At 47.6% G+C, this 237,733-nt stretch overlaps 1 protein-coding gene across 5 annotated transcripts; it reads right to left on the reverse strand.

Moving 5' to 3' along the window:
- Positions 1-101,860: 101,860 nt before the first annotated feature.
- Positions 101,861-217,651, reverse strand: LPIN1 (lipin 1; the record flags this gene model as incomplete). Of its 5 annotated transcripts, none has more annotated exons than XM_079721365.1 (22): positions 101,861-102,020; positions 105,135-105,238; positions 106,693-106,807; positions 112,179-112,331; positions 119,573-119,659; positions 120,022-120,170; positions 121,657-121,783; positions 127,577-127,656; positions 130,715-130,807; positions 134,107-134,176; positions 134,934-135,027; positions 136,085-136,275; positions 136,935-137,028; positions 138,130-138,445; positions 139,792-139,921; positions 143,346-143,450; positions 145,620-145,745; positions 148,344-148,651; positions 151,997-152,092; positions 152,846-153,046; positions 186,188-186,244; positions 217,571-217,651. In XM_079721365.1, the coding sequence occupies 22 exons, from the start codon at positions 217,649-217,651 to the stop codon at positions 101,861-101,863; spliced, it is 2,937 nt and encodes a 978-aa protein (XP_079577491.1). The 5 variants fall into 5 exon arrangements, with proteins under 5 accessions (XP_079577491.1, XP_079577490.1, XP_079577492.1 ...); XM_079721364.1 differs by having other exon boundaries at positions 143,346-143,453; XM_079721366.1 differs by lacking the exon at positions 186,188-186,244 and having other exon boundaries at positions 143,346-143,453.
- Positions 217,652-237,733: the final 20,082 nt, after the last annotated feature.

Raw genomic sequence — 237,733 nt, forward strand, 5'->3', positions numbered from 1 at the left:
GAGAAACAATCTCTTCATCTTTAGCACTTCAAAGTGACCCAGCCACCAGTTCAAAAGGAGAGAAAGCCTGAAAGCCTTCCATCAAAGGCTCCCACCATCCCACGGACTGGCAGCCTCTCGGCAACACCGTGCTTTCAATTTGTTGCCACCATTGCTATCTACCACGTGTGAGCTCCCATCACTCAACCTTCAGATGGAGATACTTGGAAGTCTGGTCTGAAATCTTTCTTACTCGTAACCTTTGATTTATGTTGTTTCTGTCAAAATTACAAGAATTATGGTGGAGCCATTTATAAGATTAGTCACTGAAGCTTAGGAAAAGGGACCTGAACGCTGAGAAACCAACCCAGGACCAGAAGCTACACAACCTTGGGGGAAGCCTCCCTCTATGGAAACCACAGCACATGCCCACCCAGCAACAGCCCTGGGAACTGCTGGATAAGACCAGAAGCTCTCGAATACACAGAGAGGCAGACGTACTGTGTCTATCTCATTATGAATCTTTCTTGAAATCAATCACCAGATATTAAATTTGATTTTTAATAAGTAATACACATTTTTGTAAACCCTGTGGAAAAGTCAGAACATATACATGGTAAAAAATAACCCATAACCTCGCCACTACAAATAACCTCAGTAAACATTTTCTAGGTATAAGAGGACATTCATAATGATAGTACTTATAATATGAAAAAGTGGATTGATTTTTTTTGTTTTGTTTTTGCGGTATGTAGGCCTCTCACTGTTGTGGCCTCTCCCATCACGGAGCACAGGCTCCGGACGCGCAGCTCAGCGACCATGGCTCACGGGCCCAGCCGCTCCGCGGCATGTGGGATCTTCCCAGACCAGGGCACGAACCCATGTCCCCTGCATCGGCAGGCGGACTCTCAACCACTGCGCCACCAGGGAAGCCCCCCAAAAAGTGGATTGATATTTAAATATTAAGGAACATATTTATATATATTTTAGTATAATAGTTACATATTTATATAATTTTACTGTATTAATTTACATTGTATAAGCGTATATTTATATTTGTATATTGTGTATTTTGTGTTTATATATTACATACATAATAATGTTTATACAATGTACAATATATATGATATATATGACATATCATACAGATATATATATCTCATGTAAGTATATTACATATACTTAGATTTATAGATTTAGATGTAAATATATCTTTTTTTTTTTTTTTTTTTTTTTGCGGTATGCAGGTCTCTCACTGTCATGGCCTCTCCCGTTGTGGAGCACAGGCTCCGGACGCGCAGGTTCAGCGGCCATGGCTCACGGGCCCAGCCGCTCCGCGGCATGTGGGATCTTCCTGGACCGGGGCACGAACCCGTGTCCCCAGCATCGGCAGGTGGACTCAACCACTGCGCCACCAGGGAAGCCGTAAATATATCTTTTGACATTATACATAATACTGCCATGGATGTCCTGTTACAAAATCATTGTATTGCTGAGGGTTCACTTCTCTGGTATTGGGTAGGGATTAATAATCCATTACTCTCAAGGTGCAAGTTTCCGCAAGCCCCTCATCTGCCAAGGCTGGCCAGAAAGCCATCTGCGGCCACTTTATGTGGTCCCTCTCCCTGCCATGGGTTGTGCCAGAACCAGGAAAAGAAAGGCAAGCTCTGGGCTTGGTTTGGATTGCTCACCAGTATGGTTGCTCTGTGTTAAGGCCAGGTGGACCCTCCCAGGCCCCTAAACTCCCCTGGCAGAGCCTGGCCCTGTGCTGGTCTCACCAGGGGGCTTGAGCTATGGCTGCTCCAGCCAGCACTCACTGCCCCAACTCTGCAGGCAGCTGCCTGGCATCGCAGGTCCCGTAAATGAAGGGCTCCCGCCTGTGATTGAAGGTTCCACCTTGTTCCAACACAGGCTCATTCTTAATTTAGCTTGTGATGTGTTTGCACTGTACACATAGGATGCTAGGTCAAGTGCTCTCTCTATATATTTTAAAACTTTTTTTTATTGGGTTATAGTTATTTTACAATATTGTGTCAGTTTCTACTGTACACTGGAGTTCCCTGTGCTATACAGCAGGTTCTCATTAGTTATCTATTTTATACATATCAGTGTATATATGTCAATCCCAATCTCCCACTTCATCCCACCACCCCGCTTCTCCCCTTGGTGTCCATACATTTGTTCTCTACATCTGTGTTTCTATTTCTGCCTTGTAAACCAGTTCATCTATACCATTTTTCTAGACTCCACAAATATGCCTTAATAGATGATATTTGTTTTTCTCTTTCTGACTTACTTCACTCTGTATGACAGTCTCTAGGTCCATCCACATCTCTACAAATGACTCAATTTCATTCCTTTTTATAGCTGAGTAATATTCCATTGTATATATGTACCACATCTTAAGACTTTTTAAAAAATCCTTTTCAATGACTTCTCATGAAAATATCATATATACAAAAGCACAGGAAATGCATAGATAAAGTATGCAGAATTATAAAATAAATATCATTATACCCAGGACCTAAGTGAAGAAATAGATTCTTACAATTCCTTTCAATTTCCCCTCCCCCTTCCCCTCAGCCCAAAGGGAAATATAATATTGAATTTCGAGTTTATTGGTATTGTTACCTTGCTTTCACGTAAAGTATAACTAAATAATAACTATCTCTAAACTTTGTAAGGTTTTGTATTCTCGAGGACTCTGTACAAACAGTATCACACTCTTTATGTTCCTTAGAAACTTGCTTTTATCATTCAGCTTCAAGTTCTGTTAAGATTCACTGTGGTTGATGCATGAAGCTATGGTTAATTCATTTTGCCAAAGTATAGTGTTCCAACAGGGGAACAACCACAATTTATTCATGCATTCTCCCCTTGATGAATATCTGGGATGTTTCCAGCTTTTTGCTATTACAAACAGTGCCACTCAGAACATATTTCTGCAGCTCTCCTGGTGCACACAAACAGGAATGCATGTGGTCTGTATACCTGAGAGGAACTGCTGTGTCAGATGCATTACACAGCTTCACCTGAAAACATAATATCCATTTCTCCAGCCCCATACACTTTTCACACTTCCCCCAGCATTCTGTCAAGTTCTGTTTTCTCTACTCTTCTTCAGTACATAAGCTTTGCCAATCTGGTAGGGATGAAATGGTATCTACTTATTTTAATCTGCATTTCTCTGATTTCTAATGAAAAAGAACATCTTTGCATGTATTTATGGGCCATTTCCTATTTCCTTTTCTCTGAAATGCTTCTTCTATCTCTTGCCCAACTTTTTTCTGTTTGGTTTGTCTTTCTCTTTTTGATCTGCTGCAGGTCTTTCGATATTAAACCATTATTGGTTATGTTGAAAATATAGATTTATAGTTTGTCTTTACACTCGCTTTATGGTGTTCCTTGATAAATTGTTTCCATTTTTAATCTTCTTATTAAAGTATAATTTACATACAATAAATTCCACAAATTTACATGCATAGTTTGAAGAGTTTTGACAAATATTTCACAGTAAGCAATCACCCAAAGTACATGGTTTACATTAGGGTTCACTCTTGGTGTTGTACATTCTACGTGTTTGAACAAGTGTATAATGACATGTATCCACCATTACAGTATCATACCAAGTATTTCCACTGCCCTAAAAATCCTCTGTGTGACAACTATTCATGCTTCCCTGCCCCAGCCCTTATTAACCACAGATCTTCTTACTGTCTCCATGGTTTTGCCTTTTCTAGAATGTCATACAGTTAATCATGTAAACTTTTCAGATTGGCTTCTTTCACTTAGTAATATGCATTTAAGATTCCTTCATGTCTTTTCATAGCTTGATAGCTCATTTCTTTTTAGCTCTGAATATTATTCCACTATCTGGGTGTACCGTCGTTTGTCCATTCAGCAAAGAAGGACATCTTGGTTGCTTCCAAGTTTGGGCAATTATGAATAACACTTCTACAAACATCCATGTGCTAGATTTTTGTTGACCTAAGTTTTCAACTCCTTTTGGTACATACCAAGGAGCACAGTTGATGGATTGTATGGTGAGAGTATGTTTGGTTTTGTAAGAAACTGCCAACCTGTCTTCCAAAGTGACTGTACCATTTTGCATCCCCACCAGCAACAAATGAAAATTCCTGTTGCTCCACATCCTCACCAGCTTCTGGTGTTGTCGTGGTTCTGGATTTTGGTCACCCTTATAGGTGTGCAGTGGTAGTTTATGGCTGTTTTATTTTGCACTTCTCTAATGATATACAAAGTGAAACATGTTTTCATAGGCTTATTTGCCACTTGTATATCATCTTTGGTGAGGTGTCTGTCAAGGTCTTTGGCCCATTTTTAAATCAGGTTATTTGTTCTCTTATTGTTGAATTTTAAGAGTTCTTTGAGTGTTTTGGGCAATAGTCTTTTTCATCGGATACGTCTTTCACAAATATTTTCTCTCAGTCTATGGTTTGTGTTTTTACTCTGTTGACAGTATTTTTCACAGAGAAGAAACTTTTCATTTTAATGAAGAGCAGCTTATCAATTCTTTCTTTCATGGATCATGCATTTGTGTTATATATAAAAAGTTACCACCAGGTCATATAAAACTTCTATGTTGTCTTCTAGGAGTTTTATCATTTTGCATTTTACATTTAAGTCTGTGATCCATTTTGAGATAATTTTTGTGTAAGGTGTAAAGTCTGTGTCTAGATTCATTTTTTTTTTTTTTTGCATGTGGATGTCCAGTTGTTCCAGCACCATTCATTGAAAAGACTATCTTGGCTCCATTGTATTGCCTTTGCTCCTTTGTCAAAGATCAGTTGACTATATTTATGTGGGACTTGGTATTGGTGTATAATTCTTTTAATACATTGATGGTTTCAATTTGCTGATATCTTGTTGAAGATTTTTGCATCTATATTGATGAGAGATCTTGGTGTATAGTTTTCTTTTCTTGAAATGTTTTTGGTTTTGGTATTTGTGGGAAGATTTTTAACTATGAGATAGAGAGAGAGAGATAGGGAGGTAGATATGGCTAGTTCTTCTTCAATTCACTTGGTAAGCTGTATTTTCCAAAGAACCTGCACATTTTGTCTAAGTTATTAAATTTATTGGCATACAATTCTTTTTAATATTCCTTAAAATCTGCAGTGATTTCTTCTCTTTCATTCCTGATATTTATAGCGCATTTTCTCTTTTATTTTTCTCTTTGACTAGTCTTACTAAGGGTTCATCAATTTTGTTCATCTTTTCAAATAACCAAATTTTGGCTTAGTTAGTTTTCTCTAGGTTTTCTTGATATCTATTTCATTTATTTCTTCTCTAATCTTTACTATTTCTTTCTTCCAACTCACTTTTGTTTTAATTTGTCCCTTTAACTAGTTTAATATGCAAATTTACATCATTAATTTTAAACTTTTCTAATATAGGCATAGTGGGAAATGGGAACTCTCATTCACCACTGATAGAAGCAGAAATTGGTGCTACCACTTCAGAAAAGTGTTTGGTATAAACTCAACCAGTTTAACATGGATGTAAACTACAACTCAGAAATCCATCCCTAGTTATATACTCCAGAAAACCTTTTGCCCATTTGTTTCTGTAAGTATATTTACAGAAGCATTATTCATTATGTCAGGAAACAGGAAATAACTCAAATACTATACTAGAATAGTATCAATCAGTACTAGAACGTTAGCATGGATAAATAAACAATGCAATGGGACTTTACAGAGGAGGGAAAATGAATGAACCACAGCTACATTCACCAACATGAATTAATCTATATTCATGTTATAAATCTAAATAATAATATTTCATGAAAGAAATGGGCCACAGACTAAGGCAAAGAAAATTATTCAAACCATTTAAAGTTCAAAAACAGACAAAGCAGAACAACTGTTTCTTATCTAGGGTTATTTACAAAGGTGAACTACTATGAAGAAAAATAAGAGAATGATTAACACAGGATTCAGGATTGTGATTTCCTTTCGAGGTGGCAGAGCTGAAAGTGAACAGAAGAAACAGCAGAGCTGGTAAGGGCGGACAGAGGATTTCTAAGGTACTGGTCATGTCTTGTCTCTTAATCTAGGTAGTTGGTACATGGTTTCCAATTTATTATCATTAACTAATCTTCACATACACTTTTTATACTCTGTAGTATATTTTATATATATCACCAAAAAATAAAATATTCCTCAAAAGAATGAAAAATGATTTTAAACTCTATGAAAATTCTGAGGCATAGGCAGGGCAAGGTTAGGTCTACTGGTGATCCATGTAACAAGTATTTTCTGAGCACCAGCTCTGTTCCAGGTATTGTGTTGTGCGCTAGAGACACAGAGATGAACAGGATGGAGTGCGTGTCCTCAGAGTTCCCAGAAGAGGCTGATATCTACATGAGTGTAACCTCAGAGGCAGAATAAGCTAGAGGGTTTGTGAAGCCATGGAAAATGGTTTACAGAAAGAGCTTAGCATCACTGCCATATCCTTTGACCAATAAGTAAAGAGGAGACTGAGAGTTTTGCAAAAGGAGTGCCAGGATCAGAGCCTTTTCTCAGGATGTCTACTGGGGCCAGGTGTGCTGAATGGCTTGCAGCAGGCAGAGAGCAGGGACAGAAAGCACTAGTCCGTAGACACTAGCGTAAGAGCTCACAAGAGAATTATCAACAGCCTGAACCAGGAAAGTGAAATCAGGATGGAGAAACAAAGGATGTTGACGTGCACATGGCAGTGGGGGTGGGAGGAGTGTGTGGAGAGATGGGGATGGTTGTCTGTCAAACAGTTGGAGATGTCAAAGATGACCCAAAGAGCGGTTCAGCCTGGATGATGGGAAGATGGATGGAGAATGGAGGTGGAGAAACATAAGCCAAGGAGAGGTGGCAGGGTGCGGGGAAGGAAGGGAAGAGAGCCTAGAGAGTTCTCTGTCAGGGACACACAGGGGCTAAGGTCAGGGTGGGCATCCCAGGAAAGACGTCTTGGAGGAAGTAGGGAAAGGAGCATGACTCCCCCGACTCCCTTCACTCCTGATGATTTTTCCTCCTTTGGGTCAGATGATCCTCTGCAGCTGCATGATCCTCTATTTGCTGACCAGTCTTACAGATTTTGAGAAAGAAATTCCAACCAATATCAGACCAATTCACATTTGCTTCTCTCTCACAGTTTAGGGTCTGCAGTGAAACGTACACTTTAAATCAAGGCTCACCTATGGACCACAGGCTGTATCCACATGGTAGAAAAAGCCGTTATTCAAAACTTGCAACCTGACAGACTTAGGTTTGAACTTCCATTTCTTTCTAGCTCTGTGACACTGGGCAGTCCACTCAACCTCTCTGAGCCTCAAATTCTCTCATCTATGTAACGTCGACAATAATACCCACTCCAGATGTCTCACAAAGTCACTGAGTAGATATCATACAGATGTGAGCTTTACCACGATGGTCATAATGAGAACATTTGGTAAGGGTGGGAAATGCAAGGGATCAGAGCACCAATTGCAGCAATGAGGAAATAAAAAGAGAAAACCAACTGCATGAACTCTTCCCTATTTCATCTGCTGTTCTGGCCTTTTCAGTAATTCCATTGAATGAGCTTCTAAAACCCATCTCAGGTTCTGGATGGAAGTGATATGGCAAGAGATCCAGAGAACGCTCTCAGGTTAAATTACTACCAACTAAAGGGGAAATACCAACCAGACCACACACCCTTCTTCAAAAGCAACTCCAGAAACACAGCATTTCCTCAACGCAAAAAGGAAGATACGGGAGGGAAGGCCGGAAGGAGAGGGGGAAGGGGAGGATGCTACTTGTAATAAGATCTTCTCTGTGCCTGGAGCTGTGCTAAAGATTTACAGACACATTTCCCCACTTAGTGCTCACCACTGCCCTGCAGTGTACGTATAATTTCCTAATTTAATAGATGAAAAACATTGAGGCTCTTCAGATGCTAAGAAAGCTGCCTAAGCCCGTGGTTGGGCAGTGTCAAGGGTGAGATTCAAACCCTGGTGTGAGTCAAAGCCATTGTGCTGTTACTCCACGCCGTCTCCCAAGCTGAACTGGAACACATCGTCACTGAAGGATTCCACACCCTGCACTAATCATTTACAATTTCATCCTCAATTTTTCCAGTTGGAGGAGGAAAGCCTTGCATGTAATTAACTTAAGGATGAGTCCTCCATAAATTATACTTCAATCTGGTTCTATATTTGAATAATTAAGTTTAAAACAGAAAGGCTAATGAAACTAATGGTTACCAAATTACTAGATTTTGAAAATCATTGATTTTCTCATTTGCCTGCTAAAATTAATTGATCTCATTTACATATACAGACTGCATTTGCCTTAGCTTTGAGAATATTTATCTTCCAAGTTTTTCCACCAAAGTTTCAAAATCCATTTGCAAAAATGCAATTCTATTTCAATTATGCTCATTTGCATGGAAACCAAAGCCTTATTGCTTTTCTAATTAATACTATTATGATTGTTCCTTTTATTTGAATACAGTGCCCTTGCAACTTAAAGAATAAATCTTTAACCCAGTCAAGCAACTTTAAAACTACATATGGAAATGATCAGTGTAATACAATTTCTTCTGGTAAATAAGAGAAATAAAAGCATATTCTCCTGTTACAAAACACAAAAAACACTTTACAAAATACATTTTTAACAATATCTAAAACACAAAACCCTAAGATATTATGACCATGTAATGCTAAATGTTTGTATCTCACATGATAGAAGGTATCTCTTGGAATGATTAATAAACAGGATAAACCCAACAAAATTTCTAAGAAATAGAGAAACAAAAGGATCCAATGACTTGAAAAGGAGCTAAAAATCTTATAATTCACTGGTTTTTCATAGAGAAGGTCACCTCCTACAAAATTGGTAGGTTACAAATTAGCATTTTTTGTATTTTTATATTAGCATATATGTTTTACAATAAAATATAAGTTGAATAAAAACATATAGAAAGAGCAATTATTGTTTTGAGAAACTTGTTTCAGTTTCATATTTTTATATGGGGGTATAGAAATATGTGTGTGAGCATATCTGTGTGTGTATGTGTGTGTGTGTGTACATGTGTGTAAATCTGTGTGGGGAGGGTGTATATTGCCTGGGTCATTGCCATGACATAAAATGTATTTCTTACTGCAGATCAAGGTCAAGAAGTTTGAAAAACACTCATCTAATTGATCCCCTTTGTGCAGAAGAGTTTTGAAGGACTGATATTTCAAAGATAATAAATAATTGACTTCAGCATCAGGTACCATGGGTTCAAATCTTGGCAAGTAACTTCATCTTCCTACATCTCAGTCTCTTCCTGAGGAAAATGGAGATAATAATAGTAATATCTCTCAGGTTTGTTTTGAAGATTAAGAGCGGTAATATATTTAAAGTGTTTAGCATAGTGCCTGGCATAAAATAAATAGTAACTGTTGGCTATCATTATTTTGCAAGAACTGCTGAAGAGCCTCTTTGTCTCTGATTAAATTTATCTGCTTCTAGTTGTGTCCATTTCCCATCAGGCCACACCCATATTGAGCTCTTCCTCACCTCCAGGCCCTCTGCTAGGGGGAGAGATGAAGGAATGAAAAAACAGGGCACGCATCCATGGACCCCAATCTTATGCTACTTTCAAATAAAAGTGCTAGCACAGCCGAGAAGATTCTTAGTCACCTTAGAATTCCTCGTGACACCTGGATCCTTCTTCTCTCACACTTGCCTCTTTCAATACAGTTTACTGCTGGGGCATAAAGTGGGAAAAAAGAACATTCTTTGGGCTTCCCTGGTGGCGCAGTGGTTGAGAGTCCGCCTGCCGATGCGGGGGACACGGGTTTGTGCCCCGGTCCGGGAGGATTCCACATGCCACGGAGCGGCTGGGCCCATGAGCCAAGGCCGCTGAGCCTGCACATCCAGAGCCTGTGCTCCGCAACGGGAGAGGCCACAACAGTGAGAGGCCCGCGTACCACAAAAAAAAAAAAAAAAAAAAAAAAGAACATTCTTTAAAACAAAATTGTAATAACCTATAAGAGAAAAGAATCTGGAATATATATATAATATATATTATATATACAATATATATTATACATATAACTGAACCACTGTGCTGTATACGTGAAACTAACACAATATTGTAAATCAACTAAACTTCAATTAAAAATACATATACATTAAAAAAAAAAAAAAAGCAGACAGTCCAAATACTGATGATCCTGGAATAAGGAGATTTAGAGTTGCTAAAGCAAGGAAAATGTATAGGGTATGTGCAAGATACTAGATTGAAAATTTCACCTATTTAAAGGAGTTTATAATGCACGTTAAGGGCTTTGCCCTTTACAGGGTAATAATAAAAGTAGGCAACAACTGCTGAGCTCTCACCCTGCCTGATGCCGAGTGCCTTAACACAGATTATCTGAACTCACGACACACACGATGCAGGTTTTCTGGTTATCCTCAATCTTCACATGGGAAAGTTGAAGGGTCAAGAGGCCGACAAATGTATTACATGGTGAAGCAAATATAACACCCCAGACAGCTAACCCTGGGGCCAACATTCTTCAGGTTCTCGTGCTTTCCGAGGGCCAGAGGAGGCCATCAGAGGCTGGACATGAAGAGACCAGTATTTTCTCTGTTTTTTCTGTAAACTGAGAACAAGCCAAAGCTGGGAGAGCTGGAATCAGGAAGCCCCCTGGGAGGCTGCCAGCTAATCCAACAGCCCCGGCAGAGGGTGAAAAAGAAAGGAAAGGCGTTGTTCTCAGGGTGGAGGGACAAGGGACCAACGTGAGAGGTCAGATTGATACAGATTGGTGACTGTTTAAATATGAGACCTAGGGTGACCAGCAGGGACCAAGGACAGCTCTGGGGCTTCCACCCCTGGTGGATGGATGCAACAGAGTCCCAAACCCTAAGTGCCGCAGGTGCACATTCACTGAAGTTCAAGTGGAACAAGCCGGGGAAGACAAAGCAAATCTGCACACAGAGAGGCAACTGAGCACAGGTGGAGCCTGGAGCCAGCCTGCCTGGCGATGAATCTTAATTCTGACACTTAAAAGCTTTGTGACTAAGGGCAAGTCAGCTAATTTATGTAAAACACTGCCTGACACACAGAAAGAACGCGGGAAGTGTTAGCTCTTGGTATGATTATATAACCAAATGAAATAAAAATAGGGTGAGGCAGAAAGTTCCTCTGGAATCACTGCTTCCTCCTCCCCCATCCCTGTACCACGTCTTAGACGCCGCGTTAAGATGCTTAGGGGCAGCCGCGGTGCCAGAAGGAGTTTGAGAAGAACCCACCTGAAAGGGGTCCCGTCCTGTTTGCTCCTAAGGTCGGCCCTGTTCCCAGTCAGGCCGCAGGACAGAGCAGTGTCTATGTGCGCCCTTCGTTCTCCGCTTACTCTGCTAGGTCGGGTGAGAGAGCGCCACCTGAATCTGGGACTGACTCCTTTCAGTGACTTTTTAGATATGACTGAGTCAGTCCTGCCTTCATCAGTGGGAAAACAGCGCCCTCCTGAACTCCAACCAGGTTTTGCTGATGTATGTTCTCCAAGGGAAAGGGGCACATGTGCAGAATTAACGTTTATTCAGAGTTTTCACAGTGAAGAGCGCTTTATACACATCGGCTCACCTAGTCCTCACAGTGGACCTGTAAGGTGGGCAGTAAGGTAAGGAAACGGAGGCACGGAGAGATTAAATCACCCTTCCAAGTCTCACGGCTGGCTAGTGGCCAAGCGGGGCTCTAACCCAGGTCCCCTGACTCCAGCACTCCTTACAGTTTGTCATCAGGGGCAAGGCCCCACCCAGGGGCCTTGATTAACCGACCCTAAAATGCTATGTCACATTTCCAGTACCTTCCATTAAGACATGATGCTCCCTAAAGGGTGAAAGACTCAATGGATTACAGTTTTCTCGTGCTTAAAGTACGGAATTGCAGAGATAGCTCACCACCACCAGTTATGCTCACTGGGTCCCTTCTATGAGCACCCCTTGAGGTTTTCTATGTGTCAGGCCCTGTAATAAAATAACTAAAAATTACGACAAACTTAAAATATAATATAGAACAGTATGCAGAGATACCACCACCTAGATACAAGTAGCCATCCCGTTAAAAAAAAATTTTATTAAATATTGACTAAATCTAATCAGGTTTCCCTTAGCAGGGATTCTCTCACATTTGTCCTAGTGTCAGAGGGTTTCTGGCTCTTGTGCATCCCATAAGTTTTTCCAGGCCTTGACACAGCGGTGGCAAGACAATTAGCCTGGTGCCCTTCCCACGAAATAAGACCCGTTGCCCCGTCCTCGCTTCATTTCAATCAAGACGATGCACAGTATTGGCCACCCCATGAATTTAACTTTCATCCTTTATCAGCTCTTAATAGCCATGACATCTCTTCATTTCCTGAGCTTTGTGCTCCTAGGTTGGACTTTAAGAGCTATATGTGTATGATGTATGTTTCTTTCTTGCGCTGTCGTGTTTGGGCTGGATGCTTAAGTCTACCAGTTTCTTAAAGAGACTGATTCTTTTTTCCTACTTGAATATTTCCAGATTTCCACTTCCAGCCGTAGATTAACTTGTTTCAAAACAATCCTCTTTCCAAGATGACTAGAAAAGCTAGACAAAAAAACTTTTTATATATATTTGAAGGTATTAGAAGGTGACTAAAGGAGCAAGAATTTCAGGGGCTAAAAGCCTGAAAAGAAGGGAAACCAAAAGAGGTGATTCCAACTTCTGGCACGTTTTTGTTCTTGATCAGAAAGCTAGGGATGAGAAAAGCTACAGAGATTTCGACAGTCCCGAGGGGAAAAGGCCTGGTAACACCCGGGCTTCCTGAAGAAGTAGAAAGCAAGACCTTCACTACTTTGATCCTTATCATATACCCGGGACTGCAAGCCCCACATATAAAATCTCTGATTCCCCGTGTGTGAGGGGCACAGTTCTTGAGGTGCTAGCCTGCTGTGTCTTCCCTTCCACCTGGCAGAGGTATAAGGCCATCTCTCTTATCCTCCAAAATCTCTGTCTCTGTATTTCTGTTTGGCATCAGTGCACAGAGAAGCCGAGATTTTGACAACAACCCCCCAGAAAGGCAACATCCCAGGGACAAGAATGAACAAAACCCAACTGTCTGCTACACACCTTAAAAACAAGGGTACAGGGGCTTCCCTGGTGGCGCAGTGGTTGAGAGTCTGCCTGCCGATGCAGGGGACATGGGGTCGTGCCCCGGTCCGGGAAGATCCCACATGCCGCAGAGCGGCTGGGCCCGTGAGCCATGGCCTCTGAGCCTGTGCGTCCGGAGCCTGTGCTCCGCAACGGGAGAGGCCACAACAGTGAGAGGCCCGCGTACCGCCAAAAAAAATAAATAAATAAAAACAAGGGTACAAAGAGGTTGAGAGTAAAAAGAAAGAAAAAAATATTTCATGCTAACACTAACCAAAAGAAAGATGATTCAGTAACAAGTGTAAAACAAAGTATCTTTGGCTATAAAGCAAAAAAAAAAAAAATCTTCAGAAATAAGGATGGAAAGAGTATATAAAATATAAAAATTCCAAGTCTGCAATGCCCTGTATCAGTCGGTGTTCATAGAGAAGTGAGAGGCCACGCTAGAAAATGGAGCAGGGAAAATTCCAGACACAGAGTCGTCAATTAAGTGAAAAGTGGTAAACTGCTAACAGGGGGAGCAAGTGGACCTGCAGAGCTGAGAGATGAGCTTGGAAGAGTCTAGAACTCAGGGGACGGCCCACAGGCTGAGGAGGAGCCCCTGGAGCCGCCACAGTAACGCCTGGACCCGCTCTCAACTCTGAGATTTACCGAGATGCAGGGTCTCCATAATGGGCCCTGCAAAAATATATAGGTAATCAGTGATGAGAATGATATTTTCCGGAATTTAGTCAAGAATTCATCATAGAAGATACACCACTTTCCTCTTTTAATTTTGTCGCGTTTCTTTTCTGAGAAGATCCTGACAAAACAGCGATACTTTGAGAACCGTTCCTCCACAAATTTGCTTCCTTTTCCTTTTTCTTACTCTCGGCCACCAAGACTTTCCTGGGCCACTATCATCTCACACAGGACCACGGGGATTGCCCCCACGATCCTCACAAAGCTGGTCCGAATAAGAGCAGCATGCAAGGCGCTGGGGACCAAAGGAGATGTGTGCAGAACTCAGGACAAGAGAAGGTCCAGATCACAGCCACTCCGGCCCCACTGGCAGCTGGGAAACAGCCAGAGAGGAAGCAGCCTGGGTAAGGGGAACCCCAGCCTCACACACGTGCGCTCCTCTGATGTCAGTCGAAGCTCCAGATGCAGACGAGCAGGCTGAATTGGGCTCCAGGCCTTAATCACAATGTTACTTTTCTCGAGGGTTCCATTCTGTGCTTGGCATCTTTTGTGCAATCCTTCTCAGCTTCCATGCAACCTTCGGAAATCTCCCCCCATGGCTTGGATCACTCAGGGTTATATGAACAGCTTAAAAGATGGACAAGGCCTAGAAAACTCTCAGAGGGCTTCTGCCACCCACAAAGCCAGGGTCTTGGGCTCCTGGTCGGGGGATGACACCTTCAACACCCACTCACCCAGCTACTCCGAAAGGAGGAACAGACAAAAGGGGTAAATGGACCCTTTTTTTCTCCTCTCTACCATGGCCTCTTTCCCACCCCGGCTGACAAAAGAAACAGAAAAGTAGGTTCTCAGATCTGTTCTGCCCAGTAGGTGGCTGCCAAAGCATCTGCTCTGAACGCTTTCCTGTCTCAAATACCACTGTTACCATCCCGAGCGGATGCCAGGACTCCCACCTTTAGAAATCCTTCATTCTGGCCTTGGAAACTGTTGGTTTCCAGATTCTCTGTTCAAACCCAAATAGCCTAACACTTTGAGACAGCATTTCCCAAAGCGTTTTCCTAAGAATGTTCCTCAAAATTTCTTAGAAAAATAGTGCTATGGTCTAAAAAGGAAAAAAGAGAGAGAGAGAGAGAGAGAGAGAGAGAGAGAGAGAGAGAGAGAGAGAGACAGGGGGAAGTGGCATATCATGTGTCTTTCCTGAGGGTCATTCCTGAGGCCCATGATGCAAATTAACATGTTAAAGGCTCTAAAGATCCCACAGTAAATAAAATCATTTCATTATGTTTAACAGTGTTTCCCAAAAAGATCTGCTCATGAAACCCTGTGTTGTTTTTTCCATTTGTAAACATCCCCCAAAACAGACAGAGTTTTCTTTGGAAAACCTGACTTAAGCCATCAATTTACAATAACAGTGAAGTGTGTCCAGATCACTGGGCTCAAAGTCAGGAAAATGTGAGCTTCCTTCACCAGCATATACCCCACCAAACCCCTAGTTCATTCCTTTGTTGGTTGTTACAAACCTTCTCTGTCCTCTTCCAGCTCTTTCCACTATCCCTGCTACCCTAGCACAGCAGATACCCTTTCCCTGCTACCCTAGCACAGCAGATACCCTTTCCCTGCTACCCTAGCACAGCAGATACCCTTTCCCTGCTACCCTAGCACAGCAGATACCCTTTCCCTGCTACCCTAGCACAGCAGATACCCTTTCCCTGCTACCCTAGCACAGCAGATACCCTTTCCCTGCTACCCTAGCACAGCAGATACCCTTTTCAAATATTTCATTGAAAACACTGAGACCACTGGAAATGAACTCCCTCAAATCCCCACCCTGTCTTTGAAACTGTATCTATGTGTTTCCTTCCATCCCTCTGCCTTTTCTCCTGATTCAGAGGAAGGAGTGTCACCCCTCTACTTGTGTCTACTTGCAGATACGCCCTTGATCTGCATCATGATATTGTCACTCCTCTCTTCTGAATATTTATCCTCTTCTCTGCTGATCTTTTAAAGCCCATGTCTGTTCCAAGTTGGATTTTAAAAAACTCATTCAACAACTATTCAGTACTTATTGAAAGGCACTGTATTAGCAACCTAACACTCATATCTCACCCTTAGATTTCTTACCAAAAGTAAACAGAGACAGACAAGAAAACAAATATCACCCTCTGGTTGGGCCAGGGCCCCGAGGGGAGTGAGTGCAGGGGACCACAGGCACAGGAAGTCTGGGTGATTTCCCAGTGGGTATGAGACAGCAAAGCTCTCAGAAGAGGTGAAGCTAGAACCACGCCTCACCCCACATTCTGGGGTAGCAATCACCTGCTCCTTCATCACTTGCACAGCCATGGTCCAAAAAATATAGTCCACTCTGGATATTTCCTCTTCTCCAACCACCCCTCCTCCATTCACTTCCGATTAATCTGGCTTCTGAGCCAACTTTTCCAATGCAGCTGCTTCCTTGGAGGTCACTAGTCACATGGACCTTTCTACACCAATGGACATCTTCATCACCTGTGTCTTGCTTGATCTCCCTGAAGCATTTAACACTGCACTCTTCTCCTTTGGCTTCTCCCCTGAGTCTCTTCCTGTCTCTTTTATCCATCTGTCCTTCTTTGTCTCCATCATGGACCCCTCTTTTAATACCAAGTTTAACTCTTGACATTCCCCAAGGTCTTTTCTTGGCCCTCTTTCCTTTTCCCTGTACTATTCCTGGGTATTCGTTGTATCTATTTGATTCCCACATTCTCTCAGCTCACGGCTCACTCACCACTTTCTCTCTGACCAAATAAAATCTCCCTGCCACACCCTCTGATGACACCATGTACCACTCCTGCATAGCACTCACCTCTGATGTAATTTTGCATTTATTTATGTGGTTGTTTGCTTAAGATATCACCTTCAAATAGACTGAAATTCCATCTAGGCACTCTGTCCAATAATAACATGCTGTTTAAACAATTTATGGTATGAACACTTGATGAAATACTATACAACTAGTGAAAAAGCATCCCCCCAAAATGTAATGATTTGGAAAACTATTACCTTGTACATTAAATATTATAAAAGCATACTGCAAAGCAATACCTATAGTATGATCCCACTTTGCAAATAAATATGTACATATGTACAAAAACTCCTGGAAGAATAATCTGCTAAAGTATACATACTGGCATGGTGTAATTAAAAGAGACTTTTATTTTCTAAGCAACAGTAATAAGACTTACAAATGGGGGTTAACTTACAGGAAGATCTGTATGCTTAATGTTTCCCTGGGCCCATTATTTTTTTTTATTTTTATTTTTTGTTAGCTGAGCACCTAACTGCCAAACTGACTAGCTGTGTTCAAATTTGTTACTATATTAGTACAAACATATCCACACAGGTGTTAGAGATAAGCAGATTTTCTTTGCTTACCAAAAGAGAGAGAAGCATCAGTGAGTCATAAAGGTCCAGAGCTGTAGGCAAGGGCTTCCTAGTCAACTCCTGGTTCCTTTGAAGTAAGTTCTGCATCTATTCCACAAACATTTATTGCACAGCCCCAGCTGGGCACTGAAGGAAGAGGATCAAACTGGATGCATTCTCTTAGCATAAGGAAGGTACAGTCTAGTGAGGGAGTGAGACAGGTAAACAAAAGGCCAATAAGAGTTACAGATGCTATAACAGGAGTTAGTGGGGGCACAAGGCAGTGATGGTCATTTCCCTGGAGGAGCAGATGATGAGTGAAGGGCCACTAGGAAGGTTCAGGGGGTGACATAACAAGACTCACGTGTGTGTGGTCCTCGACAGGTTTCAAAGGTGTCTTCACACTCTATTCTATCTGCTTATATCCATCCACGTGACCAAGGATGGTAGTATTATTCCCATTTTATTTGGCAGATGAGTAAGTAACAGCTAAACCTTAAAAAGCACTCACTAAGCATTTGACAAGGGTTAATCTCTCCTAATCCCCATCGCAATCCAAGGAGGCAGGAACCACTATTATCCTCCTTTTACAGATAAGGATTGAGACAGAGAGAGGTTAAGCAATTTGCCTGGCTCATCCGTGGAGAGACAGATTGAAAATACAGGCAATGTGATGCCAGGGCTAAGCCCTGGATGAGAACTCAGTGCCGCCTCTCAGGGGTGCTTCTCTCAAGGCCAGGAGGAGGCTGGGAAGAGGCAAATCCTGCACAAAAATCCAGATACTCTGTCTCAAAGCCCAGTGCTGTGGTGACACCTCCCCAGTACAAAAATTCTCAGAGGGGCTTCCCTGGTGGCGCAGTGGCTGAGAGTCCACCTGCCAATGCAGGGGACACGGGTTCGTGCCCCGGTCCGGGAGGATCCCACATGCCGCGGAGCGGCTGGGCCCGTGAGCCATGGCTGCTGAGCCTGCGCGTCCGGAGCCTGTGCTCCGCAACGGGAGAGGCCACAAGAGTGAGAGGCCCGCGTACCGCAAAAAAAAAAAAAAAAAAAAAAAAAAAAAATTCTCAGAGACTTTGAAAAATCTAGAAACGTTAGAAGGGAGAGGGAGGGAAGACGCACACTAGCTTTGACTGAAAGCCTATTTCTGTGCCAGGTGCCGTACAGGGCACCTCACAAAGGTTATCTCCTTTAGTCTTTCTTACAACCCTGAAAGTCTGTACACGTGATTCTTCCCATCTGCACCAAGGAGATCTGGTTTAAGATGAGGAGTGATTGGCAGCCCAGGCCCCACCCCTACAGGCAGTGCCCACTAGGTCAGGCCCTGCCGGTTGACCCGGAGAGCAGGTTCTTGTTCCTTCTCCACTCAGTACCCAGGAGGAAGCACTGCCACGGCCCACGTGGGCAGACATCCCCCCCACCCCACAAAGGGCCTGTCACGTGCCCTGCGCTGGGAAATAGAGATGAAGCCTGGTGTCCGCCCTGGAGGAGGTCACAGCATGGAAGAGTCTCCCCACCACCTGCCAGCCTCCGGGGAAGGGCACAGAGGTGGGAAGGGATCCTGACTGTCTCTTCAGCATCCGGTGGTCCCCCACCCCCTCCCACCTCAGAGCAGGAAACAAGAGAGGAAACATCACCGCACAACTCTGCTCACATTGCAGCAAGGCCACCGCCAGATGCCTGGGGCGCACTTTTGTTCACGGTCACGGTGAGTCTGGGGAGAGGCCATCTGGGCTACACCCGTGCCCAGCAAGGGGCACAGGCCACCCGGGGGATTCCTGCGCGCCAGGCCTGACTTCAGACACTCTCCTTTACTGGGCGCCTCCCAGCTGGGCACAGGGGCCTCGCACGTACCCTCTCCTGCTTTGCAAGCGGCCCCAGGAACTGCTGCGGGTACTTCACACACTGAGAGGGAAAGCACCGGGTCCTCCCCCAGTGACTTACGCCCTCCTGTGCAAATCCTGTTGTGCACGTGATGAGAATATGCTTAACCAGACGTGGAGATAAATTGTGCAGCCTAGCATCGCAGGGGGAGGGGCTCAGTTATGTTATGGGTGATTTCGGCAGGAATTCCACCGAGGATGAGGATGCTACTGTCCCTGACCGAAGGAGCACGTCCCCCCAGCCAGCGACACAGGGCCACCCTCGCCCCCGCATGGGAGACCCGAATGTTTTATTTTATTTTTTTTAACATCTTTATTGGAGTATAATTGCTTTACAGTGGTGTGTTAGTTTCTGCTATATAACAAAGTGAAGCAGCTGTACATATACATACATCCCCATATCTCCTCCCTCTTGCGTCTCCCTCCCACCCTCCCTATCCCACCCCTCTAGCTGGTCACAAAGCACCGAGCTGATCTCCCTGTGCTATGTGGCCGCTTCCCACTAGCTATCTATTTTACATTTGATAGTGTATATATGTCCATGCCACTCTTTCACTTCATCCCAGCTTACTCTTCCCCCTCCCTGTGTCCTCAAGTCCATTCTGTACGTCTGCGTCTTTATTCCTGTCCTGCCCCTAGGTTCTTCAGAATCTTTTTTTTTTTAGATTCCATAAAAGACCTAAACGTAAGGTCAGACACTATAAAACTCTTAGAGGAAAACATAAGCAGAACACTCTGTGACATAAAGCACAGGAAAATCCTTTTGGACCCACCTCCTAGAGAAATGGAAATAAAAACAAAAATAAATGGGACCTAATGAAACTTCAAAGCTTTTGCACAGCAAAGGAAACCATAAAAAAGACGAAAAGACAACCCTCAGAATGGGAGAAAGTATTTGCAAACGAAGCAACTGACAAAGGATTAATCTCCAAAATATACAAGCAGCTCATGCAGCTCAATATCAAAAAAAACAAACAGCACAAATCCAAAAATGGGCTGAAGACCTAAATAGACATTTCTCCAAAGAAGATATACAGATTGCCAACCAACACGTGAAAGGATGCTCAACATCGTTAATCATTAGAGAAATGCAAATCAAAACTACAAGAGGTATCACCTCACACCAGTCAGAATGGCCATCATCAAAGAATCTACAAACAATAAATGCTGGAGAGGGTGTGGTGAAAAGGAACCCTCTTGCACTGTTGGTGGGACCGGAACGTTTTAACACGAACGTTTCAACACAGCGGTGGCTTGGGCTGCAAATGTTTCTCTCCTTTTCAAAAGCAGGCGTCGGCCAGACCGTAAAGAGATTTAGAAGAGAAGCCCGAAGGCGAACAGATTTTACTCTTGGGACGCACAGTGCTCAGACTTGGCAATTCATTAGTTTAACTGGAAGTGAGGACTTCGGAAATTTCGAGGAACTCCAGCCGGTGGGGTGTTGCCACTTTCGGAGTGTTTCTCTGGCAGCACCCCAGCCTCGCCTGTGCCCCCCAGTAAAAATAAGCGTGGTTCAAGCTCCATTCTGAAAAGAGTGCTGCTAGACCGCTCCAGACACTTCAGCATCGCAACAAGGTATTCGTCTCCATTCAAATGGCTCCTGATCTGCTCCTTTAACAAGCTCTGGTATGTTCTATTATTGACTTGAGATGTTAATGCATTAAGAATCTCCATTAAGCACTGCTCTGGAAATGTTACTCTAAGTCATGCATGGTGCTGGATGCTTCACAGTTATTATTTGATTTCGTCATCATAAGAAGCTCCTTTTTCAGCCCTAGAAACAGGTTTAAAACCTTGCTCCAAGTTAACGCAGCCAGTAATTCTCTTGGTTAAATTTACTGAACAGTTAATTTTAGCGTAACTACAGACAATGCACGTATCATTCAATACACGGAAGGTTTCTTTCATTACCCCCAGCTACGCCCCAGTAGAGAACAGGGGCTCTCAGACTGTGACCCATCTTCTACTGACTCTCCTCACTTACTTTTTTATCATCCCTAGCTCTAGTGGGGTCACCTCCCACCTGGTCTCCACCCTGGTGGCGCCACCTTCAAATACTGATCACTCCAGATGCACATAGGAAGGACTGAGTCGCAAACAGCAACACGTCTGTGTTCCGGCCACTTCTTAGCCCCAACTTCTCTGACCCAACTTTGTCCAGTACTAGAGTCAAGGGCACGTGTCTTCACCACACATAGACTGCCTCTTGCTAGGTCTGCACAACTGTCTTCTGTGATAAGTAGAGTATTTTATTCTCATTTTATAAATAATGAAATCGGGATTCAGGGAAGACCCGTGATAGAGTACAAGCTGTGGAACCACAAAGACAGGGCTTTTTTTTTTTTTTTTTTTGCGGTACGCGGGCCTCTCACTGTTGTGGCCTCTCCTGTTGTGGAGCACAGGCTCCGGACGCGCAGGCTCAGCGGCCATGGCTCACGGGCCCAGCTGCTCCGCGGCATGTGGGATCTTCCCAGACCGGGGCACGAACCCGTGTCCCTTGCATCAGCAGGCGGACTCTCAACCACTGCGCCACCAGGGAAGCCAAGGGCTTTTAATTCCCACCCCCTTCCCTCCTGAGCAAGCTTGTACAAGTATTTAGATGTCTCCAGTCTCAGGTTCTTCCTCTGTAAAATGGGACTAATCTTCCAGGTCACTGAGAAAACTGAGTTAAACAGCATGAAAAATACAAATCCCTGCCAAGAAATAGGAGACAGAAGCAGTGCTAATAAGCAGGGCAGCCATGCAGCATCGGTGAAGGTAAAATGAGTTCCAGGCTGACTGAGCTTAATGACTGCAGGAAGCCTTGGGTCCAGAACCTCATTCTGAGTTCAAAGGGATCAGGAAACTGAAATCAGATTGTTAATACGAAATGAGTTTAAGAGGAGAGAGTTCCCCACTCCTTTTAAAAAAGAAGACCACTCAACCCAGTCAATCAGTGAGGACATCCTGCATTCTCAGGCACCCCAGGAGTAGAAGGAACACCCAGCTCCTGGTCTCAGATGTGTCAGGCTTTACTGGGAGGCTAAACTCACATGGGAGTAACAACTGGAAAGGAAAGCTGAAATCTGCATGCTACAAAGGCAGGCTGGATGGGGAGTCAGATGGGAGGAAGGTGAGGTTTGGACGTGGAGGTGAAGCTAGGGAGGGGGACCAGTTTGGAAGTTTCTACTCAAGGTTGCCAAGACTGAAAAGTATCAGAAGGTGAGTATGACCCCCAATTCCTTAGACAAAAATAACAGTGAAAACTTTCATTGACTGCCTTGTCCATGCAGAGAGTTCACTGGACTTCCTCATAATCCTGAAACTATTTTTACAGATCATAAAACTGAGACCCAAAGAGTGAAATCCCTTGACAGAGGGCAAACCACTAGTAAACAGCAAAGCTGGGAGTCAAACTCTGATCTGTTGGGTTCTCTCTGTGGCGACAGACAGCAAGGAGGCTTTCACTGAGAAAATCTCAAAGATTAGTGGAGGAGACCTTGTCAAGTTGGAGAGGGAGTCTAACGGACTGCGAACACGGGTAGATGAGAGCTGAGAGGGTGCTGCTAAGCTATGGCCCTGAAGTGTCTGAGATGTGTCTCCCCTGGCCATTGGGCCCATGTAACTTGGGTGGGGAAGACAGCTTTAGAGACACAGTAGCTAGTCAGGAAGGATGCTTTTCAAAATCAGAGGAACAGGGATCCACAAATCCTGAAATGTTCAAGAAAAACATCCCGAAGAAGCTGGGGTGGGTCCCAGTTCACATCCTTCAGTGTTCCAAGACCTCCAGCCTCCTCCAAGCATCCGAGAGGGCACGTGGGGCTGTTTTATCTTCTTTTACTTCCAGCACTTCTATTTTACAAACTAGCACAATATGTAGATAACATTTTTCACCCCTCACATAAGCTGCCTTTTTTGTCGACTTTACTGATCGTCTCAGTGCCCTCCAGGGTTTGGGGGAAATTGCAGGCACTATTGAAAATTAGTACACCTCTTTTAGGCATAAATGAGGCATTATTTTGGTTGATAACTATTTATTGAGCATTTTCCATAAGCCCTGCACTGGGTACTAAGGATACAAAGTAAAATGCAAGTCACGGATTTTAGGGAACTCAGGAGCTAATGGCGAAGAGAGGACAAGAGAGAAAACTGAAACTCAGACTGCTAAGCTATTTGCACGAGGCACCTCTCACCAGGAGCCAAGGAATTTGATGTCAGTTTACCCAGTAAGTCTATTTCTGGCACCTGATATGTAATACATAAACATGCTCACTAAAGCACAACTTTTAATCATTGAAAGCAATATATCTGCCCAAGAATTTGAACCATTAAATAATTTATAGTACATCTATTCAGTAAAGAATTTTGCTTCTATTTTTTAAAATGATGCTTATAAGGTTTTTTTAAATACCAGGAGGAAATGCTTGTGTTATGTTAAATGAAAAAATAATGATAAATGACACTATGTTTAAAATATATATATTTTTAAAAAATGACTGGAAGATAATAGCCAGGTGAGTACTGACAAATGTTTAACAAGCAAAAAATAAAAAAGCCTTGGTTTGTAGTACGTGCCAATTACTGTCATGTAAATATTCCCACCATGACCTAGTTCAAGCTGCCAATGTGATGTCACTATGTCTTTGAACATGAAATGGGGAATAAAAGCACCCAGTTGGTTTTCCCAAGCTGGGCCAGTTACAGCACTACTGGCCATAACCTTAAGATGTTGACAATAGTCTGCATGATGCAATTATGGGCAATGTTATTTTTTATTTATACTTTCCAGATTTTTAGTAATGCACATCATGTTGGTAAAGCTCATTTCTGCAGGGGAATGGCCTCTGAGGGAGTGCGGCCATTAGCTGAAGATCCGATTTGAGCAACACTGTTAGGCTTTTTCCTTGCACACCAAACTAAATAAATTCTTGTGATCTGGTTTCACATTTCATTCAGTGAATAATGTCAGGAGCTCGAGTGAGCCAGAGAAGACAGACCGTTCTTCGTCCTAATACCACCCACCCAGCAACCATGGAATGATGCAAGCAAGGAGGACCCCAATACCTGAGCAGGAAGACAGGGGTCATCACAAAATTAGGCTATAGCTAACTGAGACCCTTACCAATGGTCCAGCGAGGTCAACCAAGACAAAACCTTTTTCTTGGGTTGTGCGATTTTTTTCTTAATGAAACTCAAACGCAGAATTAGCCCTGAGACATATAAGGTCATATAAGTGACTCCTTAGGCAAGTTATTTATCTTCCCCAATCCTCAGTTTTCTCATCTGTAAAATGGGGACATTAGTACACACCAGCCACCATGTCACAGTTGTGAGGATCGAAGAAGATAGTAATCATGAAATGCTTGATAGCACTTAATAGGAAACATGAATTCTTATTTGCCTTCTTTTGCTCACTCTACTACCTTAGGGAGGAAAAGAAAGGTCCAAAGAAATGTCCACCAACAGAAAAGGGATTAATGATAAATGAGAAGCTCATGGTCTCGCAAATAGCCCCAGAGGCTTCAGAGCAGCAGTAGCACACATGTTTCCTATCTGCAATGGCATGAAACCACACATTTGTGTTTTTGTAAAAGCCTCCAACAGCTTTGCCCTAAATACACAGCTATCATATAGCAAGAAAAAAAAAAGGCTTTTTAGAAAGTCAGATTTCTTTTGCATCTAAACCTGCAGCTCAGACAATAAGACATGATTTCAGAGTAGAAAAAACACAGGGTTCTTGCCTGCAATCATAAGACCTGCTTCCAGCCCTCACCTTCCTGCCAAGAGATAAGAATTTAATCAGAAAAGGTGGCAAATTGCTAAGCGCAATTCTGTGCAGCACACACACACGAAAGTATATACCTTGATTGAATTCACAGAACTACACTCCACTTTCGGAACAGAAGCGCTAATCTCTCACAACACTAAGTGCAAACAGATATCAGGGCGAAGAGTTTCAGATCCTCCAAACGGCCAGCCGAACTGGCTTGTGCTTTCTCACCTGGGAGGGCTGTACTCATCAGTGTCGCTGCCACTAAAGGAGAGAAAACTGTGGCCTGCTCTAGAGCCGAAAGGGCGCGGTGCTCCCCGGCTTTCTGCAGATGCCACGTTCCAACCGACAGGCCCCAGTGGAGACACGACAACCAGCCTGCACTGGTTCTTCTGTCCTACTCTGACCACAGTGTGGGCAGCAGATTGATTTCATGCTTAGATTTCATTTTTAACCCTTTTCTACATATTTAGCCATTTTTGTTCTATCCTGGGATTGGAAGGCACTGGGGATTAAAAAAAAAAATGAAATGATTAAAAGCAAGCCAGTTGTGAAGGTTAATTTTATGTGTCAGCTTGGCTAGATTACGGTGCCCAGTTTGGTCAAACCCCAGTCTAGATGTTGCAGTGGACGTATGTTTAGATGCGATTAACCTTTAAATCAGTGAACTTTGAGTAAGGCAGCTCACCGTTCATCATGTGGATGGCCTCATCTTATCAGTGAAAGACCTTGAAAGGCAAAGACTGAGGTTTCTCAAAGAAGAAGGAATTCCACCTCCAGACTACAACGTAAAAATTCTGCCTGGTTTCCAGCCTTCAAACTCAAGACTTGTACCTGAATCTCCAACCTGCTGTGTGCCCTACACATCTGAGACTTGACAGCCCTCACAACTGCATGAACCAATTCTTTAAAGTCTCAATAGATACATACATACATACACAGTGCATACATGGCATAAATAGGTGCATAGGTAGATAAAGATAGATGATAGATACACACATAGATACATAAATAGATAGATGTATCTATATATCTATAGCACTATCTGTAGATAATAATCCTATGGGTTCTGTTTTTCTGCAGGAGCCTAACTAATACACCAGCAAGCACCTCTCTGTCCTCAAAGGGCAGCCAGTCCAGTGGGGGCAGAGGACTTGCAGGCAGATGTAGGGAGGCCCTCGGCATGTAAGTCTGAGCTGCAGAGGAACACAGATACAGCCCCTGCAGACTGGCCTGCTCACACTTCTCCCAGGAGCTCCATTTCCACGATTACCTCATGTCAAGGCCCTAGGTAGGTCTGAGGTCCTGTTCATGGGGTGACCGTGTCCCCAGACTCCTACCCCACCTCCCCCAAGCAATCAGGAAGTGCTGGTCACTTTATTCTCCAAGCAAGGATGGGAATGAGAAGCTGGGCCTCCACAGCGGTAGAAGAGAGAGTGGGGAGGCCAGACCATCCAGGGCAAGGAGCTGACTCTGTGAGCCCTGCCCTGTGGTGTTGCAAAGCTGCTCACTGAATCCGGGCCGGATCCGAGAGGAGAAGGAAACAACCGAGAGAGAAAATCCAGTGAGAAGGTACGCCCCGGAGCAGTGGTTTTCAAACTTGAAGTTTGCAAAAGCATTGCTTCCAAGCTTGCTAGAAAATACAGATTCCAAAGCTCTAACGGGAAGATTTGGTGCAGAAGGTGTAGGATGGGGCTTAGAAAAGAGCTTTCAAGAACACACCCCAGGTGATTCTAGTACAGACGTCTCGGGGCCCACACATGGAGCCTATTTCCTTGACAAGCTAGACAATATGCTGCTGAGAAGAGAGCGAATTCCCCCTTCACCCTGCTCCACGCTTCAGTCCGGTCAGCTCCAGAGAAGCTGGACGCCGAGGACGGTCATGGGCAGCCAGGGGCAAAGTCATCCCAGCCTCCCATCTCTTTCTGACTCGGCCAGCTAGGAGGAGAAGTCGGCAGGAACAGGGACAGAAGACAGGGTCCTTGTTGCTCCTCAAGGGAGTGTTGGCTTAGCTTGAAACTCTGGGGAAGAAAAAACTACTTCTCACCGGTTCCATGAGTCAAAGGCTAATTTGAGATAGAATCAGCATTGAACTGACATTCATTGTCCCTCCTCCATCAGCAGAATTGTGATAAAGAAAATGTCATTAGTAGGGGCTTCCCTGGTGGCGCAGTGGTTGAGAGTCCGCCTGCCGATGCAGGGGATGCGGGTTCGTGCCCCGGTCCGGGAGGATCCCATATGCCGCAGAGCGGCTGGGCCCGTGAGCCATGGAGCCTGCGCGTCCGGAGCCTGTGCTCCGCAACGGGAGAGGCCACAACAGTGAGAGGCCCGCGTACCGCAAAAAAAAAAGGAAAAAGAAAAAGAAAATGCCATTAGTCAACAGGAGAGGCTGGAGGAAAGGACTTACCTCCTCCTTCTTCCTCGATATCGGAGCAAAGGACTCTCTCGTTGCTGCCACCTTCTCCCCGGCAGCACCTGACCAGCTGCCTCCTCCTGTTCCTGTTCAGGGTCCCACCCCTTCCTCATTTCCATGGTAATGAGCTATCTCCAAATCACCTGTTCCCTCTGCTGACCCCTATCCCTGCTGACTCGCTTACAGCCTGCAGAGCCTTCCTCTCTGCCAGAGAAGCATTACCCAACCATCTTAATTACTCCTTCCTTTCTCCTCGGCCGCCTGACCGGAGGCTGAAACACCACCTCTATGTCTCCATCAGTCATTTTAACTACTCCGCGGTGGCTCGTAAGTGTCCTCCGCTCTGTTCATCACTGAAGTATCCGGGGCTCCCGGAAGAGCACATAAACCCAACCACACTTGGGGATGAAGGATATTGTAGCATTCCACTTTATACCCTTTATCTATCATACGAACGCTCAAAATTACCAAGGGCGAAGCTGGAGGGTAGGGAGAGAGCCGGGCAGAGTTGGTTGATCACAGGATGGTTTTAGGCAGTGTAGCTTCGGGAAAGATGATGGGAGTGCGTGTCCGTCTGTTTGGAGGAGGCGAGATGGGAGCTGCATGAGGGGATAGGGGACCAGGCGAGGGTGCACCAAAGCTTGGTAGCAAGGAGTCTGCACAGGCAGTGCTAAAGCCCGGTGCGTCGTGTTTGGAAGACGGGATTGGGGCTGCTCGGGAGAAGATTCCTGTCGCAGGGTTTCCTGCCATAGCTAACAACCCAAACCCAGTGAGTCAGTAAGGTGGACGACAGTCTTCTGCTTTAGGAGCCAGGTCACTCTATGTGTCCGTAGTCACGAGGCATCTGAGAGGCAGTCGTGACAGAGCTTACCGGCCAACGTGCGCGATGAAGCAGCTGTTGGACGCAAATAGGTGGAGACATAAAAGTCTTCATAACCTGACAGACTTTCTGGCAAACCCTCACAGCAAAGGTAAATATAACAGGGAAGTACCCGAGGCATTGCTACCACAGGAGCACTGCCTGCCATCGCTGCCTCCTCCCACAGTGTGTTAGAGGTCCTAGATAATCCAACAGGCAAAACTAAGAAAAGAAAAACAACAAAGGTATAAGAATTGAAAATAAGGAGAGAACAAAAAACCTATACTGGGACCCCCCTGGCGGTCCAGTGGTTAAGACTCTGCGCTTCCACTGCCAGGGCGCGCTCAGTCTCTGGTTGGGGAATTAAAATCCCACATGCTGCCTGGCGAGGCAGAAAGAAAAAAAAAAAAAAACAACTATACCTATTTACAAACAAAGCCATTGTCTGGGGAAGTAGGCTGAAAAACACCGCCCCCCCGAGATGCCCACTTCCTATTCCCTAGAACCTCTGAATGTTACCTTTTATGGCAAAAGGGACTTTGTCAATGTGACTCATTAAAAATGTTTGAGATGGGGACGTTATCCCCATCTGAAATGGGGATAAGAGGGAGGCATGAACAAGTGTAACAAATCCGTAAAAGAGCTCGGAAAAATCCAGCAAAAGATGTACAGGATTTTTATTAAGAAAAATTGTAAAAATATGTGCAAGGACATAAAAGAAGACCTTTATAAATGGATATCTCTACCATGCTTATTATAAAGATCACCATCATAAAGAAGGCATTTTCCTCAAATTAATCTGTACGTTTAACATATGAATTTCAACAAGGTTTTGGGGTGGGTTTGGGGGGCTGGGGGTTGTTTTATTTTGTTTTGTTTGTGTAGAACTTGATAAGCTAACCCTAAAATCCAAAAGGAAGAGTGGGCAGGAAAGGGTTAACACAGCAGCCCTAGGTTGCTCAGATCCGGCACATTCCAAAGAAAGGCTTCTCTTCTGCACTGGTTAGTCAGCTCCTGGGAAATACCCCTGAGTCCTTGGAATATTCTGCCTGATTAGGGTGCTTTTGTGTGCTTGAGGCCATGGGCCATGCTGTACTACTCTGGCCTGATAAAATCATCCTGAGAATGTGATTTATGGTGATGACTTTTTCCCTCAGAGCTAGAGGGGGGTACTCAGAAGCATCTGAAATCTGAGGAGCTGAGGTCAGTCATGCAGGTTGCTGCGTGTCTACCTGACAGACCCCCAATAAAAGCCCTGCACTAGATTCAGGTGTGCTCCCCAGGTGGTGACACATACATGCGATGTCACACATTGTTGCTGGGAGGACTATGTGTCCCCATGTGACTCCGCTGGAAGCTTGCACCTCATTTCTCCTACACTTTGCCCCATGTCCCTTTTCTGTCTGATGATTTTGACCTGCAGCCTTTTGCTGCAATAAACTGTAGCTTTGAGTACAACATTCTGAGTCCTGTGAGTCCTCCTAGCAAATCATCAAGCCTGAGGGTGGTCCTGGAAACTCCTGTCACAAAGAGCAAAGCACTGGGAATAGCTGAACCCATTGTGAAGAAAATCGATAAGTTTGGGAGTAGTGGGTTACTACACTTACCAGATTGAGGCTCTTTATAAAACTACACCAATTAAATTAGGAGGTGCTGGAACAGATGGACAAGTGGAATGTCATGGAGACCATAGACACAGGCCTGTATCTGGAAGCTTGAAAGATGAACGCAAATGGGGAGGGGGTGTTATTAACTACTCAATAAATGGTGATTTTAAAAAGGAGGTCCTGGGGCTTCCCTGGTGGCGCAGTGGTTGAGAGTCCGCCTGCCGATGCAGGGGACACGGGTTCGTGCCCCGGTCCGGGAAGATCCCACATGCCGTGGAGTGGCTGGGCCCGTGAGCCGTGGCCGCTGAGCCTGCGCGTCCGGAGCCTGTGCTCCGCAACGGGAGAGGCCACGACAGTGAGAGGCCCGCACACTGCAAAAAAAAAAAAAAAAAAAAAAAAAAAAGGAGGTCCCTAGCTGTCACCATATTTGGAAAATATGGAGCCTACATTCTAACTGGGTTGGGGAAGATGATAAACCATCGACATGATAAATAAGCAAATGTGTAGTACATTAAAAGGTAATCGAGTGCTCTGAGGAATAAGGAAAAAAGGCAGAGGAGGATTAGAGAGGTCAAAAGTGATGGATACGGGCAGGCTGCATTTCTAAACAGGGAGTGAGGGGAGCCCTCACTGAGAATGGTCTTAGTCTGTTCTGGCTGCTATGACAAAATACCACAGACTCAGTGGCTTATGCAACAGAAATTTGTTCCTCACAGCTCTGGAGGCTAGAACTCCAAGATCAAGGCACCAGTGTGGTCACATTCTCGTGAGGGTCTCTTCCTGGTTCCGTCCTCACATGGCAGAAGGGGCTAGGGATCTCTCTGGAGCTTCTTTTATAAAGATACTAATCCTATACACGAGGGTAGAAAGTCCCAAAAGCCTTACCTCCTAATACTACCATCTTTGGGGGTTAGGGTTTCAATGTATGAGTTTTGGAGAGACACAAACATTCAGACCATAGAAGGAATATTTAAGGAGGTGAAGGCATTAGTCATGCAGCAATGTAGAGAAAGAGCATTCCAGATAGAGGAGACAGTCAACAGTTCACATGTGAGAAAACTGCGGCTGGGAGAGGTTAAGAAACTAGCATAATTTTACATAATTAAACAGCTGAGTATGGATTCAGCCCTACGTCTCGCCAACACTAAAGTCTATGGTCCTTCAGTTACACTGTTTAAAATTATTTTTAAATGTTCTTAAAATTCATAGCAAGGATTTCTTACCCAAAAGTCAAAATATTTTCAAAACATATCTAATAGTCATCCTCAGATTTGACTCTCTGTAACTTTCCACTCTTCTTTTCCACCAACCCATTCCCAACGCTCCAGCACCCACGTCTCAGCCTCACCAAATCCTCACTCTTCTCCCATACACCACACATTTTCAGGCCTCAATTTCTTTCCTGTTGGCCCTTCATTTTACAGTGTACTACCCCTGCTGGTGAACGAATGCCCCACGGTCTTTTCAAGTGATATTTTCTTCATGAAAATTTCCCCAGCTTCCAAAGAAAAGACATGGCTCCCTCCTCAACACTCCCATACAAATTCAGTCACAGAGAAGCCACATTGTGTGGCCTGTGTTTGTCTGTCTGTTTCTCCCTCCAGCCTGTGGACCCTAGACGACCCAGTCAGTATCTGCTTCATCTTTCTCGCCAGCACACACCACAAGATAGAAGGCCTCAGTAGGTGTTAAATAAATGTATGTCAAGTGGAAAATGAGAGAAATATTAATGATGATGAAAACCAAAACATCATGAAGTAAGTAAATTGTAATGTTCAACAGGAACTATGGTAAATGGTAATAAAACCTAACATTTACATTTGATATAAAACAATGTGCCATCCAATGAGTATGTTCCGGATTTATTACATATTACATAAATAAAGGAAGACGTCAAAAAGGCGAATAATTACAGCCAAGCTACGTGCAGAGCCTGTTAATTTGTTATATTTGTTGGAAGAGTGTCTCCATGTAAACACATTTTTTCAGAAACATGCTTCACGGAACTGGTGAGCTATAAACATGCCTTGAAAGTTAAACTCTGAAAATTGGGTGATCTCACTGAGTACAGATTTATATAAGACTTCCATTCATGATGGAACTCATCCTTCTTCCTCTAGGAATATTTACTTAATAATTTTAAAGACTCCTGCTTCAAATCTAAGCACTCTTAAACCACATTAATCCATGCATACTAATTACATATTTCTTTACAAAAAAAGAGATAGGAATTAAAGTTTCCCTTTTGCAGTATTCACAGATAAAATATTTGTTAATCAAATGAGTAGGGGTAATACTATCACAGGAAGAATTTGAAACCTTTAAGTAATCTCCCACTTTCTTGCTTGAGTGCACTTGCTCTATGCAATATGGTAGCTACTAGTGACAGGTGGTTAATCGTCGCCTGAAATGTGGCTAGTACAACTAAGGAATTGAATTGTCAATTTGATTGGGTTTCAATTAATTACAAATTAAATTTAAATAGCCACATTTAAGTGTAGCCAGTCACTACCATGTTGGACAGAGCAAATACAGAATATATCCATCCCCTCAGAAAGTTCTACTGGAAAGCATTGCTTGTACTGTGCTGTAGATGGCCAAAATACAATAAATACAAATGATATTAACAAACAATGACCAGTTCATCAAAATACAAACTTTGACATTATGGCATATAAAGGGGAAGAGTGTTCCCTGCCTTCAAAGAGACAAATGTGTAAACAGTAAAATAGAGGGTCATCCCCAGTGCAGGTATGCACAAAAATTACATGAAAGAAAGGTTGACTCTATCTACTAGATCAAGGAAAGCTTCAACAGAAGACGTGCTATTAGAACCAATTCATATGGGAGAGAAAAATCTGAACAAGAGACAGGGTGGGAGTTGAGAACCATCAAGCCGAGAAAACAACCATGGGGGAAGCCACAGAAAAGCATCCTGAAAGATCACGATGTCGGGTGGCCAGCTCACTGCTTGGTGAGGCTAGAACGTACAAAGTGAGTGGAGAAGGGGCAAGTGACAGCTGAGTGAGGAAGCATGAAAGCCTGGGAAACCATGTGAGGGATTTCAGAACTGTCCCTGGGGACACAGGGGATTGGATTCCGTTTCAAGTAGAAAGGTGACATAGACGGATCTGTGTTCTGGAAAGGTCATTCTGGCTGTGGAGAGGAAAATGGACAGGATGGAGAGAGATGAGAGATGAGGAGACCCAGGAGGAGGCTCTGGACATAAAGCAGAAGAGAGGCGACCAAGCTGTGCGAGGGCAGAGCAGGTGAGGCTGGAAAGGAAGCAAGAGAGGCGGGCGTTCTCTATTCACAATGGATGAATATTTATTTTTTTAAGTTTTTTTAAAAAAAAAATACAGCAAGTGTGAGACGTGTGATCATTCTGACATCCCAATAACATATGTTACAAGAAAAGGTGTTGCAGCAATTTCTATGATGGGCTCTGATGAAAGCTCACAAAAACCACTTCAAAATGCTGAGCACGCAGCCAACCTGAGAAAGCCCACTGCTGGTGCTGAGATCAGGCAGCCAGTGTGGCAATGGAGTTATGGATTCCTCAAGATGAAAGGAGATACCAGCCATGACCGGGGAACAAGACATGGGGCAAAGGCAGCTGGCAGCATTTTGTTTTGGCTGCCCTAGCAAACTAATACTTAGATATACTACAAAAATCACAATTTTCAGATGATTTCATACCACTAATACTTGAATTTGAACATGGACTTGCTGTGGAAACTCAGGCTTTAACATTACCCTACCTGGTTTCCCCTTTTGCAAAGCAGGTTAGGTTTTAGGCGTATGTTGTGAAACTATTATTTTTTGAAGTAAGGTTGCATGAAGATATTATCCTTGGAGTGAGTTCCAGTTTCATCTTCCATCTCCAAGTGATTCCCTAATCCCCAGTCAAAATCAGGACTTTTTTCCAAACACAATAAGCACCAGCTATGCCATGAAGTTAACTGCAGCTCTAGCTATGGTTTATTAAATTTGCTTTCCTATAACCAAAATAAAGAATTATAGAAAGGAAAGAAGACTTAGAGCCCTCATATACACCATTCTCCCTCTACTACATTAGTAATTATAACTTTTTCCAGTGTATCCAGACAGAATTTGGGGGTTGGTGTGGGAACAAATATGAAGAAAGTGGGATAATGGGGGAAAGAACATAAAGTTGGATCAGGCTGAATTGTGGATAGGGAACCACTATCCACAGAGATTCCAGGTTTAATGTTGTACTGGGAAGGCTAGAAAGGACTTTGTTCCATTCACTGGTTGGCTGAAACATGGACTAAAGGTGGCCTATACTAAATGAAGTTGAAATGCCAGAACTACCTTGGTTGCCACACAAATACTACACAAATTTTGTTTATTAACATAAGGTCATCTGAATCAATATTTTTGTCCTTCCTTTTTTAAATTACAGTAAGTCCCCTACATACGAATGAGTTCCGTTCCAAGAGCACGTTCTGAAGTCCAATTTGTTCATAAGTCCAACAAAGTTCACCTAGGTACCCGAATGGCTTTATAGTACTGTACCGTAATAGGTGTATAATACTTTTCACACAACTAATACATAAAAAACAAGCACAAAAAATAAAGAAAACATTTTTAATCTTACAGAACAGTACCTTGAAAAGTACAGTAATACAGTACAACAGCTGGCATACAGGGGCTGGAATCAAGTGAACAGGCAAGAAGAGTCACTGACTGGAGGAGGGAGAGGAGGTGGGAGATGGTAGAGCTGAGGATCGTCAGCAACAGGAGACGGAGGACAAGCTGCAATTTCACTCACACCTGACGTTGATGGAACGCACATTCGCATCTTTGAAAGCTCGCAACTTGAAGGTTCGCATGTAGGGGACTTACTGTACAGAGAATCTGTGATTTCAAAAAGTTCTAAAACCCTAGGCTAGATAAAACCAGGTTATGCAGAGTAGTTTTACAGTGGTCATGAAAGCAAAGACTTATTGGTGCAATTTTCTAAACTCTTTAAAGAAAGTCCCTGCTCCAAACCAACATTAATAGAGGGAAGCCCGTCATCCTCCAGGTCTAAGAGGTAACGCTCATTCATCAGACAATTATGGCTCTTCTAGGCACTCCCAGGGGCATTTAGAGTCAGCCAAGTATCCGACAGAAATTATCTTCTATATCCTCCCATGGCAGAGGGCTGCCAGGTCCCTCCTCTTCTCTGAACTCCACCTCAACTGAGAAGAGCAGGATCGTCCACCTGTGTCTCTATCTTCTGTGCTCAAGTCCATCTGGGCTGCCCCAGGGACCACCACCATCCAGGGTCAACCACATATCAGAGTGGTAATACTGTTGCTGTGGATAGTGGCCCAACCTCCAACATCTCCTGTGAGTTTAAGCCTCCCCCGAGAACATTCTGTACAACATCAGGAGTCCATTCTCTCTTCTCCGTGCCTTCGTTGCCCATGGCTCTGCAGTGATTATGGCCTGCTTGGAAACAAAGACCTAAACCCCACTGTATGGGTCCCCGCACATATCATTACTCACAGCCCAGACCAAGCCCACAGATGGATGGATGAGGGAACAAAAGTTCCCAGAGGCTGGAGAGCTGCCAGGGGCCACTACCGCAGCACGACAGTCATCTTCCTGAGGAAAACCTTGGAGAGAAGGGAGCAGCTCATGTGTGGGAGGATGCAATCTAGGCCGTGCCTCTGGATTTCTTTCTAGAGACAAGGGTAAGGACGGGAGGGTGAGGAGAGTACATTCTGATTCCAGGAAGTGTGGTTGAGACGGCTCCCTCCCTGCCCAGCCCCAGGGTCCTCTCTCCGGGCCTAAGCTGGTTCTCACACCCTTGGTTTCTTCTCAGCCCCAGGCCCCGGGAGGCCTCAATCTGTTTCGCCACCCACAGTGTGCCCTGAGGGATGTCTCCTTCCAGGCCTGCTCTGCTGTCAGGTGTCAGGTTGGTCCCAGTTACTCTGCTCTCTGCTGCCTCTGAAGATGCACCTACAGGCCTTCGCATTGGAAGGTCCTAGAGCTGCAGCCAGCAAGGGACAGGATGGGAGAGTCACAGACGTAGGACTCTGAGAACTCATGGCTTTCATGGTTGCAGGCCAGGTGTCATGGAAGGCCATGGGGCATACCCTAAAACTCTTCTGCTTTGTTCTTCTTCCTAGAAGGGGTGTACCAGCCCTCCTTGTGCCCTGCCAGGGAGGACCAGACCGGTACCACATGGTACCACATGCTACCACATGGTTGGACTTACGTACCACATGGCCAAGGGATGGGGGTCCAGGAGCACACAGAGCAGGATGTGTAGCAGAACCGGGAATTCTGGTGGCGGAAAGTCAAATCCAGGGTGAGATGTTGCCAGACAACTTACCTCGGCAGAGACTCAAGCTCATGGGGAAAATTCAGAGACTTGTTCACTGGAGAAGAAGTACCAGGAGGGTCTTGGTCACAAAGAATAAAGGAAAAGCTCTGTTAGCAGACATTCTCTCATTCACGCATTCATTCGGCAAACATTTCTGGGCGCTCCCCTGTGTGAGGGTGGGTCTGAGGACCCAGAGAGCAATTGGATTTAGTCCTTGTCTTCCAGGGGTCTCATTCCCATAAGGAAGAAAACTGATTGGAAAACAAAGGTGTAAAGTCAAAAGCCCCCATACTTATCCCATCCCTCAATGTAAAAATGTTGGCACACATTTATTCAGAAATTGTGCTGGGATTATACAAAAGAAAACAGAACAGAAAACACTAGAAGCACACTTGGCAGGCTGCACAGCCCCATGTCTGGAGGAATGTGCACAGCGGCATTTCCAGGTGACCAGTGCTGGGTCGGGGAGAGCTGGTGACCCCTGAGGATGCAGCGGAAGCATGGGGAGACACTGCAGGGAGACACATGCTCCGAGCAGGTGGCGGGATGCTGCTGCAGGGCTGGGTCGCCGAGCCCACCCGTCAGGTTCCCTCTGGGCCCCCCAGGTCTGGACAGTGCCCTGCACCAGCGAGGCTCGGTCTGCAGAGGATGGGACGGCACACTGGAGCCCCGAGGGACATCACTCACACACTGTTCTGAGTCCCAGGGCTGCCTCGGGGGAAGGCAGTGACGGAAGTGATTCTCATTGCAGAGCTCTGGGAAACGGACACAGACCAGGAGCAGAGGGTCCAGGTCTCGTGACGAGTCGGGCGGAGGCGGACAGGAGCGCCGTGCAAGGGTCTCTCCTCCAGGCAAGGACAGAGGTTTACACTGCATCCCACACCTCCCATATGCTTCGCTGGGGCCTCCTGTAGAGGGAGACGGGAGAAAGCAGCCCCCGCAGAGCCTCACGGAGCCCATGTCAGCCTGCGACAGCTCCTGGGACAGCTTGGCCGTCCTTCCCAAGCACAGGGAATAGAAACCAGCTGGGACCAATGAGGGGCAGCGGCCTGGGGAACCAGCTTGGCCTTTGGATTTGGTCCCGTTTTACTCAGCACCTCTCAGCTGGATGGTCTGAGTCCTAACCCCTCTACCTGCAGCTTCCTCTTCAATAAGATGGAGATCATAAGACCTTTCTCCTGGGTTTTTGTGAGAATAAAGTGAGGGCATGTATATAAAATGCTTAGCCCAGGGCTGTCATCTAATAAAAATGATGACAGGGACGTTCATGATCATGGTGCACTGGGCATTGCTTTAAGCACTCTGTGTGTCACCTTATTCATTCCTCCTAACAGTTCTAGGAGATAGATATTATTAAGATCCCCGTATTTGGAAACGAAAGTACAGAGAGGATAAGTATAACCTCTTTGTTGCCCAAAGTCACAAAACGAGAAGGGAGGTGAAGCTGGAATTTGAACCCAGGCCATCTGAGCCCACTCCCTATGGCCTCAATCACTGGTGTGCACAGCTCAGTAAGTAGCAGAAGTGGTGATGGTCTTATCGTTTTGCCAACCTTGTAAGTTTATTGTGAGAATTAGAAATAAAACATAGAACTTTCCTAGAAAAGTCTGTAGGTATCCAAAACCTAGTAATGAATAATTAGCACTACTATCACAAGTATTACCATTCTAACTAAGGCCAGTGGAAAGTGTGCATATTGACCACCTTATAAAGTTCCTGTATGTTATCTGTTGCTGCAATAATGCTATATAGCAAGTCCAGTAAGCCCCCTATATATGAACCTTCAAGTTTCAAACTTTCAAAGATGCGAACATGCATTCGCATATCCAATCATGTAAGTTAGTTCACGTATCTGGCGTACGTTGTCACATGTGTGCATCCTCTACACACCGTTGTGCTTTTGTGTAGTTTACTGTACAGTACTATATAGGGTACAGTAGTACATTATCTTTATTTCAAGCCCAGGATGTCCAGAAGTAAGTGTAAAAGCAGTGGTGATGCAGCTGGTACTGTACTGTACTTTTCAAGGTACTGTACTGTAAGATTAAAAATGTATTCTTGGGCTTCCCTGGTGGCGCAGTGGTTGAGAATCTGCCTGCTAATGCAAGGGACATGGGTTCGAGCCCTGGTCTGGGAGGATCCCATATGCCGCGGAGCAACTAAGCCCGTGAGCCACAACTACTGAGCCTGCGCGTCTGGAGCCTGTGCTCCACAACAGGAGAGGCCACAATAGTCAGAGGCCCGTGCACCGTGATGAAGAGTGGCCCCCGCTTGCCACAACTAGAGAAAGCCCTCGCACAGAAACGAAGACGCAACACAGCAAAAATTAATTAATTAATAAACTCCTACCCCAACATCTTCTAAAAAAAAATGTATTCTTTATTTTTTCTGTTTGTTTTTTATGTATTATTTGTGTGAAAAGCGTTATAAACCTGTACAGTAGCCAATTGTGTTAGTTGGGTACCTAGGCTAACTTTGTTGGACTTATGAACGCACTCTGGGAACAGAACTCATTCATATGTAGGGGACTTACTGTACCCAAAAAACTGCAGTGGCATGCAGCAACAAATTCAGTGAACAGTCTGTGGGGTTCGGGAGCATGAGCTATGCTCAGTTATGTTACCTGGCTTCACTCACATGGCCTGGGTTGGCCAGATGTCAGCTGGTCCTGGGAGGCCTTGGTTAGAATCTCCAAGGAAACTGTGTTCTGCTCTGCTTATCTTTCAGCCCAAAGCAGACTAGCCCAGGCATGCTCTTGTGGTGATGACAGGAGGGCAAGACCAGTAAACCCACCTGAGTGAGGGCTTTTGAAGCTTCAGTCTGCATCTCATTTGCTAAACCCCAGGGGTCAAAGCAAATCACATGGCCAAACCAAAAGCCAGGTGGGAGGGCCCTCCACAGTTACAGGGAAAAGTTTGTGGATGAGAAAGGGTAAAAAAAATCCATTACAGTGCTCACTTCGGCAGCACATATACTAAAATTGGAATGATACAGAGAAGATTCGCATGGCCCCTATGCAAGGATGACACGCAAATTTGTGAAGTGTTCTATATTTTTGTTAATATACAGAAATCTGTTGCATTTCTATTCACTAACAGTGAACTCTCAGAAAGAAAAATTAAGAAAACAATCCCGCTTAAAATTGCATCAAAAAGAATAAAATACCTAGGAATAAAGCTAACCAAGACAATAAGAGACCTGTACTCTGAAAACTATCAGACACTGATGAAAGAAATTGAAAATGACACAGACAGATAGAAAGATACAGCATGCTCATGAATTGGGAAAATTAATATTGTTAAAATGACCGTACTACCCAAGGCAATCTACAGATTCAGTGCAATCCCTATCAAAATACCAATGGAGTTTTTCACAGAGCTAGAACAAATAATTCTAAAATTTGTAAGAAAACACAGAAGACCCCAAATAGCAAAAACAATCTTGAGAAAGAACAAAGATGGAAGAATCATACTCCTTGATTTCAAACTATACTACAAAGCTATAGTCAACAAAACAGTATAGTACTGGAACAAAAAGACATATAGATTGATGGAAAAGAATAGAGAGCCCAGAAATGAATCCACACTTAATGTGGTCAGTTAGTCTATGACAAAGAAGGCAAGAATATACCATGGGGAAAAGACAGCCTCTTCAATAAATGGGCAGCAACATGCAAAAGAATCAAACTGGACTACTTTCTCACATCATATATAAAAATAAATTCAAATGGATTAAAGACTCAGTTGTAAGAACTGAAACCATAAAACTCCTAGAAGAAAACATAGGCAGTATACTCTTTGGCACTGGTCTTAGCAATTTTTTTTTTTTTTTTTGGATCTGTCTGCTCAGGAAAGGGAAACAAAAGCAAAAGTAAACAAATGGGACTACATTAAACTAAAAAGGAAATGATCAACAAAATGAAAAGGCAGTCTACTGAATGGGAGAAGATATTTGCAAACAATATATCTGATAAGGGATTAATATCCAAAATATACAAAGAACCCATACAACTCAACCTTGACAAAGCAAACAACCCAATTTAAAAATGGACCGAGAACCTGAATAGACATTGTTACAAAGAAGACACATAGATGACCAATAATCATCAGGGAAATGCAAATGAAAAACCAAATGAGATATCACCTCACACATGTCAGAATGGCTATTATCAGAAAGACAACAAATAACAAGCGTTGGTGAGGATATGGAGAAAAGGGAACCCTCATTCATTGTTGGTGGGAATGTAAATTGGTGCAGTCATTATGGAAAACAGTATGGAGGGTCCTCAAAAAATTAAAAACAGAACTATCATATGATCCAGGAATTCCACTTTGGAGTATTTTTCTGAAGAAAATGAAAACACTAATTTGAAAAGATTCATGTACCCCTATGTTCATTGCAGCATTATTTACAATAGCCAAGATATGGAAGCAACCTAAGTGTCCATTGATTGATGAATGGACAAAGATGTGATATATATATTCCATATACACAATGGAAAATTACTCAGCCATACAAAGGAATTAAATCTTGCCATGTGTAGCAATATGGATGGGCCCAGAGGGTATTATGCTAAGTGAAATAAATCCCACAGAGAAGAACAAATACCATATGATTTCACTTACATGTGGAATCTAAAAAAAAAAAAAAAGAGAACAAATAACAAAACAGAAACAGAGTCATAGATACAAAGAACAAATCAGAGGTTGCCAAAGGGGAGACAAGTGGGGGGATGAGTGAAATAGGTGAGGGAGATTAAGAGGTGCAAACTTCAAGTTGCAAAACAAATGAGTCACGGGTATGAAATGTGCAGCATGGGAAATATAGCGAATAATATTGTAATAACTTTGTATGGGTATGTATGGTAACTAGACTTATCATGGTGATCATTTTGTAATGTATAGAAACATCACATCACTACGCTGTGCATCAGGAACTAACGTAGTGTTGTTGGTCAATTGTACTTTGCTTAAAAAAAAAATCCATCACAGTTACAAAACAAGTAGCTTCCGTCTGAGTTGCCACCAGTGTAATTACCTCCTCCCCAGGGTGAACCTACCATTTTTTTGTTGTGGTTCCTGAACTCCCTGTGTTCGGTCAGCACCATTAATACCTCTGAAGTCAGCTTGATTAATCATTATTTGCCAGACACCATGGGAGGCACTGAGAACATACCTGTCAACAAGACAAACAAGGTTCCTGCTCTAATGGAGCTAATGGTCCAGCAGAGGAGACATGCAAAAAAATACCTAACATAATTTCAGATAATGAAAAATTCTATGAAAAAGTTAACCAGAATTACTCGATAGAGAGAGGCTGAGAGTGGTCTTAGAGGACAGTGACCTTGGAGGTTTACATCTGTATCCTGAGCCCTAAGCCCAACTGGCTAATATGGAATTAGGTTTCAATATATGTGGAAAGGAGCATGAATGGATGGATGAACAGATGGATGGATGGATGGATGGACGGACAGACATACGGACGGACGGGTGGGTGGGTGGATGGATGGATGGATGGGTGGGTGGGTGGGTGGTGGATGGATGGATGGATAAATGGATGGATGGACGGACAGACAGGTGGATGGATGGATGGGTGGATGGACCAACAGACACTAGTACCTACCTGGCGCTTCCTGACATTGCCTCTACTCTCTCTGGCCCACTGGGGCCAAGAAAGATCACAGAGAGAAGACCCAGTTCCCTCTCCATGTCTGGACAGCCAGCCCTGAGACCTCAATTAAGTGTCTTCTCCACAAACGCAGTGGCTGGGGCATCTCAGCTCTCCGTGGTTAGCAAAGAGATTGCCTTCCTTCTGAACTCCCTGCTCAGTGTTGGACAAACGTCCTCAGAGCTGATGCTACCCACTGTCCTTCTGGAGAAATTCAGACCCACTCCTTTTGAGTATGTTTAGGTTGCAGGGGGCGGGAGTGAAAAGGATGTGAAGACACATGGGAGTTGCCAGCTCTGATCCCACCCCTCCCAGATTTCCCTGAGCAAGATCAGCAGGTTCACCATCCCAATATCTTGGGTTCTCACCAAAATGTACCGAATAACTAGGCGCTTCATGTGTATTTACGCTTCACAATAACTCAACTGGTTATATTGCCTCACTCTACTGAAAAGATGGTGATTTTCTTAAGGTCACCAGTATAGATTGGCAGGGTTACCATGCAGAGCCAGTTTTTCTGAAGCAACATGGTGGAACGGAAATCAAACAGTCCTTCCTAGTCCAATAGACATGGATTTAAATCCATATTCAACCACTTCTTAGCCCTGTAACTGGGGCACACTGAGGTAGAGTTGAGTGTAACAGTGACAATCCAAATCCTAGAAACTCGCAGATTCAATAAAGTCAAAAGTGTTTTACAAACATGCTCTAGCAGAGGGCATCTGCTGGAAGCTCATGTTGGGGGCTTACATTTTTCTTTTTTCAAATACTTACTGAAGTGACTGACAAAGTATATTTAACATCTGAACAAAGTAATAAAAATCAGCAGTCTTCCCAATTGTGTATGCCTATAAACAAAAAATCATCTTAAATGACACCTCTCCTTCACAGGACCTGGTGGCCCATCGAACAAAGTCTCTGGATATGCATTCTGCTCGGGACGAGGGGCCTGGTGCTCCCCGGGGATCCTCTTCACCCCAGTCTCTCTCAGATTGTAGGTGCTGAAATTCGAGGCGGACAAAAAGCTGGAGGAAGCAGGCGGAAGGAAGAGTCTTTGAGCCGTTCTCTGGGGCAATCTGTACCATGGAAAGTTATTTTTAATTTGTTCCATATGAATCGTGAAAAACATGAAACATTCAGGGGGTTTATCATAATTCTCTATGAGATAAATACTGTGCTCTGCAATAAAAAAATGGAAAATATGTATTTAGTCCAAAAACTCCATTTTAAAAAAAAGTTAACATAAGGAAATGATTTCCTAAAGAGCCTTTCAGTCTGAGACCAAAGACGGACTCAACCATCTTAAGGATACAGATCAGATTTATCACTCCAGTTATGTCCCTCGACTAGGACAAACTTAAGCCGTGAGTTTTCCAAGCAGCAAGATTAAATTCTGAAGAACCCAAGCACGTGCTCCACTGTGCTGTGCATCTAAAGCCTTGCTCAATCCACGTCCTGCATTCCCACATACCCTGCTTCAAAATTACTAGCTGTGGTACCCTAGGCAAGTCACGGAGTACCTCTGAACTTCAGTTTTCCTATTACCACAATAACTACCTTCCATGGTAGGTAAGAAGATAAAACGATATAATAGAGCTTTGTTTGGTGAACCATCTAACTTACTTATAGATGTTAGCTACTATTGCTTTTGTGGACTGAAAAGCAGACACAAAATATTTCCAGGACCTATTGGGAGCTCAGCAATATGCTAGACACTAAGAAAAGAAACACAAGAAAAGCAGAAGATGTGGTCCCTGAGTCCAAGGAGCTTGTAAGCAAGTTTTCAGACATAAAGAGGAAACAAAGAGAGACTCATGTAAGATAACAAATAAGCAAGTTAGTATTTTTATGAAACAAAAATTAGTATCTTAAGATACAAATGACTAGAAGATTCTGGTGAGAGTTAGGCACATGTGTGTGGCTACAGGAAAACACAGCAGGAGGGAAGGCAGATGCCCCATGAGAGGTGAGCAAGATAGAGAAGACATATCTTAGACGTCAATTTGGCCAAGACAATGAGATCTAATTTTCCCTCTGGTCCTGGTCATCCTCCAGTCAATGCACACCTCCCAGATGTGGCTGTGGCCCAGCCAGGCTAAGTCAGAGGAAGACTTGGAGAAAGCCTGGTCTCCAGGCTGGCCATGGTAGAGTCACCCCTCTGGACACAGGCTCCCCATCTGCAAAACAGGACATCAGTGGCCCCACCCCTCCAAAGGGAGGGGCTTTGAGAGAGGTCATGCAGACTGTGGAAACGGGACTAAGGACCACCTGTCCCGACAGGGGAGAAACAGACCAACTGGGAGGAAAAGGAGATTAGGAGGAAAATGTACAGAGTTCCTGTTCGGTGCCGGGTACCCTGTTAACGTGCCTTGTTGCACATTTTCCCACTTAATTCTCTCAAGTGGAGTTGAAATTAATATTCCCATTTTACAAAGAAGGACATGGAACCTCACAGTTGACAGACTAGCCCAAGATCCCGTACAAAGGAGAGGTTTGAACCCGAGTCCTTCAGACACCGAAGCCCACACTCTTTATGGCTCCCAGAGGAGGTGGAAAGCCCTGAGCTGGGCAGACGTGGCAGGGAGGCCTCCACTCTGCCTTTTCCTCTTGGTTTGAGAGAAGAGAGGCACTCCTTTGGGGGCGCGGAAGGAGGAACCAGAGGACTGCAGCTTAAGGGTGGCTCACGGCTCCCCCATGACAGGGGGGAGCATCCCAGGGGCCCAACCTGGGTGGCCCCAGCTGGGGATACACTCAGTCCAAGGATGAAGATGGGGCATCTGACGGGGTGCTCCCTGGAGGGCATGTGTGGCCCTGCCCTGGGGTCCAAGGACCAGTGTAACTGAGGGGCTGGTTTCAGGGACCACCAAGGGGAAGCAGCACCGGGAGTATGGGCCCAAAATTTGGAGAGGACTTTACTTATGAGGGTGCTCAGCCAGATCAGAAGTGGGAAGAAAACTGAAGTTACAGGCAACAAATGCAGGACCCAGCATGCACAGGCAACCTGCATGTAACAGGGGGGCAAGGGTACCACAAGCCACAGGAGAAGCAAGGCCCGCCTCTTTGCAAGAGCGAAGCTCAGTGGTTTCAAACAATATTTTCACATTGGCACAAATTTGGAAAAATGGATTCGAATTCAATAATCTACATGAATTTTTAAAATAAAACATGATTTCAAAGAAATTTCACACATGAGGCAACCACTGGAGTGGCCCCCGAAAAATCTCCCAGCCATTAGGCTGTGCGATGGGAATTTTCTGAAATAAAATCAGAGAGACAAAGAGGAGGCAACACAAAGGGAAGGCAGCCAGGCCAGTCCTCAGGGGAGGCTGGGCTGGAAGCTGGAGTTACATACCCAGTGGATGAGGAAGGGGGCCAGGAAAACAAACAGATGAACAAAGGACTGGCCTCTCAGGGCCCATTTACACAAATTTAGAAGAGTATCAGCCAGGCAAGAGACATCTCCCACGCATCCAGGGATTTAATGTGAAAGGACTTGTCACACTGCAGGTGTGTGTAAACTGCAAAGGGCTCCAGGACAGCAGGAATTAGCATCTTTATGATGCAGCACCAATCTGGGTGACCTTGCCTGTGTCTTGACTGGTCCTCTCTTCCCTGACCACACCTCCCTCCTCTGTAGCTCCTCCCACCTTCCAAGCTGATGCCCCGCCCACAAAGATCTGCCCCTCTTCTCTCGTGGTCCGCCAGTTGCAGATGTGAGCTTTGCAATAGTTGCTCCCTTTGGCCACTGTTTCCTAGACCCACAGTCCAGACGCATGGTTCTGGCTGAATCACGTCTGCTGCTCTGGCCACTCTGGGAGAGACAGGTCCACAGCCTAATGGGGCTGGGAGAGAAGGGAGTCCAGAAACATGCACAAGGGTACCTGTTGTGGGTTGAATTGTATCCCCCCCAAATTCATATGTTGAAGGCCTAATCCTCAGATCCTCCAAATGTGACCTTATTTGAAAATAGAGTGGTAGTTGTTAAGGTGAGGTCACATTGGAATAGGGTGGGTCCCACATCCAATGTGACTTGTGTCCTTATAAAAAGGGAAAATGTGGCGACAGACACACCCACAGAGAGGACACCAGGTGAAGATGAAAACAGATTGGAATGATGCTTCTACAAGCCAAGGATGCCAAAGATTGCCAGCCAATCAGCAGAAACTAGGAGCGAGCATGGAACAGATTCTCCATCACAGAGGGAACCAAGCCTGCCAACGCTTTAATCTTGCAGTCTGGGCCTCCAGAACTGTGAGGCAATAAATTTCTGTTGTTTAAGCCACTTCGTTTGTGGTATAGTCGGCCCTCCAGATCCGTAGGTTCTGAATCCTTGGATTCAACCACCCCCGTATCAAAAATACTTGGGAAAAAAAAAATCTAGAAAGTTCCAGAGGGCAAAACTTGAATTTGCCAGGCACTGGCAACCATTTACATAGCATTTATGTTATATTAGGTATCATAAGTAATCTAGAGATGATTTAATGTATACGGGAAGATGTGCATAGGTTATATGCAAATACCACACCATTTTATATAAGGACCTGAGCATCCGTGGATATTGGTATCAGGGGGATCCTGGAACCAATGCCCCACAGATACCGAGGGACCACTGTTCTTTGTAACAGCATCCCTAGCAAACTACTAAATGCCCAACCTCTCACACCAGGGTCAAAAAGGGCTTAAGAAAGTAGTATGGCCTGAGCCAGGTCTTAAAGAATGAAAAAGAGGCTTCTAGGTAGAGCAGGGGCATGAAGGCTGCTCTGGGCAGGGGAAAGAAGACAAGCTACAGCATGAAGATGCTCCCAGTGAGCCACTGCTTGCTTCCCTGAGTGTCTAACTCCTGGAGAAAGAGGGGGCTGACAGTCTCAGTGGCACACAGCAGGACCCAGAGTTGGGAAGGGCCTGGGAGATGTAGAACAAATCTCTGGTTTTACCAACAGGGAACTTGAGGGTAAGGGAGGGGAAAGAAGCCACCCAGAGTCACATGGGGACAGAGCCCAGCCAGAACTAGAACCTGAGACTCCAGACCCCACTTGGTACCTTCTGCTTACAATGTAATTGATGCGAAAGGGCTATGATTAAGCACAGACTTCTCTTTAAATCAAGGCTCATTAAAAGAAAAAAAATTATCCATGGTTTTTTCTGCAGCAACATGGATGAATCTAGAGATTGTCATACTGAGTGAAGTCAGACAGAGAAAGACAAATAGCATGATATCGCTTATATGTAGAATGTAAAAAAAAAAGGGTACAAATGAACTTATTTACAAAACAAAAGTAGAGTCACAGTTGTAGAAAACAAAACTTATCGTTACCAGGGAGTAAGGGAGGGGAGAGGTAAATTGGGAGATCGGGAGTGACATATACCAGTACTATATATAAAATAAATAACTAATAAGGACCTACTGTATACCAAAGGGAACTCTACTCAATACTCTGTAATGACCTATATGGGAATGACCACTCTTTAAAAAGAGTGGCTATATGTATGTGTCTAACTGATTCACTTTGCCGTACAGCAGAAACGAATACAACATTGTAAATCAACTATACTCCAATAAATTTTTTTAAAGTATGCATGGCTTTTGTTGGTATCACACAAAATATTTTGTTTTCCAGTGTAATCAGTATAACATAAACTTGCCTCATAGCGAGATTCACACAGGAGAAGCTGCAGGCCTGACACAACCTGGGATGCTGTCACCTGAGAAAAGGGAGCTGTTCCTATCAGGGGTTCTCACCAGAAAAGTGGGTCTCGCCTTCCTAAGGGCGTCCTGCCCTGGACTGGAGAGGGAAACGGCGTCCAGTACTTCCCAACCACAGCCCTAGTCACTTTAACACATTTATTTTTCTGCTCAGATTAAGACCGCCGGGGACTCACTCCTTCTAGCCAGATTTAGGGAGAAATTTTGCTGTAAAAGTCATGGGGTGGTTGCACGGGGAAGGTTCCAAATCCTGTGTGGATTCGCTGGACTCCTCCACCCAGAGGCCATGAGTCCCGGGCCAGGCGGATGGGGTCCAGCCAGAGGCTCCCCTCTTCCATACACCAATAGGAAGAACTCAGAATTCGCGGTGGCAGCCTCAGCCCGTCTTCTCCTCTCCCAGGCTGTGTGACACGGGACAAGCCCAACCTCCTGAAATGCAGCTTAGCGACCTCACTTGGATGAAGGCAGAGTGCTGGCCAGGTGACCTTGACGTTCCTCCGCTCTCCATTTGTAAAAGTGCTGTGCTCATTTTCAAATAAAAATAGTAGGATTAAAGATCAAAACGGGCTTGCGTTTAGGAGCCACTGACGTGAGCTGTCTTGACCTTCCCCCTTCCTCTCTTCCTTTGCTGCAAAGTTAATCCCTCCTCCAGGAGAGGGGAGAGGACCGAACCAGTGTGCATGTCCATCCTGTTCTGTCCCGGGCCCCGGGCTCTGGACTAAGCCTTTATGCAGTATCATCACTTCATTTCATTCTCAGAACTCTAGGAAGGGGCTACGTTTGTGCCCATTTTACATATTGGAAAGCTGAGGCTCATGGAGGTAAAGCAGCTTTGAGGTCTGGGTCTTGATCCCTAAACTTGCTCATCCTCTCTTCTAATTTGACCCTGCATCATAGTACCAAGTTGTACCTGGGATTCCTAAATGTATCCCCTTCTACCTCCCCAGGGTCAGGTTCAGGCCCCCATTCCCCCTCTTCTTCACTGTTTCAGTCTTACCCGTCTCCCTAACACTTGCCATCCAGCTTCTCCCATCTCTGCAAGTTCCCTTGTCCTCCTGAAGGTCCGACTCAATGGCCCTTCCTCCAGCCAATGCGTTCATACCATCAACAGATTCCCCAGTCTCAGGACACCCGAGGCATTGTTTACCGGTGACTTTCTTCCCTGTGCTTCTGATTACATCTCCTCTGCCTCTTTCACTCTGGAGTATAATCGAGGAAAATCATGCACTTAGAGGATGAGCACTTAGAGGCTCATCCTCAATCAGCTACTTCTAAGTCTCACTGATATTTTTCTCCCTAAAGCTTTCTCTGATTCCATCTATTCCCTGCCCGAACCTTCCATGCTTCCCCGTAAACTACCACCCTGCTGGAAATAACACCATCATGCAAGCTATCCACCAGACACAGGGGACGGGCGCAAGTATTTTGTGGATTCATCACAACGTGCTTACAAGGGAAAATAAAAATCAGGTCATCTTGCTTCCTTAAGAATGCTGATCTGAATGCAAAATTCAGATGCCACAGAACCACGCTGTTTATTCAGACAGATGCCAAGAAAAAAAGCTTAACCCTTCCTAACTCAGAATAAATTTCCCTCGGCTAGAAAAGCGATCTCTTCTCAGGGGTCTGGAATATTTACAATGTTTTACAAAGGATAAATTAACATCTTTGAATAGGAGATGTGTGAAAGGGGCACTAAAGCTCTAGATTTTGAATGCGGTATTACACAATAGAGTAACATCTAGAATGGAGAAGATTCTCTATTCCAAAGTGTTAAGGATATTATGAGATTCAGCTTCCAGTTCTGGCCACTCCACACTTAAAAAATATCCCCTCTTTCTTCTCAAATCCTCTTAAATAAAGTAAAAGCTTTTTAAAAAAAATACCTTAGCCAAGAATACTTAGAATTGGTCATAGCCAGAGTATAAACAGTTAACAAGAAAGATGAGAGAGAAAGAGGCAGCACGGTGGTGCTAATCTTATATTGACAATTAAAGGACGAACCAAAGCATCATACACAGAAAAATCAAGTCCAAATAACAAAGGGAGAGTTAAGTCCTAATGAAAACCCACTGACTGTTGCCTCTAATAACACAGTTTCCATGCACTAAGAGGGATGAGAATGTTGTCCAAAACTTGAGCTCAAACCATTGCCTTGTTTTCTGTTTCATCATTATTGAAAGAATGAGGTGATGTCATGTATACACAGGGTCTGCCTTAGTCCTTGGCACCTGGTAAGCATTTCATCATTTTTAATGCTTTTCAAAGTCAAGTTCAGTAGGTCCTTTAGAACTCTCATTCTTATTGGCCACTTGATTGGAGGAACAGACCTATTTATTGAGGGTCCATTGTACATTCATCACTCTACAAGGACTTGTAAACTGGAGTGTGTGGGTGCAACCCATGTGGTATTTGGCATGAAATGATTAAAGAGCACCGCCCCCCAGCCTCCAACCATGGCAGGATTTATTTCTAACAGTGTGATGCACGGTGTCTACATGTCTACCTGACGGCAGACCCTGTTTTCAGCTCAGACTCCAATAAGGAAGTGAGTCTTGCTACCAAAAGACATTCACAACACCCCTCCTTTCTCCACAGAGCGGTGGAATTCAACACTGAAAGAGAAGAGGTGGGAAACTAAGAACAGAAGGGAAGCCATGCCTGCGTTCACAAGAAGCAGGCAGCCAACAGTTCCGGCAGAGTGTCGAAGGAAGCTACCTTCCTCAGAGCTACAGGGAAAGTGACTGCACAAACGAATATGGAGCAAGTGCACACAGAGACAGGACAGATACGGGCTCCTATACAGGAAGACGCCGTGGAAGCAGGTGGGCGTCACACATGGTGGGCAGAGGAGTCAGCCCTCTCAGACCACGTCACACTGGTTACCAGCAACTCCTGATAAGGAGCTTCTCAACCCTGGCTGCTCTGCACGTCCATCTGTGAAACCTGCTTGGTTGCACCCTAGCCCGACCTAATTAGACTCTCTGGAGGTGGGGCCCCAGCATCCCACAAATATTAAACGTCATTATCCTGCCTTCTGACCACCACCTCCAATTCTTCCGTATCTTTCTTGCCTTCATTCTCTTTATGCTCCTGTCTTGGACCTTGAAGAGACCTCCAGGTCCTGGATCCTTCCATTTTCCCACACCCTCCTGGTCTCTCCTCCTTTCTCTCCCAATCTGAAGTCTGGATTAGTCTGTGGTCTTCAGAGAAACAGAGCCAATAGGATATAGAGATAGAGACAGACATGATAGAGACAGAGACAGAGATAGAGAGATGATATAGAGACAGAGAGAGAGATTGATTATCAGAGATTAGCTCATGTGATTAAGGAGGCCAAGTCCCAAGGTCTGCAGGGCAAGCTGGAGCCCCAGGAGAACCAGTGGCACAGTTCTAGTCTGAGGCAGGAGAAGACTCATGTCTCAGCTCCAGCAGTCGGGCAGGCGAAGTTCCCTCTTACTCAGTCTTTTAGTTCTAGAATGGTCCTCAACTGATTGGATGAGTCCCAGTGACATCGGGGAGGACAATGTGCTTTACTCAGCCTACCTATTCAAATGTCAACCTCATCCAGAAACATCCTCACAGACACCCCCGGAATAACGCTTGACCGAACGTCGAGGAATCACGAGGCCCAGCCAAGCTGACGCAAAGCAGACCATCCCAGTGATAGCTTCTGCCATCTCTGCCAGGTGAGCTCCAGCCTTTATGAATTTCTACACCCAAGTGGCTCGGTTCTCTTGGGGGACAGTGCATACCCTGGAGTGGGAACAACTACAAGATCATCTCTCCAACGCCAGCTGGATCCTCAGCCCCTCCCTTACACCTCTTTGCTTATCCCGACTCACCTCCAACCCAAGTTCCTTCAATAATTATTCCACTCACTTACCACTCCCTTCAAGTTCCCTGTAAACCCCTCTCATGGCCCTACTACCTCACGCCTCCCGAATTGTAAACCCAAACGTACCCACTCCCGTAACTACTTTATTTTTCCCAATTTTCCAAACTTTTCTCCACCTGCACTGATGTCCACTGCTATCATTTCCTCTCCTCTATCTGCAATATCTATCTATCTATCGCCCCTCTCCCCCATTCTCTCTCTTTCCTGCCTCCTTTCCCTCAGACTTCAAACATGCTCACTTCTCTCCCATCCTGTGATTGACAGAACAATGCCCCCACCCAGAATCTGTGAAGACATCACTTTATACAGCAAAAGGGACTTTGCAGACTGATGAAAGTAAGGACCTTGTGATGGAGAGATTTTCCTGGATAGTCCAGGTGGACCGAAATGTCATCACAAGGGTCCTAATAAGCTGGAGGCAGGAGGGTCAGAGTCAGAAGATGTGATGATAGCTGCAGAGGTCAGAGTGATGCAAAGAGGGGACCACGAGCTAAGAAGTGCCGACAACCTCTAGAAGCTGCAAAAGGCAAGGAACCAGATCCTTCCCTGATGAGGAATGCAACCCTGCAGATGTCTTGATTTTAGGACTTGTCATCTCCAAAACTGTAAGAGAATAAATCTGTGTTGTTTTAAGCCACTAAGCCGGTGCTGATTTGTTACAGCAGCCATAGGAAACTAATACACATCTTAAAGATAACCTCCCTTGATTCAAATCCCTCTTTAGCCCACCATCCAAACTCGCCTTTCCTTCTTATACAAGCTTCTAAAATTAATTGTCAGGGCTTCCCTGGTGGCGCAGTGGTTGAGAGTCCACCTGCCGATGCAGGGGACACAGGTTCGTGCCCCAGTCCAGGAGGATCCCACATGCCGCGGAGCGGCTGGGCCCGTGAGCCATGGCCACTGAGCCTGTGCGTCCGGAGCCTGTGCTCCGCAACGGGAGAGGCCACAGCAGTGAGAGGCCCGTGTACCGCAAAAATAAATAAATAAAATAAAATAAAATAAAATAAAATAAAATAAAATAAAATTGTCTGACCTCCTCTCTCATGCTTCCTCACCTTCCATTTACTCTTCAACCTACTGCTTCCTGTCCCATCCCTACTGATGTGGATTTTATAATTTATTAGTTATAATAACTCATTGTCAAGTGCAGTGGAGACCATCCAGTCATATCTTATTATGGATACTCGATGAGTTTACTGAGTGGGGCAGGGGAGGGGTTTGACTGCCACCCATATACTCACGCCCTGAAACCTACAGCTCCAGCCAGACCTCTCCCCATGTGCACGTCCACTGCCGGCTGCACATTTCCATACAGGCTCCCACTGGAGCTTCAAATTCAAGTTGTTCAAAACAAAACTCATTTCCATTGCCATGCCCTTTCCCCCCGCACCCCGCAAACAAAAAAAAACCTTTTATTAATTTACCTCAGTTTGAATTACAACCAGAAAACAAGTCACCTAACCCAGGGTTCATCTGCAATTTCTTGCCTCTCCTTCCGTCACCCACATCCCATCAAGCTCACCAGTCTTACACCCTATCTCCTGAATCCATACATTTCTCTTCATTCCCCATGGTTGCTATTTCGTTCAAGGTCACCATTAGTTCTTGCCTGGAATTATCTCAATTTATCTACCTACTTCCATGCGGATTGACCTGCTATCCCCACTGCAACCAGAGTCATTCATCCAAAGTGCAAATCTGACTACTTACTCCTTGCTGACAACTCTCTGTGGCTTCCTGGATGAGACAGAGCCAGCTGTGTGCTTACAGGGCCCTTGATAAACTCAGGCCAACCTACCTCTCCAGCCCCATTTAACTTCAGCCCCGTCTCAAGCATCATGCACCAGCAGCAACGCATCGACCCAGGTATTCCCTGCTCCCGTGTCTTATTCATATCCTTCCAATTCCCTTCTTACAGTTACTTATCCTTCAAGACTCAATTGAAGCATCCTCTCCAAAATAAAACTTCTCTAGACTCTCCCAGGCTGAGTTAGGTTCCCCTCCTCCACGCTCCCGGAATGGGCTTGCCAGCGCTCGGCACGGTGCCCTGTGCATAGCAGGCAGTGCTGTCGATGTTTGTTGAGTGAATAAGTGAATACATAAACAGTCCATGCTGGTTAAAGGGTGCACTGATCCAGGTGAGAAGAAGAGGCTCTAGGAGCACAGTGGAGGGTGCCTCGCCCTCCTGGAGAGTCAAGGAAAGCTCTAAGAAGGAAACAGCAGATCTGAGCTTGGGAGGTGACTTAGGGGAAGGAGAGGAATTGTGTGCTGGGCAGATAAGCAGAGGCAGCTTCCCAGGCACGTCACCTGCATCGTCGCCCAGGGACCCTACTTGTTCTAATCCTCTGCAGCCACCATCTTGAAATTCTTCACTTTTCAACACGGAGACCTGCGTTTTCATTTTCACTGGACCTACAATGTAGACACCTGATCGTGCCAATAAGACAAGCTTGTCCAAATGCAGAGGGCCAGGAGAGCCTTTGAAAGGGCTCATCGGGACCCCTGAAGGCAGCTCCAGTCTGGTTGGGCTCCTCTAAGCCAGACACTCAGCCACAGTAAGAATGAATGTGTTCTCCCCACCCCGTGCATCTTGATCTATTTATAAATGTTTAGAGTTTAGGAGGGAAACACCAAATCCACATTTCCAGGCCTTTTTCTGTGCAAGACTTAAACGTGCATATCGTGGGGCAAATCAAATCCATATGTTTCAGATTCGTTTATGCTTTGTTCATCAGAAGTCCCTCCTACCCCCTCCCCAGGAGGAAGATCTCACGTCCAGGAAGGCATCGAAGCTCTCCTGGAGCTTTTGAGTTTAAACAAAAAGAAAGGGGATTTGAAAAATCTGAATCTGACTAAAGAAAACTGGATTTAAACCTCAAAAGTTTCAATTACACTTTGCAACTCTACATCCTCAAGTTAACACAGCTCAACTCTGTCCCTTGAGTCACCCCAATATCCCTGTGGCAGGCATGGCCCCCAACGAGGGATGTTTCCTCCCAGGGAGGAGATGGGGCCTTGATTATGCATTAGGAACTGGCAACTCGGAGGAAATCATATTGACAGTTGCTTGAGAAAAAATAAGCCTCTTGCTCAGGCCACTGCGTTTAGAATCACAAACCTTTAGGACTGAAAGGGATCATTGAGATCATCTACAGTAATAACTACCATGTGCGAAGTACTTTACACTTGATAAATCACTTTCACACTCATTTTCTTATCTAATCCCTGCGGCTATTTTGTAAGGGAGGGAGATGCTTATCATCACTTTCAATTCAATAGCTAGGAAAATAAGGCTCAGAAAGGTTAGGTGGATTTTCCAAGCTCACACAGCAAACAGCAGCAATGCCAGACCCAGAGTCATGCTCTTGACATTCCCCCCCCACCCCAACCCTGGGGCTTGTCCTCAACCCCACTCAACCATTTCTCAGGATGAAAGAAGGCCAGCCACGTCCAAGCCCTCCCTTGTCTTGCCAGCGTCCGCCCAGTTCAGGGAACGGGTGACCCAGCCAGAATGTCCACCTCCCTGCGTGGCGTCCTTTCTGCCTCTCTCAGCCCCCCTTTCTCTCTTTATTGGAGGAAGTCAGGGAGGAATTCTCCTTTCAGAGAAATGGCTTTATTGTTTCTGACATTGCAACACCCGCCCATTGGAAATAGCCGTAAACAGAGCAACTCAGTTTAACCTATATATCTTTCCAATTCTTACACAACCTGGTAAAGTAGATATTCTGTAATCTATCTCCCTCAAAGAGGAAACTGAGTGTCAGAGACGATAAATAACAGCCTCTGTGACATAAATGGTAAATAGCTAACAGTGCCAAGACTTAAACCAAGTTTTCTGACACCAAACCTAAAGATCTTTCCACTAAGACACAATGATGGCATTTGGCTCCCATCCCATGAGGACAGCCAGTGGCAGAAAATGGAGCCGATGGAAGGAAAAAGGGAGAGAGGAAAGATATCTCTATAGGCCTGCAAATGGGACAGATTACTATATGGTTTGCCTGTTTGGCCAGGATTATTAAAAACTGCAGGAAAAACTTATGCACAAGGAGCAAGACAGACTGAGAGGAGGGACTGGGCTGGCTTAGAGCACAATCTGAGGAGCGCGTATGTATGTGCATACAAAAGGCACGTGGTTGTACCTCTTTCAAGTATATGCAACTAAGCTATAAATTAGTACTAATCAGTACCCCTGAGGTGAATTAATTAAAAAGTTATAATTCACAAGAGGCCTATATTACTTGATAATGTATCACCAAAGCTTATGAATATGAGAAGTAATTACTTGGCCCAGATATTGAAGGAATGTTTAATTTCTTCATCTCTTGGTTTCAAGTATCCACTGATTTTATCCAGCATTGAAATGAAGTTAACAATTATTATGTTTACTAGATTATTATTTTAACAAACAGTCATCATTTATTAATGAGTTAATATTCAGTGTCTTGCTGTGCTGATTATACATTTCATTTAACCCTCACAACAACTACGTAAGATGGACATAATTATCATCATTTTATATGTGCTGAAAATAATATATATATATATATATATATATATATATATATATATAGGCTCTGTGATCTAAGAAGCCAAAGTTACACAAGTTAAATAAAGTACTGCATACACAAACTTGTGTCTGCCCAATTCCGCCCATGGAAATGACCTTTGCTCCAAATGAACCCCTTGACAATTCTGGATTATGAAGCTTCAAATGACTGAGAATTTATTCCGATGGCTTTGCCTGGTTTTCATTCAAACTTAGGAGTATTTTTAAATCTCAAATCTACAGGCACTTAAGTCCATTCATTTCCATGCTATGTGTTCATTCCTAACTTGTTTCTAAATTCTGCTTTAACCAAAATCAAAATCAAATGTTTCTGCCTGGTAGGTAGTACAAATATGGAGCCAAATTCCAGTCATCATTGTGAGGACTGGGGAAGCAGAATGAATGTAAACAGGTTATATCCACAAAGTCCCTAAGCCCCACTGCACGCAGCTGCAGGAAAAAGGAAGCAGTGGAGAAACTAGAATTTTTTTAAAATATGGATTCCATGTGGTTCTAAGTTTTTAAGATGTTTTAAATTTTAATAGTAAGTTTTTATTTTCTATCATGAACATATTTTTCTTCTATAATAGGAAACTGCACGTTAATTGTTGAAATTACAGAGGACAATTTGGCTGGGTATAGATTTTTGAGTCATAATCCTCCCAAACTTTATAGATGCTATTCCACTGACTGCCTTTATCCAATGTTGTAGACAGAAGTCTGAGGGCTCCTTGACTTTTTCCCACTGTACTTTTTTTTTTTTTTCTGTCAATTTTTTTTAGGATTCTTTGGTTGTCCATGGAATTCAATATTTTCACCAGGATATGTAAAAATGTTTGTCAGATTTAATTAAATCTTCTGGATAAAGTTCACCTGACAGGTTCACAACTTACTTGGTTTTAGAAACATTTTATTCTGTATTACTTTGAATATATTTTCTGATTTGTTCTTTAGGCCTAGCAGTTATTCTTTTTTCTAGTCCATGTTTATTTACATCACCTTTTTTCTGATTTTTTACATCTGTCATTTTTCTCTCCATCCAAATTGCACTTTGATTTGGTGCTCTATTATTAATTTTGTACAACACTGAATTTCTACTCTGCTATTATTTGTTTTACTTTATTTTCTGGAGTCTGTTTTATCCAATTGTGGTAATGCAATTTCAATCAAAATACAGTGGAATATCTTGGGAGACTTGACATCCTAAAGATTATCTATAAAACTAAATGGGACATTATGAGGGAGGGAATGGGGAAGAGTAGAAATAAAAGGAGGGGATCCATGCAATAAAAGATATTAAGATGAACTTTAAAACTAAAATAACAAAAACAGAAAGAATCATAGCCTCTTGCCAATATAGGCAGGCAAATAAATGGAACGGTATAATTTTGTTTCAGCTGGGAAGAAAAAGGATTCTACTTGGCAAAGGCAATGAAACTCCTAGCTAACCACTTAGGGAAAAAATACCATACTAGAACCCTGACTTATATTTTATAATCTAAGTTCTAAATGAATTAAAGATTTCATTTTTTAATACATAAGAATACTTAGGTAAAATTGATCAATATTTACATAATCTTCATATATAAGAAGACGTTTGAAGTATATCAACAAAGATAAAAACCATAAAGCAAAATCTAACAAATTTAGAAAAATAAACATTGAAGGTAATGGGAAAAGATACAAATGCGAATTTTTTTTAAAAGGAAAGAAAAGAAGAGAGAGAGATAGAGAGAGGGCGGAAGGAGGGAAGTGTAACCGAGCAGGAGACTGTGGGGTCTTCCCAGAACAGGGCTTCCCCCATGCCCTCTGCCTGACTTTTGTCTGTACAAAAACTTTAGTCAAAGAATAAATTTAATCAGAGTAGTGAGAAAATGCAGAAGAAAGGAAAACAGTCAAGCTAGACAAACTAATATTAGTTTGGCCATTAAGCAAAGTCAAGGACATTTAGTTCCTCCTCAAGGGCTGTAGATAATATTTGGAGCCATGTCCTTTGAGCTGTTTTGCAGATACTGAAACTCCCACCAGGTGGAAGAAGTGAACTGTATGCTGCCCACAATGACATAGACTGCAGATCGGTTGGAACCAGAAGGTTAATGATGTTGACTCCTGATGACCTCACCAGCAACCAGTCAGAAGAATGTCCACGAGCTGATCACACACCCCACAATGCCCCTCCCTCACCCTGTCTTTTTTTTTCTTTCTTTCTTTTTTATAAATTTATTTATTTAGAGTAGTGGCACATGGGTTTAGTTGCTCCACAGCATGTGGGATCTTCCTGGACCAGGGATCGAACCCATGTCCCCTGCATTGGCAGGCAGACTCCCAACCACTGCGCCACCAGGGGAGTACCCCTCACCCTGTCTTTATAAACCTTTCCCTGAAAGCCTTTGGGGAGTTCTGATCTTTTAAGCACTAGCTATCTGGATTCCTTGCTTGTTGCCCCGCAATAAACACTTCATTTTCCTTCACCAAAGCCTGGTGTCAGTAGATTGGCTTTACTGTGCACGGGCAAGCGGACCCAAGTTTAGTCCAGTAACAGAAGGAAGGAAGGAAGGGAGGGAGGGAGGGAGGGAGGAAGGAAGGAAGAAAAAAGAAATATGTATGGCCCAAAACTTAAGAGAAACAGTTAACCTCACTATAATCAAATCATTGATTAAAATCAAATCATTATAAATGGAAGGTAACTCTTAACATGTTCTCAACTTTTATCTCTTGCTTCAGAAGCTCTATTTTTATGCATTTGTGAGATGTAAAGGGATTTAATTGGACAGTCTTATAAGGCCTGAAGTTGGCAGAACTTGCTGGAAACTGGCTAAAGGGGAGACAAACACGAAGTAGAATAATATAACTGTGCCCAAAATAAAAAACACAACAGGTAGGACTAGGCTCAGATGACAGAAAACTCACCATGGCTGAGGTCGTCCAAGAAGACATTCAGGAAAACTGGAGTCTTGAACTTGAGCTTGAGAAAAGAAAAATCCAGAACAGTGAACTTGAGTGTACTCCATAGTTGGCAACCTGCCTCAGGTGACCAAGATGGCTGTGAATTCACAGAAGATAACTGGGCAGTAGAAAATTTACTCAGCCTAGATTGCAAGAAAATGTGCTTATGCATCAAGCTTTATAGTTCTAAAAAATCATTTGATACATTATTTTCACATAATCTTCCCACAACCCTTAGTGTTAGGCAATGAACAGGTCATAACCCTCCTTTTAAGAAGAAGAAACTGAGGTCTAGAGAGATAGGATGATGCACCTGCACTTGAACTACTAGATGTAACTGGAGGAAGTACTTCACCCCCATCTCACAGGGGAAGCATGCCTTCTTCTTCACCACCCTGTTGCCATGTGGAATAAAAATAACCAGCTCCACGCCTCTGCCGTACAGCTGCACCAGCTTCAAAGAGTGGATGCTCATCCAAATTTCAAGTTGTTGTGCTAAGGAACACCAATTGCTGTTGCATGTAAAATGTTCTTTAAAAATTCAGGGCTTCCCTGGGGGCGCAGTAGTTAAGAATACACCTGCCAGTGCAGGGGACATGGGCTCGAGCCCTGATCCGGGAAGATCCCACATGCTGCGGAGCAACTAAGCCCATGCGCCACAACTACTGAGCCTGCGCTCCAGAGCCCGCAAGCCACAACTACTGAGCCCGTGTGCCACAAGTACTGAAGCCCACGCGCCTAGAGCCCCTGCTCCGCAACAAGAGAAGCCACCGCAATGAGAAGCCCACGCACCGCAATGAAGAGTAGCCCCCGCTCACCGCAACTAGAGAAAGCCCGCGTGCAGCAATGAAGACCCACCGCAGCCAAAAATAAATGAATAAATAAATAAATTTATTTTTTAAAAAAAGAACCCAGATACTCTTACCACCAAGAGAACCCTTTTGCTGTATCTGGAGCCCATTCACGAAAGAGTAAAGAAACACTGCAATGAAAGTATAAAAGTTGCTGCCACAATGGCATCACAGCTGTAAACAGATAAATCAGAAAACACCTATTAGGATATGCCGCAAACCACGACAGAACTTGCTGTGCTAATATTCCTCATGTTGGGTGTCTGTTTCCCCAGATACAAAACTACAAGTGAGATGCTCTCTAAATACCCTCTCTCCCTTGACTCTGAGAGGTATCATGGTTTGAGTAGGAAGTAGGCACACACTCTGAGAAGATTAAATAAGGCAAGAGGCCTGGAAACCATGTGATGACAAGGAGTGACCAAAGGAACCAGGGACCAGAGGTGAGACACTGAGGGACAAGAGTGATGTCTGCAGGGCTGGCTTAGGGAAGACTGACTCAGTTCATCCGGGGTGGCCACAAAGAGGGAAATTGAGACTGATGAGCGAAACCCCGGGGAGTCAGAAATTGATTAAAAAAAAAAAAAGAGCCATCCAAAGATGAAACAAGCAGCTTCCAGGGAAGGGAAAGAGAAGGGAGAGAGGAAAACAGTTATTGCACTCCTGTCTTGACCTTTGACATGCATGACCTCTGACCCCTGTAACAATCTTGATACCTGGGCATTATCAACCCTATTTTCCAGGTTAGGAAACTACTGCTCAGAAAGAAACCATTTGATCAACATCAGGGTAGTGAGTTACTGAATGCCCCATCAGGAGGATATTGAAACAGAGGATGAAATACTAATTTAAATGTATTTAGGCATCACACGTAGAAGGTTAGAGGAAAAGGTCTTTATGATCCCTTCCAGCCAGGGAATCCCATTATTCTATTGTATTTGGGTGCTACTTCCTAATCACAAAGAAGAATCATGTGCTTCAAAATACTGAATGGGGGGCTTCCCTGGTGGTGCAGTGGTTGAGAGTCCGCCTGCTGATGCAGGGGACGTGGGTTCGTGCCCCGGTCCGGGAGGATCCCACGTGCTGCACAGCGGCTGGGCCCGTGAGCCATGGCCGCTGAGCCTGCGCGCCCAGAGCCTGTGCTCCGCAGCGGGAGAGGCCACAACAGTGAGAGGCCCGCGTACTGCCAAAAAAAAAAAAAAAAATACTGAATGGGAAGAAAAAGCCCCATTGCTACTAAGCCGCCAGCACCATGATGACCAACACCACCACTGTCAGCAGCACCATTATCAGTAGCAACATCTACTATGTGCTGGGTACTAGTATAAGCTATAATTGGAGATACTGATTGCCATTCAATACAATAGCTGTCAAGGTAAGTTTCTCTGTCATCATTTCACAAGTGAGAAAACTGAGCCTCAAAGAGGTAAATTAGGGCTTCCCTGGTGGCGCAGTGGTTGAGAGTCCGCCTGCCGATGCAGGGGACACGGGTTCGTGCCCCAGTCCGAGAAGATCCCACATGCTGCACAGCGGCTAGGCCCGTGAGCCATGGCCGCTAAGCCTGCGCGTCCGGAGCCTGTGCTCCGCAACGGGAGAGGCCACAACAGTGAGAGGCCCACGTACCACAAAAAGAAAAAAAACAAAAAGAGGTAAATCATTATCATCTAGCAAGTGAAATGGCAGAACACAGCCTCAAGCCCCGTTCTGTTTTATTCCAAAGCTGGTGCTATCTTCAGAATGCCCCACTCTCTCTCTAATACTTCCTGCATGCCGCCATACCAATCTTGCACCTGAGCGCAGGATATACCACATCTGGAAGCAGAGGAACAGGTGTTAGAGCCACCCCTGCTCGCATGATTTAAAAAAAAAAATGCTCTCCTGCATGTAGCTATCACAACAAGTCTCGCTTCGATGTGCTACCACACTCCCTGAGAAACATGAACTTGATGGCATGCTAAGAATCAGCCTGGCTTCTCAGCTCTCTGTGGCTCTCGAAGGGAAGCTCCAGGACACTGGCCACTCCATTGGAAAGCTCTACCCGCAGAACCTCAAGGAGGCAAGACGCTACCTTGCAGAGTGTACCTCACTGGAAAGGTTCGGCCCCCAGGGCCATCCTCCCCGCTCTCGGATGCTGACTTGGCTTGCCTTCCTCACAAGGTACCAAGGCTGTCAGTAACTTTCCCCACACACGCACTTTTTCTGACTCTCTGGCTCTTTCAGCTGAGGCTGCAATGTTAAACACATAGTTTTGTAAATTAATTCTTCGAAGATTCACGCTTGTCAGCTAACTTTTCTCACTGCAATAAGCCAAGGAAGTCACTTCCTCACAACTGAATTTTCCATTTTCATTACTCCTGAGCCTTTTTAATTTGACCATGTTCCAAAACCTCTGTTCAGCAGAGCTCACCAGTTAGATCCAGGAATCTCAAAAATGTTCGCTTAAAATTAATGGGGAAAGTGATAATCCCATCTTGGCCTTGGATTTTAAAAAGTGGGTCTATCATCTGGGGTGAGAAAGGAGGCAGAAGATGAAGACGCTTTCAGTCAGCATTTGACTTAAGGCAATCCCAGTTTTTCAGTCTTGCTCTCCATTCCAGCTCAGTACAGCAGTCATCTGTGCCTTGAATAGACTGGCCAGGCTACAGGTAAACGTCACTACAGGTGAGAACTCAGAAGAATGAGTCACAGCCTCTGACCTCCAAGAGTTCACAGCTGAATAGGAAAAGGACACACCATCCACCATGGGGCAGGGCAGACAGTCCTCAAGGTGCAGGGGTGTCCTGGGAGCAGCTCTGGGCCGAGAGGCTTGAGTCCTGGCTTTGGGTTCTGACTGCATCCTTCATTTACTCCATAAATTTGGACAAGTTGTTCCCCTTCCTAAATTTCAACTTCCTCATTTTTCTAAAACAAAAAGGCAGCACCAGAGGATAACGAAGATTCCTTCTGTCTCTAGCTTGCTAAGAGTTAGGAATAGCAAAATGTTCCAGGAGAAATACAAAGGTTCTAGCAGAAAATGAGGAAAGTGGCTATCATCGAGGGGCTTCCCTGGTGGCGCAGTGGTTGAGAATCCGCCTGCCGATGCAGGGGACACGGGTTCGTGCCCCGGTCTGGGAAGATCCCACATGCCGCAGAGCGGCTGGGCCCGTGAGCCATGGCCGCTGAGCCTGCGCGTCCGGAGCCTGTGCTCCGCAACGGGAGAGGCCACAGCAGTGAGAGGCCCGCGTACCACCAAAAAAAAAAAAAAAAAAAAAAAAAAAAAAGGTGGCTGTCATTGGGTTGATCGGGGAGAGTGCTGGGAAGGCGGCCGTAGTGAGCTGGCCTTTGAGAAACACCTAGAACATTGATGGATCTGGAGATGAAGTGTTGAGAGACATTTCTGTCAAAGGTGACACCCCTGCAGCTGCTGAAGAGGAGAGGGAGGGAGATGGAGAGGGAGGGGAAGGGAGAGACAGAAGGGAGAAGAGCAGACGTAACACCACCTGATGAACAGCAGTCATAGCTGCACCACCCTTTACCGTCCACAGAGCAGTTCCCCATACACTGGCTCATTTCAGGACACAGCTGGGAGGCAGCGAGCGGCCCTTTAGCCCACCTTATGGACTCAGAGTCGCTTGCACGTCTGGTAAGTGGTGGAGCCGGGACTCACCCTGAGGCCTGACTGACAGCAAGCCTCACATCACACAGCACAACTACAAGCTCGGCATGCTGCCACCACACGATGTGGTGTCCAAAGGCGGTCTGCACGTGTGCCCTCAGCTGTGTCAGTGGCTAACGTGGTCTCCAGAGGCAATGAAAGGGAACCCCGCTGTGTTCTTTTTTTTTTTTTTTTTTTTTTGGCTGCTTTGGGTCTTCGTTGCTGTGCGCGGTCTTTCTCTAGTTGTGGCAAGCGGGGGCTACTCTTCGTGGCGGTGCGCGGGCTTATTGCGGTGGCTTCTCTTGTTGCGGAGCACGGGCTCTAAGCATGCGGGCTTCAGTAGTTGCAGCACATGGGCTTGGTAGTTGTGGCTCGCAGGTTCTAGAGCACAGGCTCAGTAGTTGTGGCACACGGTCTCAGTTGCTCCGCGGCATGTGGGATCTTCCCAGACCAGGGCTCGAACCCATGTCCCCTGCATTGGCAGGCGGATTCTTAACCACTGCACTACCAGGGAAGCCCCCCTGCCGTGTTCTGATCAGCCCGGGACCACTGCTTTCAGCTCTAGGTCCCACACTTCCTCAGGGAAATTGCCCCATTGGAACATTGCAGAGAATGGGTAGAATTCCTAAAGCCATGCAATGTTAGTCACAGTTGAGGAATCTTGGGGCATTCGAGTGGAGAAGACATAGTGGATATGCAGTGTATTAGAATTATCTGAAGGGCTATTGTATCAGCCGGAGTCCCAACTGGAAACAGATGGCTTTATCCAATTGGGTTAATTCGAGGAAGATTTGTTTACGAAGGGACTATTTACAATGGAATAGGTGTAAAAGGAACAAAAGAAGAAGGCTAGAAGCAGAGCAGCTGTCCCCCCAAGACACAGAGTATGTAGGGAGGAAGTAGTTCCTGAAACCTGAACAAAGTCATGTAGAGAGAAGGTCTCCTTGAAAAGAAATCAGTGACAATCAGTAAGAACAAACCCAACCAGAGAGAACCCCACAGGTAGGCTCCTAGGTAGCACAGACATCCGAACTCACTCTCCTCTCTCCTTTCAGTCTCCTATGGCCAAAGCCAACCACAAGTCAGAGCAGACAGGACCCCACGGATGAAGCCCCTTGAATTCCATATAGGTCAGCGTCCCAGGGCAGAGAGCAGAGGGACGAGGTGAAGAGAGGGTCTGGAGGGCCAGAGGGATGTTATCGGACACAGCTGGTCTTGTAGAAGAATTAGACGTGGGTGTGAGACCATAAGGGGAAAGCGGGGGTGGAGGCAGGTGGAGAAGGAATTAGGACCAAGGAGACTTTATGAGGAAATGAATCTTAGCTAAATTTTAAATAAGTAAGGAAGAAATTAATCGTCAAAAAGAGGGAGGTATAAATTAGGAGGTTGGGATTAACAGATACACACCACCATATATAAAAGAGATAACCAACAAGGACTTGCTGTATAGCACAGGGAAATCTACTCAATATTTTGTAATAACCTATAAGGGAAAAGAATCTGTAAAAGAATAGCCATATCTATCTATCTATATCTATATCTATATCTATATATATGTATGTATATATCTCTGAATCACTGTTCTGTACACCTGAAAGTAACATGACATTGTAAATCAACTATACTTCAATTTTTTACAAAATTTAGTGAAAGCGAGCCGAACTAGGAAGACTGCTAGTTCATGCTGAGCTTCCCACCACCCAACTTCAAGTCAAAGTTAGAAGACCAGTGACACAAATTCTCTAGAGGAAATTCAGTGGTCAACTGGATTAAATAACTTGTAAAGTTTCCTCTAACCCTGATATTTCAACATTTTGTACATAAAAAAGGATAAAAAGTAAAATAATAGAAGGGTGTTTGTTTTTTTTAAATCAATCTAGAAGTTCTCCCAAGCTTCCTCCTCAATCTTCTTCCCAATTAAGTACTTGCCTTCACTGTGCCTGGAAGATAATAAAAGATGCTTATTGACTAAGGATGGCCCCAGAGTTAAAGTTCTGATTAGGTAGAATTTTGAAGTCCTTTGAGTTTTTTAAACAAACCTCTTGCTTGCGTATTGTGAAAATAGGATGACCTTGACAAGGAAAGGGAATGTTTCTTTTTAGACTGAACAGCTTCAGAAGACCACTTTCTTCATCATCTCAAGTGTCACATTTCCTCACAAAATTTTCAGCCATAATTTCCCCAGAATCTGTCTAAAATGGAGTCGAAAATTACAAATGAGGTAGTAGCTGAGAAGTGATTTGCAAACTTTATTAACCTCTAGATTTGTTTTCCCTCTTGTTTAGCAAATAACAATAACAATATGTTTCCCAGCCTTATTTACCAAAAGAGTTACACTGTGATCACTGTCAAGGTTAATTAACATCTGGATATGCTGATGTTTCCATTTCCTGAATTTTCAAACAAATGCTTTAGAAGACTTTAGCGACTGCATAATTACCCATAATGTATTTCATACACTAGAGGCATCTCACGTGGGCTTTGTATTAAATGAATAATAGCAATGTTGTTTTGAGTGAATAGTAGTTTCGTTAACTCCATTGTTACTAAGTAATTTACACTTAGTTAGAAAACCAAGAAGGTCATTTGGAATTGTGTGCACTGAAATCTGCCATACAGATTATGTGTACCTCCGTTACACAATGTGCTTCCCATTATTTCACAATGTCTTGAAGAATGGAACTAATAAAGCTGATATTCCATAGTGTAGAGTGCAGACTAGAGGTCTGATGTAATGTTTCAGCTCATGATTCCTTTTATACAAGGAACAGATTAATCTATTCAACTGGAGAAAAAGACCACCCAATGTTTAACTGTGCAGGTGAGGTGCAAAGAAAAACTGGCTGACAACTGTTTTCTCCCAGAATTAATGGAACCAATTGGCATATCTCCCAAACAAGCATGACAGAGCCATAGGTCGATGGATTCCATTACTAGTCTACAATAACCATGAATTAATTCAGTTATGCTCAGGAAGCCAAAATATTGCAGCCATTAGGGAATCTTTTAGGAACCATGGTTTTGATTTCTTTGTTCCCACATAGTCAGTAGTAAGTGGAAGGTGTGATCATGAGCTCAGGCTGTGTCACGACAGATTAGTAGAGAGCCATTCCCACACAGGCCGCCCCATGAGGAGGGCAAGAGAAACGTTGTGCCTGGCAAAATCTTCAAAATGCGATTCTCCATGCCAGAATTTCACCTAATCCCCGAGAAATTCTTGTTGCCTACATAATCTCTTCTACCCACACAGTACAAGATTTTTAAGTCCTAAACCAAAAAAGCAATGCCGTCTCTTCTCTGCATTCATTCAGCAAAATCCACCTTCATCCATACATTTGTTCACATTTGTTACAGACACTCACAGGCTCTTCGCCTACACTGAGCAGGAGGTCTTCACAGACCAAGTTTCATCTTATCCACATACTAAGTCTGCCATGCATATATGTCATTGCCTTTTTTTGTTTTTGTTTTTGTTTTTTTGCGGTACATGGGCCTCTCACTGTTGTGGCCTCTCCCGTGGCGGAGCACAGGCTCCGGACGCGCAGGCTCAGCGGCCATGGCTCACGGGCCCAGCCGCTCCGCGGCATGTGGGATCTCCCCGGAACGGGGCACGAACCCGCGTCCCCTGCATCGGCAGGCGGACTCTCAACCACTGCGCCACCACGGAAGCCCGTCATTGCTGTTTTCATCATTATTTTGTGTATCACTCCCTCCCAGCAATGTCGGTCTATGTGCTTGCTAACACAGCACAACTCACAGATGGGGAAACAAATTTGCATGGGCAATGGGCTTGCCCAAATCACCTGGTGCCTTAGTCCACTCAGGCTACTGTAACAAAACCACCAGAGACTGGGTGGCTTATAAACAGTAGATATTTGTTTCTCACAGTTCTGGAGGCTGGAGGTCCAAGATGAAGATGATGGCAGATCCGATGTCAGGTGAGGGCCTGCTTCCTGGTATATAGTCTTTTTGCTGTGTCCTCATGTGGAAGGGAGGAGGGAGTTCTCTGGGGTCTCTTTGATAAGGGCACTAATTCCATCAATAGGGCTCCACCCTCATGACTGGATCACCTCCCAAAGTCCCCACCTCCTCATACCATCACATTGGGGGTTAAGTTTCATCACATGAATGTTGGGGGGACACAAACATTCAGTTTATCATACCTGGTTAATGGTCACAGAACTTAGGTATTGATAGCATTCCAGGTCAGTCTGACTGCAAGTTCCATGATCCTTCTACCGTAGCAAATGATTTCAAGCACTGCAGCATCAAGCATCTTCTCATGGGCTCTACCAGCGATAGTATGAGAAACATATTCTGGACACTGTCCAGTGGACTCACACATACAAATGCCTGGTACTCACTGAGCACTTCCTGTGTACCAGGCACTGTTCTAAATGCTTTACAAATTGTTTTACACACCTTTCAATCCTTACAACTATCATGAGGAAAGTTCTTAGTATTATCCTCATTCAACAGATGAGAAACATGAGGCACAGAGGGGTTAAGTAACTTTCCCAAGGTCACACAGCCAGGAATTAGCAAAGCTGAGATTCAAAACCAGGTAGTGTGGCTCCAGAGTCTGTGCTTTTAACCTCTACATTACCCTCCATCAACGTATGGGATCTTCATTTATTGAATAAAGCAACCATTTACTAAAGGCCTCCTGTGTGCTATTAGTGATCAGGTCCTGGGCACCCAAGGGGTAGTGAGAGGATGTGATCCTTTCTGTTGCTAGCATTTATAGCATGATGGGAGAGGCAGATAGTAAACGATTAAGAGCTATGGAGGAAAACACACAGTAAGAAAAAACGATGATGCAGAGGTAGGGGACAAGATCCTTTTTAGACTGAGTGGTCAGAAAACACTTCCTGGCTCTAATTTGATGAGAATCAGCACTTCAGAGAAATATAAATAATGGATGAGAAGGACACAGATTCTCCCTTCATAGTTCATTTCCTCAGCCTGAGTTTGCATCTCAGCCTGGACCATTACCAGCTTTGGGGCTTTGAATAAGTTACTTCCTTGAGATACCACATTCCCATCTATAAAAGGGAAGTAATAATAATAACTCCCTAGGCTGCTATGATCTGTAGAACGTAGAGAAAGCACCTGGTTCAGGCCTTGATACCCAGTAGATGCTGAACAAAGGACTGTCCTTGCCCTTATTTCTCCTCATGAGCCTCATCAGCCAAACCAGTGCTGGGGCCCTGATACCAACGGGGGCAGGTGTCAATGGAATGTTCCAGCTCAGTCACCCTCACACCCAAATCTTCTCGGCGAGGCCCAGACCTGCTCCATTAGTGTCTGAAATAAAACACATCTGAGTGTCAGCTGTGAATGCAGCACTGTGAAGGCCATATGGGCAAAGTCAAGCCATCTGCATTTCCACATCTGCCCTCAAGTAGTGTATCAGTCAGAATAAGCTTGGTTCTGCTGCAATTACAGAAAGAAATAATCCCAAATGCCCAGAGACTGAAAACAACAGAGGCTGATTTCTCGCTTGTGTTATTGGGTTGGCCAAAAAGTGCCTTTGGTCTTTTAAGTAAAAATAAAAGACACATTTTTCATTTACACCAAGAACTTTATTGAACAACGTATCACCCTTTTGTTCCACTACCTCCTGCCATTTTTCTGGCAATTTCATAATTCCATCCTCCCAAAACTTTTTATCTTTTTGAGCAAAGAACTGTTCCAGGTGCCTTTTACAGTCTTCCAGGGTATTGAAATTTTTTCCATTAAGAGAATTTTGTAAAGACGGAAATAAATGGAAATCCAAGGGTGCAACATCTGGTGAATATGGTGGATGAATCAGAATTTCCCAGACAAGCTGTAACAGTTTCTGCCTGGTCATCAAAGAAACATGTGGTCTCACGTTATCCTCATGGAAGATTATGTGTTTTCTGTTGACTAATTTTGGATGCTTTTCATCGAGTGCCATTTTCAGTTGGTCTAATTGGGAGCAGTACTTGTTGGAATTAATCGTTTGGTTCTCTGGAAGGAGCTCATAATAGAGGACTTCCTTCCAATCCCACCATATACACAACATCACCTTCTCTGGATGAAGACCGGCTTTTGGCGTGGTTGGTGGTGGTTCATTTCACTTGCCCCATGATCTCTTCCATTCCACATTATTGTACAGTATCCACTTTTCATCGCCCGTCACAATTTGTTTTAAAAACAGAACTTTTTCATTACATTTAAGTAGAAAATGGCATGAGGAAATATGGTCAAGAAGGTTTTTCTCACTTAACTTATGTGGAATCCAAACATCAAAGGGAATCACATAACCAAGCTGGTGCAAATGACTAACACTTGATTTGGATATTTTGAGTATGTCAGCTATCTCCTGCGTGGTGTAACGTTGATTGTTCTCAATTAACGTCTCTATTTGATCACTATCAACTTCAACTGGTCTACCGGATCGTGGAGCATCGTCCAGCGAGAAATCTCTAGCACGAAACTTCGCAAACCGCTGTTGACACGTTTGATCAGTCACAACACCTTCCCCATACATTGCACAAATCTTTTTTTGCGTTTCAGTTGCGTTTTTACCTTTCTTGAAACAATAAAGCATAATATGCTGAAAATGTTGCTTTTTTTCTTCCATCTTCAATATTAAAATGGCTACACAAAAATTCACCGATTTTGATAAGTCGTTTTTTAAATGCACGCTGATATGACAGCTGTCACATACAATCTAACAAAATTGTTTCTAATGAAGTTAAAGGCAACTAAGTGCTATGAGAGCCATCTTACGGCAAAAACCAAACGAACCTTTTGGCCCACCCAATACATGTCACTGTGACCTACTGGGAGACCCTGCCAGAGACCCAGGCTGAGTGAAGCTCGTCCCATTTCCACGATGGCTGAGACTGGACAGAGCAAAAGGGCGAACCAGATGCTGGCTCATGAGCTTCTGCTCCCATGACAAATATCACTTCTGCCCACGTTTCGTTGTCTATGACAAGTCCCACAGTTACACCAAATGTCAAGGGGCCAGCGGAGTGCCTGAAGAACAAGATATAGTCTCTCCACAGCTCCAATGTCCCCACAAGGAGTGTATAAAGATACTGCACGTGCCCAAGAGGAGGGAACCTTCCTGGGAGGTTCCCTTCCAGGAGGCTGGGAGGAAACTTCTCCCTCAAATTGCCCCGGTGAGCAATTTCCTTGAAGCCTTATGTTTTTTCCTAGAAGTTCATGTGAATTTTGCATCCAACTCCATTACATATCACTGTGTGTTTTAATATCAAAATCAATGCTTACAGAAGGTGTGCAGTGCTGTGTTTTTGCATTACACCTAACCCATCACACCTCATGTTTCTGGGAAAGCATAGTGACAGATCCCTGACATTCCAAAAAATGATTCTTGAAATTTTCACAAACTGCCAACATCTCTAAACCATCATTTAATTTTAGATTGCTTTTTTTTTCTGGGTAAAAATACTATTGACTGGGACTTCCCTGGCAGTCCAGTGGTTAGGACTCCACACTTCCACTGCACGGGGCACGGGTTCGATCCCTGGTCAGGGAACTAAGATCCTGCATGACGTAAGGTATTGCCAAAAAAGAAAAAAAAAATACTATTGACCGTTTACTGAGACCCTATTATGTGCCAACCATGATCTCATTATCTCATTCCATACATGATCTACATCACCTCATTCCATACTCGTAACAGTTCTCTGAGAAAGGCAGTTTCTACTAATGATCAGAGGTAGAGGCTCAGGAAGGTCAGTGACTGGTCAGAGCGACATAATAAGAGGCTGAAAGGAATGGGAACCCCATTCTGAATGGCTCTGTATCCCTCACTTTTTTCCACTACGACCATGTTCCCTCCCAGTTACCACTAGGAAATCAACCTCAGATCCCCATCAGTACAAATGAGAATCTGCAACACCAATGTTATTTCCTTGCATCTTTAGCGCACATGAAGAGAGAACCACTCGATTACTCCACGGGTGGCACTAAAAAGCTACTTTGAAATACAGGAGCTGGACAGGGATGGCTCTGCTCATCAATCTGCTAAGCAACACCATCACGCATCAGCCTCACAGCCACTGGGATTCAAGTTCACACCATGGGGAAGACGACAGACTACTACCATGCAGCGTGGACCTCAGAGTATCTGGTGATGAGTCCAACCAGGATTATAAAAAACACAAAGAAGAGTGTGGCCCCCGCTTCCCGGGTAGGATGATGGGAGGCTGGGGCCAGCGGTAAGAGGAAAAGCAGCGGGTGTGAGTGAGGCACAGGCTTCCTGATGGGCTCACAGCATCACCACGAGGTCCCAAAGGCCTTTGCCAAGCATCCTTGTGTCAGTTAACCATGGACCCTGGAGGCAGTCGACACAAGCTCAGCTGGAGGGGAAATGTCACACAGCACATCAGCTCTACCTGTCAATTCTGGTTCCAGAGACAGACAGCCTTTCTGAACATTGTTCTGCTAAGTGGCAAAGCCACTACATCTTACATTTTTTAAGAGATAGGTCAAAAAAGACGTTCTAAACATGAAAGCAATGGCTGTTATCAAAAAAGAAAGAAAAATAGATTCAACAACAAAGCACGTTAAACCCCACATGTCAAAAAAAAATTCCCCAAACAAAATTAAAAGGCAAATGACAACCTAAGTAGGAAAATATTTGTAATTTAGCAAACATGAATACAGGGCAATTCATACAAATTGATGTAAAATGGACAACTTTTTTTAAAGAAAAAGACATTCACAGAAGAACTATAAATGGTCAATAAGCATGTCTAAAATGTTTATCCTTACTGGTTACCAGGAATGCAAATTAAAATAAGGTACCTTTTTTTGCCTAATTGGCAAAAATGATCATTTTTTTCTCTTTTCAGGATAATACTTAGCACTCTTGAGAGAGCCACAGTGCAGGCTGTGCCAGAGTAAATTCCAGGAAAGCAGTTTAGCAAAATGTATCAAAAGCCTTAGCAATGTTACCTTCTTTGATCTAGTAATTCACCTCTGGGGATCTGTCCTAGGAAAATCACCAGAAATGTGGATAAAGATTTATATTCCAGAGTCTTCAATATACTGTCATTTATAATACCTAAGAACAAACAAACAAAAGGAAATGCAAGCAACCTAAATAGCAGAAAAAAACATTAATAAATTAAAGACAGGGTAAGGATAAATATGGTGGAGAGATATGATAGAATATTGAAAAGTATCATATTTTCAAGAATTATTTGGTGACTGGGGAAATGTTCATAATATAATGTCAATTTAAAAGGCAGGCTCTGATATTCTTTTAGAAGAAAATATTACACAAACATATATACACACACAGTCATAAATTCATTCACATGCTCATAAGACAGGAGGAAACACTAAAATACTGACAATTATCATCTCTGAGTGGCACATTCTAGATGATTTTTGTCCTTCTTTAGATTTTTCTGTATCTCCCCAATTTTCCAAATGAACACAATATACATATAATACATGTATAATATATAAATATATCATACATACATTCATTTTTATAATCTAAAAAAAGTGTTTTCAAAACAGAATGTGATAGATGGACAACAGTGCCACAAATTATTCCCTCCCTGCAGCCATGCCCTTGGGCAGCAACCACCACACAGATTCTGAGCCAGGTAACTTGGTCAGCGGGATGTTAACCGTTGTGACACAAACAGAGGCTAAAAGGCGCTCACACGCCGGAGCCTGTCTAACCTGGCTGCTCTTGGATCCTAAGACAACTACCATGCGACAGAGCCTGGGCTTGTCTGTGGCGTGATGAGAGACAAACTGCCCCAGGGCCCCAGCCGTAAGCCAGCTAACCTCGAGAAACAGAGGTGCCTAGCCAGCAGCAGCTCACCACTGAGGCAGAAAAGCCACCCAGCTGATCCCAGTCCAAATCGCCAACGCAGGGAGTCATCAAATAAATAAGTTGTTGTTGTTTTAATCCACTAAGATTTGGGGTGGTTTGTTATGCAACAAAAAATAAATGACATAGATAAAAACATATTCTAGTAGTAAAGTGGGGAAATCTTGGGTTTCTCCATTGGATACTTTATTTGACCTCTCAGTGACTCTATTTTTTAATCTCTAACATGAGAATAACACTACGTGCTTCACTGGGTAGTTGTGAGAATCAAATGAGTTAATGTACATGAAAGCATCTGACATAGAGTGAGGCTAATGAATCTGAACTACTATTAATTGTTAGGAATTGTTAAGAAAAAAGAAACAGTTAAGAATGTTAGGAAGAGATGAATCAGGATATGTCTATCTCCACAGTGCAGCGGTGGGCTAAAAATATTATTTTAGGAGTCAAAGGATTTCAGTATTATGAGCAAAGGATAAAGCCTTGGGCTGGAAAGTGGGAGCATGAGTCTTACACCCTAACTCTCCCACTGACTTGGAATGTGACATAGGAGGCTTTTTTTATATAGCCATTAACTCCTAAGTGGTGGTCCCTCCGGTCCGAGCCAATTGCAACGGAGCAAGGGAAGAGCTCTAGCCAGGGTTATTTCGGATGTAAAGCTTGAAGTCCATCTTCTTACCTGGACTTTTACAAATTAGTTTCAAACTACTTCTGCCATTCACAGCCCATCCTATCCCATAAGCTTAGCACTTCAGCCAAATAAAACATCCCGATATTCTCGAGACAGAGCACATGACTATTGTACCTTTCTTACGCTGTTCCTCTGCTTGGAATGTCTTTTCCTATAATCAAACTCCTATGCATCCTTCAAGACCTACCCGAAGGAAGACTCCTCTGAGCTCCCAGACAAAAGTATCTCCTTCTCTTCTGTTCCAACAGCTATTGATTTTCAGTCAGGTTCTCTAGAAGCAGGGACTAAGTGAGGGATCCCTGTGCAAGTGATCCATTAAGGGAGGGCTCTCAGTAAGATCCTTACAGAGGAGAGGGAAGCCCATGGGGCAGTGGAGAGAGCTAAGCAAAAATGTGGGCTCAGCTGAAGCCTATGTGGACTATAAAAGAAACCCTAGAGTTGTCCTACCTTGAGGCAAGGGGTCAGTCTAGTCTTCTGTATCCCGAGTTAACCTTTGGCTGGAACCCATCCTCTGGGGGAGAGCATAACCTCGTAAGCATTTCCAGGGTTGCACCCACTATCCAAGGCAATTCTCAAGAGAAGGAACTATCGGGTAAAAGGGGTCTACATGGGCATCAACAATGCATCCAACCCTTCACCACTCACATCCCTTGCCTCTCATATTAAGTTCACTCTATTAAGGCACAGCTTCTTCAGGATTCTGACTGGGCATACTTCCTGGGGAAACTTACAAGAGAGGGGCTGTTGCGTTGTTCCCAAGGTCGTATCTGAAGTTCATCATCTCCTTCCTCCACCACCCACACTGTTTCCCACCATGTTAGCTAGCACTGCTGACCTATGTGGATTTTCCTGAGGCAGAGGGAGACCGGACCATCCCCTAAGGGGGCCTGAGCCCCTATTAAGCCATAGCTGTGGAACTTGCCCATTTACTGTCAAAATCGAGTGTGGGAGTGCCAAGAGATGCCCAGGGGACAAACTCAATGCCAAACGCATTTCCCCTGCCCTCGTTATAAAGCAGCAGCCCCACTTGAGCACAGCCGATTGATTACCTCTACCAGTAGAGGAACTCCTTTCTTTGCCTGATGATTCTTGGCCCAAACAGCCCAAAATGGCCAGCAGATGCTGTAGCTTTAAGTCTATGGGTTCTTGTTGTATTCCTTGGTGAGGACATTGCCACTCTGGGACCCAAGACCTCTAGACCCTCAGAGCCCAAAGTTGCAGAAGTGACAGGAAACATAAATTCCCCAAGTGGGTCATTAGGGGGCGATGGTGAGCAGAGCCACTCCTGTTCCCATCTCTTAGCTCCTGGACCCGTGTGATCTACCTACTCCACAGCGCGTCTCACTCCAGGGACTATATTTGTGTCTGTCTTCTAATGCCTCCTTGCCCAAGGGCTCCTTGGGGGCCAGGTCTATTTTCATTGCTCGCTGCACATATCATAACTCACAGTGCCCAGCGTACAGTGAGGATGATGAGTAAAGAAGAAAAGCACTTTCTTACACCGTATACAGCATGCCTCTGGATGGCCAGTCTCACCTTCCTCCAACAAAATATCAATTCTCTGGTCCTAAAACCTGACACAGGGACAATGGGTCAGAAGGGTAAATTAGGACCATCCCAGGATACCTGCAAAACAAATGGCTACCCAATTTGGGATAGTTCCTTGAAGACCTAGCAAAATTAAAAATACCAGCAGCAGCACATGTGTGGTTGGGGAGCGGGAGAGGGAGGGAAAAGGCCAGGGTTTCCAAGGTAAAGAATCAGACTTTGAAGATGAAACCCATTTCCCTGCCAGGCAAGACTCCCCTATGTGGGACTTGGGGCTGAGAGACAGTCACCTGGGATCACAGCAATGTCAGGTCTCTGTCCCCAGGACCACATCTGTTTGGGCTCTGGGAGTGGGAGATACGATGGGTGGGCAGAAGGAGTGACCACAGAAAACGCTGGACAAGGACCAGCTCCCTGGCCACAGCCAACACTGAATATCCTGCCTTGGCCAGAAGGGGCCTGGAAAGGAAGCAGACACAGAACAATTGGGAAAGGTCTAAAAACCACAGGAGTCTGATGAATAAAGCCAAGAGGCTGCCCAGTGATGCAACTCATGGGAGACAAAAAAAAAAAAAAAAAAAAAAAAAAAGAGAGAGAAAAGAAAAAAATAAATAAGAAAATAAGAAAAAAGAACCTTCCAGTCCTACCCGGGAGCATTCATCCTTCAGCTTGACCTTCCAGGAATCTGCTGACAAACACAAAGTGTTTTGTGTGATTTTCTGCCTGGGTCCTGGAATGACTGAGAAGGGGAGGAAGGCAGGGAAGGGTCTGGAGTGGGTGGGGGAGACAGGGGGAAGGGGAGGGCTGGGGACCGGGGGAAGCCTCGTTCCCAGCAGGGTGCGTTGTTGGGCGCCATCTGCTGGTGGCCTGGAGAACCACACCCATCTCCCTGCCCAAACAAAGTAAAAGCAATGTTTCAGAGAGAAGGTACGCGTCCGAGGAGAGCAACAAAAACCTGCCTCTGATGAGCCAGATGCTTCCATGTACCTTGAATGTTACGTCCCTGTTAGGTGAGAATTGCTCTGCTAGTTTTACAGATGGGAAACTGAGGTCCAGGGAGATAATTAATCTCACAGAGGGCAAGACGATGAATTTGCTGTCATTGAAAAATCCCTCCTCTTTCTGAACTCATGCAGCCTGGAATAGTTCCTGAAGCATAAACGTTCTCTGAGTGAATGACTGGACCAGGCTTCAGTAACTGGGTCTTTTTGTAAAATGAATCCAACAGAACAGGAAAAACTAAATGCAAAAATAAGAACAGCAGCTGTGTTTGTCAGTGGCTCTCAGGAAATGCCCGGGGCTTTATCATCCTCCCAAGATTACAAACTACTTCAAAGCCTGGGAGGGGTTTGATTCCTTTTGGACCTCTTCCTAGCCCTGAGCTGTTCTGGAGGGGCCACATTAGGAAGGAGATCAAGCTGCACAGGCAGGCGCCGAATTAAAGAAACTCGAACCAGTCCTAGGTGGCCGGTGGCAGCCACCACTGAGGGTTCTGAAAAACCATTCACTATTGTGACAGCTTTACCCGCTTTGTTTCCTGTCCCAGACTAGGACCCTTCTTCCTCTCCAAGGTCTGGTGATATTCAGGCTCATCAAGTCTCTTCATGCTGGGCCCTACCAACCGTTCCATTCATTCCCCCCCAATCACCCCCCAACACACACACACACCCGACCTTCCTATAAACACAGAAGCATATCTACTATCCATACTCCTATACACAGGCAAAAATTGCACCAGTCATGGACTCCGGCACAGAAACCTCAACATCCCCAAACACACTGGGATCTGTCACATCTTTGAATCTTGTAGTACTTCTCTTCCTCTTGTTCTCTCTGGCTGGGATGACTCTCCTTCTCAGGCAAACTCCTATTCAACCTTCAAGACCCATCTCCAATATCACCCCTTTGTGAAACCTCCTCCCCCTGACCCCATTCACTGCTTAGTTGTTCCTTTATCTGAATACCCAGAGATTTTGTTCATATTTTACTACCATACATAAAGCACTATCTTCATCTGTGCATGCCCTAGATAGAAGTAGATACTTGGTAAGTGTTCACTGAATGAGTACAGGAAAGAATGAGCACAAGCTTCTTATAAACCCTCTGAGAAAAAGAAAAAGAGTCAAGGCGGAAGGGAACCTGCACACCATCAGCCACTAGATCCTGGCTTCAGGACCAGGCAGCTCTCAACCCTTGGTCTGGAGCCTCTCGGCAAGGGGAGCTGACTTTCTGGAGGGGGGGAGGGGGAGTGGGAGGTTCCTAACTTGTGGAGGAACAATGCACAGCCAGTCGGAGAGAAAAAGGACCCTCATGTCAGCAGCATGTCAGAAGTACTGAGATCTAGAAGCTTCCGCATCCAGCTCGGCTCCTGTACACAGGTGGTCCAGCACTGGGCACTCATTTATTGTGCTCAGGCTCCGATCTCTCTTTATATTTACCTAGAAAATGGGATTTCCCGAGTGCCTAAGCTAGGAAGCAGCAGCGTTTCCTCATTTCTAAATGAACGGTTTAAAAATAAGAGGACAAAAATGACCAAAACCAGTGGTAAATCTGCTCATCTGAGATCGTCATCCCTGCCTCAAGGCCCTGAGTGCTAGACTACGATGATCTCGCCCAGGAAGGGAGAGGAGCATCCACAGTTAGTGACCGTCCCCTGTGCACCAGCTGCTTGACCTGCACAAACGGCTTCAGGTAGATGTCCTCACGCTCTTCTGCCAGCTGAGGACAGAGGCTCAGAGAAGAGAGGAACTCGCCCAGGGCACCCAGCGTGTCAGGCGGGGCAGCCGGCCTCCCTCGAGGGGTTGGTCCCAGCGCCTCGCCCACTGCACTGCAAAGACAGCCTCCCACGCACGCTGGGGGCTGGGGGGCAGGTAGCAGAGCCAGCTGGCTTCCTTTGCTGCTTATCCTCTAAATGACCCCTCTTCAACTCTTTATCCCACGTGGGAAGGACATGGACTCTACCAAGGGTTTGAGGGAAAACTCCATCTACTCAAGGAAAACTGCAGAGAGGAAGGCAGAAGCTGAAGCCTTTGTTCTCCTTTGGATGAGCAAGCACACCCACTGCGGACCAGGTGTGCCTGGCCCTCCCCATCACGACACCACGGGAGAACCCGCACCGCCCACACCTTGACTGTGGGGCAGTTCCTCAGGCCTTGGGACTATAACCCTGGCTTAGGGTTGCAAATAGGTGCACTACCACTTTTTTACCAAAGCTTGGCAAAGGCAGAGAAGTGAGAAGATCATATATGACAGGATGTGAAACTAAGTTTCAGGCTAGCAAACCCTTGATGAGCCTTCCTCAACAGTATCGTTATGGTGCATGTCAGAAACACTCACTGTATAAGCCAAACACTGCCTCATTTTTTTGGAACACAAAGGCAAAGAAAAACACCGAGTTATGATTCTTATGGCGAAAACAAATGGCACATCAAAACGGCAGGACCTTCCCTCTGGGAGAGCAAGATGCCTAGCAGTGGCAGAGAGATTTGCACCATTATTTCTTACTTATTTATTCATTAACAAAAGTGCATTGGGTGATTACCAGGTCCCAGGCACTGTCCCAGGCCCTGGAGATGCAGCAGGGACAAGATGGACAAAATTGCCCGTCTGAATGCAGCTTACATACCAGTGGAGGAAGACAGAGAGACAAGGCAAGCTCGCAGAGCACAGGCAACGTAAGAAGGTGATGCACACTACAGAAAAGATACAGTGAAGCAGGCAAGGGAATGAGAAGTGCAGGCCGCACTGTGCAGAGCAGCAGCCCCCACAGTGCCACTCCCCTAAGGAGCTTCTGGAAAAGGATGGATAAAGGAAGGCTTCCCAGAGGGGGTGACCTTTGTGCGATATTGGCCAGCAGGCCGGGGGCAGGGAGGGTGGTCATTTCAGCCAACAGTCAAAAGCCCAAGTTCACACACAGACAAATGTCCTTAGGGGTGTTGACTAGCTGAACGTATTAGCTCAGGCTGCTGTAGCAAAACACCACAGACTGGGGGCTCAAACAACAGAAATTCATTTTCTCCCAGTTCTGGAGGCTGGAAGTTCAACATCAAGGTGTCAGCAGGTTGGGTTTTTTGAGGCTTCTCTTCTTGCTTTGTAGATGGCCACCATCTCACTGTGTCCTCACGTGGTCTTTCCTCTGTGCCCACACATCCCTGGTGCCTCTACATGTTCATATTTCCTCTTCTTATAAGAACGTCAGTCATACTGCATTAGGGATCACTCTAAAGACTTCATTTTAACTTAATCACCTCTTTAAATACCCCATCTCCAAATGCAGTCATATTCTGAAGCACTGGGGTTGGGACTTCAGCATATGAACTTGAGGGGATACCATTCAGCACACAACCCGTAGCTTATCAAGAAACAATTTCCCATGGATAAAGAAGAAGAGGTGGTGTGTGTGTGTGTGTGTGTGTGTGTGTATACACACACACACAATGGAATATTACTCAGCCACAAAAAAGAATGAAATGTTGCCATTCGCAGCAACATGGATAGACCTAGAGATTACCATACTAAATGAACTAAGTCAGACACAGAAAGACAAATATTATATGATATCACTTATATGTGGAATCTAAAAAAGAATGCAAATGAATCTATTTCCAAAACTGAAACAGGGCTTCCCTGGTGGCGCAGTGGTTGAGAGTCCGCCTGCCGATGCAGGGGACACGGGTTCGTGCCCCGGTCTGGGAAGATCCCACATGCCACGGAGCGGTTGGGCCCGTGAGCCATGGCCGTTGAGCCTGCGCGTCCGGAGCCTGTGCTCCGCAACGGGAGAGGCCACAACAGTGAGAGGCCCACATACGGAAAAAAAAAAAAAAAAAAAAAAAAAAAAAAAAAAAAAAACTGAAACAGACTCACAGAAAACAAACTTATGATTACCAAAGGGGATATGGAGGGGAGGAAGGGTAAATTAGGAATATGGAATTAACACAGTAACACACTACTACATATATGAAATAGATAAGCAACAAGGATTTACCATAGAACTCAGGGAACAATATTCAGTATCTTGTATTAACCTATAATGGAAAATAATCTGAAAAAATATATATGTAGAACCGAATCGCTGTGCTACACACGTGAACCTAACGTGATATTGTAAATCACTATACTTCAATTAAAAGAAGAAAGAAATTTAAATTGCCTAAAAAAAAACAGATCCCCTTGAGCCCTTCAGAGCAGAACGCCTCAAGGTGGTCATCCAAATTCATTGCTTCCATGTCCTCATTTCCATGCTTCTGAAAATGTTCTTCATAGGATTCTAAAGCCTTCCATGGTGCCAAGTCCAATGGACCCATGTATCCAACCACCCAATGGGTATCCTAAATTTAACGTGTCCAGCATGGAGTTAAGTGGGCTCCTCCCTTTGCCTTTCCTAATTCGCTTTATCTGCTACCACCGTCTTGCTAGTTTAACCCCAAACACAGCAAACACCCCTGATTTCTCCTTTTCCTTTAAGCTTCCCATCTAAACAGTCAAAATCCCTCTGGCTCTACCTCCAGAATATTTCCTAAATCCACCTGCTGCTCACTGCCCCCACCACCCCTCCCTTGGGGCAAGCCTCCATCCACCTGACCCTCACGTTCACTGTGGCTCTCTGTTACTCCTCCTTCCCACCACTTCCCCCCACCTCCTTAAAATACCTCAGTGACTTCCCCGTGCTCTTAAAACAAACTCCACGTCCTCCCCATGGCTTAGGGAGGCCCCGAGTAATCAGCCACCTGCCATTTTCTCTCAGCTCCTGTCGTGTCCCTTCCCTCCCCTGCTGTCACACGGGCCTTCTTTCACTGCTCTGAGCACACCTGGCTCTCTCCAGCCCCAGGTCTCTGTACTTGCTGTTCCCTCTGCCTGGAAAGCCCTCTCCCCAGCTCATCTCATGGATGAATTGTGCTCACCCTCAGTGCTCAACTTCAGCACAGACCTTAGCTAGTCACCTCTCCAAAGCAACCACTTCCCCCACCCGGCCCCTGCAATAATTCTGCCTCACCTCCAGGTAGCACCTTGTAGAGCATCCTCTTGATTACACTGTTACTGTCTGTACTTCAACTACAAGGGCAATGCCAAGGCAGCAGGGACCTTGTCTCCTGTCACTGGACCAGTGTGAATAGAAGAAGGAGCCACAGCTGAGCAGAGGCATCAGCCGGAGACATGAATAGAAGCATTGGGATCTAAGTGCTCACATGGCATCATCCTGGACAGACACACGTGGCCGGCCCACAGAACGTTCTAGCCTCCAATGACTCAGGCCATTCAGAGGAGGTGTCTGAGGAGGACTTTAGCCCTGGCCACCTGAGACGCATTTCCCTCTCAGCATTCAGGAAAGACCCACTCAACCAAAAACGTTTATCTTTGCAGGAGTCCCTGCTCCCTGGCCCCAACTAACAGGACAAGAATTTTCTCCATTGTTTGGTGTTGCGTTTCTCCCTAAGACCCTCCATTAGCTCCTTATCACCTACAGGCACTCCAAGCCGTTGTATCCAGCCCAGATTGCCCACTCTGGCCTCATCTCCCACCACCAGCTCAGAGGGCCTGCACTTCAGGCAGATAAACCCCAAGACTTCTGCGTGCCCATTTAAGCTTTTGCTTACACTTGTTCCCTGAGCCTGGATTGCTTGCTTCCTTTTTCTCCGTCTCTCTAGAATTAAGCACTTCTTCCGAGCTAGTCCCACACTTCTATATTGATATTTCCCTTTTGAGCCTCTTACAGCAAGTCTCTTGGACCGATGGATACCAGTTTACTCCCCTAGATGGTTGTAAGACCCTAACACCAAACTAAAGTTGTTACTAGAGTATGATCCACCATGAGTCCCCAAAGGAAACATGGCTGGGGCAGGACAGCTGAGACAGATGCCACAGTAAAGATCTTACAGGATGGGGTGGAACCCAGTATGGGGATGCCGGCTGGTGTAGGACTGGAAGTGGACTTGGAGTCAGGCAGGGAGCAGTGTTCAAAACCCACCTCTGACACTTCTTAACAAGGCAGACTTGAGCAAGCCACTTCCCTTCATCCCTAAGCAAGATCATGAACCCACGTCGTAGTTTCATGTGATGACTAAATGAGATCATGTAAAATACCCGGTGCCCAATCACAGTCAGTAATGGCTCATCCCTCCTCCCTCCCCTCCCTGGCCTCCTTAGGACTCTGCCGTGAGGCACGCTGCCATTTTGTGACCTCTCTGCCTCTACCTCCTGCTCTCGGCTCTGACCTGAATCTCGCAGGTCTGAGGGATACACTTTGGGTGACGTCACCCCAGCCTTCCCCAGCTTATTCCCATCCATAGACTTCACGGTCCCAGCCCTGCCCCTGCTCACCTACCCTGATGCTGGCAACCACATGAGATTTCAAATCTCAGGCACAGGTTTAAGTTCCACCTCTGCCACCCACAGGTCGTGTGACCTTAGACTCAGCAAAACATGTCTACGTGGGGTGGTATTTATCCCCTCACCAGCCATGCGTTCAATCCTCTGGCTGACGTGTGAATGTGCTCTGGGACCTGCAGGCCCCATGTTCATCATTGTTACTTGGAAGCCAGGAAGGGCGTTTTCTCCACTGTTCTCGTATCTGTGAAGTTTAGGTTACTTGGCCAAAATTACAGACCGTGTCCTGTTGTACGATCCCTTAGGACAGTCTATCTATCTGCCACTCGATGGTGGGTTTCTTGCAGGTGGAGATGGTGTCTTCTCTCTGTCTTCCCCTTCCTTGGCACAGAGAAGATGCTCAGAATAAGTTTGTCGTGGGCGCCAGTGATTCGCTGACTGAGTGTCTCCAGTTTAACTGAACCTGTCTTCCAACATCTCTAGGCCCATTTCTTCATCTGAAAGATGGAGAGCACATGGCCCCAAGAGGCAAATGTAGGGAAGGTTTTCTTCATCCCTCTCCTTTCCTTCCCTCTCCTTCACCCATCCCTTTCCTTCTGGAATTCTCCTCTGGACAGATGCCCCACCTCCGGCCCAGGCTCCAGGGGTTCCCATACCCCTCGAGGTGCCTCTGCCCAAAGGAAAGCCTGTAGATGAACTACGTGCTCAGTGTGTGAGCCTGTGACATCAATGCCTCACCGAATGTCTCATCAGGTACAGTTCATGCGACTTATCTGATGGCTTACCTGTCCAGGACTATCCACACTCACTGAGAAAATGAATCACTTGGGGTTGGGGGTTAAAGGAGATTAGAAGCCTAAGTATTCTAAGCTGGTGAAAATTCAGACACTGCAACCATGGATAGGAAGCAAGGTTCTTCCAGGCTACACTCAAATCCACACCCCAGAGGAACACGGCTGAGAACAGACCATGATGTTTTCCATCCATCCAAATACCTACTGGGGTACAGTTCAAGCCCAGCCACTTCCTGGCTCTGTGACCAAGGGTAGGTTAATTTATCCCCTTGAGCCTCAGTTTCCTCATCTGTAAAATGGTGACAATAATACCTATTTAAAGCACTACTGGGATGATTAGAATAATTAAATAGATATATTAAATAAAATCAATAAAAAGAAGCAGTTATAATAACTAAATACATAGGATAATTAGAAACAGAAACCCATTCTATAATGAGTACATTATTTGCCTGCATAATAAGTACTCATTAAGGAAATTAAATTTAGTATCTTGACTCTAGACTCACTTTTTGTGTGACTTTGGTCAGGATCTTTATTTTCTGCACCCTAGAGTTTTCATCTGGAAATGAGAAACAACTTCCACCCAGCAATGCCATGGTGAGTGTAATGCGATATCGTAGACGTGAAACCATCAAGCCTGCCACGTGGCAAAATGTAATTTCCTTCCACGGCTTATCTGTTAGCAGGAGCTGGGGAAAGCAGGAAGCTGAGATCATGTGTCCCTCCCTGCAGCACCAGAAGCCAAGGAGCTGCCCAGATTTGATTCTGGGATTCCGCTTGAGCCCCGAAGCAATTCTTAGCAATGATGATGTGTGATGTTCACCCCACCTCCTATGTGCTAGGCTCTGAGATAATTGTTTCCTGGCTCCGTCCCAGGCTAGCTCCGGAAAGCAGAAGTTTTGTGAACGACACACCTGTCCACAGGAGCTGGGGATCCTCCCGGGGAAACAGATCGCCCCTTCTCGGGCTGCCAGGCGCCCTTCCAGGGAGCGCGGGGCACACAGCTGCAGCTGGAGGCCGGCCGGGCCAGTGCACACTTGCCCAATTGTGTCAGCAACCAGTAGGAGAAACAGTGTCCGCTCTGAGAGGCACAATGCTGCTGTCAGCCTCCCTCTTCAGGTGCTGCCCACAGGGCACCTTTCCAGGGACAACGAGAGCTGTTCCTAATGCGTTCACTGCAGGGTGTCAGGACCTTCCCACGGGTCTGCTTTTTGCTTCAATAAACTAGCAAATGGCATTCAGGTAACAGCGATAATAGGCGATGCCTTGAAAGGAACTTCCAGAGCCACCTATTTTAGCTCCATTTTCACTGTGTGAGGCCACTCCCCTGCCGGTCATCATCCCAGATGCTGTTGGTAATAGGTATACCCTGTCCTCTTTGTAGATTAGAGGAGAGAATCGTAGACTCTTTGAGCCAGAAGGAAACTTGAAATTCACCTAACCAGTGGTTCTCAAACTTTAGGTTATACGAGAACCACCCCCTTCCAAAGGGCCTGGGGAAACAGATTGCTGCACCCTGAGCCCTGAATGCCTCATTCCAAAGGTCTGGGGTGGGACCTGAGAACATACATTTCTAATGAGTTCCCAGGTGGTGCTGAGGCTGAGGCTGCCAGCCCAGAGCCCGCACTCAGAGAACTGTGGTCCAGCCCCAATCAGTTAACTTAATGGTGGAGAAACAGGAGCCCAGAGAGGGGAAGGGACTCTCCGGGGGTGACACCAGGAGTGAGGAGGGGGGCTCCTGACATGCAGGGCGGTCTTAGCCCGCCCACCCAGGGCCCTTCGAGATTGCTTTTGCTGTGCAATTACCAGTGATGCTCTTGTCTCTACGACTGGGAAATACTAACAGAAGTTAGGGTAGGGATTGCCTGGGATCTGTCCAATGTTTTCAGAAAATGGTCCCCAGATTTCTCAGGGGAGGAAAGAGCCGGGGTGATGGGGAGGGCTGGTGGCTCAGTGTGGCTGGGCTGGGAGCCGTGGGCCGGGAAGGCGTGGCCGGTGAGATCCATTCCAGCCCGACCCCGCAGCCCACCCGGCCGGGCCCCAAGCCTTGTGAGAGATTCCCCGTCCGTCCCTCCTTCTCTGCTTACCTGTCCCTCCATTTACCCCTGAGCAGCATGGCTCAGGGAAGCTTGCCCAACAGCAGGTCAGAGCCAGTGAAGAGCCAGATCCTCACCATCTCCGTGCAGAGAAACTCAGCCCGCTTTGGCACCGGCTTTGGGTTCGAGTCCACGTCCACTATACACACGGCCTTCACATTCCCCTCACCTTGAGGGTGGTCTTGAGCATGAGGTTCATAATAAGCCGAAGCACCTCTCACAGTGCCTGGTATATAACACGTGCTCAAGTCATCACTTCACCCCTTGTGGTTCTAACCCTGGACCAAATGGTGACTCATCAGATCTTTATATGCACTGAAGACTGTGCCACACACAGAAAAAAACAGCAGAGAATTAGAGATGCCTCCTCTGACGAGGTGAAAACTCTGAAAAATGCCTTCGGAGGCTGTTCTGCAGAGCTGACGGGAGCTGGTCCATTTGGGTAGGAGAAAGGGCCCGCAGCGTTAGCATCTCCACCCTTTCTGGGGGTCGTTCAGGGTTTGCAAGAGTCTTTTAAATCTAGTCTGTTTTCAACCTCCTTCACGTGTCCCCTGCATTCAGGACTGGCAGCCACTGAGCCAGCCCAATCAGTCTTTAGCAGGAGTCAAACATCCATCTTTAAGTTAAAGGGTCCAGAGATAAGAAAGGAAGCTACCAAGAAACAAACAAACAAAAAAACAGATGGAACCAGCTGGGACCAAGGTGGTGACGAATCTGACCTCCAACAGACCCCATCTCATTATAGGCTGATTTGACTACATCAGCATGTTAAATGACACACCTACCGACGACCAGGGCCAGGCATTAAGGACCAATTACCTCTCTCCCTCGAAAAGTCCCGCCCCTTCCCCACAGACTAATGCATATGCCCCCCATCATTAGCCTCACTCCTCCTCCCTTTGTCTTTACTCTTTAAATTAAATTCCTCTTGCCACGTGGGCAAGAAATTGCTCTGTGAACTTAGTTCCCGCTTCTCCATTTTTTGGCCACTGAATAAAGCCTGTGCGGCATTGATCTCAGCTTCAGTTTCATTATTCCGGCTGCTCCTACCCGAACGGAAAAAGAACCCTTCCCACCAACACAGAGAGCCTTGGCCGGGCTAGGGCCCGAGCAGGGTCCATAAGATTTAATTCCGTACCAGCTCAGCCTGGGGAGGAAACGACCTGCGGGAGAAAACAGAACCCGGTAAAACCAAGTGATTGCATGAGTGTGGTTTATCAGTTCAGTGTAGCAACCAGGAGATATGAATGTTGTCCTATGATTTTTGTCCTTCCCTGACTTGGGTTTTTATGTAGAAACTACTTTTTGTTCAATCTACGTATATTAATTCATTAAATAGTAATAGCTAATACTTAGAATGCACTTAATAGGTGCCAGGAGCTGCTTCAAATGTTCACACACATTAATTCATTTATTCCATCTGCACAAGCTACAGGTATCCTCCCCATTTTAAAGGCGAAGATGCTGAGGCACAGAGAGGTTAAGTCACTTGCCCATGGACACAGTTAATGAGCCCAGGCAGTGTGGCTCCTGAGTCATTGCTTTGAACCACTACTTACCTACCCTGGGCTACCCTCGCAGGATTCCAGTTACCCCTGTGCGTGTCACAGGAAATCATAATTACTGATGTACTTGTTGGTCTCTTCAACACCCCCTGCCACCAGTCTAAAGCCCCTCCTAGCCTTTGATTTGCTCATTGTGTGATCATCAGCTGTGCGTGAGAGCTTGGCACGCGCCTGGTGTCAGGCCTATGGCAAAAGTGGAAGGGACAAATGCACGGGTGAAGAGGTTATGGGAGAGAAAATTTGCATATCAGTTTGAAAAAAAATACAGTGCAAGAAGATCTAATATTGATTGGAAAAATCCTCTTGTGTCAGAAAATTTATATGTATGTTATTATTTTTCATCTGCAAAGCAAGCCGGGGAAGAAATATCAGCCTAATTTTACAGATGAGGAATGAAGGGGTTAAATAACATGCCCAAAGCCACTATCCCAGTATTCCCCAGGGTCAGAAAAAAAATTGTGAAAGTCTCTGAAATGGGAATAAAACAGATGACTAGGTGTTCTTTCTAGAGCATCCTTTCAAGATATCTAAAACTTCTGGGCTTCTTTGTGCTATTTACTGCTCTGTAAACTGTAGAAAACTCATAGTAATGCAAATAATTCTTGTCCATGGAAATGCAAATGAATTTGGGTCCTTGGAGCCGCAACTGATTATTGCCCTGTGGACACTGAATTATTTTGCATCTATTTGCAAAGTCATTTCCCAATTCCTGACTGCCTGTGTTTGTGTGTTCTTTGAATTCTCCATTGAACCTGTTTTTACATTTTACTGGTTCCCTCATTAATTAATGAGATAAATAAAATTCTTGGCATGTATTCATTATGTATTTCCATGAGAGTCTTGATTTTACCTTTATTTTAATTTTAGCACCAATTAGGATTCAAATCCATGTTTGTTGGTTCTTTCCGATAAATTATACACACACATACACGTACGCACGTCACCGCTGATCACAAGTTCTTTATCATAAAGCTCTCTGTCAAAGGCAAACTAAGCTTGGCTAAAATGTCAAAGCAACACATATTTAAATAGGCCTTTTAAAAATTGTATTTTTCAGTATTGTCTATTAAGGACTGCATTAGAAAGGTTTGATTTAAGTAATGCGGCAGGTCATCCTCGGGGGGCAGCCCTGGGTTCCCACTATAAAATGTACCCCAGTCCTCTTTATTCTGTGCAGTCTTTGTTTCTGTGCTTGCCTGCCTCCCTCTCCACCAAATCCACAGGGCACGAGCCACGTATTTTCTTCTGTTTCTCCTACCCTACACTGTAGCCCACAGCAAACCAACACATGGTCAGGGCAAAAGAATTCAGGTTGGATTCAATGGAACTGAACTGAACTGGGCCAGCCTCCAGCATCTACCCAGGAATCCTTACCTTCCCACAAAGCCAGGTCTTCGAGAACTGTCTTCCAGAGATGCTATCCTGAGAAACCTAGGGGAATCCCAGATTTTTCTCCCAATAAGGTGACCAGAAGGTTATCAAGGCAGGAAAAATGGCTGCTGCCATCAGCAGACCCTGGGGTTAATAGGTCCAGTGCCCCTACCCATCCATACACACACTAAATGAGACGGTGTGGCTTTAATGGAACAAATTCTGGAGTCAGCTCCTGACTCAAGTCCTAGCTACACCAGTCCATGTTTCTCTGAGTTTCAGCTTTATCATCTGTGATGGTCAATTTTTCTGCATCAACTTGGCTAGACTATGCCTGGTGCCCAGCTGTTTGGTCAAACACTAGTCCAGATGTTGCTGTGAAGGTATTTTTTTAGATGCGATTAACATTTAAATCAGTAGACTTTGAGTTAAGCAGAGGACCCTCCATAATGTGAGTGGTTTCATCCAATCAATTGAAGACCTTCGGAGGAAAAGACTGAGGTCCCCTGAGGAAGAAAGACTTCTGCCTCCAGACTCCCTTTGGACTTGAGCTACGTCCCCTCTTCCCTGGGTCTCCAGGCTGCCAGCCTGCCCTGCAAATTTCAGACTTGCAGCACCCACAACTCTGTGAACCAACTCCTCTCTCTCTCTCTCCGTCTCCCTCGCCCTCTTTCTCTCTCTGCCTTTTTTTTTTTTTTTTTTTTTTTTGCGGTACGTGGGCCTCTCACTGTCGTGGCCTCTTCCATTGCGGAGCACAGGCTCCGGACGCGTAGGCTCAGCGGCCATGGCTCACGGGCCCAGCCGCTCCGTGGCATGCGGGATCTTCCCGGACCGGGGCACGAACCCGTGTCCCCTGCATCGGCAGGCAGACTCTCAACCACTGCGCCACCAGGGAAGCCCGCCTTTCTCTCTTTAAATAAAAAAATATTAAATGACAGTCCAGGGGTGAACTTGCAGAACTGGGCTGTCTTGGATATCATAGAACAATAAAAAATTTACTTTCATAGACCCAGTGAGAGACCATACTACTTGGCTATTGTCCTGCAGATAAATGGCCAGAGGAAACTCTCATGCATCACAGTGAACCCTCTGCTCTCCGCTGTGTGACCACCTCACTTCCAATAGGTGTCTGCACCTTTGGTTAAATAAACAGAAAACTTAATCCAACCGGACAGTGGATATTTGCCTGGGATGAGGTGGTATCAAATCCATAATCCACCTGAAATGTTGCACAACTAAAAAATGAAAGATGATTCTAAAATTTGATCTCTTCTGAGGACCACTTTACCAACCGCAGAAAGGTCAGTGGGTGAGTAGGCTGTTGGGATAGTGTTTGGATGTTTTACGTCACCCATCGTCCCCCAGGCTATTCCATCTGATCAAATGCAGACTGAAACCAATAGGGTGGCTGCTGCCACCAGACTCTGCATTCACATTGAATCCCATGTGCGTCTATGAGTGCAGCTGTCCTCCTGATGGGGACATCACTCCCCAAGGTGTGAACCCACCCCCTCAATTCCTATCACTATTCCATGTGTATCACCAAAAGCTCTGATGGGAAAAAACAAGACAATAATTAACTCCAAGGCCACATTTCCCCTCTTCTGAAAATTCACCTTTATTCTATTTCACTTTGTACGTTAAGTTCAGCCATACAGTCTAATACAGACCTGGAGAGACTGTACACTGAGGCCAAATATACATTAAAGAATGCTCTCAAATATGGACACTAAATTGTTTCCCATTTTAAAATTTCCACATAGGAAGTAAAGGCCAAAGAAATTGAATCTAAAATAATTCTCCTTTCAAATGTCTCATTCTACTCAGGATTAGAGAAAGAGGTCCTGATGGAAGTAGATTCTGGATGGATTTGTTCCAAAGTGGCTGCTTCCTGAGCTCCTTCCAATGGAAGGGATGTGATTTTTTTAACACTTGCAAAGGGGCAGAAATCCAATGCCAAGTCTCTCGTACGCCCCATTTTTCCAAAGATCCATGAGGAACCACAAGATTACCTCAGCACCACCCACAAATATTACAAAACCCTAGCAAATCCCTAGCTCTGTGAAAATTATGGTGGTGAGACCAGTTCACTGCACAGTTCAACACTCAGCCAAACACCACTACAGATTTCAGAAATTCCTGTGAGAGGACAAGAAATGGAAAATACATGGAAAAAAGTTCAGTCTGCTTGGTTTCAGCTTCAGCAGAATCCCAGTGAGTCTGGCCATTTGCTGGTAGCGTTTTTTTTTTTTTCCAGGAGCACAGATTCAGCAGGAAGCCTTCACCTTGGAGGAGGTTCGCGGTGATGGCTGCAAATAGACTGCTCTTCAGAAAGTGACATTTGAGACACTGCCGTCTTCCTGAAAACTTGAGAAATTGAAGTCTCCGTATTTATTAGAGGCTCCCTTCTGCCTCTTAAAGTCTCTTCATTTCTGTTTCCCCAGGTGTTCCTGGCACCCCCAGTGCCTAACCGTGTATCACATCAATCTCTGCTCCCTCAGCAGAGCAAAGCACATTTATTTGTAGCGTTTTGTTTCCTGACAATTCCATTTTGGTTTTTTTTCTCTCTGCGTTACTCAACAAGATGGAATAACCCTCATAAAACAACTCCTTCCCCCGGCTCACAAAGGTCTTTATCCTTTTGTAGATAAAATCCACTGTCACGCTGCTGTGGTTGAACCCACTGTCTGGGTCTTTCAAATCTCTAATAATCAGAGTTTACGATGTGAGCAGGGACGAGCAAGCCGAGCCCCACCTCCCTGGAGGATGGAGATCCAGAGACTCAGATTCAGTTGGTCTGGGGCAGGATTTACACATCAGTGATGTTTAAAATACCACCCTCCTCCCATTAATTCTAATATCCAACCAAGGTTGAGGATCTCTGATGGTAGGACCTCAAAGCTTCTCTGTTCTAAGACTTCTCACCAGCATCAGCCACAGCTGTAATTCTGATGGGGGCACACAGCTACAGCCTCCCCAAGGGCAACAGAGGCCCACAGGGTCTGTAAACGCTTTGCCTCCCCACCAAGAATCTCCTTCTCTTCATGTAAAACTCGCAAAGTTTATGCTCAGAGATTCCCAGCCAGAACGCACCAAAATGTATCAATTCCTCCTCCTCCATTCTGCACGAAGAACTAACAGGCCTGTAGGAACCAAATATCAGGGGGTTTTTGGGGTGTTTTTGCGTGGTACGCGGGCCTCTCACTGTTGTGGCCTCTCCCGTTGCGGAGCACAGGCTCCGGACGCGCAGGCTCAGCGGCCATGGCTCACGGGCCCAGCCGCTCCGCGGCATGCGGGATCCTCCCGGACCGGGGCACGAACCCGTGTCCCCTGCATCGGCAGGCGGACTCTCAACCACTGCGCCACCAGGGAAGCCCTATCAGGGTTTTTTTTTTTAACCTGGACAAGGTGTCCACAGCCCCCTCTCTCCTGGAAGAACAGGAGAAGAGCTGGGATAGAGACAACCTGGACCTGAGCCCAGATGAGGCTCCGCCTCCCTCCCCTCAGGTGTGAAGATGCTGGGAGCCCACCCGGCCAGCCTTGGGCTCGGAGGTCGAGAGAGGAGTGGGCAGGAGGTGGTCCCCCCGCTCACACGTTTTCGGAGCTGGGCTCCGGGGGGCTCTGAGAGGGTCTGAGACGTGTTCAGCCAGAAGTGAGACCCAGTCCAGGCACCTCCCTAGCACCCACCGTCCCCGCCCCCAGATAAACTTACCCTTCCCTGCACGCTGCCACCCCCGCCTCGGACCCTGGACATTTCTATCGCTGCACGTGCCCCACCTCAGCACACAATTTCTTAAACGTCCATCTCCTCCTGACCACGAGCTCCTCGGAGCCCCTAGCACCTGGCATTTTATCAGGCGTATAGTGGGTCTGCAATGTATTTTACTCCTTCAGAGGCTGGCTTTATTGTCAAGTACCAGCTCGAAGGTACCACACAGCACTCTGATTGTTCCATAAACACTCACTCTAGGCATAAAGCAGCTTATAAATAAATGGATTGGTGCTCTTGAGATCTGGCCACTGGATGGAATAAAAAGGATGGTCCTTGGGCTTCCCTGGTGGCGCAGTGGTTGAGAGTCCGCCTGCCGATGCAGGGGACGCGGGTTCGTGCCCTGGTCCGGGAGGATCCCGCATGCCGCGGAGCGGCTGGGCCCGTGAGCCATGGCCGCTGAGCCTGCGCGTCCGGAGCCTGTGCTCCGCAACGGGAGAGGCCACAGCAGTGAGAGGCCCGCGTACCGCAAAAAAAAAAAAAAAAAAAAAAGTACTGTCCTTGAAGAGTCTGATGAGTGAAGAAGGCTTGTCCCTTAGGAAGAGTGGAAGCGTGGGGGGAGGGGAGGGAGTGCTGGGTCTAGTCTCCGCAGGTCGTTCCTCTCTCCGCTTCCTGCTTCTTTCCTGCTCCTGCTCTGTGTTGTTCGCTTGTTTCTGTCTCACTTTATTTTGCTGGCATCCTTTTATAATTTTCATCTGTTTTATTGAAACCATAATAATATATTCACATAGTCCTAAAAGTCAAAGAGGGTTACTAGAAGACACAGAACCAAACTCTAGCCTGGCCTGTCCACCACACACATACCCATTCTGCTCCCTGGAGACGGGCCTTTCCAACTCTTTCAGCTGTTGATTCTGGTATTGAATTTTTTCTATTTCTAAATAGTATGAACGTACTATAATATTTGAATTAACCAAATTTAGATACTACTTACTGACTTACTATGACAGATCAAGATTTTATCTTCCATGTACCCTCTTTTCCCATCCCCAAACCTCCTAGTATAAACGCCATGATATTTTGTATTTCTGTAACTTTTCACTTTTCCTGGGGCTGAGAGTTGCTCCTTTTTTATTGCTTGTCATTCTTTCAATGCAGTTCTAATTCCTCCCTTCTCCAAAAAAGCATCTTACGGGAGAAGAAAGGACAATAAAAGCTTCTCAGTAGCATTTTTTCACATTGTCAAATACCTCTCTCCTTTTTTCTCCTTCTTTAACAAACAGGAAAAGAAAACATAGAACTCAGGATGAAAGGCCACTTCTCCTAGAGCACAGTGACCTCGCTGTCCCAGGAGGCCTGGGCGGCCACCTCCCTCCCCAGGACGGCTCTGCCATCATGCTTCTCTCCAATCAGAATCTCTTCCCTCATCTGTTCTCTCGTTCTGTGGATCAGTTAGGTAGCCCACTAGCTGCTGTCGCAAAGAAACCTCTGAATCTCAGAGGTTATCACCATGGAAACTTATTTCTCCCTCTGCAAAGTTCATCTGCGTATTTGGCAGGTGGCCTACTACAGAGTGATTCAGGGATCCAGGTTCCTTCCATCCTGTGGCTCTGCCCTGGAGGCCTTCGCTTCCAGTGATGCAGAGAGACAGGGAATGTGAAAAAGGCACACCTGTTTTTCAGCTGCTTTGGCCCAGAGGTGGTCAGATCACTGCTGCTTAGAGTTCCATTGCCAAGATGGGGGTGACACAGCCCCATCTAGATGTGGGGCTGGGGGCTGGGGGCTGGGGAACTTAGTCCCTGGGAGGAAGCTGTTTTTCAGCAATGACTCTCCAGGACAGCAGGACTCTTCAGAGGACAGCTAACCACCTCTGCTCCACCTCCTAAAGCTCAGGGTCTCCAAATGCCCTGTCCCTGCCCCATTTCCACAGGAAGTCCAAAACCAATTAACATTTCCACCAGGATATTATACAGCAAGAATTCAGCAACGGAACATGAGTGTCATTCCTTTGTGTTGCTAGGCTGCTATAACACATCTGTGGCTAACAAAGAACAGAAGGCCAAAGACGAGTACCATTCACTCACTCCCGCGCCCCACATGCTATTTCCTCAGTTCACACTCTGGTGCGTCCAGTCGGTAGGTTCCATGGTGCCTGGCGAGTCCTCCAGTGCAGCCCGGAGTCGGTGTCTTTGGCAGGAGTTTCAGTGACACGTGCTCCATTCGCTCACCCAAGCAGAACTGGGTCCCTGCAGATATTTCCGAATTGAAAGGTCAAGCTCTGCTCGGTGAGAGGAACAGGGCCTGGTTTGCATTCATTTCTGGTCGAAACAGGAAGTGCTTACCCCATTTTTCAAAATGTGTTAGTTCGAAAAGGCACTGTGGCACACACAATGATTCAACCCTGAGTAATTTGTGGAAGATGCTTCAGGTCTTTCTCACGGCCTTTTCCCTGCTCTGTGTCCTCTTGTCTCCATCACCTCAGCGAGGACACGTGTTGGTGCCTCTCTTGTGTCCCTTAGGAAGGGACACAACGCTGAGTTTCTGTCGCACGATGCGGGGGCAAGCCAGCTGGGCCCAAAAGCAGCAGGCATGCTCCCTTCTCCACGGAGCCAAAGACGGGAGGAATTTTCTAGTTTGGGGGGTGAAAAGAGATATTTAAACGCTCCAATGAAACTTCAGGCAACTTCCATAACTTGTCATTTTGGGGAAAAAAGCTGACCCGTGAGTGCCCATTTTCTTCCCTTGTGCTCCATCAACCAGAATCCTGGAGAAGAGAAGGGCAACGGGCACCCCAGACCCGGCCTCCAAGTGTGCTGATGCGTTAAGTACCGAATGATGTCACACGATGTCCAAAGGACAGTTTTATGGCACTTCAAACAGAGAAGATTAGGACAATGGAATCTCGGTAGCGCGAGCCCTGGCTAAATACCAAAGTCCCCATTTCCAAGTCGGTGCCACACTCATCCCATCAGACAATTTACTGAGGGGACCCCCATCCTGTTGGAAGAATCTGCAACAGCTCATTAGCCATCAGTGTTGCTGGAAATGGGAAATAAGAACTTTTTCATTACTGTAGTTTGCAGAAGTCAGTGTTAATAATGATTTAAATGATGACCCACCATGCTCAAAAATCAAAAGAATCAAGCTGACAAATGAAACATAAAACACGGATACTTCTATTATAAACCCAAATCCAGCATCATCTCACTAGCCTTAATACATCATTTTCTACCACATAACATTCAGGTGAATTTGAATTTCATTGGTGCTTTAGTTTGATCTGCTCTTAATTTTCAATGCATTTTGGTTTTATTATTGGATAAGGGCTCTTGCTTTCTGCTTATGCGTACTTAAATACAACTATATAAAAATGACTTAGTTCAACACCACCACATTTTGGAGATCACTGTATTGTCTGAATCGGAGAAAAGATGCTACGTAGCATTTGTCCACTTAACACACACTCTCCAGGGCTAAGAGGTTCACCTATGCGGGTACCGTAAACTTATTTCTGCGGAAGGTCGAGATGAAAACAATTTCACTGCCTAAGAAATTACTTCCATTATCAGCCTTTGTGAGCTGCATGAAGACCAGAACACGAACTTTTGTCCAGAATTAGATCTCCCTCAATAAAACAGAGGTTAACCGCTTCACTCAGTCAACAGGCACTGTTTATTTTTAGGATATCCCCGAAATATGAATCAAAAAGACAAAAGAATAAAAGCGAAACTATCAGGCCACTCTGGAAGGAAAAATATAAAGTTCCCAAATGAATGCGTTCCTTGAAAATATAAACCATTTCTTCTTCGCTTGGCTCTGTCGTGCATCTCGGAAAAGGATGTTTTTACAATCAGAGCAGAAATATGACTGGCGCTCCTACATTTACATTTCTTTGTTGCAAAATGAATGTAACTTGTTCGGATTCCAGCGGCGGAGAAGTCGTGGTTACTTTCCAAAGTGAAACCTAAAACCACCATCTCCGGTTCACAAAAGGCAGCATGAGTCACCGGAAGAGGCTACTTGCTTGCAAAACTCATTAAAAGCAATGCAAGGCTGAATGGACTTCCTGCACCAGTGAAAAGCTCGCTGGCATCAGGACAGCGACTCAAGGCTCCAACAATCTGGGGGAGGAAGGGAGCCATCAGAAATCCGGGCCGAGCCCAGGTCTGCGGGTTCACACGCACTCCCATCTCCTCCCAGCCGGGACCAGCGGCCCGAGATGCCCAGGAAGGTGGTTCAGGCTGGCAGCTGTGCCTCAAAGGCTCGGGACACCTTGGACTCGGTCGAGGCGCTGTATTGGGTTTCCAGGGGCCCCCATCCTTCAGCAGCTCCTTTCTGTGGCCCTGACCAGGCCAAAGTTAGACGTCAGCTGCCATAATACAGAAGCGGCTCCCTGGGAACAGGATCCAGCCTCAGGTGTGTCTTCTGGAACTTGAGCGTGCATCAGGATCCTGGGGAGGATTTATTAGCACAGACTGTGGGCCCCGTGCCCACGGTTGGATTCAGGAGGCCCAGGGAAGAGCCCAGGAACGTGCATTTCTAGCAAGCTCTGATGCTGGCGCTACAGGCCCTGAGGCTATATACTTCTGAGAACCACGAATCTAAATGGGTCTTAGACCTGAATGACAAGCAGCCACAAAGTACTCCCTCCTCCAGGCCGGTTAATGTTGTTTGACCTGGGGCTATGCCAACTGAGGGCACTTTGGTACCCGAATGGTCCCGCATGTTACTCCTTTCTCTCCCCATAAGCTCACAACACACCTGGCTGGCCTCCAAGGCAAGCACTACAGGGAGGGGCCTTTGTCAAGCCAGGACAATGTGTTTAAAGGCTGAACTGCCAACCAAAACAGATTGCGCCCCCCGGTGGCCATCTGGGGGCCAATGACTTCCAGGGCCAGCTTCTGTCTGCTCAAATTCTAGTTTCCTGCAGACACCAAGACCTATGGCCGTGGTGGTGACACCCACCTCCACCTTCCACTGCAGCAGGAGTTGAAAAAGGGGTCAGAAACAGGAAGGAGACTCTAGTGGCGTTTTTTTTTTTTGGTTGGGTTTGGGTTTTTTTTATTTTTATTTTAAAAATTATTTTATTTATTTTATTTTTGGCTGCGTTGGGTCTTCATTGCTGCACGCGGGCTTTCTCTAGTTGCAGCAAACGGGGCAGTGCCCGGGCACATTGAGGTAGCTTCTCCTGTTGCGGAGCACGGGCTCCAGCAGTTGTGGTGCGTGGGCTCAGTAGTTGTGGCTCACAGGCTCTAGAGCGCAGGTTCAGTAGTTATGGCACACGGGCTCAGTAGCTGTGGCTTGCGGGCTCTAGAGCGCAGGCTCAGTAGTTGTGGCACACGGGCTTAGTTGCTCCGCGGCATGTGGGATCTTCCTGGGCCAGGGCTCGAACCCGTGTCCCCTGCATTGGCAGGCGGATTCTTAACCACTGCGCCACCAGGGAAGCCCTCTAGTGGCGCTTTTAACCACCTTATCTTTGCTTAGCGCAGAGACGGGATGCCCCGCCACCCCCCGCTACTGCAGACCCATAGAAGCAGAGCACAGTGCTTTGTACAGACACTTTCAAGGGGAGGCGGATGAGTAGGAAATGATGGGTGATGTGACAAAGCTCCCTGGAACAGCTGGTTAGGACGACACTCCTGCTGGAACAAGGAAGTCAGTCAGATTCCAGAGTTTCATTTTTTAAAATAGGGCCTGTGTAACTTTCCTCCACTCCTGTTCTCCTGTCCCAGGAGTGTACCAGGGCTGCCTGCATTACCTTTTATAGGAAAGGTCACTCTGAGGTCCAAAGCCGGCGGTCACTGACCCATCAGCAATGTTCCTTGAGGCCCGATGACGGCCCTGGCAAATCTGGCGGGGTGTATCAGGGTTTGAAAACAAGGATAGGAAGTATTTTGAATATTCAGGTGATTACAGCTGAGACATTGGGGAAATGCAAGCTACCGAGCTGGTTTCCCCGGCACATGTGTGAAGGCTACTTGCACAACCGAATGGAAACAGCATAGCCTACTGGCTCCACGGAGAGAAAGTGGTGATGGGCAAGCAGGTGGGGATTGCCGGGCCCAAGACTGCAGTTTATACTGATTTTTGCTTTCCAGATAAACGCACCTACAACTTGAAATCAGGGTTGGAATAAATCTGTGATGTTCAGCTAAATGAGAGTTTGGTTTTGTTTTTAAGATACAGAGGCATGAAGAGATGAATTGTTTGCATCTGGGCATCAGGAGGAGCTCAGCCTGGTACCCTGTGGAGACATCTCTGAAGCATTTAGGGACCAATATTCTTACATTTATTCCCGAAACACTCAGGCTGACGCACACAGGTAAATCAATAGGATGTCGCAGGCATCCTATTGTGTCGACGATGCACAAAATCGATAGGAGTTATGACGGCTTTCAAGTGATCTGGGTAAACTCGCCAAGGGTTCTGACTGATTTGTTCAAAATGAGAGACAAATCGGGTATACCACAGAAAGTGTCCAAAAAATGAGGACGGTGGACATGAGGCAAGGGAACCGGTATTGTCTCTTTTATTTTACGTATATTATAGTATTTTGGGATCTTAAAAAACTTGCTGGCTGGGAAAGACGGGCTGGCCATTTTTTAGAGAGAGCAAAGGGCCCAGCTGAAGAATGCCTGTGATATGCAAACTAGCTGATCCAGAGCCAGGCCTCCTGTCTGGCCTGTGCACCCCCAGCAGGCACTAGTCCTCTGCCTTAATCAGCCCAGGGCAAAGGCACCAGGAAACCAAGGGCCACCCCTATAGCTCAGAGGCCACTGAAATGATTCGCACTAGGCAGTCCTAAGCTGTTCACCTTGCCCTGCCTTTCCTGCAGGAATCCCAGCAAAGGCCGTGGCCTCAACTCCCCCCATCACTTGTCTTTTGCCTCCTGACCACCCTGGTGCTTCCCCACGTGGCCCTGCTGGCGAGCTGCCTCCCATTCTGAAAACCTGCAAGTATAATAAGCTTGGTTTTCCTGAGCCTCTCCTGTGTTTTCTCTTGTGGCTGCCACCTGACTGACATCCCATTCAAGAACAAGGAACAGAGCCCACCCATGTAAGAGCCGGGAGGTACCACAGGTACAGCGTTTAACTGAACCCTCCCTGCTCCAGTCACTCCCATCAAGGTGGGACAAGCCCAGGGGGGCAGCCCTCTCCTCTCCTCTGTCTTCACCCCTCCTTCCCCCCGAGTGCATACAGAGGGTCAGTATTTCACCGAAGGCATCAGAAGAGACAGGCTCCTTTATTCCAAATATTGAATGAACAGTTCACAGCGTTAGGGGTTTCGTTTTTTTGTTTTTTGAGTAGAAAATAACATGCTTGATATCACACAGTAGGAAACCAGCATCTTAATAACTTACCAAAAACTATTTAAAATTCACACGCCTGATTTTCAGGAAGTCTTTCATTTGTCTCATTTGTTACAATATATCCTAGCTTTGCATCCAGCACAATGCAATGAAGTATTACAGTGATTTTTATCATTGTACCAGCACATACAAATACAGATCAAGCGCCGTAAATAAAATATATTTAAAGTGGCGATCCAAACCTAAAATGGAAAAGGGACTCCTCTTTGAAGGTGTAATCATTTTCTCCAATGTACCAGGGACATATATTTTTCTTCATCACATGTGATGAATGTTTGATGACTTGTCGCGATGTGGGGATTCGTTTCCATCAGGCGACTCTGAAATGCGTGGCCCAAGCACAGCATCCTAGCACGTGGCTTTGGGGTCACTGAGTTACGGTCGTGTGAACACAGATAAACAAGCTCGCACGTGCGTGAGTGCTGCCCGGGCACAAATCCCGCTTTCTGAAGCCACGAGGCAGGTGTGAATGTCACTGCCTCTCCAGGGGTCACACTCTGAACCTGACACAGACCCGAGTGCGACTTTCTGGAAGGCGTGCTCTGTTTCAGAGGGCAGTGGCGTGGAAGCTTGGGGTGCATCAAAACTGCGGGTCCAAAGTTGCATGCTTTTGCGAGAGAGGACTACAGCTGGTCGTCTTCTACTTAGTTCACAGCAGTTAAAGTTCACCCCAAAATACACTCGTGACAGAAGGAATGAATGTAGCCTCTGAAGGTCACTAATGGCTAGCCCAGGTTAAGGCAGGACTATTTTAAGTCATTTTTAATGCCTCCAAAAGGGCATCTGCACATGCGGTGTGTGCTGCTCCGCGAATCTGCGACCAGCTACGCACAGGTGTTTGCGTTTCTCTGGGTGGCCACGCGAACCGCTCGGGAAAGGCGTCCGCTGCCAGCAGAGCCCACCAGCGACAGGGAAGGCAACGCCTCTGGGTTTTCTTTCACAGAAAGAGTAAAACTGCATTCAACTGTTTCACTGTTTGCCTCCGTGACTCTAACCATGCGATTTAAATAGGAGAGCATCTCAACCATTGGAGTAAAACGCTCTTTAAAAAACTAAGAGCTCGAAAAGCGAAATCTTTTACCAAAATAATTCTTTCACTTTTCAAATTATTCTCTTCTCCACAGGCCAATTTAACAAACAAGTAAAAGAATCATCTTCTACCGGCTTGACGAATGTCACTCAAATGACTACTTATCCACTTGCCCTTAAATCTGAGTGGGAAAAGCTAAGGGAAATAAAAAGTATGACTCATAAATTCCAAAAGAGGGTCAGTGTTGTGAGAATTACAGAATAAGGCTCTTTGGATGGTCTCACACGTATATCTTTTTAATGTATTACTGACAGTTATAATAGAAAGAACATGGCTAAAATGCTTATAACAGTAACCCAATCAGAGTAAGGTAATAAATAATACTATCTACAAAGAATATAATTTAACTTCTTCAAACTATTTTCTTAAAACCAACCAGTTTCTGTCGAGAGCTCCCAAAAGAAACTGACATCATCACCACCTTGCATAAGCTCTGTGCGAGCCCACGTTTTCAGCAGCGCGTTGCCGGACAGGTTGCTGGCAGAGTGTCGAACTGATTCGAAATACTGCCTTAATAATGTTTCCTATAATCTGAACTTAAGGCATCGCAGAGTTACAGGGAGCTGGACAAAGCACATTCTAAATAAAATGCCTGCCACGGGTGCGTTAAGGCATAAATATTCCAGCCTTGTGCTACAAAAATAGGGGGAAATATGCCAGTTATATAGGTTAGCTTTAACCAGAGGAATTAAAAACATCAGACCAGTCGGCAAATACCACAAGGGGACGTCCACAAGGTCAAGGCCCAGAACGGAGTCCCTTCCGAGACCTCAGATTCAGGTCACGGGACCCTGCACAGCCCTCCACGTGGCACAGATGTGTCCCCCACTCTCCCAGAGGTCGTGCACACCTGGCGCCCCTCCTTGGATCCCGTCATCCCAGGGACCCCCCGCTTCACAGACCATCTTGCACACTAACCGCTCCAAGCCTGCAGCAGGCTGGGGAGGACAGCGCTGCCACGGGCTTGAAGCCTCAACCGGGCATGGCCTCCCCACCAGGGACGCACCCGACGCCCCGTCTAGGACGTACACATCACTTAGAAATGTCAACCCCGGCCAGGGGGACCGGGAGAGAAATGCTCCTCTGCAGGTTCCCAAACCTATCCTTTAATGGGGGCGCCTGATCTTCGCAGGATGTCAGGAGGTGGCCCGGAACGTGCTATGCTGATGCAGAATGAACGTCCTGGTTTTCAAAGGGTGGCGGTGGTTCTCGCCAAAAGGTGAAGTTACTGAATGTATCTGAGCAGGGAAAGTCAGAAGAATGGCTCCTTTTCAGCAAGGGGAAAACGTGGTCGACCACCTCACAGAGTCTCACGTACCTGGGAGGAAAACGGACAACGTCACCGCCTGGGAGGGACACTCGGCCACACGGGACACCGGCACATACCCTCCGGGCGGTGCCCGGGAGTCAGGAGGGATCCAGGAGCCCAGGAATGGACCATGTGCTTAACACGAGGGAGGCTGTTCTAGAACAATCCCTCACTAATTAACAGGAAACCAGAGAGTCTGCCAAGAAGGGGAGACGGAGACGGCCTCGTGGGCGAGGCGGGTGTGACCTGACTTCACTCCAAGGAGCAGAAGCAAGACAGCATGACAGACGTACAGCCGCCCGCCTTGGGGGCAGCGGAGACAAGAATCACAGAGAAGGCACATCTTCGGAGCGTCACCCAGAGGCTGCCTCACTGTGCAATGAAAGGGCACTGGGCCCTGGGGTTAGGAGACTCCGATCTGACCTTCAGCTCTGCCATTTATGGGCTGTGCCACCTCCGACAAGTGGCTTCATCTCTCTAAGCCACGATTCCCTCAACTGTAAAGGGAGAAAATGAAAACTGTGCACAGTGCTCATGTGAGAATTAAATTAGATAACGTATGCCACGGTAAAATAATGTAAGCCGATGCTCCATAAATTTATTCAACAATAAATCATGAACACTACAAAATAATTCGCCCTGGCTAACTGTTAGCCTCAGGAAAAAAAAGCCATAGTTGGCATGAGGGTCAAAAGACCTGGGATCTATTCCCGCATTACTGCTGTGGAAACCTGGGCAGGTGTCTTGCCCTCTCTGGGCCTCAGGTCCTTATGAATATGGACTTGGACCTGATCAGCGTTTCTCAACGCTCCCTGCAAGACCCTCTCACTCTGTTTTCTGTGTATTCCCAAGAAGATGTTGCATATCAGTTTCTGTGGTCTAGAACTACAAAAAGAAAGTTGCTCTACTGAATATGCATTCTCAGACCTCCGGGCACCTCCAACCAGAAACTGTGACAAGCCCAGACCTCCCTGTATATCTTCGGAGTCCTCCCTGACAGCCACCGGTCCCTCTCCAGCTCTAATTTGCTAAGAACCAAAAAGGCTTTTGAAATCCAAACTCAAGGAATTAGCATGTTCTGAGGCATAAAATAACTTTTAAATAAGGATGAGTGTGTGTGTATTTAATAAAGGACCTCCAAAGAGCTTAGGGGAAACATTGTGCTTGCACAAAATGGGGACAATCTCTCTTAATAAGCAAGAATCGTCTTTCCTAGGGATTAAAACAAAATTTTAAAATACTCTCTGGCTTGGAGACCTGTCTGTTTGAGTTGTGTGGCTCTGGAAGGCGGCCCCTCCCTGCAGGGGGTTCACGGCTCATCACTGGGGTTCGGGGGCAGCAGATCTGAACCCGCTCCGTCTGTGCCTCTCTCAGACCAACCCTCCACGCGCAGGGCTCCTTCAGAGCAGGCAGAGCTCACGCACTGCTGGCCATAAATGCCAAGAAAGAAAGCACTGAAGCCCCCCCATCGGCGTGGGCCCCTGACTTCTCTGAGACAATGTCCCAGCTTCCAAGGGGCAAAGCACCCACTTGCTCTGAAAGGGTGGTACCGAGTTTGGTACCAGAGAAAAGTGTGTGCTTAAACTGGGGAAGGAGAGTCTCTCTCCCACAGGGAGAATCACATCTCCCGGTCTAGGTGGAAGAAGACACCATTCCTTGGCGATAAATAAAGTTTCCTCCCCCAAGGCGTGGGCAAAGCGTGCATTTTCACCCCAGCGTCTCAGCGAACGGGATAACCTCAGAGGCCTCCTGGGCAGACCTCCGTAGATGCTGGCATCCCCCTTTCAACACCCCTTATGACAAGACATGCCACTGGGCTGCTGCCTGGGCAGAAACCTTTGCCACTTCAGGGCAGTGTGCCATCAGCTGAGAGTTCTTTTGACCCTAAATGGAAATCCGCTCTCTCCTCGAGACCGAGGAAACACTTTCACGTGGGGAAGGACGGAGAAGAGGGAACTGAGACGTTATCAGGGCGGCCACTCAGATCTCAGGAGAGGGAGAACCGTAAGGACAGAGGTGTGGAAGGAAGAGTCCCTGCTGTCGTGCTGCCCACCGGCACGGCCTCCCCTTGTGAAGGATGGAGGCGGGTCCTGGCTCCCCGGCTCCTCTCTCGCCCCACATACCCTGGGAACTGCTTACTTAGGTCCTGGCCTGGCTATGGGGGAGGGAGGCTTGGGGGGCAGACCCCAGGGCGCCTTCTAGCCTGGAACTGTCCTGTTTAAGCTGGATTAGACTCCAACGGGTAAAAGGATCATCTTGAAAGTGAAAATCTGCCCTAGGGGAACCTAGATCTCTATCAAACAAAAAAACCAATCCCTGGGAAGCCGCTAGACCCGAACTCCCCCAGTCCCACTCCTCCACATGAGGAGGACCACAGCAGGCGCCCTGGGGTTGCTCAGGCCAGAGGCCATTTTCCAGGTCTGCAGGGATCAGGCCAACAGGGGTACGGCCTCTGAAATGGACAAGGCAGGACGACACCTGTCTGCCCGACATCACCCAGTGGGCAAAGCTGAGGAAACACCCTCCACTCTAAGAAGTCAGGAACCCAGAGCGAGACATATCCAAGTCAAGGGACATTCCCGGCCAGCCAGGAGGCGTCACTGCCAACAGTAACCCAGTTCAGCCCACGGCCTCGGGGACAACGCGCTTCGGCCAAAACTACGAGAAGAATTCTTACCGTCACATAGCCATGTTTCTGGTGAGAATATTATTACAGGTCAGTAATGGGAAGGGCTACATAGGTTCCTCATTTTAAATATATCTTCTCCTGATAAGTTTAATCTGGCTATATTTCTAATTCGCATTCTAGGCTTTCAAAACGAATTCGGCAAATATAAGCCAGTAGTTTTCAAATTCATGCCATTCCACTCTGCAGCAGCATCTAACCACTCATTTTAAATTTTCGACCCGGTGGGGATCTGATTTAATGCATGCTGTCCAAAAGTTAGGTTCTGGACAAAATCCGAGGCGTTAACATATGTTTTCCTTGTAGGAATTAAAGATTAAAATATAGGCACCGAAGGATTAGAAAGGTATACTGTTGACTGTGAAACACCACTCCAAGGTCAAGACGATGACAACAGTTATGACGCAGCGATCGCGGCGAGGGTGCGCAATACTCACGAGGAGATGTTGGTCTTCGCGTGCTCCTGCACTAGCTCGCCTTTGGGATTGACGGTGAATATCCGGTTCAGAGACACCCCCACTTGCTTGTACGAGTACACATCCTATATTTGGTAAAGTGTTAATTAGAAGAAAAGAGTTCACTGTAAATACAAATATTTCAGATTTGATACAAATACAGGCACACCGCAGTTACTGCGGGTTCGGTTCCAGACACCACGACACAGCAAATAAAGCCAATCATATGAATGTTTTGCTCTGCTGGTGTATGTAAAAGTTATGTTTACACTACACTGTACTCTATAAAGTAGGCAACCACTTTATGTCTAGAAAAAGTGCATACAGAAAACACTTTAGGGCTTCTCTGGTGGCGCAGTGGTTGGGAGGTCCGCCTGCCGATGCAGGGGACGCGGGTTCGTGCCCCAGTCCGGGAAGATCCCACATGCCGTGGAGCGGCTGGGCCCGTGAGCCATGGCCGCTGAGCCTGCATGTCTGGAGCCTGTGCTCCGCAACGGGAGAGGCCGCAACAGTGAGAGGCCCACGTACTGCAAAAAAAAAAAGTTTAAAAAAACACTTTATTGCTGAAAATGCTAACCCTTATCTGAGTCTTCAGCGAGTCCTAGCAGTCACATTAAAGATCACTGAGCCCAGATCACTGTAATGTATAAAATCATGAAAAAGCTTGAAATATCGTGAGAATTACCAAAATGTGACACAGAGACAGGAAGTGAGCAAATGCTGTTGGAAGAATGGGGCCAACAGACTTGCTCGATGCCACAGACTTTCAATTTGTAAAAAAAAAAAAAGTGCAATATTTGCAGAGTGTAACAAATCGAGGCGCAATAAAACGAGGTCTGCCTGTGTTATCAAACTTCCATTAAACTCGAATAATACCTCCAAGTAGGTAGAGAAAGAACGTCTCTGGATGTGAAACTAGTAAGTCAGCTGTCCTCTCTGGGCCTCAGTTCACCCCTCTATTCAAGAACTGAGTTAAAAAGTAAACCACCTACTACATCCCCTGCAATTCTAACATTCCTTAAGGTTATTCTGTGACCCGTTTTCTTGGGCATGAGTTTCAAAAGAGGAGAATTTTCTGACTGGGAAGTAAGTACCCAACTACATTCTCCAGAATGCTGACCTTTCTAGCAAATTTGGGAAGTACGCACAAAATCTCAAAGTATTACTTTTACCATAGGAAATAACACTCTTAAAACTTGAGACACTGAATTCACCTTTGTGCTTTGTGGTCCCATGCCGGTAGTAAGGGTCTAATCCTATTTAATGTCCTTGTTTTACTAATTTAGCAAGCAATTTGGAATTTAAAGTTTCTAGTTTCAAACTTCAAACTGAAACCCACAAGCCCACCTTCAAAGAAAACTAGAGGCCACGAAATAATGACATCTCCTTGCCTTTAGATGTAGGCAAGTGGCTCTTTAGCAGTTATTTCTAGTAGTAGGAGAATCTGGCTTCACATGGGAGTCTAGGCCGGCCTTTCAGATGACGGCTATTTGAACAGACAGTAATTTCAAGAACTCGTATATACCCGACTACTACTTACAGCTGGTCGGTTTCCAAAAGCAGCATAAAAGGGTTCTGTATTTGGAAGAAACAAGTTTTTGATGTCTGTCAAACACTGGACTTTAAACTTCTCTGGCTTCTTTTCGATCACTTCTCTGTTAAAACAAATAAATAATGGGTCAGCACGAGAGCGTCAGCTTCATGAGCATCAAACTGCTTTTAACCGTCAAAGGGGCTAGGATACTAAGAGTGCTTTCGTATCTTCAGAAGTTAAATATGCATAAGTCGGTTAAGCCATCCCAGAGAAGCACTAGACAGAAAATGAATCCATACTTTCAAGTCTTCCCACAAGGAAAACACCCCAGACAAGTTATTTCAACAAAGACCTCCCCCAGTCATCCAAGGAACAAAGAATTCCAGGGCACAGAGGAAGAGAAAACCTCTCCAGACTCACTTCACGAGGCCAGCATGACCTCAAAAACTAAACCAAAAGAGGTAGTAAAGTATGGGGAAAGTGTGGGCCAATCTCACTCGGGAACGCCAGTGCAAAAATTCTAAATAAGTTAAAAACTTTATTGCAATATATTAGCAAAGACCTAAATAAATGAAGAAATATACCATACAATTGAATTGGAATACTCAATATTATAATGAGATATTAATTCTCCATTGGTCTACAGATTCACTGTCATTTCAATTAAACTTTCACCAGGTTGTTGTCTGCATGGTTTTTTGTTTGTTTGTTTGTTTGTTTTTTTGCGGTACGCGGGCCTCTCACCGCCGCGGCCCCTCCCACTGCGGAGCACAGGCTCCGGACACGCAGGCTCAGCGGCCATGGCTCACGGGCCCAGCTGCTCCACTGCACGTGGGATCTTCCCGGACCGGGGCACGAACCCACGTCCCCTGCATTGGCAGGCGGACTCTCAACCACTGTGCCACCAGGGAAGCCCTGTCTGCATGTTTTTATGGAATGTGACTCAAATCACTACACAGACAAACGAAGGCCAGAAACGGAGGCACACATTTACGGGACTTCAAGTTATGACCATGACGACAAGTCAAAGCAGAGGAGAAGGGGACTCTTCAGCAAATGGTGCTGAGACAACTGAATATCCATACAGGTAAAAAGAAAAAGAAAATGGACCCCTAGTGCACTCTATATACAAAAGTCAATTCCTGGTGAATTACAGACCTCAATGTGAAAGGCAACACCTTTAGGTCAAATATAGGAGACTTTCCTCAGGCCCACAGTCAGGGAAGGCTTTGTCAACACACAGAAAGAACAAAACTACAGGGGAAATGATCTGTTCAACTAAAGGCAACTCAGATTTATGTTCATCAAAAGCCATAAACTGGGGAAAGGTATCTGTAGCGCTCACAACAAAGGCTACGTGTGCACAATCTATAACACTCTTACAAATCAAAAGGAAAATAAGGGAAAGACGTGAACAGGCACTTCACAGAAGATGAAGCCCACATGGCCAATAAACGTGTGAAAAGAGACATTTCTTACCCACTAGAGTAGCAAAAATGTAAATGGCTGACAACGTGTAGGTAAGAAAGTAAAGCCGACGGAAGGAACACTTCGCACTGTTTGCTTCTGGTGTACGAACTGGTTCAACTACTTTGGACAACAGTGTGCAATGGCCGAAGAAGACCACACATATGCATGCTCTGTGGCCCAGCAATCCTGCTCCTGGGGGTATACCCTGGAGCAACACTGCAAGGTGCCCCCAGAGGACACACACAAGCAGCACTGCTCCTAAGAGCAGAAAACTGCAAGTGGCTCAAGCACCCACCAACAGTAGAAAAGATATGCGGGCTGTGGTGGAGTCTAACAACGGGACCTACATAGAAGCAAAAACGAGCCAGTTACAGCGCCTCTCAACAATCCTGGGAATGTTGAGCAGTAAAAGTGAGTTCCGGAAGAACATATGATTCATTTACATAAAGTTCACAAATGTGCACAATTCAACATACTGGTTAGGATTACACATACACGTGCTAACTATTTAGAGGAGCAGGGAATGACTAACGCAAAATCCAGGGATAGCAGTTACTATTACGGCTCAGAGGGTGGAGTGAGAGCTCATCCTCTCGCTTTATCTCAATCGTGGGCAGGCTGGTGCTCACTGTCTGATTATTGGATGATCTCAAGGGTCCCTTTCAGCTTGCGTATATTACAGAGATACTGCATATCTATCTATCTATCTATCTATCTATCTATCAACAGATGCCTTGCATATATTTTTAAAACTATTCTTCTGAACCTCAACAAAACATAATTTAGATGAGGATGATGCTGATGAGCCCCAAACTGAGTGTCAGAAGACCCAGGGGCTGGTCCTGGCTTTGCATGGACTTCTGTGGACTCCAGAACCCTCCTTAGCACTAAAAGGGCCTTACAGTCTACACCTCAGGACTCTTATACAGAGACACATGAGTGACTGTATGATTATAAGTCTCCAAGTTCAATCCACTGCTTTGAGGGCAGCTCGGGACACTGCCCTGGGCCCCCAGCTCCGGGGAGGCCGCTGCTTTCCTGCCCCCCACCAGGAGGCCAGACTTAGTTTGGCTTGGCTGTCCTGAATGCGGGCATGAAGGGGAAGGGGAGAGGGTCATCAGCAATGGGCTGGTGTTCAACACCCATTTATGATAAAAACTCTCCAGGAAGTAGGCATAGAGGGAACCTACCTCAACATAATAAAGGCCATATATGACAAACCCACAGCCAACAGCATTCTCAATGGTGAAAAACTGAAACCATTTCCTCTAAAATCAGGAACAAGACAAGGATGCCCACTCTCACCACTGTTATTCAACATAGTTTTGGAAGTTTTAGCTACAGCAATCAGAGAAGAAAAAGAAATAAAAGGAATTCAAATCGGAAAAGAAGAAGTAAAGCTGTCACTGTTTGCAGATGACATGAAACTACACATAGAGAATCCTAAAGATGCTACCAGGAAACTACTAGAGCTAATCAATGAATTTGGTAAAGTAGCAGGATACAAAATGAATGCACAGAAATCTCTGGCATTCCTATACACTAATGATGAAAAATCTGAAAGGGAAATTAAGGAAACACTCTCATTTGCCACTGAAACAAAAAGAATAAAATACCTAGAAATAAACCTACCCAAGGAGACAGAAGACCTGTATGCAGGAAACTATAAGACAGTGATGAAAGAAATTAAAGACGATACAAACAGATGGAGAGATATACCATGTTCTTGGATTGGAAGAATCAACCTTGAGAAAATGACTATACTACCCAAAGCAATCTACAGATTCAATGCAATCCTTATCAAACTACCAATGGCATTTTTACAGAACAAGAACAAAAAATTTCACAATTTGTATGGAAACACAAAAGACCCCAAATAGCCAAAGCAATCTTGAGAAAGAAAAACAGAGCTGGAGGAATCAGGCTCCCGGAATTCAGACTATACTACAAAGCTACAATAATCAAGACAGTATGGTACTGGCACAAAAAAACAGAAATATAGATCAATGGAACAGGATGGAAAGCCCAGAGATAAACCCACACACATATGGTCACCTTATCTTTGATAAAGGAGGCAAGAATATACAACGGAGAAAAGACAGCCTCTTCAATAAGTGGTGCTGGGAAAACTGGGCAGCTACATGTAAAAGAATGGAATGAGAACACTCCCTAACACCATACACAAAAATAAGCTCAAAATGGATTAAAGACCTAAATGTAAGGCCAGACACTATCAAACTTTTAGAGGAAAACAGGCAGAACACTCTATGACATAAATCACAGCAAGATCTTTTTGACCCACTTCCTAGAGGAGAAATGGAAATAAACACAAAAACAAACAAATGGGACCTAATGAAACTTAAAAGCTTTTGCACAGCAAAGGAAACCATAAACAAGACGAAAAGACAACCCTCAGAATGGGAGAAGATATTTGCAAACGAAGCAACTGACAAAGGATTAATCTCCAAAATATACAAGCAGCTCATGCAGCTCAATATCAAAAAAAACCAAACAACCCAATCCAAAAATGGGCAGAAGACCTAAACAGACATTTCTCCACGGAAGATATACAGATTGCCAACAAACACATGAAAGGATGCTCAACATCCCTCATCATTAGAGAAATGCAAATCCAAACTACAATGAGGTATCACCTCACACCGGTCAGAATGGTCATCATCAAAAAATCTACAAACAATAAATGCTGGCGAGGGTGTGGAGAAAAGGGAACCCTCTTGCACTGTTGGTAGGAATGTAAACTGATACAGTCACGGTGGAGAACAGTATGGAGGTTCCTTAAAGAACTAAAAATAGAACTACCAAAAAAAAAAAAACCAAACAAAAAAAAAAGGAACTACCATATGACCCAGCAATCCCACTACTGGGCGTATACCCTGAGAAAACCATAATTCAAGAAGAGTCATGTACCACAATGTTCATTGCAGCACTATTTACAATAGCCAGGACATGGAAGCAACCTAAGTGTCCATCGACAGATGATGTATGCTAACAAATATGTATGGAATAAAAAAAAAAAAAAGCTTCTGATGAACCTAAGGGCAGGACAGGAATAAAGATGAAGACGTAGAGAATGGACTCGAGGACACAGGGACAGGGAAGGGTAAGCTGCGACTAAGTAAGAGCGTAGCACAGACATATGTACACTACCAAATGTAAAGTAGACAGCTAGTGGGAAGCAGCTGCATCACAAGGGGAGATCAGCTCAGTGCTCTGTGATCACCTAGAGGGGTGGGATAGGGAGGGTGGGAGGGAGGGAGACGCAAGAAGGAGGGGATATGGGGATATATGTATACGTATAGCTGATTCGCTTTGTTGTACAGCAGAAACTAACACACCATTGTAAAGCAATTATACTCCCATAAAGATGTTAAAAAATAAATAAATAAATATTTTTAGAAATAACCGATGAAAGAAAAGAACTGGGCTGGTGGTCTATAAAAATAAATGGTGTGACAAGGACTCCTCATTACGGGAGGTCTCAGGCCAGGCAGGTGGTGACGGTGGCTAGTAGAGGGGCCACTGGACCCAGCCGAGGTCCCTGACTGCAAGGAAAGCACACAGATAGATTCTCAGAGTCACTAAGACTCAGGCCAGCGATGCAGGGAGAGGGGCAGCTCCCCACAAAGGAGGGCAGCACGTGCTAAGGCTCAGAGCACATATCATCTCTCTGGACAACGGAGGCAGCTCAGCACGACTGAATCCCAGAACCCGGAGAGAATGAGACGGGAGAGGAGGACAAGGCGGGTGGTGAAGAGCCCGTGATGCCGAGCTCGTGGCCTCGGGCTTTCTCCCGAGGGCCGTGATGAGCCAGCGAAGGATGCTGATGGGTGATGAAGCCAGACCAGCACTGGAGGCTGAATCTCCGGGGCCCAGCACGGAGCGGGGGTGTCGGCTGGGAGGACGAGGAAAGCAGCTATTCCGGCAAAACCTCCGGTGAGCGGGAGAGGGGTCCCGAGCCGGCCCAGCGGTGCGGGCGGGGGGCGGGCAGGCCGAGCCCTCACCTGTGCAAGGCGGAGAAGAGGCTACTGGGGCTGAGAAGCAGCGGCCCCTGGGGCAGCACCGTGCCCCGCTCGTTGACCCAGTGCAGGTAGCCCCGCGTCATGTCCGCCATCCCGATGGCCCGCGCAGAGCAGTAGAGGAACTTGTACCCGTTTCTGAAAAAGAGACGAAACGTTCACGCTTAACGGCGTCACACGATGCAGCCATCTCGCGTGCACAAACCCTGATCTGTATCTGCTTCAGGAGGAAGGGCGCTGCTCTAATTCCCAAGCAGAGGCCGCATTCTATAAAATCTTAATGGAGAAAGAAGCCTGAACGCCTTTCCCTGCCGTTTGCTAAAGGACCCTCATGGCCTCACTAGGTTTAATCCTCACAGGAACCTTGTTCAGTAGGTGTCTTCCTCTCCCTTTACAGTTAGGGAAACTGAGGCCGGAGGCATCAAACTGTCCAACTTAGCTGCACCCGGACGGTTCACACATCTCCATCTGGCTCTTCAGCTGTATCCTTTGTAATACCCTGATAACACAGACCGGTGAATGCGTTTCCCCAAGTCCTATGCGCCGTCATCAAACCTGGGGAGGGCACGTGGGAACCCTCACTTTGTAGCCAAGTCAGGCAGAAGTGTGGGTAAGCTGAGGACCTACCACTTACGACTGGTGTCTGAATTTGGGGCAGCCTTGCGGGAATGAGCCCTTAACCCGTGGGGTCTGCACTAACTAGGTAGTTAGTGTCAGAATTAAACTCCTGGACACCCAGTTGGTGTCTGAAGAGAACTTGGGAATTGTGAAATGTGGGAAAACCCCACACATCTGGTGCCGGAAGTGTCGCGAGCGAAGAAACAGATCACAGGAGGGTTCTTCTGTTAAACACAACTTTATTACTTTAGGAGAACTACGTGTCCCTTTTTCTGAACCGCTGAAAACTTAGGAGTCCGAAATGAGATGTTGTGCTACAAATTAAAATATATGCCAGATTTCAAGGCCTTACTATAAAGACAGAATATGAGATACCTCCAATTCAGAGTTTTGATATCGAGTACATGATTAAATGGTAGTATTTTAATATATTGGATTAAATACATGAAAAAAAATGTTTAAACCCCATCTGTACACTGATATCTCTCAACTTCACGTTTGTAGCCCAGACCCCTCTCTTAAGCTCCAGAGCAATGCACTCAACGGCACACCCCACATTACCCATCAGATATCCACGAGTAGTACCTCAAACGCTTCCAGGCACCCCTGGAAGCCCAGGGGTGGGGCCCACATCTCAGGGGTCCCCCTGGGTTTCTAGCCCCACCGCAACCCATCGGCAAGCCCGCTCAGTCCCACCCATAACACCATAAACCCCGTGCCGCCCCTTAGTCCCCCTGCCTCCGCCAGCGGGACCTCTGACCTCTATTCCTGCAACAGCATCAGTCATATCCCTGCCCCCCACCAAGCCTCCACAGAGAAAGAAAACTTAATACTCAACTCTCCAAAGCCTTGCCAGTTCTCTCAGATATAATCCAAATTCCTCGCCGGGACCCGCAAGGCCACTGAGACCTGGTCCCCGCCTTTCTCTCCAGCCCCATCTGCTCCCTGGCACCGGGCTGGACACCAGGTGTCCTCACCGGTCCTCGCACCTCCTCGGCGGGCCCTCCCTCGTCCGCCTAGCTAATGAAACACACTCTCCATCACCCTCAGCCCAGGCACTAAGCCCTCGCTCTGCTTTTTTCCTCATGCACCACCGGTCACTAATATTACACGACAGCCCCGTGTCTGACTGTGTCTCTTTAATCCACGAGCTCCCTGAGGGTGAGGACCTTGTCTCATCCCTCGCTGTTAACTCCAGCGCCAAAAAGAGTGCTTGGCAAGTAGCAGACACTTTGTAAATCTTTGCCGATGGGTAAATACAAACTACCCGCCTCCTATCCGACTCACTGCTCCACCGTGAATACTTCGCGCTGGCCAAAGGACTTGTCTTGAGATTTGCCTAATAATATGTTCTTTAACACCAAGAAACAGGAAGGTGCTGGGACGAAGAGAATCTAGAAATACCAGGTTGTTTGGAATACAGGGATGCATCTGAAAATCCAGCAAGCATTTTAATGAAACATCTTTGTATCTGAGCTGTCTAATTAATGCAATCTTTTTTTAAAAATCACTATTTCTGTATATAGCTCTTCACATTGAAGTCCTAAAAGCTGCCACCTGCAGGGGTCTGAGATGCTAATTTTATTTAAGGCTTGGTTTGCAAATATGCTTCACGGTTTGATCCTGCTATGGGCCGTCCTCACCACACAAGTGTTCTGCCTCAAAGGCCGTTACTAAACGTAGCTGGAAAAGCAGCTCGAGGACGTCCTAACGGAACAAGTGCCTGTTGGTGGCAGCAGGGATCACCTCTCCAGAGCCTTCACCCCCATGAAAGCTGTGTGAAACGCCAGGTGTTCCCATCAGTCACGCAGGTGGCCGAGTCACCAGAAAGCTTACTCTCAACGGTACCCCTCGTGGATAAGACCCCTCGCTCAGGAGGGCAGCCAGGAGCAGGACACAGCAGGCACACCCACCGGACACTCCCGGGCCAGGCTGGGCTGGGGGTGCTCAGGGGCCCAGCACAGCCCTTCCCTGCAGGAGCAGAGTGTACTTACCGCGGGACCAACTGCGACGGAAACAGGACACGGGACGGAGCAAGGTGGCCACGAGGGACCCCAGGGCAGGAAGGACAGCCCTGCCTGAAGAGGTACCAGTGAACAGAGGTGCAACACACACACGTGGGTCACACTTATCCCTCCGACATCTCAGCAACTAGAACAGGGCTCTGGGGAAACGCCAGAGACAAAAAGAAGGCATCATGCCATGGCCAGGCTTGGCACAAATGATGTTCCCCTTTCGTCCCAATCTCTACATCCCTCTTAGAGGCCTGGAGAGATACTGAAATAGATTGGATAGATTCCCTTTGGGTAACCTTCGACCTCTTCTACTTAATTTTCCAAGATAAGCTTCTGTATAGGAGTTTCTTAATTACTAGTTGCCGATGACACGCCCCAGTCATGACAATCAAAGATGTCTCCAGACACTGCCACATATACCATGGGGGGCAAAATCCCCACTGAACGCCAGTGATGTAGAGGAAAGGGAACTCGGTAGCCCTGTCTGCAGCCCTAGAGGAAGGGTACTCACCTGCCATCTTAAGAAAGGAAAGCTCACGGCCAAACTCAGGCTCGTTCTCAGCCCCGCCTCCACGGGCCCTGCTGTCTGGTGCCAGCCAACTTCCAGGTCACGTAGGCCGCCGGCCCTCTGCACCACGGGCCCCCTGCACCTCTGGCTGCCTGCACCACCAGCCTCCTGTACCACGGGCCCCCTGCACCGCGGGCCCCCTGCACCGCCGGCCCCCTGCACCGCGGCCTCCTTTCTGTGAGCGCTCCTCATCCCCACGAACCTGCCCATCTCTCAGCCCCGCCTCCCACTGCTACCTCCACCTGTGAGGAGCTTCTTCCTCTCTTTCAAAACTCTGCTCATCCAGTGAGGCTCAGCTCAGGTGCCACCTTCTCACTGAAGCCTTCTTTGATTCCTCGCCCTTCCAATCAGAATTCATTTCTCCTTCACTGACGTCTGTAAAATCTGCCTCTCTCACTACACCCCGCCCCAGTGCCTCATTACGGGGCGTGCTGTAGGTGTCCTTCTTGGGGGTCACAGGGTGCCTGACGGGAGGGGCCGGCAGCACCCCCCAGCGCACCCAGAACAGCGCCCGGTGCACAGCGGGTTTGCGGTCAGGCTCAGCACATCCTCAGGCCTCTCACGGAGCCTCGGCTTGGAACAGCGCACGCAGGCTCGGGACTGACTTGAACCACACGACCCAGCGGCGCAGCGCTGCCAGCCTAGCAGGGACCGATCGGAGGGATGGTGGGATCCAACTCCACCCTTTAGGGATGAGGAAGCCAAAGCCGCGAGCCGGGGACGGGTCGGAAGGTCTGTGGTGGGCCGACGGCTACGGCCCCTGGAGCCCAGGTCCCCCACTCCCTCCCATTCGCCACACCACCCTCTCCCTTCCTGGCAGACAGCGATGACGCGATAACCTAGGAAGACCTGAGGTGAGGGCAAGAAAGAAGCGCTGTGGGCAGGAGAAGAAGAAAGATGCTAATGAGTCTGCTAATGATCGGTCCCCGTCTTCAGCATCTCGGCTTCAGACAATACATTCCTCAGGCCACAGATGAACTAATTTATCTATGGAAACATAGGAAGCATTCCTCTCACTAAGTCATGGAGCCATCGATTTCCGGTTACATGAATATAAAAATATTTATCAAGGAAGGTAGGAAATTAGAGCAGTTATTGTCCATACTTAGCCCCCCGCAAATCCCCATTGGCTCAATGATCTAGATATTTTAGGAAACGGTCCTGCTTTATTTTCCTTCTACTTATTGAACACGTATATTTGAATACGCAGGAGTTTCCCATCTCTTCTATCTGTATCTGCTATAGCTCCTTTTCATCAATAACTGAGTCTGCTTTTTAAAATCAATAACCAAGCGAGCTTTATATCCCCTCTACGAACAAGGTGATAATCAACCTGACAGGTAATTTCTCATGGGCTGACTTATTCAAACAAGTAATTACATTTGGCAAAAAATAAATACAATTGTCCTCATTTTCTGTTGTTTCCTGGCAAGTGGTCATCTGCAAGACTGGCTTTTCCATCAGAAAAATACGGCAGTGCGTAAACTTTGAGGGTTACCCAAATGCAAGGAAAGCAGCATCAGGAAAGAGTGATCAGTCCAAAACTCAATTAAACGGCCCCTTCGTCCTGGTACTCTGTCATGCTCAACATCTCTCTAAATATGTCTCTGGGCAATCACAAATATGACACCAACAGAGACGGCCACCCAGCTTTGCCAGTTCTCAGTCAGTCCCTGACCTTCTCCCAGCTGGGGCTGCCGAAGACCTGGAGGAGGTAGCATGTGAGACGCTGCCTGGATGGGCATTCACTCTAACCAGCTACGAAAGCCGACACCACGTCCGGCCTGGGCTAGAACTCTGGGATGGCACCAAGGCCACCAAGCCAGGCCGAGCCCTTGGGTATCAGGAAGCCTAGAGGAGGAGGACATAGAGCTGCCCAGGGCACCGATTCTGGCCTGGAGAGGCTTGGTGAGGACCACGGGGTCTGAGCCGGGCATTGCAGGCTGAAAAACTGGGGGAGGCAAAACTCAGAGGTAAAGGCACGCCAAGCAGAAGCCACCATGTGAGCAAAGGTGGGAAGATGGGAAAGCGACGGATACGGGGTGGGGAACAGTCAGACTGGATTCGAGCAAGAAGGTCTGTGGAGAAGCAGCGGCAGGTCAGGAACTAGCGGAAGCTGACCCGAAACCGCAGGGTTTGAGAGCCACGCTAAGGAGGCCTCCCTCGCTCCTGTACAGAGCCCCGGAAGGCGACGGCCGAGCTGGGGGGAGGCCAGGACATCACTGGTCTAACCGTCCGGGCGTCACAGAGGACACACCTCAAACTCAGTGAACAAGTTAAGCGTCAAGCTCCTTCCTCTCAACCAAAATGAAAACACAACAAGCACTCTGTGATTCTCAGGTACCTCATCCACAGAGTGGACTCATTCTAAATCAATCAATAGAACCAAAAGAACGATCAGGCATTCTTTGGTAAGCTACGCAACTGTATTTTTCAAGAAGATACCTTTCCTAGGAAAACCCAAGAGAGACACAAATCAAACCCCCCCCCAAAAAAAGAGGCAAAACACAGTGCCTTTTTTTTTTAAACCTTACAGTAAGAACAGGAATAGCTTTATGTTCCAAAACCTAAAATGAATCATCAGGCTGTGAACTACTCTGTATCCTGACCCACAGGGGTCTCTTTCGACTAAAAATAGAGACAATTTTCAGTGTCAGGCCAGTCAAGGCAGCTCATCAGTGGATTAATCCTTCGAGGCAAAGAGTCAGCCGTGCGGAGGTGGCGGGGAAGGCCCTGAACACACCGCCTACAGGAGTGAGGCCTGGAGAACCTCTCTGGGGGCAGCTCGGGAATACCGACCAAACCTTTCGGTGTGCTCGGCCTTCCACCGGCAATTCTACTCCTGAGAATCCACCTCACAGCGGCCCTTGTGTAAGTGTCGTACCTTCTCTGCTTATCTGTATGCTCGTTGGACATAATAAGGACTTATTGGTAAGGCAGGAGAAAGATGTGACCTTTGTACTTCTATATTTCTCTCGTTTTTCTTATTTATTTTTTTCAAAGAAGCATGTATTACTTTTAACATTTCTTACGGAAGACATCCAGAGAAGGAAAGTCAAATCAATGAGCTGGGCATCTAAGAAGTGAGAAGCTTTGAATCCACCAGGAGAAAAGGCCCTCCCAGGCACCTCGTGCCCCACCAACCCGAAGCGTGAGGTCCAGGAGGCCAGAGACCATGTCTACGTCATCATCACAGCACCAGGCACTCAATAAATGCTGGATAAATGAATGGATGAGGAGGAGGAGAGTGTACTTCACTCACTTGTGCTCAGAGTACTGGCGACAGCTTTGAGTGCCCGTTCCCCATCACCGTCACCGCCACTGTCACCGCCACTGTCACCGCCACCGTGGGCCGGAGGTACACACACCGGGGCAGAGTCCCATCAGCCCAGGGCACCTCCCGGCTGTAACTAACTCAAGGACAGAGAGCAGTGGGGCAGAGAGGCTTCACTTACGTGGGAGACTCTAGTCCCCAGAGAGATGGAGACAGTGGGACCAAGCACCTGCTGGTGGTGCTGCAGGGATAGGGACCCCAAGGGCTCTGAACCCTGGAGACGCACCAGAGCAGAAGCACTGGACTTGGAGCTATAGGCCACCCAGGGTTTCAGAGAGTTCTGCCTCTTAGCAGCTATGGGAATTTGGACAAATTGTTTTAACCCTCTAAACCTAGAAATGATATTACTTGCTTCTCGGAACTACTGTAAGAGTTAAGTGACAGATGTGCCCGACACAGGAGAACAACTCAAGATCCACCCTCCTACACTGACGTCCCAGGTACGGCCCCTCAGCAGAGTGCTCCCTGGACCAGATGGGCAAGATGTGCACCGCTGGCTGGCCCACAAAACGTGCTTGGAATCTGGACCTTTTCAGCCTAAAGTAACTCCCTTGGTCTACATCAGAGACTACCATGTCCTCACCCGACTATCTGTGCCATTCCCCAGTATGAACTGAACCTCAACCCCTCCCCTGAGGCTGCCACTGCCTTCCTCCTCTGTCAACTTGCAATTCCCAGGCCACTTCCTTTCTTGCCTTTTGGTACTAAATTCACATCTGGAGTTGGCGGGATTCCCCACGCGCTCAAGACCCTCCCTGGCCAAGGGGCACCCGTCTTTGTAAGTCAGCCCGTCAGCAAAGGTTCTGTGTGCAGATTGCCGCAAGTACTTCGGCTGTGTACTTACTGGCTCACTTTATGGTACAGCTTGGCGATGCCCTGGTGGGTCCAATCCTTCCCAAGGGTGGGCAAAATGTGGCCAAGAGTATCTGATCTAAATAAAAACAGAGACAGGAAAAATAAAGTTAAAAGGGCATCGCGAAAGGGGGAAAAAAAAAAGTCATTCTGACTCATCGCACCATAAATGCCTCATTAAAAAATGCAAATGGGATGCACGACTTGCTTTCTGGACGGAAACCCCGAAACTGAGCAACAAAGTCAGGGAGCCGCCGCCCCAGAGGGAAGCGACCCCCGATCCCCCACTGCAGCTGTTTAAATCAAGGAGCTACGGCTCCGCGGGCGGCACCGACCGCCCCAGAAACTGAACTGCATGAGCTGCATGATGCCCCGGAAAGAGGAACTGACATGCTGGCTCCAGGCCCCAGGGTCCCACGGCCCCGAGTCGGCGGGACCCACCTAGTGATGGTTCCATCGATGTCAGAGATGATAACCTTATCGTCCCAGTTCCACAAGTAGATGGTGCCTTCACAGCGGCACGTGCCCTGGTACTGCGTGGTGACGCTGAAGACCACGTCATTGGGTCCGTTCTTCAACTTCAGGCTTTTCTGAAAGATACGCACTCTGTGTCCACTGGAGGGCGAGGCTCAGAGAGAGGGATATTCAGTTTCTGTTCCACGAGAAACCGGATCCGGATTTTATTTTTTTCAAAGCACCACCCTAGGCCACCGTACAGTTTTTTCCCTGTCTCGCTCTCGAGGAGGACTGGGCTTGCCAGGACTTGGGCAACCTGAACCCCAGGCCCCCTCACAGGCCCCAGCGTAGCGCAGCCCACCCTCACCCATGCCCCCTGGGGTTTGTAAGTGACAGGCTCTGAGGGTCGCCGCAGGAAATCACAACTTCAGACTGGGATGCACTTACTAGGCCACGGCTGAGTACGAAGGGCCATGGCCGGGGAGACGAATCTAAGTCAAGTGTGAAAATATGTTCCCCGAACCAGCCATGAGCACTAGTTAATACACGGACACAAACTGGAAGAAAGCAGTCGTCTCAGTTATCAGGGACATCTCATATCCAGAAGCCCAGAAGCTAGACCCCAGGAAATCACACCGGATTCAGAAGGCAGAATCCCCTCTCAGCGGTTCTGAATCTCGGGACCGGGGCCCTCGAGTGCAAGCCAGCTGGGGGCGGGAGTCCAGGTCGCCCCCAGCGGCGCAGGGTGTCAGGCCTGACCGCTCTCTTTTCCCAGCAGACACCGTCACAACTAAGCCTGGGCCCCGCGAACTCTTAGGAGCGCAGCAGAGAGCAGATACCTGCTCGCTGTCTGCTCCTGGGAAACAGGGCCCAGGGATTAAAACTGGTGGTACGGGGCTTCCCTGGTGGCGCAGTGGTTGAGAGTCCGCCTGCCGATGCAGGAGACATGGGTTCGTGCCCCGGTCCGGGAGGATGCCACACGCCGCGGAGCGGCTGGGCCCGTGAGCCATGGCCGCTGAGCCTGAGCGTCCGGAGCCTGTGCTCCGCAACGGGAGAGGCCACAACAGTGAGAGGCCCGCGTACCACAAAAAAACAAAAACAAAAAAAAAACTGGTGGTACGGACACAGAGCAGAGGACACTGTGACCAGGACGGCCCCCTGCTACCGGAAGCTCTCTGAACCCCATCACAAGTGCTCCATTTCCCCCCAATTCAGGAGATGCGGCTGACTTAACAAACATCTCTGGAAAAGTGGAAACAGCCCTGCGATTCGGGCTCTCCGTCATTCACAGCTCAGGATAAATTCACGCCTTTGGGCCGCCTTCCGCCAACACTTGCGGACAGGAGCCTCCAGGGCAGTGTCAGGGCCGACACAGGGGAAGTGATGCTTTGGAGCCAGCCTGGACAGGAGCTGATGTGGGGCGCGAACCGGAGGCAGCAAAAGGGGGATGTGAGGTCGCGGGGTCGGGGGGCAGCGGGCAGTTGGATAGAGAAGGTGCCAGAGCTGAAGCCGGAGCCAGAGCATGGGAGGGACGCCCGGATCATTGAACCCACTGAGTCCAGGTGGCCATGGCTGGGCCAGTGCCCACAGCGTGGTGGAGGGGGAGGACAGGACACTCACCAGCTGCTCTGACGTGAGGCGCAGGGTCTTCTTGTAGCTAACGCTGGACAGCATGGGGAGGTGGCCTGTGCTGGAAAGCTTGGCAGCCGCATGCTCCTCATCACTGGAGGATGACTCATGCTTTATTCTGGAACACACAGTGATGTAATTGCCAATTAGGAAGTACATCTGGGTAGCCATTAAAAATGCATCAGGCCGGAATCGATGATGGAGCCCATCGGGTGTCTCCCGGTGCTGTCTCCGGGTGGTCACTGACCAGACGCCGTCGCTAATCCCATCCACGCGGCTCCTGCATTATTCATCCGGGACTGCCTCTCCTCATTCACATCCCTGTCATCATCACTCTACTTTAAACCAAGAGGCTCCCCGTCCTGATCAGCGGGCTTAAGCTCCCTCCTGGCCTTGGAGGAGGCTCACATTCTCTCTCTTCCCCTGTCCCAGGCTGCTGGCCAAGCACAGGAGCCCAAAGTTCCTGCACGTCCAAGCCGATCAGTTCCCGGTACACACCGCTCCAAACGCACAATCCCAAGTAACGAGGACACTCTAGGCCTTATGAACAGGTGCCAGGGGAGCCAAGAAGGGCCCCCCCGATGCTCCCCTGGACCCCTCAGCAGGCTGCCCCAGGAGCAAGAGCCGTACCTTATTCACATGCACAGAACCCAGCACTCCGAGAGCTTCTGGACTTCTCCACATGGTCAGGGCTGGCAGGTGCGGGTGGGAAGCATGCTCATTTTCTTTAAATAGCTCAGATAAGGCATGTCAGCAATTAGCTGTTCCCTGGATTCCAATCCGGCTATGGCATAGTCCCCAACCCAGCAGTACTAGACCTGCTTCCCGGGACCATTTTCCTTGAAAATGCCGTTAACACCCTACAAAGTGCTTCGTAAACGTTTGTTAGGCTAAACGGAGAAAGCTAGGCAGCCCCAGAGCAGGCCCCCCCACGACTCCCCGGATGCACGCCTCCCCCCCGCAAAGCTTCTGGCTCAGCGCATCCCTTTATGCAAGACAGGCACACGGGGCTCCATCTTAGCTTTGCATCTCAGTGACCTCCTACCTCGTCCTCCTAGCCCCTCGCCCTCCCTTCCCTTCTACCAGGAAATGATTGGGTATTTCCTCTGCAGCCTGTTGCTTTCTTGCCCCATGTGCTCGTTCCAGAAGCAGTTCGTACAATCCAATACTGCCCCGCACTAGGGCAGACAAGAGGGAAGACGCCATTACACGGCACCCCGCTTCTGTGTTCTTTCTACTGGCTCCTTCCATGTCCAGAATGAGCCGCCCCTCCCCAGGCCCCTGCTCCCGGGGCCCTACGAGGGGCGGCCTGTGGGCTGTGGGCTGGTGGACTGGAGCTCATGCCACCAATGCCTCTAGGCACCATGCCAGGCGTGGAGGCCACAGCAAGCAGCCTGGCCCCTGCGCTCCCCGGAGCTTTCTGTCTGGACAATCACAAGAGAGCTGGACAAGTGCTATGCTAAGAAGGCAGAGGGCATCGAGAGCAGCCGGACGAAGGGTCCAGGAGCTACACAGAACCATCTGGGCTGGAGTCACAGACTTGGCCATCACGGGGACACAGCCCTGGTGAACGAGCCATGGGGACAGGTGACTATGTCCACGGAGAAAGAGCACGTAGCCCCAAATCCCGGTTGGTCCATGGCGGGGTCAAGCTACAACTGGATGAATGAATCTACACCTGTGACGCTGGGGGCCGGTTCTAGGTAGAGTGGAGACCTGAGAAGCCTGGGTTTGAACCCCAGGAACTTGAGGCTGTGTTACCCTGCTCAGACTATTTTCTTTCAGACTAGATTTCCTCATCTTAAAGTGCAGGGGAGCAAACGGCATCCCACCGACCAAGAGATCCCGGAGGCCGGCAGGTACGAGACAGAAAGAAGTGGACCGGGAAACGGGCGTCCCAGGAGAGGGCTCACAACCACAGGACTCCTCTCTGGGCCTCGGTGGCTCATCTGTAAAATGACACAGAAGTCCCTTCCCCTTCCGACCCCTGCCGACCCTACAAACAACGCGGATCCTTTTCAACCAACAACCTAGAGGATCGTTTTCAGACAGACGGGTACACGTGGTCCTGGAGCCAAGCGGCCTGACCAGTGCCTGGGTGGGAACCCAGGAGATGAAGCTACAGGCCCCTCATTGAATTGGAAAATGTTTATGTTCCATGCAAACAGTTTGGTGGGAAATGAGATCCAAATGTGAACTGAAGCTCTCAGTGGCAACAGATTGATGTGAGCCTCTGCTGGTGGGATGCGGAAGCAAAGCAGAAGAGCTCTCATCTCCATCTGCTACTTTAAAACAAAACCCAAAACCCCTAGATCGGTGCAGCATGCCACGTTTGAGGGAGCGCGGAGAGGAAAACACAGATACAGAAACTGCGATGGGAGCTGTACGCCCCGGCTGGCGGTGCCGGCTTACGGCGAGGGCACGGTCATCTGTGGACCTGGCCACCCTCTTCCCCACCCCCGCAACAGTCCTTAGTGTCGCCGGCTTTGCGGCGTCTGCAAGGAGCGACAGAACGAAACAAAAGGGCTCATCTCACTCGAGTGTCTGTGTTCAGCCAAGGAGCTGGGAACAACATTGAAGTTCGCACTTGTCAGTGTTCAGTCTTTGATGGTATTTTAATGACTTGCATGGTGACAGGCTGTTTGCTCAATTATGAGACTTCAGGGACTGTTCTGTCAATCACAAGTCTGTCAATTAGGAAAGCACTCCGACACTTTTTTTCAGTCAACCGCATGAATCTAATTAGGGGACTAGGATGCCAGTCAAAATGAAAAGATGTACACTGCTCAGGAGACTTTACACGAAGACTTTTCAGAACCTCAGACCCTTTTCGCAGGAGTCAATTCTTCGTGTTTCAGGTTTCGTGAAAAAATGTAGGCTGACTAACTCAGAGTGGCCAATCGTCAAACTCCTTCTATCTAAGAGGGCAGAGCATTTCTGTCAACATCTGAATAGGATCGTATCAGATACTAGAAAATCCAAAGCGCTTCAGATGGACGGTGTCAGCCGATGTTCCAGCTCCGGAAGCGCCGCAGGAGCGCCCTGCTGCCTCCTCCACCCTCGGCCCGCCGGGCGGCCTCTGGAGCAGTCACACGGCTGGAAAGGAGAAGAACACACAGCCCGTACGAGCCACCGTCGTGTTCTGTCCCTTTTAAACCTCTCTGAGCCCCTGGCCAGCCTTCCCCAGGTCTCAGACTGGCATATCGCAGGCCGGATTGGGTGGACATCCTGCGTTTCGCCCATATTGTGGAGTATAATTTTAAACACGTGCAACTGCACGGTTAAGATGAGCCTGTGTCTTCCAGGCCACCACAGAGCCACCCACCCTCCTGACCGCAGGCACAGCCCACGTGGTCTTGTTGGGTTTTACGTTCTGCACCTCCTTTCTCATGAGGCTGCCGTGAGGATTCGATGAGCCAACACCTGCGGTGTGGGTGTCAGTCTTGTGCCCATTTCACAGATGAAGGAGGAAACACCGAGGGGCTGATGAATTCGCCAAAGATCATAGAGAAGAGTGACAAAGTCCCAGCTCATGCTGCCTCTTCTGCTTGGAAATTACTGCAGGACACAGAGGGTCTCAAAAAGAGCCCCAGGGCTTCCCTGGTGGCGCAGTGGTTGAGAGTCTGCCTGCCGATGCAGGCGACATGGGTTCGTGCCCTGGTCTGGAAAGATCCCACATGCTGCGGAGCGGCTGGGCCCGTGAGCCATGGCCGCTGAGCCTGCGCGTCCGGAGCCTGTGCTCCGCAATGGGAGAGGCCGCAACAGTGAGAGGCCCGCGTACTGAAGAAAAAAAAAAAAAAAAAAAAGAGCCCCAGGAGAGCAGGGTATTTCCAATGCAGCCAAACTGCTGGTTTAAACTGCTCGGGGACAGAAGGGTGGCATCTTTGCTTGCGTCTCCCTCCCTGGCTGCTCTGGGAACGGACAGCACGCGAGTCCCTTCCCTCAGCCAGGACTCCAAGCCGGATCTGCCTGACTCCAAATTCTGACGTGTACATCCTGCTGCTTCAAACACCTACTTACCGAAAACCCACTGCCTTCTATCCTAGCGGCCTCCTACACCCCCTCAGGACTGCGCATTCTTAGCCCGAGCTCCACCTGCCTTCTCCCCTCCAAGCTCACTCAAGGTACACTCAAAATTCCAGGTTGGGAAGGTATGCAGATAACCGTGCTGGAAAGCCCCTCCCCAGAGAACGAGCCAGAGATGGAGGGTGAAGACTGGAAAAGAAGCACACAAGCTCTTCAACCCTGCTCCCTTGTCCAGGGCAGACCGGCAGGCGGTGAGGTGGGAAGGAGCAGTGCCAGGGCACCACCAGGGGGAACAGAAGGGGTGCCCTGTGACAGCATCCCAGCCGAGAGCCGGCCCTGCCATGCAGAGCTTTATCAGGTCCTGCACACTCTGCTCCACAGAGGACAAGAAAGAAATCAGACTGTTTCCTACGTGACACCTACATGAGTTTCTATTTCCAACAGTGAGTTCTAGAAATAAAATAGCTTAAGATACAGAGCTATGGCCAGGAATCCAAGGACTTGAAATCTAAGCCCGCCTCCCCTATGAAACAACAATACACTGGAAAAATCTCATCAGTTCAGTAATAGCACATTTAAGACATGCCTGCTCTGGGTCAGCCACTGGCTTGGCCTCTAAGCTATAAAAAGGATAGAGGGGGCTTCCCTGGTGGTGCAGTGGTTGAGAGTCCGCCAGCCAATGCAGGGGACACGGGTTCGTGCCCCGGTCCAGGAAGATCCCACATGCCGCGGAGCGGCTGGGCCCGTGAGCCATGGCCGCTGAGCCTGTGCTCCGCGACGGGAGACGCCACAGCAGTGAGAGGCCCGCGTACCGCAAAAAAAAAAAAAAAGGATAGAGGGCTTCCCTGGTGGCACAGTGGTTGAGAATCTGCCTGCCAATGCAGGGGACACGGGTTCGAGCCCTGGTCTGGGACGATCCCACGTGCCGCAGAGCAACTGGGCCTGTGAGCCACAGCTACTGAGCCTGCGCGTCTGAAGCCTGTGCTCCACAACAAGAGAGGCCACGATAGTGAGAGGCTCGCGCACTGCAATGAAGAGTGGCCCCCGCTTGCCACAACTAGAGATAGCCTGCACGCAGCAATAAAGACCCAACACAGCCATAAATAAGTTAATTAATTAATTTTTTAAAAAATAGGATAGAGATATGCATCTTGCCCTCAGTGAACACGTTAGCATTTTCTGCCTGCTAAATAAGAAACACAACCCTGGGTTTCTCAAGCACAGGAATACCAGAAGGGTGAGGTCATATGTAAAAGGTGTCATACTAGCTCGGATCACTCAGCGTCAATATGCAATAACAGCGTCGAATTAGTGGGTGATGGCATGGCCCTCACGGTAGTTACCCTCAAATCCCGTACAAGCAGGTTACCCTGAAGACAAAACACGACTCATATGGATCCGTATTATCAAAATCTAAGGCCTCCTGTACCAAGTTAATATGAATCCTTATCAATACTTAGAAAAGTATCAATGTAAGTCCTGGTAAGTGTCTAAACTATAGAGAAAAGCAAGTTCCTTGAGAAGGGCCACTTGTTTTCATGCCACTGTTAATGCTGCTGTTCATCCTCCTGGTCATTATTTACCACCACTGCTACCACATTCTGTAAACTGAGGGCTAGCACATGCCAAGAGCACGAGGGGTGCTCGTTCCATTATCTCATGTACGCCTCACATTTACTTTGGAAATTCGGTGTCTAAGGAGCAGACACTTCCATCTGATTCATAGGAACAACAATTTGAGTAAATTGCTCCAGGTCATCGAGTAAAGGACAGAGGCAGGTCTGCAAACAGGTCCATCTGGGTCCATGGCCCGGGCTATTCGGTGAATCCTATCAGCATCTGTGCCTTGACCCTAGACACAGAAAGGAGCCACAACACACCGTACCTGGTGGCCATGCCCAGCTGTGACGGCTGCTCCCCAGTGCTATGGCTCTTTCCTGCCAGGCACTGCTCCGGCTTACTTTCCTGGAGAAGAAGAAGACAAAGAATCATGGACACACCAAAGGGAAACCACCTACACAACCACTGGCGTTCTGTGACGGGCTCCCCAGAGTCCAGAGCAGGGCCCCAATGCCCTCCCCAACGGCACGCCCCCACAGGGACGGTGGGTCCCAGTTACTCCTTTGCTTAGCCGTCTACAATTAAGCTGAGAAATATTTTTGACAAAAATAAGTCTGTTTTCCATAAGTATTCTTGGCACCAAACCAAACTTCATAATCACTGTAGCTTATGCAAATGCTTTATCAAGGGCTGCTTGGATACGCGAGGGCTTTCAAAATATTTTCTTATAATTGCTGATAGAAATGCCTGAAAATATTTTCACACCATATTTTGCCTGAGAAAAACATGGGCGCATTCTCTTTCTCAATACCGCGTGCTCTTAATAGAAGATGCTCCTTTGATGTACTGGAAAGGGCTCTGGAATTCTCAGAGCTCTGGGCCCAGTCCTGCTTCCCTGGCTTAGGAGCCTCGGGCAAGTCATGCAACCTTGTGGAGCCTCGTTTCCTCCCCAGCTACACAGGGATGATGACATGCCTCTCCTAACGCTGCCATGAGGACCACGGAGAAGCTGCACATAAACACAGAGCCTGGCCCGCAGCAGGCAAAGGAAGAGGAGAACATCCACTAGCCCCACAGACGTCACAGGAAGTCATCACAGGCCAGACAGGTGTGTCAAAGGACAAAGAATGTACAATCAAATTTCATGATTCGTGGTCATTTGGTCAGGGGGGCAGAGATGGATGTGTTTAATATGAATAAAGAAAATGAGTGATAGAAACAGTGTAACAGGGTGACAAGCTTAACATTTGATGGGTACCAGCGATTTTCAAATATTCTTTAGCTTTTTATAAGCATGCAAATAATTGATGTGAGAACAGGCCCAGTTAATGTTTAATTTATCTGTTGAGGCAGGTAACTTGGCCGCCACTATTGACAATTCTTTATTAGACCAGCGCAAAAATGGGTATCTATCTGAAATATATTTCAGGTTTTTAAGAGATCTCGTAACTCTTCCTTATTGCACGCCGCATTCTCCTCAGTTCCAACTAATGAAACTCTGGACACTCTGCAAAAATAGGTCTCTGAAGTAGCCTTCATCTTAAATTCTCGAACATTCTGCTCTCCAGTAAGAGAATCAGAAAGGCCTCTTACACTTTAAGTCTCCTAAAGTAAAGCGCATGCTTGCTCTACCGTGTTTATACCCCTTGGAGATAATGGGACAGTCAGTAAAGCTCAGGTATGCCAACAGAAAATGCCCAAGAACAGTTTTATCTTGATGAAACCCTCCCAACAGACTCTTTCCCTTTGAACTAATGAAATAAACAAACTGAGCTCCTGGGATTTCTTTTACGCTTATAATAACCAGCTTGCCCGCTGCCCTTGGGGTTTCTTCACACTAGATTCCAAAAGTATAATCAGCATTCCCTCAAACATCTGCCGGACCCCTGCTCTGGGTCCCAAAACGGGTGCTCGGGAGACCACAGGGATCCAAGCCACGAGCACGTGTGGTCTCTGCCTTCGTGGAGTTTAGGGTCTGGAGGGGACAGGGATGTTAATCAAATAGTCGTACTAATCGGTGTATAATTATAAACGATGAGAAAACCTGTGAAGGAAAAGTTCACGGGCAGGGTTAGGAGAGCAGAGAACAGCAGACTAGACTAACCTGCCCAGAAGGGGCCATTTGAGATGCTAGTTAATTAAGTGAAGAAGGGTGACAGGGGTCCTAAGAACACTAGGCAGAGAAATAACATGTGCAAGGGTCCTGGGGTAGAATGTACTTTCAGCCAGGGACACCAAAGCACAGAGTGCAGGGGAGAATGGCAAAAGGTGAGGCTCTACAGAGGCAGGGGCCAGGATACACAAGTCCTGTAGACCATGCTAGGGATACTGGTCTTAATTATAAGACCGCTGGGAAACCACAGAAAGCTTTTAAGCAGGGAGAAATATAAATGCGGCCATTATACTACATAGACCAATGCCAACTGCAGAGAATGAGGAAGAAAGGGCAAGAATGGATACAAAAAGACCATTTGGAAGCAATCCTCAGAGGGAAGGTGGCAGCCTTGAGTTGTGGGGTGTGGAGCTAGAGAGAAATGGAAAGCCTGAGCGATATTTAGGATGGAAAACTGACAGGAGGGGTGAGGGAAGAAGGAAGTACTAGCCTGTGGATGGACAGTGGTGCCATTTTCTGACGGTGGTCCAACAAAGGAAGAACTCTAGAGAAAACCATCAGATCGATTTCAGAAATGAGGAGTTTGAAGTGCCTGAAGCATCCACGTGGAGATATCTGCCTAGTTGGCTATCTGACAAATGGACATGGAGTACAAAACGCCCTCCTTGTTAATAAAAATGAAGTCATCGCATGGGCGTGAATGAGGTTGCCTAGGGAAAAACAGGCAGTCGAAGCAGGAGAGAAGGCTCTAAGACAACCCTTGAGGACCCACTTACAAAGGGGCTGAGCCAGGGGAGGAACAGCCCCCGAGGCTGGGGGGAAGACCAGGCAGACACACTGGCACAGAAGCCAAGCAAAGAAAGTGCTTCCAGAAACAGGCTGAGAGGTTGCAAAGATCTGAAACAAATTATAGGCATTTATAGATATGGAAGCCAAAGCCACCGAAGTGAAACAACTAATGGGAATTAGTCTAGGCTGTAAGTCTACCTCGTTAAAACTGTTCTCACAAGCAACAGGAAGATATTTAACTTAAAAAAAAAAAATTTAAACATCACGTTGAATCTCTTCTTTTTACAGATGAAGACACGTTACAGAGCAGGAGTGACCCGACCACGGTCCCCAGGCTGAGAGGTAACAGAGCCAGGAGGTGACGGCAACTCTGCTCACCGCTCCGGGCCCTTCTCCACCTCCCCTCATTCTGTGCTGCCTTCGCATACCCTGTGGCAGGCCTGACTCTTGCACACTCAGTGTGATGGCTTCTTTCACTGACACGCACGTGAAGACAAACCCTACTACCCAAAACCAAAATTCACTGAGCTAAGTAGGAATGCTCTTGTTTTTCAGACTCACCTCTTTGATTGTGCTGTTTCTTCCCCTCCATGAAAACCACCATCTTCCTCCCTTTCTGGGCATCTTATCCCTCATGATAGATTCCACCGTGGCCTGTTTTAAACGGATGGTAACATAAATAATGGAACCAAAAAAAGATCAACTTAGCACATTCAAACCAAAAGACACACACATGCAAATTAAAGTAAGATTTAAAAAAAAAAAAAAATCAGAGAAAACACAACATACTATTTGCGGATTAAAAATTTTTGAGAAACAAAACCTAATGGAGTCCAAAATTACATTAAGATAACTTAAGCATGAAGACTTAAGAAGATGTTAAAGGAATAAACAAACAACAAATAAAATACAACACAACAACAACAGAAAAAGAAAGCATTGAAAATCATTAGTGATTAGTCAGACCAGAAGTTTTCAAATTAAAGTGGTTTACTGATTATGATACTGTTATTCTCAATAAGATGATTATAAAATAAAAAATGAAATGATTAACAGGAGGTATAGGGTAAGCAGTCTTCAACAAAAGGTAAAATGCACAGGATCTTTTTAGTAAATGTAAGTTTCCAAATATTGGTACACTGAGTATTAATAGATGTATTTGATTTAAAAGCTCAAGTATTAAAAAGAAAATTCATACTCTTGCCCTAAATAAATGCCAATTGAATAGGAGGAGATTAAATGTTAATTAATAATTTTCTTTGTAAACCAAGTGTACTTTAATAAATTTTTAAAAAATAATAATAATTTTCTACATATTTCCAAAGAACAAAATAGCCATCTTGAGGCTACTTCCAGGACCAAGGTAAATGTTATCTAATTTCCTTTCCTTGGTTTACAGAACTATCAGGTAGCTGATACCTCAGCTAGTAATGAAAGAAAGATTCAAGTCTTTCAACCGAACGAGTTGCAGGTAAATGGAAAGAGAAGTAATTCACATATTTAGCCTGATGTGTGCTTCTTTCTATCATTTAAAAATCCCTACCTGACACAAAAGAAAACCACAAAATACACCAAAAAGCAAACCATGCATACCCAATTCACGAATAGGACAATTAATGAAGATGTCAATTACCCTATTCCTCCTATTTCATCCATAAATATAACAAAACTCCAATTAAAAAAAACTAACAGGATTCTTTTCAAACCTAGACAAATTGATTCTAAAGTTCAATTATAAAACAAACAAACAAAACTCGCCAAGAAAACTCAGACAGAATAATAAGTAGGCATGAGCCTTAATAAAATTTATTTTATTAAAATACATTTAAAAACCATAGTGTTTAAAAGAAAGCAGTGTTGGGACATGAGTAAACATGTTGATGCAACAGAAGACAAAGTCCAGAGATAAATCTAAATTCACGGAGGAAGTAGTAATATGATCAAGTTGTAACTGCCTATCAGTGGGAGAAAGAGTTATCTAATGAACGGTATCGGGATAATTAGGTAGCTTTGACAGACCCTCTCGGTTGCTTCCCTGGGTGAATCATCCCCTTTCTTTCTTGCCAACATAGCCAACACTTTGCTTGAGAATCAGACTACACTGTACAGGATGTTCTGGGAAGGCAGGCTCAACTCCAAGGGAGAAACTTCGATTGGTCAGCACCACTTTGACTGGCCCTTCCACTGTGTTGCCAACAACTGGCTTGGAGGTGGTCATGTGACCAAGTTGTGGCCAATGAAATGTGAGAAGCCTGCCTCTATCCTTCCTATTTTGGATGCAGTCGTATGAGATGATGGGTAAAACAGTCATCTTGGGATCGTAAAGGGGAAGCCAAGGAAATCAAAGAAGCTCATGCAGATTCATCAAGCCTGAAACTACCAACCTCTAACATTCTTATTATGCCAGATAATAAACCCCAATTATTTTAGGCACTTGTAGTCATTCTGTTTCTTGCAACCAAAGCATCCTGATTCAATAACCAGCTGAAGAGAAAAAAAAAAAAAAAAACTGATTTGGTTCCTGATACCTCACTCATGACTCTCAAAATACCCAAGTGTGATACAAAACCCAGCAGCCACAAAAGAAAACGGTGAAAAATTCTACATATAAAGATAAATTCTATATTAGATAAACAGCAAAAACAGAATGCAAAAAATTACTGACAACCTGTAGAAAGACTGAGAACGCCTACCACAAAGACTAATTTCTTTAAGTTCAGGAGTCATTTCTTTTTCTGTGAACTTTATCACTAAATATCTAGTGCACTGTTCTTTCTTCTTTTTGATCTGTAAGAGCTGAGACACGTAACATAAACGTCTCTCCTGGGCCATGGATGCTATGCAGAAGCTGCCGAGGACAAAACAAAACCCACTCTGGAGAACATGCCCTCAGCCCCGTCCACAAAGGATACTCACAGATAAAGCACCACCAAGGATGAGGCCACAATCCCAAAGCACGCACACACACAACCACAAGGGAGAGAGCAGGGGCTCAGCGAAGTCGGCTTAGACCTTCAGGAACCTCAGAGATGAGAGTTCCGACAGACCACAACATCCCCGGCAGCACAAAGCGCTCGCTAAGCACATGAAGGAGGCAAGTGTGAGACGTGGCCTCTGCAGCAAAAAGAACGCAGCATCTGCTAGAAAGACCCAACGCCGGGAAACGGTCAATCCCAGGCGAGGCCCAGGGAGCCGGCAGGGGGAGGAGGCGGGCAGAGCGGGGCCGCGGCGGTGCATCTGCCCCTCGCCCTGCCTCTTCCCTGCAGCCGCTCACCTGCGCTCAGGTGCAGCTACGAGCTGCCCGGAGCCCGCACTTGCTCCTCCTCGGCCCACCGGCCCCAGACCTGCTTCCTGGCTGAGGGACGCCTGATGCTGACGGTGGCACCTGGCATCTGGTACAGCACCTCCCTGCGCCCAACCCTGCTGCCTGCTCCCACCCTTCGCCCTTTCTCCCCTCGTCTCCCTTGGGCTCAGACGTCGGCCCGTCTGCTCTGCCTCCACCTATGTCCCTGGCACGGCAGGTGCGGGGACAGGGGACTGCCTTGATTGCGAGGAGGGGGGAAGGACAGTCAAGGTGCAAGAGAGACCCTGACGTTTACACCCTTGGACTTCCAAACAGCACAGTGTAATTCACCTCGTGGTTTCTAAATGAAAAGCTAAGTTCCGGGCTTCCCTGGTGGCGCAGTGGTTGAGAGTCCGCCTGCCGATGCAGGGGACGCGGGTTCGTGCCCCAGTCCGGGAAGATCCCACATGCTGTAGAGCGGCTGGGCCCGTGAGCCATGGCCACTGAGCCTGCGCGTCCGGAGCCTGTGCTCCACAACGGGAGAGGCCACAGCAGTGAGAGGCCCGCGTACCGCAAAAAAAAAAAAAAAAAATCTAAGTTAAGTTCCAACCCCCCCCATTCATCTCGCCATCATTTTCCACGTCCCTTTCTTCCTCATGGTAAAGCTCACCTTTGGCAAAGGCTTCTGGAAGGCCTGCATCGCCAGGAGCAGAGGTGCCGCCGTCGCCCAGTTATAGTATCTGACACGAAACAACAAAAAAGACGTCAGGAGACCAAGGCTCAGACTGAAAACCTCATGTCCTGAAAAGCGGTCGTGGAAGGCTCTGGAACCCCAGCTGGGTCCTTAAAGAGCCCAAGACTGTGGCCAGCACCCCGGCCCAGACCCCCACATGCCCCGCCCTTGCAGGAGCCCCTCCTCCATCAAACCCACAGCGGCCACGGCCGTCTGGCACGACACATGGCGTGGCGGGCGACCAAGCGGCCCGCTGAGAGCAGCCCTCACCCCGCGGCGCGTCCACCACCAACGCGCTGGGGCGTTTCTTGCCACCTTTCAAGAAAAAGGAAACTAGGACCCTCAGTTAGCGCGTAGACGTCCACGGCTTCCTCTTGGAGAGAAAAGTTTGCCAACAGTCTGTAAAAACACGTGCACGCCCCTTGACCCTAGACAACGAAGCTTTCACGGGGTGCGTGCACAGTCTACCGTGCGACACCTGCGCATCATACGGGCCGAGCCCCACGGGCCAAGGCTGTGACATCACACCTCCCATCATGAAATCTCATGCAGTTGAGTGTAGACGCCCCGGGATCCTGTTATGTCAAGGTTCTTGCTATAGAGTGACGCAGCATTTTGCCAAGAGTGAAGAGACGGTAGCAGACTTTTAACAAAGACTTAATTTCATACATTTCCAAGAGCTATCGTCCAGGTCTCTATAGTTGAGAAACTGAAGCTGAAGCACTATCACACGACAGCTGAAATGACTTTCGGGAGGAACTTACTTATTCCCAATCTTCACCACAAGATTGGGGTCATCAATGAGGGCAGGGTTGTCCACAAACTGCTGATACGACACGGCTTGTTCCAGAAACGCATCTGCGAAAGCAAGCATAGGGAAAACATAAGGAGAGTTTGGTTCAAAAACCAGGCCTGTTTTTCACTCTCTCATATTCACAGGAATTTTGAGAGTTTATACATTCCAACTGTGCAGACAATCTTTTAAAATCTATTTTCAAAGGGAGCTTCCGTTAGTTTGGGGGCAGTGTCTGCACATAAATAGAGGGAGGTGGGGCGATCGGAGGACGGGGGGCTGGCTGACCCTTAATCAGTGCACACGTGCTTACGCAGCAGCAGGCGTGTGGGACTGCGGTAAACACACGTGTCCGCAGAAGCAGATGACCGGGGATCAGGGCTCAAGGTCCGGCCACCCAGGTTTAAGTCACAGTCACTGGTGTGACCTTGGGGAGTGATCCACCTGCCCAAACCTCAGTTCCCTCACGTGTAACGTGGGAATAGGAACCTCGCCTACCCCCTCTGTGGTCGTGGGGATGGACAAAGTCACAAATGAAAGTGCGGTGACCTGCCTACGGCAGGCTGGGGGTGGGAAACACCCAGGGCCACCAGGTCCAGGAATCATCAGCTGGAATGGCTGACTGCATCGACTGGGGGTCTCAGGGCCACCTCACCACATAACTGGCGTAAGACGCTGGGACACCACTGTTATAAGTAGGGTGGGTGCCCCCTTCGGATGCAGCCGGGATGTGTCCCAGCACTTGCTCAGACATCCCTCCCTCCTCCGGCACTACTGCACACTTGCAATGTACTGCGTTTTCCCCGTGTGGACGCTGCCGCCCTGGGACACCCCTGCAGGACGGGCACCTGCTGTGCTCTGCGAGCACACTTGATGACCCGTGACCCCAGCGGCTTTGCTGTCGCCTAGAGCCACGTGTGACCCACAGAACCCTGAGGTCAGCCAACCGCCAGGCAGCAGCGCTCGGGTCCTGAGCAACAGTGGGTCACGTGTGCTCCACTAACCGGGCCAGAGAACATCGCCCGTAACCTGAACTCATTCTAGGAGCCCAGGCTTTGAGCCGTTCCCACCGGCGGCCACCAGGGGGCGCTCTTGGCTTGAGGACCGGCTCCCAGACGGTACCTTTGGTGATCTCCCTGTTGTCGCTGAGGCCGCCGCACAGGGAGATGGCGATGGACGGCAGGTCCCTCAGGCCGTCCGAGGTGCTCTCCACGCCACTGTCAACGCCAGAGCTGCCCACGGACTGCGGGGACTGGTTGGCTGAGCGGGCTCCGTTGTCGTTGGCGTGTTTTGTGAGCCCAGAAGGGTCTCCGCTGGAAGCAGAAGAGTGGAACGGGCTGTGAGGTCTCACGTGGATATCAAGGGGCTCTGGCGATCAGAGGAGCCAATGATTTCATCCCAGGACAGACTTTCATTCAGGCACCACGACAAAGACAGACAAGCTCAGTGAACAACCTCAGGAGGGAAGACGGTCATTTTTGGCCTCTACGACTCCCTGCACCCTCTCCAGGCACACTGAAACCGACGGAAGAGAAAGCACGCTGTCCTAAGAGGCCACAGTCCTCTGCTACACGCTCCGAGGATCTGGCCCTCCCTGCAAATCACGGGAGAACTGAAGATGGGCCCCCAATGGCCACGGGGGACTCACCCCTAGGGAGGGACAAGGCCACACAGCTGCCCGCTCTTTGCCACTGATTCGGGCTGCGGGCCACTGACCACTGCGACACCACCCTGGTGCCATCGGGGAGGAGACCTCGTGCCTGCGTTCCCGCTCAGATGCCACCTGGGGACACACCCACACACTCACAACTACACAGAGTCCACTGCCTTCATTGGTTTCTTCTCACAGTAAAACATGAGCCTCCTGTGGCCTTTTCTTACTCACTTTCTAATCAAATGTAAGGAAAAAGCGGACTCCCGGATCAATATTCAGATTACAGAAAACGGTATGAAGAATAAAAAGGATTGTTACTTTTTTGGAAAATACAGGGCAGCGACCTCAGGATCCATGTCTGTGAGGTCATCCAAGTAGACGCCGTCGGCACCAAGGTGTCTGCTTCGTTTGTCTAAAACAGCAAAGGGGTCAAATCAGAGCGCCGTTCTCCAGAAACAACCTCATGGACTTCTGAGTGTCTCCAGAAAGGGCACTTTAGCACAGTGTGCAGATGTTCTCAGAAGTGCCCGAACTGCAAGAAACCCAAGAGCTAGAAGCCAGCGGCACAGCATCGCTGCCGAGGCCGACGGCCCGGGTTCGCATGCGGCTCCCACCCTCGCCAGCCGTGTGGCCTGGGCCGGTCGCCTAACTTCTCTGAGCCTCAGCTCCCCAGCTGGGAAGGACCTGAAGAGTACTAAGCACTCGATATATTGACACGATTACCATTATTATTATTATTGGTATTAATGGCATTGGTTTTGTTATTATTATTACTAAACAATAACGCTTTCAGTAAGCACTTCCCCATCAAGACTCTGAAGCACGGTACCCTAAAGAGGGTACCATCGGCCCCTGGGCACCATGACTGCAGCCTCCCAGTTTACTTCTGCTGGAGAATTATGTCACTGGTTCATACAAACCTAGAACACTGCACAAAGCCACACGGCTAACAGACAGGCTTAACGTCATTGCTCAGACAGGCAACCAGGTGGGCATTCAGCTATATGTAAGGAGCCCCCACTACGTGCCAACCACTATTCTAAGTACCACGGAAACAGGTAACCAGACCAAAAAGGTTCTTGACCTTGTAGAGCACATATGTTCTAGTAGGGAAGTCAGGCAAAAAAAGAAACAAATGATCATTTGAAATAGTGACACACAGTACGCAGAAATTAAAACAGGATAATGCACTAGAGAGAAACTAGGGGCAAGGGGAGAGGTGGGCACAGATTAGCTGAGTCATCAGCGTCTTGTGCCGTCCCAGCGTGTGCTGGACCCCAGCATCCCGGACCTGCACAGGGCGGGGCTCACCACACCATCCCTGAGGCCTCCTTCAAGCCGGATTTTCTATGACTAAATTCTGAGAACTCACATATTCAGCAAAAGGGTACAGACCGAACAGGAGAGATGTCCTGTTTCCACTCTGAAGCACCCCGAACTTTGGGGGGAAGAAGCTGTAGTTTGCCGAGCCCCAAGTTCGCAGGAGGGAGCCGGGAAGCGCCGGCATTCTCACCCTTTTTCCTAGAAGGTGAATCCGTCTTGCTGGCTGCCGGGGCAGCGCTAGCAGAGAGGGCTTTGGACTCTTCGATCGTAGGCAACGGGGGCGCTGCGGCTCCTAAGGCCTCGACATCTTCTTCGTTCGCAAACTGCACCTCCGTCTGCGGCTTGTTCTCCTCCAACAGCGGCTGCACGGGAGATCCCCCAGCCAGGGTCGGTGACTGGTCACTAAACGCGTCTGAAGATTCACTGTGGATGGCTTGAAAGTGCATCTCATCACAGATTTTTCTACTGTTCAACGAGCTGGACTCTTTCATCTTGTGTGCAGATGACTAGATCAAAGGGGCAGGGAGGGAGAGAGAAGGTCAGAGAGAAACTGAGTCACCAAAGAACACCTGGGCAGGCAAGGATCTCCAGAGCCATGCCCACACTTGGCAGGACACGGTGAAGCCTCAGGAGTCACCTGGTGACTCCGTACCTGCCGAAAGGTCTGGAAACCAAGGACAGTACTTCCAAAGTGAATGAACTTTCACAGAAAACATCAACTGCCAGATAGCAGTGAGTGAGATTAGCAACGGAACGCAAAGGTCCAGCAGGAAAATGGGAAGTGTATTCACACCACAGGGTGTTTGCAGTAATAAGAATAACAAGTGAATTACGATTACACCCAACAACATGATGAATCTTGCAAAACTAATCTCTGCTGTTAGAGTCAAGATTGGGTTTATCCTGGGGGTTTGCGGGGGGCGTGGGCGGGCGTCAGTTGGAACAGTAACTACAAAGGGTCGGAGGGTTTCCAAGTTCTGATTTAGCCCCCCTTCCTGGTCTGGGTGCAAGTCACGTGGACACGTTCACAGTGTGAAAATTTACTCATCTCGGCACTTAGGATCTGGGTATTTCTCTGCACGTGTGTTACATTTCAATGAAGTCTACCCCCAAAACGTGAATGAACAAGGGTAGACTTGGTGGCTGGTTCACACGAGTGGGAAATTAGCATTTCTGACTCTATCTCTCCAAGGAGTTTCCAGTTATGGAAAAGATTCATCCAAACAGAAACCGAAATGCAATCTGTGGGCCAGAGAGTGGGGAGAGCGTATGCGTTTCTGTATCTGATCCCACAGCTTCGAACACACATGAAAACAATGCAACAGTGGATCTGTGGCCGGAACTGTTTTGCCGGAAGAAGTGATGGGTTTGCACTTTCGTGCCGTTTCTCCAGCAACGAATGACATGAATTTGTAAAGATGGTTGGCCGGATCAGCACTACCACTTGTGGGCAGAGGAATCAGCATTTTCCGTGAAAGCTAAATAACCTAAATAACCTAGAAGGGGACTTAACCCACAACTTCAGCCTCAACAGAGCTGGTCTCCAAAGAGCTACCCTTCTTGAGTCATAACAGGAATGCTTTCAATCTTCACTCACTCACTCATTCATTTATTCATATCACTAAGATTTACTGGGGATACAAGAGGCCGTAGCATCTTCCAAGGATCTTACAATATTATTATTAAAAAAAAAAGCCCCAGCTTGCATTATAGTAATATAATTCAAGATTCTTGTAACACATTGGAATATGAAATAAAATTTCTTGAAAGAAAGAACTGTGCCCATTACATGTTTTTCGAAACTACCTTCGGTGCATGGAAGAATTGAGCGGGCGGCGGGGGTGGAACTTACCTTTGCGGCTTGGGGCAATTCTCCCCAAAGCCAGAGCATTTCTAGATTATTCTTCTGCATTGTCCTGTCCACAGACTTGCTGACCAATTCCGAATCACTTTTAGGTGTTGAAGGTCGGGAAACTGAAGGACTTAAGAAAACACAAACGCATGATTAAAGTGGGAAGGGAAACTTTTAAAACTGTTTCTGGCCCAGAATTCTACGGTTCGGGAGAGCCCAGAAAAATGCACCCAACCTGCCACTGCCTTATGTCCACGGCTTCATGACTATCCCCTCTGTGGCCACCAGGGGTCGATAGAACACGTGCCATGGGGGAAGGTGCTCCCAACTTGGGTAGCCCTGTCCTAACCTGCCGCCAAATTCCAAGTAAGTAAAGATGAGAAGAAGGCGCATTTAAAAGGGGAAGTTGGAAAAAAGAGATGAAACGGGAAACTGATCATGGGCCAACTTTACCACAAATGCCAGATGCCACCAATAACTCACTAACGTGGCAGGGACCTCCAAGCTGAGATTTTGCAACATATTGTATCTTCCAAGAATACTTCAAAGATTCCTATGCGCTAAGCTCTTCCTGCAACAACACATCATGATGCTTACTTCTCAGACCAGCTTTTACGTGGCTGTAACTTGGGTTTGCCTCTCTGCGCTTTCTACATTTTCAGTCCTGAGCCCTGAGCCATCATACCCCTGTCCAAGCACAGAAACCATTAACTTATCTACAGAGTTCTCACAGCCTTCTAAACAACATCCGGATGAGAAGAAAGACCCATTTAATGATCTCTGGTCTTCCATCTCCTGCACCATTTCCTCTAAGATGACAGTTTTAAATGACGTGAAAAAGCAAGCCCTTGCAATTTTCCTTTTGCACCTTCTCTCACAGACCTCACACGGTCTCCCCTAAGTCACCTCTCAATCATGTGCTTGGTTTCATTTATCTGTTCAAGTGAGATGTCAGCTCCAAGGGAACAGAACTTTCCTGCCAGGACAAGGAGAGCTCGTGGATGACACACAGCATGTTTCAGACAAATAGGGACCCTGAACGGCTAAACTGCTCCTGGCTATTTAGTCCAGCCATTCAGACAAACAGACTAAATGCTGCTTCTCCCCGTCATTTCACACTGAGGGGGACGCTGGCTGGTTCCTCCTCCCTGGGCGCCGGCTGCCCTCCACCCATGTCAACGGCACGTGGCAGCCCTCGGGCTCCGCTTGGCCAGTCTGCGGAGAGCAGGACCTTGAGATAGCATACCGTGGGCGTGTAAACGATGGGACACCTCTACACGCATGAACATGCATGCACGCGTGCACACGCACACACACACACACACACTCGTGCCCATAAGGAAGGAGTCCCCTGAGAAGGAACGCTGGGCCCTCCAGACATCTGAGAGGTGAAGTGTTCATCACCTCCCATCTGTCTTGCTTCCTCTAGTTTCCTAAGTCTGCTTTTCTCCAAAAGGTCAATGCTTTTCTGGCACCGAAGTGTCCAGAATTACAGGTTCAATATCAGTGACGTGTGCAAATGGAGCGCTGTGGCCTCCAGCGAGGGGCCTTTGTGCTGACAACTGTGACCTGGGTCGTTCTTCCTCCAGAGGCATCACAGGGGAAATCCATCGTACCTGGCTTCCTACCCTCATCGGCGCTGCACCCAAACCTCAAATCATTTGTTTGAAAAGAATACAAGTTATTTATATTTTGTTATAAATTCTTTGGAACAATCCATTGTTTTACCCACCGCACAAAATTAAGTCAGGCCCTTGAGACTGAGCCTGCTCTGGAGTCAGGTGTCGGCAAACGTTTTCTCTAAGATGCCAGGTAGCAAGAATTCCACGCTTTGTGGGTTATGTGATCTTTGCAGCAACTACTCAATTCTGCCCGCGCGGTGCAAAGGCAGCCACAGACAATATATGGACAAACTGGCTGTGCCCCATAAAACTTCACAGAAACAGAGGGTGGGCCGGATTGGGGCCCTGGGCTGTAGTTTACCAAACCCCACTCTAGAAGAATGCACACACTGAACGCGGTTGTCACCCCGCTCAACTCCAGAACCCCTAACGTTCCAATCCTGTGATAAAAGCTACAAGCCACACGGTTTCCATAGAGGCATGCAGGTGGGCAAATTCATATTCACAAAGGACCCAGCCCTGTGTGAGCCATAAGCTAGACGTGCCACCTCTCACATTCACTGTGCCACTACAATAAACGCTGCCCCCCGCCAGGCCGCACCAGCCTCTCGGAAGGATGCTGCACCCAAATACGTGAGCACAGTCTGCGCTGCTTGTTGAGAGAATTCAGACAGACAGGAGATGAATGAGGAAAAAGACTACCAATGCTGAGTGTGATCGATGAGGAAGATGATTCCAAAATTTCTAATATGATTACCAAGTATTAGACTTTTAAGATAAGGGCTGTTCAAAAAAGTAAGCTTCAAGGTCACTGATTGATTTTCGTAACGAATGCATTTATTAGCCATAATAGTTTTCAGCATTTTTCCCGAAATCCCAATCAGGGACATCAGTTATAACTGCTCACAACTTAGCTGACCTCATTTTAAAATGGCCTTTCTTCTGCACATTAACCTGTGAGTGAAGTACGTCCTGAGATTGGGTTGTTCAATCAAAAAGAAAAAGTTTCCCTGGTAGAAGTTAATCACAGCTTCTCTGTTCAGGTTTCTAAAGAAAACCCTGTAAGTCTACAAAGCAGGCAGGTCAAAGCGTGGGCAACGTTGAGGGAATGGAGGCAGGAATCTAAGGCCTCTGCCTCAGATGAAGACTCTAACCTAGGACCCCAAACCTTCAAGTCCATCCTATGCTATTCTCCAAAATTCTATGCTACAAATGCTGTGGAAACATCTGATTATATTACGCAGAAAGTCTATAAGCTATTTTTTTTAGGAATTTTTTTTTAAAATGTAGACCATGTTAAAGGCTTTATTGAATTTGTCATAATATTGCTTCTGTTTTATGTTTTGGTTTTCTGGCCGTGAAGCGTGTGGGATCTTAGCTCCCTGACCAGGGACTGAACCCACACCCCCTGCCTTGGAAGGTGAAGTCTTAACCAGTGGACCACCAGGGACGTCCCGGAAAGTCCATAAGCTATTTAGTGAGTTATAATAATAACTCTCCTTTTGCTTAAGCAACATCTTAAAAAAGTCTCGTAAACTTATTTGTTGAACAACCCCAGACACAAAACAGAGATCATATTCCCAATTTTCAATGCATTGTTCTATTTTTCAAAGCACTTCACAAAATTAGAAAGAATTATATGCTTGACCCTAATTTCCAGAGAGTTAAATTTAGTACTTTAAAAAAAAAAATCTAACCATCGACAAATGCTTAATATGAAAGGAAAAGTAATCATCTATACGTATTTTCTTCATAAGTGATTTGGTTAGTTGGTAAAATAGATTGATAAGAGTTAAATCTACATTTTCACTTCATAGAATCTATATATATTTTCCACATAAGTAATTTGGTTAATGGCAACACATAGTTCTAAGAGTTAGATCAAAGTTTTTATTATCAAAGACATCCACGGTGGGAAGATATCCCATCTACCTTTCCGAAGCGTGGAAGTCGGAAGATTGTGGAGGGCAAGAACTAGAAAGACCGCCCTCGGTCGCAACTGCCAGACGAGGGGGGTGCCCCCTGCAATCTATCAGGCTACTGGATGCCACGTGATCCACATTAAAGGAGAGAGAAATCACAGGTCAATTCAATTAAACAAAATTTCTTATCAATTATTTGACTACTCTCCATAGTAACATCTTTAAGAAAGTGAAGGTACTTGGGCATCGAACAATAGCAGAGGATCACATGTTGAAATCACTAAGAAATCAACATGAATCTTCTGAACCACAAAAACAGGAGACTGCCAAGACACCCATTTCACTTTCTATTTCAACCATATGCCCATAAAAGCTTGCTTTTCTTGGGTCAGAATTTAGTGCCTAATCAAATGACTTATTCCAAAAGGTTTGATAATTTGGGCTGGTAACTATCTCTTAAAAGAAAACACATAAACCCAAGTATGGGAATGTATCTATTTATCCTAATTTGTAATTGCATTTAACAGTGACCAGATCACTTAATCTGACATGGTCCTTCTTCTGCATTCACAGAGCCAAACATGAAAGACAGAGAAACATATTCGGGATTGTGTTTAAAACATTTGTTCTAAATGCTTAAAATTAGAGTGTTTGAACAGATTTTTCTACCTATTAGTGGTTTCTAAATATTCCACATCATTTTCTTCCTAAAAGTACTGTGTTTTTTCCCTCAGGGTTTAACTCCACAGACCTAGGGAGAGAACGTACAAGGTTCTAGAAAGGTCTTACACCTGCACTGTCCAATATGACAGCCATGGGCTGCATGTGGCTACTGAGCATTTGAAATGTGACTGGTCCGAACTGAGATGTTCTGTACATATGAGATACACGACTCAAAGGCTTATGAAAATGAGAATGTGAAACAGCTCAATAATGTTTTAAAAAACTGATTACCTGAAATGAAAATATTCTGGATATACCAGGTCATTGAAATAGATCATCAAAATTAATTTCATCAGTTTCTTTTCATTTTTTAAGGATGGTCACTAGAAAATTTTTAATTACATATGTAGCTAGCATTATGTTTCTACTGGACAGGGCTGGCCTGAGGACAGACAGACCCCCATGAGGGGACTCCACAGGCCCCCAGCCCCACCCTGGCTGACAAACATTCACTGTCATGGTCCTGGCTAGAAACCAGGCATGTGTTGCATCCATTTTTCTCCAACCTCAACTTCAGCACACAGCGCTGACCATGCCATCTTATTAATGAGATTACTCGGGTCAAACTGGAACCGGGAGTGGTATCTACGTGAGCCTGGCTTCAGGTGGGAAGCCCTGCAGCACGTGCCAGGGCTTAGGGGCTCCGACACCTCCCCTTTAGACCAGAAGCAAACCTAACACGTTAGGAGCACAGGTAACCTAAGGATGTCGCCGTCACTTAGATCAGTGCTTCCCAACCTCTTTTCCATTCTCGCCACACCTCTGGGACCTTTTTTTTCCAATAGCCCTCCCTCCACCATGAAACTGTAATGCCATGGATATACTATGTATCTGCTTATGTGCTGTGGCCCTTCGGAGGCTACACACTATTATAATATCTAAGATTTTTTTGCCACCCCAGAAGCAGGTTTTGTCCCGACAGGGGTGATATTACCCTGCTGAGAAGACACGCTTCGGGTCTGTCTCCACCCCAGTCCTGAAAACTGCTCGGAAGGGCTCCCATATCCTCACAGGTTTCACAGCCTTAAAGGCTTTAGAGTCTTCCCGGCACACCGAGCAGCTCTGGTTCTCCAAGTTGATACAGGAAGTCTAGGGCCCCTTGAGAGCTCATTTCAGGGAAATGAATATTCGTAAACGCAGCAAGGGAAGAAGGCATCATTCTCACAGCCCCAAATGCCCGCAGGGGCCCCCGAAGCAACCTCTCTGCTCTTGAACCCCACTTTAGGGCTCAGTATCCAGAAAGGCTCTGTCACCTGTCTGCTCCTGTTGACAATTAGCTTTATGTAACTTAACAAGTGGTTGGCCTTTCAGTGTCTCCTGGGGAAGCTAAGAGCCGTATCTGTAGTTCCATTTTGCTATCAGATAGAAGTCAATGATCTGCACATTCTGTGGTTTTAATTCTGATCTGTACCTCCTACTCTGAACTGTGTTTTTTCCAGTCTTAATTTGTTTCATTTTTTAGTTAGATTTCACTATTTTATGAAACACGTTTCCTGTAACTGACTTGGAATCCTCTGGACCAGGACAGGTGAACACACACGTACACACACCAGCCACTCACCTGGCGTTAGGTGACCACTCTCTGTCGGAATTCGGGTAAGATGCTGACTGAGGGTAAGTCATGACTGGGGAAAGGTTTTCCTTAGGGATATCTCCTTGGAAAGGAGGTATATCATTAGAAAGAGTTCTGGAGACAAAAAAAAAAAAAGTCAAAGTCAGAGAATTATTAGTGATTGATTCATAATAAAGGCAAGTTTCCATTTTTTCCTTGATTATCGCTAATACTTCATAGATTAACATGATCTCCTTTTAAACTACCCCGGCGGGACTTCCCTGGTGGCACAGTGGTTAAGAATCCACCTGCCAATGCAGGGGACACGGGTTCAAGCCCTGGTCCCGGAAGATCCCACATGCCGTGGAGCAACTAAGCCCACGCGCCACAACTACTGAGCCTGCGCTCTAGAGCCCGCGAGCCATAACTACTGAGCCCATGTGCCACAACTACTGAAGCCCATGTGCCTAGAGCCTGTGCTCTGCAATAAGAAAAGCCACCTCCATGAAAAGCCCATGCACCGCAACGAAGAGTAGCCCCTGCTCGCCGCAACTAGAGAAAGCCCGCATGTAGCAACGAAGACCCAATGCAGCCAAAAATAAATAAATAAATAAATAAGATTTTTAAAAATAAAATAAATAAACTACCCAGGCATATTCCAGGCACATTCCAGGAATGTGGACAGGAAAAAAGTGACTCAGAGAAATGTTTTGTGTGCTCATGCTTTGGCTGAATTATAAATGTAAAGTGATTTTGTTCAAGAATTGGGACTTAGACATGGGCTCGATGACCACACTGCTTGTTACTTACACTGTAGGGCCTACGGAGTTGTCTTTCACATTTCATGTCGCAAAAGCCCGAGAGGTAGATTGGGCCCAAAACCGTACCCAGAGGGTTAATAAAACTCTTGCCATGCACGAGTGAGCTACCAAATCCCTGTATGGCCGTACACAGATAATGTTTCGTCTAGCAGAATTAAGTAAATGTCACAACCAATCGTAGTCTTATAATTATGAAATGGTTGCAAAGCTACCTCGTTTCAGGTATAGCATGCTCAACGAAATAGGATTCACTATTTCACTCACGCAGAGGCCACTGGTCTCTATTTTTGGATGTTATATGAAATACCTAACACTAAGTTCTGGAACTAAAAGCCACGCAGGGAAGGGGACTGTAATAAACCCAACCACCCAGCTTCTGAGCCCACAGCAGATCAGAGGCCACAGTTAGGAAAATCGACGTTGCCAACGTGCCTTTATTTTTAGCCAGGAAAAAAAAAAATTCTATTCTAAATAACAAAGCAGGAGGTTAATCCTGATGTTCCTTCTCCCTTTTTTTTTTAATTGAAGTATAGTTAATTTACAAGGTTATGTCAGTTTCAAGTGTACAGCAAAACGATTCAGTTATCCATCCTTCTCCCTTCTTTTGTGTTAACAAGACACAAAAACAATGATCAAAAATTACACTGAATTACATAAAAATATGAAACACCAAATATTCTTTACAAATGTTTTGGCTTTTAAAAATGGCATTTTTCACCACAATAGTAATACCCAGAAACAGCATTCCGCCACACTATTAAAAGCAAAGAAAAATAACAACAGGTGTCCATTCAACTTTGGGCCTCATCAAAATTGAAAAGTCTGCTGTGGAGAAACAGGTCATGTTCTACATTCACCTGTGGCCCTAAGTCTATAACAGATCGGCCTCCAACTATCCACCAGCCCAACTGCCAGGCTCACAGGTAGTGCTCAAATAAGAATAAGCGGGTTCTGAAACAATGGTTTCATGCATGAAGTATTCATTTGCTGAGCTCCTGTTTCTTGGTTCTGATCTGGAAAGCTGGAGTTATCACCAAGGATGTTACCAATCGTCTCTCTGTCACAAGCTACATCCCATCTTTATGCTACTTTAGAATCGGGCCTGCAGGACTCCAAAATTCAGTCTCAAATGCATTAACAGAAGAGTAAGAAATTCTGGGGGGAAAAAAGTTTATAAGAATAATCCTATTGCAATCCCACTGCTGGGCCAATATATGGAGAAAACCACAATTCGAAAAGATACCTGTACCCCAATGTTCATAGCAGCACTATTCACAACAGCCAAGACATGGAAGCAACCTAAATGCCCATCAGCAGATGAATGGATAAAGAAGATGTGGTGTATATATACATAATGGAATACTACTCAGCCATCAAAAAGAATGAAACGATGTCATTTGCAGCAACATGAATGGACTTAGAGATCGTCATACTAAGTGAAGTAAGCTAGACAGAGAAAGACAAATATTGTACCATATCACTTATATGTGCAATCAAAAAAAAAAGATACAAATGAACAAAACAGAAATAGACCCACAGACATAGAAAACAAACTTATGGTTACCAAAGGGGAAGGGATAAATTAGCAGTTTGGATTAACAGATACGAACTCCTATATATAACATAGATAAACCACAAGGACCTACTGCAGAGCACAGGGAACTCTAGTCAATACTCTGTAATAACTTATAAGGGAAAAGAATCTGAAAAAGAACAGATATATACATATATATATATATATATATATATATATATACGTATATATTAAAAAAACTGATTCACTCCTGTACACCTGAAACTAACGCAACATTATAAATCAACTATACGTCAACTTAAAAAAAAAAAAAAGGATCATCCTAAACAATGACTTCCCCCAGTTCTAACTGCGGCCCTCCCTTTCACCCACATTTACCTACTGCTGTCCAGCTGCTCGGCCTCCTCGTCCGAGCTCATCTCTATGGGGAACATGTCTTCATCCTCGGACGTGTTCACGTTGTCGTCCCTTTTCAGGCTGTCCAGCTGCGACTTCCTCCTCCTCTTCCTTCGCTTCTTCACTAAAGAGCCACTTGAAGGGGTCTCGCTGGGAGGTAAGACCTGGGCTGACGTGTTGGAGTCCAGGCTTCTTATCCAATCTACGGAGTTCCTCTTCAGCTGGGACTCCATCCTCGAGGCTCCTTCCGACAGGATCGGGGAGGTGGCCAGGTGCATGGGGATCACCTCCTGAAAGACAGAACACATTTCCAAGAAGGAGCGGCGATAGTTGGGGTTTAAGGAGCCGGTGGTGCCGACGACCCACCAGCGCTAATTCCGGAGCCCAAGCACCGTGGGCAGTGGGGAGCAGAGGGCGGTCACGGCAATCCGCAGACGCGGCTGCCAAATTTGACAGGTGGTCATAAAGTTGACAAGTCACTAACTGCCCTTTTGTACTGAATCCTGCGTTTTTGTAATTATAACAAAGTGAGGTAATTATCAGTTATTTCAGGCTATCAAAATTCAACTTGGTCTGAAATTTCCAGGGTAAAGAGGAAAAAATGGGCTTGGAGTCATCACACTACCTTGGGAACTGGACTCCGTTTTGCACTCTAGTGTGTGTGTGTGTGTGTGTGTGTGTGTGTGTGTAAGAGAGAATGTGTGTGTGTGTGTTTTTAACATGCACTGAATTAAGAGGATAATAATAATTTTTAAACAAAACATCTGACAGTGTCCCCACACCGTGCCCCAAGTGCCCACCTGCACCAGAGCACACCTAGGTATGTGGCTGTCAAATGATTAGGTCCCGACCCTCTTCTCTACAAAAAAACAAAAATAACAACAACAAAAAACAAAAAAACCTCCACCGCCTGTCAATTTAATAGTTGTTTTATAATGATTCACCAGTTTTTTTTAAAAAACTATAGCAATCATTTTATTGTCAAATGACTCATTTCTTATCAGAAACCTGGTAACAAGTAGTAAAAAGTAGGGCTCCACCTCTGATGAGCTACGTGATTTTGGGCAGAGTCACTTAACTTCTTCTGAGTCTGTTTCCCTCATCAGAAAAATGGAAATGATAATCCCGACCTTACAGCGTTGTCAGATAAAATGGAACAATGTAACTACTGTACATACAGCCTGACACATACGCAAAAATTCACAGACAAACAGGAATGGATAACAACAGAAAACGGTACTGGAACAGTGGGAATCAGCAGTTTTACACAGGAAGCTTTGGGAGATGTTGTTTACTGAGTCTGCCTGAAGTCGCAACAGAACTGAACAAACAAGAGGAGTCTAGTGCTTTGGAAAGCGTGAAAGCTGCTCGTGAGCTCCGTTCTCCTCTATCAGAAGTAAATGAAATTAATGAAGCTCTATCAGAAAATCCAGGACTTGTCAATAAACCTTGTTACGAAGATGGTTGGCTGATCAAGATGACACCCGGAACTAGGTGAACTACTGAGTGAAGAAGCATAAGAGAAATACTTAAAATGTATTAAGGAGAGACAATGGAACCCCTAAATAAACTAGTTTGAAAGAAAACCTAGGGAAAAAAAGAAGTAAAGAATATATACAAAAGAGGGGGGGATTAACAAGCATGCTGCTGATAGTTTAAAGTAGCTTAGAGAGGGACTTCCCTGGCAGTCCAGTGGTTAAGACGCCGCACTTCCACTCCAGGGGGCTCAGGTTCGATCCCTTGTCAGGGAACTAAATCCCGCAGGCCGCGGCATGGCCCCAAAATAAATAATTAAATAAATAAAGCGGGTTAGAGAGCATCAGACAATGTGCTACACGTATAAAATCCACATCTGAGTGGTAAGGCTGAGGCTGGGAGAGACCATCGCACCTTTGCGAAGACCAAAAGGAAGCAGAGCCTGGGATGTTTTTGTCCTGAAATTGAAACTATGGGCATTCATTTTAGAGCCTGGAGCTATTTAGAGCTGCTATTTAGAGCCGTTCCTCTATAAAGGCTATCTTCTCATAAAGGAACTAGTTCAAGTGGTTTTTATTGAGGAATCTCTACATCAGATCCCTTCAAAGTGGCTTTCCCAGTGAATGAAAGAGTAAAAAGAAATGGTTTGTCTTAGAAGAAAACACGGGGGTAAATCTTCATGACTTGGAACTTGGCAAAGGATTCTTAGATGTGACAACAAAAGCACGAGCCACAAAGAGAAAACAGATAAATTGAACTTCATCAAAATTTAAAACTTGTGTGTTTCAAAGGACAACATCAAGAAAGTGAAAAGACAACTCACACAATGGAAGAAAATATTTACAAATCATCTATCTGATAAGGGACTCATATCTAGAATATATAATGAACTCATAACTCAAGGATAAAAAGACAAATAACCCAATAAAAAACGATCAAAGGATCTGAATAGACACTTCTCCAAAGAATACATACAAATGGCCAATAAGCACATGAAAAAATGCTCAACATCAGTAGTCGTTAGGGAAATGCAAATCAATACCATGATGAGATACCACCTCACACCCACCAGGATGGCTAGAATCACCAAGTCAAAGAGCAAGTATTGATGAGGGTATAGATAAATCAGAACTCTCATGCACTGCTGGTGGGGATGTAAAGTGGTACAGCAGCTTTGGACAACAGTCTGGCAGTTCCTCAGTGGTAAATTCAGTGTTACGTATGACCCAGCAATTCCACTCCCAGGTATATACCCCCCAAAATGAAAACATGTGTCTATACGAAAACTTGTACACAGCGTTATTCACAACAGCCAAAAGGTGGAAACAAACCCAAGTGTCCACCAACACATGAAAAGATAAACGAAATGAGGTTTACAGATACAGTGGAATATTATTCGGCCATACAAAGGAATGAAGTACTGACACAGCCAGAACACGGAGGAACCTTGAGAACATTATGGTACATGAAAGAAGTCAGGCACAAAAGACCACAAACTATGTGATTCTATTCAGATGGAAGGTCAGATCAGGGAAATCTATAGAGACAGAAAGTTTGATTAGTGGTTGCTTAGTGCTCAGGGTGGTGGGGAGTTAGGGCTTTAGGGATAGGGGAGGTGTAGCTAAAGGGCACAGAGTCTATTCCTGAGGCAATGAAGATGTTCTAAAATTGACTGCGGGGATGACTTGCACGTATCCGTGAAAACACTAAAAACCACAGAACTGTACACGTGAGATGGCTAAAGCACATGGTGTGAGAATTATATCTCAACAGAGCTGTTAAACATTTTTTCATAGTAAAAAAGTAATGTGATTTGGTCACTCACTAGACAAAAATTAGAACATTTCATCCGTCTGAGATTTGACACACGAGTATAACTTGTATGCTTTGGATGACGGTTTCAGGCCAGTGTCATTCAACTCCTCTGTCTCCCTGGAAACAGGGAGCAAACGCAGCAGGATGGGACTGCTGAGTCTTGGGTAGACATAGCACACACTCACCCTGTGGCTCAAATCCCGAGGACAGGTAAACAGCCGCTTTTCTCCTCTTCCGTCACCCACACAGCCGGCACCAGTATCACCTCTCCACACACGCCCCCAGATGAGCACTGCTCAAAGCTCAAAATGTGGGAGTGAGCTTCACCACCCAGCCTTCCTTACCTGATTGTTATCAGTCTCTTGAACAAAAAATGCTTCTCCATTATCTCCCAATTTCATGTGCAAATCCACGGCTTCCCCATTGATTTCTATGTCAACCTGAAGGAAAAACATATGCTCTTCATCACAGCAGGAAACCTCACGGGCAATGACCAGGTCTCTACATACACTTCAGTCACATACATCCCCAAAATATCTCACAATTCCAAACCTCCATTGGTCACTCTGGTCAAGAAACGGGGTCTACTCCCCGACCACCACCACCATCCTGGGTCCACGCAGCCTTGTGACTGCCCCAGTGAGCAGAGGACAGCACAAGTGAGGCCACGTGGCTTCCAAGGCTAGACCAGAAGAAGAAGGCAGAGTCCGCCCGGCTCCCTCCCTTGGATGATGCTTGCCCTTGCAGCCAGCCGCCATGGTGTGAGGAAGCCCAGGCCACATGGAGAGCCCACGCGGCGGCGGCGGGGTGACAGCCTCAGCTAAGAGTCCAGCCAAGGGCCACCAGCCGAGTGAGCAAGTGCATCTACACAGGATCCCAGCCCCCAGCCCTGAGTCTTCAGCTGAGGCCCCAGGCGGCAAAGAGCAGACACAGGCCAGCCTGCTGCACTTGTTGTGAATTCCTGACCCACAGAACCCCCGGAGCTTAATAAACAGTGGGTTTACGCCACTAAATCTTGGAGAAATGTACACAATCATAGAAATCAGAAAACTCTGAGTAACTGTCAATTCAGGGACCAGCCCTTTCCAACGGAAAGCTAAAACGCGGGGTCCGCGAGGAGCTCCAGATACATAAGGCCGCAGAAGTGCGAGGATTTTTCTCTAAGGAGAGAGCCTGTCCCCCAGGTCACGTACCACCTTCTCTCGGGAACGCAGGACCCCCATCTTCCCAAAGCGGACGTGGAAGGGGGAGCACTGCAGGCTCCCGTTGGGCTGGCGGACCACGATGATGTCAATGCATCCAGACAGGGTGGCAGGGTTCAGCCCCTTGTAGAGCTCCTTCACGGTGACAAACACCTGGCCTGCCAGCTGCCCGACGTAATTCATGGTTTGAGCCTAGGAAACAGAGACACAAGCAAGGCGCACAAACGATTAACTTGGGGCAAGCTCTAGAGCCGGTAAAGGTGAACGTGCACGCGCCGCATGCCCGACTTCAAAGACACCCAGCTCAGGGCATCCGGCTCCCCTGGAATGGGCCCCACCCAGCGCTCCCCCACCCCAAAGCCTGGCCACCCCAGGAGGCCTGATCTCCGTCGTCCCCGGGTTCTTCCTCTCTGAGTCCACGGTACGTGTGGCTCTTGCTCTGTCATCACGAGCAGGTTTTACAGACCAAATCTTAAGACTCTTGAGAAGAGAGACCGTATCTGAGACCTCTTCATATGCCCCACCACGCCAAAAAGAGTAGGTGTTTAATAATGCTGGTAGAAAAAAATGACTATTTTTCCTTGAGAAGGAAAAAGTAAGTGACTTTTGTTTTGAACAGTTTCCATCCTGGTCCTTCTCTGCCCGCCCGACGCTCTCACATCTCGAGGGACACTTGTGCTCGGCTTCGGTTTGTCTGCCCAGCCGATCAACTGACGTCCACTCAGCAAACATCCAGGGCCTCCACTCCACGAGCGGCCTGGCGCTGGGAACACAGAGTAAAAAGACGCAGACCCCGTCCCCTGGAGGGACTCGGGCTTGTGAAGGAGAGAGAAGGAGAAAACACGTCCGTGTGGTTGTGTCTGCTTGGACTTAAGGAGACGCTGAGGGCCTTACGTCCAGGGAAAGGGGAGAGCCACCCCAAAGGAGCCGACAGTCGACGGGTGGTGAGCAGGGCTGGGATGCTCCCCGGGAGAGGAAGGCGGACAGGCCGCCGCAGACAGACAGGTGTGCGCACAGGCACAGAGGGGGTGGCGCCTGCGGCAGAGAACACGCAGGGGGAGGACGAGAACCGACACCTGCCAGGAGACTCGGAAGGTGCTTTGTAGCAACTGAAGCCGTCGGGGACTCGGGAACCACAAGATCAGGATTCGATGCGTGACTGAGAAAGAGCGCTGCGCTAAAAATGTAGAGAAGGCGGGCAAGAAAAGACACTGAAGGCAGGAAGACCAACCTGTGGCTTCTGGTGATGGTGCGGACAAGCCAGGATGCCAGCCTGAAAGGCGGCAGTGACGGAAGAAACGAGGCAGAGTGCCAATCCGGGAGACGCTGGGGCGCAGGGCAACGGGAGCCCCGCCGGCACCGAGCCCTGGCCCTCCCCACGGCTGGGGCTCTGACGGCCACCCTGGCGTGAGCCACACCCGCCTGGCTGCCCAGCCGGCCTGGCCCGCCCTCCAGTTGCCGGTCCCCCGCCCTGATGTGACTCGGACACTCAGAATGGCCCGGCCTCCCTCGGGGACGCAGCTCTGCTCAGTGGTCCCTCCCTGGCCGGGTCCTTCCTTCTCCAGCCCCAGCTACGCCTACGCTTCGGGGTGTGCCCTCCCCTCTACACACTTGACGCTCTGGAGGCTTCCAGTTTCGCCTGAGCACACAGGGCTCACGCAGCGTGACTTCCCACACAGCCCAGTTCCTCAGGGAGCCCACCCAGGAGCACGTGGGACCACATGGACGCCACCCGCCCCGGGGCCCCAACGACGTCTCCAGCAGCCGCCGCAGCGCGTGTGCACACCTGGCCCTGACGAGCCTCTGTTACACTGTAACTGTGAACTTCCTCGCTCTGACGATGTGTCTCTATTTTGCCAGGTGGTTTTCCTGTCACTTGGTGAAGGCAGATTCTCCTGGAGGCCAAGGATCAAGCCTGGTCCTTTCAAGTTATAAAAACAAAACAAAAACAAAAAAAACTACCCTTTATAAGCCTCACCTCACCCCCTACAACACAAGCAGAAGTGATACTAGCATCCCTGCTTCACAACCAGGTAATGGAGGCTCAAAAGTGGTCAGTCAAATGCCCTGCAGGCAAACAAGAACTGCTGATTTTTTTTTTTTTCGGTACGCGGGCCTCTCACTGTTGTGGCCTCTCCCGTTGCGGAGCACAGGCTCCGGACGCGCAGGCTCAGCAGCCATGGCTCACGGGCCCAGCCGCTCCGCGGCACGTGGGATCTTCCCGGACCAGGGCACGAACCCGTGTCCCCTGCATCGGCAGGCGGACTCTCAACCACTGCGCCACCAGGGAAGGCCAAGAACTGCTGATTTAATTCTAATTTAGAACAAGCCAGAGACCTAAGTCAGTAAACAAAAGCTTCAAAGAAAAGAGTGTGAGAAAGTCCTCTGGCTCGCTGTGCAACTTTAATAAACGACGCCCTTGGGCTTCCCTGGTGGCGCAGTGGTTGAGAGTCCGCCTGCCGATGCAGGGGACACGGGTTCGTGCCCCGGTCTGGGAAGATCCCACATGCCGCGGAGCGGCTGGGCCCGTGAGCCATGGCCGCTGAGCCTGCGCGTCCGGAGCCTGTGCTCCGCAACGGGAGAGGCCACAAGAGTGAGAGGCCCGCGTACCGCAAAAAAAAAAAAAGAAGGGGGCTCTAAGTTGATTCTATGACCTGGTCATAACAACATCATGAAAGCAAGTTTTCATCCCAAGCAAGAAACCAGGGGTTTGGAGTTGTTTTTGTGTGTTAGGGTTGTTGGGGTTTTTTTTTGTTTGTTTTCTGTTTTTTTGGCGGAGGGAGGGGGAGAGCGGGGATGTAGCGGAGAGGGATTTGCTTGGGAATTTTTTTCTGTCCCATCATAAAAAATTCCAGACGTGCACACACCGCCTCAAGTAGCTTAGCAAGTCTGGGTATGAGGGGAACAGTGCTAAAATTCAAAAATTAGAAGAAATTAAGAAAACGGGAATTGTTCTCTCCCAGGAACATGAAACTCATGAAGACAATGCCCCCAACTAAATTCACTACAAACGCAGTTTAGGTAACAAGCTCATAACACGTTTCTTGACAACGAACAGGCCATGAAAGATAAAGGATAAGTATGAAAAATAGAAACTGCATAAAATTGGGGGTGTGGACAAAAAAAAATGCTGCCTGCCATTTCAGTAAACAAATAACGTCGCCTGCCATTCTGGTAAACAATGAATGTCGCCCCACCATCAAGCCACCCGCCACTGCAGCCACCCCAACGGTGCACCCTGAAGGGAACTCAGGATGGAGAAAAACAGGATACCGGCTCTAGACAATTACAATCTATTTCGAAGAATTCATTTCAATGAGCCCAGATTCCTGCATCTTCCCACACATAGACAAGCCCTCAAATCTTTAACTTGAGATGTCTGGGGTTTTGTCATTAGCAGTAATCTTTTGATGCTCAACTACAGTTTTTGTTTTCAGCACAAAATCCCTCTATCCCCTGGCTCCTCCCTTACCTCTCTGGAGCACCCAGGCTGTAGTCCTCAGTAAGGTCACAGATAAACATAGCTCTCCGCGTTCAGGTGCGCATATGTGTTTAGTCAATGGGGCTCCGAAGACCTGGACGTGCTCGCCTTCCTCCAGCACCTGTGAGCTGTGTGCACGGCGGCCAGGTCTTCACACAGCCTCTCTGATGAGGCATCGCCGCTGTCACCAAGAGCGAGGTACAAGACGGTGACTTTGAAAACGTCTTTGCCCTTGGAAAGCACAGGCCAAACGTCTGCCATTTCTTCCCTGAGCAAATGACTCGATACGTCGGACTCAGTCGTGGGCTCTGGGTGTGACATTTTCACAAGCGTTCACACCTCCGTCAGCTGCCCCTCCTCGGGGCTGCAGAAGGTCAATCCAAAACCTTCCCCCGCAGTCCTCAAGGCCTAAAAGGTCAGACACCCTCCTTCACTCAGTCTGGGATCTGAAGACATCTTTGGCACTTCTGTCCTCAGGATGACTCATGGCTTCCTGGAGCGAGCCTGCCAGGAATCCACCACCTGTGCACGCAGCAGCCGTGTGCTCTGTCGACTCTCCCCTCACAGCAGGTGCCTAAGGGACTCCTGTGGAATCTGGGTCTAAGGCACATGCAGGGAGTGTCCTGATTGGAAAACCAACCCAACATCACGCAGGGCGAGGCCTGACTTTGTGTTCCTGTGATCAGCACCAGGATTTACACCCCCAGAAACCCAACCAGCTACTGCTCTCCGGGGCCAGCGGGCCAGCCTGCCAGCTACTCTGGTCAAAGGAGCGCATCTGAGGGACTTCTCAATAGCCACTGAGTGCATATTTACCGGCAACGCTAGGCGAAGACAAGAACGCAGCAAACCAGCGTGACATAAACCTTCAAACCTGCTGTCCAGTTTCACATACCATTAAGCCTGGTACACTGTCCAGATGGGATAATAATCAAGAGTTTAAATTGTGTGCTTAGTTATCATAATGATGCAAGGGATATAATGTTCCCAGTTTGCAGAGAGTCTATATAACCTGGGCAGGGTAAGGGGTGGAAGTACTATCCAAACCCAGGTTCAGTCTATATCCAACACTATGACAATCCTGCCAACCTCCCGTATGACTTGATGGTCCGACCTACCTATGGGGCAGCGCACGCAGACTTTAAATTCCTGCGGAAAGGTAAATATAACGCACAGCATTTAAAAATATATTCACTTCTCCAACGGTGAAGGCAAAGTTATCCACCACGGTACATTTTAAGAGTTATCTGCTGGCTTGGAAACTGGTCTGCTTGCTCCAGGGGTATGTCTGTGCTGGCCGGTTGGTCCAGGAGCGGCAGACCAGCCTCATCCTCTGCCATCTCCAGGTGGCACACGCAGGTAAGCAGAAGGTGCTCGGGGCAGGCGCACAGGCTCGGCTGAGCCCTGCCAGCAGCTGATAGTCAGGGCCATGCCCCAGGGACCTTGCAGCTCTGCAAAGGGTCTCATTACTTTTGAGTTAACAAAGAAAAAGGGCAAAGAGGTTTTACCATTAAAATCTAAATTAAATACCCATGGATAAAACCCTCTCCTCCTCCTGTTTATCCAGATCTACCTCAAGCGTCTGAAAGTCACCTCTGAGGACTGGTGAGTAACTAGCCAAACCCACCCCTTCCCACACACGTCCACTCCCCCTGCACCCAGCAGATGACACAAAAGCTCACCTGTGCCCGGCACGGGGCTTGGCACCAGCCAAGGCTAATTCCTGTCCTGAGAAGCTGGAAGTCTTACATCTTAGCGGGCTCAGTTATTGAACAACTGAACGTGGACGTCCATCTATAAGCTTTCTGGACACTGAAGAATTTGCTCTGGGAGAGTGAGCATCGGCCCCTGGGCGTATTTAAGCTTTTTTTGAAATAAGCATTTCCATTTATTTTTAATAAATTCAAAGTGAAGTTTTTTTTTTTTTTTTTTTTTTACATCTTTATGGGAGTATAATTGCTTTACAATGGTGTTTTAGTTTCTGCTGTATAACAAAGTGAATCATTAGCTAGGACCATTCTTCCTCGAGGACAGGACAGAAGCTGCCTCCCTGGGGTTCTCCCCACAGCTCCCTGAAGCCCCGGGACGTCTCTCTCTTCATCTGAGGATGGCTGTGTGACTGCCCCTTGTGCCCTAGCACTCTAGCCGGGCCTCACAGGGATGGGTGGGGGGCCTCCACCCATCACCCCTAGCTGATCTCCGCTGAGCACATACCAGACTCTGTCTCCACGTCTGGGGTCCAAATGTGAGGTCTGACCAGCTCTGAGTAACAACATAAACATCGTGCTGCTTCGGAACTGGCCAAGATCACATTCACCTGGGAGGTTACGAGGCAAACGCTGGTTTTCATACAAAGCATTAAAAAAAGACAATTTCTAAGAAATTCCAAAACTGATATTATGACTAATAAGACTTACATGGACATGAAATTGGTTTATAAACAGCGTATCTTCCTCGTGATATTTACAGTTACGGCAAAGAGGAAGTCTTTCTTCAGGGCGCTGTGCGTTGATATTTATCAGTTGGCAGGTGTGATAAATTATATACAAAATACCAACGAGGAAGTATGACTTAGGTGCAGCGTGACGCAGCGTAAACAACGCCAGACCGGAAGTCCAGGTGCCTGGGCTTCACGCCCACCCCTGCCGCGCTGACAGCACACGCTGGGGCAAGTCCCTTCCCCCTGGCCAGTCTGGACCAGGTGAGTCCGGCAGCAGCTGCCACATGTGTTAGTCCGGCCATCTTTTTTTTTTTTTTTTTTTTTTTTTTTTGCGGTACGCGGGCCTCTCACTGTTGTGGCCTCTCCCGTTGCGGAGCACAGGCTCCGGACGCGCAGGCTCAGCGGCCATGGCTCACGGGCCCAGCCGCTCCGCGGCATGTGGGATCTTCCCAGACCGGGGCACGAACCTGTGTCCCCTGCATCGGCAGGCGAACTCTCAACCACTGCACCACCAGGGAAGCCCATGTCCGACCATCTTGAACGGAGGGCTAAGAGAAACTTTGTATGCAAAAGAGCAAACTTCTGTGTCCGTTGGTACCCCTGGGGATGCAGGGACTTGACTGGCAGGCCAGTGTTCTTCAGGAGGCACTCTGGTCCAAAGTAAGAAAAATTCACCAGAAAAACGTGCGATGCTTTTGAAAAGCTTGCAGGTCAGACTAATATCAATACTTCCTGACAAAAGTGATGAAGCAGCAAAACCAGCCCATCCGGGGGTCCCCGTGCCAAAGCCCTCTCTGAATTAAGCAGGTCCTGCCCATCACAGCTCAGCTCCAGGCCCAGAGGAAGGGCAAGCCAGCTGCAGGCCATCCTGCAGGACGCAGGGTATATGGCAGGAGGCGTGGGGCGTGAGTGTGTCCAGGATGCAGGAGGCTGCCACTCTGCGGAAGTCAGTCAGGAAAGCGGGCGTCCAGAATAACTCCAGATGCTCAGCAAAGACAGAGAGGGAAGGCCGAGGAGATTTTCTCCTCCTTCAAGGCCGCCCACAGGGGAGGAGCCCCACACTCCGGGCACACAGCAGATGCACAAACGCGCCAGCTACCCCAGTCTCTTATGGGTCCAGAGGGCAGCGCTGCGGACACTTCTCAAGATGAGGGAATGGAGGTCTCATGACTTCTCACCTCATTGTGACACCAGAAAAAGCAGCATTTCATCCAAAATTGGCAGAATCCTTCTCCAGGGTTCACAGATTGCCAAGAAACACTGCTTTCTTGGAACTTCTGCCAAAATTCAATACCCCAGACATAGCTCTCGTAACCCTGTGGCTCTGCTAATACCATCCACCTCTAAAATATTAATGTCAATTTAAGATGGCCTCAGACCAACCCAACAGAAAAATGAGCAAAAGAGAGAGAGAGTTCACAGAGAAAGAAGTCCATTTGGTCAATGACGTAAGAGAAGATACTCAATCCTATTCATAATTTAAGATATGCAAATCAAAGGAGGCCTTTCAGGTGGTCCAAAATCAAAGCATTTTGTAAAAACCTGAGGGGTTGGTGAAAACAGGAAAAAACGAACACTCCCCACTCCCTGCCGGTGGGGTAATAAACGGGGTAAGCATTGTGGCAATAGCTGTCATTTTTTGCACACACCAGCAAACTCCAGCAATTCTTCTGCTATGTACAAAACAGTAATCAAGGCACTGATTATAATAAGGAAAATGAGAAACAAATATCTACAGGACTTCAGTTAAGTAAATTAGGGACCACCCATACCATATAATTGAATACTATGAGGCTGTTAAAAAAAAAAAGAGAGAGGGAGAGGTAGTTCTCCAAATACTAACATGAAAAGGTACATATACTGTGTGAAAAAAGTACAAAAATATTTGTAATATGAACCCATTTCTAAGAATTACATTTATACATATTCTCATATGCACAAAAAAATTATGGACTGATGTACATACCAAACAAGGTTCACAGGCTGACCCTAGGGAACAGGCCTGGGGAAGAGGAGGAGACCTTCACTTTTCATCACGAATATTTCCAAGGCGTTGGTTCCTGGGTTTTGTTTTCTACATGCGCATGTACTGCTTTAACGTTAATTTTTAATGACCTCAGAGAACTGGGGGAGGGATAGCAAACTCTGGTCTGCTCGGTGTCAGGGTCTCCCCAGCACTGAAACTGCTGGACAGGAGGGGGCGATGTCGGGTGGTCCTGCTGTGGTCGGAAAGGTCAGTTGGGTGACCGCTCCTCCAGCGTTGGGATTGTGCAACGCTCCGATCTTACAATCCCCTGTGATGAGTGTTCTCAGGTCCTTGCCAAGGAGCACAAAAGGTCTGGGTGGTGGAGGGTGGAGGCGGCTGAACTACCCCGGTGGCCAGTGTGCTGGAAAAACAGGCCCAGGTTTAGACCCCAATCCCCCAGCTCTTGACCCCGTAACTCACGAATGGAGCACAGGGCTTGCAGCCTCTCTTTACACCCCCGCAAGGGCCCTCTGTCCAGGTCTGTGTCTTGGCCAAAAAGAAAGCCCTGCTTTTGTGACTTCTGCACGACCCCTGCTCCCTCCACCCAAATATCACCTGGATGCTCAAGAGTGCTGCCCACAGCTCATGGGTAAGAGCTTGAGCCGCAGAGGCCGACAGCTGGCCTTCACCTCCCAGCTCCACCACCTGCTAAGCCATGACCATGAACGACTGACTGACCCCTCGGCCGCTCAGTCTCGTATCTATAAAACAGACGACCTTAACAGCACCCACCTCATAGGATGGGTATACGTGGAGTTCTTTTCCAAGTGCACGGCCAAACGAAAGCCAGGTGCTAACCCTCTGGTCACAAACGGCACCAAAGGCTGGACTGTGAGTTAAGGCTGCAACCTGACAGCGCTTTGCGTACGTCAACTATTTAGATCGCACCCTCCCAAAATGACAGGGCCAAAGAATACTACTGGTTGAAATTAATACAGAAATATCAGAAGGGTATGGTTAGATTCCAATAGGCTGGGAATACATTTCCATTTTATCCAAAAATCTGAGCCCAAAGGCAACCCGAAGACTGGGCCACAGGCTGGAGTGATGCAGAGTTCACCGGCAGGAAATTCCCTGGCCAAAGCGGGGAGCTGCCCTGTGGGTGCCCAGTTATCCCACAACCCTCGCTGCTTCTATCTTTTGTAAACCAAAGGTGGATGCCTAGAGAGACCAATCAATGCAGAGGAAGATTTCACCAAAAAGAGGGAAGACATGTGTCCAAGGAGATAACGGGCCTTCCAGGAAGAAGGCACATGGTGGAAGCGTGCTGATCGTGTCCCAGGAGCACTGGGCACACAGGGTGTCTCGAATGCAGGGTCTGTGGTCGGCCTTAGGAGTAAACAGGCAGTCGATGCAGAACCATGACTCTGTTCTAACAACCTGTAGCTCTCTACTCGAAAGCCCAGCATTCAGCACCAGGAAAAAACGTTGTCGCAAGAATCCCAAACCTGCTCAGTGTGTTGAGAGATGTGGTTTCCATCACCGGCGCGGAAAAGCATCCTCTCCAGAGGGAGCCCTGTCCCTCTGCCCAACACCTGACACACGCAGGCCCCTCCCCACACACCAGGCACTCGGTCTCATACACCCGGCTTCCCTCCACCAGAGTTCGCATGCGGGGGCACACATGCACACACACACGCATCTCAGCTAAACAAGTTTCACCCAACAATACCTAACCTCAGATTAGTATGTCCGGGTCTGGGATTTTCTCTTCTATTCTATTTCACCTTTTCTAAAATGCCCATGGGCATACTAAACTGATTTTAGGACCAGAGGGTGACAGGCCGCGCCGTGAAGAATACTGGCCTGTGTCAGTATTCACTTCTTGTTGTTTAAATAAAAAGTGGGGTGGGGCGGGGTCGGGGGGGAGACATGGGAAGAGGAAGGAGAAGGGGCCCACAGGGAAGTGTGGAGGGCACAGGACAGGGGGGCAGGTCACAGTCTCCCTGACAGCCCCCCCGCACTGTCAGGAGGGTCTCCCGAGCCCGGCACATTGCATCCCCCCAGCTGGACCTGCTGCCAGGAATGAAGGCAGGTGTCAGGCCCCTGCTCTCTCTAGACCCGCTGCCCACAGCTTAGAAAGCTCCCGCTGACGGGCTTGCTCGGACTTTGCTCGACTTCTTTCCACAAATCCCACTGATTCTAAGTGAGTGGGCTTCGGGCGTAATAAACCCGGCCAGGGTTCAGTGAAACCTAAGAAGTGGGACATCGCCCGCCCTCCCCAGGGCACCCGCCCCAGCGCTGACCGGGCGTCGCGGCCTCGCACGTTCCTTGTCACCTCAACAGCTCCCAGCTCTCATGGCTCGGTCACGCTGAGGAAGTTGAAGTGCAAACAGGTCAAACCACCAGCCTCAGTGTCCCAACTGGACCACCGTCTTCTAGGTCTTTTTCAAAACTCTCCAAAGGCCATTCCCGCCAACCGGCCTTCCCTGGAATGAGCTGCCTGCGGCGTCACAGTCACCCATCCCCATCGGCACCCCTGCCCAAATCAATTCATCACATTTAGGTACCTTTTAGACCTTGAACCAGGAAGAGAAAGGACCCAGGGGAGGCCAGCTCACAGTGTGAGAGGGAGTCCCACAGCGCTGATTTACAGCCCAGAGGCCCGTGTCAGGCAGGTCTGTCCCAACTCTACAATTAGCCCTCCTCACTGGCGCCCTGTGTTCCTCCCTTAAAATAGCAGTGACCACAGGGACCCCGCATTCTTTCCCAGGGGCTCTTGTTTATCTGTTTACCATAACTTGCAAATGGGTGTGATTCTCTCTTCATTGCCTAGGAGAAGAAACACTCAAGAGACACTCAAGAGAATGTGTCTTTGGCCCAAGTTACAAGTGGGTAAGTGGCTAAAACTACAAAGCCAAGTTCTTTGCACCAGCCTGTGTGCCCCATAGGCCTCAGGCCCTTCTTTTGAAATCTCTCTCCATCTCCTGCCCTCCACCCCCGCCCTCTGGTCCAGGACCCTGAACACAGCTGACTGGGTGGGGGTTAGGCTTACAGACTTCCTTCTGGCCAGGCTGGCCACACTACCCCCTCCCAGGGCAGACTTCCCAGCCTTTCCGAGGTCCCCTCAAGACCAGGAGATCCGTCGGTGCCCCACCCGAGTGCCCAAGTTCTCTCCCTTGCAACAAGACTCAGCAGGTCTGTCCTCTGCAGCCATTCTTTTCCAGAGTGCTGAGATTTTGGACAACTGAGACCCGGGATGGTGAAGGCACCTGGGCAGGGCACCACTGCCAAGCTAACGCAGAACCCAGACGAGAGCTCAGGCCTCCAGGCCCACTAAGTTCAGGTCCAGGGCTCTGTCCAGGCCTGGCTCCACACCATACGGCCCTCCACACAAACAAGCATAAAAGCTCCAACCACACACCCATACACAAAAACACTCGATAATAAAACAGATGTCGGCAGATGTGAATGAAGCATTATCAAAATACAGAACCAGAAGACAAACTCTTAGATTTCCACCATTTCTGGGGGGAAGACGCGTCCGTGTGTGTTTATTTCTCAGTTGCTTGCACTGTGCACTTGCTTACTTTGATTCATAAGACCCAAATTATAGAACAGGGACAAACAGTACATTTCACAATCACCCCCCCATAACCCGCCCCCTCCCATAAAACGTTGATAAGCTCATCTCTCCAAAACACTCCCGGAAACTACTGGGCTCTAAAAACTCTCTGAATTAACACAGCCAGTTGTTTTAGTCACGTTCCTGTCTGCTGGTCAAAAACGGGGTTGACATCTGCGTTCTCCAGCCACTACCCTCCACGCAAATGACCAGCCCGTTATCTATACACACCCCTGCTCCACGGCACTTCAAGTTATTTCAAAACACTACTTTTCATCCTACATTTTCCCTGCCTTCCCCAAAATAAAATTATTCGCAGGGGCATCTGATGGAAGGCCTAGAACCCAGCAGGCTGCAGGAAAGGTGCACAGAAGCTGGCAGAGGAGGGACCAGACTGTATGTAATCCGAGAACCAGGATTCCAACCCGGGCTCAGCCTGCCGCCCAGGAGCTGTGTGACCTTGGGCACGTAAGTCAACCTCCCCGAGCCTGTTTCCTCAACAGCAAGGCAGGAATCCTAAATAACCCACCTCCACCTCCCCGAACAGTTTCATAGAAGTCCCCGGCGCTAAGCAAGGGCTGCTTGCTGCCCAGGTACAACCCACACGTCCTGCCAGGACGGAGTCCCGCGGCCACCCCTCGAGTTCGCCACGCCGATCAAGGTCAGCCCTTTGGGAGAAGGCCCGAGGGAAGCTCACGAGGCCGCCGGGTCCCTGGGCCTGTTCTCCGCCTCCCTCCCCGAAACACTTGTCCCGAAAGGGCCGCGGGGACAGAGTGTGGTCCCCGGGCATCGTCCAGCATCCCCCGGCCGGCAGCGGCCCGACCGCGCCCCCCGCCCCTGGGCCGCGCCCCGCCCTGCCCAGCCCGGCCCCGCAGAGGCTGTGGCCCCTACCTCGGCGGCGGCCGGGGTTTGACCGGGGCTCCACGGAGACTCGACACGGGAGGCTGGCGGCGTGGAGGCTGCTACTCACCTTGCGGCGCCGCGCGCTTGGCCGCCTTTGTATGCAAACACCCAGCCCGCCTCGCGCTCCCGGTGTGCGCGGCCCGGCCCCCGGGGGCGGGGCGAGCGGGGTGGCGCGCGGGGCCTCAAGAGACTCGGGCCACTCGGCTACTTACAGGGCCCGCCCGGCCCCAGGCGGCGGAGCCTCCCTCGCAGGAAGTGCCGGGGCAGCCAGCCCCTCCTTCCTCGCCTACCTTAGTGCTCTTTACTGAGATGCAGAAGGAAGACGGAAGATGCGGGCTTGGAAGGAAACACGAGTGCAGTTCTGGCCAGTCTAAGACTGAGATTTTTTCCAGCCATCCCAGACATGTCGGGAAGGGGAAGGCTTCTGGTGCTCGTTGAAGAAGCCGGCTGGCCCTAGGTAGAAGTTTAGGGTCATCTGCTATCTTTCTCTGCTATCCCCATTACTTCCACTGCATGCAAACAAGCCCAGACTCTGCAGGGAAAATTTGTTTCCAACAAGCAATGAGGAGAAAACACTAGATCACGTTTCAGTATAAACTGAGCTGGATTCACGAAAGCCCTTGCCCTGCTGATCCTGCCCTGGCTGGAGTCCCCCTGGGAGGGCCCTTGCCCTGCTGTCTGCAACCAAGCAGTCACCCAGCTGTGACTCAGCCAGGACAACTGAGGTGATCCCCTGGGCCAATCCCTGGACCTGCTGCCTTCAGCCCAACTCGGAAGAGGAGTAGGAAACGACAGGGATGAGTAAACTTGCTCCAGCCTCTGGAGGAGGAAGGAGGGAGGAGTGATGCCAGGGCAAAGCGACGCAAGCACCCTCGATCCTAAAAAGACTCAGACTCGGTTTCACTACCTGGAAAATGGGAGGCAGATGCTCAACACATAGATCCACTTTGAGGATGGAAATGGCCATCATGTGAAATACATGGCCTTTGCTAACTTGAAAGATTTTTAAGTTCTAGAACCCTATACATTAAGGAGTGGTGATTCCCAGGATTTGTTCAGTGCTTAGCCCAGCTGTGATACAGAGACTGCCCGGCTTGCCCAGCCTCAAGACTCAGCAGGCTGCTGACCTGCCTCCTGGGAGGGACACCTAGAGAAGGCTGATGATGTGTAAGGCTAAACAGTTACAACTCCTCGACTGTCAGAACTTTTCTCTACATGGAAAAGCGACGAGAATGATCTAAGCCGCCCTTTTCCAGCTGGAAATCTCTGTCCTTCTATCCAGTGACAATAACAATCCTGGGAATTCTGAAGTTTTCCAGATTAACTACTACACAATTGAAAGGGCTCTGCAAGGGGGAGGGGAGACAGGAGGGTGAACGCTTGCCCCTCTTCACCTGAGTCTCAGGAAACAATACAGGTGGGCGTGCAATTGACTCATCTCCTGACAGTGACAACAGTGGTTAGCTCTGTAAATGCCCCGGGCAGAAAGGATACCAGAGAAAGAACAATGAATTTCCCCCAGAGGGCTATACTTTATCTCTGGTGCCTGACTTGGTCTCCTAGGGAGGGAGGGAATCTCCGTAGGATGCAAGGCCAGGGTTTGGCTGGAGGCCTTCAGCACAGGCACTCCCTTGCTCGAGGCCTCAAGAATCAGATGGGAACCAGGGACCACCCGGTGCTGCTTGCGTAGCCCCCTCGGAGGGCAGGGCACAGAGTGTCCTGGAAATCCACCAGAGGTGGAGTGGGTCCCATCCCAGCGGGGTGCCCGTGGGCGGGCTAACCAAAGCCAGTCTCTTGGGGGAAGAGGCAGGCATGAGAGGCCCTGGGTTCCACAGGAGGAGGGGGGAGGGTACACCAGGGGGAGCGAATGCTTGGAACCAAAGCACACAGGGCCCACCCCCAAATTAGGGGGCGGACCATAGATGAGGGCTGAGGCATCCAAGAGGGCAAAAGAAGTCGCAGGGAGATTAAGGGGAGCGGCTGACAACTGGCCACAGCTTGAAGGCCACACCACCCTAATTCACCCTAACAGATACATTAATTAGACAGCACAGTGCACCCTCCCCTGGGCCATGTGTCTCTCCTTTGCCAGGCCCAGGACTGACAGTCACTCCGTTTGGTCTGGCACAAGCATTTGCCAATGAGAACAGACATGAAGCACAGCAGAGCAGGGTCCTGCTGGATTCTGGAGAAGGTTGGGAGGTGAAGGGAAGAGGAGAGATGAGGTGGCAGCAATGAGGCCACTTAGGGAACCTGGGACAGTGACTGGTGACTGGTACTTTAATCATTGGCAAGGCCATACTAGATGAATCTACCTGAGAAGAAAACATATTTGGAATTCAACTGGGAAATGCATCTGCTACGGACTAAATGTTTATATCCCCCCAAATTTATATGTTGAAGCCCTAACTCCCAGTGTGATGGCATTTGGGATGGGGAGGGAATTAGGCTTGTAGCTGAAATCATGAAGGTGGAGCCCCACCAGAAACCTGGACCCCAAAGCTAAACATCGTGGTCCAGCCTCTGAGCTCAGTGAGGGAAGCTGGCTACAGAATAAAATCAGCTTCCTGCAAGAAGACACTATGCAACCCGTTACAGGCCTGGGCTCAGGGCCAACCCCAAGGTCATTGCTCAGCTACTAGAATTTTCAGCTGATAGACCTTTGTACCCAGTTAAGATAAAATCTTCAGATGCTAACTGATATAATCCTTTGTTGTCTCTAAACAAACAATTAAGGAAGCAGAAGGGACTGGATTTGCCAACAAATTCTCATATCTGTAAATATGCAGCATTTAAACTCACCTATAGCCATCCACATTGGCATCTGCTCCTTGCCTGGAGGCTAACTAAGCACAACTTCTTTAATTGTTGACCTAGAACCTGGGGTTGGTTGAGGAAAGTCACTCTATACTCAAGGACTTCAAGTCATCGCTCTCATCATCTCTTGTTCTTAGATTAAGTGAAACTATTCCGAATTGGACATTCTCACCCACTCCTAACACGGGAAAGCAGTGTTTACCACGAAAACTTCTCACATATTAGAATCACCTGGGGAACTGCTAAAACTCTGGATGCCCAGACCAGCCACAAAACTTCTCACATATTAGAATCACCTGGGGAACTGCTAAAACTCTCGATGCCCAGACCAGCCACGAAAACTTCTCACATATTAGAATCACCTGGGGAACTGCTAAAACTCTCGATGCCCAGACCAGCCACGAAAACTTCTCACATATTAGAATCACCTGGGGAACTGCTAAAACTCTCGATGCCCAGACCAGCCACGAAAACTTCTCACATATTAGAATCACCTGGGGAACTGCTAAAACTCTCGATGCCCAGACCAGCATTCACATCAGGTAACCACAGTCTCTGGGGGCAGGACCCAGGCATCGGTACATCACAGAACGCCCCATGAGATTCCAGCGTGCGGTCACGTTTACAACCCAGTGTTCTCCGAGTCCACGTCCCTTCATCCTGTACCCTGGCCAGCTGCCCCTCCCCCTCTCAAAGCCCACCATCTCCTCTCCCAGCACCCTGTGCCAAGGGTCAACATGTAATTTATATTCCTTCTAAATGTCCTTATAACAGAACCCATACAAGACAACTCAAGTAGAGTGAGTGAGTGTGAGTGTGTGTGTGTATGGAGCATGATACATTGAAAGGGGCCAGGGATTCCAGAAATGGGCCTTGAACTGTGGCAGATTTCTCTCTGTCCTCAGCCTTCCTGCCCCTTGGTTCCCCGAGCCAGTACGGGGAAGCATGCGGTGTGGGGCGGCCAAGGTTAACTCAAGAGAGAAGCTCTACAATCTGCTTCTGGTCACAGGTCCAGTGGTTACTGTTGTCCATCCCTCATCCCGCAAGTTCTCTCTCAAAACATGCTAGAAGTCCAAAGGATCCACGGAGAGAAAGCACAAATTCACGAATTCAATGTGGAAAAAATTAAATCTTCATTTCACTAACTTCTAACTCACATTTAGTAGCGTTCCCTTCAATGATGAGGGTAGGGCGACAACACACAATGGTAGCAACAGTTCCTGCGACCAACGCCACCAACTACAGATCACAGGTATTTTCACACCGCAACAAAGTTGTTGACGATACTGAGAAATATCCTAGACACTCATGACTACTTTAAAATTTTGGTTGTTATTCGATCTGCTGCTCAGGGACAGGGGAACCAAGGCAGCCAGACCTCGGAGGACCAGGGACAGGAGGCAGCCACTGGGACTTAGTCAGAACAACAGAGAATGTCTCCCTCTGCGACCCCACACCTCCGAGCTATAACAGGAACAACAGCAGGGTAACAAGAGCAGCAGGGGGAGGAAGAATAACAGGCAAAGGGACCCTCTGTGAGGCCCAGTGCAAAGGGAGGGTCTAAAGCTGAGAGTCAGGCAAGTATTTCTTGGGCAAACCACACCCTGAAACACAAGGTGTTCCCACAGGAATCTGAAGGGTTCAGTGCACTGAGGGTAACCATAGCAACAAGGAACCTCAAGCCCAGCCCAACTCCTACCCAGGTTAACTCCCACCCCCACGCTAAGGGCCTGCCAGGAGGAAAAGTGGGTCCATTTCTAGAGATTAAAAGCAATTCGTCTAAGTTTCTACAGTTCTACCAAGATGTCCAGCTTTCAAGAAAAAATGAGGAGGCAAATGAAAAGGCAAGATAACACGCTTCCAAGAGACAGTAACAATAAGAGGTGAGATGTGACACAGATGCTGGAATTATCTGACTTGCATTTTTTTTTTTTTTTTTTTTTTTTTTTTTGCGGTACGTGGGCCTCTCACTGCCGTGGCCTCTCCCGTTGCGGAGCACAGGCTCCGGACGCGCAGGCTCAGCGGCCATGGCTCATGGGCCCAGCCGCTCCACGGCATGTGGGATCTTCCCGGACCAGGGCACGAACCCATGTCCCCTGCATCGGCAGGCGGACTCTCAACCACTGAGCCACCAGAGAAGCCCCTGACTTGCATTTTTTAAAATCTGATGTATAGGGTAAAGTCTCTAATGTGTAACGTACACAATATGCAAGATCAGATGGGTTCACTGGAGAGATGGAAACTATAAGAATCTAAGGAAAATGCTAGAAATGGAAAATACAGTAATGAAGATGAAGACTGTCTTCAGTGGGCTCATCAATAGACTCAACATAGTGAGGAAGGAGACAGGAAAGCTGAAATAAGGTGACCAGGAACAGCCAAACTGAAACACAAAGAGAAAAAGAGTAAGGGAGGAGAAAAGAAAGAAATGGGCATCTGAAGTGGTGGGTCAATGTCAAACAGTCTAGCATTCATGTAGCAAATGCCAGAAGAGAGTGAGAGAGCTGGGCAGAAGAAATCTTTAAAGAAATTATGGCCTAGAATTTTCCAAAATTAGTGAGAGACACCAAACCACAGATCCAAGAATCTCAAAGATCACCAAGCAACCATATTCACACACACACACACACACACACACACACACACATACACGCATGAACATAGGCATATCATATTGAACCACTGAAAATTAAAGGAAAGAGAAAGTCTCAAAGGCAGCCTGAGAAAAGAAATTACACAGAGGAACAAGATAAGAATTACAGCATATTTCTCATCAGAAACCATGCAGGAGAGCCAGTGCAGAATCCTGGCAGACATGGCCTTAACCAGGGGATGCAGGTTAACATCTTAGGTGATGCACGCGACACCACGTGCCCCTGATGGAATGCACTGAGGAGGCGTGTCCCCTCTGTAACCTTCTTCCCAACAGTAGAACAACTTTATCTGATCCTGAAAAAACACCAGACAAACCCACATCGAGGGGACTTCCAACAAAGTAACTGATGAGTACCCTTCAAAAGTGTCAAGATAGTGAAAGACATGGCGAGACCAAGGAACTGTCACAGACCGGAGGGGACTAAGGAGGCAGGACAACTCAATGCCATTGAGGATCCTGGACTCGATCCTGGAACAGAAAAAGTAATTGGCAGAAAAACTGGTGACATTTGAATAAATTCTGCAGCTTAGCTTGAGAAAAAATAGATGACTGGTTCTATATTGCCACATATGCTTAGTTCCAAATGATTGGCAAAGACCCAAAGGCCCAAGGAGTTAGGGAGGAGTGCTGGGAGGGTTCTGGGTGGAAAAAGATGCTACAGGCTGTGCTTAATTTACTTAAGCAGATGGGGTCTGATCCAGACCTTGAAGGATCATTGCATGACAACCAGTGGAAATGAATAGAGAAGGGATTTTGCGGGGGTGGGAGGAAAGGGTGCAGGTAAACGTGGAAAGACAAGCTTATCGAAGTTTCGGCAGCGGGCAAGTCGGAAACGTGTTGGGGATTTGCTGAGCAGTTAATACGGGCAAGCGGGCTGAGACCAGCACATCATGGCCTCAAGTGGCAGCCTCGTATTATAGTTGGCGTTTTAAACCACCTCGCTTTATGTTAAGCCCGTGCTTTAGAGGGTGGCTGTCAAGTACTTGTCATCCCTATTATGTTAGAGAGTACAAGTCTTCGGGAAACTTAGATCTGAATTCACTGTGAATAAAAATAGTAATAGACATGTTATATTTATGGTGAGAATTTCAACCATCTCTTGATCCCTTTTTAATAAAAATTCTCTGAATCACGTTAACCATTAAAAAATATATAATACTTGGTTCTTCTTGGTTTATGAAATATCTCTCTTAATGTGAAAGTAAGTAATTTAGAATTACAATTAAAGTGAATATTGGCCTACTGCAAAAAAAAATGGCACTGCAAATGGTGCTTTAAACTGAAGGCCCTGGAGAACCATTAAAAGCTTATAAGCAGGGAGGGAAATGTTATGAAACCCCCATTTTATGGAAATGAATCTGGCCAGGGTGGGCTGGCCATGCGGGATGGCAGGAAGGCTGGGCGGCAGAAGACAGTAGAGGTTGGCGGCTTCTGCGACGGTCTAGGTATCCAGTTCCAGGGTCAAGCAATGATCCAGCATCAATTGTCATGGAGAACGGATGAAGGGACCACACCTTTCCAAACTCCTCGGGTTTTCTCACAGCCCCAGCGGTAACAACACTAATCCCCACACTGGCTCTGGGTGGGATAAGTCCTGCCCCAAGCTGTGAAATGAGAGTCCTTAGAACTTCCCTGGAAGTGATGTAGACAAACGGACTTTTCATTTGTTTCTGCTATCATCCATTAAAGAACGGCAAGAGACCAGGGAGAGAAAGTGATTCGGGAGCTGTGCTCACCTGTTTCCCAGCTGGGACCCTAGTGTGGGTGTCTGTCCACACAAGCTGGCTGTTTGGAGAGGTCTGTGGCTACCACCCTATCCCAACTCAGAAACATAACAGAACAAAGAAAAAAAGCACTCTCTTAAATCCCAATGACACTGCACTTCCTATAAATATGTGTGTGCTGATGATTGTTCACAACTAGCTGCTCTGGGCCTACAGGAAGGGGAGGAGGAGGGAGCCAGGAGCGGGTGGAGGGAAAAGGCAGACGTCACCTACTTCCCAGGGGTGCTGTGGGCTCTGCTTGGGTCCTGGTCTGGGAACCAAAGTTCCTGTCCCTATTGCTTCGTCCTTCTAATGAGAATTAGACTCTGGAGGTTCCTGTTAGGCACCAACTTGCAGAACTCCCTGAAAATACACTCAGTGTCACATGTCTGCATGTACATCTAAATGGCGTTTCCTTTGCATTTCCCATGTTAATAAGGTAAAATATTGGAAAATATTTGTATAAATAATGCCCCATGGTTTACCATTCTTCAAAGAACTCCCCAAGAAGGCAATCAATGACACTGAACAGATGAGGAGACCTGTGTAACAGCCCCGAGCAAAGCAATTCACAGGAGGTAGAACTGAGACCCCAAGAGTCTTGTGATAGGGCTCTAGTGTCCCCAGATTTCAGCCACTGATTCCATTCTTCTGTGGGTTCAGTGGCTGAGAAGCCAGCACGGGGGACATTTGGACGTGTCGTGTGGGGATTGATACCCCATTGTGTCCACCCCCCCCCAAGCCAGCCATTTACCTTCACTGCCAGCAGAAAGCCTCACCTTCCCCACTTGGAGGGCATGTGGGCAGGACCCCATTCAACTTCCATTAATTTCATATGGAGGTCACTGCTCATGGGAACACTGGCCTCCTGGCTGACTTTCCTCTTTCTCCTAGTTTTCTAGTTCCCATCAGCCCGGGCCACTGCCTACTGGCTGTTGGTAGGACAGGCATGGCTGGCCTTCCAGCCCAGTCTTACCCTTCTCTCTCTTTCCTCCTGATCTTGTCCCTCAACCTGCCTCCTCCACTGCCCTTTTCTCTCCTTCTCCACTGTCCTTTCACCCGTGCCCTCTGCAAAGACTCCGGGAAAAGCTCATCGTTGGGTGGCAGGGTTCTGATGACCCCACTGGGGTTATGACGTCAGCATCTGGTGGTGCTCAGGGGAGGAGAGAGAGGGCTCAGTAAGGCTGCTGCGTGGAGCTGGTTGGAGGCCAGCACTGGATCCAGAACAGAACCTAGTCAACGCTGGGGCTGATGAAAAGCTTGGAGCACAATGTGACCAAATTCTTCCATGAAATCAGATTTTGCCTTGCTGAATTCTGAGTTACAAAAAGCTAACTAGAAGGGACTTTTCAGTCACTCTAACAAACTGAGACAACATTGAGGAAGGAATTAGCATATTTGTTTTTTATAGAGCACGAAAATTGGGTGTTATCTACTAAGTATACCAGTAAGATATTTATATAATAGACCTTTTTTCAGAAAAAGCATCAATTCCAAGCAATTTAAGCTATATAGGAACCCTTTGAAATGCCTAAGTCACGGACAAAAATGATGAGTAATTACAGGATACAACTGTATTATCCATCAACTAAAAATAGTTTTAAATGGTGATAAACTGGAAAGTTATTATACAGTTAGACTGGAATCCTTTAAAATGTGAAAATACTGCTACACAGCATTAGAAGTCTTTGCTCAGGTGTGACACTGTGAACTCAAACACTTAGCTGAATCTCGAGGACCACCTTGCACCCCGTCTTTATATAGATGCTTTATACAGATGCTTAGGATTACAGTGGGATTGTTTTCTCACAAGCAATTTCTTTAGGCATGACCAGAATGCCTACCACCAGCTGTTAAACATCAGGGTAGAAGGTAAAACTTGGAAATATTGGTTCACAAACCATGGGCCCTCTCATTCTTTGGGAAAATCCAGAGTTAGAGCCAGAGTTGGTCTTCCAGATGTACACAACCCACTTACCCCTTCCCATGTCTTCTTCAGATGGTGCTTTTGAATCTTAATGGAAAAGTCGCGTTTGTAAGACCAATTCTTAACAAGGAAGAGAATTGTTCCTTTCGTCTCTAGCTCATGGTAGCTTGGATAGATTTGTGGTTAAGGTAGAGTTCTGAAAAGGATGTTCTAATGTTAAAAGGCTGAGCAGTAGGTTCCAGTAACTGCGTGGGATTTGTACATTGCTCTGTTGACTTGTCACCATGCAACCCAGCACATTTCTGGATGTCATGTGCAAATCTAGCAGATTCTGTCCTGTGTAAGAGAATGCCATTGGAAGCAGCAGTATCTAAACTATCTACAAATCATTTCAACCAAATATGAGGCTCTTCGTGTAGTTTCTCCAGATCATGTCAACCCAGCCTTACCGAAGTTTGGAGGCTGAAAAACATTAACTCGCTTCTTAAATTGTGATTCTCGTCTTTAAAGTGTACAGTTTTCTACTGAGATATGAAGCCAGCATATGCATGGCCACAAGATTCCAGCCTCTGTGCCCCTCTGCCAGCCTCAGGAGAAGAAGACCCCGAAGCTTCACACTTCCCCAAACCTGTGGTATTGGGCTGCGCAGATAGATGGCTGTTAGCCTGAAACAAAGGAAGTCATTTTTCCTGGTTTTCTCTGCAGATCACGCCACATTCACAAAACCACATTCGGTGCCACCTTCACACTTGAGCTCCGTAAGGATGGCACACGCCTCTCTGGAAGGAACGACCCACAACCTGAAAGGTGAGGCCAAACCACTCTCTAATAACAAAACCTGTTTAACCTGCAAAAGAAAACCCATTGCGGGGGAATGGGAGATGGAAAAATGGTGGCCTAATGCGAGGGTAGGATCATATCTGCCTGCAGATTCCAAGGGATCTGAAGGATGAAAGTAGGTGGATTTGGGATCATGATAAAAAGACCGAAGGAGACAGGTAAGGCGTGTACAGAGACCATCTGGGCTGCGTCTGGAGTCTGGGAGCTCCCAGCTGGATCCCCACTTGGAACAGGGCTGTGGAGGGTTCTGAACGGGAGGCAGATCCAGAGTGAACTGCTGGATCTTTTGCATAACCAGTTTGAGAATTCTGGGCTTAGCCTTGCTGTGTCCCACCCGAGCAGCCCACAGAGGAACAGTGGTCTGTGTAGAGGTGGGCAGGTCAGGCTCAAAATGCTGCCACCTGATTCTTCGGCTCCTGGATTGAATTAGCTGCTCTCCACCTCCACCCCGCCCCCCACAGAGGATGACCTGGTTCTAGGGAAGCTCTATGTTGGGTAAAACAGAGGTGAACGAGGCTTCTGCCCCAAGAGGAGAAAAGGGCCAGGGACACTCTGTCTAAAGAGATTCTGAGAGCAAGCTGGTTCCAAAAGCTAACTCTGAGTTTTAGATCTGTACCTGGTCCAGCGCTCAGGTTGCATCTGTAAGGTAACCCATGTCCCCAGAGGGAAAGTGGCCCTCCCCAAGCTCCACACTTAAGTTGATCTGAGGGACTTCCCTGGTGGCGCAGTGGTTAAGAATCCGCCTGCCAATGCAGGGGACACGGGTTCGAGCCCTGGTCCAGGAAGATCCCACATGCCGCGGAACAACTAAGCCCGTGCACCACAACTACTGAGCCTGCACTCTAAAGCCTGCAAGCCACAACTAGTGAGCCCATGTGCCACAACTACTGAGCCCACTCACCACAACTACTGAAGCCCACAAGCCTAGAGCCCGTGCTCCACAAGAGAAGCCCCCGCTCGCTGCAACTAGAGAAAGCCCATGCACAGCAACGGAGACCCAACGCAGCAAAGAAAAAAATTTAAAAAAAATTTTTTTTTTTAAATTTTTTTAAAGCTTTAAAAAATAAATTTGACCTGGGTCTTGGCCACACTCTGCTTTTTTCCTCCCCAAACAACGAGGACATTGGCCCAGTAAAAAAATCCCACAGATCTTTCTGGAATCTGAGGTTTCCTGGGCAGAGTGCGGTTCTGGGGAACTGGAGATCTGGGTTCTGGTCTGTGTTCCGCCACTTATAAGACCCTGCAGATGTCACCTCAGTCTCCACATCAGAAAGAGAGGAAGTGGGAATAGAGGACCATCAGCTCTGATCTGTCATCTACACATCTGTGCTGTGACTTCATAGGTGCAGACAGTCTTGCATCGTCACCCCTGCCCAACCCCCCAAACGCCCACGCAGTGTGATACCTGTCAGTCCTGGGCCCATGACACCCCAGGGCATCTCCGTTCATTTCAGAGGATATTGAGGTAGTTTCAGAAGAAGAAATTAATGTGATTTCACTTTAATTTTAAACTATAACACCCGCACCCAATATTCTCCTCTCCTGTCTCCCTCCCCGGGGGATGTGTAAGTGAAGGTTTGGGCATCTCTAACCTAATCAGAGGAAATTCTGAGCAGAGTGGGGCGTACTCAAGACAGAGAATCAGTTGAGGGTTTCTTGAATTTCCAATGCGAGGCAGGGACTGGGGGCCGGGCAGACAAAGATTTATCCCGGTCCCAACACCGCTCAGTTTCAATTCTCTTCTATGGTTCTCTGCTCTGTAGCATCAAACCCACCACAGTACGATCTTGCTCCGCTGATGCTCAGCTCAGCTGCAGTGTCCTCAGGAGACTCACAGACAGTTGGATCAGCTAGAGAGCATCCGAATGGGAAACGGTTCTCTGACAGACACACGTGCCCGCTGCTCCAGCATCGAACGTCTGACTGCGTGTCTGCTGTCCCGGCTGCTCTGGCTCCACTATTTCTCCACACAGTCTAAGCTCCAGCTGCACTGGATCATTTTCCTGTCTTTGTGCTTGTCCTGTTCCCCCCTACCACCAGGCCTTTGTACCTGCTGTTCCCCCTGCATGGAATCCTCTGCCCTCTTCACCTGCTTAACCACTGCTCATTCTTAAACCTTAGTTCAAGCATCACTATCGTCCCCATCTATGTCAATTCTCCCTGTTAGACACTCACACTGCTCTGCATATCTTCCATTCAAAGTACTGAGCATAGTTTACATGCTCCATCTGTGTGTGCAATTATTGTAAAATCTCTCCCCAGCAGATAGACTCTGCTGGAAGGAAAAGACCATTTCTGTCTAAATATCTAGCACCGTTTCTGGCACTTAATAGGTGTTCAATAAATATTTTGAAATGTATGCGTAATTATTATATAGGGGTCATAATGCCTGGTTGCAAATATATTATTCATCCTAATAAAAATAAACGAACTAGGGATGCACTGGTGTTAAAGGTACCAGTGCCCTTATCATGAATGAGGCAGGAGGGAAGTCACAAAGAATGCACCCATTTATGCAACCAGCCATTTCTCTTTTTTACAATAAAATATTTTATTAAATTCAATAAATCTAGAATATTACCATTACAACAGGTGATCAATATAAGAATTACTAGTGAAGTATTTTACATTCTTTTCTTTTATACTAAGTCTTTGAAATCCAGTATGTATTTTATACTTGTAACACACTTATGTCTGGACCAGCCACATGTCAGCTGCTCAGTAGACACACGTGGCTGGTGGATACCGTATTGGAAAGCTCAGGTTTGACATGTCCTGAACCAGCCATTTCTGAGTGCTTACGCTGTGCTAGGTACAGTGGGGGTTAACGATCAAGAGATGCCTCTGTCCTCAAAGGGCTCAAGATAAGTCGATACACAGTGTGTCCAGCAAGAGAAAACAAACACAAACAATTCAGAACAGGATGCCCACTGGGGTGGGAGAAGGATTTGGTGAAAGGGAGGATTGGGAATACACACTAAAATGAGACATTCATAGAATGTTTCTATCTATCACAAGTGAGAAAGGAGCCCTGGGACATCTCTATAAAACCTAAGCATTCACTGAACAGGAAATGACATTCTCTGTAAGATTCTAATTAAATACATTACTGTTGGATCTGACTGTGCTAGTGCCTGGCACTAGTCCACCCGGGACGTGTACGGCAGAATGGGGCTATCGTGATTCAGGCTAAGAAACGCAATCGGCTGTAAGAGATATGCAGTGCATTTCTAGATAGGAACACAGTGAATGTCATCGGACACGTGCAGAATAGCTCCATTAACAATGCTGAACAAGGAGGAAAATCCGGGGGCAGGGTAGCAGGTGAAGCAGAACAAACACGGGTGTGTTTATTTTCCCTTTACTTCCAGACACTGCATCTCATTAAATTTCAAGGAAACTTCAGAACTTAAAAACTTACAACAGTGAAGAGAGAGAACAGGAGGGCCATCTTCTGTGGAAAAGACATCTAATCAAATTTGGAAGGTGAAAGCAAAGGGAAAGGTTGACTAAAGAAATAACGCAGAGCACAAGGGCTTACTCTCCAAAATATACAAACGGCTCATACAACTCAATAACAAAAACACAAACAACCCAATCGAAAAATGGGCAGAAGACTTTAACAGACATTTCTGCAAAGACGAAATACAGATGGCCAGTGGGCACATGAAAAGATGCTCAACATCACTAATTATTAGAAAAACGCAAATCAAAACTACAGTGAGGTACCACCTCACACCAGTCAGAATGGCCATCATTAAAAAGTCTACAAATAGCAAATCCTAGAGAGGGTGTGGAGAAAAGGGAACCCTAGGGCTTCCTTGGCGGCACAGTGGTTAAGAATCTGTCTGCCAAGGCAGGGGACACAGGTTCGAGCCCCGGTCTGGGAAGATCCCACATGCTGCGGAGCAACTAAGCCCATGGGCCACAACTATTGAGCCTGCGCTCTAGAGCCCGCGAGCCACAAATACTGAAGCCTGTGTGCCTAGAGCACATGTTCTGCAACAAGAGAAGCCGCCGCAATGAGAAGACTGCTCACCGCAACTAAGAGTAGCCTCCGCTCGCTGCAGCTAGAGAAAGACAGCGCAGCTATGAAGACCCAGCCCAGCCAAAAATAAATAAACTTATTAAAAAAAAAAAAAAGAAAAGGGAACCCTTCTACACTGTTGGTGGGAATGTAAGTTGGTGCAGCCCCTATGGAAAACAGTCTGGAGGTTCCTCAGAAAGCTAAAAATAGAATTACCATATGATCCAGCAATTCCATTCCTGGGCATAATTCAGACAAAATTATAATTCAAAAAGATACACGCACTGCTATGTTCATAGAAGCACTATTCACAACAGCCAAGTCATGGAAACAATCTAAATGTCCATCAACATATGAATGGATAGAGAAGATGTGGTACATATATACAATGGAATACTACTCAGCCATAAAAAAGAACGAAATAATGCCATTTGCAGCAACATGGATGCAACTAGAGATTATCATACTAAGTGAAGTAAATCAGAAAGAGAAAGACAAATACCATATATCACTTAGATGTGGAATCTAAAATATGGCACAAATGAACCTATCTACAAAACAGAAACAGACTCACAGACACAGAGAACAGACTTGTGGTTGCCAAGAGGTGGGGGTGTGGGGGAGGGATGGACTGGGAGTTTGGGATTAGCAGATGCAAACTAGTATATACAGGATTGATAGACAACAAGGTCCTACTGTAGAGCACAGGGAACTATATTCAATATCCTGTGATAAATTATAATGGAAAAAATATTTTAAAAGAATGTCTATATGTATAGAACCGAGTCACTGCTGTACAGCAGAGATTGGCACAGCACTGTAAATCAACTATACTTCAATAAAAAAATAAATAAAATTTTAGAAAAAGAAATAACACGGAGCAAGTTACAACCTGGAATACCTGCAAGGGGGCTGCAGCCAACGGAGGGGCTACCTGCCCAGGAGACCCTCAAACAGGTGCTGGAGCCAGAACCACACCATTCCCCAGGTAACCACCGGCTCCCTGTCTGGTTAGAGTGAACCCCAGCCATGGGAGTTTCCAGGCACCCTTCCTACCCCATGCATACAGTCAACTGCCAATTACCAGACATTTGAGGAAACTCTGCAACATGCAAGAGAAAGAATGACAGACAGGGGGAAGCCTGACTCCAGAAGAAATAAAAATAATGAGGGGAACAGAAGAGAAATTAATAAGAAGAAATTCCCAAATTCAAATCTCAGAGAGATCTGGGAAGTTATTTCATTCAGAAAACAAAAAAACAGGAGAATGCTGTGAAAGAGAAAAAGACTGGAGAACAAAAAAGAATCTGTTAAAGGAAAAATTTGATTGCCAAAAATAATCATAACAAAAGTAGAAGATTGAGTGAATGAAACATACCAATTGTAGACCAAAAAGCTGGGGTAGATGAGATAAGAGAGACCGAGGGGAACTTCATGGGTCTCCAGTCGCCACTCTTTTATTTGTTTTCCATTTTCCTTTAGTCCGTTGACATATTTAATCTGCTGATATTCATTAGCTTACAAGTATGTTGTCCACTAGGACAGTACAGACTTGTGCTCCAAGGTCTAAGCAGAATGAATGAGACATGATCCACTGCTGGGCACATCACTGTGAAGCTTCAGGACACAGAGGATTAACTGAAGACCCTAAAAACTTACAGGTAGAAAATAATAATAGTAGGTCACCCAGGAAGGAACAAAAGTCAGACTGGCATAGAGGTAACATTGGTTATTAGAAGTCAATGAAACAATGCATTCAAATTCTGTGAAAAATTAATATCAACCTCAAATGCTAATTCCAACCAAACTATCAAATGTGAAGTCAAATTAAAAAGGAGGTTCAGACAGGCAAGGGCTCGAAAACTTATCTTCTATCTCCCTTTTCTGGGAGGTTACATGAAAACAAAACTCCAGTTTGCTTATTTTTACAGAGTGAACTAAGAAGAAAACAAGGATCTGGGTAAAGGTGGATGTAGTGAGAGCCTCCCAAGATGACAGCTCTGGCAGAGGACTGAGAGCAAGCAGGAAGAGAGATTTCCTGCAGAGAGAGGTTATAGGAAAAAAAGGACTCCTGCACAGAGAGCTGAGAGGTTGGAAAAATTAGGGAACGTGATAAAAGTACTAAGTGCAAGGAATAAATGAAAAGAATTAGAAACTACTGAATGAGAGAAACTTCTTATAGAGGCAGCATATTGCAGTGCTTAGGAATAGAGTCTCTGGAGCTAGAAGATGTGGGTCTGAATCCTAATCCTGCCATTTATCAGCTGTGTGACCTTGAGCAAGTGGCTCAACCTCTCTGTGCTCACTTTCTCATCTCTCAACTGGAGATAATAATAAGACCAACTTATAGAACTACTGTAAGGAAGTAAATGAATTAATTTTGTAATACTCTTAGGAGAGAACCTGTCACTTGGTAAGCACCATATAAGCTTTGTTAAATAAATAAGAAAACCGAAGTGCTATATGAAAATCATGGTCATCCAAATAAGATAAATAGATCCCAATTAAAAACAAGTTAATGGGCTTAAAAATAAAGACTGTGATAGTTTCCAAGTGATAGACTAAAGTAAAAGCTTAAGGACACTATGTGTGTGTGTTGTGGGAACGGAGGGCAGGGGAGAAAGGACAGGCAGGGAATGGGAAGCAGAAATTTTTCCTGCTAACAAGGAAAAAGAAAGGCAAACATAACTTCCAGGAAAAACACACCTCTCCCCAAGAAAAACTCTATATGTAAGATAGGCAGAGTCTGAATAAAGAACAAACTAAAACAGGATAAGATTATACATAAATGGCAGAGTATAAAAAAGGAGTATGCATTAGCATATGATGCTCTGTGAGAATCAGCTAGATTCTCCTTTATCAGTCACTCCATAGGATAAGGTGCAAAGAAGATACGTAAGTAGTTGGCTTTAGTCGTGAGTCAGCATCTCCTAGTTGATTTTCTAGAAAATAGGCACATGAAGCACTTGGATAAAATATTTCAAAAATTAATTTAAATCTAATCAAAAGTCACTTCCTCCCTGCACAAAATGTGCTCTCCATCCAAGAAGACATTTTATTTTTATTTATTTTTTTTAACATTTATTGAGTATTTATTGTGCGCCAGGGCCGCTCACATACATGGTTTCAGTTCATTCTTACAACAGCCTATGTAGTAGGGTACCAATGATCACTCTCATTTTACAGATTAGAAAACTACAAGGAAGGATAAGTGAGATTATTTAGAGAAGGTGAGTGAGAGCATCCCAGGCAGAGGAAACAGCATGTGATAGGTCCAAGGGCTAGAAAGCCTGGTGGGGAAGGCTGAGGCTGGGCTGGGAGCCCTGGCAGGCTTGGGAGCAAAGCAGTGGCACCTGAGCTCTGCTTGAGGTTTTATGACAGGCCACCCCCATCAGGCTTCCCATCTTGTCCCCTCTTCGCACAACTCATCCCATGCTCTGGCTGCAATATTTATTCTCAAGAAGACATTTTAAATCCTGTCCTTTTTCAAACTGAAAGATAAGAAAGAAAAGGAGTAAGCAAAATATGGTTCCAAGTAACTGTGCCAGGATAATCTAGAATTCTGAGAATTGCTGCTTTTGTCAGAAATGGGGCAATCAAAGCACAGGTTGGCCAAGAGGGAGGCTTCATGTGACTAACTGTACCACGTTCCCTCGCCTGAGTTAGACGGGTTACGCAGTTTGGGTGAACATTTCATTGCTCAACTCTCCCTCCAGAACTCAGGGCCTTTTGCCTTGAATGAACCTCCATGTGTGCAGGGATGGGTATGCTGGTGTGTATTTGGGGGGTTTCTGCATCCCACGTCCAGGCCAAGATTCTTCAAACTGAGAGCTGGACCTCCAGGAAAGCCTTCCCTCAGACATTCCTCGGGTCCATGAAGAATTCATCACTGGCTTCTCTGTACTAACCAGCCCACATGGAACTCCATCACGGCACATTTCACAGAGCCTTGTCGCTGCGTCATTTCGTATGCCTCTATCTCCTCTACTGGTTGGTGAGCCCTTCAAGCTAAAGACCAACCATGACACACTCATCAGTGTACCCTCGTGCCTAGAACATTTATTTGCACCATAAGTAGGAGACAGAGACAGGGACAGGGACAGAGAAAGAGACAGACAGGCAAAGACAGAGATTTTGAGTCCTACTCTCTTGCCCTGTGGTACTTTCTCTTCGTTTGGGTTTTCTCGTCACTAAGCATTTTTGGAATTTATGAACCTATCTTCTAAGGATAACAACATAAAAATTACCAAAAGCTGTGACAGTAGCGGTTCTGATTGGAAACCCACCTATGTGACCTCACCCACCTCCCCTGGCCACACACACTCTCTGGGTGATTTTGTCCCCCTTGGAGATGTCAGCGATACTGTTGACCCACAGATCAGTATCTCCAGTCCTGACCTTGCCTCTCAGCTCCAGACCAAACATCCAGCTACCTTCTGGAAACCTCCATTTGGACTGTCCACCACGCACTTCAGCTCAACCAGGCTGACGATGACCCCCTAAATGGCCTCCCTGCCTCCAGCCCCATCCCATGACTACCCTGGAACAGGGCTGCAGATGTGACATGGCACCGCCTGCTTAAGGCCCCTCAATGCCAACACCCCCCATTACCATTACTTGTAGGATAAAGTCCAAGGTCTTTAGAAAAGCAAGTGAGGCTCCCCATCATGAGCACCCTGCTCCCTCCTCCTCCACTGTCACCTCCCACTCTTCCCTCCTTTCAATCCCACCACCCAGTTCTCACCTCCGTGCCTGGCTAGCTTAGACCTCTTGCAAGACGCTGCATAAGACTCACTTTCTCTTGGAAGCATTTTTATGAATTGCTTCTGAACTCTCTACCCCACCCCTCCAAGCTGAGTTCCAAGCTGTCTTCTCTTCTACACAATGCCTGGTGGTAACAGCAAGCACTCTGTGGTCACGATCGGACGCACTCCCAACGTACACCCAAGGAACTAAAGCTCAGAGAAGTTAGGGAACCTGCTCGATGCCACACGTACTCTAAGTGGCAGATGTGACCAGAACTTTGGACCCCAAATCCAGGTCCCCTGCTTAGATGGTAAGATTTTCTGTAATTTCGCCCTTGCAGCAGAAACTTCCTATTTTACATCCCCTGTCCATTGCTTCCTGTCTTGTTACCACATGAGCTCTGTGACGGGCCCAGTACAGGGCCTGGCAGTAGAGGCTCAACTGATGCCTTTCCTTGACCGCCTCCCTCGTAACCATGGCCATTGCCCTGCACTTTGGGCCGGAGGCTGGGCCTGGAAACCTGGTGGCCATGAGCTCTAGCCCCCAGGTCTGCAGAATGGGACTTGGCCATGGAGCAGCCTCAGAACACCTCATGACAGCCAGCCTGCCCGCCTACCACAGGCAGAGCGGCTCACTTACCGGGAACTCCTGCCCTTTCTCTCCTCCATAGAGGATGGCTCCCCTCACTCCAGGCTCAGCTGCCACTAACTGCCTGCCCTGCTTAAGATTCCTGGCCTCTGATTGGGCCCCGTCTCTGCCAATCCACTGGAAAATATCAATAGAACTTGCGGTCCTCCCAGCATCACTGGGGCCAGGCCTTCCTCAGCAGCCTTCTTCATTCATTTAACTGGAGCCTCTGGCTTCATCTGAGGAAGAATCTCTCACTCTGCCTGGCCCTGCACTAGGCCTCTCGGTCCACACGCTGACCAGAGTCGCTCTCCACACTGAGCTCTTTGAGAGAGAGACCAAGTGTTACTTTTATTCTATATCCCCAAGGCTTAGGACAGGCCACAGTCAGGACAAATAAGTCTTCAGGCTTTATCACTTCCTCCCTGGATTATTCCCAAAGCCTTTCCCTGAGCTTTTCCAAGTCTCTTCTCCACAGGAAAGGATCTCAGGCTTAAAATCTATGGGGTAGAGCAAGTTGTATGAAGTTGCTGAACTTAGGCAAAGTGAGGGCGAGATGAACATACTGTGAGAAAAGAACTAGGATGTAGGTGGACCACTGCCAGGGATGCTTCAGCAAAATATCCCCCCAGACTACAGAGGCTCAGCGAGCCAGATTCATGAGCAGAACCTGGAAGCTGGCATGGCATGGGGGTGGCATGGTGCTGGCCCTCGGGCTGCTGAACATGGGGTCTAGGGAGACCCTAAAAGAGCAGAGAGCAAAGCACTAAGCACAGTCACAGAGACAACCTGAAGGGCCCAGCTGAGGCTTGGGGACCACGCACAGGGCAGTGACAAAAGGGGCCAATGGGTGCAGGAGGAAGAGGCGGAATCTTCAGGAGGGCTTTGAGGGGTTCAGGGGCAGCCGCAGGGCTTTCATTAAATAAACGTGACAGTCCGTTAAGGGCAAACAAATGGCATGAACTTGATATGAACATTTTCCTGTTGGCACTAGGGAGCCATTGAATGCTTTTTTTTTTTTTTTTTTGCAGTACGCGGGCCTCTCACTGTTGCGGCCTCTCCCGTTGCAGAGCACAGGCTCCGGACACGCAGGCTCAGCGGCCATGGCTCACGGGCCCAGCCGCTCCGCGGCATGTGGGATCTTCCCGGACCGGGGCACGAACCCGTGTCCCCTGCATCGGCAGGTGGACTCTCAACCACTGCGCCACTAGGGAAGCCCCATTGAATGCTTTTTAATCAGGGAGGTGACAAAATCAGATCTATGTGTGGGAGAGGTTGGCTCGCAGGGAGAAGAGGTTAGAAACTAGCCATAATGTTCTTAGCTTCATCTAGGGCTCATCAAACCTTTAGAAAGGGCTACAGCCCAGCTCTGAAAGCTTCAGTCGAATGGCAGAGTCCTGGTTTGGGGACTGCATGTATCCATGGCAATAAACCACTTTGTCAAAGAGTATTTTCTCTCATCTTGAAATGTCAAGGTATTGATATAATTACGACATTCATAGCAACTCTACTCACATTAATGTTTGAAGACCATACATTTCGAATCCATCCAGGGTCTCTCATTATTGGAATCTGGAAAACAAAAACATTAGAAATTACTTAATGGAAATGTTCTGTAATTAGTGGTAGCGATTGCACAACCTTATGAATATACTAAAAACCACTGAACTGTACACTTTAACATGGTGAATTCTATGGTGTGTGAATTATATCTCAATTAAAAACAGGAAATGCAGTAAGAAGAAGGATTTGGTGAGGTTTTTCTGAACACACTCAGAGTGTGAGGTCTTGGTAAGAAACGACACATCGTGAGGTCATAAATCTCCCTCTCCCACTCCTTTACTTCTCTGTGGTCTCCTCCTTCCCAGAGCACATGGACCTATTGGGGAAACGTCAGGAGATAAGGCAACATGGAAAAATGATGGGATTTGGAGTCCGAAGACATGCTTTCACGTGCTGCCTCTACTGTTTCTTGGCTGTATGACTGCAGAGGGCTAGTTTTCTTTGTAAAATGGGTATAACAACAACCCTGGAATGGATGGGTGTGTTGTGAGCATTCACTGAGTCTATTCCGGTGAAAGGGCAAAGCCTCCTGCACAGATGAGCTGTTAAGACTGTTGGTATGAAATTATCCAAGCAAGTAGGACCTGCACAGTCTGCTTTTCCAACAGGGGCCCTCATTAGAGCTCCCAGCCTAAGCGATGCAATATGTTTTCATAGTCCTTAAACTATACTTAAGTTATACTCAGAAACACAAATGTTCTGGGACTACTTCCCTGGTGGCACGGTGGTTAAGACTCTGTGCTTCCAATGCACGGGGCCCGGGTTTGATCCCTGGTCAGGGAACTAGATCCCACATGTGTGCTGCAACTAAGAGTTCACATGCCACAACTAAGGAGCCCACGGGCCACAACTAAGACCTGGCACAACCAAATAAATAAATAAATAAAGTAAAAATTTTAAAAAACCATATATGTTCTGAGTGCAACTAAAGCAGCCCAGAATCAACAACCCTTGAAGCCCCTTTACTCCTGTTTCCCTCATCCTCTCATCCCCTTGCCTGTCACCCTACCTGCTCTTCATCTACGGCATTTAGCTTTTCCAACCCATATTGCTGATTGGCAGATAATTACTGGTGTTGCTTTACCTGATGATTCATTTAGTTTCTCGCAGGGGCCAAGTGCTTTGCTAGGTAGTGGGAACACAGAGATGAGTAAAATAGAAATCCTGTCCTTGAATCACGCATGATCTAGTGGGGGGCAGGCAGGAAGACATGTAGAAAAGGTTTTCAGGGCCAGGACCACCACCAAGACATGCCCAGGGTCGGGTGGGAGCCCGGGAGGGAGGCAATAGTTTGCTTGCGGGAAATATAAGGAAGGTCCTGTGCCATCCACAGAAGGTGACATCTGAGCTGCTTCTGAAGGGTAAGTGGAGCTCTCGGGGGAGAGAGGAGAGATTCCATTCCAAGCAGAGAAGAGGGTGTGTTCGAAGAAACAAAGGCACCACACTTATGTCTGGGGAACAGCCAGGAGCGCCCAGGACTGGAGAATATCCCATCGTGTGCAAGTGATACGGAACAGGCCCGGGATGGTCTACAGTCAGGAGACATGGGTAGAGGGGGGTCATTTTAAAAAAAGTTCCTTTTTTTTAACAAATGCCCTCCTTAAACAAAACCTTTTGCAGAAGCCCGTATGTAAATAGAAGGGGAATGGGGCTTCCCTGGTGGCGCAGTGGTTGAGAATCCGCCTGCCAATGCAGGGGACACGGGTTCGAGCCCTGGTCTGGGAAGATCCCACATGCCGCGGAGCAACTAAGCCCGTGCGCCACAACTACTGAGCCTGCGCGTCTGGAGCCTGTGCTCTGCAACGAGAGGCCGCGACAGTGAGAGGCCCACGCGCCGCAATGAAGAGTGGCCCCCACTCGCCGCAACTAGAGAAAGCCCTCGCACAGAAACGAAGACTCAACACAGCCGAAAATAAAAATAATTAATTAATTAATTTAAAAAAAATAGAAGGGGAATGCTGTGGTCTTTTCAGGGAAGAGGCTTGGAGTCCCCAGTCTTGGTTGCAGAGCCCTGGCTTCAGAGAACACAGTTTGAGAACGATGACTGTACACGGTGGGGAGCCGCCAAGGGGCAGGATGATCAGACCTGTTTTACAGGATCACTCGGACATCTGTGTTTTGGACGCAGAGAAGCAAATTTAAAGGCTTTTTTTTTTTTCCCCTTAGCCACGCAGCTTGTGGGATCTTAGCTCCCCGACCAGGGATTCAACCCCCAAGCCCTCGGCAGTGAAAGCGCGGAGTCCTAACCACTGGACGGCCGTGGAATTCCCTTTTGTTTTTTCTTTGAAGGCTATTCTAGCAAAGCGTGGCCAGGGTGTGAAGGAAGGTGGTGACAGTGGGGGGGAAGAGGAAGGGGCGGCTGTGAGCGCTGCCTAGTGGGAGAGGCCCCCAGGCTTAGTGATTGGCTCGGATGGTCGGGTGGGGGAAGAAGAGGGAGATTTTGAGGATGACTGAAGTTTCTGGCCTGGGTGACTTGGTAGATGATGGTATCATTAAACATCAACCGATGAGGAAAACTGAAAGGATAAATTTGGGGAGGACCATTAGAGTATTCTGGAACATCTGTAATAAAAAGGATAGATTTTCCTCTAAGACAGAACCCGGGAAAGAAGGTAGATGTGAGTTAAGGAATTCTATTCAAGTCCAGATCCTGGTAGGGAAAGCGGGCAAGGCGATTGGTTTCTGCATCTATAAATTGCATAATATAGTAATTATTTCAGTCCTGGTTTCAACCAATCAATGCATTTGAAACACTTCTGGAAGTCCAGTTACTACCTCCATTTTAGCTCCTCTAGAGTATTACAGCATTCTGCAAAATATCATGCCACTTGGATACAGATGTTCTGAACCACCCAACTCAAATTCCTCATGGGACACAAACATAGTCACATGCCCGCCAGCACTCGCTGGGTACAATAGTTGCACTGATTTTACACTCACGAGGTAGGCTAGGAAGGCTGGCCGCAGTTTAAATTCACAATGCTTGGATTTGGTCCCAATTAAAAATGAAGTTGCAAATCAAATACCAGATATATTTTTTGCTGCCATGGGAGCAATGACTCTGATCCCCCAGAAATTTGCTTTGATTTCAGAGATTAAAAATAAACACAAGAACACCAAAAATGGTGAACCCATGTATTTCAACAGTAATTTCTCTCAAAGCTAAGAAGAAAATAATCTCATTCCACCCCACAGCTATTTGTCTGTTGTCATTCAAAATTCTAACACAAAATTTGGAACCCAACCTTTGGTCCCTGGGCACCAAGCAGTTAGCAACCATGGGGGAAGCCAAAAATGAATTTGGGTTTGAACCCCCATTCTCCCAATAAGAGCTGTATGGCCTTTAGCAAGGAATTTAACCTTCCTACGCCTCAATCTTCTCATCTGTAAAAGGAAGAGAAAAATAAAATAGTTCTGGAGCTGATGTAAGAATGAAAAGATATAATACTGTGTAAACAATAGTGTACACATTTTAATTGCTAATCCTGGATGATGGTAACGCGGAGGTCTCAATGTCAGGAACAGGTGAGCATCTTCTGAACAGCTGGTTTGCTTTCACCTTATTTATACCATGAAACGTGTAATTGCTCAGGTCCTTCCTGAGACACTGGGGGCCAGAGCCACACTTCCACTCTGCTCCGTATACATGAGCCAGACTCTACGAAACGCATGTTTGTCTTAGCCTCATTCTTGGCTCTATTTTATGCCTCTACCTCTTGTTTTCTTTTATTCCTCACTTAATTTAGACATACGTAACTGCTATGAACTGAATGTTTGTGTCCCCCGCCCCCAAATTCATATTGGAAGCCCTAATCCCCAGTGTGATGGTATGTGGAGGTGGGGCCTTTGAGAGGTAATAGGGTCATATGGGTGGAGTCCTTGTGATGGAATTAGTGCCTTTAAAAGAAGAGATAGGAGAGAAATGAGCTCTCTCTCTGCCATGTAAGGATACATCACGAAGGTGGCCACCTACAAGCCAGGGGGAGGGCTCCCACCAGAACCAAACTGTACTGGCACCCACATCTTCTTTAGCCTCCAGAAGTATGAGACATAAATTTCTGTTGTTTAAGCCACCCAGTCTGTGGCATTTTGGTTATAACAGCCTCAGCTGATCAAGACAGAAATTCTGTTATGTTTTGAACCATCTTCTGTCCTTCGATAAATACAGTAATGGACAGATAGATGATAGACAGACAGATATAGAAAAATGAAAAAATGGTTGGAGAATGGACGTAGTAAATGTAGATAGAATAATAGATAGGAGATAGATAGACACTTTCCTCTTGTCTTTTCCTTTATGCTGTGTTGATTTGCTTGCTCACTTGACTATATTAATCATTATGGGGTGTAGGGCAGTTGAAATAGAACCACAAAGACTGGTCCTGGTCAGGGCCTCTGCCACTTATAAGTAGAGTAATACTGAACCACTGACTCACCCTCTCTGAGCTTCCGTTTCCTCTTCTAAAGAGCCTACATGACACTACCCACCTTGGGGCTGCTGTGGGAATTAAGTGAGAGATGTACTTGAAAGTGACCAGCACATGGTAGGTGCTCAATGAAGGTGAATTTGAATCTCGATGGCAGCCTGATGAAGATCAAGGTCCAGGACACAGTCTCCTGTGTTCCTCATAGGGCCTTGCTCACTGCTACACCTTTGCCCGTGATTTGCTGGAGGTCACATATATGGGCCTAAAACCAAATTCAAATTCAGGTCTGCGTGACTCCAAAACTCTTGCTGCTGTTTCACTGATGGAGAAACATTTGGACCACAGAATTCCCACCACACAGAAGGAGGAAGAGGGAGACTTCAGAGAGAAAGTCTTCCAGGTCATCAGGCCTTAAGTCCACAGTGATAGGCCAGGCGCGTCCCAGTTTACACATTCTAAAGTCCATTTGTTCATCTGAACTTCTTTTTAAATAGAGAGTAACATTTTTGCATAGAAAGAGTTTCATCCAAGTGAGTTCGTTTTTCCAGGGGAGGAAAGGCAGAGGAAGCCATAGCCTAGATGAACTGAAGCAATGCTCAGCTGTACAACCAGGGACCTGCTGGCACTACGGTTTATGCAGCCTACTTTTATGGGAAAATGCATCCAAACGCCAGCTGAGGATTCCAGGAACACCTGGGAACAGCCCAGGATGCAGTGGGAGGGGCCTTGGTCTGGGGAGGAGGCAATTCAGGATTTAGTCCTGACTGTCTTACTAACTTGGAGGGGGCCTTGGACAAGGCACTTCCCTTCTCTGGGTTTCAGTTTTTCATCTGTCAAAGGACAGAATTACACTAAGTGCTCTTTATCTCCAAAATTCTATAAGCCTAAATGCACGTGCCCTCCTACATCATGATTCCAATGCCAAGATCCCCCTCTTCTGCAGACCAGCACCCTCTGTCAGTACGATTTGAAGTAAGGGAAGAGGATAAGGAAGGGTTTGCTCTGGTTGGAAGGAGATGGGGTGAAGAGGAGGACACTACAGGTGGGGCTGGAACTGGACCCAGTCAGACTCTAACCTGGGTCCCCCAGGATCCCTTAGACCAGTGTAGAAATGGAAAGAGAGTCTGTAGTCAAGAGAACTGGATCTAAGCCCTGGTTATAATACTTAATAATGCTTGGTCTTGGGTAGGTCACTTCATGTCTTAGAAATTCAGTTTCTTCAGCTACAAAATGAGGTTCATAGCACTTGCTCCATCTTCAAAGCTCTCGAGGGCAGGTTGAGTGCCTCTGATGTCCCATGTCTCTGACCCATTCTCTGAACTCATGGGATTACGTCAGGCCCAGCTGGGTAATCCAGGATAATCTCCCTATTTTAAAGTCAGTGATGAGTAATCTTAATTCCATCTGCAACCTTAATTCTTTTTTGCCATGTAATTAACACATTCACGGGTTCTGAGGATCAGGACATGGACATCTTAGGGGGGCACTATTCTGCTGGCACAGCCTCCTAATGGGATTGCCCACATTTCCCTTTGCCACGTTGTAGTTCATTCTCCTTGCTGCAGCCAAGGGCATCTTTTTGAAACACAATCTGGTTGTTTTACCTCCACGAGTAAAACCACTCAAATAAATATATAAAATGTATACAATTTTTTAAACCCTTCCTTAACTTGGTGAACAAAGTTTCCACCCACGTGTCCAGTCTCATCTCCCACCTGCACCCTTTGATCTCTCTGACCCAGTCACACTGGTCTTTCACCATCTCCTGTTCAATTTATTCCATCCAGCCACAGGGCCTTTGCACATGCTATTTCCTCTGCCCAAGACACATTTCAGCTGGTTAGCTGCTATGGATCCCCCAGACCACAGCCAAGTATCACCTCAGAGAAGTGGTCCCTGGCCTCTTTGGCAGTGATCACATCGTGACTGCACCCTCCGATAGCACCCTTATTGCTCTTTGCTGGCACTTGGCACAGTTGGCAAAGTTACAATTGTTTGCATAACTCTTCAGCTAATGACAGCTTCCTGCATCAGGGACAGTGCCTATTGTTCTCACCATTGCACCTCCCGGAAGATAGTCAATAAATACTTGTTGAATGGAAGTATAAAAGTGGGACTTTTTCAACATACAGAGGAGGACACTGGAGCTCAGAAGGTCGAGAAACTTGGCCAAGGTCACACAGCTAGCAAGCGGGGGTGGGTGAGCTGGGATATGACCCAGGTGTGACTGACCTCTAAGCCACAACATCACTCCATCTGGATTGCAGGCAACTGGTAAAGGAAGGGGACAGTGGATGGCCTGATTTTTGTACTTTTCCTAAGGAAAGATGAAGGTGGTGTTGGTCCCCGCAAGTACCTGAGATGTAACTTCCAGGAGAGAACTCTCCCCTGAAAGGAGTGACCCCCCAGTACAGGGTCTTACCCAAGCCTCCTATTTCATGTGCAGCCACTGGGAGGACAATGAAGAGAGGCAGCACCTCCCAGCTCTGCCCGAGGGCACGGCCCTCAGTTGCCACAGCTTCAGACCCAGAGGCAACCCCAGTGGTGTGCTTAATAGGGAAGCCTTTGTGTGTGTGTGGTGTGTGTGTGTGTGTGTGTGTGTGTTAGATTAGAGATGGTCTCAAATTCTTTGCTGCCATTGACAGATAAAGTCTAACAGCCCTCCCCTGAAATCTGAGGAAGCCTAACAGACTTGCTTGCTCAGTGATATGCAGGACAAGTGACATTCTTCAACTCCTGAGGTCATTAGAAACCTTCCAGCGTCCCCTCCGCGTTTTGCAATGCTCTTTATGGGGCATGACGGCTGCGACGTAAGAGGTTTGACTACCCTGAGATGTCACGTCTGAGAGGCCCGGCAAGCACTCCTGGCAACAGTCCTGGCTGAGGCCGGCCTACCAGTCACTGCCACCAAGCCACCAGCCATGTGAGGGAAGCCAGCGTTGTCCATCCAGACCAGCCCGTCTAGCAGTCAGGTTCACTGAGTCATCACATGAGGAGGCGAAGCATCACCAGCCAAGTCCTGCCCAAATCCTGAGCCACGAAATCATGAGATAGAATGAGATAGTTGTGGTGTAAATGCACTAATTTGTGAAGCAGTTTGCTTTGGAGGAATAAATAGCCAGAACAGAGGATGTGTGATGTGGGGAGTGCGTCTGGATTGTATTTCTCTGTTTGTTTTCATGTAAAATTACATCTGCGCATCTGTGATTGTGCCTATTTTTGCAAGTGTGTCTATGTGTTTGCTTGTATCTACACAGCCTGTGCTTCTGTGTGTTTATCTGTGTGTCTTCTTATTTTCTCTGTGTCTGTGTGTGTGTATTTATGGCAAAATGATGAGGACGACTCTCCCCCGTGAAATCCAATCCCAGTGCTAATGTGCATCCTTGCCTATTTTTAAGAAGAACCCACACAGACCACAGATGTATTCACGCGTGTGTGCGCCTGTACAAGGATAAGGTTTGATTAGAAAATAAGAACATAGCCTCTAATTGGTGGGTTCTATTGGGGAATTCATTCAATACAGGCAACCACTGAGCACCCACTGTTTGCCAGGCACTGTGCCAGGAGCTGGGAATCCAGAGAGAAGCAAGGCCTGGTACAATGCCCTGGGATGCCGGGAGCCTGGGGACCCAGGGAGGATCAGGCCAAGATGAGAGCCCAGAGTCCTGGGGGCAGTGACCTCGGGCTCCTGGGGCACCTGAAGCCCTGTAAGATCATCAGTCCAAGCCCATGCGTGGGCAGCTCAGAGCCAAGCCATCCCCGACTCCACCCGACAAGCAGGGCAACCTTCCCCAAGGATTTCTCGTGGGATGGTAGTAAGTCTTATGCAAAAACCAGTTCTGCGGTGGGGCAGGTAATTCTGGAAACATCAGATAAAACAGACAAAGATTTATTTCCTGCATAACTTCTTTCCTTACTATCTCATTGTATGCTGTCAATCTCCTAAAGGGAATATAAAATGTAGGATTTCCTCAAACCACACAATCTTGAAATCCCTTTTCCACTGAGCAAATGGTGGTCTCTGTGTGTCTGGTAACTCATTCAGGGGACATTCTGATGCAGAAGTAACAGGTGTGGTCTCCAACCCTGGGGGTCAGTCATCCACATCTCCCATCTCCACCGTCCCCCCCCCAGAGAAGGTAAGGTAGTAAGCAGTTTTAAGAAATTCAGGGACTTCCCTGGTGGTGCAGTGGTTAAGAATCTATCTGCCAATGCAGGGGACACGGGTTCAAGCCCTGGTCCAGGAAGATCCCTGATGCCATGGAGTAACTAAGCCCGTGTGCCACAACTACTGAACCTGCACTCTAGAACCCGTGAGCCACAACTACTGAGCCCGTGTGCCACAACTACTGAAGCCCGCGCACCTAGAGCCCGTGCTCCGCAACAAGAGAAGCCACCGCAATGAGAAGCCCGCTCACCGCAACAGAGTAGCACCCCCCTCACCGCAACTAGAGAAAACCCGCGCGCAGCAACGAAGACCCAATGCAGCCAAAAATAAATAAATAAAAGAAATAAATTTATAAAAGAAATTCAAGTCTGGGGAATTCCCTGGCAGTCCAGTGGTTAAGACTTCGCCTTCCAATGAAGGGATTGCAGGTTCCATCCCTGGTCCGGGAGCTAAGATGCCACATGCCTCACAGCCAAAAACCAAAACAGAAAACAGGAAGAGTATTGTAATAAAAATTCAATAAAGACTTTAAAAAATGGTCCACATCAAAAATCTTAAAAAAGAAAAGAAGAAATTCAAGTCTGAATGGGGAGACTAGTAGAAGGAGACACAGGAGGGCTGGGAGGGCTGGGGGAGGGAGGGAGGGCAGTAAAGATGAATGAAAACAGGAGAAGATGTTTGTGCCATGGGGACGAGGGGCAAGACTGAACCAAGGCCAGAGGAAGGGAGGTTGGCCCAAGCCCTCTCTGCTACCATCCTGACACACTCTCCATGCAGGTCTCATCAAAGAGAGAGCCCTGGGCTCTCACTAAGATCTTCTTCTTCTCTAGCCCACGCCAAGTAAGCCAAGGTTTGTCTGTCTCAAGCACCCACATTCCATGGTGTCTTAACCATGTCTTTTTATTTTCTGTATTTAATACTTTAATATCTAGAGCTTTGCTGATCCTGGAGAGACTACCCCTCCCCGAGTAGCCAAGAAGAGAAATTAGTGTCGTTTCTCTGCTACTGAACACCTGGTCTTGTGAGTCAAAAGAAAAAGCAGCAGTATTTACTTCTTTATTTTCTTAAGCATAAAAACCTCTTATGGGAATTCCCTGGTGGTCCAGCGGTTGGGACTCTGCACTCTCATTGCCAAGGGCCCGGCTTCAATCCTTGGTCGGGGAACTAAGATCCCACGAGCCTTGCAGCAGAGTGGCCAAAAAAAAAAAAAAAAAGGAAAAAGAAAAAAAAACTCTTACAAGTGACGCAGTTGAAATCCAGCTTTCCGTGACTGGTTTCTCCTTCAGATCCCAGGCTTGATGATGTTTAGGGGCCTGCCTTTCATATGCAAACCAGCCAATCCAGAGCCCTTAACTCAACCACCTCTCTGATCAAATGCTCACACTCTGGGCTACTATCCACTTGTCCTAATCACCCCGGGAAGAGGGCCCAGACAACCAGGGACAGCTCCATCCCCCAGAGCCTGCTGCAATCATTCACGCCAGCCAGTCCGAAGCCTGCTGACCCTGCCTGTCCATTCCTTCCCCCCGAAACCACAGTAAAGACTCTTGCCCATACGTTCCCCTCTCGCCTTCTACCTCCTGACTGACCCTGGTGCTTCCTCATGTGGCCCTGCATGGAGCATCTGCTTCCTGTTTCTAGGGATCTGTGAGAATTACAAACTTCTTCCTTCATGACAGTCATTTCTGTGTCCACATGTCTTACTGCACCGGAATAAAACAAATCTTGGGTACACTTAAAACACTTGGCATCCTGGAGCCACAAGCCCAGAAGGTGGAACTCAGCAGAAGCAGCCATGATAACACCAAGGCATCGATATACCCAGGGAGATTATACAAAATAGTTAAGAATTTTAGTACAGGGGCTTCCCTGGTGGCGCAGTGGTTAAGAATCTGCCTGCCAATACAAGGGACACGGGTTCAAGCCCTGGTCCGGGAAGATTCCACATGCCGCGGAGCAACTAAGCCCATGTGCCACAACTACTGAGCCTGCGCTCTAGAACCCATGAGCCACAACCACTGAAGCCTGCACTCCTAGAGCCCGTGCTCCACAACAAGAGAAGCCCCGCTCGCCGCAACTAGAGAAAGCCCGTGTGCAGCAGCAAAGACCCAACTCAACCAAAAATAAAATAAATTAAAAAAAAAAAAAGAATTTTAGTACAGCCACTGATCAAACCAAACAGACACCAAACCAGCCAGAAAGGGCACATCAGCCTTGGATACACCAATTAGTAATTCAAGTAGCTTTTTACAGGGTGACTAAAACATAGATTCTAGAATCTGACCAGCTTGAGCTCAAATCCTAGACCCATCACAAACTATCCATGTGATCTTGATCTAGTCACTTAACTTTTCTGTGCTTCAACTTTTTCACCTGTAAAATGGGGCTAAGACTATATGGTTATGATGAGGATTGAATGTGAATGAATTTAAAACACTCAGCACAGGGGCTTCCCTTCCCTGGTGGTGCAGAGCTTAAGAATCCACCTGCCAGTGCAGGGGACGTGGGTTCGAGCCCTGGTCCAGGAAGATCCCACATGCCATGGAGTTTAAAAGCCCAGCTTTTAAAAATGAGTCCCAGGCAACCAGCAACCTGTTCTCTGTCTCTATGCCTTCGGTTTTGTTTCCTTTTAGATGAAATGAATGAAGAGGGTCAAAAGGGACAAACTTCCAGTGATAAAACAAGTCCTGAGGATGCAATGGTGACTACAGTTCACAGTGCTGTATTGTATATTTGAAAGTTGTTAAGAGAGTACATCTTAAAAGTTCTCATCACAAGAAAAAAAATGTTTAATTATGTATGGTGATGGCTGTTAACTAGACTAATTGTGATCTTTTCATAATATATACATGCATCAAATCATTATACTGTACACTTGAAACTAATACATGTCAATTATATCTCAATTTTAAAAGATAGTTTTCCTAGGCCATCTACCAATTCAGTATTTGTCTGGATTAATAAGCTCATCTTTTAAGATACAGACAGCCTGTGGAGAGAACAAACAGAGCAAACTTTTTACCTACAGTGTCCACAGATTAAATACGCTCAGCAAATTCAGTTGCTCTGAGGAAAAGGAGTTTATGATGGAAGGGTGGGAATGGTACAGAGTAAGGGGGGAAGGCATGTTTGGGAAAAAAAAAATCGGGCCCTGATCCATCAGTTCAAAAGTGGGTGGGTTTCTATGTATAAACAACCACCAAGAAGATGAAGAAATTGCTGCCCCTGAAGACATTAGGTCCACGCAATACTGTTCTTGCATTTCTCAGAAGAGGCAGTTGAGGAGACAGCCAGTTACAGCAGCCCTGATTCCGGGGAGGACTCTTACATAAAGAACTCGGAGAAAGCCTCCTGACTTTGCGTACATCCAGCTCCTTCTACGAAAGCAACTGGTCTCCTAAGACAGCTGTGGTGAAGCTGGCCCCCCGCCAGGCTGGAGAGTGGGCAAGGGAGGCAACAGCAGGAGAATCAGGACATGACAGGACACGATGTGCCCTTACATGGCCAGCCTCACCCCAGAGCGCCATGGGTTGAGCTGACCCAGATGACAGACACCCACATCCCTGTGGAATTGGGACCTGCGGGGAGGGGCACTGGAGGGAAGGACTGTCTGTTGCTCGGGAGAAACTGACAACGCGGTCAGCGTTGGACACAGTGACATTCTTTGGCCACCCGGCCGCCTACGCCCCAGCCGGGACTGCAGGCAAAGCCTGGTGCTTCCAGGTTGGGAAGTCACCGAAAGCTGAGGGAAGCATGACAACCCTCCCTCTGATGGTGGCCGGTGGCCTGGGGACATGGGGACGAGGGGGATGTAAATGGGGCGGGACACAGGAGGGGCTTGGTACCAGGCTCTGCCAGGTGCCCACAGCCAAGAGGCTAATTAGGTGGGAGTCAGGTATTCAGCCGCCAAGACGGCCATCCAAGAGCTCCTCCATTCAGCCCGCCTGTGAGGGAGGCCTTTCCCTGTCCCCGGGCCAAGCATCATCACTACCAACGACAGGCAAGAAAGGAACCAGCAGGTCACCAAGGCTCGGCAAATGCAAGCTTCCCAGGGCTGGGGAGGCAGGCTGAATTCCTCAGTCTTGATGCACAGACTCCTGGGCTGGCTGGGCTTTCAGGCTGAAGCAGGAACCAAAGCCTGGTGTGGCCCAGAGTGGCTGGAGGGGCTCCTTCCTGACCCTCAACCCCGGCAGCGGCCACGGGCCCCCAGGAGCTGCTGCTGCTCCAGCCTGGAGGGCAGTCAGAGCTCAGGGCTGCCACAAACACAGGAGCTGGGCGAGGCTTCTGGAACGTGCAGGAGCCTGGCCTTGGGGCACACAGGGGGCCTCGGGTTTGGGGATTGCCTGTTTGAACGACAGCTTCACTTAAAAGCAAAGAGGGAATAAGCCAGAGCTCCACAGAAATGGGTGCATCCTTCTCGGGACTCGAGCTAGGGAAACACTCGAGCTAGGACGCAGCTCTGCTCTTGGGAACAGACACCTTTCTCTGGGCCAGAGGCTGGGTACCCAAAGACAGGGTGGAGGTCCCTGTTCTGAGGGGTCCCAGGCCCCCACCACCAATGCCTGCTAACCTGAGAACCAGGTAAAAGAGAGCATGATGACGGGGCAGGCGCACAGGGAGAGTCACAGGGGAGTGACAGCCGGGCTCAGCTGTGAAGGTGGATGGGGGTCTCAAGGCCAAAAGGGGGAAAGAATCCCTGCAGCGGGGAAAGGGGCACAAGGGCGTCACAGCTCGGAGCAGCAGCCCCTGGTGGCCTGTGGCTTGATGCGGGGCCAGGAAGAGGCGCCCTGGGCCCAGGCCGAGCTGGCCGCGCTGCTGCGGATGAAGCTGCTTTGCGCCCGCCTCTCCTGCTCTGGCTGGAAGGCCCGCAGCCTGCCCCAGCCTGTGCAGCAGGCCTTAGGGACTCAGCAGGCTGTGCCGCACCAGGGACGGAGTGAAGCCCCTGTTAACGCATCACCAACCTGCCCATCTCCCCTGCTGATCCACCCAGTCAATCATGAAGTACGCTCTCCCTTTGTTTTGCCTGTTTATCGCCTATCAAAGCCCCTCTCTTCACCTGATTCCCCTGCTGGCTGCTGCCCGTTTCCCTTTCCCTTTCCGGCAAATGTCTCTGAAGAGTCGTTCGTGCTTGTGTTCTTCAGTTGCATCTTCTTGTTCTCTCCTAAACCCGCGTCAGGGGTTCCCTGCCTCCCCCACTGTCTCACCAGGACTGTCCTCGTCAAGGTCACCAGCGGCATCCAGGTTGCTAAATCCCGTCAACATTTTCAGTTCTTAATCATGTTTTTGATCCATCAGCAATGTTTGAGGGCTTCCCTGGTGGCACAGTGGTTAAGAATCCGCCTGCCAGTGCAGAGGACACGGGTTCGAGCCCTGGTCCGGGAAGATCCCACATGCCGCGGAGCAACTGAGCCCGTGCGCCACAACTACTGAGCCTGCACTCTAGAGCCCGCGAGCCACAACTACTGAGCCCGTGAGCCACAGCTACTGAAGCCCGCGCGCCTAGAGCCCGTGCTCCGCAACAAGAGAAGCCACTGCAATGAGAAGCCCGCGCGCAGCAACAAAGACCCAACGCAGCCAAAAATAAAATTAATTAATAAAAAAAAAACACCAAAAACAACGTTTGACACAATTTCTCACTCCCTCTTCCTTGAAACACTTCCTTCTCTGACCTCCAGGACACCAAAGGCCCTTGTCTTTTCTTCCTGCTCCAATGTTAGCTCTAGGTTTCCTGCAGGTCTCTCCTCCGCCCTCCAGGGACCACTTTGTCCCTCTTCTCGAGCTGACTGACTCTCTTGGTGACCTCATCGAGTCTCGGGGCTTTAAATACCTACAAAAGGCTCGCGACTCCTGAGTGTGTATCTCCAGCTCCAATCTCTCTCCAAAGCCCAGAATCATATACTCAGCTGCCTACTCGTTATCTCCCATTGTGAAATCTAGCAGAATTCTCCAACTCAGCAGGTGCAGACCTCCACTGACCCCCATACCGCTCTGCCTGCAGCTTCGCCCCCATCTTGGGTGATGACAACTATAGACCTTCAGGGGCTTGGGCCACCTTCTCTGCTTCTCTCACACCCATATCCAGTTCACCAGGAAATCCCGATGGCTCTGCCTTCGGGATGTGTCCGGGCTCTGGCCACTTCTCACCCCATTCACTGCTCTCACCTTAGCTGGAACCCCCTTATCTGTCTTCTCATTTGCCGCAGTGGCCTCCTAGCTGGACTTCCTGCTTCTCTGAGCCTACAAACTGCAGGCCCAGACGTCAGAAGACATCACTGCTCTGCTCAACTCAGACCCGGCAATGGCCAAAATAAAAGCCAAAGTCCTCATAACGGCCTGGAAACCCCTAAAAGCTCCCCCTCCTCTCCACCCCCACCCCTACCTTGACTTCATCTCCTGATGCCCCACCCCCCTTGCACTCCATTTCAGCCTCTTCCTGGTCCCCAAAGGTTCCACCGTAGGGTCCTTGCACTAGTTATTCTCTCCACCAGGAACACTTTTTCCCCCAAATCAAATGACCAACTCCCTCATCTCCTTCAAGTCTTTGCTGAGACACCACCTTCTCTACAGGCCACCCTTGACCACAGTCTGCCTCTCCACCTCAGAATCTCTGATCCTTGTACTGTTTCATTTTTTTCCATTGCACTTTTAACCTCTAGCACATTAGATAATTTACACACTTATTACACTTACTGTTTATGGATTGTCCAGATGTGAACTCCCTGAGAGCGAGGCTTTATTTTTTAGTTGCTTTGTTTTGGTTTTGGTCAGATTTGTTCACTGATGCGTCCCAAGTTTCTAGCACAGTTCTTGGCATATAATAGGCTCTCAATAATTATTTTTGAGTGATGGAATTGAATTAATTATAGTCTCATGACTGCCTTGGACCTTGGTTTTAAGATGCTTATTTGATGGGCAGCAAAATCAAACCAATAAACCATATGATGTCACAGATGATGGGCTGTCATGGAGATTCACAGATGGTGAGAACACGATTGGAGAGTGGTGCATAGAGCACTTCAACTGTAATAATCTTTTTTAGTTTTTAAAGGAGTTGTAGGGACACAGATGTTCATTATATTATTCTCCATAACTTTTATATGTATGAAAGATTTCATATTTAAAAAAAAATAACAGATATTCAGCAAGTTAGCTGTAACTACTACGTGCTCAGTCCTACGCTAGGTGTTGGGCTGGGGAGCACAGAGAACGCTGGTCCTACCCTCCAAGAGCCTGACACGTACAGTGAGACAACACAGTAACTTCCAGAACATACGAGGAAGACAGTCCAGGATTCATGGGCAGATGAGTGGTGCTGACACTCAGTGGCACAGAAGTTCAGAGGGCCCCGGGGACCTTCACAAAGACAGGAAGCTGAGGTCAGCTCTGATGAGCCACGGGAAGGAGAAAGACTTCGTGGAGAACAGGAGCTGTAGCAGTGCGCTCTCGCAGGAAGCTCGTGTGACAATAACAGAGCATCTGACCCTAGAAACATCTGTCAACCTCACCATAACTTTTGCATCCGTTCACGGGGTCACTTGTTCTATACAACCCACAAAGTCTTCTCTGTTTTGAGGATTCTATAATTCTGTGTGCCAAAATGACCAATTCACTCAATGCTAGGCACTGAGCGGGCAGAAATTTTTTTAATGTGTAGCCCTTGCCTCAAAGACTTCACAGTCTAATATGGGAGTCCGACATTAGTTCCCTTAACAACCTTGAGAAGAAGATACAATGAAGATGAGGAAACTGAGGCTCAGAGAGACGCCAAGGACAAAGTACAAACCCGGCCTCCAGGAGCTCCCATTGCAGGGCTGGGTGCCCAGGTAAACAAGAAGCACCATTCTCGGTGACCTCTCACACTCTGATACGCCTCTGAGCCAGCCAGAGGGCTCCTGTTAAGAAGGCAGTTTATGATCCTGCCGGCCTGGGGTGGAGTCTGCGAGTCTGCACTTCTGATTAGTGCCCAGGCGATGCTGATGCTGCCGCTAGTCTGAGGACCAACACGGGGCTCTCGGACTGCTGACCAGACCATTCAGCAGAGTGCCTGGACCATATTTAGATCAGCCTAGAATCTCTAGATCAGTGCTTCCCAAACCTGTCAGCACATCAGAGTCATGTGGGCAACTTGTTAATGCCAACAATTTGATTCCATAGGGATGGCATTTGGAATTCTGTAGTCTTTAAAAAAAAAAAAAAACAAGTTGCTCAGGGATCCTGGTGCATAGTCTTTTCCAAAAACGACTGTCCCAACTCACCTTCCCAAGACCCCAAGGACCAGCTCTCCCTGGCTCTTCAAATGTCTCTGACTCTCTAGCTCCACCTGCCGGATCCATGTTGTCTGTCACAATGACCTCAAAACTTCCTTCCATTCACAGCTGGGCTCGAGTCCGAGAAAGCCTCGGGGGTATGATCTGTATAAGGAAGCCTGGCCCGCGACCCAAAAGAAGATGTCTCCCCCACTTTAGCTGGTCTCGATGCCTTAAATTTCTCAGGCTGCAACATAATCCCAAAGTCTCAGGGCCAGGATCCTATTTACCTCTGTATCGTGGGGCTTACCCAAGGGTACAAAAGATAGACCTAGTAAGTGGCAGTAAAATTTAAATGAAAACTTTGAACTAAACACTGCCCTTTCTTCTATTTTTATCAAAGGAAAACATTTGGAGAAGAGCAATTTAAATGAGTTTCCTCCTGTGGTTTTCCTCTGGGACACAAAGCGGACAACACCAGAGCCCTGGGTGTCTCGGAGGAAAGGAAAAGAGGGGATATGGGAGAAGGAAAGGGGGTGGGGGCCTCTGCAGGGCACTGGCTGTTTGCTAAGCACTTTACAAACACTACGACTCAGCATCTAAACCTGCTTGCTCATCAGAATGAACTGGAAAAGTCACTAACAGTCCTTCTTCCAGGTCCACTCTAACCCGCTGAATCAAAATCTCTAGCGGGAGAACCCAGGACCTTCTCAAAGCTCCCAGGTCATTCTGGTATTTAGGAAGCATGCATTACATCGTTTAACCCTCACAGCAACCCATTTTACAGATGAAGCCACTCTAGCGCAGAGGGACGTTCTGAAGTCACACGGTCCGTAAGCGCCAGAGCCAAAGCAAGGAGAAGGAAGTGGGACCAACCTTTCTGGCGGCATTTTCACAGAAAGCTGAAACATTCAAAATCCTGGCAGGACTAGTAGGCTATGACTTTTTACTTTGAATATGCCGGTGTTCCCTTAGGATACATAGTGAGTCAATGTTCCCAGTAAAGGCATGTTCACCATGTAGACTTTACCCTGCATGCCCCCAAGTGAGTCATTCTTAGTGCTAAAAAGCCAGGGACGTGGACAGCCTGGCAGACACCAGAATCCACAAAAAATAAACCTGGCAAAGAAAATGCTTTCTTTTTCATAGAAGAGTTAGGTTGGCAGATCAGGAGAATATCATACACGCGCATGTGTGCACACACACACACACACACACACACACAAGGGTATTAAAGGTCTGACCAAGGCACTTGATAAAATCTTTCATGATGCCCCTAAAAGATAGGATGGATAATTTGGGTTAGGTAATATAGTAATAAGTACAGCTAGTTAAACTAACATTCCTGAGGAACGTGGAAAGGAAAGCAAGTAAGTCAGATTTCCAGATGTAACAAAATCAGTACACTGGATAACGATTAAAGCACCAAAGGACTCTGACAGGTCTAAATCCAATGAAATGACGTTTAAGACAGATAAACTAAGACCCAAAAAGTCAGTTGTGCAACTGGTAGATAGGGAAGGCTTAGCCATCCGCAGTTAGCTCTGAATGCTTTGATCTTAGAAAACAGTAAGAGATATATAAGATCTAGAACAAGGAGGCGGGGCCATTGTACATTGCGCTGGTCAGATAAAACTTTAAGAAGGACACTAGCAAACTAGAGTCTTCCCAAAGAGTCCAAGTGGGTGTCGACAGAATCAGAAATCATGTCTCACAACAAAGAGCCAGTGGAAGGAACTGAGCATGTCTAGTCTGGAGAAGAAAAGACGAAGCAGGGTTGTGAACGCTGTCTACATACCTTGGAAAAAAGACATAGTCACTAAAAAATATATATATATATATATAATATAAAAAATATTATACATCATATATTTATTGTAAATTTTATTATACTTTATTATTTATTTATATATTTTATTTATCATAAAAATTATTATATTTATTAATATATTATTATATATAAATAATATATTATTTATATATAATATAAATAATATATAAAAATATTATACATCATATATTTATATTTAATATATACATCATATATTTATATATTTATTATACTTAAACCTATATATTTAATGCACAAATACATCTTAAATATATTTGTAATTAAATAAATATAGATATATTTAATACTTTGTTAAATATATTTTTATTTATCTTTGTTAACTATATTGATTTTATTAACACAGCTGACCCTTGAACAATGCAGGGCTTAGGGGCACTGACCCCCGTGCAGTCGGAAACTCGCATAGAACTTTGCAGCTGGCCTTCTGCATCTGCGGTTCTGCATCTGCGGTTCTGCATGGGCAGATTCGGCCAGCCGAGGATCGCATCGTAGGATGTATTTATTGAAAAAACCCTCACATAAGTGGACCCGCAGAGTTCAAACCTGTCCTGTTCAAGGGTTAACTATTTATGTTTTAATAATAAGATTCATTTTATTAAATATACATACAAGACTGATTCTGGGTAGCACAGGAGGGTCCAGCTGGAGGCAAGGGTTAACCTTACAAAAAGGTGAATGTTGTTTCCTAAATGCTGCCCTGCAGTTAAGCTGCCCCACCTCCCACCTCCATTCGCGGAGCTGCTTCTCTCCCCCAGATCCTGTCAGGTGCTAGGAAACCAGAGAAACACAGCAGAGTTTCTGTCCTCAAGAAGTTCACCACCCAGTAGGGAAACAAGGCTGCAGAACTAACTGATACAATGAAGTCAGCTCTAGACTGATGGATACAAAGTACAACCGGCACCACAGGAAGGCGGAAGTCATTTGCTCTCCGAGAGTAGACAAGAAGCTTCACTAAGAAAGTGACCCAGGAATTGGGTTTTGAAGGGCAGGTAAGACCTCGCTGGACAAAGAGGGAGGGAGGGAACTTCGTGAACAGGAGGCAAAGGCGTGGAGGGGGTGGATTTGGGGAAAACTTGAGAGCTCAGCGTGACTAGAATTGTGTTTCCATGCCTGGATCACCAGGGGAGCTTCTAAGAAAACAGAGACACGGGGAGCTAAACCCCACAGATTCTGATTCTGTATTATTTGGAAACCCCGTGAGTCTGATGTCCAGGACTGGTAGTGATGACAGGAGTCCCATGAGGCCAGCTGTGAGTTTAAGACTAGATTAGGTGACAGCCAGCAAGGCCCCTCCCTTCCCATCTAACATTCGAGAAGCCCATATACCAAGAAGTGTTCTCTCAACCAAAAAAATCTCCCAGGGCGGGACCCATGGAGAACAGTGTCTCTCCTGCTAACCCCACCTCCACTGCTCCACCGCCAGGTCACCCCAGGAAGAGGCATGGAGCACCAGGGCCAGTTGAAAACTGACGGTCATTCAAGTGAGACGGTCCCTGCTGGAAAGTCAAATCTCTAACCCTAAGCAACAGGGCTGAGCAGAGACACGAAGCTGGGAGACTGGCTCCCGTGAAAGTTAGAGTTCATTCCTGCGAAAGCTTCCAGAGAAAAATAGAAAGGCAGCATTTCCGGTGGAGAGGGCAGATCTTTAGAAGCAAGCCTAATGGTTTCACCGCTGGTTGTGAGACCTCAGGCCAGTCACGTCATCTCTCTAAGCGCCTCTGTGTGTAAAGTGAGGCTAATAATCCACACACATGGTACTTATGAAGACTGATAAGACAAAAGAAAAATGCTTCATCGGTTGCCTAGCATACAGAAAGCACTCAGTAAACAGCCACGACAATAATAAACCTGGACATTTATCATTTTGAAAGCACCTTAAATGAGCCATAAATTGCGAATAACTCGTATGTTTGCAAAAATACTATCCTACCAGGTGGCCGCTCAGTGTTCAGCCTGTAAGACTTACTGTTATTTCTTGTTCCATCTGGTGACCTCTTACCTGTTTGGCATTTCTAATTGGACAACACCTAGAAACTTGAGCCCATCTTGCTTCACCTTTAAATGTGAAGTGTCCACCAAATGTCTATTAATAAACTAAGTTTCTGCCTGGGTCAAATCAGGGGAAGTCACTAGCTAGCCCAAGTCCCCACTTCCTTTACCTTGAGCTCCTTTGACGTTCACATCCCCTTAGATAAAAATAATTCACTCAAGAATTTCAACAAAACTCTCTAATTGTTGGCCAACATGTTTTGTATATTGATTCAGTTTTCATTTGTCCCGCACTTGTATGGAGCAGAGAGGACGTGGTCCCTCCCCAGGTATGCCCTGTCCTGGGTCCCCGTGTCACAGCGCCCTCTAGAGGGCATTTCTGGGCCAAGACACGAAACGACAGCAGTTAGATGCTCCCTAGGAAGGGCTGCGCTTTGACGGAGTAAAGGAGGCACGTGCAGGGCCCGATGGATGTAACAGGACATGGAAACAGGGTCCCCCAGCCATGGCTCCACAGAAGGGCTCAGCGCACCCATCTGAAGTCCAGAGACTGTCACTCCATTTTGCTCCCCAAAGAATTCCAGGCTGTGATTCCAAGATGGTCCACTTGGACGGACCACAGGAGGTTACCTCTCCCTCCAGGGGGTTCAGACTATGCTGCGTGAAGCCCTGGGTGACAGTGAAGAGAGCGAGGGCGGGGCCAAGGTGGTGGCTGATGTGGGCGCTTGAGAAGGGAGGGCACCAAACTCGCCACCTTGGCGTTTCACAAGTTGTCCCATTTTTACTTCATTTACAGGGAGGGGTCTGCAGATATTTTCATTGATAGCAAGGGCTCCGTATCGGGGAATGCAAGTGCTGAAAATCGTGGTCAGGCCCAACTCCCCGGGCCACAGCTGGCACACAGGGCCCCTCTGGAGTGCGGAGTGCAGAGTGCAGAAAGCGCACCCCTTTGGATGAACAGATTTCAAAAAGGTGCCCCTTCCTCCCGACTGGCACAGCCGCCCTCAGTCCCAGGGCCCAGCAGGCTTGGTGAGCGGAGTGCAGGTTGGCTTTCCGCCCCCGGTTGCCCTGGAGCCAGCACTCTGTGCGGACCGCACACTGCAGGACCCTACATGGCAGCCCTGCCGCACCCTCATTCTACAAAGGCACCTGATGAGGCTTGAGGAATAGTGAGCTTAGCTCTGCAGAGTGGGCACTCCTGTGCCTGCAGCTGCACAGACAGGGTCTCCTTGTGGTCTGCAGACGGCCCTATGGGGGCGGAGGCACAGCTCCAAAGTGACAGCAGGCCTGCTCAAAGCCACACTGTGGCTTAGAACCTAGACCTCCAGATGATTCAAATTCTTCGTGTTCCCCTCCTACCGAGAGACTCTCATTCTCTTCATCCTGGTGACAATAAAACTCTTCAAAAGTTCAGAGGCGCCCTCTTGCCCCCCCTTGCTGTCCCCGCTGAAGATGTCACATTCTTCAGCCCCTCCCCCCACACTACAGACCAACCAACGAGGAGTGCCACGTTCCCAGAGCGCCCTGCTTTCCTGTCAATCCTGATAAATTAAGAAGACATTAGGTATTTTTATTCCAAACTTTTGCTTATTGTTTGCTTATATCCTTTAACAAATCCAAAAAGGATCTAAGCAGCTAGGGAAAAAAACTCAGGTAATCAAACTGTTGAAGACTACGATCAAAAGCCACACAATGGGGCTTCCCTGGTGGCACAGTGGTTAAGGCAGGGGACACGGGTTCGAGCCCTGGCCTGGGAAGATCCCACACGCCGCGGAGCAACTAGGCCCGTGAGCCACAACTACTGAGCCTGCGCATCTGGAGCCTGTGCTCCGCAACAAGAGAGGCCACAACAGTGAGAGGCCCGCGCACCGCAATGAAGAGTGGCCCCCGCATGCCACAAGTAGAGAAAGCCCTAGCGCAGAAACGAAGACCCGACACAGCCAAAAAATAAAAATAAATAAATTAAAAGAAGGCTCAACATTAAAAAAAAAAAAAAAAAAATGCCACGCAGTGGAGCAGGATTTAGAATTAGGGGAGGAAGTGGAGAGAATTATTCCTGGAATCTAGTCTCAGAACAATCCCGCAATTGGGCACTTAGCAAGGCTCAGCCCCCAGGGCACCCAGGGTGAGGGGGAAGATGAGAAACAGGGCTCTTGTCTGACAGAAGGACTTATGTCGATTCATCACCGTTAGACCGCATCCCAACCATACACCCTACAAGGAATGGATTTATGGCATCTCACACAGGACAGATAACAACAGAAGCTAGCGTCCGACCACCGGAGCCTCAAGAGCAGGCATCTTCTAGATCACTCGCGTGGGATGGGTATGATCTTTCTGGTGAGCATACGCTCTGCTCACGGCGCCCAGGTGGTGGCCATCCACCCCAGTCCTGTGCCTTTAAACCAGGCCGGCTCACCCCCCAAAATACACCACACAGCCTCTGTCCAGCAGCCAATATCCACTAACTTCAGGCATTCCAGAATACCTCACCTGGGCGAGACCCTCTGGTACCACCCTTTCCTATGAGCCGTCTCCTTTCCCAGAGTCTTTCCTTCCTGACGGTCTGGTCTTTGCCTCCCATTTCACCCTTGGGCCTAACTACAGAGCAACCTCTGAGATTTCTTGTTTTTTGTTTTTTTTTGGCTGTGTCACGTGGCTCGCAGGGATCTTTGTTCCCCGACCAGGGATCGAACCCGCGCCCCCTGCAGCGGGAGCGCAGAGTCTGAACCACTGGACCGCCAGGGAAGTCCCTACAGAGCCATCTCTCAATTGCTTCTAGGGCCCACCTACTCTCTGGTTCCTCCCTCTCCAAGTGCGTCCCACCCACCCAGGGCAGAGCTGTGGGTGATCACACAGTAAGTGCTAGCAGTGGGATCCGGGAGCCTCAGTGCGTAAATGAAGACCAGACCAGGCAAAAGCTCGCCATCAAGTGATAAAGACCTGGGGGTTCTCACTTTGTCATTTCATTCATTCACCTGTTCCTTCAACAAATGCCAAGCACTTGCTGTGTGCCAGGGACCAGTCTTGGAACAACTACAATGAAAGACCGTGTGTGCCAAGTTCCAAAAAGAGGATGGGGGTTGAGGATGGGGGCATCACTTTCAGCTGGGGTTTCCAGGCAAAGGCTGCACCTGGACAAGGCCTTGAAGGATCAGTGGACGACTGACGGTGGCAACCCCTCCCCCAGGTTCTCTACTAGTGGAGTGCTCAACTGTCACCTTCTCAGGGAGATCTGCCCTGACCTCTCCATCTAAAAGCTCGTCATCCTCCCATCTTATGCTCCCTACTTTATTTTATAACCCCACTCTCCATCTGGCATATAGTTTACTTTTTATTTGCTCATTCTCTTCTCCTCCACCTAGAATGTAAGCTCTAGTGGGGCAGGGATATTCGGCCCTTTTATCTACTGCTTCATCTCCAGTGCCTAGAAAGATGTCTGCCACATAATAGAAACTTAATGAGTATTTATTACTAGAATGAATAAATGAATAAAGAGAGAGTAATCTTTTATTACTTTTGTTTGGAGGAGCACGGGTGATTAGTGACATAGAATTGTCAACTCTTTATCTTAAGAAAGAAGGAAGGAAAGAAGGAAGGTATCTACTATAATAATGATATCTACTATAATATCTATATATCTATATTATAGATCTATAATAATATCTACTATATAATCTCATAAAGGAAAGATACTTTAACCTCCCCAAAGTGGGAAGCGCATTCTCTCGGGATAACTAGTAGTCTTTCCCAAGAAAAGGTCACATCAACGCATACGTCACACAACATTGTCCTAGTCTGTATTTCCACTGTGAATCACTGAAACCTTTGGCACCGTCAGCCGTTCATCCCCAACACCTCCCAACCCTCCAGCTCTGGGTCACAGTGATTCTTCCTTGAAAAAACGACAAGATGTCCACATGCCCCTGGCTGGCCCTTGCTCCCCAGACATGCCTGCTCACGTGGGGATCATTCTTGACACTGAAAAAGGGTAGGGTTCCAGCTCCAGAAGCCAGGGCCACCCCCCGGATCAAAGAGAACCAGCATGACACCAGCCTGTGGTTCATGAACTTTACAGTTCACGTTGAATTTTCAGTGAAGTTATACTTTTTCCACAGCTCCTTCTACTGCATCTTTCATGCAGCTGCTAAGAGAGAAATAAAATAAGTCTCCACAAACCTCACCCCATTTACCTTCACAGTAAGCTAGCCAAGGCGGTTTATTAGCCCCGTTGTAAAGATAAAGAGCCCGAGGATCAGAGAGGCTAAGAGCAAGTTGGCGGAGGTGGGAAAAGGGGAGGCACTGCAGGCGCAGGGGTGGCCCCGCCTCCACCTTCTCTCCTCTGCACAGTCCGGGGGGCGGTGAGGGTCAGGGGCCAGGAAGTGTGCACCTGCAGCTCTCCAAATCAAAAGCTGCTCCAGGCCTCTTTTCTCTCTTTCTCCCTTCTCAGCCCCCCTTCCCAGCCCTCAGGTTCAGCTCCAGGCCCACCTGCCACAAAAAGCCGACTTCCATCTCTGAACCTGGCCGTCCTCAGGCTCCAGACCTCACCGTTCAAAGCATAACTAGCCAGCTTTCTGCCACATAATCTGACATTTTAAAATATGAGAACACAAAATTAGACGTGATGTGTGTTACATGATAGACGTCATCTCACGTAGTTCTTGCCTCGCTGGCTATCGTTTCAGTTCGAGAGCACGTGCTCTTCTTCTGCAGCCCCGCAGGGCCTAGAGCAGGCAGAGCGGATACCCACGAGTTCAACTGCATCTCTAGGGAGTCCTACAGTTTGCGAAGTGCTTCAACTCACATAACTCATCTGAGCCTCCCAGCACCAGGCAGGGAAACTGAGCCTCTCAGAGAAATGACCTTGTCCAAGGTCAGATAACTAGTCATTTGGAAAGCTGGGCCCTCAGCCCCGGTTCTGAGACCCTGGGTCCACAGCTCTAGGGCACCTCAGCATTTTGCTTCTCAATAGCACGAATACATGCGCAACAAAACTTATTGTTGGCAAAGAGTGGAGCCCTCATCATGTTCATACTTTTAATGTAAATGCATTCAATTGATTATACTTTTGGCAAAATAGAGAGGGGGAGAACAAAAAATAATATGTTCAAATGTGCATGGCAATTTCTCTTGCTGTTTTCCAGAGAGGAATGGGATAGAAGATGCAGATCTGCTGTTTCCTCACTGTCTCACTTCCCAGGAGGATCTTAGGGGGCGAACATTGCACATCACGTGAGTTTACAGCGTTCCAGGAGAGAGGTCACCTGGTGACAAAAAGGCCAATCATGCAAGGCTTGAGAGGGAATGGAAATCTGCTTTAAGGCTGCGGGAAACAGGGCCTGTGTTGGATTTAATAAGAACCAGCACTCGTTCTGTGCATACTAAGTGCTTTATGGCTTTTAACTCATTGAGTTCTCACAAAATCCTTTTTGCACACAAGGAAAGGCATCTACGAAACGTCAGTCACCAGCTAGCAAGCCAGAGAGCTGGGCGTTGAGCCCCAACAGAGAAGCTATTTAATCTATTCCCTTAGTTTTTCTTCTAACATGGCAAGGCATGGTGTCTGCAGGAGCCAGCATCGGCAGGGAACTGGACCACACACAATATCTGCCCCTTGCACTAACGCTAGATCCTTCTTTGCATGAAACACAGCGCTACCGCACAAAGCCCTCCACCCGCTCTAGCCCCGGCTGGAGGGGTGGGGGAGATGACTAGGACCCCTAAGTGTCAGTGAGAAAAGACCTTTGGGAACAAACTGCGGGTGAAGGGATGGCCCCAAAGCCAGGCACAGGTGTGGACTTACAGGTGTGGGCCAGGTAGAGTGATGACCCCACTCCAGAGCCAAAGGCTACAAGTAATTACATCAAGACAATAGGTGTAAATCCGACTGACCCAGGCAAAGGCAGCCGTGTTAGGAGGTGTAGCGATGCCAAGATGGAGACACCCTCACTTCCCTTGGAGCTCACCGCTCAACGGAAGAGAAGAGGCTGTAAATAAGTACGAGAACGGAACAGGCGGTGGGGGAGGGGTGCCAGCTGGAGTCTGAGTTTAAAGGCAGGGTCTCCTGCACTCCAGTTCCATAAAGGGAAACAAGATCTGTTTCCATCAGAAACATACAGAACATGAAGCCGAGAAAATTGACGCATTACCTGACACGAGGGAGGGGGCCCTCAACCTTAAACACTAACTGAAATGTTACAGAGATGGTGGCATGGGAGCCGGGCCTTAAAGGATGAGTAAGTCTGGGATCAGTTGAGAAGGAAGGAACAGCATCTCTCTCTGGGCAAGATGCAGAATGTATTCCAACAACAGTTTGCTGCTGGGAATTCCCTGGTGGTCCAGTGGTTAGGACTCTGCGCTTTCACTGCCCGAGGGGCTGGGTTCAATCCCTGGCCGGGGAGCAAAATCCTGCAAACCACGCGGCACGGCCAAATAAATAAAGCAGTTTGACGCAAGGAGTTAAATCACAAACAAACGTAATGGCGAGGAATTCAAATGGACCCAGTAATCACTGATTTTGCTGCATTGAGTTTCCGTGTTCATCCTAAGTTTCTGACCCTAGCTAAAGTTCCATCTGCCTCATGGTTGCGTTAGGAGGCCGCGGTGGTTCTCCTGTGTGTAGCGGCAGAGTACCGCCTCCAGGGGGCGCTCCAGGCCTCCCCTGTGACTTCACTTGAAGGGGGATCGGGTGGGCCCAGGACACCGAGACAAGTAGCAAAGAAGCCAAAAGCTCTGCTTCCCGGGTGCGTGGGGATGGCTTCCTAGTTTTTCTGTCTCCGCCTCCCCATCCACACACACCCAGGGGCCTGGTGGTTTCAGGCTGATCCCAGACAGTAGCCTCTTGGGAGCCTCCCTGGACCAGGTGGGCAAACATGTGTTTCAAGTCGGCTGGGGGTCTAGGGAGAGGTGGACTCTTTCCCTGAGTCTGTCTTTCCATGCCCTCACCACAGTCAGGGGTGCAGGCCCCAGAGGTCCCTGAAGAAAGGAGTCCAGGAGGGTATTATCTGGCTTCTGTCCAGGCTTCCGGTCAGCTTTGCCAAAGGAATTTAGGTAGCAAACATGTGCTCTGAGCAGTTGAGGCCCAAATTCCAGCCCCTGCCCAAGTCTCAGGGGCTGGAGGTGGCAGGATGGGTCTGGGGTCCTGACGGCCACCTCCCTGGAGACCCAGCTAACACGACTGGCTCAGCGCCTCTGAAGAAAGGCACTTGCTGTGCAGCACAAGGTCATGATAGGAGAAACAGAACCAAGAGCAGGAAGGTGAGGCCAGCTTTTGAGAGGCCTTGAGTGTTGAGCCAAAATGTCTGGACAAAGACGCCCTCAGAATTCTCTGTATCAGTGGACACAGGGGTCTGGATTTGTGCATTTCCTCCTTACAGTGCTAAGATCCATGGTCCAAATGTGAATGATTTGATTTCTCTTCACTGTGATATTTACAGCCCAACCTGTAACAAGCTATCTTTTTTTCAGGTTTAGGTGCTATTATGAATAATAGCTACCATTTACCCAATACCTGTGATTATTATATTATTAGGTATTGTAAGCCCCATTTTACAGATGAGAAAACTAAGGCTCCAGTTAATCAAAACTTGTAAGGGGCAAAACTAGCGCTCGAGCCCCATGGCTCCCGCCTCCCCCACCCCCAGATTCACGCTGGGTCCCACATATTTGGCCCGTGACTGTGTGCTTTCTTTCACAGGCTGGGTGCCTGACCAAGATGAATGTCACCATGCACGCCCCAGCTAAGGAGAAATAAAATCCCATATGGCCTGAGGAACAAAACCTTCAGACTTAGTTTTAGGGGAACGCCCTGTACCGCAAATCCCAGGCTTCACTCAGGCTGAGCCCTTGGCTTAGAAGACTCCACCCACCATGTGCTCTGTTTATTGAAATCCTACCCTTCGCCAAGGCCTGGTTCCAATGTCAGCTTCTCAAAGACGCCTTCTCCAGCCCTGCCAGTAGGAATTCCTCCTGATCTGTGTCCCCATGAACTTGGCAGCCGGCTCAGTGCAGACCCACCCACTCAAATTCCGCCTGGACTTCTTGTGGGTAGAGACTAGGTCTCACCCATCTCTGTGCCCCATGGGGCTCTGCACACACTCAGGGCCTGGAGATCACGCTCACAGTCTCTGGGAAGGGTTGTGGCCAATGTTCAGGTAGCTGGTGCCAACTTAACAGGTGCCTCCGAGGGCTCAGCTGCCAGCTGCCCTTTCCCAACCCTAGGAATGAAGGTGCCCCATGGTGGCCGAGCCACTTTTACCCTTCCCACAAGCAGCCAGCCCAGCCCGGGCTCCTGGCCACAGCAGCTGTGGCTCCCGCCTCTCCCATCCTGCTTGGCCAGCTCTCTTGCAGCCTCCTCCTAAGCTTTCCTGCATGGCAGTCTGTCCATCTGGGCATCTGCTTTAATTTCTTGCTTTGTGTTCCAGTTCTGCTTTGCTGAAGCCCGACTCTGGACCTGGCCCTCCTTTGTCCTCCCAGGGCTGGACCCAGCCCCCAGCAGTGGAAGGAGGCCAGCTCTCTCACTGGAGCCCAGTTAGGCTCCCAGGATCCCCACCCTGCAGCCACCCTTCAGCACAGCAGGTCAGAATCTCCCAGACGTGGGCATCAGCCCGAGCCAAGCCCAAGTTCCCAAGCCCATTTAGACCCCGCACCCAGGGGTGGACACGCCGCAGGAGCCAGCGGGGTCCAGCAACCCGCCCACCCTTCACCTGCTCCTGCCATGGATGCCTGCCTCTCCCAGGGAGGACAGTCACAGGCGCCACGCAGCGGGGGATCCAGGCCACAGTGGGACAGCCAAGGGGCCTTTGAGGTTTTCAGAATCAAGCACACAGGGCAGTGTAAGGGTTGAAATAAAAAGCGACTAGAGGCTTTGAAATCCTTTCTGTGGCTTAACTCTAATGAGCCTTCAGGGAAATGAAGCACGACCTCTGTTTTCAGAGCTCCCAGACTACCTCCCGAGGGGTGGGATGACTGGCATTTTACTATCTTATTTACACTTTGCTGTAGATTCTAAATCTTCTGTAATAAACATACTTTTATAACCAGGAAGAAGAACTGATAAATCCAAAGACATAAGCAGAAAGCAGATATCGTCAAAGTTTCCTCGGATCACAGCGGCCGTAGGGTACCAGGGGTGACAGACAGGCTGGGCTGCCATCCTGTCTCCGTCTTCCGCCGGCCCCAAGCTGCGGCCGGCCCCCAAGCTGCGGCGGGCAAGTCCCAAGTTCAAAGCTGCAGCGTGCTCGGCTGTCAAATGGGAATGACAGTGTCGGCCTGGGCTGCACAAGAGAGACACCCACGGTAATAAAACTTGCATCCCAGGGCCGGGGAGACTCGGTCCCAGAGTGGGCCTGGGAGAGGTTTCTGAGAGCGCTCCCCACGTGGGAGAAGTAGGGGCACTTCTCAGGCAGCACGGGGCTGCCCTGTCCAAGAGAGATATTCCAGGAACGGAAATGAGACACAGCCATCTTAATCCCCAACTAACCACAAAACCGTCCCTTTAGCCAGAGTGTGGGTGCCACGGATCTGCACAGCGCTGCTGAGGAAGGCCCCATTCCTGTCCTCAGCCTGCAGAGGGAGGCTTGTTGACCAGTCTCCTCTGCAAGCATCTCTCCACCCAGGAAACATCGGCCCAAAGGGCGAAGCGGCAAATGGTGGGAACAGAATCCAGATGCTCTTTCTCTCTCAGCCCCCCGCCCCAGGCCCCTGGCATTTTGACCCGAGCACCTACAGCAAGGTCCCTCGGCCCTTGCAGGGAAAGGAGCTGCCCTGCGGGGGGAACGTGCCTGAAGTGCAAGCGACAGTTGCTTTGGGGAACCAGCAGCCAGGAGGCTCTGTCAGCCCCGAGCACGCCACACCCTCACCCTCTTCTCGGTAGGGAACAGAAGGCCCCAGGCTCTCTCCGTCTGCAGGGCGTGTGGAACCCTCCAGTGCCGGCCCAGCCTCTGCAGCTGAGGAGCATCACAGGTGTCCCAGATGCCGTTCGGGGTGGGAGATTAACACCCTGTCTTCACTGCAGCCAAACCTCCAGCCTTTGGAAGAAAGGACAAGGCCTGACTCTAGCCCAGGCTCCATCCTCAGCCCCCACTTCCACTTGGGGTTATGTGAACACCCTCTGCTCTTGCTTTGGGGCTTTAAATGAAAATAACTACATTTGAACAAAGCCTTGGCATCTAGGATGAGATCCAGAAAAGGCAGGACGGTGCAGCCACTGGCTTTGGAGCCCAGTGGCACTCACAGCACACACGTCACGCTCTCTGAGACAACCATGCTTAAATGACTGTGTCGGTCCAGTAACTTCAACACTCAGGGCCTCCCTCCTCTCCCGCATGCAGACACAGAAGACAACAAGAGGTCCCAGCACTGTGCCTGGCGAGCAGCAGCCCTTAAATAACTCCCTGTCTTCAGGCTCAAAGCAATCACTATTTCTCTCCATCCAAGGCAAAGAAAAAAGCCTTCGCTTCTTGAATAAGTTCTAAACCCTCTTCTATAAATGCAGCCTCCATAGCAGGGGCCCGTGGGCAGCAGCTGGTCCTGTCACTCAGTTAAACAAGTAGGAATGCACAAATCCTCAATGAGACCCTCAGGTCCCATCAGCACTCCTCAGCTGGGGAAGGAGGGGGTGTGGTTTGCAAGTGGCCGCGCCCTGGCCCTTACCCATGACCAAGGTGAGTCCGGGCGGCTCTTGCCCTGTGAGGGCTCCCAGGTGGAGCCGCAGGCGCGGTCCTGTTCCTCCATGGCCAGGCCCGAGGGATGCCAGCTGCCTCCTCACCCAGTGCCGGGAGAGCAGTGTCTGCAGCAGCTAATTTCAGGAGCTGGGAGGCTGTGCTGGCGACACTGAGCCCAGAGCAGGCGGCTTCTCTTTACACCCAGGAGCCTGGCCAAGTCACAAGGCTCAGGAAAAGAGCAGGGGTGCTGAATTGCAAATCCTCTCCCACCTGGGGCTGGCTAACAAAACAACACCGGGACACCTCCCGTTCCCTGAAGGATGCAGAGATTTCCCATAGATCCCAGTTTCTCTAGACTTTTTGAGAAGGACACCCGGTGAGGGGGCATGACCCCTGCTGGTCGGCGACTGGCCATTCTCTCCTCACCAGCTCTGAGGAATCAGGAGTAAGACTCAGAGATTGACTAACTTCCCCAGGGTCACAGCAACAGAGGACAGAACTGGGATTCAAACCCACGAGCGCTGCTTCCAGAGGGGATTTGAGGGAGGGACCACCTCACATGCTGCATGCAGAAACCTTGCAAAAAAAGCTGTGCAGATCATTTCTTCACTTTCTATTCACTTTCTTCCCTGTGCGTCCCCCCAAAGCTACGGGGAATCCTTTCTCTCCGTGCCTGGGCACCCCTCAGGGAGTCAGGAAGGCTGGGGTCGGTGGCCTCCCTTCCCCAGTGGGCCACCACCGTCACCTCCATCATGCTCAGCAGCAGCATCGTGACCATTCGCTGGATTTGAATGCCCCACGCACACCAGGAAGCTGTTTTCTGGTACGTATTTTGCATCTAAGGTTATGGAAGTCAAATAAGGAGCGTGAAGAGCTGGTCTTGGGTCACAAAGCGGGAAGTGGACAAAGCGGGAAGTGACAAAACAGGGTCAGCCTGGTCCCACACGTGGTGCTTGAAATGTGGTTCTCATCCTTCCAGGAGTCATGGGTTTGTGCTGATGGGGCTGGGCTCAGAGGAGCGCAGGGCAGGAGGGAAAGGTGTTTCTGGGTGGGGGGGAGGGGGCGGGGGGGGAGGGGAGGGGAGGTGAAGGGGAGGGGAGGGAGGGGAGGGGAGGGAGGGAGGGAGGGGGGAGGGGAGGGGAGGGGAGGGGAGGGAGGGAGAGGGGGAGGGGAGGTGAAGGGGAGGGAGGGGGAGGGGAGGGGAGGGAGGGGGAGGGGAGGGGAGGGGAGGGGAGAGGAGGGAGGGAGGGAGGGGAGGGAGGGGGAGGGGAGGGGGAGGGAGGGGAGGAGGGAGGGGAGGGAGGGAGGGGAGGGAGGGGGGAGGGAGGGGAGGGGGAGGGAGGGGAGGGAGGGGAGGGAGGAGGGGAGGAGGGAGGGGAGGGGAGGGGAGGAGGGGAGGGGGAGGGAGGGGAGGGAGGGGAGGAGGGGAGGGGGAGGGAGGGGAGGGAGGGAGGGGGAGGGAGGGGGAGGGGAGGGAGGGGAGGGAGGGGAGGGGAGGGAGGGAGGGAGGGGAGGGGGAGGGAGGGGAGGGAGGGAGGGGAGGGAGGGGGAGGGGAGGGAGGGGAGGGAGGGGGAGGGGGAGGGAGGGAGGGAGGGGAGGGGGAGGGGAGGGGAGGGGAGGGGAGGGGAGGGGAGGGAGGGGAGGGGAGGGGGAGGGGAGGGGAGGGAGGGGAGGGGAGGGGAGGGGAGGGGAGGGAGGGGAGGGGGAGGGGAGGGGAGGGAGGGGAGGGGAGGGAGGGAGGGAGGGAGGGAGGGAGGGGAGGGGAGGGAGGGAGGGAGGGGAGGGGAGGGAGGGGAGGGGAGGGAGGGGAGGGGAGGGAGGAGGGGAGGGGGGAGGGAGGGGAGGGAGGGGAGGGAGGGAGGGGGAGGGAGGGTGGAGGGGAGGGGAGGGGGAGGGAGGGGAGGGAGGGGGAGGGGAGGGAGGGGGAGGGGAGGGGAGGTGAGGGGAGGGAGGGGGAGGAGGGGAGGGAGGGGGAGGGGAGGGGAGGGGAGGGGAGAGGAGGGGAGGGAGGGAGGGAGGGGGAGGGGAGGGGAGGGGGGAGGGGAGGGGAGGGGAGGGGAGGAGGAGGGGAGGGTGGAGGGGAGGGGAGGGGGAGGGGAGGGGAGGGGAGGGGAGGGGAGGGAGGGGAGGGAGGGAGGGGGAGGGAGGGGAGGGGAGGGAGGGGAGGGGAGGGAGGGGAGGGGAGGGGAGGGGAGGGGGTCCAGGTCACGCTGCAGGCATGCATGCAGAGGCTCCGATCCAGTTTGACAGGGACTGAGGGGAGACAACCTCCCTGACTCTTAGCACAGAGGGACCCCTCACCCCACGTGTCCTCCAGAGCTGCTGTCCCTACAGCCTGTGATGCTAAGACCAACCACCTCCTGAAGTCTCTCAACTCTGCTCCGTGGGCCGAGAAGCACCTTTTCTGGTCCTCCACCTCCTCCCCAGCCAGGCCTTCTCCCATTCCACTCGCTTCACTCTTCTTCCTCCTTCCCTCCGGAGGAGACCCTGACCAGGAATCCATCCGGAGCTGTGCTGAGAGCGGGCGTGGGCGAATACATGAAAGCTGCCTGGTGTGTCCTATCTAACACGATGGGTATAATGACTTCCCTTTGCAGGCTGGGGGCCGGTGGCTGCCCTGGCGCTGCACCTGGTAAGGAGCAGGGAGGTCCCCAGCCCCCGGCTTCTGCACTCCCAGGTCACCACGGTCCTGGCCACACTGTACCGCTGGTCTTCCTCCCACTGAGGAAGAGCAGAAAAAGCAGGGAGACCCCCCCGCCAGCCCGCCCCTGGAATGGCTCCCACACGTCCTCAACGGAAGGGAGAAGACAACACTTTAAGACATCTATACTGAGCTGGGTCCCCACCACTCCTACTAGTTTTAATTCATCCTGTCGGGATATTTTGAGAACCTCATGACTGACGAGGGATAAGACTGTAATTATACCTGGTCACAGTGAACATTTAGCCTAGAGGCACAGAGCCACACAGGAGCAGTCACTCTGCACACAGCACACCGGCGTCACTGCATCCATCCTGAGGCGCTATCACATGGAGCCTCAGGATGAACGAGGGGGGGGGAGGCGTGGTCCTCGGGGCTCTGGGCCCAGGCGGGTTTCTCAACCCGGCTGGCAGGGAGGTCAGGCTGATGCGTGTCCTGCTGCTACATCAGGCCGCTGACAGCCAACACTGGCTTGACTGGCGCGTCTAGAGATGGGGACGTGAGTGTTGACTTGGCTCCCGGAAGCTCCATGTGATGACTGACCCTCGTCATCTGAGTCACACAGACCTGGGCCCTGGGGCTGACTCGGCCCCTGGAAGCTGTTCTGACTCAGGCCTTTAAGAAACTTTGCTTCCTTATCTGGGAAACACAGGGATAAAAATAGTCTCTCCATCATAGGGCTGTTGTGGGGATACTGAGGCCAGGCACGGAGAGCCCTTGACACAATGCCTGGCGCGTATCAGACCCTCAAAAAGCCGTAACAACTATTCATCCTCACAGTAACTTTGAGGTGGGTATTAATAGCTCCATTTTACAGGCGGAGAAGTGGAGGCTCTGTTTTATTTTGTACTTCTGTTGGCTACACTCTCCAACTTGTCCTCCACTGGAGCTTCTGAGGACTCCCTCGCTGCCCCAAGGGACCACGGCCAGGACCATGCTGCATTGCCCCTGAAACACTGCCCCTGCATGCTCTTGGCTGCAAGAATCCACAGGGCACTCCTTTCTCCCAGACTGCCAGGCCCAGGGTCTGGGGTCTGGGAGTCTCCTGCGAGGCCCCACAAGAGCACCTTGGATGTTCCCATTTCTAAACCTTAGCTCATGCTATGACCCCTTCCTGGAATGCCTTTCCAAAAGTGTCCACTTTCTAGGTCCACTTTCTAGGCCCAGGTCAAACTGAATTCTTCCTCCATGGAAGAATTAGAGTCCATAGAGTTCCCTGATCTCTCCACTCCATAAGGATGTTTCCGTGCTTTGACCTTCGAGAAAAAGGATGCGAGGTTGGAACTGACATGTCTGAGCATCTTCCATGAGCCAAGTGCTTTTCTCACACATATCATCTCGAAGTCCCAAGGTTAGGTGTTGTCATTTCCCAGATGAAACACACTCAGAGGAGCTCACCTGGCCAGGAAGAGGTGGAGCTCAGAATCCTCACCATCCACTCCCCTTATCCGACACTTAGCGTGTGCGGGGGCAGGTGAGTTACCTGTGAGTTTATGTCTCGTTATGTCAACCACTGTAGGCACACGGTCCAGGCCTAGCTCCAATAGTACCTCACACAGTAGGGTGACACAGCACGTGAAAAAGTCACATCTGCTTTTTTAAAATTAATAAACAATTTTTTAGAGCGGTTTAGGTTCACAGCAAAATTGAGCTGAAAATACAGTTTCCATAGAGTCCCTGTTCCCACACATGTACAACCTTCCCCACTATCAAAATCCCACACCAGGGGGGTACATTTTTTACAATCAGTGAACCTGTACTGACAGATCATTATCACTCAAAGTCCATAAGTTACATCAAGGTTCACTCCTGGTATTTCACATTCTATGGTTTCGACAAATGTCTAATGACATGTATCCACCACTGGAATCATACAGAGGAGTTTCACTGCCATGAATGTCCCCTGTCCTCAGCTTGTCACCTCTCCCTCCCTCCATGTCTTTTCATGACTTGAGAGCTCTTTTTTTTTTAGTGCTGCATAATATTCCAGTGTCTGGATGTACCATAGTTTATCCACTCACCTACTGAAGGTCATCTTGGTTGCTTCTGAGTTTTGCAACTATAAATAAAGCTTCTATTAACCTCTCTGTGAGGGTTTTTGTGTGGACACAAATTTTCAGCTCCTTTGGATAAATGCTAAGGAGCACAACTGTTGGCTTGTATGGTAGGAGTATGTTTAGTTTTGTAAGAAACCACCAAACTGTCTTCCAAAGTGGCTGCACCATTTTGCATTTCTCACCAGCAATGAATAAGCATTCCTGTTGCTCCACATCCTCACCAGCATTTGGTGTTGTCAGTGTCCCAGATTTTGGCCTTTCTAATAGGTGTCTGATGGTAGCTCATGTTTGTTTTCTCTTGCATTTCCCTGATGACACATGATGTGGAGCAACTTTTTATGTTTATTTGCCACCTGTATATCTTCTTTGGTGAGGTGTCTGTTGAGGTCTTTGGAGCATTTTTTTTCTTTTTTTTTTTTTTTTTTGCAGTACGCGGGCCTCTCACTGTTGTGGCCTCTCCCGTTGCGGAGCACAGGCTCCGGACGCGCAGGCTCAGCGGCCATGGCTCACGGGCCCAGCCGCTCTGCGGCATGTGGGATCTTCCCGGACTGGGGCACGAACCCGTGTCCCCTGCATCGGCAGGCGGACTCCCAACCACTGCGCCACCAGGGAAGCCCTGGAGCATTTTTAATCTAACTGAGCGTTAAGAATTCTGTGTATATTTTGGATAACAGTCTTTTATCATGCACATACACTAGATTGGTCAAGGTCGTAGCTGAGAACAGATGGGAGACTGGAGCTGGGTCAAGGCCTGACAAGGGAGCTGTTTACAAGGATATGGAGAGGGGTGAAGAAGACTGGCAGGGGGTGGTGGCAGGACCTAGGCCAGCCAGGGGAGGGGCAGAGGCCAGGCCCCTCAGGAGGGGAATCAGTGACCTGAGGTGTATGGGGCAGGGTATCGGCCTCCAAAGTGTCCAGGTCCTAATCTCCCGAACCTGCGGCTATGTCACACTACACAGGATACGTTACATCTTCTGCCTCCCTCTCTCTGTCTCTGTCTCTGTCTGTCTCTCTGTGTCGCCCTCTCTCTCATCACGCACACAAACACACACACACAATGACTCTCTGTTGTTCTCATGAAAGTAAACTCTGTTCCTCTGAGTCAGAAAACCCCACCATGACTCACTCCTGGAGTGAGGGAAACAGGGAATTAACTGTCTTTTTTTCAAGGTTCAAGTAGCAAATAATCTCTCCGGGTCATCTGTCGGCATCAGGACCAAAAGCTGATTAGGGATCGGAAATTGTCTTAGTCTGCTCAAGCTACAGAACAGCACACCAGAGGCCGGGTGGCTTCAACAGCAGAAATTTATTTTCTCACAGTACTGGAGGCTGCAAGTCCAAGATTCAGGTGCCAAACAGATCTGGCTCCTGGTGTGAGCTCTCTTCCTGGCTTGCGGGACATCTCCTCCTCACCGTGTCCTCATGTGGCAGAAAGACAGAAAGAGACAGAGAGAGAGGGAGGGAGGCAGTTCTGTGATGTCTCCTCTTATACGGACACTAATCACCCTTATGACCTCTTTAACCCTGATGACTTCCTCACTCCACATAGTCACTAAGGCTTCAACAGTTGGGGAGGGGGGACACAGTTCAATCCATAGCCGAAGCCCCCGGGATGGGATCCTACAAGCAACAGGCAAGAAAGTCAGGAACCTGAGCGCACAAAGCAAGCAGAAAACCCTGATTCCTGGCCTCAGAGACCCCCTTGCCTGGCCAGGAAGCCTTGTCAATACTTGACACTACTACCCGGACAGCCCAAAGCAGAGCAACATTCCACCTCTGGCATCCCTGGACTCAGAACTGCTGCGCTTCCATAACTGCCCACCCCTGGCAGCGCCCTCCAGCACTGAGTGGTTCTGAATTATTTGCTGCACAATTAGAGATGGAGGAATTTAGCCTGGTCTGTGGCTAAACAGGAAAGCCAAGATTTTGATTCTTTTTTTTTTTTAAGTCAGCAGGCAGCTTTCTTTTATTTATTTTTATTTTTTATTTATTTATTTTTGGCTACTTTGGGTCTTCATTGCTGCGCGTGGGCTTTCTCTAGTTGTGGCGAGTGGGGGCTGCTCTTTGTTGTGGTGCGCGGGCTTCTCATTGCGGTGGCTTCTCTTGTTGCGGAGCACGGGCTCTAGGCGCACGGGCTTCAGTAGTTGTAGCTCACGGGCTCAGAAGCTGTGGCTCGCAGGCTCAGTAGTTGTGGCTCGCGGGCTCTAGAGCACAGGCTCAGTAGTTGTGGCGCATGGGCTTAGTTGCTCCGCAGCATGTGAGATCTTCCCAGACCAGGGCTTGAACCCGTGTCACCCGCCCTGGCAGGCAGATCCCTCACCACTGCGCCACCAGGGAAGCCCCAAGATTTTGATTCTAACATAGACAGTGGGGGATATCAAGGATCAGAGTCTTCCAATACAGGCTGAAACCAGTCTTGACACAAGTGATGTTTTCATTCAGAGGCAAAAGTAAGTTCTCGTGGGTATTGAAGAAGCAAGCGCTAGTCTCAGAGCATCTATACACAGATACACTCTCTAGGAAGAGTTTCAGGTTAGCGGGACCACGCATGAGATTTACAACCAGAGGGTGCATCAGTCATTCTCCTCTGTCCCCCTGGGTGAAGACAGAAACTCCAAGCCCTCTGCACACGTCTGTAAGGGGAACCCACTGGGTGCGTCACTGGTGCTGAACCTTCCTCCTCACCCATTAACTGCATTTCACCGTCCTCCTCTGACCTGGCTGGAGAGGCCCAACCACAGAAGATACGAAGGAAATTCTCCTCTTTCTACATGACACACAGGATTCTTGCCTAGAACTGTCCTTAAAAGGCAACAATACCTCTTCATGTCTTTGATGGCGTGTCCTGGAAAACGGACTCACTCCCAATAGCACCACCAATGAAAAACCAGAGACGGCCCCCTTTTTCTTGGAGCTTCTCTACCTCAAAAGAGTCAAGAATTTAACTCCTTGAAGTGACAGCCTGGGAACTCCAGCCCTGAAGATTCCTATCTGCTCTGTGCTCTAACCCAAAGAGATGAGAAAAACAGATCATAGTATTTTTCATTCCTCCTTTTCAGAGAGTAAACTAGGCTAAGAGAGACAGGCGGCCTGTCCAAGACACACAACCAGTGAACAGCGGAGATGAGACTTGGACCCACCTCTTCCGACTCCACCCCGGGGTCTCTCCACTCTTCCAGTCTAGACCTTGGGAGACTAAGTCCTTGGAGAATTCGTCCAAAGGGAAGCAGGAACTTGCCCTTTCCCAGGTCCTACAGGCCTGACTGAGCTATGTGAAACCCAGTAAAAAGTTAAAAATTTATTAATATTGGTTATTTGCTTTAAAGAAAATTTGTCTAAAACTCATATGTATGGAATCCTTGTGATGGACTGAATTGTGTCCACTCAAAACATATATGTTGGGACTTCCCTGGTGGCACAGTGGATAAGACTCGTGCTCCCAATGCAGGGGGCCTGGGTTCGATCCCTGTTCAGGGAACTAGATCCCACATGCATGCCGCAACTAAGAGTTCTCATGCCGCAACTAAGGAGCCGCATGCTGCAATTAAGGAGCTGGTGAGCTGCAACTAAGGAGCCCTCCACAACTAAGACCCCATGCAACCAAATAAATAAATATTAAAAACATTAAAAAATATATATATATATATGTTGAAGCCCTAGCTCCCAAAGTGACTGTAAGGTTATATATCCAAATGGAAGAATTAAATATCACTGGGCCATAACCACTTTGCTGAAGACAAAAAATCAGGAGACCTGGCTCTGGCTCTAAATGCCCGGGGATCTAAGGGTGAGATAAGAAAGCCTCCACAAGGGCCTTCCAGTTGTAAAGTTCTGGTGTTCTAGAAGGGCTTAGGAAAAAGACCAATGTAAGGTTTTGAAACATGCTAAACATACTTCTTTTCCTTGCTGACACTGCTCCATGACAATGACATTCTTTTTTTTTTTTTTTTTTTCTTTTGCGGTACGCGGGCCTCTCACTGCTGTGGCCTCTCCCGTTGCAGAGCACAGGCTCCGGATGCGCAGGCTCAGCAGCCATGGCTCATGGGCCCAGCCGCTCCGCGGCATGAACCCGTGTCCCCTGCATCGGCAGGCGGACTCTCAACCACTGCACCACCAGGGAAGCCCAGGGGAGATGATTTTAATAGATTGCATCTCGGGGGTAATGGAAAAAGAAGACTCTGTGGCTTACGACGTGAGCGCCAGATGGATGGCGGTGCCATCAATCAATCAGAAAAAGGGATAGAAGAGGGAGAGGCCTTATAAGGCAGAAGGACGTTTGAGTTCTGTTGTCTCTGCAGTCAGACAACCAAGTGGGAATATCTAGCCCTGAGTTGGGAGTATTTTCTAGTGACCAGGAGCTTATAGATATTGTAGCAGTTTCTAGAAGCATGTCAGTGGACAGGTCAGGATTAAAGTGGACATTCACTCAGAGGACAGGGTAACACCAGGTTTGGGGACAGATCCAGGTAAGGGTGTGTCAGATAACCTCAAAGTCCCCTTCCAACCCCTAGACTCCAGGAGCAAGTTCAAGGGAAATGCTCTTGTCACCTTGGGCAGCTTCCTCCCCAGAGATGGCGTAACTGTTATGTGTTTCCTGTCTGTCTGTCTCTCCCCGGTCCTGCAGGAGCCATCGTGGCTGTGTATGTCGTCTTCTGGATGCCGTACCGCGCCCGCGGGCTCATGTACTGCTAAGTCCCTGACAGCGGGTGGACCGAGTGAGGGGAGGAGCCCCAGCACACAGGGAGGGGCCACTGGGCGGGGCCAGGGCTGCCTCTGCTCTCCGGAGGAACCCCCAGTTGCTGGGTTCCCCAGAACTCTGGCCTCCATTCTATCTGGTTCTGCCCAGTCTGTTATCCCAAAAGCTCCCAGCTCAGGGTGGGGAACAGAGCATTATCCAGAAACCTCTCTGAACTGGTCAGGCCATGTGAGTGGTAGTCAGGGTTATGGGCATCCTGACTTCAGGACGGAGAGCGGCCTACAGGTAGGGAGCGGGGAAAAGGCCATGTTCTTACATGGAGAGAGGGAAGAAGCCTCAGAGCTGTGATTCCATGAGTTAACAGAGGCCTTTTAGAGACCAGACCATCCACACCCTTTTTATGACACAATTGGAGAAAAGCAAAGCAGAGAATCCCTTCTCTTCCTTTTGGAAATCACTACGCCTCGATCATAAGGGAAAGTCAAACATCTGAGAGGAGAGAGATCCCACGTGGCCTCCAAGGAGATAGCTGTGTCAACAGATGGCTCCTTCTTGAGAGCTGCTAGTGCCCCCCCGACCCCCACGTGCACACACATGCACACACAGCCCTTCCCACGGCGACACGGGGCGCAGCTTCTCCGAAGGACTTTCTTCTCTTAGTGAAGCCACATCTCCTTGACCACACCCAGCAGCACGAGGCTCCCCATGTCTCAGCGGGCTGGCCAGTGGCCCCTGTCCACCAGCAGGTGTGCCCTTCACCGTGCAGGTGACCGGGCCGGGCAGCCAGGCACAGGGACTCAAAGGCTGGGTGGGGCAGGTCAGCCAAGGGCAGCTGGTGTGACGGAACGTCTCTTGAATTCACACGGAGCTTCCCGATAGCAGGAAGCAGGCCTTCCTCACCCGGCCGTGTGGAAGGGGAGACTCTCCCAGCAGCAAGGGGAGGATGACCCGGGCAGGCGGCAGGCCCTCGAACCCGCCTTCCGGGTTTCTCTTCCAGCAAGCTCTACGATTTCTATCACTACTTCTACATGGTGACAAACACGCTTTTCTACGTCAGCTCGGCGGTGACCCCTGTGCTGTACAATGCTGTGTCTTCCTCCTTCAGAAAACTCTTCCTGGAAGCCCTCAGCTCCCTGTGTCGAGAGCACCACCCCATGGAGCCATGCCCCCCAGGGGCCCCGGAGCCCCGCCCTAGTGGATACAGCATCCGGCTCTGGGGCTCCCCCGGGAATCCTGGCCTGGATGAAATCGAAGAAGGAGCGGAGGAACGCTGACTGCACAGCCCTCGAGCTTTCAGATGAGCGATTTCATCACTAATGACTCAAGCCACGCAGTCAGGCGGACCTACAGGGACCCCCAGCTCTGCCGCTCACCAGCTGTGTACCTGCAGGCAAGTCACTTACACCTCTCAGCCTCAGTCTCCTCATCTGTATGATGGACATGAATAATACCCATCTTTCCTGTTGTCTGAAGACTAAACACTTAGCACAGTGCCTGGTGCATAATAAAGAATGTATTTTCGCTGGCATTATTTTTGTTGCTATTGTTATTACTAGTGCTCTCCTGAATTTCTGCAAATGACAAATCAACAGTGCCCAGAGCTGACTGCCTTGTTAGATCACGTGAGCTGCAGTAAAATCGTCCAGTCGCTCCAAGTAAGGGAGCAGCCGTTCACCCCAGCAGGAGCGTTCTGTGGACTCTAGAGAGCCTGGAGTCACCAGCTGCCCTCTCTGGCCTCGGACCTGTGTGTCTGCCTGACGTGAGGCGGCCGGTGCAGCCGTGGGATGACGGCAGGGCTGCCTGCTCTGGAGAACAGCCCCACAGACGTGCTCTGGCCAGCAGTGTTCGGAAAGGTTTCATTTCCATTCTTTTTGTCAGAGCAGGCCCCCTCCATTTCCCCGCAGGCCTCAGCCCCTGTCCTGCCTGCACAGGTCCAAGTCCTGCTTGACGCGGCCAGCCTTGCTCCTGAAGGCTTGTGAGGCCTGAGCCCAGAGAGAAAGGGTGGTTTTCCTGTCTGCTGCCATTGAAGCCACAGATCTGCAAAGGGGCAGGAAGAGAAAAGTGAAGCCCAGAGCAGAAGGACCAAGAAAAGGTTTCTGGGGCTTCCCTGGTGGCACAGTGGTTAAGAATCCGCCTGCCAATGCAGGGGACACGGGTTGAGCCCTGATCCGGGAAGATCCCACATGCTGTGGAGCAGCTAAGCCCGTGCGCCACAACTACTGAGCCTGTGCTCTAGAGCCTGCGAGCCACAACTACTGAGCCCACGTGCCACAGCTACTGAAGTCCACGCGCCTAGAGCCCGTGCTCTGCAACAAGAGAAGCCACCGCAATGAGAAGCCCGCACACCGCGACGAAGAGTAGCCCCCGCTCGCCGTAACTAGAGAAAGCCCGCGCGCAGCAACAAAGACCCAACGCAGCCAAATATAAATAAATAAATAAAATTTAGAAAGAAAAAAGCTTCTCTCTGATGAACTGTGTTGATGTTTCCCTGAACTCCGTCCATCACTCACCCTGGTCCCCAGGCCTGGAACCAGCACCTGTGCACACACATCGAAGGCAAACAGTCACACAGACATATCACACACACATCACGTGCACACACATTCATGCACACATATCACGCCACACACTTCACACACACTACACTCACACACGCCTGGACGAGTACCCTGTTGGAGGTGAGAAGCTAGAACAGGCAAAGGAAGACAGGAAAGGTGGCCAGGAGGAAGGCCCAGCCCGGGCACACGGCCTGGGGTGCTGTGCGGTGGCCGCTGCATGAGTGGGAGGTGACCGTTCCGGCCCCCAGCCCCAAAGCCCTTGAGAAAAGGCCAGAGGCGATGACAACACACTTCGGAGAGAGCCTACGCAGAGCCCACCACCCTCCTCGTCAGGGAGAGGAAGGGCCGCCTGGAAAGAAGGAGCCACACGGTGCTGGTCTTGGGAACCTCTTGTCAGGCGGCTCCGAGGGTCGGGCATGAGCTCGCCCGGTGGATGGAAGAGGACGGACTCCAGACCGACCCGTGGAGGGTGGGCGCCCCCCTCTCTGCCCCGTGTGCCTGGGCTCCGCCGCCCTGGCTGAGGATCCCTGTGGGCTGATCTTAAAGGCCCGTCTCTGGAGCTCCTTAGTGAAGGCAGGGGAGGGCACCCTCCTTCATTCTAGCGAAAGCTCACAGAGCACCGTGAAGTAGGAAAGAGCAAGAAGCAGCTCAAAATACAAACTTTGGTGCAGCTCCATTAGGGGGTACAGAAGCAATTGAACCAGCGGGGTCCAGTCGGCCCAGGACTCGGGCCCCGGTCTGGGGCAGACCTGGCTTGGGGCCTGGCCTCATCACTTGGATGAGCCCACCCTGGGCAAAGGAATTTCCCTGAGCCTGTTTTTTCATCTATAAAACTGATGGAGCAAAAGTCCTTAAATCCAGTTTTTAAAAATAATTTAGATCAGCAAAAACTGACTTGGATTTGAAGCAATGTACAGCCCTTAGTTATCCTTCTTCATAGAAGTATTTGTACATTTTGCTGCAGAGACGTGAATGTGTTTGATTATGGGATGCTCCAAGTTCCTGCGTGTCAGCTCGGGCTGCCATCACCAAACAACACAGACTGGGGGGGCTTAAACAACAGACGTTTATTTTCTCCCAGCTTTGGAGGCTGCAAAGATCAAGGTGCTGACAAGTTTATATTTCATTCTGAGGCTTCTCCTGGCTAGAGGGCAGCAGCCATCTCGCTGTGTGTCCACATGACCTTTGTGCATGTGTCGGGGGAGAGAGCGAGCCCTCGGGCATCTCTTCTTACAAGGACATTAATCCTGCTGGATCAGGGCCCTATCCTTATGACCTCATTATGATGAACTTACTTCATCAGTAATTAACCTGAATTACTTCCTTAGAGGCCCCATGTCCAGATACAGCCACAGTGGGGGTTATGCCTTCAACATATGAATTTTGAGGGATGCCAACATTGAGTCCATAACACCCTGTTAGGGTCGCTGTGGTAAGTGGTATATGAACCACGCTACTTTTCAAAAAGTCAAATACTCTGAATTGCAAAATATTGATACATCTGATCCCAAGGGTTTCAGGTAAGAGATTATGCATATATAGTACATAATAATCAATTTGTAATGAAGAAATGAGAAAGAATGAAAAGTTCCTATCACAGTGCCTGGCATACAGTAAATGCCCAATAAATACTAGTTGTCACTATTGTCATGTCATCACTCTAGACCTCAAACTGGGTAAAACCTGGTAACTGGGTAAACCCTTACAGGAGGCCCTGTGAATAGCAAAGAATAGCAGGACCAAAATTTAAAGAAAAACATATTGAGAAAACAATTTAAGAAAACATGAACGATACGTAAGGAGTTACTTTACATGTTATCCAAAGATCTCATGAAAATCATTAAGGAAAACACCAAGACCTCAAAGGCCAAGAAACACACCAGAGGAAATACGTTCAGCCTCAAAAGTTCCTAAGGAAACAACAGTCAAAACAATAGTGATGCAGCATCTTATGGCGAATACATTAATTTCAAAATGTCAATGACAAGAGCCCATATTGCCACCAGAAACCAGGTGTGATCAATGTGCTCAGTGGAGGGAGAGAAAATCAGAGTGCCCTCCTAGAAAGGAAGTAGACAAGGAATTTTGGAAGCTAGAGAAATGTTCAAAAACTTAGAGCCTATGTTTCACCTGCTGGAATTTTCCTTTAAGGCAGTTTGCCAAGGAAGAAAAGCCTCTCTGTGGGCACACAGGTGTGTTGCCATGCTCTTCATGGGGCATTTACCAGCAGGCTCTGGACCAAGCAGGTTAATCACTCATGATGCCTGCCCCTTACATCCTGCCTGGAAACACTGCTATTACTTTTGTCATTTTATATGTGGGGAAATGGAAGCAAAGAGAGGTTAAGACAAGTCTTGTCCCATTACTTGGAAACACAGATTCAGCAGCCAAGTCCTCCCCGCTGCATCACACTGCTTCCCAAGAGTCTGATGACAAAAGATGGTAAGAAACTAAAGGCTCAACCTTAAGAAATCGAATGATTCATAATCATTTATTCAAACAAATCCTATGTGCTAGGCCAACATAAACAAATAATAAGACTTACTTACCGGGCTTACCTGGTGGCGCAGTGGTTGAGAGTCTGCCTGCCAATGCAGGGGACACGGGTTCGTGCCCCGGTCCGGGAGGATCCCACATGCCGCGGAGCAGCTGTGCCCGTGAGCCATGGTCACTGAGCCTGCGCGTCCGGAGCCTGTGCTCCGCAACGGGAGAGGCCACAACAGTGAGAGGCCCGCGTAAGACTTACTTAGCAGTATAAACATATTGTGGTTTTACTATTAACTAAACAGGGAAACAGAATGCAAAATTATAGTATGCACAAGTCATTCCGATTCAGAGAAAAGGTCTAGAATGAGGCACTTAGAAGATGGTGAGTTTGCTATGGAGGCATGAGTGACCTAAGAATAAGGGTGGTTTCTGCCACCTTCATCCCAGGATCTGAGTTTAGTGTCTGGCACACAGCAGACACTCAGAAATGTCTCGTAGAAAAAGGACTATGAAACCTATTTTTTTCCCCTAATTTGTTGGCATAATGTTGTTTGTATAATATCTAAATGACAAATTTCAAATAGAAATCAAATTCCCCTTGCTGGGGCCCCAGGTAGAAGCACTGGGCATTGACTAAAGCACCTGCAGTCCAGGCTCAGACAGGCCTGGAGATGGATCCTGCCTCTGTCACTTATCAGCAAGTTCCTTCACCTGCTTGGGCCTCCTGTCCACATCTGTGAAACAGATATGAAAACCACTATCCTCTGATGTTAAGAATTAAATGACATCATCGTACATATGAAAAAATGCTTGGAAAAGTGTGTATGTAGCACTTAAAGAGCTCAATGGATAGTAGCCGTTATTAAAATAAAGGGAAGCTCTTGGCTCCTGAATGCAGCCTATCTTTACAATTCTGTATTTTTTAAAATTTATTTATTTAATTTATTTACTTTTGGCTGCGTTGGGTCTTCGTTGCTGCATGCGGGCTTTCTCTAGTTGCGGTGAGGGGGCTACTCTTCATTGCGGTGCGTGGGCTTCTCATTGCAGTGGCTTCTCTTGTGGAGCGTGGGCTCCAGGCGTGTGGGCTTCAGTAGTTGCAGCACGCAGGCTCAGTAGTTGTGGCTCGTGGGCTCTAGAGCGCAGGTTCAGTAGTTGTGGCGCATGGGCCTAGTTGCTCCGCGGCATGCTCCGCGGCATGTGGGATCTTCCCGGACGAGGGATTGAACCCGTGTCCCCTGCATTGGCGGGCGGATTCTTAACCACTGCGCCTCCAACCAGGGAAGTCCTACAATTCTGTGTTTTAAAAAAATAAGCTATGTCTATTTGTGTGGTAGTTTGGTCTACTTGTTTGCCTGCTTGGCCAAGATTAAGAGACCCCAAAAGTGCTCCTTTCCTAAGTCTTAGTCTTATAGCCACAACTACCTCATACCAGGATCCTAGGAAGCCTTTGCCAAACTTTGCCAAACTTTGCCAAACTTTGCAAGATGAAGTATGCGTTGCCCACCTGTGTTGATTTCCTAGGGCTTGCATGTAACAAAGTGCCACAAGGTAGTGGGCTTAAAACAACAGAAATTTATCCTCTCACAGTTCTGGAAGCTACAAGCTCAAAATCAAGGTGTCAGCCAGCTATGCCCTCCTAAGGCTCTAGGGAAGAATCCTTCCTTGTCTCCCAGCTTCTGTTGGTTCCCAGCAGTCCCTGGAATTCTTTAGTTTGTAGATTGATCACTCCAGTCTCTGTCTCCACAGCCCAACGGCATTCTCCCTCTGTTTCTCTTTATTGTCTTCTTATAAAGACACCAGTCACACTGGATTAGGGCCCCACTTTACTCCAATATGACCTCATCTCAACTAATTACATCACAACAATCTTATTTCCAATTAAACTCACATTCTGAACGACTGGGGGTTACAACTTCAATATCTTTTTGGGGGACACAATTCAACTCACAACACCACCCAAGGCCCACCCTTCTTGGCAGGGTGGATTGCCACCCCTAGGAAACACTCTTTCATAGAGAAAAAGATCCTAAGAGAGAAAAATTGGTGCTCGCCCGAGTTTTAGAAGAAAGGCAAAAGGAAACTGGGACAGTCTATTCGGTGAATGACAAATGCAGTCTTAGAATTTCTGTTTCTTCTCTAGACCTGAAGGGCTTGAAAACTCTGCACTGGCCTTCCCAACTGTTTTGCTAATTAAAATGCTAATTCCTTCTGAGCAGGAAGTCTGCCTAAGCAAGTAGACTGAAAAAGAAACAGCAGCCGTGGACACTGGACTTGCCCTTGGTTCATGGTTTTCCCTTATAGAAGAGCTGTCTGCAGAACCTGAAGCCAGACGTGGGAGGTTTCATGCAAACTTCTTTATTGAAAGTGGTTTCTAAGCCTTAATGCTGGAATTGCCTAGACTCTGGATGGCCCATAATGTGGTGCATGTTTGAATCCAGCACCACATTCAACAGGCAACCCAGTGAGAAAGTTCTGGATCAGTATTTTTTATTGCACAGAGTCTTAGGAGCCAACAGTGCCTTCTAATAAACAGCATGTGGGGGAAGTAAATAACTCAAGATAGCACGCAGCTGTGATGTTAGTGAAACTATCCTTATACCTGCAGGCATGAATCTAGATTTGTCCTGTCACTTGAGAGGTGTGTGATCTCAGACAAGTCACTTAGCCTCTCTGAGCCCTAGTTTCTTACTCTGTAAAATGATACCAGTGATATCTACTTCAAGTGTGATTGTGATGACTAAATGAAATAATGGACAATTAGCCATCTAGTAAAATGACTAACCACAGTAGATGCTCAAGAAAGTTTGCTACTCACTGTTGCTGATTTCATAGCTAACATAGTCTCCAGGGAGCTGGGTGACTTGGCAAAGGAGTCAAGGCATGAACCCAAGTCTCCCGATTTCAGATTCCGTGCCCTCTGCACTGCCACATCCTGCGTCAAGCACTCTGACATCCATATAAATGTTGCTCTTGTAGCATGATTTCTCCTCCTTTATTGCAATAGTTGTAAATTGCTGAAAGTTTTCAGGAAAAAAAGAATCAGTTTTTTGGTGTGTACTTATTATTCTTATCTGGTTTTGGGGTGACTGTTATATCTGGCCTTTCAGAAGTACAGGATTCCGTATTTCCCAATGCTCTGGGGGAGTTTTTATTTTATGGCGGTAAAATACACATAAAATTGGCCATTAGTGACATTTAGCACATTCACGATGTTATGCAACCCTCACTGCTATCTAGTTCCAGTACATTTTCTGGAATTTTTATTACACACGAATTCTCTCCTCTTTGAAGGTTAATTACTTTAGACCAAACATATTACTGTGTCAACCAACTCTCATTTCTGTGGGTCTTCTTTGTCTGCTTCTGCGAGAGACATACTAGTCTCCATTTATGATTACACCATTTACCCATCTTCTCGTATTTCTCACAGTTCTTTATATTTCATAGCAATGTTGGCAGATCTACAGCGTGTCGGGACAGTCTCATCCCTCTGGGTAGAACTTTGAATTTTAACTTAAAATATCTCGTTGCCTATTTAATTTTTAAAAATGGAGTCCTAGTCTGATTAGCTTTCTTGACCCAATCTGAGAGCCTCAATCTGTTGTTAGGTGACTTTAATTCATTTATAGTTATTTTGATTGTGGATAGGTTGGGATGTGTATTCTATTTACCAAGCTTTCCTGCTGTTTATCCCCTCCCCAGCCTGCTCTGACCTCATACACTGATTTTGTCAGTGCTACCTTTCCCTTTAATGTCTTAGATATTGGACACCCTGTTTTTTCCTTCTAGCAGCTTCTCTAAAAGTTTTTAACACATATATTTAAGCATTCCTTTTCCATTAACATGTTAATCACTTCTGCCCCATTAAACCAAGAATTTTTGCTCAATTTCACTCATTTTATCAGTTCCTCCATCACCCACCACTCCCACCCGCACCCCCAGCTCCCATGTTGGGATCAGGTAAGATAGAAGAGATTCATTCGTTCATTCAATGGGCATCTCACGGTCCCTACAGTTTGCTGGGCATAATCAAGACTCTGGGAACAGAGCAGTGGAACTGTCTCATAAAATTCCTGCTTTTGTGGGGAAAGACCAAAACAACAAAAGACAGCTGAACAAACTGTGTTCTGTTAGTAGGTACTCTCAATCAGGGATGACCTCACTGAGGAGGTGGCCTTTGAGTAGCAAGGACCCAGTGCAAGCGAGGGAGGGACCCAAGCGGATGTGAGAGGAGGAGGTGCTGGCCTGGCCATGGCCAAGGTGGTCCGGGAGGGCCAGGCAGCTGACATGCAGTAAGCAAAGGGAGAAGTTAAGGGTCAGCAGAGATCAGGCACCTCCCTTTGTACTGCCTTCTTAGAGACCTTCCCAACTGCACCTTCCAGCTGTCTCTTTCACTCTTGAGCTGGTCTATTTCATCCGCCTACTGAGGTTTGAATTTCCAAGATCTGTACCTGATCTTTTTTTGTTCTGGATGCAGTATATTCTTTTTCCCTGAATTTAACTACACTTGGTTGATGGGATTCCGTCTGCTGTACTGACTCTTCATGGAGCGTATTGCCTCTCCCTCTATAACATTTCCTGTAGTTTTGTTATGAGTTTTAGTTGTGTGTTTATTTCCGTACTAGGGAGCTCCTGTTTGCTATTTACTGCCTCAAGTGACTGTGGGAACAGGACACTGCGGCGGCGGTGGTGACGGGGTGCCGACAGCTTGTCTTCACAAAGGCCTGGGGACCCGCCCCCTGCTTGGGGCTCCACACTCCGGGCCTGAGCCTCACCCAATCTGCTGCTCAGCCCAGGTTGGTTGCGGGGTGGAGAGCGGGGCAGGGAGGGCTGGGAGGCACCAAAGAGCCTGGCTGCTCCAAGCGACTTCCCCTGTGAATGACCCTGCCAAACGCCCAGGCCCCTTGCCTGCTTCCTTAGTCACTCGGAAGCTCAGGGCACAGGAGGAAACCATCCTCCTGTGTGGCAGGCTTCTTTGCACGCTTTGGGCCATTGTTTCTTCCATTTCTGCCTGTCTTTTCTCTTTCAGGGATTCCTCCACATCTTAATATACCCTTATTTTTATGGATTTGTTCTTCTTTCCTTTCCAAACTGTCCTTCTGTCATTCACTGAGATTTTAAGCAGGTATTAGCCCCCCAGGACCACTGGCCACACTACTTCCTCCCAAAACAATGCAACTCGTTCCCAGCAAAGAAACAATACATGCATCGCAAATTCTATTTATAAGGCTGGAGCAAATACGAATACTTGTTTGGGTTTTTTCCCCAAGTTTAAATTAACCAATAAAATGGGGAAAGCAGCCCAGAAGCCGCCAGAAGCCACCATTTATAAAAGACAAGTAGAACTAAAGAAGGTAAGTTTTTATTCCAAGATAGGAATAATGACATACACAAAGTGATCATTTTAGAAACACTGATCTAAATCTTTTATACTCATGGACGTTTTTTCTTAGGGAAGAAAAGATTGACATTAACTCTTTGGCATCATCTTTGAAAAGAATTTCTTCTCGGATTGCTATCCATTAGAGTGCTTTAAACGTCAAAGATGGATGGATGAGAGTGCATTCTGCTGATTCATTTCTGACGACCTTTAAATTCTTCCTTTGGTTACGGGCCACTCCATAAGCAGTATGGTAGGGAGACGGACCCCAG

Source organism: Hyperoodon ampullatus, assembly GCF_949752795.1.
Source record: "Hyperoodon ampullatus genome assembly, chromosome: 15".
Taxonomy (NCBI): domain Eukaryota; kingdom Metazoa; phylum Chordata; class Mammalia; order Artiodactyla; family Ziphiidae; genus Hyperoodon; species Hyperoodon ampullatus.